Below are 278,440 nucleotides of genomic sequence, written 5' to 3'. Positions count from 1 at the left end.
CCCTGTTCCTGACTTTCTTTCATGATGAACAATGCTGTGTAAAGCCAGATAAACCCTTTTCTCCCCAATTTACTTTTGTTCACTTTTGGCACTTTGCTGAAGCAATAGGAACCCTAACTAAAAGTCTCACATACCTCAGGCTGGCCTCCACCTTCCTGTGTAGTCCAGGATGTCCTTGGACTTGTCATCCTCCTGCCTCAGCCTTCTTAGAACTGAGATTACAAGTGTGTAACATGATACCCAGTTCCTTAGCTACTTTTTTAAGCTGTGCATTCTATTCTCCACAGTTCTTTCCCTCTTTATAAAATAAACCGCATCCACCCTACCCAACTCCTCTTCTTCCTCCCCTCCAGATGCTGGCAACTACCACTCTACTGTCTATCCTTGTGCCTTTGACAGATTCTAGGGACCTCATACATATTAGATCATACGATATTTTTACCTTCATGGCTGGCTTATGCCACTTTACATAATGTCCTTGTAAGAATTCCTTCCTGAAGGGACATAAATAATGTCTGCCTTGTCCTTATAAGTCTCAATAACAAACCAAAGTGCAAGTCCACAAATGTCCATCCCGGGGAACCAAGGAGTCTACAGAGCCCTGCTCACAGCACGCGGATCAGGAGGGTGGGTATCTCAAAGCAGCCACACTGTAGCAACCTTACCCAGCATGGATGATAGCTTCCCCATAGCTGCATAGATGAACCCCTCTTCAGGTAACTGCCTCCAGCCCATATACTCTACCACTTCCCTGTATCCTTAGACTCCATGAAACTGGGGCAGAACAACATACCAATGGCTGGGAGGGGTGGCTGGAAACTCAGAAGAAGGGTCAATGACTCTGTCAACGCCTTCTTCCTGTGAGATACAGTTAGCAGTACACAAGCCCCATTGCAGTGCTCTTAGCACAGCTGAGCTGATAAAGATGGCGGCTGTTGGGCTCAGAGCTCCATGTTCTACCAACAGCCTTCAAAAACCTTTTACCTTTGAAGATACAGGGCACAACACAGAGAAATCTGAGACCTAAAGGATACCGATATATCCTTTGCTAGTCCCTCAACAAAGTCCTCTCTACCTCTGAACATTTGTTTACATGACCTGTCTATCTGTCTGTCTGTCTGTCTACCATCTTCTTTCCTTTCTTTTTTATTTATTTATTTATTTGTTTGTTTGTTTGTTTGTTTGTTTGTTTCTCAAGACAGGATTTTTCTGTGTAGCCCTGGCTGTCCTGGAACTCACTCTGTAGACCAGGCTGGCCTTGAACTCAGAGATCCACTTGCTTCTGTCCCCCCAGTGCTGGGATTAAAGGCCTGTGCCATCAGTGCCTGGCTATTTATGACTTTTAAAAAAATATTATTTATGTATTATTATTTATACAAGTACACTGTCACTGTCTTCAGACACCCCAGAAGCAGGCACTGGATCCCATCACAGATGGTTGTGAGTCACTGTGTGGGTGCTGGGAATCGAACTAGGACTTTTTAGAGGAGCAGTCAGTCAGTGCTCTTGACCGCTGAGCCATCTCTCCAGCCCTATATATGACTTTTTATTTGGCCTTTTTATATTTTATATTCTCCTACCTCCTGATATCTTCCTTTTCCTTCCACACATAGTTTTAACAATGTGACATAGTCTTATAGACATTTTAGTAGATAGAATATTTAATATATATGAGATCCTTTTTTTAATTGTATGTATATGTGTGAGTGTGTGTGCATGCTAGTGTGAATGCAGGTGCCCCCTGGGGCCCAGGAGACTGTTAGATTCTCAGATGCTTGAATTACAGGTTGTGAGCCACCTGATGTGAGCACTGGGATCCAAACTCGGGTCCTCTACAGAAGCATTGTGCTCTCTTAACTGCTAAATCCTATTTCTCCAGCCTCAATAGATGTCACATAAAAATATCTTTGGGGGACGCACAAATAAACTAAGACACACATGCTAATGTTAATAGTTATCCTAATTTTAATTAAATATTATAATATTAATTGTTACTATTAATAATAAATAATATAACCTCTATTTAATAATTTGATTTTTAAATAATTTGATATTTAACAGTTATCAGATAAATAATGGTTATATTATTATTAATTACTATTTTAAAGAGAAAAGGAGGCTGAAGAAATGGCTCCGTGGTTAAGTCATTTCTTGTTCTAGAGGACCTGAGTTTAGTTCCCAGCACCCCAACCATCTGTAACCCCAGTTCCAGGCATATAACTCCCCCTTCTGGTCTCTTTGAGCATCACGTACCCATTAAAAAAGGTATTGATTTACTGAAAGATATAGAATGAATACTCATATTAATATTATTGTTGTTCTTTTGAGACAGTCTCATGTAGCCTTAAACTTGCTATGTAACCAAAGAGAACCTTAAGCTTCTCATTCTCCCGTTTCCCAAAGACTAGGATTAGAACAGTGCTTCACCATGGCTGTGTCACACATATATCTTCTTAAATACTTGCAATCAGTCAGTTTAAGAAAAACAACACTTTATTGTGGCAAATTTTAATTAATTTAGTTGGTTGATTTTTTTTTTTTTTTTGAGACAGGGTCTCACTGTGTAGCCCTGGCTCACCAGGAACTTGCTGTGTAGACCAAGTTGGCCACGAACTCAGATCTGCCTGCCTCTGCCTGCCTCTGCCTCCATAGTGCTAGGATTATAGGTGTGCACCATCTGACCCAGCAAATTTAAATGTAGCACTGTAGTCAGGATAAAACAACGAGCCCATGTCACAGCCAGCCCTCCAAAACACAAGCATGGCCAAGCCCATGGCACCCACTCAGCTACTTGCCCTGCCCATGGCTTTTTGAAATGAATCCCAGACATAATCTCCTTCGGCCTATAAATATTTCAGTAGTAACCATTAAATTTTTCATTCATTTTTTTTTCACTTATAGTCTGAGGAAGACAAAGGCATATGTAATTCAACTCAAAATCTTAAGTACTCTGAAGTCGGAGGTGAAGTTGATGGGAGGGTAAAGGAGAAGCTGTGCTGTCTTGTATTCAATATTTAAAAATTTGTTTCGAATTTCTTTACTCTACATGGTGGAGAGTGCTGCCTATGTCTGTGTATCTACCTTACGTGCACGCCTGGTGCCCGGAGAGGTCAGGGGAGGGCATCACTGGAACTGGAGTTACAGATGGTTGTGAGCCTCCACGTGGGCACGGGGAGCCAAACTCAGGTCTCCTCCAAGACTGTCGAGTGCTCCTAATCCCCGTGCCATCTCTCGAGTGCATCCCTTAGTCATCGTAATGAATTCTCTAGTCAATTTTTTTCCTCAATAGATAATAAAATTTATCTAAATAATAATTTCTTAGAAAAGTGTCTCTCAAAAGTTACATAGCAGCCGGGCGGTGGTGGCACACGCCTGTAGTCCCAGCACTCTGGGAGGCAGAGGCAGGCGGATTTATGAGTTCGAGGCCAGCCTGGTCTACAGAGTGAGTTCCAGGACAGCCAGGACTACACAGAGAAACCCTGTCTCGAAAAAACCTAATCCAAAAAACAAAACAAAACAAAACAAAACAAAACCAAAAAAAAAAAAAGTTACATAGCTTACTTATTTGCTTTCCACTTCAGCGAGTGATCCTGTGTTGAAAAATAAGTAGAAGCCGGGCGGTGGTGGCACACGCCTGTAATCCTAGCACTTGGGAGGCAGAGGCAGGCGGATTTCTGAGTTCGACGCCAGCCTGGTCTACAGAGTTCCAGGACAGCCAGGGCTACACAGAAAAACCCTGACTCAAAAAACCAAAAAAAGAAAAGAAAAATAAAGAAAGAAAGCAATTGGTGATGACACCCAACCTCAGCCTCTGGCATCCACAGGTGCACACATGCACACACTGCACACAAACACACCCCAATAGCTTTATTGAGAGATATTTCACTTAATATAAAACTTATCCTTTTGAACTGTACAATTCTTAGTGTCTTTTCAGAATGCCGGGGTCTATCCTAAAGTCATGAACATCGAGAAGCTGTCAACAACCACATTCCCCACAGCCAAAGGGGAATATTAAAGGTCAGTTTGAGCATTACACCTAATAGTTGGCATATTTTTATTTATAGTGTAAGCTTTTATGTATATGTTATTTCACTTTCTCTTTAAACACATTATTTTTGTTTTATATACGAGAATGCCTACCTGCACCTATGTATGCCCAATGCCCATGGAAGCCAGAAGAGGACCCTGGATCATTACAGGTGATCAAAAGCTGCCACATGGGGGCTGGGCCTCTGCAAAAGCAGCAAGTGCTCTTCACTGAGCCATCATCCAGCCTCATTGTTTTTTTCATGCTTGCATTTGTGGTGACATGAAACACTACTAACATACGTATAAACTTAAATGGTAGGACTCAGTTAAGATTTCACAGCTTATCCGATACATCCCGAGCTAACATGGCTGGATTCACAGTATCTGTATAATGATGTGGTGGTTTGAGTGAGTGATGGCCCTCGGTTGTGTATTTAAATACGTGGTCCCCATTGGTGGCACTGTTTGGGAAGGTTTTGGAACTGTTAGGATGCATCACCGAAGGAGGGCGTTGAGACTTCATAACCTTGGCTCACTTCTTCATTCTCTCTGCTCCTGCCGCCACGCTCTGCCTCCCCTGCCACTGTGGATGGTCTCTCTGGGATTCTAAGCCAAAACAAACTTCTCCTTCTATACGTTGCTTTTGGTCATGGTGTTTCATCACACCATATGACAAATACTTATAAAAACCATGTCGTACTTAACAGTTATGAATCCCAAAGCAGTTTTTAGCCTTCTCTCCAATGTCCACAATGTTGGTGGGTTTCACTCTAACCCCTATACCCCTGTTTGGATGTATTTTATTTTGAAATTCACCATCTGATGACACATTTGTCTGAAGTTTCCAGGGAGACAGATTAGCCTCTCTTTTTCTCTTCCCTTCTTTTCAGTCTCCAGTCCTCGGTCCTGCCTCTTAGCCCTTTAGGGAAGCTCAGAATAGAGGAGGCAACAGTGGTGCTCAGCCCCCAGTAGAAACTTGGCAATAGGAAGACATTATTATTACCATAAGTGGATTCTGAAATTCTGTAGTGTTAGAGGTATTCTTAGGGTCAATCCTGGGGCCTGGTGGCCCAAATTATTAAGGAAAAGAGAAGACAGTGAACTGGGAATGGAGTTGGCTCAAAATTACCTGTGGGAAAATAAGCCTTATTAGGAGATAAAAGTGGGGGGTGGGCGGGGGATGCAGCTACAAACCCTGGCCATGAGGTATATCGTGAGAGGTGAGAGCGGCAGCAGGACCTAGCGATGAGGTGCAGGAGTGTGGAGACATAAAGACACCACGAAGGCTGACTTAGCGTGAGAACAAGTGGAAGAGATGGTCATCATGGAGTCTAAGTGAGTCTCTGCTCTTTTAACTTTTCTCTTAGGAAGCCATGGCACAGGTTTGCCATATACAAGGCCTACAGCACAGGGCTGTTGTCTGTAGTTCTAGATGTTTGCATTCCTCCTTGCTGGCCTCTCCCAGGAAATGTCCATTTAGACAAAACTTGCAGGCAAGGAAAGCAACACTCAGAAGATTTTCACTCAGTATAAAATACTGAGATGGAGAAGATAGAGGATCTGGGCCTTAGCACATCATCTGGGGCTACGCTGCTTTGAAATTGGCTAAGTTTGGCTTAGAAAAGGGGAGTGGAGAACTTAAAGGTTCTGAGACAATCCAAAGGATGAAGGAGAAACTGGAGGTGCCTTACTAGAGTCAGGGCTTAAGAAAGACCAGCTGATAGTCTGGAAAGAGTGGGCAGCATGCACTCTTCTGTTTGTTCAGGACAGGGTCTCACTGTGTAGCCCTGGCTAGATTTCTAGAAATTGCTGTGTAGACTAGGCTTGACTTGAGTTTATGGAGAGCCACCTGCCATTACCACTACTTCCTGGGTTCTGTTACTAGAGGCAGGCACCACCTTGCCAGGCTAGCCTATTTTTTTTTCTTTTTAAAGATGTATTTATTTATGTGTATGTATTTCCATTGCATGTGCATCACTTTGTGCCTGCCATCCTGAGACGTTCCAAGAAGGCGTCAGATCCCCCAGAGAAGGAGTCACAGACAGTGCTGAGAATGGAATTCAGGTCCTCTGGAAGAGCAGCCAAGCGAGAAGAGGGCCAGGTGTGCTGGTGCGCGTGATGCACACCTGCAATCCAGGCTTGGAAGGCGAGGGCAGAGGGTCGTGAGCATAAGGCCACACTCAGCTGCATAGTGAATGTGAAGCCTGATTGGCTGTGCCCCAAAAAACTACACACAAAAATGAAAAAGAAAGCCAGGAATGGTTGCTCACACATTTAATTCCAGGAGCAGGGGAATCTCTGAGTTCAAGGCCAGCCTGGTCTACAGAGTCAAGTTCCAGGACATCTAGGGCTACAGAGAGAAACCCTATCTGGAAAAAATTAGAAAGAGATAATAACATAATTCATCAACTCAAGCATTAATCTACACTATTATTATACTAGTTTTAGCCGAGTGGTGGTGGCACATGCCTTTAATCCCAGCACTTGAGAGGTAGAGGCAGGTAGATTTCTGAGTTGGAGGCCAGCCTAGTCTATAGAATGAGTTCCAGGGCTATACAGAGAAACCCTGTCTCAAAACAAACAAACAAGCAAACAAACAGACAATATATATATTATCATACTAACATGTAACTGACATAAGTATCATTAACATTTATTAATAGTTTCTTTAAATTTTTTTTATAAATCTGGAGAGATGTCTCAGTGGTTAAGAGCCCTGGCTGTGGGCTGGAGATATGGCTCAGTGGCTCTTCTGAAGGTCCTGAGTTCAAATCCCAGCAACTACATGGTGGCTCACAACCATCTGTAAAGAGATTTGCCTCCCTCTTCTGTAGCTGTCTGAAGACAGCTACTCACATATAATAAATAAATAAATCTTAAAAAAAAAAAAAAAAGCCTGGCTGCTCCTCCAGAGGACACAGATTGATTCCCAGCACCCCATGGCTCTCAACTGTCTAACAAAACACTCTCACGTATAAAATAAAAGTAAGTAAATATTAAAAAAATACTCTCTCTCTCTCTCTCTCTCTCTGTGTGTGTGTGTGTGTGTGTGTGTGTGTGTTGTAGCCACTGGTTAGGTGCTCATATTCTTGTAAAATAGCCTTTTACACAAAACGTAAGCAACCCTCATGAAATTCATTGGGTCATTAAAAAAAAGACATGAAGGAGGTGTAGTTGGGAAGAAGAGACTGAACATGAATAGGAGGGGATACAAGAGGATAATGAAGGAAATGTGATCAAAATACACTAGATACATGCATAAAATGTCATAATGAAGTTGGTATACATTAAAATCTTTTTTAAAAGCAGTAGTTTCCAGTTCCCCTCTGCTAGTGAATCCTGTAGTTTTGATGAGGATTCTTCGAGGCACATTCCAATAAGGTCCGTACAGCTAGACAAGAAGTCTATTCTTCAAGCCTCACTGCTCTCCGTCCCTGAGGAGGAGAAGCAACAGCTAGGCAGAGGCGTGAAAGCGAAAGCAGAGCCCGAGTGTTGTGCAGCCGATTTCATTGAGAACAACAAACTCCTTTTCACAACACAAAGGAATGGAAATTGGAGGTGAACGAACATTCACTGCTTTGAAATGAAAACGTGGGACTAAAGTGCTCAGAAACATGAGAGATTCTTAAACTCAAAACTCTGATTCACTAATCTGTCTGTATGCAGTGCCTCGTAACATGCAGGAAAAAGGAACAAGGCTGGTGGGATGGCTCAGAGGGTAGTGCTGCTTGCTGCCAACCTGCCAACCTGCCAACCTGAGTTGCATCCCCAGGACCCATGCAAAAGTAGGAGAGAATCAACTCCATAAGGCTGTTCTCTGCCCTCCACATGCACACCATGGCACGCAGGCCCACAATAAACATAAAGGGGCAATTTATTCACACATTCTTAATCAGTCATACCACATGTATGCACACACTTTTGCACTAAAATTTCAAAATAAAAGGTCGATGGATAAAAGTGTCTGCTGTCCAACAGCTTGTATTCCATCCCACAGACCCAACTGATGGATGGGAGGGACTCCTGAGAGCTGTTCCCCGACCTCCATGCATTCTTAAGGGCACATGTGTACACACACACACACACACACACACACACACACACACACACACACACTAGACCAATGTTAACTTTAACCAAAACAACCCCATACCCCCCCCCCCAAAACCTCTTCCTGTCCTGTAATGGTCACACAACGCGCATTGCCAGCATCCCGGGAGCTGTGACCAGAGGACTTTGAGTTTCAGGATAACCAGTCTTTGTCACAAAGAAACTCAAAATCTTCTTCCATAATTAGGAAAAGTTGTGATTGTACGAAGTTGGTCTCTTAAGATATAGCTTCAAAATCCACAGCTCTTTGTAGAAAACAATCCTGCCTCAGATAAGCCCAAAGTAAAGAATAGAAAGCAGGAAAAGAAGAAATAGATAAGTTAGAGGCAGAAAGCACGGCAGAAAACACTCACTCACCACACACGAGATAACAGAACAATGCAAAGAGATGTTTAAATAAGTTACTGAAGAATGTTCAAGGAATAGCCATTGTCGACTTGGGGCAACTGTGTAAAGCTCTAAGTTGGAGCTGGAGGACCAGGAAATGAGTTCAAGGTCATCCTTAGCTGCAAATCAAGTAGGAGCCAGTCTTGTTCTGAGACCCTATCTTGGCAAAGCACAACCAGATAAAGAAATGGAAAAGTTTGTTTTTTGTCCTTTCTTTCTTTCTTTCTTTCTTTCTTTCTTTCTTTCTTTCTTTCTTTCTTTCTTTCTTTCTTTCTTTCTTTCTTTCTTTCTTTCTTTCTTTCTTTCCTTCTCTCTTTCTTTACTCTTTCTTTCTTTCTTTCTTTCTTTCTTTCTTTCTTTCTTTCTTTCTTTCTTTCTTTCTTCCTTCCTTTCTTTCTTTCTTTCTTTTCTCCAAGACAGGGTTTCTGTGTAACCATGACTATTCTGAGACTTGCTCTGTAGACCAGACTAGCCTGGAACTCACAGAGATCTGCCTGCCTCTATCTCCTAAGCGCTCAGATTAAAGGTGTAAGCTACCACTGTCCAGTGTTTGTTTTATTTTTAAACAGAGTGGAAACAAACCAAACAAAGCAGAAAACCAGTTTTCAGTGTGGTTTGCACAGAGAGTCACAGATACTCGGGTGGCTGGGGAGGATAAGTTAAGCCCAGCAGGTTAAAAGCAGCCTATGCAACAGTGAGGTCAAAGCAAAGCAAAGTAAGTCAAAACAAAGTGATAAAGAAAGCTGAGAAGAGACACTATCTGGAGAAATTGAGTTTTGTTTTGTTTTTTACATTTATTTGCGGGTATGTGTATGAGTACGTGTGGGGTACATATCCCACAATGCATGTGCAGAGATCAGAGGACAACATATGCAAGAAGGCCCTCTCCTTCCACCATGTGGGCAGGCCTGGGAATCAAACTCAGATTGCCAGGATCAGTGGCAAGGCCCTCCTCCTGATGAGCCATCTGGCCACTGATGCCTCATCAAAATGCTGTAAGACCTGATTTTCTAGTTGAAAAAAAAGCCTACCCTTCCAAGCAGATAAAGTAACACACCCTCACTTAGAAACACCAAAATAAAGTTGTGGGGACATCAAAGTCAAAGAGAAAAATCTCAGAATCACTGGAAAGATGACAAAGCTTATCCCCAGAGGATGGCAGTCCTGCTCGCTGACAAGTCCCATGGGCAAGGAGGCCCACACCGACAGAGGGAGACTCTGAAGGGAGCCAGGAGCCTAACACTGGGCTCTTGGACACTCTCCTTTAGACATTTCCAGACGCACAAAGCTGGGCTTGCTCACTTTAACAGTCCTTGCCAACAGAGCTGTTAAAGGGTGCGCTCAGGAAGAAATGGAACTGTAAAGAAAAAGTGGGGTCAAAAGCAAAGAAACCAGGAAGCACTGGGGAGACACAAGGAGCTGGAGGAGGGCCAGACAGCCAAGTGGTAAGTGTTAGGAATTAAGATAAAAAGGTGGGGACATTTCAATAGGCAGCTGTAAAATAGCCCTGTGGTGCTGTTACAAGTATTTAATGAGAATTTATAATTTTTAGTAATTCTTCACTTTCACAAAATTATCTTCTACCAGTTTTTAAAAACACAATCACCCTGTTTCTACCTCCATCTCAAAGGACTGTTGACTATGAAGGAATAAAGAGAATTAGCAAGAGCTTATGATGCAGCCCAGCAGTAGGACTTATGGTGTTTGCAGTTTAACTCAAAGTACAGAGGAGAATGAGGAGGGGGAGGAGAAGGAGGAAGGAGAGGAGGAGGAAGAGAAGGAGGAGAATGGAAGAGAAGGAAAAGAAAGGAATAAAGAAGGAAGGAAAGAAGGAGGGAGGGAGGGATGGAGGGAAGGAGGGCAGGCATCAGCAGAAAATGTCTAAAAGCCCTTTATGGGGCAACAGTTTAAGGCAGAGTCTCCCTTTACAGCCCAGGCTGGCCTGCAACACCCCCATCCTACCCTATAGAGATCCTCCTGCCTCAGCTTCCTGGGTGTTGGGATTACGAGCATATGACCATACCCAAATGCTAGGGATACAGTTCGAAGCTTTAAGTATGCTAGGGAAAAACTCTACCAAATGAGCCCCAGCTCTCCTATAGGATATTACAGGTTTTGTTCTTAAATTTGAAAGCAAGAAAATTTCCTTTGGGTCTGCATTTCAACACACACACACACATACACCACCACCACCACCACCACCACTGGGTGTGGAAACACCCCAGGGCAAGCAAACTAGGAGCCTAGACTGTTTACCCTGCTCTGCCGCTGTTGCCGCTGTCAGGCGCTGGGCTCCGGGAAGCACCAATACACAGATACACAGAAACACTGTCTAGAAAACAGTCTAGAATGTGGGAGCCTGAAACTGGGGTCTCCAATCTCCTGGGCATCCAGGCACCTCTAGCAACAGCATATTGTCAGAATGAAGGGTGGGGGCCACTGGCCCTCAATGAGCTGGGGGCTCCCAAAATCCTGGACATCCAGACGTGGCTGGGTTGTGAGGAGTCAGAATGGAGTTGGAAGTCCAGGGGCCTGGGATGGGGGGTGCAGGGAGGAGAAAGTCTAGGAGTACAGGGGGGACCCCTGCAGGAGGTTTAGTAGTGTGGCTTTGCAGGCGAAGGCTTTTCTATGCTGCCCATGATAGTTCTTGATGAGAGAGACAGTCCTTGGTTCCAAACCATTTATTGATTGTTCATCATGGAAAATGGGTGCATACCACCTGCTCAGGGTGGACCAGAGATTAAATACCATTTGCAGGGAAGAATGTCCAGGGAAAGGAAGCGAATAAACTAAACCCTCAGGGCCTCTAGTTAATGATTTCTATGTAGGAATGTGGCACGAGTTCTAGGCAGGAATCTGGTAGGGAGCAGGGACCCTCCCATTGTCTCAGGTGGGTACCTGGGTGTCAGGGACTCTGAACCTGCCCAGCCTTAGCCTGGTGCTGTCCACTGTCCCACATTCCCTACAAAAATAACTCCTTTATAGTTAGCAAATCTGAATATGTTTTCTTCCACAATTAGTTGGGAGTAGGTATAGAAAACTTTGTTTGTTTGTTGTGACAGGGTTTCTCTGTGTAGCCTAGGCTCTCTGGGTTGTAGACCAGGCTGGCCTCAAACTCACGGAGATCCTCCTGCCTCTGCTTCCCAAGTGCTGGGATTAAAGGTGTGTACTACTATGGCCTGGCTGGAAAACATTGTTTTCTAAACTGAGTCCCATAGAACATCAGGATTTTATTAGTAAGTTAAACTGTTATGTATAATGTCTTGTAGCCTCATGATGTATTAGCCTACCAAAACCAACTCTTTTAGCAGTCTCTCTCTCTCTCTCCCTCCCTCTCTTTCTTTCTCTCTCTCTCTCTCTCTCTCTCTCTCTCTCTCTCTCACACACACACACACACACACACACACACACACATACACACACACACACAAACACACACACAGGCTCTCATGTATCCCACATAGAACTTGAACTCCTACACATCCTACACAACAGAGAATGATCTTAAACTGCTGATCCTCCTGCCTCACACTCGGGTGCTGGAATGATAGACATGGACTACTATCCCTGGCCTTACAAGATGCTAGGGATCGAGCTCAGGGCTTTGTGCATGCCCAGGAAGCATTTACCAAGTGAGTTATATCATAGACCCTATCCCACCTATTTCTTTTTTAATAAAAATTTTTATTGTTCTTATGTGTACATGTTATGAGGTAGGAGCACATGCGCATGTGAGTCCATATGAGGGTGAGACGGCAACCTTGTGGAGCAGGTTCACCCCTTCTTTTATGTGGTCCTGGGAAGTAAATCCAAGTTGTCAGGCTGCTGGGTAAGTACCTTTATTTCCTAGGCCACCTCCCTGGCCTCTTCCAGAAATTTCCATGAGTAACTCCGTGTTTTCCATCATTAGTTGACCACACTCATTCTGTTGGTGGTGGTGTTTTGTTTTGCTTTGCTTTATTTTTTCAAGACAGGGTTTCTTTGTGTAGCCCCAGCTGTCCTGGAACTTGCTCTATAGACCAGATTGGGTTCAAACTCACAGAGATCCACCTGCCTTTGCTTCCTGAGTGCTGGGATCAAAGGTGTGCACCACCACCACCTGGCTCACACTCATTATTATTATTATTATTATTAATTATTACTTCTATTATTAGCTCTCTTTCAGTACATCCACCTAATGCCCTTCAGAAAATGCCTTACTGAAGAGATAAACAGACCTCTATCTTCTTCATAAACATTACTACCGTTCACTGAGCAAAGGGGCTTCATTGTATGAAAAGTGTGTGTTTTGTCAGAAACTCAGTTTTCATGACACCATTCTAGACTGTTTGTTTGTTTGGTTGGTTGGTTGGCTTTTGGATTTGGTGTTTTCAAGACAGGGTTTCTCTGTATAGCCCTGGCTGTCCTGGAACTCACTCTGTAGACCAGGCTGGCCTCGAACTCAGAAATCTGCCTGCCTCTGCCTCCCAGAGTGCTGGGATTACAGGCGTGCGCCACCACCACCTGGCTCATACTAGTTTTTTGAAGTTGTTCATCAGCTAAATGACAGTGGCCAAGGAACTGGACAAAAACAAGCCATGCAAGCTTTTAAATCTCCGTTTGCGCATTTCCAGCTCTAATGTGGGGGATAAGTGGCATTTTCCAAGGCTTCCTGTGAGAACTGAAGGACAGTGCCAGTGGGAAACCCTGACTACGCTAGAGGACACTGGCCTGGTGAGCAAGCCATTCCTCTGAAATAACGGTGTCCTCCAGGAGTTAAACAGAAGTGATCACAGAGCTCAGCCCAGACGAGCAAGCAGGGCCCCCTGAGCTCAGACCCATCGAGAGCTCATGGTTATTCCCAGAATAATTTTAAGGACACAGGAAGCACTCAGATGAAATGACCCAGGATTAGAGAAAAGGGCAGGTAGGGGGATCAAAAGAAAATGCAAACTATCTCCCACCTCAGAAGATTGATGGAAAGCCAGTACTCACACAGGAAATGGAAGCCACTGTTGTCAGAGAGGCATAAGTACTGTGCTGTTAGAGGAATGCATGCGCGCACATGCGTGTGTATGCACACATGTGTGCTCATTCAGAAGGGTGCACAGGAGGAGGCCAGAGGACAACTTTTGATTGTTGATTCTCTCCTTCCATCCGATGGGTTCTAGGGACGGAACTCAGAACCTCAGATTTGGCCACAAGCACCTTTATCGTGTGAGCCATCTTCCTGGCTTGAGAGAAACAAATCTAGACATATGATAGTAAAAGGCACAAAACCTCACTCACAGAACTAAGAGCAGGTAAATCCTCTCAAAACTACCAGAACAAAAAAAAATAAATAAGTAAAGCCAAAGAAGGCACAGAAGTTTCTGGAGGACAGAAGGTTTACCAAGAGAACAGGAGACAAGCCGGATAACAGAACTAAGCTCTGCACGCAGCGAGATGATAAACCTGGGAGATCTGCCATGTCTGCTGAGAAGCACTTCAACTGCTAAGAAGCTGAATTAGACCACAGGCATGGCATCCAAACCCAGAGACTGATAAAAAGCAAAGCTCATGACTGCAGAACAGAGAGCCCCTGCTCACAGAAACACATTGGCGGAACATTCATTTCCAGGAGGCAGATAGGGAATTATAGGAAAGCAGAGAATACACACATTGCTATAGTAAACTAGTTCCCTTTGGAAAATCACTTGAGGAGAAAAATCACACAAAAGCAAAAAAGCTGAAAACAGGATATTTGTCACTGTGTACTAATGGTATTTCTGAAAAAAAAAATTCAGGGGCTGAAGAAAGGACTCAGCAGTTAAGAACACAGGATAAGTTCCCAGTGCCCACACAGCGGCTCACAGCCATCTGTAATCCAGTCCCAGGGGATCTAACACATTTTTCTGACTTTTGCAGGTACTGCATGTACACAGTGTACATGCATATATTTAGGCAAAACCCTCATAAATGGAAAATGAAAATAAACAATTTTTTTAAAAATCGTGCCCCTCAAAAGCTCAAAACTAGGGGACAGGCTCAGGCTTGCAAAATGTCTCAGTGGGTAGAGGTGCTTTCTGCTAAGGCTGATGCTATGAGGTCAGTGTCCAGGACCCACGTGGGAGAAGGAGAGAACTGACCCCTGAAAGTTGTCCTCTGCCCTCCACATGCATGTTCCCCTCCTACTCAACATAAATGAATGTAATAAAAATGTTTTTAAAAGAATAGGAGACAGAAAAAAAAAAGACCGGGCATGGTTGTGCACGCCTGAAATCCCAGCACTCTGGGAGGCAGAGGCAGGTGGATTTCTGAGTTTGAGGCCAGCCTGGTCTACAGAGTGAGTTCCAGGACAGCCAGGACTATACAGAGAAACCCTGTCTCGAAAAAACAAACAAACAAACAACAACAAAAAACAAAACAAACAAACAAACAAACAAAAAGAATAGGAGACGGGGTGAATAAATCACGGTTTATAACTTGAGCAATCATGGTGTTAGCATTCAGTGCAAGAATGCTTGCCCAGAATATGCAAGCTCTGAGTTCAAGCTCCAGTGCTACTGGATGAAGAAGAGGAGGACGAAGAAAGGGGAGGAGGAGGAGGAAGGGAGAGGAAGAGGAAAGAATCTCAGTGTTGCTCTACAGTTACTGACCCAGAAATCTATCCATCACATATTCTGAGAGAAATGTCAACTACAGGCCAAAGAGATGACTGAATAGTTAGGAGCATGTACTGTTTTTGCAGAAGATCCGAGTTCAGTTTCCAGCACACACAACAGGCAGCTCACAACTGCAGGTAACTCCAGCTCCAAGGGAACCTGACACCCTCTTCTGGCCTCTTAAGGTACCTGTACGTGTACATGTTCCATCACTCACACACACACACACACACACACACACACACACACACACACACACACACACTCACACTCACACTCTCTCACACACACAATTAAAAAGTAAAATAACTCTTGGGCAGATTCTGGTGGCACATGTGTTTAATAGCACTGGAGAGGCAGGGGCAGGACAGACTCTGAGTTCAAGGCCACAGTGAGTACTTACTTGTCTTTAAAAAAAAAAACCTCAAAATACAGCAGTTACAAAAATACTTGTAAATTGTAGCCCTAAGCATGGGAAGGAGTAGCCATACTGGGTGTACACACTGCATAGAGCTGTCTGATGAATACTCACTGGAATTACAGCTCTTGCGCTCGGTGATGGAATTTTAAGGAAATCTGTTTTTCCTTCCTATACTTTATCTTGAGTAAGAACTTTAGTCATGAGAGATCTAAAGCCCCTAAGACTTAAAACTGCTACGCCAGGCAGGCCACAAGGTCCCAGATGTCTTTCTGCCATTTCCCTAGCAATAAGCTTCAGGGAGGGAAATATCAGGAAACCAAAGCCCAGACAGGCCTCTGCCTGAGGATCCTGACAGAGACTAATTATGGAGAGCCTCCCTCATGGTATCCTGTGTGGGGCATGGCTGAAAGAAATGGAAGTGCAGAGAAGGAGCTACTTTATGTAGACAGACCTGTCTCTGTTTGTATATGAACATACGCTTTTGCTTGTTTGCTTTTGTTTTTGAGTCAGGGTTTCACTATAGCTTCAACTGTTCTGGGACTCTTCACTAAGTAGCCTGCGCTGGCTTTGAACACAACATAGTATCCCGCCTTGGCCTCCCAAGTGCTAGAATTATAACATGCCTGGTTACATGGGTTTTTTGTTGTTGTTGGTTAATCATTTTATGATTTATTTATTTTATGTATATGCATTTTGCATGCCTTTATGTTTGTGTACCATGTGCCCGCCTGGTCTCTGATTCTCTAGAACTGGAGTTACTGACAGTTATGAGCCAAGCCCCCCATGACTGCTGAGCACAGAACCTGGGTTCTCCGTAAGAGCACTCTTAACAACTAAGCCATCTACCTAGCCCCCATGGACTTTGGCTTTTGTTATTATTGTTTTTTTGAGACAGGGTTTCTCTGTATAGCCCTGGCTGTGCTTGGAACTCACTCTGTAGACCAGGCTGGCCTCAAACTCAGAAATCCGCCTGCCTCTGCCTCCCAAGCGCTGGGATTATGCTCAGCTGCTCTGTATGTTTTTATCTTTTTTATTGTTGTTGTTGTTGTTATTGCTTCCCTGATGTCTGTAATAGAATTTCTCACAACAGACTCCTGTGGCTGTTGTGCCTTGAGGCAGCCCATACAGTGAGCAGCTACACAAAGTGACTGACTGGCAGCTGAGAGTCCTTGCTATAGTGGTTCTGTCTGTGACAGTGTGACTGGTGATAGAGGAGGAGCACCCCCACCCCCACGGTTTTTAGCTATTGTTTTCACCCGTTTATGTTTATTTGTTGTTGAAGACAGGATCTCACGTTGCCTACGCTAGCCTCAAGCTCACTATGTAGCTAAGGATGATCTTAACTCCTGGTCTTTCTGCATCCACCTTCTCATGTTGGGATTATAGGTATGGGCCAATTTATGGACCCACGTTTGTAGACTTCTGAGGGTCCAACTCAGGGCTTTGTGCTGCTAGGCAAGCACCCTACATCCTTACCACCTCCCTTTTTGAAGAAGAGATTTATTTTTCTTAAAAAAAAAAAAAGAGTGTTGCTTTTTTTTAAAAAACAACAAAGCTATTGGGTTTTTGTTTTTTGTTTTTGTTTTTTTTTTTTGAGATTTTATTTATTTATATGACTACACTGTCGCTGTCTTCAGACACACCAGAAGAGGGCATTGGATCCCATTACAGGTGGTTGTGAGCCACCATATGGTTTCTGGGAATTGAATTCAGGACCTCTGGAAAAGCAGTCAGTGCTATTAACCACTGAGTCATCCCTCTAGCTCAACAGAGTTTTTTGTTGTTGTTGTTGTTGTTTTGTTTTTTTTTTCAAGACAGGGTTTCTCTGTGTAGCCTTTGCTGTCCTGGAACTTACCCTGTAGACCAGGCTGGCCTCGAACTTAGAAATCTGCCTGTTTCTGCCTCCCAAGTACTGGGATTAAAGACATGCACCACCACTACCTGGCAACAAAGCTATTTTTATTTATCTATTTAAATTTTTTTCATTTGCCTGGGACAGTGCCCTCAAACTTGCTATGTAGCCAAGGATGATGTGTCCCAGTGTGTGGCTTATAGGTGTTTGCCACCACTCCCAGTTCACGCAGTGGTAGGGATGGAACCTGGGACTTTATGTGTGGTAAACAAGCAATCTACCAACTGAACTAGTGTCAACTCATTGAAGTGTTGGCTTCTAACATGGTTTAGAACAATGCGTATTAGTTAAATCCTGAACTAGAAATGCTCTTTGTGATGGAAAGGAGCTTGGGAGATAGCTCAGTGGATAAAAGCACTTACATGCAAGCTGTAAGATCTGAGTTAAAGCCCTAGCACCCATGTCAAAAGCTCACTCCTTGTAACCTCACTCCTGGAGTGGGGCAGGAAAAGGAGGATTCAGAAGGATTCAGAGTGCTTACTGGAGCCGGGTGGTGGTGGTGCACACCTTTAATCCCAGCACTTGGGAGGCAGATGCACACAGATTTCTGAGTTGGAGGCCAGCCTGGTCTACAAAAAGAGTTCCAAGACAGCCAGGGCTACACAGAGAAACCCTGTCTTGAAAAACAAAAACAAACAAACAAACAAAAACAAAACAAAAACAAAAAAAACCCAGAGTGCTTACTGGCCACCAGCCCACCTCCAAGTTTACTGACAGAGTCTATCTGATGGGAATAAAGCAGACAGTGTTGGGCAGACAAGACCTCCTCTGGCCTCTGTGCACTCTTGAAGGCGCGCACACACACACACACACACCGTTAGTGGTGCAATTTATAATTGTCCAACAATTACACCTCAATAAACTCCTTTGAGTTTATTTGGGTTTATTTGGATCTCTTAAAACTGGAATGCCTTGGTCAACAGGGGGTGCTGTTGTGCACCACAAGCAAGCGATTTTCCTAGTTGGATTTTCATTGTCTGCCTGTGCTGTTGCTAAGCTGCTCTCAGATGACAGACTTCTTGTTTACAGGAATTAAAGAAGGCAATTAAATAATTATAGGCATGAAAATGAAGGCAAATAGGCATGCCAAGTTCTAGATTAACACTAGGGGTTGTGGAAATAATTCCAGGCAAACAAGCACCGATCAGGCCACAGATAGGAGGAGGGGGGGAGGAGGAGGAAAAGGAGGAGGAGGAGGAGGAGGAGGAGGAGGAGGAGGAGGAGGAGGAGGAGGAGGAGGAGGAGGCAGTGGCAAGACAGAGCCAGTGCTAGCTGCCAAGAGGATGAGGCTCTCTGGTAGCAAGGCAGAGTTATGTGGCTGATTTTGCGAACCGCTTGGCGTCAGTGCAGGGGCAAACACTATTCTTTAGACTGACTACAGAGCCAAAGGCAGCAGGATTGAAGTCTGAAGACACTCCTCCAGGCTGGGATAGAGTGACTCTTGGCTTTGACCCACAGAGGATGAATTGTCCCCTGGTAGCTCGTCAGGACAATTTGAGGCAATTGGGTTTTTGTTTGTTTGATTTTTTTTCTTTTTCTTTTTCTGCTTTGGATCTTACTTGCAAAATTAAATCCATAAGTCTGCCTTGCCTCCTTTTCAGAATAAAAGCAAAATATTGAAGTAAAAACTGAAAAGGTAATGGGATTCTTTCATTTGTGGTTCTTAGATTTAATATAGAAGATTATATATAGAAGATTTTATATAGCTTTAATATACCTAAAATCCTTCATGGATATTTGATATCACAGTAGAAGCCAGACTTCCTAGGGAAACAAAGGGGGTTGGCAGGGAGAAGGGGAGGGAGCAGGATATGCGGATATATTCAACATGCAACAATTACTGAATAAAGATGTCTTTGAGGCTGGAGAGATGGCACAGCAGTCAAGGCCCTTGCTACTCATGTGGAGGACCCATGGAAAAATTTAATAATAATAAATAAATAATCTAAAGTGCAGGGATTTACAAATGTCAGAATTTTAAGGCAAATTCAACCACTTAACAAAGCAGGTGGTCATCTCCAGTTCTCTGGTATTTGGAAAAGTGCCTGGCCCCAGGCCCGTGCCTCTCCCAGACCTCTGTGGTTAGTTCTGACAGTTGAGTACACTAGTAAATGACTCCCCCACCCGAGGTTCCATTCTCTTTACTCAGCACATGACTCCTGTGAGGTAGGTCTTATCAGCTCCATCTTGGAGTTGTGTACAAAAAGTTCATACATGTTAAGCATCTCCATGATGCCAGAAAATAGCACAAGAGACTTGAGATTTGAACCCAGAGTGCCAGCACCGATATCAGATAGCCTCTCTAAATAGGCTGGAGCTCACTAATTAGGCTAGGCTAGCTGGCCAATGAGCCCCAGGGACCCACCCATCTCTGCCTCCCCAGTGCTGAGATTATGTGTATGCACCTCTATGCCTAGCTTGTTTGCACATGGGTTCTGGAGACTGAATTCAGATTCTCCTGCCCTTTGAACTGCACCACCTCACCCCACAGCACACTCTGCTATTTTTTTTCTGTACATCTAACCTAATAAACACTAGTCATATATATCTATTTAAATTCAAGTTAATCTAAATTCAAGAGAATAAAAATGTCCTCACTAGCTACATTTCAAGCGCCCAGTAGCCAGGTGTGGCTGCTGTATCAGCACGATTGTTTTAAGACATTTCTGTCTTCACAGAAGGTTCTAGTAGGCAGTGCTTCTGGCACCGTACTGACTGCTGATGTCAGCAACATAGAGTCAGACTGAAGAGTCTTCTTTTCTCTTTGCTCTGCCCTTCCTTTATCTCTACTATCTCATCCTGAATATTCTCTCCAGAGCCTCCGTTTTCTCCCTAAGTGCATGCCTGGAGCTGGCCTGCTGACTCGATAAAGCACTCAGAATACTGGGCAGCCCTGGGATTTGATGACAAAGACGAAGGCTGGCTCTGTGCCCAAGCCCAGAGACAGCAGCTCTGAAGCACTGTGCAGTGACTGATGGCACCAGGGTGGGCAGCAGACACCCTGCAGAGCTGCTGCTTGTCTGCCGGATCTGTAGAGGCACAGAGGGGAGAGGAAGTCAGAAGGGAAGTAAGGGGACCAGAGTGGCAGGGCTAATGACACCCAAAACCTGCTGACTCCATTGTCTTTCTCTAGCTATTCAGGGCACAGATGTACCCTCCACAACCAGGAAGGACAGACACTTCATTTGCCGTTGAATTTAGTAATCGCTCAAAGCACTCACTGAGTATGAACTGATTCGACCCTGGACTGAATTACATGTGGAGACTGGCTTTCCCTGACAGTGACAACTGTAGTTATAGTGGAAGCTAGGTGAAGTGGAAATGTAACAATTCTTTGGAAAGTCGGTCAGATGCTGTTTTGCTGGGGCAAACACATGAAGGGATGTGTTGTTAAAGTGGACATAGGTGAAAGGCTAAGGCAGACTCATGGAGGAACGTCTTCCTGAAGCAGACACAGGAGAGAGGATGTTGTGCTAAAGCAAGCACGTGAAAGGACACAAAATGAAGGATTCTTTGCTAATGGCATGCATGTATTGGTCTGCCTTACATTGCATAGTTGAGCTGCATTTGTCTGGACTCCATAGAGAGAAATGCATCAAAAACCTTCTGGTAGTATTTTGCAGACTTGGGCTGATTGGATGCATGTGCTGAGGCAAGACACAGGAGGGCCTGTGATGTGTGGACGGTATAAATAGGACTCCAAGGAGTGACCGAGACAGAACTGGGCTTGCTGGTACAGCTAGCTGTGCAACACTCTGCTGGGTCATATCACCACTGCTGCTAACCCGACTCTACCAGACTCGACTGCGGGTGTTTGCCAGGGCACCAAGCTACCACTGCCCACTAACCTGTGAATTGAACTGTGGATTTCCAGATAACACAGACAGGGGTTGCTCCAAAGAACCTTTCTAAACAGGTCCTCTTCCCTTGTATTCTTTCTTTTCCACTACCTCTGGTGAGTGATGGGCTACAAAAGAGGTTAAAACATTTAAGAACCTTGCCTTTAATCCCAGCACTTGGGAGGTAGAGGCAGGCAGATTTCTGAGTTCCAGGCCAGCCGGGTCTACAGAGTGAGTTCCAGGATGGCCAGGGCTACACAGAAAAACCCTATCACGAAAAACCAAAACCAAAACAAAAAACATTTAAGAACCGTTATTAAAAATAGAATTTGAAAAAAATTAAAGTTATAGCTAGATGTTTCAGTACATGCCTGCAATTCTAGCAAGCAGGAGGTAGAGAGAGAGGACCTTGAGTTCAAGGCTGGTGTGGGTTATATAACAAGACCCTCTGCTTGTGTTTGTGTGTGTGTGTTCACACACATGGACTCGCTTATATGTGCATGATGGGGAGCTGTACCATGCGCTCATGTGGAGGACAGAGGACAGCTTTGTGCAGTCCATTCTTTCCTTCCACCTTTACATGGGCTCCAGGAGTTGAACTCAGGCCACCAAGCTTGAGTTGGCAAGCTCCTTTACCTGGTGGCCAATCTTGGCAGCTCAGGGAAAATGTTCTGAAGAGACACCTTGCGTGCCCCCTCCCCTTTGGTTATCAAACAGCAGATCCCAGGAATGTGGACTTTCCACAGGAGTCTCATGCTGGGAGGAGCAAAAGGCTGAAGCCTGGTGCTAGCCAGAGGCTTGGGAGTGAGGGGCGGGGTGAACACGGCTGATTCACAGAGATTTCACACCGTGCTGACAGCTTATGGAAGAGACAGGAGCTGAGACAACGGTGGGTCAATGGCGGGAGAAGCACATCCTGATCAGGATTACTTAGCTATGCACACCTCTGGTCTTGTATTTAAACTCATGTCAGGATCCCAAAGATGCACTTGGAAGTCAATAGATGTCTTTAGTAGTTCTCCCCAACACGGTTGCTTTGAATAAGTCTTTCTCCGACTTATGATTTGGACGACTGTGGGCGAGTGGCTCAGCTTAGCTTGTTAGGGCTTCTGAAAGCAGGCTCTGATTCTAACACCTCTAGTGATGAAGCTGAGGCCAAGTCACCAGCGTGACAGTGTGGACAGGCAAAGGGCCATTCAGAGGTGATGGCGGGAAGCCTCTGTCCCAGGAGTGAACTCTCATGCTGTAGGACAGCTTAGTGACAGCAAGGACAAGCTAGTGTCAGGCTGCCTCTCTCCCTGCCCTCTTTCCTAGGTGCGCACTGGAGACTCTTACACTTGCTCCCTGATGCACCGGTTCATGACACCGAAGGAAGGAGACCCTCACCAGAGGTAGCAACCCCATCTTGAACTTCCCTGTCTCCAAAACTATGAGCTAAGTCAATCCATTTGCTTTATAAAGGGCACAGTCTCTGGAATTCTGTTTCAGTGACGGAAAACAAACTAATGCAGTCATTCTTCCCCAGATGTGCTCCGTTCCCACGGGAAGTGTTACTTGGGGACCGATGGGGCTTCGGCTATTATTTCCAACTCCTAGACAGCAAACTACCTACCGCACCAACAGTTGTATGCCCGCACTACTCTTCTTTCTTTCTTTCTTTCTTTCTTTCTTTCTTTCTTTCTTTCTTTCTTTCTTTCTTTCTTTCTTTCTTTCTTTCTTTCTTGATGCTCAATTTCTTCATAAGCTTTGTTTTATTTTATTTTTTAGAGATTTATTTACTTTTTATTTATTTGAGTACACTGCAGCTGTCTTCAGACACACATAGAAGAGTGCCTCAGATCCCATTACAGATGGTTTTGAGCCACCATATGGTTGCTGGGAATTGAACTCAGGACCTCTGAAAGAGCAGCCAGTGCTCTTAACCGCTGAGCCATCTCTCCAGCCCCTGCACTACTTTTCTGACCACATTTCCCCAGCTCTGTGTATAATTTAGGTAGATCGTTTTCAGAAACTCACAAGAGACTCTGAAATAGTTTGGGGTGGCCCCCCCTTTTTTGCAATGCCCCACTTTGCTAATGTCAGTTTGATTTTAAAATATTATCTTTGGATGCCCCATCTTCGGTTTAAATCGTTTGGCATTTCTTCAACTTATCCTTCCCAGGGAGAGACTGTGGCCTTGCTCCAAACTACACTCTACCTCATCTTCTACGTTTCCCGGTTTGCTCTGGTTCCTATAGCTGGAGCCAACACTCTCCAGACTGCTGTGTGTGCAGCCTGCTGGAAAGAAGACAGAAACAGGTTCCTGCTGCTCCAGTCACGGGGCTGAGGACCCAGAAACCCCTCAGAGGAGCAGCTGGTGAAAAACGACAGGCCGCCCTGGGGCTCCCAGTTCCACTCTAGAGGGACACAAAGGGCACTGGAAAACTGTGTGTCTGGTTTCTCAGGGGCCTGACACTTTGCTCTGTTGTCCCAGTGACCATGTGATTTTCCAAGCCTTCAAACTAGGTCAACAGCTTTGTTTGTCCCTATGGCTCTGTTGGGAGGCCACTCTGGGAAAAGTGGCTGAATGGGGATGTTTGGCCAGGTGATTCTACTGGCTTTTAGCCCCAGGGACTATTATTGATATTCAGGCCAGGAGTAAAGAGAATTAAACACTGCATCTGGCTAAATCAACAAGTGTGTGTCCCTAATTAAGTGTTCACCATACTGCTACACAGTGACCCTCCACATAACTGAACAGAGGACTTGAGAAAGCCCTACGCTAAGATATCCACTCTTTGCAAATAAGAAAAATGGCAAAATGGATGGGGGTTGGGCAGTATGGGATGGCTCAGGCAAATGCTTGCTGTTCAAGCCTAGAGACTTAATTAAATTCAGACCCCCACCCAGAAGCCACAGGAAAAGCTAGGCACACTGCTGCAGGTTTGATGATCCTGGAGGTTTGACAGTCAGCTAGTTTAACTGAATCAGGTGGCTACAGGCTCAGTAAGAGACTCTATTTGAAAAATTAAGATGGAGAGAAACAGAGGAAGGGACCCACTGATGACCCCTGCCTGTCCTTGAGTGTCACCTAGCCTAGGGTGCATGGATTCTTGAATGACTCTTGGAACTGCACAAACAAAACCAGCAAGCTGTGTTCCCCATCACAGACACTCCCATCAGTCTGTGAGTGGGATCTGGCAGTTTCTTCATTGAGTAGAAGGGTGAGCCTGGGCCAGCATTCCTCAAATTTGAGAAGTCAGGAACCCAAGAACACATTTGAAGACTTGAAAAACTTGATTTTCACATGTAAGAAACACAACCTTCCTGTACCAGTGTTCTTCCTAGCAGATGGGAAGGAAAAACCAATCAGATGTGCATCAACAGATGCAGTGAGAGGCAATAGGGAAATCACCTAGCCATAAAAAAAAAAAAAAAAAAAAAAAAAAAAAAAAGAACCAACCAGGGTAGGGGAGTCAGGATGGCTCAGCAGTCAAGAGTGTTACTGGTCCTGCAGAGGACCCAAGCTGGTTCCCACCACCCACATCAGGTAGCTCACAACTGCCTCCAGCTTTGGGGGATCTGACAGCCTCTTCTGATATTCACAGGCACCTGCATACATGCAACACACACACACACACACACACACACACTTGCACATACATCAAAATAATGAAAGGAATGCTGATGTTATAATATGGATGTGTCTTGGAACTGTTTTAAATGAAGGAACCAGGCATAGCTTATCTTGAAATTCCATTTGTATGGAATGTTTAGAGCAGTTTAACCCAAAGGGATAAAAAGTAGACTAGTGATTTCCAGGGGCTGGAGAGGAAACTGGACAAAGATTGTTAATGGATATGAGGAGGTTTTAAGTGGTGGAGGTGGGGGATGGGGTGAGGTAAAAATGTTCTGTAATTATATAGTAATGAGGATTGCACAAACTCAAAATAGGATAAATATGCTGGATGGTGGTGGCACATGCCTTTAATCCCAGCACTTGGGAGTCAGAGGCAAGCAGATTTCTGAGTTTGAGGCCAGCCTGGTCTACAGAGTGAGTTCCAGGACTGAGAAACCCTGTCTCAAAAAACAAAACAAAACAACAACAACAAATAGGATACTCAGAGGATAATTTTTTATAACATGTGAGTTATATCTCAGTTAAAAAAAATCACTTATACTTTTAGTTGATCTCTGTTCTAAGAATTACTTCCCAGGGAGGGGTACACAACAGCATCTATCCCCTTCTCATAAAATGCTGATGGCAAATCAAAGTTCATTTCTACCAAAGTTCATCTTGGAGAACCAATAAGTTTTGGGAACTCATTTGCAGAGCCTGTGTGAGGGGCAGCTGACAGCAGTATGGCGACCTCTGAGCAGTTGCTTTGAGAAGTCTTTACCGAGCATGGATGGTGGCTTCCTCATAGCCGGGCAGATAGAGGCCCTTCCATTAAAATCCCCGAGCCCTCCAAGCCTCCAGCCATGTGCAATTGAGCAGAATGGCAGACAAATGGCTGGAAGGCGTGGTTGAAGTCTCAGGTGGGAATATAGCACCCTCCCCTCCTCCTCCTCATGTGAGGGTGTGAGAATAAGCCTGAAGGTGGTGGCTCCTTGCAAGCAGACATGCTGGTCTGATGAAGTTGGCAGCTGAAGTTACTCAGGGGTCTGAGCCCTACAACAATCTCTGAGCACATGGGCATATTTTCTGGTTTTGTTTTGTTTTTGTTTTGTTTTGTTTTGATAGACTCTCATGCATCCCAAGCTGGTTTCAAACTCAGTCTGTAGCTAGAGATGACCCTGAGTGATAATCCTGCTTCCCCCTACCTAGTATAGGAGTTAAAGGCCTACACGGCCATGCTCAGTACGCAGTACTGGGAATGGAAGCAGGGCTCTGTGCATGCTAGCTAGGCAAGCACTCCACAACTGAGCTCCATCTCCAGCCCCTGGGATGTCTTAGTTTGAAGTAGTGCAATCTTATTTCAAGTTCCACTTCCGAATGGGCTGGTGGTGTAGCTCAGTGGTAGCCCATGTGCTTAATATCATACACAAGGTCCAGTGCTCAAGGCCTCAGTGTTACACATACACACATGTAGGAGGTGGCTACCCAGGACACCCAGAAGATGTTTAAATTAGCTGTATACGGCCATAGAGGAAACCTGAAATCACAAGTGCCTGTAGATAACTTCTAGACCCGAGAGCCAGTCCATGGGAGGCTCAGGAGTCTGACTCCCAGTTTGAGAAACACTGGCTCAGGGTGTGTTGACTTTGCTCCACGTGAGTGATGAGGGAGGGCCTTTTCCTAAAGTGCTTTCCAAAGACAAAGCCTGGCCAAAGACAACTTGGGCTTCTAGGTCCTTTGGCAAAGCCTTGGGAATGTAAACATGATCTGTCTACGCTCTGGGTTCCAGGCTGAGCATGTGATCTGTAAGACTAGAAATATAGGCGTCCATCAAGTGATGAACATGGTGGGTGGGCCTAGTTCATGTAACATGGAAGCTCCTCTGAGGAAGGCCTCCTCCAGAGCCTCGCTTAGGGCCACTCTGACATAGACATGACCTTCTGAAGGGTTCCTGATCATGGAGTTAAAACTGTGGCTGCTAAGTTGAAACAAAGGACAAGGATCTAGACTAGTGGTTCTAAACCTGTGGCTTGAGACCCCCTGGATGGTCAGACAAGGTCTTCACAGGGGTCACCAAAGACTGTCAGAAAACACAGGTATTTACATTGTGATTCAGCAGCAAAATTATAAAGTAGTAACAGAAACAATTTTTTGATTGGGGCTTAGTATAACTTGAGGAGCTGTATTACAGGGTCACATCACTGGGAAGCTGAGAACTATTGATCTGTAGAGAAGGCTCAGAGGTTAAGAGTGCTCACTGTTCTCTTAGAGGACCCGAGCTCAGTTCCCAGTACCCACACACTCGCAGCCTCCTGTAACTCCAGCGGCAAGGGTTTGGATACTTTCCTCTGGCCCCTGAGGGTACTGCACTCACAGACAGACAGACAGACACTCTCTCCATATATATATTTCATATATGTATATATGAAATAAAACTTGAGACACAAAACAAAATAGATGAAGGCCAATGGCTTTCCTACATGGTCTGTTTGGACATGGCAAAAGGCGAGCCATGCAGGGTATGGCCCATAGTGGATTATTATTTACCTGAAAGGCAATTCTGTCTATTCTGTGGTCTTTTGCCTCCTCACATAGAAGAAAGGTGAGGAACTATGCTGCTTCTTAGGGTAGTTAGCCACTCAGTCAGTTCAACTCATCAAACTTAAAGATATATATTTGTTTTCCTTTATGTACACAGGTGTTTTACCTACATGTGTATCTGTGCACCACCCTCACTGAGCGCCCACAGAAGCCAGCAGAGGATGTCCGTTACCCTGGACTGGAGCTACAGTTGTGACCTGCCAAGTGGGTGCTGGAGATGGAACCTGGGTCCTCTGCAAGAGCAGCCAGTGCTCTTTCTACTCAGCCAATTCTCTAGCTCCCTATTTTATTCATCAAACTTTCACCAAGGGTGTAGTCTTTATGCATTGGGCACAGAGCCAGCTTTGAGGGAATGTGCTGTGACCTCTTCCCTTGGGGATCTTCAACCTATAAGAAAATGCTATTGTATTTACCTAATTTCTTTTTTTGTTTGTTTGCTTTTGGTTTTTCGAGACAGGATTTCTCTGTGTAGCCCTGGGTGTCCTGGAACTCACTCTGTAGAACAGGCTGGCCTTGAACTCAGAAATCCACCTGCCTCTGCCTCCCAAGTGCTGGAATTAAAGGCGTGCACCCCCTCCTCCCCAGAGTATTTACCTAATGTCAATGTTTTTTTTAAAATGTGCATGCATTTGTATGTATATTTCACATATGTGCGGGTGCAAGTGTGTATGTTTCTGTGTGTACATGTCACATGTGTACTTGTGCCTGTGAAGTTCAGAATGGGCCATTGGGTCTCTAGAGCTGAATACGGCAGCTGTGAGCCCCCGCCGTGGGTACGCGGAACTGAGCGCTGATGTAAGGTAAGCACTGCAGTCGCTTTCCGCTGACGGCTCTCTCCAGCTGTGTTGTATTTATTGTACAGAAAAGAGGTGCAGCGTTGAAAGGTCTTTGAAAACTATGGAGCGCTGTGAAATATAATAAACAATGTATCTCATGCTTATCTAATATGGCTTGGCGGTTGGTCTGACCCTGGCTCTGAGGAATTCTCTAGCAACAGTACATTTGGAATCTCGGGATGCATCACAGTTGGCAGAATGCTGGTCAGTGAGCAGGAAGCCCCGACCGAGTTCCATACCTAGAACCATGTAAACTGACCATGGTAGCAATCCTTGTAATCCGAGCACTCAGGGGTTAGAGGCAAGAGGATTAGAAGTTCAGAGTCACATTTAGCTAGTTTGAGGGCAACCTGGGATACAAAAGATCTTGGCATACCCAAGAAGCACGTAATTACTATTGTTAAATCAAACATTGGGGTGGTTAGTGTTTACCAGGATAGTAAACTGAATCTTTACTTTCCAGAAATGCATTTCATGTTGTGACCACTAGGTGTCTCGATATTTTACAAGAAAATGGAAAAGCGTGGCGTTTCCACCTGGGCTGCCAGCCACCTGCCTTGAACATGTTTGACTTGGGCAAAATCGTAGCCCCATTCTAGCAAACACGGATGCTAGTGGATGCTTCTCTTTTGAGACGTAGAAGATGTCCTCGTGGATTTTTTTTCTCCTGTTCACACCCCACACACCTACAAACCGTTCTTGTACAAAAGGGAAGAAAGAAGACAGTATTAGCAGTTTTCTAATATTCAAATGCTAAGACCTTGGTGGGAGCAGTGGTATATCACTCCTGGTGTCCTGAGACAGGGTTTATCTGTGGTCTGTATATGAGCTGGAGCCCCTGAGTCATGCCATGCTCTCTCTCTGCACCTAGGCACAACCAGACCTTCTGCACATAGGTGACATGCAGAGGAGTCTCTTTTACAAGTCTTTTCTTTCACCGTGAACCTCGGGTTTATAAATGATACATACACACGGACACTTTTACCAATATGACTTTTGTTTGGATGATCTGTGGAAGAACCCTCTGTCTATAAGAGACATCAGACAGGCAGATGCTAGAACAGAGAGGAAACTGGATATTTTCCAAAACAGATTACATCGTGAAGAGCCCATCTCCAGCTAGGAACGTCGCTTTGTTGGTAGAGTGATTGCTTAGCATGCTCGAAGCCCTGGGCTCCATACCCAACACTACAACATCTGTAATCCCAGTACTAGTTCAACCCATTTTGGACTACAGTCCAAGTCAAGCCATCCTGTACCACCACCACCACCACCACCAACAGCAACAAAAACAAAGTAATAAAAGGTTGCAGCGAGAGGACTCAGTGGGTAATGGTACTTGTCACCAAGTCTAATGACCTGAGTTCAATCCCCAAGACAGGAGAGAGCCAGTTACAGTAAGGTGTCCCTGACCTTGTAACATGGCATGTAGCACACACTGATGAATGCATTTTTTCAAGCCTGTTTCATGAAGTTTTCATGCTCTGTTAATAATCAGAGTGTGACTGATGAGACCTTGTCTCAAAATATGTCGTGGAAAAGAGACTCAAGAAGAAAGCAGTCATTAACCTCTGAGGTCTACATTGTGTTTGCATAGACAAGTGTACCCCACACGTGTGCACACACGCAGACAACATTTACACACATATACACACATATCACGAAAGGGTCTTTGATGATATATACATATGCTTGTAATAAAACATACATTGAGAAAAAAGGCAAGGGCATACCTGTACAGTAGTAACCCAAACTCCATGAACATCCATATGTAAAATGGTGGATTGCTGCAAATTCAAATTGACGACAAGATTGCATTACTCCGTTATGATTTGCTATGCTTTCACTTTAGACATATGGTATTTTGTAATAAGAGGATAAAAAACCATGCAGAGAAGGACAGTCCATCTCATTGAAGTGATTCTGGTCAAGGGAAAGTGTGTGTGTGTGTGTGTGTGTGAGAGAGAGAGAGAGAGAGAGAGAGAGAGAGAGAGAGAGAGAGAGTGAGTGAATGTGTGTGAGTGTGTGTGAGCGTGAGTGTGTGTGTGTATGAGAGTATGTGTGTGTGAGTGTGTGTATGAGTGTATGTGAGTGTGTGCATGAGTGTATGTGAGTGCGTGCATGTGTGTGAGAGAGTGTGTGAGTGTGTATGTGTGTGTGTGTTTGCTTGTTTGCAGGATGCTTGTGTGTGGGAATTGCACCAATGAGTTTGGAGGTCAGAGGCCAACTTTCAGGAGTCAGTTCTCCCTGTCTACCTTTTTATGTGGATTCTGGTGACTGAAGTTGGGTCTCCAAACTTGCATGACAAGCACTTTTACAATGATCAATCTTGCCTATCCCGGTCAATGTAAAATATTAATAAAGGACACATCAATTATTTACGTAATTAGAAACCAATGACATAAAAGACAGGCCTCAACCTCTGTATTTTCCTATTTACAAAAATAGGAAAATAAAAATCAGTCAATTTCTACCTAATGTCAAATATCCCTATATTTTTGGTTGACTTTGATTCTTAACTACATTTTCACAATTAAATGACAGGTTATAATCTTAATTCAGCATTAGCTAGATGCCTTTGTTTGTTTGTTTTGGCTTTTTGTTGTTGTTGCTTTTTCTTTTGACAAGGTCTTATTGCGTAACCCTGATTAGCTTGGAACTCATTATGTAGACCATTTTGTAAACTCACAAACTCTGCCTCCCCAGTGCTGGAGTCAAAGTTGTGTGCCAACAGGCGTGGCAGCTGGACTCACTCTTACTTTGTACTTTTAGAAAATACAAAGCATTTCTCTAACTTATAACTTGTTCCTTGAATAGAAATAATAACCTCTGTTTTAGATTTTTTTGTGAAAAGTTTTTAATTTTTTATGCATATAGATGCTTTGCCTGCATACTATCTGTGCAGCACATGTGTTCCCGGTGCCCACGGAGACTGGAAGAGGGCATCAGATCCTCTGGGATGGAGCTACAGGCAGTTGTGAGCTGCCAGGTGAGTGCTGGAAATCCTGCTTTACAAGAGCATCCAGAGCTCTAACCACTCGGCTCTCCAGCCCATCTGCTTTAGACTCTACAGCTTAAGGTTCCGTATCATTTGCTTGCTCGCTCCTTTTCACGACAGTTTCATTATGTAAAGCAGGCTGGTCTAGAACTTGAGACTGCCTTGCTTCAGGCTCTTGACTACGGGAATACACCGCCATGCCCCGCCACTCTCTCATTTTCTGCACTGCTATGTATCAAACCCACGAGCACACATGCTATGCAGGGCTCTGCTGTTGGTTTCCACCCTCAGTTCTTATTCATTTCTTACTACATTTTAAATTTAATAGGCCAAGTAATACACAAACACATTCTTGTTTTAAAATTTTAGACAGCGGCTGGAGAGATGGCTCAGCAGTTCAGAGCACACTCTGCTCTTCCAGAGGACCACAGTTGCTTCCCAGCAACCACATGTTGGGTAGCTCACAACCTCCGGTAACTCCAGCTGCAGAAAATCTAATGCCCTCTTCTGGCCTGCACATACACACGTGGGACACATTTACATATACACATATATGTAAATTAAAATAATGCTTAAACATTCAGACAGTATAGAAATAACAAGGCCTTCCTTCACCATGCAACAGCTGGTTTCCTTTCCCTAGTATAAGTTGTAATTGGTTTATATAACTTGCAATTAATTTATTTGCATATTACATGTATAGATATGCATGTAAAAAATGTAGTTTTACTTTTTCACTTTTACATTGTGTTATATCGTCCACATGGTTCTGTAACTCTTTTTTCTCTCTTGTTGAAACTACTACATTTTGATGCTTAAGGTTTGCCATGATTTGCATATCGCAGTTTCTCCAATCTCTCCCGTGCACAGCGGTAGCTACACTTTAGGGCTTGATTTTGCCTCTATGTACGTATATATGTGAGCATCTTTTTTGAAAGAGGTATTGGGATTTCTGCTTTTAAAAGTGTCTGTACTGTGGTTGGAGAGGTGTTGAGTGGGTAAAAGCATGTTCGTCTGTTGCAGAGAACTCAAGTTCAGTTCCCGAAAGCCCACATGGGCATCTCCCAACTGGCTGTGACTGCAGCGTTGGAGGGTCCGAGTCACTCTTCCAGCCTCAGTGGGCACTGCATGCACACGGTGCACACACACTCAAGCACACATATAAAATATATAGAGATACGTTTTTGAAAGTACCTGCCCTTAAAATTCTATTAAATAGATTTTAAGTTTGTCAAGTTTGTTGGCAGGTGTACATGGCTAGTGCTTTACCCACAGGGCCATCTTACTGGCCCTGTTTTCCTTTATATTTATTTATTTTTGTAAACGTGTGTGGATCTGTGCGTGGTGTGCATGTTTGCGTGCCAGTGGGCATGTCTGTCAGTCTTCTCGAAAGCATTGGTAATTATATTTCCATGACAGAGAGAAAAAGTGGCTAAGTTTCCCTTATAATCAGGAAAGTACAAATTGAAAACCAATAAGAAACGAACTTAACCCATTGAGTTCACATATTTTCAAAGACTGATCATTCAAGATACAGAGGGAGATCTAGAGATTTGGCTGAGAGGTTCTTTTTACAATTACTATCCACTCACTAGGGAGTTTCCTAATCATAGTAATTATGTTGGTCTGCTGGAGCGAAGGACATCGCTGCTACAGGATGGTTGGGTCATGTGACAGCACCCATGCCCAGCCGTTATCATGCACAGAGGCACAGAGTGCTTTCATTTTGTACTCACTAAGCTTATCTGCCTTTCTCCAATCTTAAAAAATGTTCTAAATTAATTTTTTTCGTGTGTGTACGTGTACATGGAGACACATGCATGTCACAGTGTGTGGAGAGGTCAGAAGACAACTTTCGGGGAGTCCTTTGTTTGTTCCCACCCTTTTGAGGCAGGGTCTCTCTTGCTTCTCCCCCGCTGTACTGCGTAGCCCAGACTAGCTCAGTGCAGACTAGCTCAGGGCAAGCTTCTGGGTGATTCTCCTACCTCTGCTTTTCTCATCATAGGAATTCTGGGTTATAGGCTCACACTGCAGCAGCCAGCTCTTACCACTAGCCATCTTGCTGACCTTCCAGTTTCTTTGACTTTATTTATTTGTGTGTGTGTGTGTGTGTGTGCAGATGCAGCTCTTTCCATTAATCCCTACTTCAGTGACAGTGAGAGGTGCTACTTCAGTCCAGGAAATTGGGATTCAGAGAAGTCAAGTGACTTCCCAAGATCACACAGCCACTCAGAGGTGTGATTCCAGTTTCTGGTAGTTTTCTTCTTCCACAAATGCTTTTAAAACCCGGGCCTTCTGCCTCTTCCAGACTTCAGGCCATTCCGTGAGGAACCACTAGGGGCAGCATGCTACAGCGGGAGTAAGCCAGGGGGAGGCTGAAGACTGGCCTTTGACTCAGTCTTCTTCAAGGCCTGTGACTTTAGTTAAAGTGGACATGATTCTCCCTGGTTGGTGCTGACAGCAGGAATGAATGGCCCTGGGCATTTGACTTTCTACATTGGTTTGAACCAAATAGGGCTTCCTCACCACTCCGTGTTGTACAAAATATTTCTTTTCTTCTTGCCGTGGACTTGCCCTCCCTAAATGTGAGCCACGAAGGAAAAGATGAAGACTGAAACTATTCCCTTATTTTTCCCTTCACTCATTTTGCTTTTTATGTTAATTAATTATGTGTATATGAATAGATGTGTGTAAATGTGTGTGTTGAGTGTATTTGTGTGTGTGTGTGTGTGTGTGCTTGCTACAGGGTACATGTAGAGACCAGAGGACATCTTCCAGGAGTCAGTTCTCTCCTTCTGCCATGGGGATCCCTGGTCTCCAGCCTTGGCAATTTGCCCCCTGAACAATCTCACCAGTCTTCTCTCAGTTTTTAAAAATGCCTATTTGTGTTATTTTAATTATGTGTACATGTGTTGGGGGGAGAATATGCTCATGTGAGTAAAGGTGGCCAAAGAGGCCAATGGTGTCGGATCCCCAGGATCTGGAGTTACAGGCAGCTGTAAGCCACCTGACATGGGTGTTAGAAATTTAATTCATGTCCTCTGGAAGAGCAGCATATACTCTGAACTGCTGAACTAACTCTTCAGCGCCTTCCTTTTCTCTACTTTTTGAGATAGGATTTCCTAGCCAGGCGGTGGTGGCGCACGCCTTTAATCCCAGCACTTGGGAGGCAGAAGCAGGCGGATTTCTGAGTTCAAGGCCAGCCTGGTCTACAAAGTGAGGTCCATGACAGTCAGGACAGCCAGAGAAACCCTGTCTCCAAAAAACCGAAAGAAAGAAAGAAAGAAAGAAAGAAAGAAAGAAAGAAAGAAAGAAAGAAAGAAAGAAAGAAAGAAAGAAAGAAAGAAAGAAAGATTTCCTATAATCCGGGCTGGCCTCAAACTCACTATGTAGCCAATGGTGATTTCAAATTCCAGATTCTCCTGACTTTACTTCCTAAGTGCTGGGATTATAGGCATTCACTAAATATGGTAGGTTTATGTGGTGCTGTGATAGAACCCAGGGCTTTCTGCATGCTCGGCAAAGCACTCTACCAACTGAACTACATCCTAACCCTCTTTACTCTTCTTTTTCTTCCTTCCTTCCTTCTTTCCTCCCTTCCCTCCTCCATCCTGTGTATAGCTAGGTAAAGTCCTTGCTGGGAGCTAGGGAAATCTCCAAGGAACAACAGCAAATGGTTTCCAGAATCTCAGAATATCTGGAAAGATGTTTTCTGCCTGAACCTTTAATATTTGGTATTCCCACCTACATGGCTTGTTGGCTTTTATTACAGCTCTCAGGAGTGCCTATTTCCCCACCCTACTCCAATAATATGAGAATCTTAACCACAATTGTTCTTCATAGTTTCAGTTCCCATAAGCCAGAACATTAAAGAGCTGGAAAGAATCTTAGATCATGTTCTATATCTTCGACCAGATAAAATATTTTTCAGTCTAACTAAGGGAGCATCGGATTTCCAGCATGGCTGAGTTATTCAAGGTTCTGTAGCCTGAGTCTCCTCGTGTGTGCTGACTCCACTCTCATTGTGTGGCCATTTCCAGGGGGTGATCTGGCCTCTTCCAAAAAATAGCAATGAAAGTCAGGAAGAGTCAACCGTGTGATCATTGGTTGTTTTCTCTTTGTCACATATCGTGAATCCTCCTAGTCCTCAAACATATTTTGATGCATTATTTATGAGAACCATCTGGTCACAGGTTCCCAGAGAGAACGCTGGGATTTTAAAACGTGTGTCTGATTTTCACAGGAAGCATGCTGCCCAGCTTCAATCTGCCAGGTACCTGCTTGTCAACCAGTGATGGCACAACAAGATTTCTTTTGGCTTGTTTATTTTATTTTTGGAGACAGGGCCTCTCTACATATTTGTGGCTGTCCTAAAACTTGCTCTGTAGACCTCAGACTCACAGAAATCCACCTGCCTCTGCCTCCTGAGCGCTGGGATTAAAGGCATGGGCCAGCCCCTCACTCTAGCCCAGGTTGACCTGAAGCTCCTGTATGGCAAAGGCAAGTCAGAAATCCACAGTTCTCTATCTCCAGCTCTCAAGTGTTAGGATTACAGGTGTGTACGATCATGCCCCACTGCTGCTCCCTCCTTCTCCTCTTCTTCCTTCCTCTTCTCCTCTTCCTCCTCCTCTATTCTTTATACTTGATCTTAGCCAAAAGGCTGAGAAAATTTTGTGTGTGTGTGGTGTGGTGTGTGTGTGTGTGTGTGTGTGTGTGTGTGCCTGGCCATAGGTGTAGTTTTTTATTTGTTTTGTTGTTGTTGTTGTTTGATTGGTTGGTTGTTATTGGTTTTATTTTTCTGTCGTTTTTAGATGAGGCTTCTCATCTGTCCTGAAACTCACCAAGTAGGCTAGGTTAGTTGGCAAGCCAGCCCTGGAAACCCAGCTGTCCCTGACTCTTCAATGCTGGGATTATAAGCACACACCACCATACCAGGCCAAGGTGCTTGAACTCAAGTCCTCTGGCTTATAGGGCAAACACTTTATCTACTGAGCAATCTTCCCACTATTTTTTTTTCTTTTTTTTTGAGACAGGGTTTCTTTGTGTATCCTTGGCTGTACTGGAACTCACTCTGTAGACCAGGCTGCCCTCAAGCTCAGAGATCTGCCTACCTCTGCCTATCAAGTGCTAGGATTAAGGGCCTGTGCCACAACTGCCTGGGCACCTTTGCTTTTTTATTTTTATTTATTTTATTTTTTATTTTTTTGTTTTTCGAGACAGGGTCTCTCTGTGTAGCCCTGGCTGACCTGGAACTCACTCTGTAGACCAGGCTGGCCTCGAACTCAGAAATCCACCTGCCTCTGCCTCCCAAGTGCTAGGATTAAAGGCATGCACCACCACTGCCTGGCTTGCTTTTTTAAGTAATTGCGATATAACTTTTTTATGGTAAAGTGCACAAATCTTCAGCCTCCGCCAGGTCTCCACCATTCAGATCTAAATATCGAATGTTACCCAAGCCTCTGAAGGTGCTCTGTTCCGCGTGTGGATCAGCGCCTGCCAAGGCTAACTCCATTTTGACTTCTAAAACCACAAATTCGTTTTGTTTGGTTTTGAACTCCATTCTAGCAGCACCAGACAGAATGTAATGTTCTGCATCTGTCTCCTTCTACTCAACGTTGTGCTTGGGGAATGGTTAACTGTATTTTAAAAAAGCCAGCTCACCTTCTGGTTCATGTCCTCAGGGAATCTCTCAAAATCAAGTTCAATATACACCAGCTGTACAGGGGGACATGTGGTCTTTTATAAAAGCAGTTAAGAAAAGAACTTTTTCCTCATCACTAGACTCGAATAACATGTGCTCCTGGCCAGCTCCTTCCGCTCTTGCAGCAACAGTTTTTCTCCTCATCTCTGCCTCTAAATGGGCTCTGATCTCTCCAGGTATTCTTTTTCCCCCCTCTCTGTTAATGGGTAAATAGCAAATAGCTTGAGTCATTTCCCCCACTTACTATATCCAGCATTCCCCACCAGTGCTCCACAATCATTCGTGTAAAAGCTGGAAATGGCCCCGAGCTATCATCTAAGAAGCCTTCTGTCATGAGCAAGAAAAGCATTCCTGTGCCCTATTTTCAGATTCAGCAGACGTTTACCGAGCACAAATAAGCTTTGACGTGTTTTGCCAGGTATTATAGAAGATGACAAAAATAAAACAGACCCTTGCGGCTTCTATGTTCCTGTACTTCCAGTCCAGCAAAGAAGCCAAGTGGCTTAGATAGCTACTCGGAAGAGCATGCTGGAGCAAACAGGGGGGCACTGAGAAGGGCAGGCTGATGAGGTGGGAGGGGCACTGAGGAGGGCAGGCTGATGAGGTGGGAGGGGCACTCACATGGAGGGTAGAGGACGAGCAGAGTCAGTATGCATTACATACGTGATGAGATTATCAAGGAATAAATTTAATTTAAAAAAAGAATTAAGGGGGCTGGAGAGATGACTCAATTAAAAAGTTTGCTGCTTTTCCAGAGGGCTTGAGTTTAGATCCCCGAATCTGTGTCGGAAAGCTTACACCTGCTTATAGCTTCAGCTACAGGGGATTCAATATCTTCTCTGGCCTCCACAGACATCCAAATAAGTATGCAAACACACCCAACCCACACAAACAAATACAGAAATAAAATAAATGTGTTAATTTTTCTTTAATGTGGCAGGAGAGACGGCTCAGTGGTTAAGAGCAATGGCTGCTCTTGCGGAGAACCTGAGTTCTGTGTTCCTAGCAACCATGTGGCTGCTCATAAATTCCTAAACCTTCAGTTCCAGGGGACCCAATGCCTTCTCCTGCCCTCTTGAAGCTGCTCCATGCACTCAGTGCACAAGAATTCACACAAGTGTATGTGTACACACACACACACACACACACACACAAGCACACACATGAAAACAAGCAAATTCTAATTGACTAACCACTGAACAGTCTTTCTAGTCCCTAGGATCTTTTTTTTCGATTTAATCTTCTTGATTGTTGCCCGTGGGAGGTACAGTGTGAATTTCCAGCCTGCCATATGCCAGGAACAGAACTCTCAAACCTCAATTTGACATACATGACAATATATAGAAATATAAGTTTATAAATAAATACATGTAAATTATAAATCTGATGTCCTATCCTGTTTGAATGATAATTACATTTTTCTTTCTGCTACCAAAGCTTTAAATAGAACAAAAGTGATTTAATTAGAGAGAGCCCATGGTACCAAAACTGAACTAGCTCTTTATGAGAGACATTAACAAGGGTAGTGCTAAAATGCTAATAGGTTCACGTGGATATACCAAAGCAACCCAAAGACCAACTAGTGACCACAGTGTTTAAAATATTTCTCAGAAGATGACTACATGGAAACAGAATAATGCACGTCAGTGGGATAGAAAGAGCTATGTTTCCATAGTTACATTAAAACATAACAAGCACGAAGGGGAAACGTCTTTTGGTGGTTGATAAGCAAAAGGGAAGTGAGTCTTGTGCTACAGTGTTAACAAGTTTTTTAAAAAGAAAATGTCATTGCATTTGTGTATTTTGTGCATTTATGATAGGTTTCACAGAGCATATGTGTGCGGGCGGGGCTGTGTGGGCTGGGCTATGCGGGTGAGGCTGTGAGGGCAGCGGTCAGAGGACAGCTTTCAGGAGTCCATTATTTCCTTCCTCTATGTGGGTCTCAGGATACAGCTCAAGTCCTCAGGCTGGGCAGCAATAGTGTGCTTACTCACTGACCTATCTCACTGGCCAAAGGAGTGTTTGTTTTTTAAAAATGTTTATTGATTATTTTGTTTATTTACATTTCAAATGTTATCCCCCTTCCCTGTTTCCCCTTCACACCCCTTTCCCCGGCCTCTACGAGGGTGCTCCCCCGCCCCACCCATTTCTACCCCGCCACCACCCTAGCATTCCCCTACGCTAGGGCATCAAGCCTTCACAGGACCAAGTGCCTCTCCTCCCACTGATGCTAGACAAGGCCAAACATCAACTCAAGAGCAAACGTTTGCGATCTCCCATCATCCTGCCATCTTTGCTCAAATCTAAGAGCGTTTGTGGACAAACTACACATAGTGACTGCTAAGACTTGATGTTTGTATCATACAGAAAAACAGTGCAGACACCCATTTTTGTGGTTTAATTCTGTTATTTGTAGCATTTAGATGGAAACAAATTCAGTGATATCCAGAGTCAGTCTTAGCCCCATATTATATTTTACCTGTTCTTAACTTAAAAAAAATTCTAATCATATAAAATTAGGCCTGCAGACCTGTCCAATCATGTCTTCAGGCATTAGGTATCCAAGAAGTGTTTGTTGAAGCAATTACTTAATGGACAATATACAGTAGATTATTTTAAAGAAAGCATAGTGGTGGTTAGAATATCGCCTTGATTGTAGTATGTGAAGAACATGAGGTAAGGAGGGTGACTGGAGCGCGGAGCCTGTTCTTGGACTCTCTCCTGCTGTGCACTTGGGCAATCTGTAACTACTCTGGAACCCAGTTTCCTCATCTCTTACTCTATTTTTGGGTCAAACTACACGGACGCTGCCTGTGCATGCTGCATGATTTCCTAATTCACCATCCTTGTCTTCATAGTAACTTATCTAATATGATCTTCTAGCCTGGGTTGTAGTTCAGCTGGTGTTTGTCTAGCTACCATAAAACCCTGGCCATGTCTCAAAAGAAAAGGACAACATTTTCAATTTTCTAATATATAGCAGCAGATAAAAAAGCCATGCATATGTCACATTTAGCTCCATGTTAATGTGCCATACTCCTGTGTGTCTCATATCTGCCAAACAGATGATGATCAACAAAGAGATACTGAACTCGCATGAGTCCCTGAATTTTTTTTCCTCTTCTCATCAAGCCATTTTGCCATCCCAGAGCTAGCTTTAGCAAGAGCTATTGTATGAAATGCGGTGTAATTAAGAGAAGCTGGCTTGGGGCTTTTTGTTGTTGCTGTCTTCTGAGACTTCTAATTTGGAATTGCATGGGATGCCCGGGGTTTTGGAGCCAAGTCAGTGCCTGGAGAATGATCTGAATTGTAAACACTAGGCTGAGCTGAGACATATTTACAAAAGCTGAGTTCTAGGTCCTCTTCTCTGATGCTCTCAACCATGAAGATAAAGTTCTAAGCAACAGTTTCCTTTTGTGTGAAACAAACCCAAGTGCTGTCTCCTGGGACTTGAAGGAGTATGTTTGCTTCAACACGGAAGAAGGAACCTCGCTTGCTTACCCTTGTGAAAACCACACTAAATAATTGTATCTTTATTTATTCCTTTTTCTTTCCTTTTTTCTTTCTTCCTCCCTCTTTCTCTCCTTCCCTCCCTTCCTCTTCTTTCCTTCTTTCCTGCCTTTCTTCCTTCCTTCCTTCCTTCCTTCCTTCCTTCCTTCCTTCCTTCCTTCCTTTCTTTCTTTCTTTCTTTCTTTCTTTCTTTCTTTCTTTCTTTCTTTCTTTCTTCCTTTCTTTCTTTGCCACATCTTCAGTCCCTTCTCACTTTTTTTCCTTGATGGAAATCTTCAGTAAGATAGAACACATTACCACATTTTTCCCCTCTGCAGTGGTATTGTAAGAATGCAGGAGACTGGATGAAAGAATGTGAGGGACGGGATCCAGAGAGCCCAAACCAAATGACTTGGACCACAAAGCCAGACTGGTTTTCCCTATTTCTCAAAATAACTGGGACAGACTGCATACTAAACCTCTACTTTTCTTTGTGCTATGAAACCATTGCCACAAATGCAGGAAATTCTTCACTTTTCAGATCAAATTCACACCATCCTTTGGTCCTTTTATGTAGGGAAACAGTTATTTGCATCACATAGCTACAGGACGATGGTGTATTGGGCTCCTCCATTACCAGTGCTACATGGGGAAGATTCAAATGTGTTCAAGGCAGTGTATTTATTGAATGTGTGTGTGTGTGTGTGTGAGTGTGTGTGTGTGTGTGTGTGTGTGTGTGTGTGTGTGTGTGTGTGATGTGTGTTTCTCTCTGCCTCCCCAACCCCCTCTCAGACACATTTTCATGTAGTCTAGTCTGGCCTTAGACTATGTAGCTGAGAACGACCTTGAACTTCTGATCCTTTGGCTTCCACCTCCTGAGTGTTGAAATTACAGATGTGCACCATCAAACTTGACGTTATGCAAGTGTTTTGCATCTACCCTAAGGCTTCTGCATGCTAGGCAAGCTCTCTGCCAACTGAGCTCCACCCTCAGACACCCCTACGCCCAATTTTAATCTTAATTTGTAGTTCAAGGAATGTCAAGTCATCCAAAGTAAGTCATTCCAGATGGCCAAGCACCCAGAACCTGCCTCCTGTGTGTAATCTCAGCTTGCAGGAGGCTAAGGCAGGAGGACTGAAAGTTCAAGGCCAGCCCGAACTACTTAGGAATATGGTATCTCCAACACAGAGATAAGCAAAAAAGAACACTAAAGATCTTGTATAGGGGGGGGGGAAGGTTTTGTTATTGTTGTTTTGTTGTTTTTTAATTTCTAGAAACTTTTTTTTCCTGGTTTTTCGAGACAGGGTTCTCTGTGTAGCCCTGACTGTCCTGAAACTCACTCTGTAGACCAGGCTGGCCTCGAACTCAGAAATCTGCCTGCCTGTGTGTCCCAAGTGCTGGGATTAAAGGCGTGCACCACCACCACCTGGCTTAAATTCTAGGATATTATGTTGCTCTAAAATTCAGGTCATTCTGAGGCCTCAGTTTTACCTAGTCATCCTAAAATAGAGTCCCCAACTCAACAATGAAACCTGCTCAATAGATTATGAGACTATGGTTGTCTGAGCTTGCTTTGGGGAGGTCAGGAAAACCATATTACTGAACTGTTAGCCACTGGCTTGTGACATTTACAAGAAACCTTACAATTTACCCACAAGTACTGCAGACAAGGTTTTCTTGAAAAAAAAAAGTCCTTCCTGAAGTTTCCACACACTGAAAAAAAATATCATATGTATGTAGGAATGGAGAAGACTTGGAACAGTTCCTCTTGTGGGCTGGCTTAAACGGATACACAGTGTTTACAAAATGTCACAGAAGGTCAGATAAGCCCTTCTAATGGCAGCACATTACAGTTATCATGACCCGAGTGTGGGGCCTTAGGGATAATTTTCAGTATATCAGTATGGCACACATGGTGCCAGTTATCATTTCAATTTCATGTCAGAATCAAAACTGTGAGAAAAAAAACACACACTTTGAAATTTCATAAGTCGTCAGTGGCCTAAGAAGTGAGGCCTCCTTAGAGAAAAAAAAAAGCCCACAGCAGTGGTTAACACATTCAGAAGACCCAAGCTTTCTGAACACTATTGCAGCTACTTAACTCACGTGCTGATGTGGTTCAAAGACAGAGATGTTTACAGTATATGTATAGACAACATTTTTGTTTGTTCTCTAGGAATTTCACATGTTACACTAAATGTTTAAAGAGTTTCTGTGTCCATGATGAGTTTATCATCAATAACGAAAGTGAAAAACACTATAGGGATTTCCAAGAGGTGGCACACACCTGTTCTGGAGGTGGCTTTTAGTGGCTGAATGGTTCAGTCTTGGTGTCAAGGGTGTGCCTGAATGTTCTGACAAGAGAGGCTCCTCTGTGGCAAAGGGGCCTGGTCATTTCTGGGGTAGAAATAATGTTTAAACTTTTAAAAGAACGTGTGTGTGTGTGTGTGTGTGTGTGTGTGTGAGAGAGAGAGAGAGAGAGAGAGAGAGAGAGAGAGAGAGAGAATAGTTTTCAGGAGTTGGGTCTCTCCTTCCATCTTTTGGGTTTATGGGGACTGAACCAAAGTCATCAGGCTTGGTAGAAGTCGCCTTTACCCACTGAATCCTCTTGTAAGCACTACAGTTGAATTCTGAGGAAGCCAAAACTTTATTTCTCTTCCCTTTTTAGTCAGCATGACAGGATCTTGCAGTGTAGCTCGGGCTGGCCTCAAACTCAACATGATCCTTCTGCTTCCACTTCTTAACTGGTGGGATTACAAACATACTACCACTTCCACCTTGCCTGCCCGCCTGACTCCCTTCCTTCCTCCTTCTTTATATCCCTTTTTAATTTTTGGACAATTTCATATGCATATACAATGATCTTGATCATATCTACCCCAAGTCTTCCTTCTCACAACCTGTGGATTAGAAGCAACACAGATTGGGTATGGCAGCCCATGTCTGTAACCCCAGCACTCAGGAGTTGGAGACCGGTAGATCAGCAATTTAAGGCCAACCTTAGCTTCAAGGTTAGCTTGGGATACATGAGACCCTGTCTCAAAAAATCAGTATGAAAGGCAGGGTGGTGGGAAGGGAGAGAAAGTTTATGGAAGAATTGTGTCACACCTACCCTAGTCCTCAAACAGAAATTTACAGCCTTTGAGCAACGGGCCCAGAAGCTGATATGAGTGAGAGAGGATGCACTGAGGACTAGGGGGGTCTGCATGTGCTATGGTTTCGGGGGAAGATGCCTTGCAGAAGGCTTGGCTTTGTGTCTGCTGCCACTTTGACTTGTGAAATAAAGTTGCCTGGCTTAAGTGAGTGTGATGTCTGGGCGTTGAGGATTTGTTCCAGATGTTACACAGCTGTAGGCTGAGATCCGTGAAAAACAAGAGAGACTGGTGAGACCTAGACCACTGTACCATCACTTTTAGCTTATAGTTTCACTCTTTGAAATGAGACGCTACAGTGTCTTTTATTCCCACTAAGAACTGTGCATTTGTGACTAACAAACTTTTCATAAGATACTTTTTTAAAAAGGCTCTACTGTGGGGGAAGGGAGGAAGAGGATGGCTCTGTTTTCTTGAAAACTTGAAGTTCACTTTTCAACACCCACTTGGTGGCTCACAACTACCATGTTACTCCAGCTCCAGGGAATCTGACACCCTCTTCCCACCCCTCAGTCCCCACACACGCACATGATGCACATAGGTAAACAAGACACTCATATACATGATGTAAATTTTTTTTAAAAAAATCTGTTACTTTAGAAGGAACATATAATGGATTTTATTTATTTATTTGTCTTGGTTAAGGACTTGAGCAGAAGCCCTGACAAGAAAGTAGCTTATGAAAATGACTATTTCTGCCTTTCAGTGTTTGTTTGTTTGTTTGTTTGTCTTAGTTGCACTGAGGTACACATTCCCGAGTCCTGCCCCAGAGCCTAGGATCCTGGATATGGTTGTAGGGGAAGAAACCCTCTCCTTTGATTTTCTGTTAATTTCCTTTCTTGTATTCCAAACACTATTCCAACTGCTCCCAACCTGTGTCTCCTCCTTTAAGACTATAATTGAAACCACAAAGGTCTGGAGGCTTTCACAGATCCTGCATTGAATTTCTTGTATTCATCTGGTGCATAGTTGTCTGAGTTCTTAAGTACATGGCTCATAACAACCTATGGATTGACACAGAGTGACTGTAACAGTGATCATCACTACCAGAGCATTCAGATGCCTAAATATAACCTCACAAATAGGCATGTGCAAAGGAAATTCCATAGATGTTCCTTTTCTTCAATTAACAAGCAACAACCTTGACAGAAGACAATTAGCTTATTGGATAGATTTCCTGCCTCCCATTCTTACTCCCCGTCCGCTCTCCAAGCCGGAAACCCCAAGAGATGGAGCAGAGCTGCACACCTTGCTAATACTGTGTATATGGTGACCAAATGCCACTTGCTTAGTCTTCACAATTCTCAGATTATAAAGATGAAAACTTTGTTACTTGCCCTTCTCCCAGTTTTATCTGAATCTGTAGAGTCTGATGGAGTTATCTTCAGTAAAAGCAAGGCTTGTTTCCCTGAAGTGAAAGCTCAGAAGCTTCAAGTTTTATTCTTCTTAAAACAAACAAACAAACAAACAAACAAACAGTTATCTGCTGAAGACCTTCACTTTCACACAGAGCTCTTTTCCAATCCTCTCTCTTCTTTTTCTTCACTGGCCTTTTTTATGTCCACAACAGAAGCAACTGTTACAAACACACAGAAAGGTTTTGCAACAAAATGGCCTTGAAACAGAATTCTGCTCAGCGGCAGAGTTGGGCAATCAAAATAGAAAAAAATGAAAACCTTGCCTCCTATACCTCAGGTGCTGCCTTTTTTTTTTTTTTTTTTTTTTTTTTTGGACAGGGTTTCATGATGAAGCTCAGTCTGGCCTGGAGCTTACTATGTAGCCAAGGCTGGCCCTGAGCTCCTGATTTTCCTGCCCCTGCAGCCCCAGTGCTGGCCTTAGAGGTGTGTGCTCCTAGCCAGCTTCATCTTTACTTCTAAGATAGTAACCCCCAAATAGTTTAAACTTCTCCAGGCTCTGGAATCCCCAGTTTATCATCAGCACATGTCTATTTTGCACTTCTGTAGTTCAATAAGAATACACTATGGTCTCTGGGATGATGTTTTCATATTATATTGTTTTCATAGGTAGGACTCCTGAACATTCTAAAATTCTTTTTCCTTGGATGTGGGCATTAATTTAAAGTATCCAAAGAGCTGGGCCAGTAAGATGGTGCCACAGGTAAAGTGCTTGCCGCTAAGCCTGACGGCTCCCACGTGTTGTCCCCTAACATGTTTCACATGTGTATCTGGGCTTTTGTGAGCACTTAACTCCCACACTTGAATAACACTTTTAAATGGAATAAAAAGGCCGTGTGTGGTGCTGTTCACGTTCAATCCCAGCACACAAGCGGCAGAAGCAGGCAGAGCTCTGTGAGTTTTAAGCTACCCTGGTCAACATACTGAGGTCTAGACTTCCCAGGGCTCGCTATATAGTAAGACCCTGTCTCCAACAAAACAAAACAAAAAACAAATGGGGTGTGGGGGGCATGGGCTGGAGAGATGACTCATCCCTAGTGAAGATGCTCACAAGCCTGACAACCTGACTTGATCCTCACAAGGTGTTCTCTGCCCTCCACACGTGTTTCAGCACACGCACGCCCACAGACAAACATCCACACACCCACGATTAATGTAATAAAACAATTTATTTTTAAGGACAAAAGTAGAAAGACCAAGAGTTGGAAGTCAGTCTGGGTGACACAATGAAACCTGTCACAACAAAAAAAGTGGCATGAAATGACACGAGAGCATTCTAGCCAGGAGCTTCCAACAGCTGCACTGCCTAGCCCCAATCTGTATGTAGTTTCAATATTGGTCATGCATCTCTCTCTCTCTCTCTCTCTCTCTCTCTCAAAGTCAAGCAAAGTCAAATGATATATTTGTTACATATGTCTTTGGATAAGAACACTAACATTGATTCTGTCCTTCTATACTAGTTTGCTGTCTATTATTATAATAAATACCATGATCAAAGGAAACTGAGGAAAAGTTTTTATGGATTATGATCACTAATCACTAATAAAGAGAAGTCAGGGCAGGGGCTGTGGATGGGAGCTGTAGCAGAGCCCTGAAGATGGCTGCTACTTGTTTGCTCCCGTGGCTTATTTAACTTCCTTTCTTTTTTCCTTTTTTCTGTTTTGTTTTGTTTTGCTTTGCTTTTTGAGACAGATTTTCTCTCCTGGCCATCCTGAAACTTACTCTGTAGACCAGACTGGCCTGGAACTCAGAGATCTGCCTGCCTCTGTTTCCCAAGTGCTGGGATTAAAGGCGTGCCCCATCACCACATACATCAGCTTCCTTTCTTTTTTAAAATTTGCTTTATTTCCCTCAGTTTCTCCTTGCTGTTTTGTTTGTTTGTTTGTTTGTTTGTTTATGTATATATGTGAGTACACTGTAGGTATCTTCAGACACACCAGAAGAAGGCATCTGATCCCATTACAGATGGTCGCGAGCCACCATGTGGTTGCTGGGAATTGAACTCAGGACCTCTGGAAGAGCAGTCAGTGCTCTTAACCACTGAGTCATCTCTCCAGTCCCTCAGTTTCCTTTCTTATACAGCTCAGGACCACCTGCCATGGACCAGGGCCTCCCATCTCAATCATCAATTGGGAAAATGCTGCACAGACTTGCTAGGCCAACGTGGAAGTGTTTTCTTAATTGAGGCCCCCTCTTCTCAGACGACCTGAGCTTGAATTAAGTTGATAAAAACTAACAGCAAACTTTCTAATGCAAGTTGGCAACTCATTTGAACTTTGAGCTTCCCTTGTCTTATAAAAGGCCTTGGGGATTCTGCGTGGAAAGGTAAAAATCTTTAGGTGCTTTTTCTCATCTCCTGGATTTTTAATCTATTATCATAAATCTAAAGCAGCTATTAAACCTCAATGATCAGATCTACAGAGTCAATTAAGGATCTACAGTAGGTGAATATTTTCAAAACACCCCCCCCCACTTGACCTTCAATAGTTCTGCTGCTGGGAAGTGAAAGAGTCCATTGGTTTTTCAGCATGCATTCGTGTATGTGTGCAAGCGTGTAGTCTAAGGACAGACTTGGGTACTGTTCCCTAGGCAGTGTTGATATTTTGCTTGAGTCATAATCTTCATTGTCCTGGAGCTTCACTAACTATTGAGACTAACTAGCTGGCCAGTGAGCTCCAGGGATCTACCTGTTTCTGCATCCCCAGCAATGGAATTACAAGGCAAAGCCATTGCTTTTTATGTGGGTTCTGGGGATCAAACTCAGGTCCTCGAGCTTTTGAGGAACATGCTTTACCATCTGAGTCAGTTCCCCTGTACGGGTGCTGGGTACCAGAGTCTGAGAAGTTTCTGGAAGAGCAAGAAGTGTTCTGAACCAATGAGTCAACTCTCTAGCCCCCTAGCTAAAACCTATTAAACACACACACACACACACACACACACACACACACACACACACACAGAGAGAGAGAGAGAGAGAGAGAGAGAGATTCAAACAACAAATAAACTCAAGTCTGATGATACCAAGTGAAGTAGTCAGGCCCATTCTATTTCATACTGTGGGTTTCTGATGTGGGATGGAGAACAATTTGGCTATTTATTTGATGTGTGTGTAGTGTATATGTATTCAGATGCACATGCATGTGTGTGCCTACAAATGGAGGTTGGAGGTTAACCTTGGAGTCTTCTATATTGCTCTCCATCCTATCTCTTCAAGACAAGACCTGTCACTGGGCCTAGAAATGGCTATAGCAGCTGGCCAGAGCGTTCCAGAGATCTGGTCATCACTCCCCCAATGATAATATTACAGACATGTGATCATGTCCCACTTGTATATGGGAGCCAAAGACCTGAACCCAGGTCCTCAAGCTCACAGAAGGCATGTTCCCCATCAAGCCATCTACACAGCCTTGACGATTTCTTATTAACTAAATGAAGTCTTTTTTTGGGGGGGGGTTGGGGTTTTTGTTTGTTTGTTTTCGAGAGGGTTTCTCTGTGTAGCCCTGGTTGTCCTGGAACTCACTCCATAGACCAGGCTGGCCTGGAACTCAGAAATCCACCTGTCTCTGCCTCCCTAGTGCTGGGATTACAGGTGTGCGCCACCGCAGCCCAGCTTAAATGAAGTCTTATAGGATCCAGTAAGCTTCTTTGCTAGGTACTCCCCAAGGAAAGTGAAGGTGCATTTTTATGCAAATGCCTGTACGCAGGTGTTCATAGAGGACTATTTACAATCAACCTGAACTGGAAAACAAATTTTCATTCATTACATTCATGCAATGGAATAATGCTTGGCAGTAAAAAGAAGTGTATATTGGAATACCAGTTATTGGAATAGTCAGTCAGAACTATATAGTAAGACATCATCTCAAAAGAAAGAGAGAAGCCAGGTGATGGTGGTGCATGCCTTTAATCAGAACACTCAGGAAGCAGAGGCAGATGGATCTCTGAAATGGAGGCCAGCCTGGTCTACAAAGTGAGTTCATGGCTATACAGAGAAAGTCAGTGTCAATCCTAGTGTTTCCTAAGGCAAGATGGGGAATTGTGTGACAATGTTCTGGGTTGGGAAGATGTGACTAAACGCCGACTCACCTGAGATAAGGATTCCTGCAAAGTCCGACTTGGCGAACTAATGAGTTTTACTGGGCAGTTACAAGAATATGGGTGAGGGTGGCACAGAATCTTTCATGGACATACAAGATAAACAAACCAAATGTAATTAAAATGAAAATTGTGAGGACGGTCTTCATTCCTCACACACAGGGATCTGGACTCTCTTCATTACTGTGGACAGCTTCAAAAGGAAGTTCAGGAGCTTTGTGAGGTCTGAGATTCCAATACTGCTCTCACTGCGAGGAACTTGGTAGTGATGAAAACAGAGGATGAAGATGTGGTGTGCAAAAAATCAGCTGAATGTTGTATTTGGATTGTCTACATTCTACAAACGATTACATTCTCACCAAGGCTTTGGTATCAGAGGAGATGGTTCTGGCAATTGTCATCTTACTGCTTCCTGATAAAAAGATAAAGTTAAAAATGCTTTGCTCTTTATCCCCCCACCCCCACCCCTGCCCCAACACACACTTTGGTTTTTGAGACTAAGTCTTACTCTGTAGCTCTATCTGGCCCGGAACTCAATATCCAGCCCAGGCTATCCTTGAACCGCTGGCAATCTGCCTACTTCAGTCTCCCATTGCTGGGATTATAGGCACAAAACACCACACCTAGCAAATGTGTTTCACTTTTTTTTTTAATGTAGACAATCAGCCGTCAAATTCATCAATAAAACATAACCGTGGGTATGGCATGCACGCAGCCCAGTTGGTAGAATGTTTGTGTGGCATGTACAGAGCCTTTGGTCTGCGGTGCAGCACCACGCGAACTGAGTGTAATGTCACATGCCTATCATCCACGCAGGAGACAGACATGGAAGGAGCAAAAAGGCAAGGCTCTATGCAGCTACATAGCAACTTTGAGGCACAGTCTGGCATACATAAAACCCTGTCTCGAAAAAGGAAGGAAAGAAGAAGGGAGGGAGGGAGGCAGGAAGTGTTTTAAATACACAGAAAAGTTAAAAATAAAAAAATAAACTCATGTATTCACATACATTTGATGCTGGTGGTGTTTGTTTATTTGTTTTTTGTTTAGACAGGTCCCACTGTGTAGCTCTGGCTGTCCTGGAACTCACTCTGTAGACCAGGTTGACTTCAAACTCACAGAGACCTACCTGCCTCTGCCTCCCAGGTGTTGGGATTAAAAACATGTAGCACTATGCCTAGCTTATTTGATGAATTTTGCTTATACTGTTAAGTTCGTTTAGATTCTTTTCAGAAAGGCAACACATTGCTATAGTCGGAGGCCCCATTTGCTCCCAGTTTCCAGTGCCTTCTTAGAGGTACCACTCTCCTGAAGCTGGTGTGCAGCCTGTCATTTTAGAGATGTGTCCATGTTGGTAAATGTCAGCACTTTTCACTAAATTTAGTACGTGTGCAGTTTTGCCTTTGCCCAGCCAGCCATGTTCTCCCAACTGTGTTTTGCCGACACTGGTATTTGAGTTTTGTGCAGTCATCACTACTGAACACACACAGTGAACATTCTATGCTGTCTCTGCTGCACAGATGCAAGAGATTCTCCGAGGAGAGGGGCTTTCGAGCTCTCCCCTCCCTCTTCTCTCCCCCTTCCTTCCCCTCTCTCTCATTCCCTCCCCCTCTTCCTTCCCTTTCTCCCTGTCCTTCTCTCCCATCCTCCCCCTTCTTCCCTTCCCTCTCCCCCCTCTCTCCTTTCTCCCTCTCCCTCCCTCTCTCTCTCCTCTCCCCCCCCTTGTATACTCACACTGCATGCACATGTGGAGGCAAGAGGCTGACAGCAGAAGTCTTCCTCAATTGCTTTCCTCCTTGTACTTTTTGAGGCCCAATCTCTCACTAAACCATTTTGGTGAGGTTGACTGGCCAGAAAGCCCTCCAAGATTTGTCCACTGTCCTTTGCTTCAGTGCTAGGCTTACCGGAACGTGGCATCACACCTGACGTTTACATGGGCGCTGGGATCCAAACTGATCCTCATATAGCAGACACGTTACTCACTGAGCCACCTCCCCAGCCTCTGGTCTTCAAACTTTCCATACCCAAGAGTGAGAAATGATTTTACATTTAGATCCCACACATGAAGATCACACTGCCTGGCATGTGTGCCATCTGTGCTATGGCGGAGGTTTCTGTACATTATTTTTTTGATATGTTAGATTTAATCTCAGTGTCATACTAAGGACCACGTATAAACAAAGTGCATGTCAATTCGTTTTGAAAGAATGGGTGTGCTGGAACATAAATCAGGCTAGCAACACCTCAGGGCCGCATGGCTTCTGCCTTTTATCTCTGGTGTCTGTCACTTCATTGGTGGGAGCTTGACTTCACAGTCTGATGTTAACAGGTTAAGTAATACACAGGTTAAAGCAAAAAAAAAAAAAAAAAAAAAAGTAAGTCCTTGTGGGGCTAACTACCTTTGATGAAACGAAAGAAAGCAAAATAAAATCTGTTTATCACAAGGACAAGGTTTCACTACGTCGTCTCGGCTCTTCTTGAACTTGCTATGTAGACCAAACTGGGCGTCAACTCACAGAGATCCATCTGCCTCTGCCACTCAAATGCTAAGGTTAAAGATGTGTGCCACCGTGACCACCCGTGGATGTTTTTGTTTGGGAACAGGGTTTTTACTATATAGCTAGTAAAACGGGGTAGCTTGGATCTTACCTTATAACCCAACATTGTGTAGCAATTTCCTGGAACATCCACCTTAGAAGGAAGTTTAAGACACAGGGTGTTCTATGGAGAGGTAAATATTCCATCCTGAAGGGAAGTTAGTTAAGTTCAGGAAATAAACAACTCGAAGGCTTCAGAAAGTTCTTGAAACTTCCTCCCCAAGCATATCTAGGTAGTAAGGACTGCTGAGGGGCCCTCTAAAGCAGCAGTTCTCAACCTGTAAGTCACAACCCCCTTCGAGATCCAATGACCCTTTCACAGAGGCGGTCTAAGACTATGGGAAAACAGGGAAATTTAATTATGATTCATAACAGTAGCAAAATTACGGTTATGAAGTAGCAATGAAAATAATTTTATGGTTGGGGGTCACCACAACATGAGGAACTGTGTTAAAGGGTCACAGCATTAGGAAGGTTGAGAATCACTGCCCTAAAACTAAGCTGCCTAGAAGAGTCTCAGATAAGCCAAGCTACCTGGGAGCAGCAGAGACTAGCCTAGCTATCCAGAAGAGACTCAGACCAACTGAGCTACCTAGAAAGAACATTTCCCAACCTGTTGAACTGCCAGTAGGCTGTACAGTGTGCTCCAGGTTTTCAGTAGCTGCGCCCATGCTGGGGTGGATTTTGGTAATACAGCTTGTCTTTGAGTCATTTCTGCTCTTCTAAATAACTCTTTACCTATATTCTTGTATGTAATCCCAATAAACGATATTGGTTCTTCAAGTTGGACATTAGCGGTATCTGCACTATGGTTGGCTGTTGGTTCTGTCTAGGGTTAGTAGATGTTTGCTGGCAACTCCCCAAGAATCGTGTAATATAAAACCCAGACTGGCCTCAAACTTGCAGTCCTCTGCCTCAGCTTCCCAAGTCTTGGGATTATAGGTATATACTACTTTGTATGTAGAATGTTTATGGAGAAGTGCCTCGGGATAGACACACATGGAGGTGGAGTGGCAGGAATAGGAAGGGGGACGAGTCAAGCTATTGAACTGAAAATAGTTGATGAAAATCTACTGATGGTGTCAACTAATCCTGCACAGGCTGGAGTGATCTTTCAGATTACTGAGACCTGGAGAAGGGGATCAGCCTTGGTATACATACCTACCAGTTACTGGATACAGCTGCATCCAGGAAGAGGACATGGCCTAGGGCAGTCAATCAGCTTTCTTCCTGGAGAGCCCTTAGAAGGACCTAGATAAAATCTGGTGGCTGCCAGCATTCTTGGCAGCTGAAAGAATGAGTGCTTGCTCCAGTTCTGGAGAGGGAGAATTTAGATGGTACATCATGATTGTGTGTGTGTGTGTGTGTGTGTTTACATATACACAGAAACAGAACAATTACTTGATCTGTTATGTTTTGTTCTGTTTCATTAAAAAAATCAGGCGCTACATTCTTGTAATCATATTGGTTGGAAGGTAGAGGCAGGAATGTCAGAAATTCAAGACTATACTCAGCTACATAGTGAGTTTGAGGCCTGTCTATAAGTAAGTAAAAGAAAAAGAAGCATAAATTCCAATACTGTAGTACCCCAGGACTTAAACTTCTTGCTAGCTTCTCAATCAATTAAAAGGTGTCATTCAATTTCCTGTCTTTAAACATAGGAATCAAGTATCAGTAGAAGATAGAGGTGCCAGTGAGACGGCTCCTCATGCAGGAGTACTTGCTGTACAAGCCTGGTGATGGTTGCTTGAGCCCCGGAGCCCTAGAAAAGGACATACTGCACAGAGTTGTGCACTGATGTCCACGTGTGCACCACCTTAGCACCTGTGCACCTCTCTACAGATACCACACACAAACAACATGTTTTAGATTATGAGTATTTTGCCTGCATATTCGTATATATGTATGTATATGTACCATACAGATTCCTGGTACCCATGGAGGTCTGGGGGTCAGAAGAGGGTGTTAGATCCCCTGGAACTGGAGTCAAGGATGGTTGTGTTCCACTATGTGGATGCTGGGAACTGAACCAAGATTCTCTGCAAGAACAACATGTACTCTTAAGTGCTGAGCTATATGTCTCCAGCCCATAATAATCTCTTTTTCTGAGACAGAGTCACTCTCTATCCCTGGTCATCTCAGATTTCACTATATAGACCATGTTGACCTCGAACTCACAAAAAAATCTTCCTGGCCCAGCCTCTCTAGTGCTGGGTGGTATTAAATGTGTGTGCCACTATGCCTGGCCAATAATTATAGGATATAGGACAGACAGGGTTGGAACAATGATAATGCGTTCCTTTGAAAATGTTGACTTTCTGTGAGTTTGAGGCCAGCCTGAAGTTCCAGGACAGTCAGGGCTGCATCGAAAAGCCCTGCCTGAGAGAAAGAACATGTTGACTTTCAGGAGCACTTTTGACTGGTCTGGCAAGAGACAGTGTGTCTCCCAGTCTAAGAAACTATATAGAAAACAAGGCTGCCCCCTTTCCCAGGCTCACTTCTTCACCCACAGGTGTTTTCCTTTTCTGGCAGTTTTCCTTAAGCCTCGACAATAAAGGGGCATCCCTCCTGTCCTCTTTGCAGGATGTGTGTCTGGGTCAGTCACTAAAAAGAAAGCATGCTGGTGTCTGATCTGTCCAACCTGGTGCTTTCCAAATCTCCAGGCTGTACCTCCATGCTGAGCACACGAGACGTTGACTCATATTTCCTGCAAGTCAGCACAGATATGCATCCTTCAAATGAGTTAAACCTCTGGCCACTCCCAAAGACAGCCCAAGTGCTGGAGTCATTTATGAGCATCTCTTTCAAGTCTCATGTTTGTTATAAAAATTCAAAGAAAAAAAATACCATTTCTACTTTGGCCCACCCTCAGCTCTAGGCTCCGGGATGTCCTCAGCTTTATAGAAGGTGTAAGTAAGATGTGTCAGGATTGGTCCAAATGCCATCTTTCCCTCTACCTTTAGATTTCACAATGGGTATTCAATCCCCTGAGCTTCCAAGGCAGTGAGACTCCCCACTGTGAATCTTGTTCTAGTCTGACTTTTATTAACGTTCCTTGTCTGGGAGCATGCCTTTTGCCTCTTGGGTGTTCCTGTTTATAGACCACGATGTTCCTTCTGTGTTTTGCATGATGCTTGGAACATAATTGCTGGTTGAGGTAAAGATGTTAAGAATTAGAAAGAATCTGTCTCACAATCAGAGTCAGGAGGCACAGATAAGCTGTTAAACAGACACAGTACTTAAAGATAACTTTATTTGGAAGATAACTCCAGAAGTAGAATGCTGCATTTATGAAGCATTGTTGAAAGAGGTGAATTACTCATTTGAGGAGAATGTTGAGAAGTGATCATTTTCAAATCTATGAGAAAATGCTGAGTCAAAGATGGTGCCTCAGACGGCCACCCAAGAGCAGGGACACCAGTGACCCAGACTGCTACAGGATCCTCCTTTTCCTGGCTATCTCTCTCAATCTTCGGGTTTAGAATTGATTATTTCTTTTCAATTTGTATTACATTTTAGTGTGTATGTATATACTTTGGAAGGGGGGCTGGTTCTTTCCTTCTACCATAGGAGTCCTGGGTATCTAACTCAGATCCCTAGGCTCATTGGCAAATGCTCTTATTTGGCTGGGCCCTCTCACCAGTCCTAAAATTGGTCATTGCTATTATAACATTTTTTACTGTCTTGCTTTTAAATTGTAAGATACACTTATATTTCAAAAACAATTACACTGGATTGGTCTATTTAAAGAAATAAATTGCTGATGGAATCACGTGACTAATACATTTAGGCTTGTAGGTTAAGTACATGACAATGTCACTCTAACACTCTTTCACAATGAATATAATTTGGCAAACGTGGGCTCTTCTTTGGAAATCATCCAAAGCATTTGGGAAAGCTCCTAAGTGGCTGCTGGAAGGTTTTCACACCCATGAGGAAGCCCTGTGGCACAAATATCAAGGACTACTTTAAGGCTACAGGTTTTCATTTAAAAAGCCATCGAAATGTCTGGTCGTGTAATTAAAGTACCAACTTTAACAGGTGGACATGTCTGGGCTGTAAAAGAGCGTGTGCTCCCAGCGCTATCCACAGTCTCTGCGTTCATCGTTTTCTTTCATGCATCATTTGAACTACAGTGCTTTTAAAATAGCTTCTTAGAAACAGCCAGATAGAGTTCCAGGTGTAAAGGGGTGACGTCATTTCAGAAATGGCACAGGAGTGAAATTTCTAAGCCATGTTCGTCTATCTAGTTCATGTTCTGATACTCTACTGATACAACCCCGTGTCTAAGACACATCTGGGCCTTAGGATTTTTTAGCTATGAGTGTAATTACATATGCCTGGGATGTTGCCAGGACTCGAGACATGACTGCTAAGGGCTCGCAGTACTTTCTAATCGCACAGCCAAGTGTTTCTTATAGGGTTTCTGCCACTTATGTTTGCCTACAGCAGCAGAAAAAAAATTATCTGTAATATCAAAGTACTTGAGAGGAGTGCTCAGTGGTTAAGAGCACTTGTTCTTCCAGAGGACTTGTGTTCGATTCCTAGCACCCACAGAGTGACTCACAACCATCTGTAAGTTCAAGTCCAGGGGATCGAACACTCTGTTCTGGGCTCTGTGGGCACCAGATGTGCATGTGGTACACAGACACACAAGCAGGCAAGGCACCTATACATATAAAGTATAATAAAAATATAATTTTAAAAAGCATTTGAGCCTGCGGTGGTGGCGCACTCCTGTAATCCCAGCACTCTGGGAGGCAGAGGCAGGCGGATTTCTGAGTTCAAGGCCAGCCTGGTCTACAAAGTGAGTTCCAGGACAGCCAGGGCTATACAGAGAAACCCTGTCTCAGAAAAAAACAAATCCAAAAAAAAAAACCAAAAACAAACAAACAAACAAACAAAAAAGCATTTGAGATCAAGCACAGGCAAACACTCTTCAGTTACACCTGAGCCTCTGCTACCTTTTGATATTATCTCATTTCAAGAGACAGAAGTTACGGGGCTAGGGATATTGCTTACTTGGTAAAGTATTTACTACTCAAGCATTAGAACCTGAGTTTGATCTGTAGTTACCCCCATAAGAAAATCTAGCTGTGTTGGCTAGATTCATGTCAACTTGAGACAAACTCTAGCTATCTCAAAGGAGGGAACCTCAATTGAGAAAATGCCTCTACAAGATTGGGCTGTGGGCCAGCCTATAAAATATTTTCTTAATTAGTGATTGATGGGGGTGGATCCCCAGGACAGGAACTCAAGAAGGAACCTGGAAGCAGGGTCTGAAGCAGAAGCACAGAGGAGTGCCCCTTACTAGCTTCCTCCCCACCCATCTCATTCACTCAGCTTGTTTTCTTATTAGACCTAGAATCTCCTGCTTAGGAGTGGAGACAGAGAAAGTGGGTTGGGTCCTCAGGTATCATCACTGATCAAGAATATGCCCTATAGTTTTGTCTACAAGCCAATCTGATGTAGGTATTTTCCCAATGGAGATCCCCTCTTCTCAGATGACTCTAGCTGTGTCAAGTCGGCTAAAACTATCTAGCATTGCCACCATGCCCAGATTTTTTGACATGAGTTCTGAGGGATGATTACCTTTGTGGTAAGCACTTTAACAACTGAACTCTCTCTCACGCTAAAAAGCAATTCCTGAAACTACATTTTCATATTTTAACTACAACCCTATAATATGGACGAATATATCTATGTCTCAACTCAGAGTGCTTTATACTGTTAATAATATAATATGCTAAGATAACCTTAAAGGGGGGATTGACTAGGTATGCTTCACAACAATCAAACCAATTAGTGGCTAAGTCTATGGCCAGTGGAAAAAGAACAGGAGTTCCCAATTGAACCTTTAAAACATTTGTTTGTACGTTTGTTTAAAGCAGAGAATTGCTCAAGCGCTTCCATAGCATGCACCGATTCCTGGTTCCATTGCTGTATGAAGTGGGTGTGGTGGCACAAGCCTGTAATCAAAGCTCTCGGAGGGGGAAGGCATGAGAACTGTAATGGGTCTCACACCAGCCTTACCTTAGAGGGGGAAAAAAGAAGAAGCGTTTAAGTAGTGTTATCGAGGTCTAAAGTAGACATGTATTTAGAGCCCTCAACTTAATAACTTTGACATATGTATATACTTGTAACCATTGTATAATCAAAATAGTGAACACACCCATCGCCCCCAAAAGCTTATTTGTACCCTTCGTGATATAGGCGCTCTCTAGCCACCACTGATTGGCAGATAGCTCTGCCCTCACACTGGGGATGAAAACATCATGGGTGACACTGACAGCAGAGAGGAAGGATCTATCCAGGTTAAAAGACTTCAGTCTTTGTTTGATGTCCTCAGGTATTGCGTGCACGTGATGGACATAAAATAATAATAAAGAGAAATACTTATTAAAATACATTTAATATTGATTTGTATAGGTAACTATGTATTATAACAAAATGCTACATAAAATGCTTAAAAACAAACGGTATCAAGTCAAGCATGATAGTGCATGACTGTAATCCCCTCAGAACTAGGGAGGCAGAGGAAAGTGGACCTCTGAGTTTGAGACCAGCCTGTTCTATGGAGCAAGTTCCAGGGCAGTCAGGGCTAAACAAAGAAACCCTGTGTGTGTGTGGGGGGGGGGCGCAGAATTGAAAATAGTATTATTTAATAATTTTCAGTGAAATTAGTATATTTTTATCTACACAATATCATGTGATGCCCACACACTTTTAAACAATCTGAACTATATTTGGTGAACTCAGTGTTGAAGGGGCACAAACTTAGATTTAAAGAAAAACTTCTCAATCAGGTTCTCTGGTCCCTGGTCCATATGTTGTCTAGAATATAAATATAGATGTTATCCTTCAAGCACCATTCACGGTTCCCAACTCCTTTGTTCCCTACTTACCATTCAGTGGCTTCAGCCTGCAGTTAGCATAAAGCCCAGTCTTGTTTCTACGTATTCCTAGGCCCTGTACAACTGAGCTCTCAACTCCCTCTCCAACCTAATGTAAGGCTTCTCCAGGCAAAATACATTTCTCGTCAACACACATTCCTCTCAGTTCTAAACGCCAAGCTCCTCCCTATTGCAGGTTCTCTGCATGATCTTTTTGCTTTACTCAATTCTCCGGGGACCTTTCTCCCCATTACTGGCTTCTTCCTGCGCTTCAGAGAGGCACAGCCTTGACCACTCTGGTTTCAAAAATCATCCTGTTCTCTGCTACCTAGAATTCTTCCTGTAACCTTTATGTTTCTTCTTCAAGTATGAAGTATATTTGTTTTTTGTTTGTTTGTTTGTTGAGCTTCTCCCACTAGACCTCAACTCCCTAAAAGCATACCTTTTCTGGTTCCCTGACTATTATGTCCCCTCTGCCGGGTTTTCCAACAATGTTGTCTGGATGAATGAGTCCAAGAGAAGGAGTGGAGGTATAAAAAAGATGAAGCCTGTTTTGCATGAAGCCTGTTTTGTATGGATTAACTTGAACCTAGAGGGTTTTTTTTTTTTAGGTCCTATTTCTTCCTTCATTTGTCTGTAGAATTCCAGCTAACATTATTCACTACTTTTTAGGCATGCCCTTTACATTTCTGAGTAACCCTGCAGAGGTAATCAACCTTTATTATCCGCATTTTTCAAAGGCATCTTGCCAATGGCCATTAACGGTGGAGCTGTAGTCTCGTTTAAGTAGGACATATCCAATTAATCAATGTAATGGACACCCCTTCAGTCAACAATAGCTGTTTTATCAACGCGCTTTTCAGAGAACCCCTCTGAATTCCCCCTTTTCCCTGACCTTCTGTCTCGGGACTGAAAGCTACTGGTGGTTGCTAACCGCTCAGGGGGTTTCCTGCAGAATCCCAGTGACTTTGGTGGGCGGATCTCAGCTCAGACCACTGCACCAAGCTCTGGCAAGGATAGGACTGCAGGCAGTGCCGGGAAGGAAGGAAGAAACAGGCCTGTTGGCCATAGCTGGAGCTTTGTGAAAGAGGAAGGTTCAGTACGCCTTATTCATACTCGCCAGGGGCTCGGAATCTCCCAACCTGATGGGGAACCACTGTGCGTTTCCCCAACTACACCCGGCGTCACGAGCCAGCCCGGCCCCGCCCCGCCCCCGACCCCGCCCACTTGCGGGGCCCTTGTTAGTCCCCTCCCCCCCATAGCCCACCCCCTAGTTCGGCCCTCTCCTGCCCCTCGGGTCAGACTCGGCCTGTGATTGGTTTTTGTGGCCATAGTGCCCGCCCCCATGTCTTGACCGTCACTCCCAAGATGGCGCCGGCCGCGGCGGGTTTGGCGGCTGGTGCTGAAGAAGGAGGCGGAGGCTGTGGCGACCGCGCGGGGAGGGGGAGTCCCGTCTGACTGAGACGGCAGGGCGGAGCGCCGGGCCGGGAGATGAGCTAAGCTGGCTGCAAGCGCCGCGACATTCAGCCCCCTCGTGTCCCGCCCGCCGCGCGTGAGGGGATCAGACCCCGCATCTCGGGCTCTTCCCGGTGCTCGCGCGGGGGCCGGCGGGGAGGTGAGTGGCGGAGCGGCGGCGTGGGCATCGGTGGCATAGGGAGCTGTCACGGCCCTGAGGAGGTGACTGGCAGGGGGACGCCGAGCCGGGCGATAGGACTTGGAGGGCGGCGAAGCGCCGGCAGCTGCTAGGGGGGGCGCCGTCCGGGAGGATGGCGAGATGCTGCCGATGGCGTTCGCGCGCCTCCGTGTGGGAATGCGCGCGGGGCTCCGGGAGGGTCCCTCCAGATTGGCCATTGGGGCTGGCCTGGGGCTGTTGTTGTTGGGGTGATGGGGCGGGGGCGGACGGTGGGGAGGTTCTGAGGCTGGGATTTTGACAAGCCCGTTACGTAAGGTTGCTTCCCGGAATCCCACCTGCTTTGGGTTTCAAACCCGCAGGGGGGCTGCTTTCCCGCGGCTGCTCAGTCCAGATGCCGGGCCCGGCTGGGGCTCAGGTTCCACGTGAGCCCGGCCAGCGTCCAAGTTGACCAGTTTCTCTCTCTCTCTCTCTCTCTCTCTCTCTCTCTCTCTCTCTCTCTCTCTCTCTCTCTCTGTGTGTGTGTGTGTGTGTGTGCGCGCGCGCGCGCGCGCGCGTGTACACGCTCAATTATTGGTCATCACCACTCCTTTTGAAGTTTATCTAGAGGGGAAAGGCGATGGGAGGGGGTGAGGGGAAGAAGGGGCAAAAAAGCTTGTGACCTAGAATTGGGTCGCAGCGATCTCTTCATTATGGTGCTTTTAAATGACAGGACATAAAGGGAAACTTGGATGTTGCTGCTCCAGTGTGCTTTTCCTTCAGACGAATGGTTGGCCTCAGAGCTATAGAGAAGGTTTTTATTTGTCTTATAGGACAGTTATTTCTTGTTTCCAAGCAGGACAGGCATCGATCAACAGGCTTGTATTTATTTGAGAGGAAAGCGGGTGTGAGCCAGCCAGAGACAGGGGAGGGCAGGAATTGTGTCACTCTGAATATATTATTCTTTTAAGCGTATTAGACATGAATGGAAAGGGTAGCCCAAACGTAAAATAAACAATATTACATGATTACAAGCTCTTCTTTAGGGTATATACAGCCTTAATCTGTTTTCTGTCTACCTCATATACAGCCTTAATCTGTTTTCTGCCTACCCATTCTACCTCCTCTTTCCTTGGGGGAAGGGGGTGGAGACACCTGTAAACATCGTAGCCCAGGTTACACTAAGCTATTGTGGTGCATTTGAGATTACTATAAAGAGGAGTCTCAGGGGGAAACCCAAGATTAGTTTATAAGTAAGGATTCTTGGACAAGTTGATCAATTTATGTTTACAGTAGTTCTGAGATACAGCTTCTGATAAAGGTGAATAGAATTTGTGATCTGAGCCCTAATTGAACTTAAAATAAAATTGTATTTGGTTTCTTTTCTGGGACTTTGTTTTGTTTGGGTGAGACCTTAATGATCCTTTGAGGCAGCTTTTTCTTTTTGCAAACTCCCTTTGAACCACAGCTCCCAGCACGAGTCTAGAATAACATATAGTTCCCCCCATCATTCTACATGTGTTACATAGTTCTCTCTCCCACCCCCATGATTAAACACAGACCTGCTTTGCTGTGGAATTTTGAAAGAATGTGCTTGTGAGGGAAGTTAATTGATCTTGACACCAGCTTAATATTAGGAATAAAAATGAGCAAATTTTGGCTTGCATTTCAAGCTTAAGTGCACAAGTTTACATTTTGAAGTTTGGTGAAGGAGTACAACTTTTCTTCTATCCACTCAAGAGAGCCAGGAAGCTGGTGCTGATTTGAGCTCTTCCACTGGAATTACCAGCAGTTTAAGTAGTTATTGATTCTAATGTTTCTGGAACTTTTGTCCCATTTTGGCAATTTGAATAATATTTAGTGTAATTGGGAGATTATATGAGGGAAGGGACAGAGCATATCATATTAATTTACTCAGAAAACAGTAAACATTGTAACAAAGAAGAAAACAAGATTTTCTTCCTGCATGATGCAAACTTCGTTGCCTTTAGTTGTTTGTTCTGCTCATGGGAAGCCTAGTTTTTCATACCCATCACTAAACATAGAGCTGATTGTTACGGGACAGATCTTTCCTTCTGGGTTTACACTGGTGCCTCATGTAACTATATGTGACTCCAGAAGGAAAATGGGCTTGATATTTCTGCTTTCTCTCTCGTCAGGGACTTATCTTTTCAGGATTTCACCCTTTCCTGCCAGAGGTAGAAGAAGGAGATACTAAGGAGAAGTGAATCAAGTTTTCTTTCTTTCTTATCTGCTCCCCTCATCCCCAGTTGGGTTTTATTCAGTAGAATTACTGGGGTGGGGTGAAGAGAGTACAGCTATACCTAATTACCGTATAGCATCGATATACATCACTTTGGATTCTGAAAGAGCAGGGTAAAGCCTCATATTTGAGTCACTATTCATTTACATGTAGGCTTACTGTAATAGTAAAAAGGCTTTTTTTTTTTTTTTTTTTGAGTCAGGACTATGATATGTAGCTCATGATGGCCTAGAACTCAAGAGCTTCCTGCCCAAACCACCTAAGTGCTGGGGTTATAGTTATATGTGACCACATTCAGTTAAATTACTATTCTTATAATCACAAAGTGACCTTAAAGGGTTAAGAGAAAATATTGAAAATCTAAAGCACTATTGATCAACTGGGAAACTGCCTTTGTTAGCAGGATCTGGTGTGGAGATGCACTCACAGTAACAGAACGAGTAGCTCTTTGGATGGGCTGTCAGTGCTAAGCTTGAGTTCGTTTTTTGTGTCTGTGGACATTTTGCATCTGGGCACCTTAACTTCTGGGTTCTTTTTGCTTCCAGCACTAAACTGTTCCATGTTGACAGTGCCACCTACTGATAATGAGCTCAGTCGTTTCCTCATTACCTCATGAGTCGTTAGGCAACCGCATTGGGATGTTTCAAAGATACCAATATTTTGCTAGTTACTGAGGATACAAAGGTGAATAAAACATGACTTCTGCCCTCCAACCCTGCCTGAGAAGTGTTGTTTGCTTTTGGGGCCAACAGTACATGTGTCCCCTGCTTTTCCTGTCTACTGCTAATGCTTGGTAGGATTCCCACCTCCACTCCCCGTCCCTCCTATAGTCATATCCTTTTGTATCTTTCCTAGTGGGAAACTGTGTTTTGGGTTCTAGACACCCATTTTTAAAATACATTTTTGGAACATTAGATTTCATATTGGAGTGTGTTTATAAGTAAAACTTGTAATATAGAGATCAGAAATTTATTTTCATTTCTGTGGTAACTTCCATTTGATTAATTTGTATTGCATGTGCTTATGTGGGCTAGAAGTCAGCATCAGATTTCTTCCTTAGTCACTAGTTTTTGGGACAAGGTCTTTCAGTGAACCCAGAGCCTACCAGTTGGCTAGACTGTTCCCGAAACAGCTTTTCTCTGCCGCCCACCTAATGCTGGGGAAACGTCCAATCTTTTATGTGGCTGCTGGGGATTCAAACTCTGGCCCTCAGGCCTGGGTACCAGGCCTGACATTTAACCCAGTGAGCTGCTGCTCCAGCTCTCTTACTGGTTTTAGAAACAGTTTGTCCCTTGAGCTTTCCAGATCCTCAGCTCCTCTTCAGGATAGCTGCGATTATAGATGTGACTGCTATGCCCAACCAACTGTAACTGTTGTTTTGTAGATGAGACATTTTTCTTCTTGGAAAGTTTTAAATATAAACCCAATTACCAAAATATGTAGTACACACCCACATGCCTACATAAAATGTTGACATTTTTTTCATTTTTGCCTCAGATATATATTTAATATAAAAGAACTATATATATCACAGTTGCCACATGGAATTCTAAGAACAGTATAGAACTTTATACTTCATATAAAGTTAACATCTTTCGTTCCATCCAGTTTCATGCCTCTTTATGTCCTATCTCAGTTTATCACCCACACTGTGTGCGTAGCAGGGCTCTGGTGCTTGGTGTCTTGTTTTCAGACTGGGTGAGAGTATGTCAGACTGGACTTCAACTCGGCAGGAAGCCTGTGTTGGTCTTGAACTTACTGTCCCTACCTCCCAAAGCTGGATTGTAGGATTGGACCAAACTCAGATTCTCTACAAAGGCAAAGGCACTCTTAATTGCTGAGCCATCTTTCCAGCCTCCTTAGGCTGAATCTTTACTATTTAGTGGTTTTATAGTTCTTTAAACTATAGCCTTAGTTCCCCTATCCTATAAAATTGGAACAATAGAAATGTCCATTTTTTACGATTTTGTAAAAATTTAATGAGTTTATTTACATAACTGTGAAAAAAATTGTGGTGGTTTGAGTGAGAGTAGCTTCCATAGATTCTTATATTTGAAGACTTGATCCATAGTTGATAGATATGTTTGGGAAGGATTAGGAGGTGTGGCCTTGTTGGAGGAGATGGGTCTCAAAAGTCCCTGTTAGTGTTTTCTTTTTCTGTCTCATATGTGTAGATCAGATGTGAGCTCTCAGATTCTAGCACCACACCTGCCTGCAGCCATGCTCCCTGCCGTGATGATCATGGTCTTAAATATGCTGAAACTGTGAGGTCCCACTTAAATGCTTTCTTTTATAATTTGTCTTTGTCATGGCAAGAGAACAGTAATTAAGACAAACCCTGTCAGCCAGACAGGTTGGCTTCTCAGCACTCAGAAAGAAGAGGCAAGCCTGGGCTAAACAGTGAGTTCCAGGACAGCCAGAGCTACATTAAAAAAAAGGACATACCATGTCTACATGTCTGTTACTCTTTCTTTTAATACTGGTAAGTTTAAGTAGGTATTGATACTGCTGTGTCCTAGTATACAATCACTGAATTTTCTTTATTTTATCCCATCTTTATTGATTTATTGCAGTGTGGGCTCTGCACACATTTGTTGAACATGCTGTATTGTCAGTTATCATTTCTCCTAGTAATGCTCATCTACATGGTCTTTTTCTGTCTTGCATAAACAGTGCCTCATTAATATTCCTCTATCTCTTAAAGCAGTGGCTTTCAACATGTGGCTTGTGACCTCTTTGAGGGTCAAACAACCCTTTCACAGGGGTTGCATATCAGATTTTCACATAACAGTTCATAACAGTAGCAAAAAATTACAGTTATGAAATAGCAAAGAAAATAACTTTATGGTTGGGGATCTCCACAACTTGAAGAACTGTATTAAAGGGTGACAGCATTAGGAAGGTTGAGAACCACTGTCTTGGAACATGCCAGAGTTTTTCCAGGTCATGGACCTGGTTGTGAAATTGTTGAGTCCTGGGATAGAAGTATTTTTCCCTTTATAAGTTATTTATAGGATTTTGACAACCAATGTGTATTTCTGTTTCTTTATATCCTTTCCAGGTGTTAGATTTTTGGATTTTGCTAGTCTACCTGATGTAAAATAAAATAGCATTTCATCTTTGTCTTATGTTTATTTCCCTTCATATTTTAAAAGTATTTTTAAATTTGGTCATCTCTTCAGTAAGTTTGTATGTATCTGTTCTTTATATATTTTCCTTTCTTAAAAAAAAAACATTTGTTTGTGTGTGTTTAGCTGTCTGTGTGAGTATATGTGCAGATGTGTGAGGGTGTGCAACTGTTTGCAAACTCAGGTCAGAAGGTATCCTTCTGACACTCTTTGCCTAGTTCTTTGAGCCTCTCTTTTGCTAGTCAAGCTCTACCGATTCTCCTGTTTCATCCCCTTTGGATCTGAGGTGGCAGGCATGCATGGGGTGCCTGGCTTGTTATGTGGTTCTAGAATCTGACCTCTGGCCTTCCTGGTTACTCAGCCGACCTCTTACTGCTGAGCGATCTCCCCAGCCCTTCTTTACATAGTTTCTACTTGGCCTTTTTCTTACTTATTTGAAAAGCATCATTTTTCTTATTTTAAAATATTTTCAGGATATTTACAAATATTAGAAAGGCCCATTTTCTTTTTCCTGTTCTTTCTTTCCTTCCTTCCTTTTTTCTTTCTTTTTTCTTTTTTTCTTTGTGATATTTCTAACTTCTTGGAACAGTTATCGTGGATTAAAATCACAATACCTTATCTGATTTATCACTTTCTCCTCAAACTCTTACCCAAACTAAACTTATTTACGTACATATAGTTTTGCACTTATTTATTTTTGTTAAATTTCAGAGATAACATGGACTACTATTGACTTCATGATTCAAGGAAGAGGCTTTTAGTGATCGTGTATCGTGTACAAGTTCTTCCTAGCTTTCCCTCTCCTTCTGTATTGTCTGCTCATTCCCTGAGATCTCTTTATCTGTGTACATGTCCCCAGTCTGGCCTCCAGCTCACGTTATAGCTTCGTTAACTCTTGGTCCTCTTGCCACTACATTCAGCTTATTTGGTAAATCTTTTAAAAACCAGTTTTATTATATTTATTTACTGACCTGTGTGTGTATGTGTGTGCGTGTGTGTGTATGTGTGTGTGTACACTTGTGGGCGCATGCATATGCCTGAATATAAAAGTCAGTAGACAATTTGCTAGAGTTAATTCTGACATTCTATCTATGGTTCCTTGGGGTCAAACTCTGGTCCTCAGACTTGGTGGCAAGGGCCTTTGTCCACAGAACCATCTCTTTGTCCGTTAACTTATTTTGAATTAGAAACTTCCATAGCATGCTTATTCCAGTACTTTCCTTTTTAGGAGCTGTTTCCACTGGTTTCCTTATTTTCACTTTTGTTCCTGAAATTCACTTTTTGAGAATTGCCAAAATGGTATGTCTAAAACACCAATTGAAAATTCCTCGATGACTCCATTGTTAACTAGATGAAGCTAACACTCCTTACCATGTCATTAAAATTCTCTACAACTTGGCCTTTGTCTGGCTCTCTAATCTTAACTTTTATAATTTCTACTTTCCATTTTCCACTCTAGCCTCATAGCATTCTTTTTGAAGTTTCCTTGAATATATCTGTTATTTCTGGAGTGTTGCGTTGCTGCTATGGTCCTGGGATAGAACTATCTTACTGGAATGCTGTCATTCCTCCCTTCTTATTTTGTCTAGCTAAGTCCTTTATATTCTTTAAGAATCAGAGACAGGTGGTGGTGATTCTGGCCTTAATACCAGCCCTTGGGAAACAGAGTCAGAGGCAGAGACAAAGACAGGCAAATCTGAGTTCAAGGCCAGCCTGGTCCAGAAGTGTTACATAGAGAAATGCTGTCTCAATAAATAAATAAGTAAGTAAGTAAATAAGGCAGTTACATAGAGAAATTCTGTTTCAATAAATAAATAAATAATTTTAAAAATTAAAAAATTAAGAGCACAAGCAACTCTTACAGAAGCCCCAGGTTCAACTCCCAGCATCCACATAGCAGTTTACAACCATCTGTAACTCCAGTTTCAGTAGAAACAACACTTTCTTCTGCACATATATGTATGCATGCAAAACACAATACACATAAAATAATTAAAACAAAAACAATCAGGGCATTATTACTTTTTCCAGAAAGCCCTGTCAGGTCTGGATTATTGGGTTTTTCCTGGAGTAATCTATAAGGATGTTGTCATGTCTCAGGTTCTACTGAGAATTTGTAGAGGGAGCAGGAAGAGGCTCAGTGGGTAAAAGATGCTTGCTGCAAAGCCCTGGTGACTCCACTTTGATTCCTCAGGACCTGCATTATGGAGAGAACTGATTCCAGAAGGTTGTCTCTTAGCCGGGTGGTGGTGGCACACGCCTGTAATCCCAGCACTCTGGGAGGCAGAGGCAGGTGGATTTCTGAGTTGGAGAACAGCCTGGTCTACAGAATGAGTTCTAGGACAGCCAGGGCTATACAGAGAAACCCTGTCTCAGAAAAAAATCAAATCCAAAAAAAAAAAAAAAACCCTCAAAAAAAGACGGTTGTCTCTTGACACACAGAAGATAAATAAATGTAATTTAACAAAAGAATTTGGGTCAGTTATTGTAGTATGAGAGGAAGAACCAGGTAATAGTTAAAGATCAGTGGGTCTGGGTCTGAAACCTGGTCTTGTTCCTGTTTCTTTATATCTGTTTTTCCCATGTAGAATTGAGAAAAGTGTGCGTTTATTGAGTTGGGACACTTGAATTTGATAATACAAATGAAGTGTTTGAAACAATGTCTTGCATCTAGTGAACAATCTATTCAAATTATTGCTGACTTTAGAGTATTTTCATTTATGTGTCCCGTTCCCTCATTGGGCTTTGAAGCAATGAGTGAAGGAACACACCAAGAAATCTGGATCTTAAAATGAAAGATAACATTTTTCAGAGTGTCCTGAAAACTTGAATCTAAGTCTGTTTTTTTTTTTTCCTAGCAACTGCATTTGGCATCCTGCCACACATGTGAAATTGACATTGATGGTAATTAGCATTCCTTAATTATACTTCATAATTGGTTGCTTATTTAAGACTCTGCATGTTTTACTTAGTAGTTCTCCTGGAACTCTAGGAATACCATTTACTTTCAAGCCTCCCTTAGTCTGCTTGGCGTTTACCCAACTTTTCCAAATATGGATTAAGGTGTGAGGGCCTGAACAAAGGGGGTAGAATTAAGGGTAAAACATTATCCCTCTGTGCCAGACATGTTTAGTATACCTTCACTATTTGCTTTAAGATAGGTTATCAGATGTAATTTCAGTAAACACTTTCCAGAGGTAATATAAGACATTAAAAATATCAATAACCTATCTTCTTCCATTACTGCAAATGATTAAGACATTTTACCTACAATCATTCTTTTTATTATTTCAGAATCTGTTTCTTTTACCTTAGATTTAGCAGGCTGCATTTTGTTCTAAATACCAAAACCATCTGTATAATCTTGGCAAATTGATAGAAGTCCTGTTTGTTTTATTTTTATCTCTGAGCTTGCTGTTAAATTTGTAGGGTTTTCTGTCTCATTGTTTCTGATTATATGAAAGTAAGTTTGTCTTCTTTTGAATATAGGAACAGTACAAAATTACTCTTCAGTATCCACTTAAAAATTGTTGCTAGAGAAACTAGATTTCCCCTCTAAAAGGTCTTAAACTGCTAAAGAAAAATTCTAACAAACTATTATTAAATTAATGTGAAAGTCCTAATGTATCAGTTTTATGTTAGAGTCTAATACCATATAATGGCTGTATTGTTGGGAACTGCTTTTTTTTTTTTTTTTTTTTTTGGTGTTTTGGATTTGGTTTTTTCGAGACAGGGTCTCTCTGTGTAGCCCTGGCTGTCCTGGAACTCACTCTGTAGACCAGCCTGGCCTCGAACTCAGAAATACGCCTGCCTCTGCCTCTGCCTCCCAGAGTGCTGGGATTATAGGCCAGCACCGCCCGGCTGAGAACTACTTTTTTAAAGTGCCATTGTCTTAGCATTGGATGTTTTAGTTGAGGACTCTGAAGTAGAGTGTTTTTAAGGGAATGGGTGTAGATGAATGGGGAAAACCGAGACTATATTTTGGTCTGGGAGATAGAGCTGACTCTTATTAACAGAAAAGCTGAGTTAACCCTTAGTCCAATTTTAGTCAAAATTATAGCTAAATGATACTATTTCCCTTTAAAAAATAATTTAAGTTGGTATGGTGGCACACACCAGCACAGTGAAGGCCGAGGCTTGAGGGTGAGGAGGTCTGGACCAGCCTGGAGGACACAGTGAGACACTGGCCAAACAATTCAAATGCTCTTGTTTGTTGTTCTAGCAAATGCTAAGATATTCTTACCCTTCATCTTTCAATTTTGTTTTCTGGATGTCAGAACTTTGTAATAGTATTTTACTTCATCTTTTAAAATGTAGTTCTTGGAATTGAAGCTAGGCCCCTGACTTGCTAGGCAAGTGTGTTGTTATTGAGCTACACCCCAGCTTTGTATAGTACTACGTTGCTTTGTTGGTGATAATTATACTGAAGTTGGATCCATGGGCTGTTGTTTGAACCTGCTCTCATTGGTCAATAGTTTTCATTTTTTTAGCCTAAGGAGTGATTGAAGTTTCTAATTTTGTAGATTTTTTAAAAAAAGATTTATTATTATATGTATGTACACTGTAGCTGTCTGTAAACACACCAGCAGAGGGCATCAGATCCCATTACAGATGGTTGTGAACCACCATGTGGTTGCTGGGAACTCAGGACCTTCGGGAGAGCAGTCAGTGTTCTTAACCACTGAGCCATCTCAACAGCCCTCATAGATATTTTTATCCTTTTTTGATTAACTGCTATTTTAATATTTCTTGACCACCTCTCATTTTTTTAAGAGTCAGGATCTTGCTAGGTAACTGAACTGAAGACTCCCTGTATAGACCAAGCTAACTACTCCTGCCTCACCCTATTCATGATTGCTGGAATTACAGCAGTAAGATACCACTCCCTGACTTCTGTTTTGTTTTGAGGGTTGTTGTTCATCAACATTCTTTTGTTTGTAGGCAGTAGAAGCCAAATTTAGCCTAACTCACTAAAAATGGGAATTAATTGCAAGGATACTGGGGACTTCATGGCATCTCATGATTAGAAGAGCAGCCACACCTCCTGAAAGGGCTTGAGCTCAGGAGCCGGACTCCCTCACAGTCAGGTGGCGCTTGTCTCCGCGCCCTGGACCAGCACAGTTCCCTCTCTCCCTACTTGTTCATTTCAGTTTTGTCTCTCTGCATGTTGTCTTTTACCGTTGTGGGGCTAAACATGATTTCTGACTGTTGTTTTGAGGCAAAGTCTCCCTTCGTAACTTGGCTGCTTGGGATGAGATTGGCCTTGAGATCACAGAGATCCACCTGCCTCTGACTCCCAGTGCTGGGATTAAAGGCCTGTACCTCTTTGTCAGGCTGTCTTCTGACTCCTAAATTTATATATTGTCTCATGATTCAGTGCTGTCATTCTAAAACCTGATAGAGGAGATGTACTACAAAGCAAGTGTTCTCTGTCTCAGCTAGTCAGCTATGGCAAATGAAACCACAGTTTCCCTGAATGTGATTCTCAACACTAGCTTTGTGGAAAAGGATAGGATAGCCAGCTTCCCAAAGACAGGTGTATACAATGAATAGACATTCTAAAAGCTGCTGAATACAAAAGGATACTAGATGATGAAAAAATGAATTTTTAAATGAAATTAAAAGAAAACCTCTCAGTGTTGTTGCATAATACCAAAGAACTTGAATTAATTCACTCCCAATTCATAGGTGATTATTATGAAAGCTGTGAACATCTTTCCTCTTTTCAGGTGAAAACCAGTGGAGGTAAAGGCACACTTTTACCCTCCTGTGTATAGATAGAGTTTGTAGTCCAATCATCCTATGAATATTAATATATACTGGCCTTAGACTTAAATGTTACCCAGGCTAGCCTCCAGATTAGATTCTTCCTTATTGATGAGTCACTGTGTCTAACCTTGATAACATTACAGTATTCTTTATTTTGCAAGATTTACTTATTGCTGTGTAATGCCAAGGATTGTGCTATAAAACAAGTTGTGCTTTTTGTTTACTCTCAGAGAATTTATATTCTGGTGAAAAGAGTAGATGTTCAGAGAGGTCCTTAGAGTACTAGTGTGGTAATCATATGTAGTGTGTGCTAGTCTTGAAGCCCGAGACTGGAAAGTGGCAGTCTTGCATAGGGAAAGAACAGAGCAGGACTCATCTCACTGGAGCTGACCATTTGACTGAGTGTGCTGGGGGGCGGGGGGATGAATTTGAATTTGCAAAGGTACCTGGAGTTATGTAAGTGGGAACTCTGTACAGTGAAACTCAAGTGAATTTTTACACTGTTTAATGATACTGGAATTAAACCCTGCTCTTAAGCCTGCCCTTCACATGTAAGAAATTATGGCCCTTTTGAAAAGATAGCTATAGATTGTAGAATACTCCAACCATTTGTTCTTTAGCTTTATGTTCCACCCCCTTTTTCTTTTCTTATCTTTTCTTCTTTCCTTCCTTCCTTTTTTCTTTTTTTTTTTACCTCTTCTCTTCTCTTCTCTTCTCTTCTCTTCTCTTCTCTTCTCTTCTCTTCTCTTCTCTTCTCTTCTCTTCTCTCTTCTTTTTTTGAGACAGAGTTTCTCTGGTGTAGCCCTGGCTGTCCTGGAACTCACTCTATACACTAGGCTGGCCTCAAATTCACAAAGATCCACCTGCCTCTGCCTCTCAAGTCCTAGGACTAAAGGCATGCGCCACTACTGCCTGACTTGCTTTAGGCCTCTTTCTAGAATATAAATGTCATCAATAACTTCCTTTTAGATTCTTCTTTTAACGCTTGTTATTGGTTCTTTGTGAATTTCATCATGCACCCCAATTACACTTTTCACCCCTCCTCTTGTACCCACCTTCTACCCTTGCAACGTCTCCTGCAACAAAGAAAAAAAAATCTCATGTGGAAGCTGCAGTGTGTCAGTATGTCCCACAGTACACCCTTTTGTTCACACGTCTTTGCTTGCAAATAAATGTTCATTGAAGTGCCTCATTGGTCTGGTTTGAGGCCTCAGCTTCTTATACTTTATCAATACTGGAACCTCACTGGGATGGCTCTCAGATATCCTGTTGTTGCCCTGTGTCATGGAGATCCTGTAGTTTGCGATCTGTAGGACTGGCCTCCCCATGCACTCCAGCAGTTTATCATTGAGATAGATGTTGGGGTGGGCCAGCTCAAAGCCCTGGGTTTGGGCTTGAGAGGTATCTGAGCTGATCAGCCCCCCAGCTCTCCCTCATGCCCTTGGGGTCAGCTCACCAGTAACCCCAGCTATCAAGGCCAGCTCCACCTTGCTGCCCAGGAAAGGTGCAGAGCCCGCTCCCTGAGTGTTGCAGACAGTGAAGGACATGGGCAGTTCTCCCTCTCTCATGACCCCAGGGTCAGCTCTCCTGCCTGCTATAAATGGTGAAGGACAAGGGAGGAAAGGAGGGCATCTTTCCCTAGTCTGTGTCACCACCCAGCAGACAAGAGGAAGGGCCTGCTCTCCACACTCACACCTCTGGGGTCATTCCCCTGCAACCCCCACCCACATCCAGGGCCAGAAGTCCCAATGAGGTTCCAGTACCAATAGAGTGGTCCACTACCAGGACCAACTTTACGGCCTGCTGCCCATGGAAAGGGCAAAATGGTGGGGAGGGATCTCCCTCACTGTCACCTCACCATCCTCATCCTCACTATCCTCATCCTCATCATCTAGCAAACAAGAGGCAAGGCTGGCTCTCCCACACTCTTGTCTTCACTCTTGTGTTTACCCACAACCCCTATATCCAGTATCATCTCTGCTGTGCTGCCCAAGGCTTGCTCTCCCAAGTGCTGCAGCAGGTGAGGAATAGGGCCAGCTCTATCACTCTGGTGACCTCGGGGTCAGCTCTCCTGCCTGCCATGGGTAGCAAGGGGCAAGGTGTGTGTGGGAGGTCATCTCTCCCTTGCCCATGTCACCACACAGACAAGTGGTGGGGCCAGCTCTCCCACACTCACACCCTCAGGGCCAGCAAACCTGCTACCAGGGTCATCTCTACTGTGCACCCAGGTGAGGGCTGCAGCTGGTGAGGCACAGAGCCAGCTCCTCTGCTGTACAACTCCAGGGACAGGTCTCCCACCTGCCACAGGTGGTGAGGGGCAAGAGGGGAGGAGGGTATTTCTTCCTTGTCCATGCTACCACACAGGAGACCAGTAGTAGGGCCAGGGCTCCCACACCTGTATCCTTGGCACCTGCAACTCTGGAAATATGCAGGGGCTGCTCTCCAGAGTGCAGCTGGCTATGAGGAGCGGGGGTGGGGAGGGTCACTTTCCTGTTCTCATGCCCCTAGGGCCAGCTCTCCCACATGCCCAGGTTGCGGGGGGGGGGGGGGGGGGGGGGGCAGTTCTGCACATCCCTCAGACATCAATGTCCCCGGGCAGTATCCCAGACCAGGGATGTCTGCATGTCCTTTGGTGGTAACAGACCCCTGCTGCTTCAGGGCCACGAATCCAGCCATGGTCCCTAGGGGCGGCACAGGCCAGGGCCCCACCATGGTCCCAGGTGGCATCACCGGCTACTCACATCAGGCTGGTCCCTGCTACCCTTGTGTTTCCCGTTGTTCTGCCTCTTCACTGTGCTCACATCCTGTTTCTTTTGCTCCTCTGTTTCTCCACTATTTACTTGCTCCTCTTAGTGGCACCCGGAGTCTCTGAATGTCTGGGGTCATCTTAGGAGTGCTATGCCCAGCTCCTGTGTTATGGTGCCTGACAGGGGTCATCTTGGGCATGGCCTGCCCCCACCCACCAGGCACCCTTCTGGTGATCATCTCAGGCTAGATCCTGATCTGGGCCCCTTGGCAGCGAACTGGTAGTCCTCTCAGGCTTGCTGTTTTTCAGAGTGTTAGGCTACTAATCCTTCAGCTGTTCATAGATCAGAAGACTAAGTGTAGACATAGCCTCTCTCCTCTCAGCCACCTACTGATGTACATGTGACGCAGCAGCCACACCTGCAAAGCCTCTAGGGGCAGGTCTTTTAGATTCTTTTATCAGAATTCTCTAGAAATAGTTTGATTGGGGTCTTAGTTGGCTTTTATGTTTCCTGTTCACACATAAACCTTTGTAGAATGGAAAATACTGAAAATGAGAGAATTTATAAAATGTATAGAGAGCATAATCCAAAGTAAATGTTGAGGAAGGTGGAAAAATAATGCTGAAAATGATATATACCTAATGTATGCATCTATTGAAAATGATATGTACCTAGAAGTAACTCTAAAATGACTTCAATGCTAAAAATTTATAACTTTAGAGAAAAGATCATACAGAGGGCTTTCTTGGTTTCTTAGTGTTTTGTTTGTTTTTGTTTTGTTTAAAATCTTCCTACCTTAACCTCTTGAATGCTGGCTTTACTTGTGTGTACTGTCACACTGGTCCCATATGATAGTCCTTTATCATTTCCCCTGTGGAGTTGCACCTACCATTATGCAAAAATACGTGCAGAAGAATGCTTTGTGCCTCACTACTCTGGTCACTTGACAAACACCTTTACTTTATGCATTCATCCATGATTCCTACTCCACCCTATCAAATAACCAAACAAAGCAGACAGACAGACAGACAGATACACACACACACACACACACACACACACACACACACACACACACGCGCGCGCGCGCGCGCGCGCACAAAAGCCCAGATTTATTATCTGAGATGTGACTGAGGAGAGAATGGAAGAAGCCAGCTTTGTGGTTGTAATGATCAGGTGTGTGTGTGTGTGTGTGTGTGTGTGTGTGTGTGTGTTTCAGCATGAAGAGCAGACTCAAAAAATACCATCATTGCCATTCGAGTCAGAAATTGTGGCTTTTTCTTCCTCAACACAAAATTAGAAACTATTTGACTTTTCTCACTTTAATCCGTAAGATGTGCTTCACCACCTTGTCCACATTATTTGAATTATATGTAAAAGTGCCTTTTGTGTTTGGCTAGTTGGATTTTGAGATGGGGTCACTTTTTGAAGTGACAGCTGGCCTCTTGCCTCTGCCTCCTAAGGGCTGAAATCACAGGCGTGTGCTGCCCTGCTTGTCTTCAGATGCCCTTCTGGCAGTGTGTAGTTCAGAGGTGATGCACAGAGAAAGGGAAGAATGGGGCTGTGGTCTGTTTTCTCCTGTGTGTACACTGCACCGCCTTGCCATCTCTTACCGCATGATGCCTCTCTCTTCTCAGACCTCCAGCCCGACCTGCATTCCTTCTCATTTCTCTGTCTTCTTGGTTAGACTCCTCACTTCCTATGTTGCTCACTTACTTTTCTGACTTGTCTGCTAAGCTCCCGTAAGGCGGCCACACCATTTTGTCTTTGTACTGTCATTTCCTGCCAGTTTGGCACATAGTAGGAGTCTTCATTGTAAACAGGAGTCAGCTTTGTTCAGCTGAAGCAAGAGATACTGGATTTGTTAGAAAGATATTACTTATTTTGCAGAAGTGACTACAAGAGTGGAGAGCTACATGTTGAGGAAGAAACAGGAAACAAACCTCAGGGCCAGACCATAGCCGTACTGAAAAGCCATAGTATCCTTCCCCCAAGACATCACTCACTGATGCCCCTCTTGTCACTGAGTGCACTCTGCCACTGATTTAAGAAGTGGGTGTGTATTTGGCTTATAAACAATAGAAATTGTTTTCGTACTTTTGACTATTGAGTGTCCAGAATCATGATCAAGTTATAGTGGGAGAGTCTTCTTATGGGTGACAGACTGCCAAGTCATATGCGCACTTGGCCCAGAGAACCCTAAGAATGGATGCTAACCTATCCTTGCAGTGCTGACTCTCAGTTTAAATTCTGCAAGAGTGCATTGAATTGACTGGCCAGAGTGCCAGAGCATGGCAAACAAGTATCTGGCCTTGACTGATTAAGTTTCTGTGATTGGTTCTAGATTCTGCTTTCTTTCCATACACACATGGCAGATTCTGTAAGCAAAGGGAGTGGCTGGCTCAGGTCTGGGCATTTGTCCATTTTCAGTAGCCATCTGATTAGTGAGTGAGAGCCAGAGCCTTGCTCCCTCATCCCTAAGCCTTTTCCTCATCCAGCATTCAAGTATGGCCATCAGCGTTGCTCAAACCCAGATCAGTGCAGAGCCGTAAGATAAACAAAGGATTAGCAAAATCATTCCTTGGCATCTAATGATTTAAGGTACATTACTTGCTTCTGTGTGTGGTGTCTGAACAGAAGCTTTGGTTTTCCTGGCAGTTGGACACCAGATGAACTGTGATTTGAACTCTGCTCACATGATTCTAGAGTACACAACTGCTATGTTAGAAAAATAAGCCAGTTTATCCATTCCTAAGCTGCTATATAAGGTTTTACAATATATAAGGTTTCACAATAATCAGTTTTAGAAAACTGAACATGCATACACCTGTGTGCTGGTGATCTCATTCTTGTTTTTTAAAGTATATATTTATATGTCAAAGGATATATGCAGTTACTTCTGTCCATCACAGTAGCCTAACACTGGAAACAAGCCAGATGTCTACTAACAAAAGAAGATAAGTAAAGTTACTCAGACTTGTTTAAAAATTGTCATTAAGATGAAAATTTATTCAGAAATGGAAATGAACAACCTACTGCTACATAGAACAAGTGTGACTGATTCTCCAAAACAATGTAAGGTGAAAAAGCAGGCCCTCCCCTTTCCCACCTCCCAGCATAGCTACAGAAGCCATTCCATATCTCACTTATATAATGTTTACAGAGAGAGAAATCTAGCATTAGATTTCAAAATGGTGATTCTCCTGAAAAATGGAGGGGCTTTCTGTTCCTGGCCGTCCTCTGTTCTTGACCCCGGAGGTTTTTACAATGGATAGTGAGGATTCTTGCAGTTGTACTTTCTTTATGTGTGTTACTCTCTAATTAAAAGGAATCAAAATGGGCCTGGAGAGATGGTTCAGGGGTTGAGAGCACTTGTTGCTCTTGCAGAGAACTGTTGTTTGTCCCCAGCCCCCACAGGGTGGCTTACAAACCCCTGTTTGAGGAAATCTAACGCCCTCTGCTGACCTCAGCGCCTGGCATGCATGTGGTACATACATCAAGACATTCATCTACATAAAAAAATTAAAAATACAAACAATAAAAACAGGTCTATGTGTCGACTGAATTGGGGAGCAAATCTAAGTGGGCCCCCTAGGTTGTGAATTTGTTTTTATCTGCATATCTTTGTGTATTTTAGGAGAGATTGTTAGCATCAACTAGTTCTTCTAGGGCAGTGCGTGACACCTGAAGGTTTGAGAGCCCACATCATGTATCTATATAAGAATAGGCACAGGCATAAAAGTTGTTATTTATACATTTCACAGAGGATAGCACATTTTAACTCCCAGACAGAACCTGGCCTCTAAGATCAGGCTCTCTACTTTGGATCATTTCACACTTTTTCAGGCTTAATTTAAAAATTTCTTTTAGATTAACTCTATTAAATAATGAACAGAGTTAAGGTAGGTTTGCCTATAGCAGTCACTCATGAGAGGGTGAAAATGGGGATGAGGCCAGAGAGATGCAGGCTGTAAAAGCAAGCCCGAGGGGCTGGGAAGATGGCGCCATGCATGTACCAGTTTCCACTCCATTTCCTGCCTCTTCCCATGAGAGCTCCTGCAAGGATGACTGCGCTTCCTCACTTCCCATGGTCTTCTTCGCCTCACCACAGTTAGACTTGCTTCACACCAACGCTTCATACTGAAATGACCCTGCTCAGGTCATTGATTGGATCTCTGATAAATCCAGTGGGTAATACCTCGTAGGGTGGGAGTGGGCTGAGTGCTCATGAGCAGAGCACTGGCTTCATCTGGGTCTCTTCATGGTCTCCTGTCACCCGCCTGCTGGGGGCTCGGCATCTCCATTATCTTCTCTTTGTAGGCGTTCATTCTTAATCATTCATGAAACCATCCTACCGTAGTGTGGTTTGGATGTGTATGTGCTTTTAATCACATCACTGTTATTTTGCTTTGGATTCCCTTCTGGTTTCTTACTGTTCTTACTCAACTCTAAATTTCCATGTTTCTACAGTTCTATTTCATAGTTTTTTCTTGCTGAATGGCATTCAGTATCTGCCACATTTAAACATTATCCCTTTAATTATGGCTATCATGGTTTGTTTATCTATTCAACGATGTTGAGTGCTGTTCATCAGTTACTACTGTCATTATGTACAGCAGAAAACTCCTAAACCTCAAAAAACTTTTACAGTATTGTGCAAAGAAAGAGAATTTAAAACCCCAGTAAATAAAATATATAGTATGTTGGATAATAGCTGAGCATAGTGATGCATGACTTTACTCCCAGCACTAGGAGATAGAGGCAGGCAGATCTCTGTGAGTTCAAGTCCAGCTTGGTATACATAGCAAGTTTCAGGCTATGTAATAAGAGTATGCTACAATAATATATAAATGTGTGTATGTATATATGTGTATATATATTATATGTATATGAAATGCTAGAACATGGAAATGATAAAACAAGAAATTTAAGGAAGGAGAGACTGCATCTTAAATAACTATTCCAAATTCAATCTTTGTATTTTTAGTGACTCTATGTAGAGGACAAGCTACATGGCTTTCGGTTTAAGGTGGAGGACTGCAAAACATAGATATGTAGATAGAGTCATGAAGTGGACATTTTGGATCTCAGTACTGAGTCATACCCAGTAATATAAATTTGAGATTAAACACTTCATTGGACTGTATTGTTTAATAGACAGGAGATTTACTTTGTCTAGGGCTGAGATGTCCATCAGGATGTTTAGAAGAATCATCTGTGGGTCGACAAGGTGGCAGGGAAGGGTGCCTTCTTACCAAGTCTGGTGGCCTGGGTTCAGTCCCCAGGGCCCACATGCTGGAGGAGAGAACTGGCTTCTATTAGTTGCTGTCAAACCTCCAGATGGGCGAGGGACACTGGTGTGCTCCCGCACTAAAGAGAGAAATAAATGTTGGGTTTGTTTGTTTGTGTTTTGAAAGGAAGCTGCCCAGAGTAGGCTGAAGTGGCCAGAGATCTGGGGAGGGATGTCAGGCCTGCTCTGCTGCTCATAGCTGTGCTGCTGTGCACAAGTCAGGTCAGCCCTCCTGGAAACTACCTTCCTCACTGACCAAATGGTGAGACCAAACCAAAGGATTTTAAAGGTCCTTCCCTTTAAAATCTGAATGTAAAGGAATTTCTTCCTTTTAAAGGAAATAGGACATAAAATATCTTTAGATCAATAATGTGATATAAACTTCTTTTAAAAATTAAATGTTTTCTGTCATTTTTTTATAAATTAGAAAAAATGCTCTATGACTACTTTTTAAAAAATCTTTTCTTTGTCTGTCTGTCTGCCTCTCTGCCTCCTTCCTCTCCCTTCCTCCTTTCTTTCTTTTCTTGAGACAGAGTCTCACTATATAGCCCAGGCTGTTCTGAGGCCAGTTTAGGCTACAGAGTAAGAGACTCTGCCTCAGACAAAACAAAATACAACGACCACAAAACCATCCAGCAAATCAGTTTTAAATAATTTCAGAATATAAGAGAAGGAATTCTAATTCACAGTGCTATTACCACTTGTCAAGGGTGCTCATTTTCCTACAACATCACCTGCATTGGGCTTAAAGTTTTTATTCATATTTGCTCAATTTAATTTATCCCAAAGTTTATTATTTCCAAGATTCATGATTCTTCCAAGAATCCTAGTATTTGTATGTTTTCTGGTTTATTTTTTTTTTAACTTTTTACTTTGTGTTTTTTTTTTTTTTTAATGTGTATGTGTGTGTGGGTTTTTCCTGTTTGTGTGTCTGAACTCTGTGCTCAGTGCCCACATTGCATCCCTGGAACTGAAGTTGCAGACTTTTTAAATGGATGGTAACAGAACTGGAATTGAATCCGGGTCCTCAGGAAGAATATCCAGTGCTCTTAACCATGCAGTCATCTCTTGTTATTTCCCTGTGCATGTGTCCCTGTGCTCTGTGCATATGCCACAGTGCACCTGAAGAGGTCAGAGAAAGCTTGTAGGAGTTTTCTCCTTAACCATGCAGGTCCTAGGATTGAACTAAGGATTTTATTTTTGCTTTTGTATGTGTGAGGCAAGGACTCTTGTAGGCCAGCCTGGTCTCAGACTCCCTATTTAGCCAAAGATGGCCTTTACTTTTCTCCGCTCCCCAATACACTGGGATCACATACATGTATAAGATGCCTGCTCTTAATGTTTAGGTTTCTGTTTGACGTGTTTGTTTTTAGTTTTTGATCATGTAATATGTCATATGAATTTAAAAAATACATCAATCATTATTAACTAGAAGGTAAGGGAGTTCTCAAAGTTGTTTTCATGGATTGATTCTCAAAGTCCGTTTCATATATTATGTTTGTGGAGTTTTAAGGTCAGGAACCCTTTTGGGGTTAAAGGATCTTTTCACAGGGATCATCTAAGGACATTGGAAAACACAGATATTTATGTTATGACTCATAACAGTAGCAACAAAAATAATGTTTTGGTTGGGGGTGGTCACTACAACATGAGGAACTGCATTAAAAGGTCACAGCATTAGGAAGGTTGAGATTCGCTGTCTCAAAGCCTTTTTAATGATGGTGGCAGAATTGGTAAGAAATTGGAATGTTCAACACTGGTCGAATGACAGAATTCTAGGTCTTTAAGGTGGAATCACAATTCTGATTAGTTTACTTCAGTTGAAAGGAGAGGAATAACTCAACACTGTATTATCTGAGGGAAACAATTCATCCCCCTGCTGATGGCAGTTCACTTTAGGTCCTGGTTAACAAATGCAGATGCCAATTCAAAGAGGAAGTAAAAAGTTGGAGATGTAGGGATCATGTGCAAGGGGGAAATTAAGTAAAAGAAGACTGCAAGAGAGGAAACTTAAAACCAGGCTTCCTTCTCCCTCTGGTGAGCCAGGACACTTGGCTTTCACAGACCATGGTGGGTACAAATGGCTATCAGAGTAAGATTGGTAGCTCATTTTTTTATTTGCAGGTAATCTAGCTTCTACTGTAGCAATAGTAGATTTCAGTTATTGTAAGAGAATATGTCTAGCGTTAAAACTTCTCTAGCTACCTTCACCTCATCCCACTGTACTCAGTTTTTTACCGCTCCATTTCCTCTTTTGTTGTTATTATTTAATTAATTTATTTATTTGAGATTGTGCTGGGCTTCAAAAACAGGGCTCTGCACATGCTTTGCTCCAGCCTTTTATTTTACCCTTTTATGCCACCCACCTCTTCTTGAATTATTTTTTAAAACTTTATTGCATTTTAATTTATTTGTGTATGTGTGTATGCACACGCACGCACGCACGCACGCACGCACGCACGCGCACACATGCCATGGCACTAGAGTAGAGGTCAGCGGACAACTTGTGGAAGTCAGTTCTCTCCTTCCACCTTCTTTCTTTTTCCTTTTATTTTCTAGTCTTATTTTCTTCCTTCCTTCTTTCCTCCCTCCTCCTCTCTCCTTCTCTCTCTCTCTCTCTCTCTCTCTCTCTCTCTCTCTCTCTCTCTCTCTCTCTCTCTCTCTCTCTCCCCCCCCTCTCTCTCTCTTGGATTTTTGGATTTGGTTTTTTCGAGACAGGGTTTCTCTGTATAGCCCTGGCTGTCCTGGAACTCACTCTGTAGACAGGCTGGCCTCGAAATCAGAAATCTGCCTGCCTCTGCCTCCCAGAGTGCTGGGATTACAGGCCTGCGCCACCACCACTCGGCCTTATTTTCTTTATTAGTCCCTTTCTTTCCTTTTGTCAAGTTTAACTTGAGCTTTTGTATACTAACTTTCTGACTACCGAAGGCTAGGTTCACTAACAAGCACTAATTTCTTCAAGGACTCTTCTTTGCTTCCATCCTTGAATGTGTGTAGTAGAACTCCAAAGTAAAAGTCATAATTTGATTTATGGTTTTTGCCAAGCTATTATACTGTAATTATAAAATTTTTTTCGATTATAAAAACAGTAATTGAAACAAATTCTCCATGGTCTTGCTTGTAGCTCCAAACTGTCATGATTCTGTGATGGCTCCACATTCCTACGCTTCCTACTGTTTTGACCTCACTTGTTACTAAATATTTACAGACCTGCCATGTGTTTCTAACTGCTGTGCATGTACTGTAATAGAAGACACAGAAATCATAGCAGCCTTTGAATTGTCTGCAGTCTATCTGGACTGTAGTAAAAGTTCTTTCTAGTCTGATCCTGTTCTGTTGAGAACAGATGCATATTCCCTCGACAACTCTAGCTACTTCTCTACTTCTGCTCTAGCCTAATTAACAGCTTAGGGGCAAAATTGCCCTTGAACAAAAGATGACTTCTCTAGTTCTTACACACCTGGGTTCCTATTGTACCTGTTCTGTAGCATCTTTTGTGTCCCTTTTGTTTCCAGTCGGTAGTTTCTGTGTAATGAATATTGATCTTAAACTTTAAACTGAGGAGATTGGTCTTTGTTTTGAGTTGCAAGATGATCACTGCCAGTGATCTTTTGTGAGCATGTGTGTACATGCCTTTGCTTATGTTTGTAGAACCACGATCAAAAGGAATGGGCTAGATGACCGAGCCAGTGTGCGCCACAGAGCTTCCTGGGCCATGTTTATTCCTTGTGCTTTGGCTTGTTTCTGCACACTTTTTGTAAGATGTTACTTTAGAAAACATCTTTTCCTTTCATGGGCTGTATATAGTTTTTTTTAAATGTATAAATATATAAAAGCATGCCACAAAAAATAAGAACAGGAGATAGTATCTGAAGGAAAGTATGTGTGGTTAAGTGAGGATGCCACAATGTATGTGTTCCACAGTCAGTGATGGATGTGCTAGTAAATAAAGCTAACTAGTTGCCTCTGTTTTTATTTCCTTGTGCATGTATAGAAAGTAAAGGAGTAACTGTAGTGTGTTGCCTCCATTAGCAGAAGCAGACTTTGCAAATACTAATGTAGTAAATAGAAAATCAGTTAATTCTAAAATTTCTCTATTTTTTACATGATTCATGGAACCAAAATAAAGTTTTGAGAAATTTATTCTGTCAATAGAAATATGTGATACTGGGAATGTGACAATAAATTAATCTAAAAATTTAACATGGAAGGAAATGATATCTGGTTTTTGAATAATAATAAAAATATTGTTTAAAGTCACAGTCAAACCAATGTTCTTACTGTATTAAAGAATTCATAATGATGGGCTGGAGAGAAATGGGATCTGATGCCCTTTTCTGGTGTGCTTGATGACAGCTATAGTGTGCTTACATACATAAAAATAAATAAACAGACTTAAAAAAAAGAATTCATAATGACAGAAAATAAATTTGGGGGCTGGTAAGATAGCTCCAGAGGGTAACAGCACTTGGTGGCAAGATTGAAACTTGGGTGTGATTCTTGGAACCCATATAATGGAGAGGACCAACTCTCATGAGTCTCTCTTTGTTCTCCTCTTGTACACAGTGGCATGTACACACCCATGCACGCGCACATGTGCACACACACACACACACACACACACACACTGGGATAAATGTCAAAACACATGTAAAGAAAATATATTTGGAATTGGTTTTAGCATACCCATCATTCATATTGAAATCCAAACAAGCTGATACCCAGGTATTTGAAAATTTTCACAAATATAGTATTTTATATGATAATGTTGGTTTTTTTTTTTTTTTTTTTAATGTTTCACCAGGTCAGCAGTTGTATTAACTCCTTGGTATCAGTGAGCAATAAGATTTAGAAATATTTGAATATATATTTGCTGCTTGAAGCTGTTCAGTGAGCCTGAAGTGGAGCACTATGCTACTTTGTAAAAGCACATACATTTGTCTTGATCACATTTAACAGTCCAAACAGTAACAATGACAACAATGACAAACATGGTGGTACAGACATGTAATTCCATTACCAGGAAGCTAAAGAAGAAGGATTACAAATTTAAGGCTATCTTGGGCTATATTGTAGAAACCTGTCTTTAAAAAACAAAAAGAACCAAAAACAAAACAAAACAAACCAACAAACAAACAAAACAAAAGGTAACAAGATTGTACTTACATTGTTTCTCACAATTCTCTTTACTTTCCCAGCTAAGACACTGTATCAAAACCTTTTTTTTTTTTTCTTTTGGTGGATATTTTGTGTTTTTCCAAGACAGGGTTTCTCTGCATAGCCCTGGCTGTCCTGGAACTCACTCTGTAGACCAGGCTAGGCTCAAACTCAGAAATCCGCCTGTCTCTGCCTCCCAGAGTACTGGGATTACAGGTGTCCACCACCACCACCCGCCTCAAAATCTTGACTGAAACATTCTATGTCTCTTATCTCCCATTTACCAGACTCTCTTCCCTCCCTCCCTCCCTCCCTCCCTCCCTCCCTCCCTCCCTCCCTCCCTCCCTCCCTCTCTTCTTCTTTCTTTCTTTCTTTCTTTCTTTCTTTCTTTCTTTCTTTCTTTCTTTCTTTCTTTCTTTCTTTCGCTCTTTCTTTCGCTCTTTCTTTCGCTCTTTCTTTCGCTCTTTCGTCCTTTCTTTTTAAGAAAAGAGCTAGTTGGCTAGCCTTGGTTGGCTTTGAATTCACTCTGTAGACCAGGCTGGTCTTGAACTCTTAGAAGAACACATGCACTGCCTGCCACCAGTCATTGAAATCTTTTTTGTTTTGTTTTGTTTTGTTTTTTGTTTTTTGAATTTGATTTTTTTGAGACAGGGTTTCTCTGTATGTCCCTGGCTGTCCTGGAACTCACTCTGTAGACCAGGCTGGCCTCGAACTCAGAAATCTGCTTGCCTCTGCCTCCCAGAGTGCTGGGATTACAGGTGTGCGCCACCACCACCCGGCCAGTCATCGAAATCTTATCCTCAACTGTTTCTGCTACTATTTCTGTCATTCGACAATGGTCCACATTGGTTAAAGATATAGCAATTCCCCTTCCTGATGGACAGATATTTTGTTTTTTAACTTTAACTCACACCTTGAAAAAGGAACATTGTAGAGTCTCTGAGAAATCACACTGTGTCAACCCCACTGGCCTAGTACAAGGAAAGAGGAAAGTCATTTCTTCTGAAAGGGTTGTTGGTCTTCAGTCTTTCTTAACTCAAGAAGGAGTGAGAGGATGGGTATGGGAACCATCACATGACACTGGGGTCAAGGAGGATATGCTTGAATCCCTGCTGACTCAAAACCCTGTCATGTGTGTTTCCAGCATTATGAATCTACCCTCCCAAACTTTAAGAGCGAGGCCACCATTTATAACTACAGCCCACAAACCCACTCAGTCTAAAGAAAATATGACTGTGGCATGCTAAGCCTCACAACACAGCAGGGACTGTTGTTTTCTACCTAAGGTTTAGGTTTTTGTTTGTTTTTCTGTAGGGCTAAAAATTGAACATTTTGTAGACTGGATCACTGCTATACCACTGAACAACATTGCTAGCCCAACTTTGGTTTCCTTATCCTATCCCTATTGTATCTGTTGTTAAGGATTGATATGCCAATTATATTAAGATAGTTTTAAGCAATTATAATAAAGGAAAACTTTTGAACACTGGATTTATTTGGAACATGTATATGGAACTTCTCCAAGTCTGCTTTTAAGTTGTCTTAAATAGGTATTTTTGTCTTGTGGATGACGCACGTAGATGCAGAGCCCCAGGAGCAGCCATTCAAGGTGCTCTCCTTCCTTGCTCTCCACATGCGTTCTCCTGGGCTGTTTGTTATTCTGCTTTTTCTCCTCCTCTCCAGTGTCTATTTCTTTTCAAGTCTGTATCTATTATTGGCCAAAATGTGTTTTTTAAAGAAGCAATATTTATCTTAAAATAATTACTAGTAGATCTTTATCCACAGATACACTGGGGGATATTTTATCATAATTAATTTAACTTCATATTCTATTCTTTTCGATATAGAATTCCTCAGCCCCTGAGGCCTGAAGAACCACACACTAGGAGCTCTTTCTTCCAACCAAACTTCAGTGATGGGTGAGTGGCTTTTGTTTTTCTTTGTGATTTGTTTCAGTTGGCTTTCTTCTGTGTTAAACACTGGAAATTTAATTTGCCAGAACTTTAAGGATTTGGGATATAGTCCATTATATGATAACTGTAAGTAACAGGTGTTAAAAAATAATTTATTAAAAAGTATTTTAAGCTGTCCCTTGGAGGGGAGCATAATGACAGTCTGAAATCCTAGCTGTTTAATCAACTGGTCCATTGTAGTACTGGCCATTTTCATATATAAGTCTAAGTGTGTGATTATCATACATATCATATTGGGAAATTTAGGTAGTATTTGATACTTTTAAGAGCCTAGACTTCAAACTCTCAGTCCTTGGACCGTTATAAGCTGGGGTCACAAGTGTGGCACTGTTAGTTACCATTTTACAAAACTTTCAAGTGTTCAGAATTTTAATATAAACAATGTTATAGGTATAAAGTTGTGTGTGTGTGTGTGTGTGTGTGTACGCGAGCATGTGTATATGTATGTATATTCCCTCAGATTTTCTCTCTCGCCTCTTGTCTTTAGAGTCAGTCTGGGTCACACATGCTTACCTACTTTGACCTAATGGAATGGAATAAGAAATCAAAAGCATCTGAATTGGCCAGAGATTGAAAGGGAGAGAGACAAACCAACTTCCATTAGTTGCTGAATGGGTGAGAACCTTTCTTGTAATGGCTTGCAGTTTCATCATCTTATATTTCATATAAACAAAGCACACATCTTGTTTTCTATTTTTAAGGAAAATAGGCTCCACTTAAAGTGAAATACTAGGGCTGGAGAATGGATCTGACTTCGTGGGAGAGTACTTGCCTTGTTATGTGCAAGGTGCTGGCTTCCATCTTCAGCATGTCATGATGTTAGATTACCTAGCCTTGTCTTGGATTTTACCAAGGTATATATCGTCTATGAAAAACTAGTGTTTGTTTTTCATAGAGGCACATGGCTTTAATCCCAGCACTTGGGAGGCAGAGGCAGGTGGATCTCCGTGAGTTCGAGGCCAGTCTGGTCTACATGGTAAGTTCTAGGACAGCCAGAGCTACATAGTGAAACCCTGTCACGGTGAGGAGTGTCAGGGGGTTAGAAAGAAAAAATGCTGAATGTGCTATCATATATCTTAAATCATTTTTAGAATAAATGAGCTACTAGCTAAGCAGACATATATTTGATACTATATTTTTATTAATACATTTGGATCACCTTCACCTCATATTCTTCTCCAAGTTTTAAAAGTTTTAAAGTTTTAAGAGGCCTGTAAACATCTCATCTTCTTTATATTTTATTTATTTGTATGTATCTGTACAGAGGTGAGTACATATATACTGTGACATGAATATGGAAATCAGAGGACAGTTTGTGGGAATCCATGCTCTCCTTCCACCTGGGGATCGAACTGAAGTTATCAGGCTTGGCACCAAGTGCCTTTACCCTCTGAGTCATTTTCCCAGCTCCCAAACATTCTATCTTATGAGTACATTCATGAAGTTATTTATAATATTTTGAAAAAAGACAGCTTATTAAATAAGCATTGGCTTATGACACAGTGTTGTTAATTTAAATTTCAGTGCTTTGTATTAAAATTATTATCTAGAGATACTTTGGATTAAGTGCATGGTTTTATGGTCACCAGTTTCCAAAAATTGATGTAAAGTTTACTTTCTGATGCTAAAGGCACATGGTAGACCACTTCCCTGTCGTCCATCCCCATCAATCATAAAAAACAAACAAGAAGTGTGTGTGTGTGTATAGCTTATATGTGTCTTCCTCTGTTAATCTCCACTGTATGCTTTGACACTGGGGTTCTCACTGACCCTGGCACTCACTCGGGTGCAACAGGGATCTACTGTCTGTATCCCCCCACCCAGGCACTCCCAGATTTTACATGGGTGCTAGGATCTGAACTCAAGTTGTCAAGCTTACACAGCAGGTATTTTACCCACTGAGCCAGCTCCTCAGCCCAGTGCAGGAGGCTTTACTCTGCCATGCAACAGCAAACCCTCAGGGAAGGTTATTTGGTTTGCACTAGCATTTTCTAGAACATGTGGAGTGTTCTAGTTGTTAGGTGGCAAAATAGGGTTTATTGCTACAGTTTTGGAAATCCTGGGGTTAAGCAAATGACTACTAACTTTAATATTTCCTCTTCTCTTTATGTTCTCCATATGTCATATATATGGTAACTGTGAGAAAGAGGCTTATGGTGTGTGTGCATGTACATGCCTAATCTGTTTGTCCTTGGAATCCTTTTTCTTGTTTGCCTTTATTATAACTAAGACCAGTATGAGGTACATTCTAGATTGTTGTTTTAAATACTACTCCCCACCCCCCGTAACAGTGGTTTACAAAGCCGGAAACATATCACCTTAAAGGAGAAAATAAAGCTTAACTGATTCTAGACAACTGAAGGTTTTACTCTTAAATGCTTATAGATGTATGTATACATTTGTCTTTTTAATTTTTTATAAAAGTGTTGTGCTCTCTTTTTATTACAGTTCTTGCTTGTTGTATCTTGCTGAGATAGATTTTTCCTTGTATGTTTATAAGGTTTAGAATTGGAGCTCATCTCCTGCTGAGTCTTGTCTGTGGAAACCTAGGTTTAGGGCGTTGCTCCACCAGGGAAGTCACTAGTCTCAGAATACTTTCATTATGTTTCTCAGTTGGAGCTTCCTAGAACCTTAAAAATGGCTTAAAGTCATGCTCCAGCGTCTTACCTGGCACAAGCCAGGGCTGCATTGAAGCAGACCTCATTATCTCCCTGTGTAAATGGATAGAAAGTGTTTAGTTTGAGTGCTTGGGGTTGAATTAGGGCCTCACACATGCTCTGCCACTGAACTACTCTCAAGTCCAGTGGACAGGCTTTAAACTCCACTCTGTAAGCAGTACTCTAGTCTTTGGAGCTTTTGGATTTCTGTGAGTGTCTGCATTCTAGTTTCCTGTCTGAGTTGATTCATAAGCTTTGTTCCTGTCCTTGTAATGCCTTTTAGAACACAACTCCTTCATTATTGAGGAGATAGCAGATTTTCTGATTCAACATTAGCAGCTTATAGATTATATTCTGGGATTTGGTTTCCTCAGTATTTTGAGGCTATGGGAATTTCCACTATATTTTAAGGCCCATCTATATATTTAAATGGCTGGGTTTTGGTTTTGTTGTTAGCTACTTCAATGATCTAGGTTTCTATGATACCAAAATTAGAATTCTTGCATTAGTTTTATAATAAAGTGGCATGTTTTCCACTTCATGAGTAAATATCTCATACTGTATGAGCATTCTTTCTCCAATTGTACTGTTGACTTGGCAGATTATAGAATTAAGATATTTTTGTTTGTATAGATATAAACTCTGTGATGGAAGATGATTGAAGACAAGGGGCCTCGTGTTGCTGACTACTTTGTTGTAGCAGGCTTAACTGACATTTCAAAGCCTCTTGAAGAGGAAATTCACTTCAATGATGCCTGTCACAAAGTGGCGAAACCAAAAGAACCCATCACAGATGTTTCTGTTATCATCAAATCCCTTGGGGAGGAGGTGCCACGGGATTACGTGTGTATTGACGTCACCCCAACTGGACTGTCGGCAGACCTTAATAATGGAAGTCTTGTGGGGCCCCAGATTTACCTTTGCTATAGAAGAGGGAGAGATAAACCTCCACTTACAGATCTGGGGTAAGTTTATTATTATTATTAATTAAAATTATGTGCCCTGTAGACTTTGAAGTTAACTTTGTGTAGTCATTAATAGCAGTATGTTAGCTTTCAAAACAGATACACTTGCCTGGGTGTAGTCTATATGCACTTGGCAGGCTAGGGAAGGAGATTGTTATGTTTGACACCAGCCTGAGCTACATAGTAAGAACCTGTTCTGCACCTACCACCCATAAAATAACGGGGGGTGGTGGTGGTGGTTGAGGATGGGAGGAGAATTAAAAATAAAGCAACACATACTCAGAATCTTATATTCACTCTGTCTCCATCTCTCTGTCCTGCGGGTCCTAGTGCTCGCCTTCTTGTTAGATACAAGGGGGAGAATAAATATGTTAAATGCAGAGGGTACAAGAAAACTAATGGATCATCCTCATCACAAATTTTAAATTGAAAAAAAATTTCAGTTAAGATTCTGTGTTGTCCCAGCTTTCTCAGACTCTTACCTTAACCTCTGAAATGGATGAAACCACAGCCAGACATACATAAGAATATGGAGCTAGAGAATATCATACTAAGTAAGGTAACCCAGACTCAAAAGGTGAATCATGGTATGCACTCACTAATAAGTGGATATTAACCTAGAAAACTGGATTACCCAAAACATAATCCACACATCAAATGAGGTACAAGAAGAACGGAGGAGTGGCCCCTGGTTCTGGAAAGACTCAGTGAAACAGTATTCAGCAAAACCAGAACGGGGAAGTGGGAAGGGGTGGGTGGGAGGACAGGGGAAGAGAAGGGGGCTTGCGGGACTTTCGGGGAGTGGGGGGGCTAGAAAAGGGGAAATCATTTGAAATGTAAATAAATTATATCGAATAAAAAAAAGAAACATAAAAAAAAAGAATACGTTTCTTTAGCTATGTATGAAATAAGGATCTTGGGGTAAATTAGAGTCCTACTATATTGGATTTGGGGGCTCTTTTCTATTTAAGATAACCTTATTGAGACATAATTATTTACCATGCAATCTTAGCCATTAGAAGCATATAATTAAGTATAGTCAGAGGTGTGCAACTGTTACCACAACATATTTTAGAATACTTTTATCATGTCAGAAATGCCTCATTAGTGTGTGCTGTCCAGTTTCCCAACCTTCTCAGCCCTAGGCAAACCATTTCCCTCCTTGCTCTATAGATTTTCCCATTTGGGATATTTCATGCAAATGTAATTGTAACACTAAAAGAGGCCTCATGTGATTAGTCTCTTTCACAAAATATGTTTTTAAGGTTTATCCATGTAATAGTATGTACTGGTACTGTCTTCCTTTATATGACCAAATAGTATTCCAACATATTGCTGCACTATAATTTATTGTGCCACTAGTTGATGGATATTTAGGCTGTTTATACTCTGAGGTTATAATTAATAATGTTTTTATGATTATTCTTATCAAGTTTTTATGTGGACATGTTTTGTTTGTGTGTATATAGTTGGGAGTAGAATTGCTGGATCATATGATAATTCTATGTTTAATCTTTTAAAGAACATCTGGAATATTTTACAAAGCAGCTTCATAAGCATTGTACAACCCACCAACAGGGTATGGGAGGGGTTCTGCTTTCTTCACAAGCCTGCATAATATTTCATATTGCTATTTGATTATTTGTCCTAGTGATTATGAAATGGAATCTCATTATAATTTTAATTTGCATTCTTGTGTTTGCTGATGATTCTAAACATCTTTTTTTCTTTTTTTTATTTGATATATTCTTTATTTACATTTCAAATGATTTCCCCTTTCCTGGATCTCCCCCTTCCCAAAAGTCCCATAAGCCCTCTTCTCTCCCCCTGTTCCCCAATCCACCCCTTCCCGCTTCCCTGTCTTGGTATTCACCTACACTGCTACACTGAGCCTTTCCAGGACCAGGGGTCTCTCCATCCTTCTTAGGCATCATTTGATATGTGAATTGTGTCTTGGGTATTCCAAGCTTCTAGGCTAATATTCACTTATCAGTGAGTGCATACCATGAATGTTCTTTTGTGATTGGGTTACCTCACTTAGGATGATATTCTCCAGTTCCACCCACTTGTCTAAGAATTTCATGAATTCATTGTTTTTAATGGCTGAATAGTACTCCGTTGTGTATATATACCACATTTCTGTATCCATTCCTCCATTGAGGAACATCTGGGTTCTTTCCAGCTTCTGGCTATTATAAATAGGGCTGTGATGAACATAGTGGAACATGTGTCCTTATTACATGCTGGGGAATCCTCTGGGTATATGCCTAGGAGTGGTAATAGCGGGGTCCTCCGGTAGTATCATGCCCAGTTTTCTGAGGAACTGCCAGACTGATTTCCAGAGTGGTTGACTAGCTTGCAACCCCACTAGCAGTGGAGGAGCATTCCTCCTTCTCCACATCCTCACCAGCACTTTTCTCCTGAGTTTTTAATCTTAGCCATTCTGACTAGTGTGAGGTGAAACACACAACACCAGGGTTGTTTTGATTTGCATTTCCCTGATGACTAAGGATGTTGAACGTTTCTTTAGGTGCTTCTCCACCGTTCGATATTACTCAAGTGAAAATTCTTTGTTTAGCTCTGTACCCCATTTTTTAATGGGGCTATTTGGCTCTCTGGAGTCTACCTTCTTAAGTTCTTTGTATATGTTGGATATTAGCCCTCTGTCGGATGTAGGGTTGGTGAAGATCTTTCCCCAATTTGTTGGTTGCCATTTTGTTGTTTTGACAATGTTCTATGCTTTACAGAAACTCAGTAGTTTTATGAGGTCCCATTTGTCAATTCTTGATCTTAGAGCATAAGCAATTGGTGTTCTGTTCAAGAAATTTTCCCCTGTGTCCATGTCCTCAAGGGCTTTCACCAGTTTCTTTTCTATTAGTTTCAGTGTGTCTGGTTTTATGTGGAGGTCCTTGATCCATTTGGAGTTGAGTTTAGTACAAGTTGATAAGAATGGATCAATTTGCATTCTTCTGCATGCTGACCTCCAGTTGAACCAGCACCATTTGTTGAAAAGGCTAACTTTTTTCCACTGGATGGTTGTAGCTCCTTTGTCAAAGATCAAGTGACCATAGGTGTGTGGATTCATTTCTGGGTCTTCAATTCTATTCCATTGGTCTACCTGCCTGTCACTGTCCCAATACCATGCAGTTTTTTTTTTGTTTTTTTTTTTTAACACAATTACACTGTAGTACTGCTTGAGATCGGGGATACTGATTCCCCCAGAAGTTCTTTTACTGTTGAGAATAGTTTTAGCTATCCTGGGTTTTTTTGTTATTCCAGATGAATTTGAGAATTGCTCTTTCTAACTATGAAGGATTGAGTTGGGATTTTGATGGGGATTGCATTGAATCTGCATATTGCTTTTGCCAGGATGACCATTTTTACTATATTAATCCTGCCAATCCAAGAGCATGGAAGATTTCTCAGCCTGCTTATCCTTTGAGTAGAGGAAGGCTGCTGATTTGTTTGAGTTGATTTTATATCCAGCCACTTTGCTGAAGTTGTTCATCAGCTGTAGGAGTTATCTGGTGGAGTTTTTGGGTTGCTTAAGTATACTATAATATCATCTGAAAATAGTGATAATTTGACTTCTTCCTTTCCAATTTGTATCCCTTTGACCACCTTTTGTTGTCTAATTTCTCTACCTAGAACTTCAAGTACTATATTGAATAAATATGGAGAGAGAGGGCAGCCTTGTCTAGTCCCTGATTTTAGTGGGATTGCTTCAATTTCTCTCCATTTAGTTTGATGTTGGCTACTGATTTGCTGTATATTGCTTTTATTATGGTTAGGTATGGGCCTTGAATTCCTGTTCTTTCCAAGACTTTTAACATGAAAGGATGTTGAATTTTGTCAAATGCTTTTTCAGCATCAAATGAAATGACCATGTATTTTTTTTTCTTTGAGTTTGTTTATGTAGTGGATTACATTGACAGATTTCCATATATTGAACCATCCCTGCATCCCTGGGATGAAATCTGCTTGATTATGCTGAATGATCATTTTGATGTGTTCTTGGATTCGGTTGGCAAGAATTTTATTGAGTATTTTTGCATTGCTTTTCATAAGGGAAATTGGTCTAAGGTTCTCTTTTTTGTTGGATCTTTGTGTGGTTTTTGTATCAGCGAAATTGTGGCTTCATAGAACGAGTTGGGTAGTGTTCCTTCTGTTTTTATTTTTATTTTAGTTTGAAGAGTATTGATATTAGGTCTCCTTTAAAGGTCTGATAGAATTCTGCACTAAAACCATCTGGTCCTGTGCTTTTTTTGGTTGGGAGACTGTCAATGAACACTTTTATTTCTTTAGGGATTATGGGACTGTTTAGATGGTGTATCTGATCCTGATTAAATTTTGGTAGTTGGTATCTGTCTAGGAAATTGTCCATTTCCTCCAGATTTTCCAGTTGAGTATAGGTTTTTAGTTTCTGTTGTTATTTCTCCCTTTTCATTTCTGATTTTGTTAATTTGGATACTTTCTCTGTGCCTTCTGGTCAGTCTGGCTAAGGGTTTATCTATCTTGTTGATTCTCTCAAAGAACCAGCTCCTGTTTTTGTTGATTCTTTGTATAGTTCTTTTTGTTTCAACTTGGTTGATTTCAGCCCTGAGTTTGATGATTTCCTGCCTTCTACTCCTCTTGGGTGTATTAGCTTCTTTCTGTTCTAAAGCTTTCAGATGTGCTGTTAATCTGCTAGTATATGCCCTCTCCAGCTTCTTTTTGTAGGCACTCAGAGCTGAGTTTTCCTCTTAGCACTGCTTTCATTGTGTCCCATAAATTTGAGTATGTTGTGCCTTCATTTTCATTAAATTCTAAAAAGGTTTTGAATTCTTTCCTTATTTCTTCCTTGACCAAGGTGTCATTATAAACATCTTTATATGTGCTTATTGTTAGCAAGTATCATTTGAGAAATGTGTGTTTAGCTCTTTTATTCAGAGTTGTTTACAAATTCTTAATGCAGTCCTTCATTAGGTATATGACTTACAAATATTTTCTTCATTTAAAAAATTCACTGGCCCAAGTTTTGATTTTATGACTAAGTGGTATAAGGCTCTGGGGGGTTAAATGCTGCCTAAGGCAATACAATTATCTATAGTGTTTTGAATAATTTATGTTTTTTAACTCCTTTGTGTTTAGAAATCTTTATTGGAAGTATTAGAGTGAAAGTATACTAAGTGTGTAACCCTCTATAGAGTTTAACTGTGACTAAAATACAGGTTATGTTTCCTATAGAATGTACTTGATTTTTATAGAACATAAGTAAGTAACGATATTAATAGATGACTTAATTAAGTGGAATGCTGAATATTAAGTGTCCTTGTATTAATAAACACAAAGCTTTATATGATTTTTTTTATATAATTTAAAGTTTTAGTAGGGAAACAGTAATCCTTCAGTATAGGACAGTATAGTTTTGTCTTAAAATAAATGGTAGGATTTATTAAAAATTTAACTGGAAAGAGTCAAAGTGAAGAGTGGGGCAGAATACACCCAACCCTTTTGCATAAGATGGAGATGTGACAGGATCTTGGATAGCCATGGCTTTGAACTTGTTATGTAGTCAAGGATTCTCTTGCATTTCTGACCCTCCTGCTTCCTCTTCCTGAGTACTGGAATCATTGGAGTACACAACACACACACAGTGTTGGATTTATAAAATGAGTTGTGATGCTTGAGAATGTTACCTTCCAGGTCTGAGGGAACTTTGTGTATTTACTTTTAAAAAACTATGTTTTAGGGTATTATATGACTGGAAAGAGAGACTAAAGCAGGGTTGTGAGATCATTCAGAACACTCCCTATGGACGACCTGCCAACATTAGTGGCAGTACTTCATCACAGAGGATCTACATCACTTACCGACGAGCCTCTGAAAACACGACTCAGAATACGCTGGCTGTCACAGACATATGCATTATTGTACCCAGCAAAGGAGAGAGTCCGCCACACACATTCTGCAAGGTGGACAAGAACCTCAACAACAGTATGGTAAGTTAATTCTGTAGCACTAATGCACTTAGTACTTGCTAGGGAAGAAATGCATAACTGTAAGACTTTTCTTGAAAACAAAATAGTGTAACAGATCTGAAAAATATGTTTTTAAGGATGTTGGGTATTTCATTGTTTTTTATTTTATTCGATATATTTTTTATTTATATTTCAAATGATTTCCTCTTTTCTGGTCCCCCACTCCCCGAAAGTCATATAAGCCCCCTTCCCTCCCCCTGTTCTCCCACCCACCCCTTCCTACTTCCCTGTTCTGGTTTTGCCTTATACTGCTACACTGAGTCTTTCCAGAACCAGGGGCCACTCCTCCATTCTTCTTGTACCTCATTTGATGTGTGGATTATATTTTGGTTATTCCAGTTTTCCAGGCTAATATCCACTTATCAGTGAGTGCATACCATGACTGATCTTTTGAGACTGGGTTGCCTCACTTAGTATGATGTTCTCCAGCTCCATCCATTTGCCTAAGAATTTCATGAATTCATTGTTTCTAATTGCTGAATAGTGTATTTTATTGTTTTTGGGAGTACTTTAGTTGTACTTTCACAAAAACTGCATAAAGCTTTCTCTTTTCTTTCCCCTTCCCTTCTTCCTTCCAACTTAACTAACTTTTCTTTATTACTACAAAGTCAGTAAGTTAACACCATGGCTGCCTCTGGTCCCCATACTCTCATGCTGGATCCCATCCATACATAGCTCTGCGGACGTGGCGTTGGTGGCCTTCCCCGCCATTTCTTTCACCATCAGTTTTCTTCTGTCAGACATGTGCAGAACATGTTGCAAGATCACCATTTTTTATAAAAAAAAAAAAAAAAAAAAGCTTTTGGTTCCATATTCCTGTCTCTTCCATTGTCCTGTTTCACTGTTCTCTATTGTAAGATTTTCTGAGAGCGCAGTGTGTGGTGGAGCTGAAGGTGGCATGCTGAGTTGGAAGAGGGCTTGCCTAGCTCTCATAAGGCCCTGTTTCCACACCCTGTGCTGCATCACTGGGTGTGGTGGAGCATACCTACAATTTCAGCAGTTAGGAACTGAGATAGAAGAATAAAAAATTCAAGATCATCGTTGGCTACATAGTAAGTTCAGAGCTACTCTGAGCTACTCAAGACCTTGTCACAACCCCATTCCCTGCAAGAAAGAGTTGAATAAGCCTGGTGGTGGCACACACCTTTAATCCCAGCACTTGGGAGGCAAAGGGAGTCAGATTTCTGAGTTCGAGGCCAGCCTGGTCTACAGAGTGAGTTCCAGGACAGCTAGGGGTACACAGAGAAACCCTGTCTCGAAAAAACAACAACAACAAAAAACCCAAACAAACAAACAAACAAAAAGAGTTGAATATATTTTACTCCGTCTTTCACCTTGGCTCTTTCCAGTTAAGGTTCTGGTTTGGTTTTTGGCTTTCATTTGCTTTGGGGATTTTTGTTTGTTTTGTGTTTCTAGACAAGGTTTCTCCATTTAGTCCTGTCTGTCCTAGAGTTCACTCTGTAGACCAGGTTAACCTTGAACTTGCAGAGATCTGCCTGCCTTTGCCTCCTGAGCACTGGGATCAAAGGTTTGCATTGTCACCACCTTGCTCCAGTTAAGTTTTTGATGGTATTCATCCCTAGGTTTTGTGTTTGAGTTCCATGGTCAGTTCTTTATCTTAGCCTTTTAGGTTTTGTTGCAGATGGTGATTGTTTTTTTTATCCCTCAAGAAGAGCTGATGCACTGGCCTGCAGCCTTGAGTCTTTCCTCTCTTAGGTCACCAGCCATTCCCTTCTGTCTCCCAGCAGTGGAGTGCCCAGGGTTCAGTCCTTAGTACTTTCATCTTTACAAAAAAGCTTACTGCTTTTTAATCTAATTATTCTAATACAGTGTGTTGGTGACTTCTAAATTTCTGTGTCTGACTAGACCTCTCTAATTTATTGTTTGTTAGTTATCTTACTTAATAGAGCACCTCAAATTTAACATGACTTGCAGTGAAATCTTGATATACCTTTTCAGATCTTATTTCCAGTAACTTGTTTGTCTAATAAATGAAAATGTTAAATTACTCAATGAATAAACCTTACAGAAATATGAACTTTTCTTTTCTACTTACTATGTCCTCCTATGAACTCTGCTGACTCTAATTTCAAATATCCCTTGACCTTTATCACTTCTTTTTTTTTAAAGTAAAAAGTCATGACTGTATTCATATACATGGAATAAGTGAAAATATACATTGAACAAGCATACAAATGAATTGGTATATTGGCACTTAAAGAAACACCCCAAAGTTATAGAAATCTTTAAATGTCCTCACTTTCATTGTGTCCGGTTATAAACTCTGAAATTAAACTTTCCTGTTAAACTCCCCTGTCTTTTTTTTTATTTTTTATTTTATTTTCTACATTCTCTGTTTACATTCCAAATGATTTCCCCTTTCCCAGTTTCCCCCTCCCCATAATTCCCATAAGCCCTCTTCCCTCCGCCCATTCCCCAATTGACCCCCTCCTTCTCTGTCCTGGTAATCCCCTACATTGCTGGATCAAGCCTTTCCAGGACCAGGATCCTTTCCTTCTTCTTGGGAATCATTTGATATGTTAATTGTATCTTGGGTATTCAGAGCTTCTGGGCTAATATCCAGTTATCAGTGACTGCATTCCATGTGTGTGTTCTTTTGTGATTGGGTTACCTCACTTAGGATGATATTTTCCAGTTTCAACCATTTGCCTAAGAATTTCATGAATTTATCATTTTTAATTGCTAAGGAGTATTCCATTGTGTAAATGTACCACATTTTCTGTATCCATTCCTCCACTGAGGGACATCTGGGTTCTTTCCAGCTTCTGGCTATTATAAATAAGGCTGCTATGAACATAGTGGAGCATGTGTCCTTATTGCATGCTGAGGAATCCTCTGGGCATATGCCCAGGAGTGGTATAACAGGGTCTTCCAGAAGTGTCATGCCCAGTTTTCTAAGGACCTGCCAGACTGATTTCCAGAGTGGTTGTACCAGCTTGCAATCCCACCAGCAGTGAACGAGTGTTCCACTTTCTCCATATCCTCACCAACACTTGCTGTCTCCTGAGTTTTTAATCTTAGCCATTCTGACTGGTGTGAGGTGTAGTCTCAGGGTTGTTTTGATTTGCTTTTCCCTATATGACTAATGATGTTGAACATTTCTTAAGGTGCTTCTCAGCCATTCAAAATTCTTCAGGTGAAAATTCTTTGTTTAGCTCTGTACCCCATTTTTAATAGGGTTATTTGGATCTCTGGAGTCTAACTTCTTGAGTTCTTTGTATATATTGGATATTAGCCCTCTGTCGGATATAGGGTTGGTGAAGATCTTTTCCCAATTTGTTGGTTGCTGTTTTGTCCGATTGACAATGTCCTTTGCCTTACAGAAACTTTGTAATTTTATGAGGTCCCATTTGTCAGTACTTGATCTTAGAGCATAAGCTATTGGGACTTGCGAGATGGCCTAGGGTAAGCATACTGGATGCTCTTACAGAGGACCCAGGGTTGGTTCCCAGCACCCTCATAGTATCTCACAACAATCTGTAACCCTAGTTCCAAGGAGATCTGACCTTCAAGGGTGCCAGGCATGCATGTGGTCTACATATGTACATGCAGGCAAACACATAAATAAATAAATAACTCTTAAGGAAAAAGGACGTAGAATTGATGTGTCATCGGCGTACCATGTAGTTTGAAAGACATTGACTGATTGCTTTGAAAACACGGTGGTGATTTATATTTCCTCTAGCCTTAGTCTATAAGAATGCACCTATTCTAGTCCTGTACCTTGCCAACCTTGACTATTGTCGGTTAAGGTCAACAAATTAACAAATATAAATCACTATGATTTTAACATATTCTTTTGACTATTGTGGCATTTGAACATCTTTTAACATATATAACCTCCCCCTGCACCTGTTGAAAACACATTCCAAGACTCCTAGTGATATTCCTAGATTTTAAAAAAGATTTTACTTGTAATTATGTGTCTGTGCATCTGTATTTGGGTATGTGCACATGAGTTCAGGTGCTCACAAAGGTCAGAAGCTTTGGATTCCTTGGAGCTGGAGTTGCAGTCTCGTGAGCTACCTGGTGTAATTACTAGGAGTAAAACTTAGGTCTCTGCGAGATAAGTTCATGCTCTTTCCTGCTGAGTCATCTCTCTGACCCTTCCCTTGGATTTTTGAGTAAGACTTGACTCTGTAGATACTGTGCTTTCCTCTATATGTATTTATAATAAAATGTAACTTATGCATAAGGCATGGTAAGAGGTTAACACCAGTAACTTCTAATGAAGTGTAACAAGGCAGTAGAGCACTAGGCATCACTGCTCTGACATGTTAGATCCATTGTTAAGTATGGTGAGGGTTTCCCAAACACAGGCACCACTGTTGCTGTTGCTGTTGGGTGAGTAATGGACAGATAGCAAACACTGCAAGTATATTCTGGACAAAGGGATGATTCATGTCCTAGGCAGGATGGAGCAGGATAGTGCAAGTCCCCATCACAAATATCACACAGGTTACAACTTCTAAATTGATGGAGGAGGTGCTAATAAGGCCCCCATCTCGACTGGAAAATCTTTTGGCAGTTGGTGGCTACTGGAGGAATAAGAGTAACTTTTTTTGCTTTTGTTTACTATTTATGGGTATTTAAACTGTGTGTGTGTGTGTCTGTGTACGGAGTGTATGTGCCTGGTACCCATGGAGGACAGAGGAAGGTATTGAATCCCCTGGGACTGGAATTACAGATACTTGTGAGCTGTCATGTGGGTACTGGGAGTTAAATTTGAGTCCTTTACAAGAGCAACCAGTGCTCTTAATTGCTGAACCATCTCTCCAGCCCTGGGAGTAAGTGTTCTTTGAAGGTGTGGCCAGTGGTAGGCTGCCCATGGTCCAGTCGATGCCCCCACACCCATGCACATATAGAGAGCACTAATTGGAGTTATTTTAAACAGACAAAAAGAGGACATGAATTTGGGAATTAAGGGAGATTCCCCGGGAGCTGAGAGATAGAGAAGGGGGAGTCAATGACCACAGGCAAATGAACTGTGAAAACTGAATGTGTAGATAAGGGAGGTCTAGTGACTATAATGGATTTTTTTTTTTTTTTTTTTTTGGTTTTTTGGATTTGTTTTTTTTTTGAGACAGGGTTTCTCTGTATAGACATAGCTGTCCTGGACCTCACTCTGTAGACCAGACTGGTCTCGAACTCAGAAATCTGCCTGCCTCTGCCTCCCAGAGTGCTGGGATTACAGGCATGCACCACCACTACCGCCCAGTGACTATAATGAGTTTTAATGAAGATTGCTGCAGTGGATGAGTTTTCTATAATTTGTTTATTCTGTCTTCTACTATAAGATATTGAAATTCTAATTTTTAATATTAAAAGCATGTTGTTAATATCACTAAATTTTACATGAAATAAACTGCATTTATCAAATGCCTATGTGCTGTGTGGTATTCTAAGTATTTCTTCACTCCTGCCTGTGGCCTTAGGAGGTATTTTACCCCCATTTTACAGAGAAGCAAATTTGAGAATTAAAAAGTGGTTCTTTCCTCATAACAACACTTTCAATAAACTGGTGAAGCAAGACCCGGACCCAGGCTATAGAATTGTAGAACCAATAGCTATGCATTGCTCCACACTGCTCATGTCCTGTTGTGTGGTCTATAATTCCTGTATCAAAGCCTATGTTCATTTCCAAGATTCGTATCAAGAAAACTTTAACTAATTTATGCTCCTATCAATTTATAACTTTGTTAAGAGTTGAACTTTTAATTACCAATTTTCAAATTTAACCTCTCAGTCAGCATGTACAAGCAAGCACGTTACAGATATTAGGTTAGTTAATGCCAATCATCAATGGATCCCTTTGATGGCTAATACAAAGTCATACCGAGCCATTTCAGTAAGAAACATTTTGGAAAGTGATTACTGACAATATCTCACTTTATCCTAAAAGAATTTTCCTGTAGTTATGTCACCCCTAATTAGATGAACATTTGTTGTTGTTGTTGTTGTTGTTGTTTTGTTTTTTTGAGATCTGGTTTCTCTGTGTAGCCCTGACTGTCCTGGAACTCACTCTGTAGACTAGGCTGGCCTCAAACTCTGAAATCTGCCTGCCTCTGCCTCCCAAGTGCTGGGATTAAAGGCGTGTACCACCCCTGCCCGGCTAACATTTTCTACTGTAACTAATAATATGGAGAAAATGTCTGTAGATTATTATGATTTAGCAATATTATGTGGCTGTTGTGATTATAGTAGAAGAAAATCATGGTAGCAAATAGAATTTTAGAGGTTGAGGCTGGTCCAGGGTGAGAAAAGGTATTCTATAGCTCAGCCTGGTTGTAGCCAAATTAGCCTCCAGCTTCTGGCGATCCTCACTCTCTCTCTCCCAAGTGGTGAGATTACAAGCATAAGCCACACTTTCAGTTCACAAATAGTCTTAAAAGGCTATATATGGTAATAGTTAGAGCAGAGAATGTTTTTGAACTCTTTCATGGATATGGGGCCTAGCATACAAACATTTCAGATTTGATTCGGTATTTTAGCAACACTATACAAGCCTCCAGATGTATTTATGTATTTGTTTCTGACTGAAAGTAATTGACATTGTCATTAGAACTGTTTCTAAGTCTTATTAACTAATCAAGGTGTTCTAGCTAAACCTTTGCCATTGAAATTAAAACCAGAATGTGTTTCTTTTTTCTTACTGAGACAGTAGTCTCTCTATTGCCACAGAGCATGTATTCTCCTCTGCAGAGAATAAAGAGGCATTGTTAACAGCTTGGTCAGCATAGACTCTGGCCAACCTGCTTGGCTTTGAATCTCACATGTCTATAGTGGACAAATTCCTTCACAGTTTGTGCGTTGGTTTCCTCATTCATAGACTAGAGATATAGTGAGGGGAGGTTTTTTGTACTTAGGTGTTTTTGAAGAATAAATGAATTAGTATTAGAACTTGGCATAGTGCCTACAATAATAGGAAATGATATGTAAATGTCATTACTACTAATTCCTTTTAAGTGTTTAATGTTTACAGAACTTTTTAAAATTTATTTTTTTTTATTTATTTACATTCTGGTCACTGCCCTCCCCCGCAGTCCCAACTCTGAGAGTTCCTTATCCCATTCTTCTCTCCCTTGCCTCAGAGAGGGTGCTCCCCTACCCCACCAGGCCTCCTCCTTCTCTGGGGCCTCAAATCTTCTCCTACTGAGGCTAGACCAGGTAGACCTGTTACATATGTGCCAGGGACCTCGGACCAGCCTGTGTATGCTCCTGGTTGGTGGTTCAGCCTCTGGAGCTCCCTGGGCTCTGGTTAGTTGAGACTTTTGGTCTTCCTATGGGATTGCCCTCCCTTTCAGCTTCTTCAATCCTTCTCCTAATTCAACCACAGGAATCCCCAACTTCAGTCCAGTGGTTGGGTGTGAGGATCTGCTTCTGTCTCAGCTGCTGATAGAGCCTCTCTGCAGACAGCCATGCCAGGCTCCTGTCTTTAAGTACATCATAGCATCAGTAATAGTGTCAGGCCTTGGTGCCCCCCAATGAGATGGAGCTCAGGGTGGTATGGTCATTGGGCCTCCTTTCCTTCAGTCTCTTAGAGAAGAGCTTTTTAAAAATTGTGTCTGGTTGTTAAATTTGTCCTAAGTTTTCTTAATGAAAAAAGGTTATAGAAGGAAATGTTAAGTGGTTATTTTCTTACTTTTCAACCAAGAATGGTCATTGATACTTCTGCCCAAGCTTGGAACTTAGAATAAAGTCTGCATTTTTGTGGTGTAGTTTTATTTTAAAGCATCAAATCTTCCTGCTATTGTGAAGAGGGGGATTGTCATTTTCTGAAGAAAAGTAAGCAGTGATTCTAACAAAATGCTGACAAAATCGTCGATTGGCAGGCAGTAGTTAGTAGGTGAACTCTGTTACTACATGGTAGTGAATTCATATTGGAGAGTTCAAACATATTCCATCTCATCAAGTTTCTGCCTTTTAAAAACTAAATGCTATTTTTCTTCTCTCTTCAGTGGGGATCTGCAGTGTACTTATGCTATAAAAAATCAGTGGCAAAGACTAACACTATATCTTACAAAGCAGGTAAGTATCATTTTAGAGAGAAATATTTTATGAAGAAATATGTTGTGGGGTCCATAAGGTTAACGACTAAACCTGCCTGTAACCAGGCTGTGTGCTGTGTTAGGATGTGTTAGCATCAGGACCTGAACTCCACCCCGTCTCTTGCATCTCAGGTTGTCTTAAAGTGTTTCAGATGTTGTGTGAAAGGTCAGTTTGAGAAGAATGTGGAATTTTTTTAAACCTTAGGTTTAAATAACAACTTGACTTCATGCCAATTCTCTTTAATTTTTAAACCAGTGCAAAGTATGGAAAAGATGGTTTGTTGATATTTATATTAATTTAGTCAAATTTAATAGTTATATTTTATGATAATAAATAGTATTAAAACTAATTTGCAATTTTATGATGCATAGTTGAAGTTTTCAATTTTTTGTTGTTGTTTGTTTTTTCGAGACAGGGTTTCTCTGTATAGCCCTGGCTGTCCTGGAACTCACTCTGTAGAACAGGCTGGCTTCAAACTCAGAAGTCCACCTGCCTCTGCCTCCAAAGTGCTGGGATTAAAGGCATGTGCCACCACTGCCCAGCTAAACATAATGATCTTATTTATAAGAAAGCAGATTCTTTTTTTTAAATTAGAGTCCTGGACTCTTCTCCTTTTGATTCTCCAGGGGCCACAGATCACCAGTATTTCTAATCTTACTTTACACCTGCACTGTTGCGTCAGGACCTGAGAGACTAGAAGTTAACTGTGAATCCTCAGGGGACCTCAATGGCTAGCTGGCGTGCGATTAGAGAGAGAACCTTAGTCTATCGAGTTCATTTTGTCTTATAGATGACGAGAACCTGAGTTCTATTTGGAGATAGTAGTAGAGTGTAGAGCCCATAGTTCAGATTCCCACTTTATCATGGCTCAACCAGTGATTTTAAGGACTTCTCAGTCATGGAACCTCTCTTTTCTTCTCTTCTCTTCTCCTCTCCTCTCCTCTCCTCTCCTCTCCTCTCCTCTCCTCTCCTCTCCTCTCCTCTCCTCTCCTCTCCTCTCCTCTCCTCTCTTCTCTTCTCTTCTCTTCTCCCTTCCCCTCCCCTATTCTTTCTTTCTTTCTTTCTTTCTTTCTTTCTTTCTTTCTTTCTTTCTTTCTTTCTTTCTTTCTTTCTTTCTTTCTCTCTCTCTCTCTCTCTCTCTCTCTCTCTTTCCTTCCTTCCTTCCTTCCTTCCTTCCTTCTTTCCTTCCTTCCTTCTTTTTTCAAGGTAGGGATTTTTTTTTTTTTTTGCATTCCCCTGCCTGTACTGGAACTCAGTCTGTAGATCAGGCAGACCTTAAACTCAGAGATCCACCTGCCTCTGGCGTGCTAGGATTAAAGGCATGTTTTCAATTTCTAACCCCACAGTATTCAGTATAAAGCTCTGTTTCTAGGATATGCTCAGTGGAAGATACCTATTCCATGAGTAGATTAACATGAAACACTGGGTTGCTTGAAATTATCTACATATTAATTGGGATAATTTAGAATTATTTAGAAGTCGAGTTTGAGGTGACACCATTGTAATATTCTAAATATCTACTCTTTTATGTGTTGTCTTTCATTTGTGTAAGAATTTCCACTTAGACTCATAGGAGAATGTGTGTGTGTGTGTGTGTGTGTGTGTGTGTAACCATATTGAAAAAGTTAAATATATGCGTTAAGGTGTATGGCATAAAGTGAATGTTTAGGTGTGTATGTTTTTAGAGGGTTCTCTTCTCCATGTTACTTCTAATCTAGTTTTTGTAGATGAAGTTTGATAAATGTTAAATAATTTAATAGTTACAATCTTTGAAGGTTAACATGTATATAAATCCTACTACACTTTCAGAATTATCTAATGGATGTATATGCAAGTTTTTTACTTTCTACATGTGTGAAATAAGAAAGCATTTAATTGTCATTTAGCTTAAAATTACTTCCATTCTAGACACAGTGACCCATTGTTTCCCACTCTGCCACAGGTCTCATTTGCAGGTATCCCCAAGAAGACTATGAGTCGTTTTCACTGCCAGAATCTGTTCCCCTCTTTTGTTTACCAATGGGGGCAACTATTGAATGCTGGCCACCAGATAGCAAATACCCTCTTCCTGTGTTCTCTACATTTGTGTTAACGGGAGCCTCGGCTGAAAAGGTACGGTGCATTTAACTAGTTTGCTGATTTCTTGTACACTTTTAAGTTATAAGCATCACATCTTCAAGAAGCAATGTAAAAACTAACTAAACTGAACCAGTAATATAAATTTCTTCCATTTGGCTGAATTTACTATATCCAGAAACAGAAAGAGAGTTTTCCTATCCTCTCAAATGTTTGTTTTATTTTTAAATATTAGTAAAGACTTTCCTCATCTTCAAATGTTGATTCTCTCATTGGTTCATTTTCTGTGATAGAAAAGCTCCTAAATCATGTCAAAGACATTATAAAATGTAAAATGATTAGGAAAATAGACTTTTCTTGTTATTCTGGGACTAAAACTTGCGCTTGCAGGTGAGAGTTCTGCTCAGCTGCACCCCAGCCCTGCAGCAGCAGAGTGGCAGAGCGGCAGAGGAGGAGCTGCGAGTCACCTAGGCTAGCCTAGGCTAGCATTCTCATTTTGTGGGTGGGGAAATCATGTCACTGAAAAATGTAGTGAATTCTTTACACTTCTCATTTATCTCACTTTCTTACTAAATAATTTTCAAACATTCATATAAAAATATTGGCCAGGCAGTGGTAGCGTACGCCTTTAGTCCCAGCACTTGGGAGGCAGAGGCAGGCGGATTTCTGAGTTCAAGGCCAGCCTGGTCTACAGAGTGAGTTCTAGGACAACCAAGGCTACACAGAAAAACCTTGTCTCGAAACCCCCCCCCAAAAAAAAAGAAAGAAAGAAAAAATGTGTCCAATATTACTTTTTTGGTTTTGTTGTTGTTTTGAGACAGCATCTTTTTGTGTAGACCAAGCTGCTCCTGAGCTTGCGTAGACCCTCTACTTCCTGAGTTCTGGGATAATAGGATTGAATCTCCATGCTGAGGCTCAGGTTCTTTCACTTTTTATTTGAAAAATATAGTTTAATCAAAATAACTATTTTGAATAATAAGGATACCTGAATATATTACTGTACAGCTAGCAGATCTATCAAGAAGCAGTCAGCAGGGGTGGTGACTCATGCCTGTAAATCCAGCACTCAGGAGTGGAAGCAGAAGATGACAAGTGTGAGGCCAGCCTTGGGAGACCCTGTAATTTTGTTTTGTTTTTGTTTTTGGAAGCAAGATTGATTATACCACTGTGTTCCTAGTCCCTGGCACCTTGCCTGCACATAACAGGCATCCACTAAATATTCAGCTGATCACCTGTTTTGAATAAATAATATAAAGTATATTTATTAAGTGCTTTCTTGTTTTACAGGTCTATGGTGCTGCTATTCAGTTTTATGAACCATACCCTGAGGAGAACCTTACAGAAAAACAGAGACTTCTTTTGGGCCTAACGTCTCTGGTGGATGGAAAGTCTGATAGTTCTAGAACAATTCACACTAACAAATGCATCTGTCTTCTTTCTCACTGGCCCTTTTTTGATGCATTCAGAAAATTTCTGACTTTTCTGTATCGTTATTCCATCTCTGGACCTCATGCCCTTCCAATTGAGAAGTAAGTTTTAAGTTCTATGGTTTAAAATTTGATAGTCTAAGATGGGCATGGTGGTACATTTCTGTGAACTGGAGGCAGGCCTGGTCAACATAGTGAGTTCCAGGATGGCCAGGGCCATAAAGAGAGCCCATGTTTCAAAAAAAATTGTCAGCCCTCTCCTACTAGTAAGACACCATGCAAAATGAGGACATTGTTGGAGTTTGATTTCTGCCTTTCCAGGCTTAGACTTTGATCTTTTCCAGTTCAAGCTGTCAAGTCAGTTTCTGACTCTGATGAGAGATGGGAAGAAGTAGAATTTTCATAAGAGCGTTCAGATACAGCATTGCTTTAGTTGTCCCCTGCTCCTGTCTGCTCTCATGGTTAGTGGTCAAAACCTAGCACTTCCGAAATTCTCCAGTGTTGGAACCCCTTTAAAATCATACGAGGACTCAGTGAGTTTTTCTTTATGTGTTATGTTTTTCAATGCAGACATCTTATTGCAACAGAAGTTAAAACTGAATGATAATTTATTTGTTCATTTATAATCTACTTAACAAACTAGTTACATGTTTAAACATTTCTTTGTAAAGTAACTTAAAACAGTGGTTAGTGAGAAGAGTGAATTTTTACATTTTTATTAATTAATCAAATTATTTTATTAATCATTTTTCATTTACATTTCAAATGATATCCCCCTTCCTGACTTCCCCTCTACAAACTCCCCATTCCATCCCCCCTCCCTTTGCCTCTATGAGGGTGCTCCTCCACCCACTCACCCACTCCCGCCTCACTGCTTTAGCATCCTCCTATCCTGGGGCATCAAGCCTTGATAGGACCAAGGACCTCCCCTCCCATTGATGCTAGATTAGCCAATCCTCTGATATACATGTAGAGGGAGCCATGGATTCCTCCATGCATACTCTTTGGCTAGTGGTTTAGTCCCTGGGAGCTCTGAGTGGTCAGTCATGTTGGTTGATATTGCTGTTCTTCCCATGGGGTTGCAATCCCTTTCAGCTCCTTCAGTCTTTCTTCTAGCTCTTCCATTGGGGTTCCAGGCTCAGTCCAGTGGTTGGCTGTGAGTATCTGCATCTGTGTTAGTTAGGTGCTGGCAGAACCTCTCAGGGGATAGCTATAGCAGGCTTCTGTCAGCAAGTACTAATTGGCATTAACAATAGTGTCTGGGTTTAGTGTCTGCAGATGGGACAAATCCCTAGGTGGTGTGGTCTCTGGATGGCCTTTCCTTCAGTCTCTGCTCCATTTTATGTCCCATTTTTAGACAGGAATAATTTGGGGTTAAAAATTTTGAGATGGGTGGGTGGCCGCATCCCTCAACTGTGGGCCATGCCTATCTACTGGAGGTGGTCTCTACAGGTTGTATCTCCTCTCTGTTGGGAAGCCTCTAATGCTTTGACTGATTGAGCCCAGCTGAGTTCTCATTCTCAATTCTGAATTCAGTCAGTTGAGGTTATTGTCTTGGTCGAGGTATGTGAAGAGAATCTGACCTCACACAGATAATGTAAATAGAAAAGGGAGGGGCACAAAAGAAGTCATTTAGGACTGTGGATATTATTTTTTGGCATTATCCCAAAGCTTGGCAAGTGATAGTTTCTTCTAACGTATTAGTAATGCAAAATGTGAAACCTAAGCAGTAAAGTTTTCTTCTGTGTTCTATTAAAATCTGAAGGTCTCTCTCAGTCTTGACTGAACATTAACTCATGCATGCATGCATGATCTTATAGCCTTGTGTATTGGTCATTTGCACAGCAATGGTTCATTGAAGTTATCACGTCATCCGAAAGTAGTCAAATGTCTTCTTCCATATTACTATCTATAGCATCAGAAGAGTTTTAACATTTTGTGTGTGTGTGTGTGAGTGAGTGTGTGTGTATGTGCGTGCATGTGCATGCATGTTGGCATGTCTTTGCCATGGTGCACAGGTAGAGGTCAGAGGACAACCTGCAGAAACCAGTCCTCTTCTTCCAGTGTGTGAGTCCTGGGGATTGAACCAGCTTATTAGACTTGACATCAACCTTTACTTGCTTGTGCAAAACAAAACAAACAGAAAAGGCATTTTTTTTGTTTAGTTGTTTTATAAAGTTCATTGTGATGCTAGAGATCCAACCAGTTTTCAGAAAAGTTTTTGAATGTTGGAAAGCTTTTAGGTTCATTTGAAATTTTGAATTGAATTATTAACAAGTATTTCCAGTTGTTTTCCTTGAAGTAATAGCACTTTGTTTATTCTGTGTGGAAAATATCTGTTAAATAACTAACACTGGATAAGCTTAATTCCCCCATCATCTTCCAAACAAAAATGGCATTCTTTGTGGGGAAAAACAAAACAACAGTTCATTCATAACTCCATCCTGTAAGCGCTTTTGCAAAATCAAGATGGCAGCCATGCTTTTGTCTGCAATAGCAATGCTTTATGGGTACTTATCCTTTATCACAGAATAATCTAAATGTATACTCCAGAAGTAAGATGCAGGACAGATATTTACTACCTCAAATAACATTAATTCACACATTGTTTTTCAAGATTTATTTATTATTTTTATTTTATATGTGTGATTGTCTTGCCTGTAAATATGTCTGTGTACCACATGTATGTCTGGTGCCCTTGGAGGTCAAAACAGGGTAGCAGATCTCCTAGAACTAAAGTTGTAGGTGGTTATAAATCACCATTTGGGTATTGGGAACTGAACTGAGTTTTCTACAAGAATAGCACATGCTTTTAACTGCTGAACCATCTCTCCAGCCCCGGTTGAAACATTCTTAAATGAACTGGCATTTCTTTTCATCCGTAGCAGCTAAGCAGTGAAATGCAGCTTCTCCACCTGTTCACGCCCGCCTTGATTCCCATCGGTGTTAGCAGTTTCACTTACCGTGCCTTGGCACTATCATTGCCAACTGTGGGAGAAAGGCAAATGGAGTCTCTCAGTTGCCATGGAAAGAGTTTTGACCTTGCTCATCCTTCCTGAATGGGTCTTGGGCACCTTTAGAATTTCATGTATCATACAAAAGTCCTGATTTCCTGACTATCTGCTTCAGATAATCAAGTAGATGTGTCTTGTGCTCATTCCTCTAGTCCTTACTTCCCCTCCAGATTTTAAGTAAGAGTAGGGATTAGTAGCTTTTCACAGCGTCTGCACAGCACATAGTTAAAAACACAGAATAAATGACTTGTCCAGTTCGCCAATCATTTGTAATGATCTCACTTCTAAATATAAGATAATCTTTAAATAATATTTAAAGGAAAAACAATACAGGAAAAACAATACAAGAAAAACAGCTTATTCCTAAAGAGAATAAAATATTTTTATACTTTCTTTCCTTCTATAATATTCAAAACAAAATTTATTGATTGGCGGGGAAGTGGTGGCACACGCCTGTAATCCCAGCACTTGGGAGGCAGAGGCAGGCAGATTTCTGAGTTTGAGGCCAGCCTGGTCTACAGAGTGAGTTCCAGGACAGTTGGGCTGCACAAAGAAACCCTGTCTCAAAAAAAAAACCAAACTAAAACAAAACAAAGCAAAACAAAACAAAAAATCTTATTGATTGGTGAATGACTGTAATCTTGGTGCTCAGGAGGCAGAGGCAGGAGGATTACAAGTTCAAGGCTATATACCGAGATAATATCCCTAAGACCCAAAGGATGTACTTCAGTGAAAGAACTTGCTGGTGTGTGCAAGGTTTTGGATTTGATCCTTTTCACCACAAAAAACAAAAACAAAAACAGAAATCAAACCAAGAAGAAGCCATCTCATCGCTGTGGATTTTTTTTTCCATTGTTTAATGGAAGGCTTACTGAGGATGGGGAGTCTTCCTTGGTTGGCCAGGCTGCCTTGGACTCCTGAACTCAAGTGATCCGCAGCCTCCCACGGAGGTGGGCTACAGGTACAGCACCACACTCAGATTACTCATCCCTTACAGACATTTAATTTTTAGCACCTCAAATGGTTATGTCACAAAATATGAGGGATTAGTTAAAAATATATTACAAATATAAGAATTAATTGTAGTAATGTTGATTATTACCTTCTTAGGAAGAAGAAAACATGGTTTTAAGACACTAAAAGTAATATATTGTTGCACATAATCAGCTATTAACATAAAGTTTTACTCAGTTTAATCAGAGGCAACTTCAATGATTCAAACAACTTTTTGTGTTACTTTGTTTCCACAGTGCTTGGGGCTTTGGAGTTTAAATGCACAGGGCCTTAAAGAGCTTGAATTTGGAATAGCATGTTAACCATGTAGCAAATGGTGTTAATGTTGGAATCAACTGAGTTTCTGTTTCTGTTTTTAAGGCATATTTCTCATTTTATGCATAAAGTTCCCTTTCCATCTCCTCAGAGGCCACGGATTTTAGTTCAGGTAAGGCTCTTTTAATATGAAGGCATATGAATTATTAATAGCTCTGTCAGCATGTAACATAAGAATAACAACTTTATTGTGGGGAAAAGTAGAATAAGCTCTGGAGAAACCCATATTTTTGTTCCTGTTGGATCTAGGCTCTAATATTTTGCTAACTCCATCTAGAGAAGAGGCCTTTTTGGGCACACATGTAATCCCAACACTTGGGAGGTAGAAGCAGGGAGGTTGAAAGTTTGATTTCAGCCTGGACTACATAGTTAACTTCTAGGCCAGCCTTGTTTGCATAGTGGGTCTGTCTCAAGAAAAAAAAGAAAAGTATGCAGGCAGGTTATGACCCACCCACACACACATTGTTTTCTAAATATTTGAAAGTCTATGCCTTTGATGATCATGTAGCTGGTTAAATGTATTAGAATAATTATCAGAAATAGTTGTATGCTAACATATTGTAGGAGGGAAGAAGTGCCTGTGCCTTGGCTGCAACAGGGAAGTTTAAGTATAAATGTTTTCACGTTGAATACATGTCTACTCTTTTGCTTATATCTTGTTTGAGGTCTTGATAATTTAAATTGCCTATTTATTTAATCTATGAAATTATTCATACAGAGGAAATATTTTCACGTGTTGACACCATATGTATTGCTGGTTACCACAGCCCTGAAGGTAGAATTATTAGTATTAGAAGTCATTTAGCAGATATTTATTGGTTTGTAGAAATGTACGTAAATTTGAAAATGCAGATGTAATTATATGATATGGATATAATTTCTAGAGCATACTTTTTGATAGCATTGACAGCTGGTCTGCACAGCTGTTTATTACCTCATGACACCGAGTGCTGTCTAGCACACTCCATGTGGGACTGAGCTCCAGAGTGCTGTATAGAGCACGCAACAGAGTGCTGTATAGTGCACACTTGTGGGTCTGAGCGCCAGGCCAGAGTGCTGTAGATCACACACATGTGGGACTGAGTACCAGAGTGCTGTATAGCGCACACTTGTGGGTCTGAGCGCCAGGCCAGAGTGCTGTAGATCACACGCATGTGGGACTGAGTGCCAGAGTGCTGCATAGCGCACACATGTGGGACTGAGCGCCAGAGTGCTGTATAGTGCACACATGTGGGACTGTTTTATAGTAGACGCTGGCACATTTCCTGCATAGATCTTATCTAAATATTAATCTTTGCAGGTTACCCAGTCTCTGTTGCATGGCTCCACTCTGCTGTTACAGCACAAAATCAGCTGGAGAGTATGGGGGATGTTATGGCTATATTCCATTAAGACTGCTTACAAAGCAGAGAGCCCATGGATTTGTTACAGGCCATAACTTTACTGACACTAAATGTATTGTATTGAGTAAATTTAACCTGTTAACATATTTATTAAAATATTAAATTTAACTGGTTAGATTTATTAGAATAGATTTGGGGAAAAGTTGAAGACATAAGAGATAGGACTCAGAGTGAGAAGTTGGAAGGAGCCAGAAGCCAGGACATGCTTTAGAGAGTCCAGATAGTATTAACCTCTTGTACGCTGGTGATCTGGGAACTTTATGGGCAGCCTCATTAGTCCGTGTCTGTTATGTGTGTGGTGTATCAGAGTTCATCTTTATATTTGCTTTGTTTTAAATCTTCCAGTTATCCCCACATGATAATTTGATTCTCAGTCAGCCTGTTTCTTCACCACTTCCATTAAGGTAAGTAATGTTTCTTTACATGTGTGCATACACACTCCTGCATCCATACATCTGCCAACAGAGTCTAGAGGAGGGTGTTGGGTTTCTTGGAAGTGAGTTACAGGTTGTGAGCTTCCCAACATGGGTTTTGGAACTGAACTCTGATTCTCTGGAAGAGCAATGGGCATTCTTAGCCACTCAGCCATCTCTCCAGCCCTAATTGTTACTCAAGTCTAGTGTGAACTAAAGTAATGTATATGTGTATTGTCTTTCCTAGCTAAAATTTCAAATGTTAATAGAAGCACCTTTCATTTAACTGTTTCTTAGCAGGTTCTTTTTACTTAATATTAGGGTTAGTTTTTTTTTTAAAAAGAAAGCAAGCTTTTCAACAGTTTTTGGTATTTCTGTATATCCTTGTTATCACATACTTACTATGTGATAATAGATTATGAAGGCAGTTTTTTTGGCTCTAATTGTCCTCTAAAATATATCTGAATATATTTTCTTTGTCAAGTTAGGATTTCTCTGTGTAGTCCTGGTTATACTGGAACTTGCTCTGTAGATCATGATGGCCTTGAACTCAGAGATCTGTCTGTGTCTGCTTCCGAAGTGCTAGGGTTAAAGTTATGTGTCACCACTGCCTGGCTCAAAATACACTTTAGCCAGGTGGTGGTGGCGCATGCCTGTAATCCCAGCACTCCGGGAGGCAGAGGCAGGCGGATTTCTGAGTTCGAGGCCAGCCTGGTCTACACAGAGAAACCCTGTCTCAAAAAAACAAAACAAACAAACAAACAAAAAACAACTAAAAACAAAATACACTTTAAATTTAATCCAAAAACATACTTATTAAACAGTACATAGTTCATCATTCTAAAAGTTCAGAGAAGTTACAAAGTATGCTTTTCCCTATAGTATCATTTCTTGAAATTTAATTAGCTATGTAATTTTTCTGTCAGAAATAGTTATGGTATAATTAAACTATTATCTTGCACGTGCCTTAGGGAGACCAGCTGCCATCTTTGACATTCTGTAAGAATTACAGATGGTTTCATCATTAGCCCTTAGCCCAGAGCGATGAGTGTTTCCAAGGAAGCCGGGCACACTGATTACAAATGATGTCAGTGGCCAAAAGGACTTTATGTAGGTAACAGCATTGTTGACATATAATTTACACATCACAGAAGTCATCCAAGTAAACTGTGCAAATCAGAGATTTTATTCACAGAATTGTGCAGCTACTATTGTAATAAAGTTTAGGAAACATTACTTATTCTATAAAACCAGCCCTGTGTTCTTGGCTGCTAACCTTGATTCTGTCTGTTCCCACATTATATGCTCAAATACATACGCACAGGAGTGCACACATGTACACACACACACATATCTGTTGATCTTCTTTACCATTCTACAGATGTTTCTTGTACATTTTATGTAAATGAAGTGATACCGTTTTTAGTCTATTTGTTTCTCACTTCCTTCACTGAACATGTTTATAGGTTCATTCATGTGCGGCATACACCACTGCTTTAGTCCTTTTCCTCCAGATAGTATTTCATTGTAGGAATTCAGTGCATCCTGTTTATCTGTTCATTTCTTAGGAAGCCTCTATATTTTGGCTATTACAAATCACTTTGTTTTGAACAGATGCAAGTTTTTTGTGAGCATGTTTTCATCTTTTCCAAAAATCTTATTATTAGTTTTTGCTTCATCATAAAAAAAATTAAGCCAGTAAAACCAGTTCTTTACCATTATACAGGCAAAATGTTCATTGGTTACTAGATTACTTGATTAGTCCATATTTTTCCTATCTAGAACATCTAAGTTTATTGTTTTATTAATTTGCTTTGTAGATGTTTCTCACCAAATTGTAGCTCTTGATTTCCTAATGCTATTATTATTATAATAGTGAGTTTATATTTATAAATCCAAAGTTAAATATTTGTATTTCCTTAAAAGGAGACAGACCCTAAAAAGGCATGGTTTTGTGATAAAGAGTACTATATATAATTAAAAACCTTTAATTAAAGTCAGGCATGGTAGTGCATGCCTTTAAAAATCCTGAGACCTGTGAGGATGGAGTAGACAGGTCTCTATAAGTTCAAGGCCAGCCTGGTCTAGATAGTGAGCTCCAGGATAGTCAGGACTATATAGTGACACCCTTACTCAAAAAGACAAACCAAAGACCCTTCTGTTAAAGGATTAGCTTCTGAGAAAACATTCTTTTAAGTAACTGAATTTGTTTGAGAGGACATTATGTATACGACAGATCTTTTTACATAAAATGAAGCAGATATGCAGGTGTGTTAATGAATACCAGTAATCCCAGCACTTAGCAAGCCAATACAAGAAGATTGACAATTGGAGACCAACCTGGGCTACATAGCAAGACCCTGTCCCAATAACAATGACAACGAAACATAGTAAAAGCAATATACAGCAAACTGGTAGCCAGCATCAAACTAAATGGAGAGAAACTTGAAGCAATCCCACTAAAATCAGGGACTAGACAAGGCCGCCCCCTTTCTCCTTATCTTTTCAATATTGTACTTGAGGTACTAGCTCGGGCAATTCAACAACATAAGGAGGTCAAAGGGATAAAAATTGGAAAGAAAAATGAAACCGAACAGGTCAGGCAGAAGACTTGTCATTTTCCATCCTGAGTGCACTGCGTAAAGTGTATGACCTTAAAAGCTCTCGCACACACACTTTTTCACACGGCTTGTGATAGGCACAGTGTCTTCCCTGCCCAAGAGCAGCAATTACATTTAAAGCTAAATATGCACAGCCCTGCTCTCCTAGATAATTAGGATTTTAAATTGTTGTTTTGTTTTTACTGTGTATTTTTGTTTGGACTGACAGTGGTGGAAAGTTTTCAACACTACTCCAGAATCTCGGCCCTGAGAACGCTGTGACACTGCTGGTGTTTGCCGTAACAGAACATAAAATCCTCATCCATTCCCTACGGCCCTCCGTGCTCACTAGTGTGACAGAAGCATTAGTGTCTGTGAGTACCATTTCTTACAAGCAGTCAGTTCAGCTTAAACTTAATTTATTCATGTGATTGAAAATCATTTTAATGCTTAACTGCATTTCAGAAAGAATTAGATTTATACATTATTGAAGCAGTTTTAATTTCCTGACTCTTAATTTTAGTTACAATTATTTAACTCATTATCAAACATTGAACTACAGGTAATAATCTAAAATATAATTTTGTGTATGTGCTGATAACTTATGCTTTGATATCAAAATCCTAACATTCTTGCATCTTCTGTTTCTCCAAGATGATCTTCCCTTTCCACTGGCCCTGCCCATATGTCCCTCTCTGCCCACTGGCTCTCGCAGATGTCCTCAGTGCACCGTGCCCATTCATAGTAGGCATTGACTCAAGATACTTTGATCTTTATGACCCTCCACCCGATGTCAGTTGTGTCGACTTGGATACCAACACCATTTCTCAGTAAGTACACTTGAGACTTTACAGCATAGACTTAGTAACTTCATTGTCTCTGTATGTGAATTTGCAGTCTATAATTGCTGACTAGTGTTCTTATGAGATATATTAATTTTTTTTGTATTTGGAGTTTACCCATCTCCTTGTCAGCTCTTGCTGTGCTCCAGTAGAGTATTAGGATGTTAGAGGTTGTCATATTGGAAAAAAAATACACTTTTAGTTCTCAGGCTTTAACTATTTAAGAAATATAATCTTATGCTTATTTAAAAAAATATCACAAGGGAAATCAAGGCAGATAGAAGTTGGGGTCGGAGAGACGGCTCAGTGGATCAAGTGCTCCTGCAGAGGACATGGATTCAGTCCTCAGCACTCACATAGATCTAACAACTGTCCTTAACTCCATTTCCAAGGGATCTGATGCCCTCTTCTGGCCACTGTGAAGACTGCACATAAAATTGCACACTTACATATAAAATATCTTTCCAAGATGATGATTGAGAAGCTAATAAAAATAGTGCCAAGTATCTGCATGGCATGGTATCCTATATCCTGACCTGCTTGAGTTCCAGTCTGAACAACAATTCAGAAGTATAAGCTGAATAAACCGTTTCCTCCCCAACTTGCTTCTTGGTCATGGTGTTTGTGCAGGAATAGAAACCCTGACTAAGTTAAGAGGCGCAGTCCGCCATGGTGGGGAAAGGAAAGTGTTACAGCAGTGAGACAGCTGGCTGTATTGGGTCCACCATCATGAAGCAGAGAGAAACAGACGTTGGTTCTTACCCCCTTTTCCTGTTTATCTGTATCCTAGCCTCTGGAATCGTGCTGCCCATGTTTGGGGTGGGTCTTCCTGTCTCAGTTAACCTAGTCTAGACAATCTCTTACAGACATGTTCAAAGACCTGTGCCCATAGTGGTTCTAAAGCTCATCAAGTTGAGTCAAGACCCACCACCTGTGGTGGCTGTCCTTGGTTGTCAACTTGACTATATCTGGAATGAACTGCAATCCAGAAGTGGAGGGCACACCCGTGAGAGTTTTGCTTGGGTTAAAATGTGTGACTTGGCTTCCTACCTTTGAGGTAGGAAGAAGGCACACACCTTCGATGTAGATCTTGAGGTGGGAAGACACATGCCTTCAATCCATATCTTGAGGCAGGAAGATGAACACACAAAAATAAAAAAATAAAATAAAATAGTGCCAAGTATCACAATAATTTTTATAAACCTTTTTTTTTTTTTTTTTTTTTTTTTACTTTTTTTGCCAGATGAGTATGGGAGAATCACAACTGAATTAAAAATCTTTTCCTGTACCAATACTTTAATCTTATTTCCCTGTCAGTATACTAGTATACTGTTATCAGAATACTGGTGCATCATAGAAAATTAACATGTTTCAATTTTAAAATAACCTATAATTTATACATAATTTCCACTTTTCACATTCTGGGAATGTAGCTTTTAAAAAGTGTTTCCTTATTTGAATCCACATTTTCAGATTAGTTTCCATCAGCCAGTAAAGAAGGAAGGAACAGCTGCAGCAGCGTAGCACCCACAGGACCAGGTTAAAACATCCGGGTTAGTCCCTCTGAAAATCCCCAAAGCTACTTTAGTTTTGCACTTAATAAGGAGATATGAATAGGGTTTCCTGTTTATATACTGGTCTTAAGGACTGAACCCAGAGCTCACGCAGGCTGAGCATGCCGTCGCTGTGGTGCCCTCCTAGTCCCTCTCTGTTTTAATAAGAGCAGTACCAGAAAGTCTATCAAGTTAATTCCAGAATTGCAGATCGGCTCTCCACCTTTGCCATGTATCCAACCTCAGTTGGGTGAACCATTAGAAAAATTGGGGGATAAAAGATAATTTGTTTGGAAGCATATACACAGTCAAAAAGCTTTTATTCCTTAAAAAAAGATTAACCAATAAAATATGGGAAATATTTTTATGTGAAGATCATATTAACATGGAATTACTCAAAGCAAAGATTTTTTACAGTAATTTATTTTCTTTTATTCACTTCACATCCCAATCACAGCCCCCCTTCCCTCCTCTCTTCCCAGTCCTGTCTTTATGAATTCCTCCCCTATGCAAATTAATTTTATATTGTCACTATCCCAATCTGCCTCTGTCAGATTTTCTTCATTTCTGTCAGAATGTGTTCCATTTTTTGTTTGATGGCTGTTTCCCCTTTATGTATAAATGTGACAGAAATATACCCCCTCCAAAGGTCCATGTAACAAATGTATTATTGTCTTTTAATCTCAGAACTGGTGACAAAAAGAATGTAGCCTGGAAGATTCTTCCGAAGAAGCCATGTAAAAATCTGATGAATACACTGAATAATTTGCACCAGCAGTTGGCAAAATGTAAGTGGATAACTTAATTAAGGTGTATAATGTATCCTGAGAAAATGACTGACTTTGTTTGAATTATTTTTCTTTTTTAGCTAAGGATATATAAGTAATAAGGAAAATAGAGAATGTTTACATGTCATCCTTGCACAGGGCCCATCTGTTCTGAATAAATGCTAGTTTGTGTAACTATGTTGCTAAAGGGAGTTTTTGTTTGTTTGTGTTTGTTTTTGTTTGGATTTGGTTTTTCGAGACAGGGTTTCTCTGTGTAGCCCTGGCTGTTCTGGAACTCACTCTGCAGACCAGGCTGGCCTCGAACTCAGAAATCCACCTGCCTCTACCTCCCAAGTGCTGGGATTACAGGCGTGCGCCACCACTGCCCAGCTAAAGGTTTTAAAGAAAGTTATAACTGGACATTTTAACTCACACATGTAATCACAGCACTTGGGAAACTGAGGCAGGATAATCACCAAAATTTCAAGTTAGCCTTGAAACTACATAAGTTCCAGGCCAGCTAAGCTACTGGTAAGACCGGGCATATACCCAGAGGATTCCCCAGCATGCAATAAGGACACATGCTCCACTATGTTCATAGCATCCTTATTTATAATAGCCAGAAGCTGGAAAGAACCCAGATGTCCCTCAATGGAGGAATGGATACAGAAAATGTGGTATATTTACACAATGGAATACTACTTAGCAGTTAAAAACAATGCAGAGTCCAGCAGCTACTGTAGCCATATAAATAACTCAGTTGAGTAGTCTGTCCAACTCTAGTGAAGGACAGATTGCAGAAGATTCAGCCATGGATACCAAGGACAGGATTTCTGCTTTTTAAAGAATGTGTGTGTGTTTGTGTGTCTGTCCATTTGTGTCCATATGCACATGGAGACCAAAGTCATGTGACTCCCTTGATTACTCTCCAACTTACCTTTGAAGTCTTGTGTATATGTATGTGTATGTATGGTGTGTGTGGATGACGTGTCTGTGTGCTCTGGCCCTGAGTGTGGAGGTTAAAGACAACTCTCAGTAATTAGCCCTTACTTTTCAACCTGTTGGTCTCTTCTTGCCTGCTGCTGCCCTTGCATACTCCAGGCTGACTGGGCCTTCAGCTTCTGGTGATTCTCCTTTTCTGCCTCCCATTGTAGGAGCACTGGGATTACTGATGCAGGCTACTACATCTGGCTTTCTGTGTGTGTTATCAGGTTTGCATCCCAAGGCCTTTTACCCACGGAGCCTCCTCCCTAGTGTTATGAATTACTCTTAAGCTTAACTAAACTAAAAAAAATTATTTTCATAATACTGTTCTTTCAGAGGATCCAGATTTGACTCCCAGCATCCATATGGTGGCTCACCATCATCTGTAATCCCAGATCCAACAGACCTGGTACACATACAGGCATGCAGGCAAAATATACACATAGTAAAATAATAAAATCTTTGTAAAAATTATATTTAGACCATCAAATGGTCCGCCGTGTGATCTTTTCTGTCTAGGAGTCCTCTTGTAAACTCGGACTGTGTGTCGTTGGCAGGAGTGCTTCAGTGGCCCTGACCCTCCTCCGCCTCTCATCAGTGCGCTCAGTTGCTCCTGCTGTGGAAGGTAGCTCCCACGGATGGCTCCCGGGCTTCTCAGTCCACCTTACCAGAAGGGACTCAGCCAGGGGAGCCCGGTAAACTGGTGGTAAACTACTCTTTACCACCTATTGGCTCTATCATTGAGTTATCCAGGAAGAGGCTTTTAGCCTGCCTGCACTCGGATTTCATGAAGAAAGGAGTCAAAATGATTGTCTATTCTATGTTTCCAGTGCTATGGTTATTAGGAACTTTCCTTACTAGTGTGTGTATACACATACATACTCACATGTACATATGCAGTTACAGCATGAACTTACTCTGATGATAGATTTACAGGAATCATTCTAGGTATAAGTTAGATAAAATATGCTCAACAGAACCTAAAAGTGATAGACAAGGTTTTTGTTGTTGTTGTTGTTGTTGTTGTTGTTTTTGAGGTTTGCATACTGTGGAGTGATGTAAATGGAAATGGTTGTGTGGAGATGTTGTGGTTATGTGAGCAATTTTGAAACAAGATACATTTGCATTAAAACTAGCCATGAGCCTTATTTTTCATAGACAGAATTTCAAACCCTGTATTTCTTCACAGTGCAGCAGAGACCAAGAGATGATGGACTTATGGACTTAGCAATGAATGATTATGATTTCAATTCCGGGAAGAGGTTGCACATGATAGATCTGGAAATCCAGGAAGCATTCTTGTTTTTCATGGCCTCTATTTTAAAAGGCTATAGATCATACTTACGGCCAATAACACAAGCCCCGTCTGAGACAGCGACAGATGCAACCTCTCTTTTTGCCCTTCAAGGTGAGTGATCATATAATGTTATAGTTTCATGTTGTTAAACTTAAACTTGTAACAAATCATTTGTTCTCTGAATTAATAGTTCCTATTTAGCAAAGCACGTACCTCCTCTGAGGCCGTGTGAGCGCCAGCTCTGTAAGGCAAGTTCTTCATTAACTGAGAACTAACTAAGAACTGAGAACTTCAGAACCTCTGGAGCACTTTTAATTTCACTCTGTTGGGTCACATTTGTGCTGAGGTACCGACGGTCTCTGATTTCAGGGTTGCCAGGAACCTCTGGGACGGTCACCTCCGGGCTTGAACATCCTTGTTTGTTTTATTTCAGTCTGCTTTACAAATACTGTTTTTTCTCTATACTACAAGGGAAAAGGGGAAGTTGGGAAGCCTACAGAACAATTAATTGGTCTCATGCTATGTATTTACTTTCTCTTGTATTTAGTATTTGAAAAAGAAATTAATCTAGTAAGTATGTGCTTGGTGCCATGTAATGTTGAACATTTGGTGTATCTCAGTAAGAAACAGCTGTGCTTCTTTTGTGGAGTGTGTAATCAAGAAGTGAGCAATGAGAAGGTAGTAGAGTGAGCAGACTCAGTTACAACCTTAAATAGGGTAGTGCAGAGCGCCAGGGAACCAGGGGCAGAGAAAGCATGCACACAACATGAAACATGCTTGCGCACGAGCAGCAGTTGCAGAGACTGAGACGTCTCTTTTCTATTGCTTTTCCTGTCGTCCCCATTTATCAAAGAACTTAAGTTTTGTTTTGTTTTGTTTTTAGGTAAAATAGTGTACAAACTGAGAATATAGATGATACTGTTGATCAAGTTCCTTTTGGCCAAAAATTTTCTGAATCTATTTTCATATTATCTATTATCTTGAATAGCTTTCTTAAGAAGCCGGGACCGATCACATCAAAAATTCTATAACATGATGACCAAAACACAAATGTTTATTCGCTTCATTGAGGAATGTTCTTTTGTCAGTGATAAAGATGCAAGCCTGGCCTTTTTTGATGACTGTGTGGATAAAGTAAGTAGTCTGCAGTAATCTGCAGTGCCCTGGCTTATTTTATGTGACTGTTATAAATGTTATTGTTTCTATTTATAGCTTGTAACAAAAATCTAAAATAATTTTATTTTCATACTTGAACACTTACAATGAGAATTTGGGCATCCTCCTAGAAATTGCAGCACATAGTTTTATAAAACTTTACTTTATTTATTGTTAATAGTAGTGTAAGTGTGTGTGCATCTGAGCACATGTGGGCAGGACAGAGAACAGTCTTGAGCAGTTTGAGAGTCCGTCCTCTTCTACCATGGGTTCCAGAGATGGAGTAAGGTGTTAAGCAAGGTTGCCTGTTTGGCAAGCACTTGTATCTGCTAAGCCATCTTGCATACTTCTTTTTTTCAAAGATGTTTTTTAAGATCACTGTTTAATTATATACATATGTATATGAGAATGTGGGAGGCCAGAAAAGGGCATTGGATGCCCTGGAACTGGAATTATAGACAGTTGTTTGCTACCTGCTGTAGATGCTAGGAACCAAACTCAGGTCCTCTGCAAAAGTAGTAAGTGCTTTTAACCATTGAGCTGTCTCTGCATCCCCAAAAGCATATTTCTAACAGGTGTTTTGTAAGAATTTTATCTTAACAAGGCTAAGGTTAGGTTCCTAACCCTATCTTTGCACTTACAGAGTGGGACATTTTCCCAAGCACGTGAACCTCTGACATTCTCAGATATCACACACTTAGAGTAGAGAGAATACATAGCATAATAGATGTCAGATAGCTATTTTTACAATTGAGAGTGAATTTATACCTTTATTAACTCTATCTTAAATTTATACATGAAACTATTCATTTTCTGCTCAGTCTTTTCATTATTAGGCGAGATGGAGCTGGGTTCATGCTGGAAACAAAAGAAGCAGGAGAACAGTGGCCCCGGACACACTGTCTAATCCTGAGTGTGGTTAAGAAAGTTGAGTTGCCTAGAGGAGACACTGAGCCTCAGCCATGAGCAAAGAGCTTCCAGTCAGAGATCTAGCTTGACATGGGACTCAGAACAAGAAGGAAAGAACATCCTTCCTGGGGCAGACAGGTATCCTCAGGATATCAGAACTTAACCAGCATGAGAAGATGAGAGGAGTAGATGGTGAAGTGTAGAGCTCAGGGGCCTTCCCAGGGTCAGCAGAGTGGGGATTGGGCTTAGCAAATGGGAGGTTAGACGTTGACTTGCATGAAGGAGATGCCAACATGGTAGACATGAAATTCAGTGTGTACAGGCTTGTCAGATTAGAGTGAAGACGTCATCTGCATGGGAGCAGAGCACCAGAGGGGGGAGAAGGTTACATAAAGGTAGGAAAGATGTTCAAATAAGTAAATGTATTCAAAGTGATAAGGATGACTGTGGTCAGGAAAGGGATCTACACATACAAACTTAGGGAGAAGTAGAACAAGCCAAGAGACAGAGGGAGGAGGGCTTTGGAAACACGCTATTGGTTTTCCATGATAAATAAAGAGAAACAGCTATAGGAATAAGCACATGTATCTGTGTACATATACATATATTCTGTAACTTTGTATATTGAGAGAACCTGGGAGCAGCCACACCTTAAAACCAAAGAGGCATAGACTCTGACTTCTAAAAAGGAAAAGGGATCAGGAGTCTTTGGAGAAATGATTGGTTACAGATTTAGGACAAAAAAAATCATAGATAAACTTTTTTATTAGATATTTGCTTTATTTACATTTCAATGGTATCCCCTTTCCTTGTTATCCCTCTGAAAACCCCCTGTCCCATCCCCCTCCCTCTGCTTACCAACACCCCACCACCACACTTTCCTGACCTGGCATTCCCCTTCACTGGGGCATCAAGCCTTCATAGGACCAATGGCCACTCCTCTGATGTCTGAAATGGCCATCCTCTGCTACATATGTAGCTGGAGCCATGGGTCCCTCCATGTGTACTCTTTGGTTGGTGGCTTAGTCCCTGGGAGCTCTGGGGGTACTAGTTGGTATTTATTATTGTTCCTCCTTTGGGGCTGCAAACCTCTGCAGCTCCTTGGGTTCTTTCTCTAGCTGCTTCATTGGGGACCCTATGCTCAGTCCATTGGTTGGCTGTGGGCCATGCATATTTTGATCCATCTTCCAATAAGGATCAAAGTATCCACGTTTTGGTCTTTCTTCTTCTTGAGCTTCATGTCTGTGAGTTGTATCTTGGGTATTCCAAGCTTTTGGGCTAATATCTACTTATCAGCGAGTGCATACTGTGTGTGTTCTTTTGTGATTGGGTTACCTCACTCAGGATGATATTTTCTAGCTCTATCCATTTGCCTAAGAATTTCATGAATTCATTGTTTTTAATAGCCAAGTAGTGCTCTATTGTGTAAATGAGTAGTACTTCATCGTGTAACTATACCACATTTTCTGTATCCATTCCTCTGTTGAGGGACATCTAGGTTCTTTCCAGCTTCTGACTATTAGAAATAAGGCTGCTATGAACATAGTGGAGCATGTGTCCTTATTACATGTTGGAGCATCTTTTGGGTTGCCCAGGAGTGATATAGCTGGGTCCTCGGGTCTATGTCCAAATTTCTGAGGAACCTCCAAACTGAGTTCCAGAGTGGTTTCACCAGCTTGCAATCCCACTAGCAATGGAGGAGTGTTCCTCTTTCTCCACATCCTCTCCAGCATCTGCTGTCCCCTAAGTAGAGAAGTAGAGAAGAAGGAGGGCAGAGTGTAAAGTAACAGCAAGGATACCTGAACGACCATACGAGGCTGGGTTTGTAACTTAGGGGAAGGTGGCATGCCTACTCAGTGTAGGGCTCTGCCTGAGTCCTCAGCACCACACACTCTCTCTCTTTCTCTCTCTCTCTCTCTCTCTCTCTCTCTCTCTCTCTCTCTCTCTCTCTCTCTCCCCCCCTCCCCTCTCTCTCATACACATACACGCACCAGTGTTGAGTGCTGGTAGGGCTATGCTCCTGGCTTACTGTACTCATTGTATCTTTGTTGGGGACATTGTAGACATCTCCTCCCGAGAAAGGAGCTCAAAGACAAGTTTATTAGAGTTTGGGAGAAAAAAATAATAGCAAGCAGTCTGTAAACGTTGGCAGCAGTGGGCGGGCAGGGCAGAGAAGAAACAAAGCCGTGCCTTGTGAGTGGGATCTGGGAAAGGTGGTCTGTGCAACAGTGAAGTCGGCAAGAAGCCACGGGTCAGAGCAGGGAGAAGACTTCAGAGGAGGGTGAGAAGCCCGGAGGCTCAGAAAAAGCATGCCAAAAGAAAACAGTAAAAAGAAAAGTTAAAGTTATATTTTCCTGAGTTAGAACTCAGAAACAGGCAGGCTCAGCAAGGCTTCAACACAGGAAGCTCCACATACAGCAGCTGAAAGGCTTTCTGACAAGCTGAAAATAGAAAGTCAGCTTCTTCTATACAAACAGGTTTTTAAATATCCTCTGACAGAATGGAAATAAGTGGTATTCTAACAATAATTACTTTGAGTTTTTCAAAAATGAAGTAACACTAATATTCATTCTTTAATTGGAAAATAAACAATATAGAGATAGTATCTCACTATCACTCACATTTAACATTTTGATAATCTTGGTGTGCCTGTTTGGAAAGAAGATATACAAAAAAGTCTATATGACAAACATAATCACCCTCCATTTAAAAAAAATTAGGAATAGAGAACTGGGCATGGTGACACAGACCTTTAATCCCAGTTCTTGGGAGGCAGAGGCAGGCAAATCTTGTGAGTTCCAGCCTGGGCTACATAGTGAGACGCTGTCTCAAAATAAATTAATAAGTACAATTAAAACAAAGACATAGATACAGATAAAATTAGAAATAGGGCCACCAAGATGGCTCAGCAGGTTAGAGTACTTTTAAAAGATAGTTCTGTAGCAGATCTTGATGGAAAGGTGTATTTAACTACCCATTCCCCTGTGAATAAATCCTTGCCTAACCAATGTGGCTTTTAAATGCATTTTAAAACTCCAGGTGGATACGGACAAGAGTGGTGAAGTTCGACTTATAGAACTGGATGCATCTTTCAAAAGTGAACATACTGTTTTTGTGACACCACCCGAGATCCCCCATCTACCCAATGGTGAAGAGCCGCCATTACAGTACAGGTATTCAAGAAACAGCATATGCAGTTGACAGGAAGGAATCCCTTACCAGTGGCATAGCTTTCTAAGAATTGTGGTATTTTCAAGTACAAATTTTACAGACCTCTAATTTTTAGGTGGTAAGCAAGCCTATCCCACATCCATTAAATTTTGAGGCATAGACAGAAAAAAAAAAACAAAAACATTTTTTAGATTTTTTGAGATAGGGTTTCTCTATAAAATAAATTTTTCATTAGCTTGGGTAGATCTCTAATTGTATTTAAGTATGCCTGTCAATACTTGTTAAATTAGAGCAGACAACACTCACTTGTAGCACTTTATTATAGAATTTTGATTTTGACTTTTCACTAAAAGCATTTTCCTCCCTCCTACTCCCTCTTTATGGCCACACACACATTGATTAATAAATGTAATTTAGATTCATTATTGCTGCCTTAATTTGTATGACACACAATTTTAAACTTATGTTTTATAATTTTTTTAAGACATGAAATTTTAGACTTGTTGACATCGACTACGTTAATTTAGGAATTTTGTAAGAGACTGCTGAGAGATTGCTGACTAGACTTAAATGTGTGTCGCCCCTGCAGTAAGGGGGAAGGCAGAAGAGTCCTGTGTTCCCTAAGATGGGACCTTGGGGAGGGGGGGGCTCTTACTTGCTTTCAGTGCTATCTACATGTACTTTTATCTAAGGCTGTATTTCCTCTTTTATTTACATTGCTCTTATTTTTCAATAATACTTTATTTAAATATTCTAGAACTATTTCATATCTGTAATTCATTGAATCTCAGTTTGTTTTCTTTCTTCCAAAAGTGAGGTCCTAAGCCCACTAGCTAACCTGATAAGCCAACCAAGACAATGAGAGTCTAGCCCAGAGTGCTGAGAGGTCACACCTGTGCTGCTGTTTCCTTCCTTTTAGGAGACAGGATAAATTATATATATGAAAAATGTTATGTTACATATATATATATGGTTTTTTGAGACAGGGTTTCTCTATGTATCTCTGACTTTTCTGGAACTCACTCTGTAGACCAGACTGGACTTGAATTGAGAAATCTACTTGTCTCTGCCTCCCAAATGCTGGGATTAAAGGCATACGCCACAACCCCAGCCAAATATCTTAATCTAAAGCAACATCATTACTGGCTACTTTGTGTAAAAGAATATTATTTTATGATCCCTTTATCACCAGTAACATATGCAAAATTACTAGCTAAGTATTTATATGAACACTAATTTTAAAAAGTTTGCAGAAATTGCTTTGGAATTTGATATCAAGGTCATTAAAATGTGTTTCCTCTTGTTTCCAGATATATTGAGTCTGTATCTATAAAAATAACAGTATTTATTTGTCGAGTACATTTTATAATCTGATAGAGAATTATAGTTAAATTCTAAGTTAACATGTTATTTTGTCATAATTCTTCTAGCTAGTAGCAATCTATTTGTGGTTGAAAGGCAATTTCTTCTTCTCTGAAACAGCTATAATGGATTTCCAGTTCTCAGGAACAATTTATTTGAGAGGCCTGAAGGATTTCTACAAGCACGAAAGAACAAACTACCTTCAAAACCAAGCAGTCCTGGTAGCCCTTCTCCCATGTTCAGAAGAACAAAACAGGTGCTTTGAAACTCTGTATTCTTCATGTAATCAGATATCAGACCAGAAGTACATCTGATGTTCATCTTCCCTTGATAACCTTTACTACACAGATATAACCTTTAACAGATGACAAGGTGCTTGATACCCTGACTATAGTGTGTAGTAATCAGACCTAAAACTTTATATTTCATATGATACAAACTCAAGAGGAGATTTTAGAATGGATTAATTGTGAACAAGCTTTACAAAACATGTACTTTCTATGTTCACCATTCAGCTTAATAAGGACACTGCCTTGGGTTTCTTTCTAGGAAATCAAATCAGCCCATAAGATTGCAAAGAGGTATTCCTCTATCCCTCAGATGTGGTCTCGGTGTCTGCTGCGTCACTGCTATGGATTGTGGTTTATTTGTCTCCCAGCTTATGTGAAGGTTTGCCATTCCAAAGTCAGGGCTCTGAAAACCGCATACGATGTGCTTAAAAAAATGCAGCTGAAGAAGATGGATCCACCCGACGAGGTAATCGTGTGTTCCCAAGTGTGCCGTTTATTGCAGACACCCGTGCAGAAGAGCGTTTGTGTCTTCTCACCTCTCACCTTGTGTTGCAGGTGTGCTACCGCATTCTCATGCAGCTCTGTGGACAGTACGACCAGCCTGTACTTGCAGTTCGAGTGCTTTTTGAAATGCAAAAAGCTGGTATTGACCCCAATGCAATCACTTATGGGTATTACAATAAGGTAATTGTTTGGATTTAATGAGAAAAAATATGCTTTTGTCATTGTACAACATTAAATTAGTAGCAAAAATAATCAGGGGACATTGGTATTTATTTTAGAATGTTCAGAATATAGTTCATAAAGTAAAACTTTTTTATTTTCTTCTTTTTTTAAAAGATTTATTTATTTATTATATGTAAGTACACTGTAGCTGTCTTTAGACACACCAGAAGAGGGAGTCACATCTCGTTATAGATGGTTGTGAGCCATCATGTGGTTGCTGGGATTTGAACTCAGGACCTTAGGCAGAGCAGTCATTGCTCTTAACCACTGAGCTATCTCTCCAGCCCACTTTTTTTATTTTCTAATGTGTTAGTAATCTACTTTTATCTTCTTTAGCTTGATTCAGATCCAGTGTATGTTTATTTATGAAAATTGCTTTATTAATTCTGTATTTTTAAATGAATAGGCTGTTCTGGAAAGTACATGGCCTTCAAGAAGTCGTAGTGGCTATTTCCTGTGGACAAAAGTAAGAAATGTTGTTTTAGGAGTTGCACAGTTCAAAAGAGCTTTAAAGAAACATCCACATGTTCCACAGACAGCGCTCTCAGGTAATTAAAGAGTTATAAGGTATGCGCATGGCTTGCTTTTTTCAAAAATAATTGGTTAAAGTTTATATTTTTAGAAAATTTTAAGTACCATAAAATACTGAATATTTGGGCTGGTGAGATGGCCGAGTGGTTAAGAACACTGGCTGATCTTCCAAAGGGCCTGAGTTCAATTCCCAGCCTCCCATGGTGGGTCATGATACCCTTTTCTGGATGGAGGTGTACATGTAGACAGAATGCTCAAACACTTAAAAACAAATAAACAAAGCATAAAAAATACTGAATATTTTCTGGGTTTTATGACAGCCAGCAACTTTTTAATAAAAATTAAATAAAAATTAACTATTATGCACAATTCTGGAAGCCTTCTGGATTCAGAATGTTTTAGAGGTTCCGTGTTTGTTTATGTGTAATAAACTACATGGGAGGCAGGAACTAAACCACTCCTGTTCCTGTAGAACGTACACACACAACCTTATGTTCATTTTATGTTGTGTCTGATGTACCTGAGACTTGGTATATGAGGTCATCTGTGGAATCTTCCACTTGTGGTGTCCTGTTGGTACATAAGTTTTAGGTTTCATCTTTTCAGATTAAGGAAATCTTGCCTGTATTAAACAATTCTTTCCATTTTAGAAAATACTAGATTCCACTTTCTCCAGTTGTTAAAGTATCAACATTTAGCGATCTTGTTTTAGTAGTCATAAATAATTCACAGTAGATTCTGTATTGTATCTGTATTTTGCTGAGTTGTGTAGCACTTTTCCCATTGGCTCCATAGTGGGTTATTAGCTTTAACAACAAACCCTGCTGTGTCACATTGGTCCTTCTAAACGCTGTCAAATTGGATTTTTTTATTTGAAAAGCATATTCTTTTATTGAAAAAGGAAGTAAAAACATTTTATGATAAAATTGAAGATTTATGTGGAAAATATTCCTGATAAGATAGAAAAGATATATAGAAAAACACGTTAAAATTGACAATTTTCATGGAAAATTAAAGAGTAAAGTGGCAGACATAAAAAACATTGCTAAATTAATTGAAAAATGAATAGAAACATTTTATGATAGAATTGATTTACATGAAAAATATTTCTGATAAAATTGTAGAAATGTAGAAAAACATGTTAAAATTGAAGATTATCACGGAAAATTTTATGTAGATATAATATTGGTAGGCATAAAAGTATTCCTAAATTGATTGAAAGTGGAATTATAAACATTTTCTGACCAAGTTGAAGATTTACATGGAAAATATTTCTGATAAAATTCAAGAAATATATAGAAAAACATATTAAAATTGAAGATTATCATGGAAAAGTATACAGATAAAATGGTAGACATAAAAATAATTCTATGTTGATTGAAAAGTGGAATTATAAAATTTTCAGGTAAAATTGAAGATTTACATGGAAAATATTTCTGATAAAATTCAAGAAATATATAAACACATTAAAATTGACTATTTCATGGAAAATTATACAGATATAATGGTAGATCTAAAAAACCTTTCTAAATTAATTGAAGGTGGAATTAAAAACATTTTGTGATAAAATCAGAGATTTACATGGAAAACATTTCTGATAAAATAGAAGAAATATATAGAAAAACATGTTAAAATTGAAGATTATCATGAAAAATAATGCAGATAAAATAGTAGACATAAAAAATTACTAAATTAATTGAAAGAGGAATTACAAACATTTTCTGATAAAATTCAAGTTTTACATGAAAAATATTTCTGTTAATATATATCTTTTTATTGGGAATTGAGTCCATTGATGTTAAGAGATATTAAGGAATAGTGATTGTTGCTTCCTGTTATTTTTGATGTTGTTTTTATGTTTATGTGGGTATCTTCTTTTGGGTTTGTTGGAAGAAGATTACTTTCTTGCTTTTTCTAGGGTGTAGTTTCCCTCCTTGTGTTGGTGATTTTCATCTATTATCCTTTGTAGGACTGGATTTGTGGATAGATATTGTGTAAATTTGGTTTTGTCATGGAATATCTTGGTTTCTCCATCTATGGTGATTGAGAGTTTTGCTGGGTATAGTAGTCTTGGCTGGGATTTGTGTTCTCTTAGGGTCTGTATGAGATCTGCCCAGGATCTTCTAGCTTTCATTGACTCTGGTGAGAAGTCTGGTGTGATTCTGATAGGTCTGCCTTTATAAGTTACTTCTTTATAAGTTACTTGCCCTTTTTCCCTTACTGCTTTTAATATTCTCTTTGTTTAGTGTATTTGGTGTTTTGATTATTATGTGCTGGGAGGACTTTCTGGTCTGGTCCAGTCTGTTTGGAGTTCTGAAGGCTTCTTATATATTCATGGGCATCTCTTTCTTTAAGTTAGAGAAGTTTTCTTATTTAATTTTGTTGAAGATATTTACTGGCCCTTTAAGTTGTAAATCTTCACTCTCTTCTATACCTATAACTTTTAGGTTTGGCCTTCTCATTGTGTCCTGGATTTCCTAGGTGTTTTGGGTTATAAGCTTTATGCATTTTGCATTTTCTATGACTATTGAGTCAATGTTTTCTATGGTATCTTCAGCACCTGAGAGTCTTTCTTCTATCGCTTGTATTCTGTTGTTGATGCTTGCATCTATGAGTCCTGAATTTTTTCCAAGGTTTTCTATCTCCAGAGATGTCTCACTTTGTGATTTCTTTAGTTTCTACTTCCACGTTTAGATCCTGGATGATTTTGTTCAGTTCCTTCACTTGATTGTTTGTGTTTTCCTGTAATTCTTTAAGGGATTTTTGTGTTTCCTCTTTAAGGGCTTTTTCCTGTTGACTCATGTTCTCATGTATTTATTTAAGGGAGTTAATTAGGTCCATCTTGAAACCCTCTATCGGTATCATGAGATAAGATTTTAAATCCAACTCTTGCTTTTCCGGTGTTGTGGTATCTGGGACTTGCTGTAGTGGGAGAACTGGGTTCTAATGTTGCCAAGTAGCCTTGGTTTCTGTTGGTAGGGTTCTTGCCTTTCACCATCTGGTTATCTCTGGTTCTAGTTGGTCTTGCTGTCTCTGTGTTGTTTGTTTGTTTGTTTTTCGAGACAGGCCTTGCTGTCTCTGGCTGGAGCTTGTCCCTCCTGTGGGCCTGTAAGCCTGTGTCCCTACTCCTGGGAGACCAACTCTCTTCTGGCAGGGTCTGTGCACAGAGGCTGTGAAGCCCGCTGACTCCCTGGCGCAAATGGCAGCCTGAAGACCTCTGTCCCAGCTGCTCCACTGATCATGTGCCCTGTGTGCTCCTAGCTGTTCCCCTCCAGAGAGAAGGTGGAGGAGATCTTACCTCTGTGCTCAGAAGTGAAAGCACTGCTGGGAGATCACTCTGTCCTGGCGGGCTGTGCACAGAAGGCTGTGGAGCCGCCTAGCTCCCTGGTGCAGATGCATCACAGAGCTAGCTCTTGAGTGCTGGGAGTTTGCTGGCTTGATTTTTAAACCCAGAGGCTTTGAGACTTAAAGATTTTCAGAATAACACAGGCAAACATTCATACCTATAAAATAAACTAAACAAAATCACAAGGGACTTTCAGGGCTAGTGACCTAGAGCCTAAATTAGTTGAGTCAGACCCCCTGAACTACTCAGGTAGCCTCCCTGTCTAAACTTCTTGTACCTGTCTGAACTGGATTCTTAAGCAGATGACAGTGACGGATGCTGTCATTTATGGGAGCATGGGAGCTCATGCACACACATTGCAGACAGGCACCTTTTGTGTACTTTTGTATATATTTATTATAGTACATTTTAAAACTATATTTGCTAGTCTGTGTTTTACATTGTTTTCAATGACATGTTTAACTGTCACTTTTTTATTTTCTTTTTCTTTCTTTTTTCTTTTTCTTTCTTTTTTTTGTTTTTTGTTTGTTTTGTTTGTTTGTTTGTTTTTTGAGACAGGGTTTCTCTGTATAGCCCTGGCTGTCCTGGAACTCACTCTGTAAACCAGGTGGCCTGGAACTCAGAAATCTGCCTGCCTCTGCCTCCCAAGTGCTGGGATTAAAGGCATGTGCCACCACTGCCCGGCTACTTTTTGATTTTCTGTTAGGCACTTGACCTTAAATTTAATTGCAAAATGTAGCTTTCTTCATTATTTATTGTAGAATGTATAGAGCACTTAATTCAAGTATTTAGTTCATAATAACACAGTTAACTCTAGGTAGCTACAGATCTCTTCACCATTTTAGGGGTGCCTTTTTTTAGGGCAGGGGATCAAATTTGTACACGCTGGGCAAGGACTCTGCCAATGAGCTGTACTTCCAGCCCCTTGACATGTTATTTTCTTGGACAGACTTTCTTCTTAAGAAATCTTATCTAGGGCTAGAGAGATGGCTCAGTGGTTAAGAGCACTGACTGCTCTTCCAAAGGTCCTGAGTTCAAATCCCAGCAACCACATGGTGGCTCACAACCCTCTGTAATGAGCTCTGACGTCCTCTTCTGGTGTGTCTGAAGACAGCTACAGTGTACTCATACGCCAAAAAAAAAAAAAAAGAAAAGAAAAGAAATCCTATCTGTGTCCGAGTTAAGAGTTACACCAGTGTCAATTTCCTGATTTTACCCTTATGCTGTGGTCATGTAGGGTATGGTTAGGAGGAAACAGGGAAAGAGCACCACCAAGAACTTTCTCTAAAATGTTAATTTTTGCAACTTTTAAATTAAACCCTTTTAAAAGAAAAAGTTTCAATTTAAATGCAGAAGTCCTAGCTATGACTATGACGTTACTTTCATTCATATACAGGACTTGTACATAAGGGCAGGCAGGCACTATGGTTCTGTGAGTAAAGGTACTTCTTGCCACACCCAATGACCTGACTTCCATCCCCTGCCCCCACATGGAAAGAGAGGACCCACTCTTACAAGTTGTCCTCTGAACCCCATTTGTCTGGAGGTCCACAACATGTCCATACATACACATACAATACAAATAAGTGATTTTACACAAGCATTAAAGCATTAGTATTGTTTTTGGATTGGGGGGGTGTTTTTTTTTTCAAGACAGGGTTTCTCTGTGTAGCCCTGGCTATCCTGGAACTCAATCTGTAGACCAGGCTGGCCTTGAACTCAGAAATCTGCCTGCCTCTGCCTCCCAAGTGCTGGGATTAAAGGTGAAAGCATTAGTATTAAAACCCACTAATTTTAACTTTTTTTTTTTTTTGGTTTTTTTGGTTTTTTGGATTTGGTTTTTTTGAGACAGGGTTTCTCTGTATAGCCCTGGCTGTCCTGGAATTCACTCTGTAGACTAGGATTTCGAACTCAGAAATCCGCCTGCCTCTGCCTCCCAGAGTGCTGGGATTACAGGCATGCGCCACCGCCGCCCGACTTTAAGTCTACTCTTAAGCCTAATAAATGTAAGCTGGTTGTGCTAAAATGCAGCATATTGATTCTTCCTTAGCTGACTTCATTCTTGATCCTACAGTGTGAATTTGATTGGTTATGGACGACAGTCTTGGGTTTAGTTCCTTAAAATGAAGAGATCTACTAAGTTTGCCTTTTTAAAAAAGCCTGGCTCAGAATACTGTGAAATCTAACAAAAATATCTTTAAAATTTCCTGTTTGTGATTTCTTTGGAAATAAGACCCAAAAGGTCCTTTAAGCGAAACAACTTAAATTAATATCAAAGACATAATAGTAAGTTCCTAAGTGATATAACCTCTTTAGAATTCTTTTATAAGTTTACAAAACTTTTATTTTTTATTCTTATAAACACAGCTTTGTGTTTTATAAATCTGGGAACTGGAAGTTCATACAAAAATAGTAAGTTACTTAAAAATCACGCATTCCCACACATCACCTGCCACTCAGAACCTTAGCTTTTTGGGGGGTGCTGCGAGGAGGGTTATCCTGAGACAGAGTTTCTCTGCCTTAACTGTTCTGGAATGCACAGAACCTGCCTCTGCCTCACGAGTACTGGGATTAGATGTGCACCACCAGGCCCAGCATTTTAAGAGTAATTTTAACACACTATATTTTCTCATTCCTATATATTTGTACTAAGGTACGGTTCTATAACTTCGGTTCAGTTTTGTCAATGAAGTTCACACCTTAATCCTAATTGAACCTGACTTTGTGGCAGAAACATTAGACATTGAATTTTATTGACCTATGTGTGCAAGTTATGAATTCCCTGTAAATTTCTCTTCTCCATTGCTTAGTTAGAACTCAGGCCAGACATGGTAGTCCACACCTTTAATCCCAGCACTCGGGAGACAGAGGCAGGTGAATCTCTTCAAGACCAGCCTGGTCTACAGAGAGAGTTCCAGGCCACTCAGGGCTATGGGAGATCCTAGCTTTAAAAAAACAACTCAGACTTTGACCTAGAAAGATGATAGACTTGAGTGACGAATGTCTGGCTTGTCTGCGTTTGGTGCCCACAGAGTAATGTGAATGTATATATTTACTTAACTGCAAAGTGGAACCTAAAGGAAATTACCTAGAAATTTTTCCTTTCATGTTAGTGGAGGTGAGTGCTGGGCAACCAACAAAATAATGCTTTTGACTTGAGATTATCTTAAGTCCATAGAAAATCTAAACACTGGTGCGTGCCCCCTCATTCTAGCTGGTTCCACTAAAGAAGTTTGTGACAGGTGCTGTGGGGATTGGCAAGCAGGCCCAAGATGTTAATCCACGCTCCATCCCTGGATTGTCACCACTCACCTGCATGGTGTCCTGTCACAGTTAGCACCTTAATCCTTAAGCAGGGTGTCCTGTTGGCCTAGGGATGTTTGCAGTTGACCAGTCTTCTGTCTGCTTGTTAAATTTGTATAAGAAATAATCTCAGTAAAAGTTTACGGTAAGCAGCATAGTATTTGTTTCTGTTTTTTGCTCAGGTGGCCAGTCTGATCTTGGATATAATTCATTATCTAAGGACGATGTAAGAAGAGAGAGTACATCTACTGAAGACATTCAAAGGGAAAAGGATAAAAAAGGGAGTGATTCTAGTTCCTGTAGGTATTGACTGTTAAATTGATTTTATGTAAGCTTGTGAACTTCCATGCATGGAAAATAAAAATAACTTTAAGTATAAAAGTACTAGTTTAGCCTTCTACTTCCTGTTATAATTACCTTCCTTCTCATTGATCCTCTTTACTACCTAGTACTCTCCCCCAAAAGCATCGTGTAGCAAGTGTTGACTTTCCAGTGTGAAACACTTTACAAGCAAATCCTGTTAAAGTGAACGCTGTGTGACTCATGTGAAAATACAGTAGAAATCTCTCTCTCTCTCTCTCTCTCTCTCTCTCTCTCTCTCTCTCTCTCTCTCTCTCTCTCTCCTTGTTAGAACAGAGCTCTTTTTCTGAGGTTTAATGCTACCTGTCTTAGGTCTATTGTTGCTGTGATAAAACACCATGAACAAAAGCAACTTAGGGAAGAGAGGGTTTATTTGGCTTCCATACCTCAAGTCACAGTCCACTGAAGGAGACCAAGGAGGGAACAAACAGGGCAGGGCTCTGGAGACAGACTGATGCTGCCAGAGACCGTGGAAGGGACCAAGCCTGGCCTCTCCTGACCCACAGTGGGTTGGGCCCTCTCCCGTCAATCACTAATTAAGAAATGCCCATAGGCTTGCCTGCACCTAGATCTTCTAGAGGCATTTTCACAATTGAGGCTCCCTCCTCACAGCTTGTATCAAGTTAACAAAAAACTAGCCAGCACTATACCTTTATTTAAAGCTTGTTGGTGAATTATGATTTTTGTTTTCCCTTTCTTTCCACTCCAAAATGTGTCTTTTACAACCAAAGAGAAAATATAAAATTCTGTATGAGCCTTATATATGACCAGCTCTTAGTAATTTGATCCACACTTGATGGCCTTGTGTGCAGTGAATTATTTGACAAGTGTGTGGAGAAGCAAATTAGTATATTCTTATCACCAGTTTTCATTTTGAAATATGTAAGACTAAAAGCCTCTCTTTACACATCCTGCAACATACATAAGTTTAATTTTGTTAACATTTTTATTTTCGCCTTTATAGTGTCAGAGAATGAGAGTACAAAAGGAAGTGCTGATTGCCTTCCTACTCTCAGTTACCAGAGTTCTTCCACTATAGTTCGCCTCAGTGGTGCAAATAATGACAGTGCTGATAAAGTACCTGGAGAGTGTGAGGGTAAGTCCAATAGTATACATTTGCATATACAGAATGAATTATATCTGTGTCTTCTAAGTATGTATTTTTAAATGTTTTAAAATTAGATTTTATTTTTGGTGGCAGATATCCTTACCCACCTAGCCCTCCTACTGATCCCAGTGATTATTTATTTTGTAATTGTCTTAATGCACTAGAATTATCTATTAAAATATATTTGTGTATCCTCTTCTAGTAAAACTAAGGAGCTTGGGTTTTGTGTTTTATAACATATTTGCTCAAGCTTTTATAACATGGCACACCTTGTTTTATTATGAGGGCATACTGCAGCCTAGCCTAATGCTGCCATTTGAGTTTGGACTGTTGAGACTTTCAGAAGGGACAGTGCAAAATAGGGGAGGAAAGGAGTGACTCTGAGAGGACCATATATACCTAGCCAACTTCTAAATGAACCATATGCTCTTGTAATCTAGTGTAGTTCCTGTTTATTCAGAGACAAATTAGAAAGGCCTTCAGATAGTTTAAGAAACTAATACCCATAGCCATGGTGATACATGCCTTTGATCTCAGCACTTGGGAAGCAAAGGCAAGCAAATCTCTGCGAGTTCCTACTCCTCTTGGTCTGCTTAGCATGCTTCAGGCAGCCCAGGCTGCTTAGTGAGATAGTGACTCCAAATTTTAAAAAAAAGCCAACAATCAATGTTTTTCTTTTTAAAAAATATTTTCATATTGCAATACAGAAATCTCTATATTAAAACAAAGGTAAATTTACTTAATCTACATATATAGTCAAAAAAGATTTAAAGATTTAAAAATAATTTTTACATGTGGATAGAATTGATATAGTTACCACTGGTTTGATTTGTATTGGAGCTTGTTTTCCATTGTAATAAGGAGATAGCTTAGACTCTCAAATTCATCTAGCATAGTTACAGTTCTACAGCTATTACTTAATTTAGTATAAATTTATTAGTGTTAAAATGTAAATCATAGTTGGTAAGTTTCTTTTATAAACAATATATTCTACGTAAATCATAATTGGTAAGTTTTTCTTTTATAAACAATATATTCTAATGGCTAGAAGCATAGACTTTCTCATTAGACAATTTTGAATTTGAATCTGAGTCCTGTTACTTAAAAACTGTATAACTTTAGCTAAGTAGCTTCTCTCTATACATGTCTGTTTTATCTGCTCTGAATGTTAGGATGTGTATAGCAGCAAAAGCAGTAAACTGCCCAAAACAGTCCTGTCAGTGAGCACCTGCTGTCTTCATTCCTGTTACTAGTATTTTAAATATTTAGGATGACATATTCGCAGAGTACATTTCCATAACTGAAAGCACATTTCTTGTTTTCCAGAAAGCACACCTGAGCTGCTCCTAGTGCCATCTCTTGAGGACACAAATGAAGCACCAAACACTCCAGGCAGGTGCTTCAGGAAGAGACATAAAAGCGGTGAGGAGTCTCATTCGCAGCAGCAGATGCCTTGGGGAAGCAGGAGCCGTAATCTTAGTGGTGGGGTACTGATGGGACTTATGCTGAACAGAATCAACCAGGAAACAAACCCTGGAGATATGGTTGAAAAATTAGGAGCTGATGCAAAAATTCTTTCAAATGTTATCTCAAAAAGCACAAGACCAAATAGTCTTGATATTGGAAAACCACCAGTAAGATCAAAGAGAGACAGCCTGGAAAAGGAGTCTAGTGATGATGACACACCTTTCGACGGCTCCAACTGCTTGGATAAAGTGGAGTCTCCTGTTATCTTTGATTTAGAAGATTTAGACACTGAAACAGATGGATCAAAAGTGGGATGTGTCGTTGCACAAAATCCCAAGAGGCTTCAGCGTATGAACAGCAGCTTTTCAGTAAAACCTTCTGAAAAAACAGATGTTGTAACAGGATTTGACCCTCTCTCACTTTTGGTTGCTGAGACGGAGCATCAGCAGAGAGTGGAAGAGGAAGAGGACGAAGATGATAGCAAGAGCATCTCAACACCATCTGCCAGGCGCGATCTGGCTGAAGAAATTGAGATGTACATGAATAACATGAGCAGTCCTTTGACAAGCCGTACGCCAAGCATTGACTTACAACGCGCATGCGATGATAAGCCAACCAGTAAGAAAAGTCCAACACTGGTCAAGGCCTGCAGAAGATCAAGCCTGCCTCCTAATTCTCCTAGGCCAGCGAGACTCATGAAATCCAAAAGTTACACCAAGAGTGAGGAAAGACCCCGGGATAGACTGTGGTCCTCACCAGCCTTCTCGCCCACTTGTCCGTTTAGGGAAGGATCTCAAGAGACAGTAGCCCATTCATCACCGTCATTTAACTTAGATGCACTGCTGGTACCAAAACTTGACGTTCTAAGGCACAGTGTGTTTACTGCCGGGAAAGGCGTTGCGGAGAAAGCAAGCAAATGGTACTCAAGGTTCACCATGTACACCACATCATCTAAGGTAGGTTTGTTGGCATTTGCTACTTTTCTTTTCTAAGCTGCCTCTACCACAACTACTTACAGCTTACATATGAGCATATCTGTCTTAACCACTCTCTTCACACACCGCTTATAAAAGACAATGAGGGTTTTTAAAGATTTTTTTTTAAGATTTATTTATTTTATACATGTGCCATAAGAAGGCATCAGATCCCATTATAGATGGTTGTGAGCCACAGTGTGGTAGCTGGGAATTGAACTTAAGACCTCTGGAAGAGCAGTCAGTGCTCTTAACAGCTGAGCCATCTCTCCAACCCTTAAAGAATTTTTTTTTAATTGACATTCATGTATGTGTGTGCCTATGTGAACTCATGTGAACCAACTGTGTGCAAGTGTCTCCAGAGGCCAGAAGAGGGTGTGGGATTCCTAGAAACTATAGTTACAGACAGTTGTGAGTGCCATATGAATGCTGGGAACCACACGCAGGTCCTCTGCAAGATCAGCAAATGTTCTTAATTTCAGTATATCCTTCAGAATTTTCATTTTTTTCAGTATCCAATATGTCTCCAAGCATTACAAACCAGGAATATGCTGTTTCCTCCTGAAGTATCTTGTAGAAAATTTATATTTCTCCCAAGAACAAAACTGTAAAGGAAGTGTAGAAAGTATGTATTTAAATCATAGGAGAACTGTCACAGTTAGGGAACAGAAAAGCAAGAAATTACACGAAAGAACTCATTCGATAGTATTTTTCCTCAGAAGGCATTTCCGCTAATTGTGAACATAGAACATTAAGTTTACCATTTTTGAAAGGGAGAGGGAATGAAAGTGGGGAGGGGAAACAAAATGTAAATCTTAAGAGTTTCAGGTACAGAAGGTTTTGTCACCTGGCCTTTGGAAAGCCAGTGCTGTCACTTGCCATGCTCTTCAGGATCCGTTTAAACCTGTCATGTTTCATTCATCCAGCGGAGTGGCCACATCCCTCACCATAACGTCTGACAAAGTTCTTCACATGTTCCCCTCTCTGTGTTTTGTATCTCACAGTATTAGAATAAGACAAGTCTTCTGGGCCTCTCTATCATGATGTTTTAAGTTTTAAAAACAGCAAATCCATTCCAACATTGCAGTTTTACTCAAATTCATAATCCCTTCATCAATACTAAACTAAGGGATATCAAGCATCTCCAGTTCCTTCTAAGCAGGCCATCTTTTGACAAGTACTTTAGCCAAGCAGTCAGACTCTCAGCACCTGTTTTAACTGTTCAAACTTACATATGAATTCTAGAGTCTCTGTTCAATGGCTCCATACTGATAAACCCAACCTAATCCTGTTTTTAGAATTCCTTCCATTATTTAAAATACATTCCCACACATTCCCTAGACTTCTACTTGAAAGAATGATTTCGTTAGTAATATATATAGCTTACCTCCTTATGGACCACACTTTATATCTCACTTCTAGGAACCTGCTTAGACTTATATCTAGTTACATCTAGAGATAACAGTTGGTGGGCATTGGAGAAATATCAGCATTGTCTTGCCTGGCATCTCCTTCAGGGAAAGTGATTGCTGGTTCTAAAGACAGTGTAGGATTGACTCCCTTAGGCAGGTTGGAGAGGGCAATACTGCAAGGGGTGGGGAAGCACGTTTTCCACACACTGATGCTCATGAGACAGGTAAGCAGAAAGCCTCTGAAAAATAATGCTTAGGAGTAATATGGTGAGAAGAGCTAGCTTGCAACTCTGAGCTGTCAGAAGGGAGGAGCTCTGTCCAACAGGTCCCTGGACCCTGAGAGGCATCTGCCCAGGGCTAAGAAGTAAAGTAAGTTCAGTGGCTGAGCTTACCACTAGCATGCATGAGGCCTAAATTCAATCCCCAGTTCTCTTCCCCTCCCAGAAAATCTGTATCTTAGGGGAATTGGCAATCCCTGGGTAGACTGTAAAGCCTAGAATGGATTTGGCTCAATCTGTGATTAAATTACAATAATCAGTTTTTATTTAGCACAAGAAAGACTATATTCTTCTTGAAGGAATAAAATCCCTGGAGTCCTTATCAGAAGTAAGTAATAGAAATAGAACCCCCAAATGATCCATATATTTGTATTAGCAAGGGACCTTTAGGTAATTTTCAAATATTCAAGAAAATAAAGGAAAAGAAACAGAAATTATACAAATGGAGAATTTCACAAGGTAATAAGGATCTTTTGGAGAAAAAAAAAAGGAAAAAGTGTAAACCATAAAACTGAAAAATATATTGAGAACATAATAGATAAATTTGATAGCAAATAAAACAAATTGAAAGATTAGAGATGCCACTTTAAAATATCTATACTGAATCGGAGATAGAAAAAAATTTAAAATACAGAAAGGGGGCTGAGAAGATATGTCGGTATCTAAACTGGTAAAGTACTTGCCTTGCAATCACAAGGGCTCGTGTGACCCCTAAACTCACAGTGGAAACAACTAGCTGTAGCAGCACACTTGTAATCCCAGGGCTGGGAGTGGGGGAGGGGAGACAGGCAGATTCCTGGGACCTGACCAGCTAGCGAAGCCTACGAAGCCTACGTACTGACTTCCAAGCAAGGAAGACTTTCAGTTTGCTTTCTGTTGCCGTTATAAAGACCATGACCAAAAGCAATTTTAGAGACGAAAAGGTTTATTTGACTTACATAATCCAATTACAGTCCATCTTTGAGGGAAGTCAGGGCAAGAACTCAAAGGCAAAAGGAGAGGCAGAAATGTGGAGGAACACTACTTACTGACTTGCTCCCCATGAGTTGCCCTTCAAGCTTTCTCTCACCACTCAGGACTGCCTGCCCCGGGCTGGCTCCACCCACAGCACACCAACGTCATTGCCCATAGATTTGCCTACAGGCTAATCTGATTGAGGCATTTTTAAATTGAGGTCCTTCTTCCCAGATAACTCTAGTTTGTGTCATGTTTCAGGTGAGGTAGGGAGACAAAACAACAGCAACAACAACAAAGACCAAACAGCTTAAAGACCCAATCTTAAAACAAATACAACAACAAAACCAGGCAGCTTCCAACATCAGGAGGCCCACAGCTTCAGCAGATCTGACGCTTCTGGCCTCTTCCGGCATGGCACTCGCATGTGCATATCATACAGTAATTTAAATGTGTTCGGTTCTTGGCACCTGGAGCAGCATTTGAGGCTGTCCTCCCTCTCTGTGTACATTCATCCTCCTGTGCAACAAAGAGAAATGTTTACAACTTCAGGTGATAGTTTGGATCCACTGTGACAGCATAAGACCATTTCAGCCCACCCTACATCTATTTACTATAAACAATAGAAAATAAATAAAAACAACTAAAAATTCTGCAAAGAGAGAACTGATGGAGTTCAAGGAAGGACCCCTCACACACACACACACACACACACACACACACACACACACACAGATGAGTTTCCTGTTCTCTCTTCCAATACCTCCTTGCCCTAAGGGCAGTCACAGTGGGGCCATCGTAGCTCTGAAAACTATAGTCACAGGAGAACCCATAGTTTATGTATAAAAGAATCAGGAAAGAGACCTCTGTAGGCTAAAGAATTTGAAGGGAATCCTATTTAAGTCACAGCATAAGCCAGGCAGTGGTGGCTCATGCCTTTAATCTCAGCACTCTGGGAGGCAGAGGCAGGCAGATTTCTGAGTTCGAGGCCAGCCTGGTCTACAGAGTGAGTTCTAGAACAGCCAGGGCTACACAGAGAAACCCTGTCAAAACAAACAAAAAAAAAAGTCTCAGCATAATTCTTGATTTGCATACATAAGAGATAGCTGCAGGTTGCCTACAAAGAACAAACACAAAAACACAACCCAAATACAATTGAATATTAGGATAAAAAGCAACCATAATTCAAAATATTATTACAGTACTCATGCTACACAAAACTAACATTCACAATAGCCAAGGTGAAATGGTAGTGGTGGTGGTGATGGTGCTATAGATGGGCATGGTGACATGTGCCTGTAATCCCATGGGATACAAAGTCAGAGGAATATGGAGGCTGAGGTCATCCTCAGCTACAGTATATAGTGATTTCAATGCTAGCCTGGGCTACATGAAACCGTGTCTCAAAAAGGATGTTGTAAAGAAGCAGAAAGGCTGGGCATAGTGGCGCACACCTTTTTTGCCCCAGTGATCAGGAGTCTGAGGAAAACTTATCCGTAGGCAGTAAGGGAGCTGTCCTCTGACTTCTACTTCTGTACATGTCTTAAGCAAATGGCTAACAACCAAAGCCAGCATGTGAAAACAAATGAAGTTATACAGGTAAACCTTGTCAGCAAAAAGGAAAGAAAAACAAAGAAAGAAACAGAAGCAGGAGCTATAACTCCGTGGTAAAGTGCCTGCATAACATAAAATAAACTCTGCATATAGATTTAAGAACGGAATACAGATAACAGGAAAAAAGGGTGAAGATGTTCGGCTCTGGGCTGGAGAGCCGCCTTGGCAGATAAGCATTCACTGATGGTACAGGAGACTTGGGCTCCGTTCCCAGGATCCATGTGGTGGCTCACAGATGTCTATAACTCTGGTTCCAAGGGACCCAGTGGTTCCAAGGGACCTGGTGCCCTTTTTGGCATCTGTAAGTGCTGTGCACACATGGTACACATACATACATGTAAGCAGAGCACACACATAAACTAAAAAATAACTCAGTCTTTTAAAAAGTACATGGAGCCTTAGAGAATTGTTGGACAATATGAAAGGAGTAAATAGGATATATGATAGTTGTTATTTTCAAAGAATTGAAGAAAATGAATGTTACAGAAAAGATACTTGAAGTAGAATTATCTTACCAAATTTTAAAAAACATTTAAATTTACAGATAGACATGACACAGAAAGCTACCAAAGGATGGACTTGAATCACATTTGGGGCCATTGAGATGCCTAATGCCACGGAAGGCCCTTGCACAAGCCTGGTAACTGAGTTCAGTTCCCAGATCCCATGCAAAGGCAGAGGAGAGTTATTCTCTGTCCACACACACACACACACACACACACACACACACGCACGCACACACACACACACACACACACACACGAGCTGGGCTACAGATCTTCAAAATACTAGTAGATATTAAAAAAAACACATCTGTACACATCATAAGCAAAGTGCTAACAACCAAAGGCACCTATAGGAAAACAATTCAAATTTTTAATTCTTTTTTTGTTTTTGTTTTTTGAAACGGTTTCTCTGTGTAGCCCTGGCTGTCCTGGAACTTACTCTATAGACCAGGTTGCCCCCAAACTCAGAGATCTGCCTCTCTCTGCCTCCCTAGCACTGGGACTAAAAGCCTGTGCCACCACCGCCTGGCTTAATTCTTTAAAAGTATTTTAAACATTACTAAAAGAATAAAGATCTGAACGGCCATGTATCTTTGTCTTAAAACCATGAAGGGAAGAGTTCAGCAAGGAAGCATCTTTAGCCTGTTGAAGGAAAAGACACAGCAGTGCAGAGTCTGTTCCAGGGAGATACTCTCCATGGCTGATGGTAAGAAGGACACTCAGACAAGGGACGGACAAATAGAGACAAATAGAAAACACTCTCTGTAAGCTGCGCTCGTGGTGGTTCAGCCTGAGGAATTGTTACTGAAAAGAAAACTTGGATCTTCAGGAAAGAAGCTTTATGGTAGCTGCCAGCACAAAGGCTGCCTTCTGCCTCGCTGCGTCTCTCAAAGCACTTAGAAGGCTCAACAGAAAAGTTGTGACAGTGTAGGGTCACTTAATTCAGTCGGGGCTGGGCGTAAAGTGGCTCGGACATCCTTGCTGCCGAGCCTGAGGGCCTGAGTTTAATCCCCAGGACCTTTGTGGTAGAGGGGAACTGACTCCCCCAGGTTATCCTCTGACCTCTACACGTTTGCTATGGTGTGCAAATACTCCCTCCCTCACAAAAGTCAATAAATGTAAAATTTTTAATTCAATTTAAACATTTAATTCAACTGAGTTCTAAAACCTAATAAGAAATTTTCTGGAATTTTTGAAGTCAGTTTTGGTGAAATTTATTTTCTGAATGTTATAGCATGTAAATTATGTCTCAATAAGATTTTTTTAATGAAAGTATATTTTCTGACCACAACAGAATTAAACTAAAAATATTAATAAGTATGGTATCAAAAAATCCAAAGTTCTAATTCATGAATCAAAGATAAAGATCACTAGACTGGAGAGTTGTCTCAGTGGTTAGGAATATCAGCTGCTCTTAGAGCCTTAGAGACTAGCACATGCAGGGTGGTATGTCTTACTTAGGTTCACAACACCCACAAAGGTGCTCATGCCCTCTTGTGGCCTCCATGGGTACTGAATGCATAGACATACATGCAAGCAAAACATCCATATACATAAGTATAAATGAAGTCTTTTTTAAATAAATGAATATTTTTTAAAAGGCCAGCTGCAGTGGCTTTTGCTTGTCATTTACAGCAATCACAGGGAACCAGAGAGCCCTGAGGTGTGTTGGCCATCTAATCTAGCCTACTTAGCAAGCTCTGGGCCAATGAGAGACCCTGTCTCAAAACAGTGGACAACTGCTGAGATAAAGCACTTAAGGTTTTCCTCTGGGCTGTACACATGTACACACATGTATACACACACACACAATGCACACATACACACACACACACACCCCTAGATATGCACACCTAAACATAGTACAAAAACACACACTGGCAGAGTTGATCTCCAACATACTTATCCAGAATGCTATGCCTTTGTAAAACTGATTGTTTTCCTTGCAGAAGTTGTAATGTTGCTCATTTGGGTAGAAGGTGGCAGGTGGTTGTTTCTATCTGAGAAGTGACTTTAAATAATAATTTTAAATGTGAAGGAAATTAAGCTTATAATTATGTTCTTAGGATCAAAGTTCTGATCGTACCAGTCTTTCTTCAGTGGGAGCCCAGGATTCTGAATCTACCTCTTTAACAGATGAAGATGTCGTCTGCCACGAGTTGGAAGGAGCCACGTCCTCCCAAGAAAGCAGTGCTGCTTCAGGGACCAAGGGGATTGATGCCAGCCGGCCCAGCCTGGGGAGCTCTGCCTCCTTGGAAGGTTAGCCCGGTTTCTGTCATGCTGCTGATTCACAGGAGCTTTCTTTCTTTCTGATTTGATTTTTTTTCAATCTTGAAAGATTGCATGGCAAACTAATGAACAAAAATTGTGGGGAGGGGGCAAAATCAGGGCTCTTGGAGGGAAGTGTGGCTCCTGTCACCATCCCTCATACTGTTTGCTTCAGTTTTAGAGGTAACTGCTTTTCTCACTTTTTGTTTAGCTTTTCACTTGAGAATGCAAACACGGGTTCTTTTATATATCTTTACTGTTTGGAAACTCAGAGGCAATAGGCACTAAACCTTTCTCTCCCATTGTTCCGTTCACTTTCCAGACTGTGACGGGTCTCCCAGACCTGTGGTGAGAGGAAGGCACTCACTGCACAAGGTCACCGCTGACCTCACATGTATATCACTGTGAGCACTCACATGCTACACATCAGTATACACACCGCAGACACGTGTGCACACATACATGCATTGACTAAGCATGCTGACTGACTTCTGTGTTTTGCTGTGTGGAGCATGCCTGAGCTTCATTCTTACGTGTATTCTGTTGTAGAAATGAGGTTGATAATCTTAACTAATCCCCTGTAGCTGGGTGAGCTGTAGTCTGCACCATTTTTTTTTTAATTGTAAAAGATATTCTCAGATGGGTGGTAGGTGGTAGACACCTTTAATCCCAGCACTTGGGAGGCAGTGGTAGGCAGATCTTTGTGAGTTCAATGCCAGCCTAGTCAACATAGTGAGTTCTAGAACAAGTAGGCCTGCTACACTGAGAAGCCCTTCCTCAAAACAAACAAACAAAGGACGAGAAGGAAGGAAAATGATGACGATGATTTAGTTTCTCAGTTGCTCTTGGCGTGCTTAGTAGAACACGTTGGCGTTCTATCAGAATGTATGACAGAAACTATCCCAGATTGCTCCTCTTAAGTTGTCATGGCTTTGCTCTTTATTTTTTCAATCAGGATCCCTGTCAAAGTTTGCCTTGCCTGGAAAATCAGAGACTGCATCTTCCCTCAACACCAGTAATACCAATATCTTCCAGAACTATGCAATGGAGGTACTGTCTTCCTCATAAGAGCACCTGTGTACACCGCTTTATAAAATTTGCATTTCCTTAGTATTGATGGTTGTTGGTTGACTGTATCCTCAGATGGTTCAGGGAGTGTACTATCACATCCAAGGTCACTGGTACCTGTCATTTTAAGTCATTGCTGCCATGCTGCTTTATTAGGACAGTTTCATGCTTGGTGGCGATTTGTCAACATACAAAAGCATTTTTATTTTCAACATTTGTGTTTATAACTGGTTATACACATGTTTTATTTTAAACAAATTTGAAAATGGTGAAGACAGGCCTTATCGCTGATTTTTCTCACTCCATCACTGAAGATCTCTCCTTTCCTCACAATGAGAAAGTTACACTTTGTACTTTAAAACTTTCCCTAGTTTTTCTGAAAAATGTTGCTTCTAAATATTTTGTTAAGCTGGGCAGTGGTGGCGCATGCCTTTAATCCCAGCACTTGGGAGGCAGAGGCAGGCGGATTTCTGAATTCGAGGCCAACCTGGTCTACAGAGCGAGTTCCAGGATAGCCAAGGCTATACAGAGAAACCCTGTCTCAAAAAATAAATAAATAAATAAATAAAAAATAAATAAAATTAAATAAATAAATAAATATTCTGTTAAATGTGGTTGCTATTTTGCACTAATTTACATGAAGGGATTTGGGTTCTGCTGGGGGAAAAAGTGAGCGTTGATGCGGAGTTTGTATCTGTGTGGTCAGGGACTTCTGTCTTGTGAACTGCAGCAGCAGCAGCGTGTGCAGGCACACACAGGCTTTGTTATTATGCACAGTATGTGGCTGTACTTGCTCAGATCTTTTGATTATTGCCAGGGAGTCTTAATTCTCCAGTGGGCTTTGTGACTACAGTGTGTTTTCATCTGTAATCTGTGGATCAGCTTGCTCATGGAGTGGTCTCTTCCCTAGGTTCTCATCTCAAGTTGTTCTCGGTGTAGAACTTGCGACTGTCTTGTCCACGATGAGGAAATCATGGCTGGCTGGACAGCAGATGATTCAAATCTCAATACTACATGTCCATTTTGTGGCAATCTCTTCTTACCCTTTCTGAATGTTGAAATCAGAGATTTAAGACGACCTGGGAGGTAACAACAGCATGCCCCATTTTCCTTTCCACTTAAGGGTATTGTTTCCTAAAATACCTCTTTTCTCAAAATGTCTTTGATTCACATTCTAGGTATTTCTTGAAGTCCAGCTCGTCAACAGAAACTGTGCACTTTGCATCTTCCTTCTCACGTCGGACAAGGCAGTCTTGCATTTCAGCCTCGACCTCTGGTCTTGACACATCCTCTCTCTCTGTTCAAGGGAATTTTGATCTAAATAAGTAAGTATGGCTGTGGAGAACTGTAACTACATATATGATATATGTACATATGTGGAAGAAGAAAAGTTGACCATTTTAAGGTATAAGTTTCTGTAAAAGTGTACATTCCTGTAATTAATCACTGAATGGTAGAGAAAGGGTGATGTTTAAGGATAGGTTGCATGCATGCATGCATCCATGCATGCATGCATGAATGCATGGATGCAAGGAGAGACAGAGCCCTATGGGGAAAAATATCTTATTTTTTTAAGATTTTATTTATTTGTATTTTATATACATGGATGCTTTGTCTTGCATGCATGTTTGGAGACCAGAAGAGGGATTTAAGTCCTCTGAATCTAGAAATAAATATGGTTATGAACCACCATGTGGGTGCTACAAACTGAACCCAAGCCTTCTGCAAGAGCAGCAAATGCTCTTCACTCTGTCTCTAGCCCCTCGTTATCTTAAATCCTTATTCCTGGTTAAAGTGCTCTAGTGGCTAACTAAGTCTAAATGTCTCTATGTTAAACTTCATGAATCTCAAAGGTAATAATATTGTTTACATGTATTTTGCTTTTGTTTTTATTTGGTAATAATATTGTTTACATGTATTTTGCTTTTGTTTTTATTTGTATATTTGTTTGTTTTGAGACAAGATCTTGTATAACCCCGATTGGCCTTTAACTTGCTATGTCAGGGTATGCCAGGTTGGCACTGAGGGATGCTAGGAGAACCTGGAGGCCAGGTCCAGTTTGGTATGTTAAATATGCGCCAGCTGTTTGTCCTGGGTCTGACTCCCAACATATATTTAAATACAGAAACTTGACTCTTTTTTGCAAAAGTGTCAGATTCACCATATGTAGCCACATAGGTGAAGCCATGTTTCAGCTATATGTGCAGAAAAAGAAAATGCCTATGTAGTACTGGCATGGCGAACACAACCCACTTGGTCATAAATACTTTGACTATAAAACCCAAAACCTCTGTGTGCACCTGCTCTCATATGTCCCTGGTGGTTCTCTGTCTCTGTCTGTCTCTGTTTCTGTCTTTCTCTCCCTCTCTGTCTGTCTCTGTCTCTCTTTCTGTTTCTCTCTGTTTCTCTCTGTTTCTTTCTCTCTCTCTCTCTCTCTCTCTCTCTCTCTCTCTCTCTCTCTCTCTCTCTCTCTCTCTCTCTCTCTCTCTCTCCAACTCCTGAAAGAATACATATTCATTTTCTCTACTGTGTATATCAAGGGTTAGTCATGATGCTCCATAAAATCTACTCATTATACATTTTGAATAAATGAAATGAATCTTCAAAATTTAAAGTTTGTTTTCAATTATCACACTGCTTAAAATATATCTTATTTCTTAGTTAATGACTGAGTAGCCCATTTCCTTTGATTCATTTTGCTATGTCCAGCTCTGGTTCCAAAAAGAACCAACATGGTTCTTCTACATGAGATGAGATGAGATAAGATAAGATAGGAAAGTCTAGGTACTGATGGGATTTCTTTTTCTATTTTTTCTTCTTTCTTTTTAATGTGCAAGCAAATCTAAACTGCAAGAAAATCCATGTGCCCAAAGTATTCAGATCCCTGCTCACAGATCAAAAACTGTTGTGTCAAAATGCCCGCTCTTCCCAATGGCCAGAAGCGTCAGCACATGTGGCCCCTTGGATAAGGATGACCCTGGAGGACAGAAGCTCATTCCTACAGGCAGCCTGCCAGCGACTTTACAAGGACCTACGGTATGTATTTCAGTGTTTTTCTTGTTTGTAAAGTGATTGTTCACACAATTCTGTTCCCTTGGTTCTGAAGAACATTATTAGCTTTATAGAACATTATTAGCTTTATAGAACAATCATATTATTTTTCTGTATAATATAGAGCAATTATTCATTGTCACAGAGTCCTGTTCCATGATACAGTACTATTAGCTTTCCACTCACAGAAATCACAGACATTTTCACATTCTCATTCTTACATTTGTCATCTATGTTTTCTTCAACAGGATTCTTTAGGGTTAGAATGGCACCTGCAGAGTCCAGACCCTGTCACTGTCCCATACCTTAGTCCCTTAGTGGTGTGGAAGGAACTTGAGAGCTTATTGGAAAATGAAGGTGACCATGCAATAACAGTGGCAGACTTTGTGGACCATCATCCGATTGTCTTTTGGAACCTGGTGTGGTATTTTAGACGCCTCGACTTGCCCAGTAACCTGCCTGGATTGATTCTTTCTTCTGAGCACTGTAACAAGTATTCAAAGGTAGGAGAGTAAAGTCAGAAGTCGAGCTAATGCGGCTGTCATTGTCGTATTCTTTGCCTATGCCTCATGACACAAAGTAAGGTTTGTTTTTATGTTTGACTTTTTCACTACCATCGGAATCAGCACAGAAACAAACTGCCCCCACTTGAATTTGCAGACTAGCAGTAATACAGTCATGGTTTCAGCCTTCTCAAAATAACACAAAAATGTGATTTTGTTATCACTTGAGGAATAATGTGGAATTACTCTTATGTAAAGGTTTGTGAGTTAGTCCCCCCCCAGACTTCTTTCAGAAATAAGAAAGATCAGTACGTTTTAGGGGCATTTAATTCATATTATAAGTGTGTACTCCCTTCTTTCTTCCCTTACTGAGTTTGTTATGTTCATTTATTTATTTAATTCGTTCAGTTTTTAAACTAGTGCTGAGGATCAAACCCAGAACTTCATATATGCTAGGCAAGGACTGTACCACTGAGATTCAGCCTCAGCCGTTTTATATTCCATTTCTATATGTCCATGTGTGTGAGCACAGATGTACACTGTGGTCCCGGGCCAGCCTCAGGAGTCAGTACTCCCTCCCACCTTGTGTGGAAGCAGGGCCTTTTGTTGCTTCTCTGCTGTGTACTCCAGGCTTGCCAGTCCACAAGATCCTAGGACTCTCCTTTTCCAGCCCCCATCTCGGGGCCTCTGGGGTCACAGACATTTGCAATGCTGTGTCCAGCTTTTACAGAGGTTCTGGTGATTTGAAGTCAGGTCCTCCTCATGAATGTGCATCAGGCACTTACCCACAGAGTCAGCTACCCAGCCCTGGTGTTTTAAGGGTGTTCTTACCTAAACTTATGCTGGACCACTGAAGTGCAGTCTCTAAGCTAGGGAACTTTTTCATTTCCCTTGTACGTGCATGTCTGTGACCATGCATGTACTTTTGATTTTTTTTTTTAGTACATTGTAGATGAATGATAGAGATATTAATTTAGCCATAATTGCCTTGTCTAGGCAAGGGTCTTGGACTGAGAAATAGTGAGTGGAGGGAACGGGCCTGCTGGATTTATTTCTCTGTGAAGCTGTAAGGAGAGACAAGATTAGCCCTGTGTGATGTCCTTTGTCATTAGCCTCAAGTGCCTCGTTAAATCTGCTGCTTTAAGATCATTAGCCTCTCACCTCAGTGGGTATCAGATGTGTAAAATATGTATTTTCTGTTCTTTTTTTCTCCCCTATATGTGTGTCTTTAAATTTTTTATGAGGCTTTGTACTTTCTGGTTTTATGTCAACTTGGCACAAGGTACAATCTTCTGAGAAGAGAGAATCTCCATTGACAAATGCCTCCATCAGATTGGCTTTTGGGCAAGCCTGTGGTGCATTTTCTTAATTAGTGGTGGATCTGGGAGAGCCCAGCCCACTGTGGGTGTGGCCACTCCTGGGCAGGTAGTCCTGGGTGCTAGAAGAAAGCAGGCTGAGCAAGCCATGGGGAGCAAGCAGGAAACACTGTTCCTCCATGGCTTCTGCATTACTTCCTGCCTTGAGTTCCTGCCTTGAGTTCCTGCCGGACTTCCTCACTGATGGAGAGTGACCTGAGAGTTAAGTGAAATTTAACCCTTTCCTCCCCAGGTTACTTTAGTCGTGTTTTTTATCACAGCAATGTAAAACCCTAAAATAGACTTTATAAAATATTTACAAAATTATGTAAGGATCAATAATAAATTTTTATTTTACAACCCAGATTCCCCGCCACTGTATGTCAGAAGATAGCAAGTATGTTTTAATACAGATGTTATGGGACAACATGAAATTACATCAGGATCCAGGGCAGCCCTTGTACATCCTCTGGAATGCCCACAGTAAGTGCTGTATAGAATGCTGACTTCAGGAGAGTCATCCGTGTGCTTTTAACAGCCTCTGCTGTGAACTGACATGTGTCTCTATGCTTTTTGTCTTACAGGTCAGAACCGCACCCTTCTGTTTGAGAGTGAGTGTTAACTGGTTGCTAGTGGTGCCTTCTGTGGAGCTGAGCTCTTGGTTTCGTTTGGGAGGGTTGCTCTGTATGTGGTGAAAAGCTTGCTTGTGTTATATACAGTTTGGCTTGAAAACATTGCTTGTCCCAATCTCTTCTTTTCCTTATTTTTTGTTTCCATTCCTGGTTGCTGATGGAGACTTTCCTTTCAGGCTGTGTTAAGGAAAACTATTTCAAGTTTTATGTTTGAGGCCACAAAACTTTGCAGGCCTTTTTTTTTTTTTAATCATTAATTGTCTTATTTTCCTGTTTCACTTCTTTCATTTTCAAACTTCTATTTCTTTATCTATTGCTCTTGATTTATTTTTAATGCTTTGTAACTTCTTTAACAGTTGATGATTAATGTATTCTCCCTTCTACAGCGAACATGTCTGTCATCCCCTCCTCTGTTTCTTTTACAGCTCAAAAGTATCCAATGGTCCATTTGTTACAAAAAAGTGATAACTCCTTTAACCAGGAACTGTTGAAAAGCATGGTGAAAAGCATCAAAATGAATGATGTCTACGGGCCTATGAGTCAGATTTTAGAGACCCTGAATAAGTGTCCACATTTTAAAAGACAGCGGTGAGTCTCTCCCTCAAATGAGCAGGATATTTCTCACATGAGAAGCATCCTGCTTGCTTTATTGATTTATACTGCTTTATGCTTATGTAGCATAAAAGACTTTGCAGAGAACATAAAGGCTCAAGGATTTTAATTTTTTCTCTCTGTCTTTTTGCCCGCAGGAGTTTATATAGAGAAATATTGTTTCTCTCACTTGTGGCACTGGGAAGAGAAAACATTGATATAGGTAACTCAATGTCATAAATAACATAGTTTATTATACAAACTGGACAAAACCTGTACAAAACACAATATACAGCATATTGTAGATTTTAAAGGGTTTTTTATTGGTGGTTTTAATTATTTTATCTTTGCATTAACTTGTTAGAAAAATGAATCTTTTAGCAACTCTTTAAGATGTATTATTTTTAAATGATGTGTATGTGTTTATCTCTATGTAGATTTGTGCATGTGAGCACAAGTGTGTGGCAGCAGAGTCATGCTAGTATACAATGGGCATGTGTGCATGCTAGTGTTAGTAGGCATGTGTGCCATAACTGGTTACTCAATCAGGCCATATAGAGCATGCCTTGAGATTGTTGAATTTAAAAAAAATAAATAAATAAAAATTAAAAAATAAAAAATTAGTTTCTCTGCAGCCTTGACTGTCTTAGAACTCTGTAGACTAGTCTGACCTTGAACTCAGAGATCTGCCTGCCTCAGCCTCCTGGTTCTGTGATTAAAGGCTTATACCACCACTGCCTGACAGTTGTGTAATATTTTAAATTAACACTTTAAGAACAGACTAATTTGGGTGGTGGTGGCACATGCCTTTAATCCCACCACTTGGGAGGCAGAGGTAGGCGGATTTCTGAGTTCAAGGCCAACCTAGTCTACAGAGTGAGTTCCAGGACAGCCAGGGCTAAAAAGAGAAACCCTGTCAAAAAAACAAAACAAAACAAAAAAGAACATACTAATTTAGTTAGAAGAAAATAAATCTCATAAAGAAGATAGCAATGGACAAGTTGTTTTAAGGCCTCAGCCTTAAAAGCTTCAGCTACTAGGGCTGGTTAGAGGTCTCAGTGATTAAAGGCATATGGATCATGTCTGATGACCTAAGTTTGAGCTCTAGAAATCACATGGTTGAAGAGGAGAACCAAGGCCTGCAAGTTGTTCTTTAACCTAAGTGTAAGAGCTGGCATGGTACTCAGGAGGTAAAAGCACTCACCATGCCAAGCATGATGACCTGAGTTCAATCCCTGGGGCCCGCTGTGAAAAGAGAGAACTAACTCCCAACAGATACCTTCTGCCTCTCTACATGTGCACATCATAACACACACTCACACACAAACACACACAGTTGTGCATATGCATACACACAACAACAACAACAATAAGCGAATTGTAAAAGTCTGTTCTAACTAAACCCAGCTGGGGCTGGTGAGATGGCTTAGCAGTGAAGAGCATTGCTGTCCTCCGGGAGGACTGGGGTTCACTTCCCAGCACCCATGCCAGCAACACACAACCACATGTAACTCTAGCTCCAGGGGGTCAGTGCCTTCTTCTGGTCCCCATGCTTACCCACATACATGCACACAAACACAATCATACCATACAGTCACACAACACATACTCAAAAATAAAAACAAACTAAATCTTTATGTGAGCCATCTCACATGGGTTCTGTAATCAGAACTCCAGTCCTCCAGATGATTGGCAGGCGCATCTTTCCAGCCTCATAGCCCTTCAAAAGAAAATAAATATTTTCAAAAGACGAAACTACAATCAGGAAACACTGGACTTTGGACCTTGCTAGTCACCGAGTTGAAATAAAGTTGGGAAACTTTGAATGAGTTCCAATAGAAATATAAACATTGAAAATCAAGAGGCAGTCTATGGAGAGAGCTGGAGGAGACACCTGGGAGGAGTCCATAGTTCTGTTTGTAAACAAATAGTTTATGTCCTGACCTACCCGTACCATTAAAATAAAGGCTTCATATTACAAGCAGAAAACTTTGAGCAGAATGCTGTGAATATTTGCTTTTTATTTTAATAATTCAAAATACTAGAAACTTAAAACTAAGAAATTTGAGCCAGGCGGTGGTGGCGCACACCTGTAATCTCAGCACTCTGGGAGGCAGAGGCAGGCGGATTTCTGAGTTAGAGGCCAGCCTGAGTTCTACAGAGTGAGTTCCAGGACAGCCAGGCCTACACAGAGAAACCCGGACCCCCCAAAAAAACAAAACAAAATAATAATAATAACAATAATAAAAATAATAATAAATAAAATTTTAAAAAGAAAGTGAAAGCTAAAGGGTTGGAAAGATAGTCCATACAAGTAGTCCTGCCTTAGTTAGCTGTGATAAAATCATGACTGAAAGCAATGTGGATAGGAAAGGGTTTATTTCCTCTTGTAACTCCGAAGTCATAATTCACTTCTGAGGGAAATCAAGTCAGGAACCTGGAGGCAGGAACAGAAGTAGAGGACTTTGAGGGGGCAGTCTCCTGGCTCACTCCCTGACTTGTTCAGCTTGTTTTCTTATACAGCCCAGAACCACCTGCCAGGGAGGGCACCACCCACAGTGGGCTGGGCTCTCCCACCTTTCTTACTAACCAAGCAAACCCTTCAGACTTGCCTACAGGCAATCTAATGGAGACATTTTCTCAACTGAGGTTCCTTTTCCCCATAACTCTAGCTTGTCAAGTCAACAGAAAAGAAACAAAACAAACAAACAGGAAATCTAACCTGGACAAATCCTCAAAAGAGAACTACAATACTGTACAAAAGTCAAATAAAACAATTAGAGACCAAAATATTTTATAACAAGAGTCAATCTACCAAGATGATACAGTGATAAAAATATATTCACCTTAGAGAAAAACATAGGCATAAATCCTCATGACCTTGAAACAGATGGCAGTTTCTTAAACCTACCATCAAAAACACAAGGAAGGGGCCGATGAGCTGGTTCAACAGGTAAAGATGCCTTGTGCACAAACCTGGCTACCTAAGTTCAGTCTCTAAAACCCAGATAAAGGTGGACAGTGAGAACAATTCTACTCGGTGTCCTCTGACCTCTCCAAGTGCACCATGGCACAGACACACACACACACATACACACACACACACACTCACCCCATCCTCTCTCTAGACATCAACAAAATTAAAACCCTGTGTTCATGAGTGGACACCATCAAAAAATAAAAAGATAATACCAAAACTCATATATCTGATATATATGTCATATATCATATATAGCAAAATCATATACTAATAATAGCAGAGTATTCAGTGCAAAGAACTTTTATTTAAAATTTCAAAATTTTATACATACATGCAATGTATCTTTGTGATATATATATATCCCACTCCTTCTCTCCAGTCCTTTCTATGTCCCCCAATTTTATGTCTTTTTTTATAACACACCACGTCCAGTTAATGCACTTATATATTCAGGGGGCTTATGGTCATCCACTATGGCATAGGCAGAAAAAAACAATTATAACTTAATAAAAAACAATCCCAATTTAAAACTTGGCAACGGATTTTGACCATATATTTCTCCAACAAGAGATATACAAATTGACTAAAAAGCACAGGAGAAGATGTTCAGTATCTTTATTCATGCATGAAATACAAGTCAAAAAAAAAACAAACAAACAAAAGTAGGGGCTAGAGAGATGGCTCAGTGGTTAAGAGCACTGACTGCTTTTCTGAAGGTCCTGAGTTCAAATCCCAGAACCCACATGGTGACTCACAACCATCCGTAATGAGATCTGATGCCCTCTGCTGGTGTGTCTGAAGAGAGCAACAGTATACTTAGATATAATAATAAATAAATCTTTTTTTAAAAAAAAAAAAGTAGTTACTACTTTCCTAACTTGAAGAATACCTATCAATAGAAAACCAGAAAAGAACAAGTGTAGGAAAGGATGTTGTGGAGAGATTGGGCCATGTATGCTACTGCAGGAAATGTAAACTGATGTGGCTGTCAGAAGCAGTTCTGTGTGGTGTCAAAGGTTAACACGAGTGCTTACATCTACACAGAAGCCCAGGCTTACTGCATGCACTCGGGCTTCTGCACGAAACATTTGTGACAGTCCCAGGAACCAAACCAAAATGGGGAAAGTCCAACAGAGGTGGAGAAATAAAATGTGGCATATTTGTCTGAACGAATATTATCCACAGGTAAAAGTTGACGAGCCAAACACAGCAGTTGTGTTAACACTTGGGGGGCTGAGGCTAGAGGGTCACACATTGAATCAAGGCTAGCCTAGACTGGATCTGAATCTGAAAGTGAAAACTGCCAAAAGAAAAGCAATCAAAAGACAGTGAGTGCTCCAAACAGGCAGCACGTTCTGTCTTGAATATACTTAGCAAAAGAAACCACACAGGAAGTCACATGCTTTATGCCTGAAAGTGTGTGAAGTGTTTAGATAGAAAATAGATTTGCAATTTCTAGTGCGAGTTCTAGGATAAGGGAAAGAATGGGAAATTGCTGCTGACTGCTTTTGAGGGTTTTTGGCATGATGACATATTCTGGAATTAGAGAGAGGTGATACTCATACTATCTTGTGAATATACAAAAAGCAAAACAGTGAAAAACAACCTCGTTCACTTTGAGTTAAAAATTGCTGAATTGTATATATATAGAAAGTATATCTCAAATTTACATAGTTTATCTGACCAAAAAAGAATAGTCATGAAATATTTAAGGAAGTATTCATTAGCTGGCTTTCCCCTGTAGAAGCCCATATCACTATAGAATGGCCAGTGCAGACAAGAGCTAGGAAAGTTGAAGGACCAGATAGTCTAGAAAGAGGATATCTGTGGGGAAAATATTCTATAAAACTGGCTGGGGAAAGCAGAATATTGCGTGAGTTTCAATCTCTGAAGCCACTGAGGAGGACACTAGAACCTGAGCGAGGCTCTTTACTGAGACAGGAAGGGTACCACCGAGAAACAGCTTTCATTTACCATCTCTTTATTTTCTACCCAGCAGAACCCCAATAGAACATATGCAGACTTTACTCTTGCCCTCTACCCAGGGGCATTTCATTAAATGTCCAAAGAAGACTGTACTTGGCTGTGTTGTTGGCTGTCATTCTACAGGAGTCACCACTGGGCACCACTGTGACACATTTCATAAGGCAATGTGGTTGTCTTCGTCTCCCCACCACAGAATTATGAGACCTGAGTAAAATGCAGGCATAACTCAGCTCCAGGGTTTATATCGCCAGGGTTTGTTTAATGTGAACTGGACCTGTGATGTAATCCCAGCTACCCAAGAGGCTCAGGCAGGAAGATTGCAAGTTCAAGACCTGCCTTGTCTTCAAAGTCATTTCAAGCTAGTCTAGGAAATGTAGAATAAAATTGTCTCAGAATAAAAAGTTTAAGAAGGGCTAGGGGCGTGGCTAAGTGTCACAGAATCTGCTTATCATGTACAAGGCCCTAGGTTCAAACTCCAGAGCTGCCAAAATAACAGAATAACAGCAATGATTATAAAGCCAGTCATTCAATAGGAGCGCGACTGTTCCCTGTGAGAAAAAAGGAAGAGTCATTTCAGGATGATACCAGAAGATACTTGCCTGTGCATGATGGCACATGCCCACAATCCGAGTTCTCAGAAGGCTGAGGTAGGTAGATTGCTATGAGTTACAAGCCAGCTTGGGCTGCAGAGTAACTTTAAGGCCAGCCCATGCTACATTGAAAGACAATATCTGAAAAAAGTTAAAATACTAAAATCTACACTTTCCCACCAAGTTTTCACAATAGGAAACTTAGATAAAAACACAGAGTAAATTTCAGGTAGGGCTAAAATTTTAACTGTAAAAAAAAATAATTAAATCTATAAAGAAATGGCTGTGGGTCCATTTGTTTTTCTTAAGCTTGTTTTGTTGGGGAAAATAGCCATGGTTTTTTCTCTTTCTTGGTGTTAGGAATTAAACCTAGGGCTTCACCAGGGATAGCGCAAGGGCAAGCGCTCCCCACCAGCTGTTTTCCGAGCAGTCATTCCTTGTTTTGAGACAGGTTCTCCTTGAAGGTGTGCCGAAGCCCAGGCAGGCCTCACGCATCTTCATGCCTTAGCTTCTTCCCCATCCCAGCCTGCTGGACCGACAGCCATTGCTCCACTGCCTGCTGCAAACTGTGTTGCTGACCATGAAGAGCAAATTACAAAATATGTGTGTGGTATTCAGTGGCTTTTGCACTGATGTTTGATGAGATTGCTCTGTGCTACCTAGCCCATGCTTAGTACTCTGAGGCTCTCCTCCTTCAGGTTCTGAAGTCATGCAGCCGTGGATCCCAGAAGCACCCTGGAGATGCATCCTTTGCTCCTAACCTTGTGGTTTTGTTATTTTGTAGCGACTTGACTATGGTCAATATCAGACATGAATTTCTTGTTTATGGTCAATATCAGACATGAATTTCTTGTTTTATGTCTCAATGCAATTTTGCAGATGCATTTGACAAAGAATACAAGATGGCTTATGATCGTCTCACACCGAGTCAAGTTAAGAGCACACATAACTGTGACAGGCCACCAAGTACTGGAGTGATGGAATGCCGAAGAACATTTGGAGAGCCTTATCTTTAGGACATGTGTGTATATGTATACATTCACTATATATTGTATAGTCAGTGTACAGAGTAACACTTTTAGACTCTATAAACTCCACTTTTTGAAAATGCATTTGTAAATGGATTGGAAAGTTCAGTGGCTTTGTACAGAATGTTTTTGTGGGACAACAGTGACAGACAGGGAGAGAACCACTTACTTCCCGTTTATTTCTTCTTTATCACCCCTGTAAAGAAATTAAGTACTCTATGATGAGGAAGTCTCTTTTAAAAATTGGTTGCCACAAAATTAGACTGTCTTAATGTTTCTCTTGGGAAAAGACAGGTGGGAAAATCCCGTGTGGAGCATAAGCAGAGATGTCAGATCCGAGCGTGTCCTGCTTCCAGGGCTGTTCGTGACAGCCCGTGCTTTCACCATGAAGTTCTATTATACATATTTTAAATTGTTTATAGTGAGTTGATATTTTTTTAATTTTTAAATTTAATATAGCAACTTAAAATGAATTTAAACTTATGAAACAAGTGTTTATTTTCTTTGTGTCTGCTCTTTGAAGTAATTAGCACAGCTGCAGATATCTCTATGTATATCTACCTATATTTTTTTTATTACTTGAGAGGAAGAACTCTAACTCATCAGTGCTAGTGTCCGTGCCCTTAGATTGCACACTAGCTCCCCTGAATCTGACTGGTGAGAGGGACTGAGGGAGGCAGGTGTGAGCCCTGTGCAGGGAGTGCCGGAGTGCCAGACAGGTCATCTGCGCCGTGCCTGCCAGTCTCCTCTACCACAAAGATGCGAAAGTACCCAGGGAAACTAGCTCACAACCCAAATATCAATGTAAATCTCAGTATGCTATATGAAAACTTACGGAGGGGAATATGATTGACAACTGACTCTTCCAAATTTTACCCAAAATATTGGGTGTGAAACAAATTGCACTATAAAATATATATCTGAAATATGGTTTAATGGAGTATTCTGTTAATAATATATATAGAGAGAATCAAAGTATTTTTGAAAGCAGAAAAAATAGTAACCGTCTAAAAGTGTGTCCAGAGAGAATTTCCCATATTGAGGAACTTAGTTTTTTCAATAAACTTCAGGATCTGAAGTTCATGGAATCTAAAATGTAAACTATACATAATCAGACAATAAACTCAATGTTTAAACACCAGGAGTATTAAATTGACTTAAAAATCCATTTTTAGTTATATTATTTCTGAAATCACTTTCTTTGAATAATTTCTCATAAGGAAAAAGCATCCTTTGGCCTCGAGAATTAATTATTCATGTATTTTCAGTGTATGTATATACATTTGCAAAGGTTGTCATTCGTAAAGGAAGGCTAGCCATTTTAACAAGAAGAGGAAAGGGGGGCGGTCCCAAATTTGATGTTTAAAGCAAGTGGAGTCCATGATGCTTGACCTGGGAGTATCTTAAGAGCCCGGAGACTCACCAGTTCAACCACAGGAAAGCTGCCTTCAGTCCCTGCCACCACTGAGTAGCCAGGCTGAAGCAGTTCACAGCTTTGCCCTCTGGCAAGTTGTGGAGAGCATAAAATGTGAATCTTGAGTTCAGCTGGTTAGAGGCTGAACATACTTACTTGAAAACACTGGTGCTATGCGCGCATTCCTACCGCTCCTGTTGATCCACGTGGCTTCACTGGCCTCACTGCTTCACATTCTTCAAGTCACTGAGACGTGTGTTCAGCTCTGCAGAGACGGAGAATGTTCAAGAGGAGATTCTGGGCACTGGTAGTAAACATGCCCTCTGACAGGATGTGGGGCCTCGTCTGTGCTTTCTTCTTCCTTCCCTTAGGAGAGCAGTTTGCACTGCTGCCTCCAGTTTCTGTGATGCAAACTGTGTGGTTTGTTGGTTTCAAATGTCTGACAAGCGCAGAGAGGCAAAGCTGGTTCTTCATCCTCACTTGGAAACTGAGCATGAGTTCTGTCTCCTACCCTGCCCTGGGTTTTGTTCTCTGTCTCTGAATAAAGTTATATTTTTCCTGCTTTTAATCCCCAGGAAATATAATTGTATGAAGATCATTTTTGAAAATAATACCTAAATATGGACTAGAATTCAGTCAGTCCTACTCCAAAGAAAACTAAAATAAGGATCATCTTTTGAAACAATTTAATACAAGCTGGTTTTCAGTTTTTTTATTTACCATACATTTTGGAAAATTTTGGCCAATAGTATTGGATGTCTTTGCCCACCACTCTTAGCTATTTTCCATTCTTAGTTTTGCTTATGTCTAAATTGTTGGAAATAAATCATGCTCTTGCTAATATAGTTTAAGACTCTTATTAGGTTTGACTGTTATGCTGTGTATGTACATACTACTTTAAATATTCAACGTTTCCCTCCTGTTACCAGATGTCACAGTATGTAGCTATTCATCTTCTGATTTGGTTTTCCTTTCTATTTTTTCTAACCTTTAACCCCCGAAACTACCAGTGATCTTACTATAAGATTGTCTAGTATGTCTTCCCATTTTTTGTACATAGAGAAATGACCCTGAAAATGTTGGTTCAGCATTTTAGGCAATAAATACTTATTTTTACTTCATGCTGATAATTATTATTTATTGGTGCAACTAACAAGCATTATCTATTCCTATATGTAACTTGCATTGTGTTTTAAAGAACTTAAGACGGAAAATGTTTCTTTTAAAATGGACAACAGTTCAGCCTTATTTTTCTCTTCCACTGTGGTTTAAAAACTGCCTTTAGGCACTTTGTGTCAGAGTGGGAAGGGAAGAGTGAGCAGCCTCAGAGGCCGTGGCTCGCTTGAGTGTATTTAGTGTGCTCGTCCTGTTTAGACGCAGCACCAAGCTCTGTGTGAGCCCCAGCAGCTGCCTGCCTTCATGGACGCCGACATCCTCGGGACTTGCAGTCTTATCACCCCTCACACTACCTTCCTTTGCTAGCCCCAAAGAAAGCATGTTTGGTGGTGACACAGTTTGCTGAGAAGCAGGGCACTCATCTGTGTAGGGACGCCTGTGTATATGCTCACACTGAGAATGCTGGGGAAACTCCTACTGTACACTCCTACTGCTCCTCTACACGGTTTCCTCTTGTATGAGTTTCTTTACTGTAGAAACTGGTGGACTAGTCTGTAAAGGGAAAATGACAGGTTCTACTCACTAGTCACAGTAATAGCCCTGAAGACCAGAAACACACCTTTGGTTGGGCAGGCTAACTCAGGCATGGGTATCCTCCCAGTACCCCCCTAAGGATGGGCATGCTTCATAAAGACCAGCCCCAGAACAAGTATAGATAGGCTGTGCCTACAGATAAGGGCAACCAGTTGTTTCAATTTATCTACCAACCTGTACTTTCAATATAAATTCTGTTTCCTGCTCCCTCAGAACTCATTTGTTAAATAAATGAAAATTCTGCTGTAGACAGTGTTGTTTTAAAAAAAAAAAAACTTTTCGGATCTGTTGGTGACAGTACAATATAATGTTCAAAATACATACAGTAGCTCTTTTAAAAATACCAATTTTTAAATAAGTTTAAATAAGTCGATTTTCATTTATTATATAAAGTTTTAACCCATTTAACCAGGAAGTCTTTCATAGTGTTAGAAATATCTGTTGCTAAGACATCAACGAACTGTAACTGCAGGGGGAGGGAGAGGACATTCTGCAGACACCAGTTTATGTTCCTACCTGTAACAGCTCAGACTTCCAGGCTCTGTGTAATTCCACATCATCTGCTACCAAATGAAGGGCCATCTCAGCATTATCTTGACATATTAGCACACTAGTTTATCTATTTTTAAAGGGCATGCTTTTATAAATAGGTTTATAAATATGTATCACAAATTTAATTGGTACTTTTAGAAGTTATACAAATTAAGGCTTGAGAGGCTTGAAAAGAGCACGTAATACCTTTCTGGAAGACCTGAGTTCAGATCCCATGTCCACATCAGGTGGCACCCTCTCCAGCTCCAGGAGATCCAATATCATCTTCTGACTTTTACAGGTGCATGCACATGTGTGAGCGCACACACACGCACACACACACACACACACAATGTTGTAAGAGGTAAAACCCAGTGGTCCTGCCTTTGCCTAGTATAGTGGTTCTCAACCTGTGGGTCATGACCTTTTTTTGGGGTCAAACAAACTTCACAGGGGTCACCTAAGACCATTGTAAAACACAGATATTTACATTACAATTCCTAACAGTAGCAAAATTACAGTTAGAACTAGCAATGAAAATAATTTTATGCCTGGAGGTCACCACAATGTATTAAAGGGTCACAGCATTAAGGAGGTTGAGAACCGCTGCTCTAGCATGACAGGGGTCCTAAGTTTAATCTCCAGTATTTAAAAAGTATGTATGTGTGTGTATGTATGTATGTATGTATGTATGTATGTATATGTTATGTGTGTGTATATATATACGCACACATTTCAATGTTTAGAGGCTGGAAAGCTGGCTCGGTGGCTAGAGCACTTGCTGCTCTCTAAGATGACTCAAATTCAGTCCCAGCACTCACATCAGGAGGCTCACAGTTTCCTGTAACTCCAGCTGCAAAGAACCTGCAAAGAACTCTTGTGACCTTTGCAGGCACCTACATACATGTAGCATACACCCAGACAGATGCACACACATATACATAAGAAAAAAATTAAAGTTACATACATTTTCTGTGCCCCTGAAGTACCTTCTTGCCCCAGTGAATTCCCATCATCTGTCAAAACCCTGCTTTTCTTTTCTTCTTTATAATTTATTTATTTACTTATTTTAAATGTAAGAGTGCTCTATCTGCATGGACACCTGTATGACAGGAGAGGGCATCAGATCCCTTTATAGTTGGTTGTGAGCCACCATGTGGGTGCTGGGAATTGAACTCGGGACCTCTGGAAGAGCAGCCAGTGTTCTTAACTGCTGAGCCACCTCACCAAGCCCAGCTTTTTTTACTTATCTTTTCCTGTCACAGCATGAAGTGATTGGAACTATTTTATAGGCAAAGGAAAATGCAGAAGCCGGGCGGTGGTGGCGCACGCCTGGAATCCCAGCACTCTGGGAGGCAGAGGCAGGCGGATTTCTGAGTTCGAGGCCAGCCTGGTCTACAGAGTGAGTTCCAGGACATCCAGGCTATACAGAGAAACCCTGTCTGGGGGGGGGGGGGCGCAGGGAGGGGGGAAATCCAACACACACACAAAAAAAAAAAAAAAGAAAAGAAAAAAAGAAAAAAAAGAAAAAAAGAAAATGCAGAAATTCTGCTGCTTGGGTAAAGGATGTAAGATAAGTTAGTTTTAATCTTTAAATGGTTTTGGAATGTCTCACCACCCAGTCTCATTAGACCTTTGGCTGTTGGCAAGGGACATCCTGAGGCAAGCTGGAGCTGGCTGCTGACAACAGGTTTGTGTGCAGCATTTTGGTGTTAGCCTCTCCGTCCCACAGGCTCGTTCTTTCCTGTTCGGCTATGGCCTGTGGAGGCCCCACAGAAATGTAGCACCAGGAAGAAGAATTAAGAATATGAACTCTTGAGCCGGGCATGGTGGTGCACGCCTGTGATTCCAGCACTTTGGAGGCAGAGGCAGATGGATTTCTGAGTTCGAGGCCAGCCTGGTCTACAGAGTGAGTTCCAGGACAGCCAGGGCTACACAGAGAAACCCTGTCTCCGGAAAAAAAAAAAAAGAATATGAACTCTTTGTACAGCAAGCATGAGGACTGAGTTTGATCCCCACCATCCACATGAAACCTAGATAAAAGGCAGGTGCCTGTAATCCCAATGCAGGGGAGGAGGAGAAGTGAGGAAGGAGCTCTGGGCGTGGCTGAGTGCGCCTGTTGAGCCTAATCGTGGAGTTTCAGGCTCATGCACACACACACACACACACACACAGCACCACACGCAGTATGGGATTTGGACATGATATATTCTTTATCAGTCTTCTCTTGAGCTTTCTGACCAGATGCCCTAATGATGGGGTGACTGCATCCATGTTTGTAAAATAAAATACCAGCGAATCCAGTTTTCATTGAAATTTAATAAAAGTTACTTCCAAAAAATGGGAATTCCGAAGTACAGCCCATCTTGAAAGAAGAATACTTGAAGACCTCCACCCTCCAATCCTAGAATGACCCACTGCTTTTCTTTCCCACCTGTCCTGCTGTTTTCTCACAGGCTACCACATCACTCCTAGTGTCTAGAACATCATTTGGAGCATAATCTGCAGACACTCATGTTCCTTGTGCTCTGAAACCAAAGACATGAAAATTGTATTTCTAACATTCTCCTCAGCTTGATTCTAGTAAAAGCAGTGGCCAAAGGTATTTAACATGCAAGCATATGGAACCTCATAGAAAGTATTTAACCATGACTTTTTAAGGTGTCCTTTATGACATTAAAAATAAGATACTCAGCCACGCTTAGTGGCCGTCTTTTAATCCCAGCACTCAGGAGCTCTGCGAGTCTGAGGCCAGCCTGGTCTGCATAACAAGCAGTACTCTTTCCTTTCTTGCTGTGTCATCACTGTGCTGAGCATTTTTGAAATTTCTCCTTTGTAAACTGCCTTGAGACCCACTGATAAACTATCCAAAGGACTGGCCTTCTTTCTTTACAGTCTTACCTAGGTTGGCATACAAACATAGCACTGAGCCCTAGATCTCTTCATACATGAGCCAGATCCGGCCTCTGCAAACACATCCCTTTGGCTCTTTATTAGTGAAGTTGTCACTCCTGGGCAAGAAAATGCCCAAGAGCAGCAGGGCAGCTGTGTCAGAATAATCCTTTGAAGTGACCACCGATGGAGACAAAGGAATGTGGATTTTCAGTAAGTGCTTATGTTTAAATAGCCCTAAGAGTAGTTTCCTTTCTCAAATCTCAGCCTCCGATTCAAACCAAATCACAGACTTTCATTCCCTAGGCTGCTTTCTGTTTTAATTTCATTTTCCAGAAATGCAACAATAAAAGCTGTTATCTTCTTTTTAACACAGAAAACATTGGCATGCATTTTTTACAGGACTGTGGGGTAAGATAACATGTATTCCTGCCCCTGCCCCTGCCCCTGCCCCCTGCCCCAAAGCCTTCACTTCTTAGACTCATTAACTGAACTCACAAAGACAGCAAACCTGATGTGGCTTCACAATTGCACCAGGAAGAATAGCACTTGGCGGTGCATATTTAGGGCAGTGTTTGGGAGAACGAGCCTTCGACCCTGCATGTTGCGCCATGGCTCTTCAGGAGTGACCAAGGAACTGTGAGCAAGGGTACTTGTCTTCTTTCTGCCATCCCAACAGTAACCCCAGGTCTCGTATAGGAAGCCCTCTGGCTGCATGACAGCTGCTTGCCTGAGTGGTAGGAACTCTCCCTTCCAAGGTAACACTCTTGATCCACCAGAAGCTGCAGATGTTTGCAAAGAGAAGCCTCAGCTATGATGACCGTCACTTCTGAGGGTCTGCACTGCCCAGTTCACATTCCTGATCATGTTTATTATTGGATTGGTATGGTAAGAGGGACAGTAACTTCCAGCGTGGTCTTCTGCTCTATGTCCATCTTGAGCATCAGTGGCAGAATCAGACAGACACAGGGCAGGATATGATTCGATCTTCTAACATCACACTGATGACCAGGAACACAAAGTAAAGAAGGAACATGGTGAAGCCCAGGACTTTGTTCATTCTCCATTTACACGATGCAATTGAGAAGATTACAAACAGGAGCATGAGAAAGAGCAAGACAATTGCGCAGAACAGGCCATTGCTGCTGACGGGGACAGGCTGCAGGGCATTGATGAGAGAGAAGAGGAGCCAAGGGACAGGCAGGCTGCAAAAGAAAACTAGTGTGAGCAGTGGCCACGTTCGTAGTGCCCCTGGGGGCTTGATTAGGGTGATTAGTTAGTGTCCCGGGGGCTTGATTAGGGTGATTAATGTCTTAAGGTTTTCAGAGCTCTTGCTTTCACAGTCACAGGATGAAGCAGAAATCATTAACCTCAAATCACTGATGAGGAAATGCAGGTTAGAGAAACATAAGTTCTTGGCAGAGGGCTCAAAGCTTGTCACTGAGAGCCTAGGTTAAGACAAGTGCTGTGAGCTGGGCTTATTAGGATAGCACTAGGCACAGAGGCAGAGGATCCTCAGTTTGAGACTAGCCTAGGCCAGTAAGACTGAGTCCCAAAAACACAATGAAAAAAGTAATGAGTCTGATACCCCCACCCTCATCTCCACCCCCAATTCCCCACCCCCACCCTCCCCCCAGTCCCACCCCTGAATGTTTATCAATGTATAATAGGACTAACCCTAGTCAATGTGGAACTAGTTTAGCAGTTTTTATGATTAAGGCCTACCTCAGGATAAATTTTCTTCAGTGATCAGATCTGATACCTATACCACCCACTGCCCCTCCCTAATACACACACACACACACACACACACACACATTCCAAGCAAAATAACCAAATATAAGACATGAGCAGGTAAATGAAACTGACCCACATGCTCTGACAGCCCTGGGAGACTAGGGTGAGGGAGGGAGTGGTTAAACAGGAGGGTGGGGTAGTACTTGTTTCTATAAAAGTTCTTGCTCCTCTGAGCTAGCAGGAGCCCACATAGGAAGGAAAAGGAGTGGCATGGCCCCTTCAGCCCCTGCTCTGCCTCCTTGAAGGGCAGTATTCTCTCATACGGGGAAATAGAATAAATGAATGGACCTCACATCCCAGTCAGCTAATTTAGGGCTGTGGTGAATGGAGGGTGGATCCTTCATTGCCTCTTAAGGACTAACCGTACAAATGCTCTTTTGTTGCGTCTATAATGAATGAAGAAGAAAGTCAGCCAACTGAGCCAGTGCAGCTCTAGTTATTCTGAATATGCCTTAGAAAGTAACATTACCACTCACCCCACTGTGATATCAAATATGTTACTGCCCACTGAGCTTGACACGGCCATGTCTCCCAGGCCTTTCCGGGCGACGATCACACTGGTAATGAGGTCAGGAATTGAAGTACCTGCTGCTAGGATTGTCAAACCCATAATCTCTTCAGAAATCCCAATGGTTTCACCAACCTGGTAAAACAGCAACAGTGATGAGAAACCATGGCAACCCCAGGTGGAAAAGCAGAATTCCCAGCACCAGTGACTCACTATATAATCAAAGCACCAAGGCTCTGAACATGCCCTTTGCAGGAGAGGAATAGGTATGGGGTGGGTGATAAAGAGCCAGGCCCCTATCCCAGGCTGCAGGGAACCACACAGCTCTTCACTGAGTCACTGTAAGTCTGACGATACCAGATGTGTCCCTCACTGTCATCCCAACTGTAACAACTCTACACGCCCAAAGAACTGCCCCTTCAATAGTCTGCTCTGTCAACATCTCTTTCCTGGACATGTGAGCTCTGCTGTGCACTGGGAGCTAAGCCAGGCTGCAGATAGAAGTTCGGACAGTACTGCCCATATGCTTAGCCTAGAGAAGAGCCAGAAGTTATGGCTGTGTGCTGAATTGTTCTGGGCAGAACACAAAATCTCGTGGTCCTCGGGCAGAGGAAGACTGACATGGTGCCAGGGAGCTGACTCAGTGAGGGACAGGATTTCACCACTCTGGGAGTCAGGCCAGCCTGTCCACTGGAATCCGGATGTGAAGGCTCTCCTGTGCCATGAAATAGTTGAATACCAGTTAGGATGGGAAAACCATGCTTGGAGAGCATCTGAAGGGATGAAAGTCTACTTTTAAAAAGCCTTTACAAATAGCATAGCAACCACAGGTGCCCTCTTAACAGTCCTGGATCCTGGAGACACAGCTTAGAGGGCAAGCACTAGGACCTGCTGGTGGAAGACTGAGCCACTGTCCACTCACCTGGTGAGCCCACCATACCATGAGGTATGAGAACATGGCTATCCAGATGATGGATCCCAGGAAGGTAATGACAAAGAACTTTCTGGACTCCTGTGGGGGTTGCAAAGGGAAGAGAAATAAGTTGCAGAGGCTACCGGCCTTTGGCCCCTCTCTGAGGGAAGTCCAATATGTGATGAGGTCTGATGGATGGGATGTCTAATCATGAGGAAGATCAGGAGCATGAAGCTGTGTCCCTGTCCCCAGGGAGCCCCCTGGAGTCAGTCGGTAAGAAGAGCCTGGGTGTCAGACAGGCATTCTGCAGGACCTGCCTGGAGAGAGCTATGGACACTCTAGAATCACACCCAGCTAAGTACTCGAATTTGGCTTTTGAACCTCCCCCTGCCCCGTTCCTCTCCAGACTTTATGTGGATTGTATTATTTCCCTACAGAGAGAATGATTATGGAGAAATAGCAATTATCAACCCCGGTTTTCAGACTTCATCTGTGAACTCTGGATGGCACACAAGGCCATCATCATTCTCAAACTAAGATCAGAATACTGAGATTGGAATCCAAGAGGGACTGGTCCACACTGCTTAAGGTGGCAGGCATAGGGCACAGCTGAGGTCTCCAGCTCCTGACTTAGGTGTGGTACATCATCCCCTGCAGAGGCTATAGTTCCACTCCACATCCTCATGATGACGTTCATCCAGCTAATGTTCCCCAGCCTAAATCATAAAGGCCTCATAGCTCCTCAGGATGGGCAGCCTGTGACCCAGCCAGGCACTCTCACCTGCCTCCGCACATCAGGTATTGTCAGCCACAGTGGGAACACGATGGGCAGGAGAAAGAGGTAGATGGCCTGCTTCTGCCTGCTCTCAGGCCACTCCAAGGACAGAGGCTCCTCATTTTCCTCTTCCTCCTCCTCTTCCTCTTCTTCCTCCTCTTCTTCCTCCTCTTCCTCCTCCTCTTCCTCACTGTCCCCTCCGTCACTTCCCCCTCCACCGTCTGTACCTTTCTCACCTTGGGTGGCCTCACCTTGGTCTTCAGCATTGGCTTCTGTTTCACCCTCACCATCTTTCACCTCAGTGTCTGCTTTGGTTTCATCTTGCCCTTCATGGTCAACATCATTTCCTTCTGCCTCAGTTTCCCCTTCATGGTCAACTTCATTTCCTTCTGCCTCAGTTTCCCCTTCATGGTCAACTTCTTCTCCTGCCTCAGTTTCCCCTTCTTGTTCCTCTTTTCCTTCTGCCTCAGTTTCTTCTTCTTGCTCATCTTCTTTCCTTTCTGCCTCAGTTTCCCCTTCTTCATCTTTTTTTCCTTCCGCCTCAGTTTCCCTTTCACCCTCTTCACCTGTCACTTCTCCTCTGGGTTCAGCCTCTTCCACATCTTCCTACAATCCAAAGACAGCAGATTAATGGCCGGCAGCAGCTCCACCTGATTTTCACCCCACTTGCTCCCTGTTTTTATTTCGTTGCTATCAGACAGCATCTGGACAGTTACATATCCAGAGGAGAAAGCTGGCCCAGCAAACTTCCCATCATGCCATGCCTGCCCAGTAGTCATCCAGCCTTTATTTGGTTACTTCCAGGGCTGGAAAACTCACCATCTACAGCAACATCTTCAGCTCTAACAGCATTTTCGGGTTTGAAATCAATATCTACATCAAAGCACCGCCACCCCACCGCATAGTTTACTCTTTGGAGTCATATGCCTAAGTACTCTTGCACAGGACAGCACCTCCGTGAGTTGAAGTTGTGTGGGTCCTCCAGCTTCCTGCATGCTATGGTACAGAGGCTGGCACCACTAGATGAACTTCTTCTAATTAGCCATACCGTGAATGGAACATCCAAAACTGAACACAGAACCTACACACACTGGAACAAGACTGTCTCCTCCCTTGTCCTAGGTTCCAGGCTTCCATGGCCTGATGCTTTGTCAGACGCACCACCTTGCTAAGTCTACTGAGCTCCCAGACTCTTATAGTGTGTGTATAAGATGATGTATAAGATGATGGTGATACATATTCCTTTTTGTCGCACATTCTTAGGTGTCAGACACAATAGGAAATGACTTCATAATAATAACAATAGCATTTGCTGTATTTCATGGACCCATCAATACATAGAATTATACCCATCCTACTAGTGGAGAAACTAGGGTAGAGGAAATTGCCCATGGTCCACAGTTTGTATGTGATGGCATTGGGATTTGAACATCTGTAGTTCAATTTTCTACCTCTTGACCACCAAACTAATATCCTGACCCAGTCTCTGGCTTTCAAACTTGTTATCTTGGGATCTTATTAGAACTGCAGATTTCTGGCTTTACCTGTAGCAGCTGACTTAGCACCTCTGAGATAGAAGCAATCATCTGTAGCTCACATGTTCCTTGTCCTACACACTAAAAGCCACCAACTCTGACCGTCCCAGGTATGAAATGACCTGTAATATGCTAGTCTATTCCCTTAAGCAAGTTTTTCTTTAGTTTTTTTGAGATAGGGTCTCTCTGTGCAGCCCTGACAAACATGAAACTTGATATGAAGACCAGGGTGGCCTTGAACTTACAGAGATATGCCTGTGTTTGCCTCCTGGGTGCTGGGATTAAATGCACGCTCCATCATGCCCAGCCTACTTGGAAATTTCTTAAGCCAGGATGCTGGAGGACCTGCCCTGGGGATGCTGACTCAGTGGGTAGGCAGGGAACTACTTTTTAAAGTTTTCCCATATTCTCCTAATATGCAACCAGAGTTGAGGATCGGCTAAAGAAGCAAAGTGTTACTCTCTCAAGATGCCTGGGCTTTGAATCAGCAGCGAATCGGGTTTGTCTGCAGTCACTCCTGCCTCCCTCCTCTGGCCCCACTGCAAGAGCAGATTTCCTGAGAGGGCAGTTCATTTAAGTCATTAGGTGTGAGACCACCCAGCTGTAACACCTTCCCTGGCTCCCAAAAGAGTTATCTTGTGATCTCATTGGAAATGCATGCCTAATAGCTCTGGTGAACCACAGCTCCCTTCTGTGTTGCAGTGAAGGTTTCTTATCTTTCCCAGGACCACAGCTCCCTGGTTATGCATTAGACCCCTGACATGTGAACAGGTTGAACAGATTCTAAGACAGGGAACTGGTCACTGCTTGATCCCTATAGACCAGAGGGTAGGGTTGAAGCCATAGCATCTGCACACAGGGAAAGCAGGGGGGAGGCAGCAAACGGAGTCAGGGGCACCTTCTTGGGCCTCTACCCAGCTCCCTCTGAGGCTCAGCTTTATTTCCTGGACTGAGGCTCCAGACGCTTCTGCATCCTCTCAGTTCTCTTCCCATGAGTTGGCCATAATGGGCCTGCTTGGTGCTCACATACCAGAAGACATCTGAGAGACAGAGCCCCAAAGTTGCCTAGACTGTGGGTGAGAGAAAAGTGTGCCTCTGGTGCTGAATAGGAAAAGCAAAGCTAGAACTAACGCCTGTGTATTGCCAGTCCCTCAACCTGTATTGAATGCATCGTGAGCCAGGCAGGATGTTTCCCTCTAAGGCAGAGGTTGACATGGCTCAGACTTGGATGCTGCCTTCAGGAGCCTCACGATCTGGTAGAGGAGCCAGGGGAGGCTCAGAACAGGAAGCAGCTGTGGGAGCCCCGTGTCAGGTGCAAAGTCCTATGAGCACTGGGATTCTGGCTCATTGGGGAAGCCCCATAGACAAGGGAGCTTTCCACCCATACCAGGCCACGTAAGGCTTTGTAGGGACGGAGAGGGAGGGACTCTAGGGAGGGGGAGCCATGCGAGCAGGACCCATAGTAGGAAAACACGGATATAAAATAAGCTTGACCAGAGAGTACTGAAGAAGATGCTCTCAAGGCAAAGTGGTGCCTTAGGATCCACGGATGAGGAGAGCGCCTGCAGTGAAGCCTCCCACCCAGCACTCTCCCTGCACTCAAGCCACTGGTGGTCTGGACTGTCACACTAGCAATTCCTTATGTTCTCATAGCACGTGGCTGTGCATACACACTCTGAGATGTGTATTATCTTATAGCACGTGGCTGTGCATACACACTCTGAATACGTATTATCTTATAGCACGTGGCTGTGCATACACACTCTGAGATACGTATTATCTTATAGCACGTGGCTGTGCATACACACTCTGAGATACGTATTATCTTATAGCACGTGGCTGTGCATACACACTCTGAGATATGTATTATCTCACGCTCGGGAGTTGCCATGAGCTTTCTGGGTCTGGAAAGTGTGTGCTTTTTTTTTTTTCCAAAGGGCTTCGGAGAAGGGGCATGGTTCACCCCACAGGGATAAACAGGATTTCAGGCCTTTGAGTAGGAATTATTTGGCCAGAAAGCCCTTCCTTGGCGTCTGAAATTCCTCCAGCTGTGCAGAGGCTGAGGGCCTACCTGGCAGCCTGGATCCTCCTCCTGATCTCCCTTGGCGTCTGAAGCAGGGGCTGGAGTGACCGTGACCGCAGGGAGCTCGGCTGGCTCCTCCTCTTAAAGGACAAACACGGGTTAGGTGAGAGCTGAGCGGGGCTCTGGGAACAGAGCAGAGACAGGCAGGAAAGGGGCTAGGGACTGGGAACTGTGCCTGCCCTGTCCCCTGATTACGTTAGGGATGAGAGGACATCTGGGAAGCATTGCCCTGTATTCACAGGCATTTCCTGGAATTGTGGCCAGGGATGCTGGAACTACTTGGGTTAATGGATCAGGGCTGGTCCTTTGAAAAGGATTCCGCTGAGTTCAAAGGCAAACTGCTCTGAGGCCAGGGATCAGAACTGTGGAGAACAGGGCCTCTGAACACTATGAAATGCTCATGTTAGCTCCAGGTTAACAACCTCTGGACTGTGTGGCTTTGGGCAGTTCTCTCTGAACCTTGGCTTCCTGGGCTATGCAAGAGAAAGAATGTCTCTGTGGGTTGCTGAGTGAGCTGGGTAAACCTGGTCAATGCTGTCCTGCCTGCTAGGCTTCTGTCACTGGGCTCCAGGTCACCTTCCCCCAGTAAGCCTGCTCACGTCAAACCAGTCATAGCAATGTTGTCCTTGTGTAGAAGAAATAAAGTCTCACTTGGAATGAGATTTAGGAAATAGGATATGGGAGTTGGGTGCCCCCCTGGCCTTCCCGTGTCTGCCTCATCTGAACAGAAGAAGGAGGAAGCTACTGGGAGTCTGTCACAGAAAAAAATCACTGAAGGAAAAGCCTCAGGGACACTGACTGACATGTGCCTTGGCGGCTGCTCTGCACTGGCTGTGGCAGGAGTGGGGTCAGAGGCAGGATAAACCTGGCCAGTGGCCAGCCTCTCTCTCACCGTCTGGGCTGCTTTCTGCTTTGCTCTGGGGAAGGACGCTGGTTTCCTGATTCAAACTCTCCTGCTTGTCCTTGGAGGGGTGGGCTGCAAAGGAGAAAGGAAGACATCTTATCTGGGGCCGCAGGGGCCGCTCAGCACAGCTTTCAGTCAGGACCCAATGCTGATAGGACTTAGAAGGCTAGCTTAGGCCTGGGGTGTCTGGATCTCTTCTCACAAGGCCTATTCCTGGTGCTTCGGCTGTAAACTTGGCTGAGTCCCCCTGCCATCACTAACTAACTATGACCTTGGGCAAGTCACTCCCCCTATTTCCTCTCTGATAAACATATGGCTGGTTTGGGACCTGCCTGCAGGATGCATTTCCTTTATGACTTCAAGCAATGCTCATTTGAGACCTCTGATCCAAATTCCGTAGGATAGTCCCTGCCAGGATCAGTCAGTGATATCCATGATGGGCAGGAAGAGTAGATCTGACCGGAGAGGACCGTGTTTGCCATCTTGGACTAGATAAGCTGTAAGGTCCCTTTTAGCTTATTCTTTACAAACTACTAGAAGTCAGGACAGCAATCCTGTGCAGGCTGCTCCAGGGGTCTGCCGCCCCTGAGCTTTGGCCATACCCCGTGGATCCAGGCACACAGATTCCGAGTGGGGGGGTCACATTTTCTTGGGGTAGATTTTGCTTGAGACCTCTAGAGTAGCCAACACGGAACAGCTGCCCTGATTTCCAAGAAATAATGGAGAGGGCGCCTCTCTCCCTCCATAACTATGCGCCAGGCAATGTGCAAAAGATTTCCCATGAGTAACACTGAGGGAGAGAAGGAAGAGAGATGGACCGAGAAGCAGGAATTTAGGCAGTCCTGTCAGCTATATGGCCCGGGGGTGGGGAAGAGCTGCCAGGGCAACTGTAAAATGGTCACACGGAGTAATGGCCGCGTGGTTCCTCTTCTAAATGAGGCTAGCTCTGTCCCTGGGTTACTGAGGAAGCTTGTGTGTGTCCTGCAAATGGCAACATCATGATGCACCCAGAGCCCTAACTTACAAATGCAGTAGACAGGGATGCCTGACCCCGGCAGTGCTTCAGCCTCACCATCGGGCACACATGCTGGAGCCTGAGGGCCCGGGTGTGAATCTTAGCCTGACCAGGTGTGCTGTAGTGATGGCACTTCACCCGTAAAAGCCTTCCAGGGTCGTAGTTGAAGATGGTTGGTGGATTTATGCAGGACTGTATTTAAAACAGCTCCTAGATGTCACGATGTTACTTTTTGGCTGTAACAATGATGGTGGTGGGCTGACAGCAGTAGCGGCCAGCAGCTATCCACTGAGGGAGCAGTTCTATGGAGAAAATGCCCATCAGCAAAGAGATCCTGAAGATCCTCTAATGGGCGAGGGAGTCAGGCAGACTGTAAGGATGCTGAGAAGATACAGCCTGGGAAGCTGGGTGGAATGAAGCCTCTGCGTGGCTGCAGGATGGGCAGGAAACAGAAAAACAACCCTGGCATTTCCTCCTTGCTACCTGTGCCCTAAGCCCTCTGCGGTGTTCAGCTGCTGCTGCTGCCGTGGCAGTAAGTTCATTTGCAGAGTCTCCACTGTGGCCCCTCTGGTCCCTCAAGGTGTCCTGGCACCCAGCTGGTCTTCCTGGAATGTTCAGGACTTCAGAACAACTCTGCCACCTAGATTCAATCAATAGCTATAGGATCCTGCTTAACAGAGGATTGCCATAATCAAAGAAAGGCGAACTGGGCTCCCCACCCTGGCCCTGGCACATCTGTTGACTGCTGGCTGGAGGGAGTCACATCTCTTGCCCTGGCCTCTCATTTCCCAGGACTGCCGGATGTCTCCTTCACTGCTGCTCTCTCCCACACCTCTGACTGAGAACACAAGAGAAACGTGGGACCTGAGGGAGGAAATCACCACCCTGGCCAGGAGGTAAGAGTTCAGAGGACAGGGATCATCTTTGTGGACAGAGCTGGATCTGGGAAGGTCCACCGGGGAAGGGTGGAAACACCTGGATAGTCATCTGGAATCTGCCCAGGAAACAGACATCTGGGGTGGCTTGGGAACAAAGGCCTGGCGGGGTGGGGGCACCTAGCCCTCCTGGGCAGAGGCACTGGCCAACGATCAGACTCCAGCTGCATCCCAGGACACACCTGCAGTTATTCAATGACCTATGGCGTACCACAGCCACAGTCCATATAACAGGTCTTGGCTGGGACAAAGGTCACCAGCTTCCCTGGCACTGTTCCCTCAAGTGCCCTGTCCCCACCCAGCATGGCTGGATCATCTCCTTAGTGCCAATCTCCTCTGACCTCGGCCTGGCCCCGAGCATCACATAATCCTGTTAGGACAAGCAGACCAGCTGGCAGCCGCTGCTCACGGAGGTGGCTGGGTCTGGGAGTCCCGCAGTCCATGCAGGAGAAGTTCTTCGTTTTCAGGAACTGGCTAGAGACAGTGATTCTGCTGGGAATGGTTAGCCATGACCTAGAGAGCCAGGCCAGGTCCACCCCAGCCTTCAGCACCCAAGGCCGTCCCATCTGCTTATTCTGTTCATCTGGGGCTTGTTGCCGTGTTGCCCAGGCTCACCTTGAAGCATTTCTAAGAGAGGTCTCACTGCCTTACCTTCAGCCCTGCTTTTTCTAGTACAATATACTTTTAAACACATAACGCCCCGTGATGTGTCTGAAGGGGTAGGTCAGGGCATTATGAAATTCTGAGATCCCGAATGTGCCTCTTAACCGGAGAGGCTGGCCAGGGGTCTCCCTGGGCTCATTCTTTTTGTGCCATGTGGAGGATCTCCTGCCTGACTGCATGCCCCGGAACTGACCAACGGGAGCAGGAGAGTTCCCGAGAGGTGGACAGTAGGGTGGTTAGAGACAGGTGGGGTAGCACTCTGGGGAAGTGACTGGGAAGACTTGTGAGGTATGGGACTCTCCACCGCTGCTATTACGTCAAGTTCAACTTCAGCACCTTAGACACTGCATTTACCCTGTGCACTGCCCCGCCCCAGAAGTGGCTGTGACATATCCTAAAGTGCCCTTTAGGACTCCTAGCTAAAGCGGAGCTGGGAGAGTCAGCTTCCTCGGACTCCAGAACTGAATACAGAGCAAAGAGAGATGCCAGAGGGCTATTGAGGTGTCCCCTGGAGCATCCCGTGGGACAATAAATCTGTCCCAGCAAGATCCAAATAGGCCATGGCATTTGTGTCCCGGCTGTAGATAAAGCCCTTCATTTTACAGACAGGGACATGAGACAGAGAGACAGGAGAGTATTACGTAAGGACCCCAGCCACCATGTTCCACAGAGCTCTGCCTTGGGGAGCCCAGGCCTTCCATCTTCCCTGCCTTCCAGGCTGTCTAGCTTTCACTACCCACTCTCTTCTCTGATAACTGTCCTCTCATCCCAGCGTTTGCAAGTCCCAAATTCTCTCCGGTAGCAGGAGGGGAGGCATGGCACGGGTGCGAAGAGGCCTTGCTTACCTTCCCCCAGGGGGTCCAGGCTGTGGAGCATGAGGTGATAGATGGTGCTGCGGATGATGCTGTTGTGCAGAGAGGCCGAGCTGCTCCCTCGGGTCAGCACGGACGGGAGCTGAGCAAGGGGAGAGCCGGACAGGCCTCAGTGGGTCCCTGCCCGTCAGGGGAGGGCTGCAGGAGAGCCTCCCCTGCAGCCTGCCTCCTTCCCACAGAGACCAGACAGAGGGCTTCCTTCGCCTCCAGCTCTCTCTCTCCCTCCCTCTGATTCCTCGGGGACAAGCTCCTTCTGCGCCCTACATGAGTCCCACGACCTCCACAGGGAGCAGGCCTCGTGGATCAGTGGTACCATGTGATGGAAAGGTGTGCACCTCCCAGCAAGCAACCTTTCTAAAACCACACCCTCATCCATATCCATACAGGCAGGCTGCTGTGCAGATGGGCCACACAGAGAGCCTGACTGTGTTTGCTTGTTCCACGCCCAGAGATAAGCTAGTGTTCTAGGATCCCCATCTACAGAAAAGAAGGACAGGCAAAGGGAGGTGATATAGCCAAGATCACGCAGGGAGAGAATCAAACTAGCAGCCCAGGTCTACTGATTGTGAGCCCACTGTGATTTACACCCTCAGAAACCTTCCACGGCACCAACAGGTCTTGGCTTGGACAACGGTCGCCAGCTGTAAGCACACCTGTACTGCACACCGATGGGGCACACACCTATTCATAGGGACACACTGAAATACCCTAAGATTACCCTTTTTGCCTTCCCTGCCTCGCTCCAGTTGAACTCTTCTGCCACCTAGTGGCTGTGACTATTACAATGGATATAGGAGGTTTCTGCGCCACCGCCCCCCACGCCCACCCCTGCCTCTTGTCAACGTTCCCATAACTCCTTCTACACGGGGCCTTAAGCTAGTCTTTCAGAAACCTTAGGCCCTTCCCCCAAGTTTCTTAGCTCTGGATGTGCTGAAGTCATCAGTAGTAAAACTTCTATCAATCAACATTGGGATTGGAAAACAGGCCTTGAGTTTCTCTAGTCCAAATTGCATCTTAGAGATATATGTTAAGAATTTAGTTCCCAAACTAGCACCATGGAGCCTAGAGGCCCTCACTACACAGCCTACTCCTTCCTGGCTCACCCTGCTAGCTCCCAGGAGCCTTCCAGGCCTCCCTGAGTTGAGCAGGTTACACAGCATCAGGGCCACAGCAACCTGGTGTTTAGACATATCCTGAGACCCTGCACTATCCCTGCTCCAACCGGGCTGCTGCATTCCCCCCCTCCCCCCGCTGGGTCAGCTTCACGCATCACCCACCTTCAACTTCCTGTCGTCCTGTTGCTCACTTTCCTCAATGGCACCATCACTGGGCTGCAGAGGGGAACAGAGGTCAAGAGATGAGTCACAAGATGTCACGGCTCTTCCTGTCCATTCCGTACTTCTCTGTAGGGAAGCTGCTACTGCAAAACACCCCAGGAGCTAATCTGTCCTCAGAAACTGTCTCACCGTGCCCACCATCTTTTGTCTTAAATGTGCCACCTGCCTGGAAAGCACATCCAGGCTTCTTGTCCTCCTCCTCCTCCTCCTCCTCCTCCTCCTCCTCCTCCTCCTCCTCCTCCTCCTGTTTGTCCAGCTTTGGTTCCTCCCTCCTCATGCCTCAGGTCTCAAATGTAAATGTCACCATCCTCCATCTCTCTATCTTTTTAAAAGAAGATTTATTTATTATTATATGTAAGTATACTGTAGCTGTCTTCAGACACACCAGAAGAAAGTGTCAGATCTCATTACAAATGGTTGAACCACCATGTGGATGCTGGGACTTGAACTCAGGACCTTCGGAAGAGCAGCCAGTACTCTTAACTGTTGAGCCATCTCTCCAGCCCTCTATCTTTTTAAATTCATTTATTATTATTATATATATATATATACAATGTTATATCTGCATATATAACTGCACACCAGAAGAGGGTGCTAGATCTCATTATAGATGGTTGTGAGCCACCATGTGGTTCCTGGGAATTGAACTCAGGACCTCTGGAAGATCATCCTGTGCTCTTATCCTCTGAGCCATCTCTCTAGCCCCCTCTGTACATCTCTTATAGATATCTACTCTTTTCTGTCTTAGCATTTCCCCCAACCTCTTTGCATGTGAAAAGACATAAAGATGCAGTGTATTTTTAAAGCGGATGATAGATTTACTTCATCAATTTCTACCCTTTTCCCTGTTCGTGTCCTTTCCCTCTGCCAAAGATGCCTTCTCTGTCCCTCTCTGCTAACCTGGATCGTACCATTTGTTCCTGCTCAGAAAAATCAGGGTAGATTCTTGTATAAAGCTTTCTCCACGACCCTTTAATCTGCACCCCACCCTCAATCCCGCTCTCCCCTTGAAAGTTGAACAGCATTAGCACATCTTGTGATTCTAAAATCTTGCCTTGGGATCAGATAAGTGCCTGCTGAGGAGTGAGACCAAGTTTGAAAGAACTTGAAGCCCACCAGGCCCACTGTCTTTGCATCTGAAGCCTTGAAATGCCATCTGAGGGATATGTGAATTGTCTACTCAGCTAGAGTCCAGTCTTTTATTTATTTTTATAGATGAGTGTACTATGTGCCCAGGCTAACCTAGAATTCACTATACAGCTCAGGCTGGCCTTTGTGGTGATCCTCCTACCTCAGCCCCCTCTGTGGAATGCTTTGCAGAAGTAAATCACCATCCCCTAGATCCTACATCTGTCTGTCTGTGTGTCTGTCTGTCTGTCTGTTTTTACCATGCAGTGATCTTTTGATGTAGTCATCTCTGTTCCCCTGACATGTGGCTCTCCACAAAGGAAAGGAGAGTGTACAGACAATCCCAGGTGGCCTGTGGCGCTATCTCTAGGCACCAAGGTCTCTCAAAGTTGCCTTGGTGGCTATCGTTACATTCCCCCCCCCCTGCTTCCGTTATTGGCCACCAAGGCCACCCTGCAGCAGAACAGCTTCATTCTCTGTTCAGCTCTGAAAATACCACCTGACCATGGGCTTCCCTCCCGTCCAGTCCAGCCACTCTGCTTGTATACTGAGCACGTGCCATTGAGGGTGTGCACTGTGCTACGGAAGGGACTATGTTGGTGGTTATGCGGAGAAAAGATATTGAGGGCACAAAGTTTGCATTCAGAAAGGAATTGAGACATATCCCACAGACGCAAGGCAAAGCAGAACATGGGTCACAATAAAAGAGGCATACGCGGTGCTGCTGTGTGAGGTGCGCCAGGAAGGCTTCCTGCAGTGGACAGAGTGACGGCCTTTGAAGGGTAGGGAAGGCTTGAGCGGCTGCCACTCACTGTTAAAGAATGGCCTTCTAAGTGAATGCCACAGAGCTGAAATGACCCAGCTGAGTGTGAGGGAGAGCTGCGCGCTTCAGTGAGCTCCTCTAAAGCCTTCGCAACACCCCCGGGGCTTTATCGAGAAGGCAGGCGGGCTGCCACTGTCCACCCACCTCCATGTTCCTCAAGCCCAGCGTTCTCCCATCGAGGCCGCTGGATACAAAGAACGGTTTGCTCTGTCCACAGAGAGCCAAGAGACTGATCTTCGCTCCCCAGCGCACATCCCTAATGGTTTTCTGCTTCTCAGATTTATTCCAGCTAAAAAAAAAAAAACTGTGTGCTCATGGGCAGTCTGGTATGCACTTCTAGCTTTGATGCCTTTTGTAGGGGTGGGGTGGGGTGCAAGATCTTGCTGTTTAGCCCCTCCTTGCCTTGAATGCTGAGTTACAAGCTCATGCAAGACTTTTTTTTAATTACTATATTTTGTTTATCATTGTTACTGTGTGTGTGTGTGTGTGTGTGTGTGTGTGTGTGTGTGTGTAAGTCTGAAAACAACTTTGCAGAGTTGATTCTCTTTCTACTTTTTGTGAGTTCCAGGAATCAAATGCAGATCAACAGAAAAAAAAAAGGTTGGTTTAGTATGAATGAGTGTGAATCTCTACCATGTGGGTACTTTGTTCTCAAGAAAGTCAGGAAGGGGTGTCGGACCCCTGGAACTGGAGTTAGCCGTGGCTGTGAGTATGATCTTCTGCCTGCCTCACAGCCCATACCCGTGAGCCAGCAGGCCTGGGCTCAGGCTGCTCAGCTGGGCCTCCACACTTCTGCCTCTAGAGTTTGTCTCTTCAGGTTGAATCTCCACCCCTCAGCCACAGTGAGCTCCAATGGCCTCAGTCACACTGTGCCCCCTCTATGTTCTAGAAGCCCACTGTCCCCTAGAGAGAGAACCTCCTGTTCATCCACAGCGCTGCACTGCAAACAGCTCTTTCATTCAGCTGAGTTTTGTCTTGCATTTTGAGAGGGTTTCACTACGCAGCACTGACTGGCCTGGAGCACAGAGATCTGCCTGCCTCTGCCTCCCAAATGCTGGGATAAAGCATGTGTGCCACTATGGCCAGCCTGTGACTCTTTTTAATAATCTACTTTTTATTTTTGAGACAGCCCTGGTTATCCTGAAACTGTAGACCAGGCTGGCCTTGAATTCATGGAGATCCCTCTGCCTGTCTCCTGAGTGCTGGGATTAACGGTGTGTGCTGAGGCCACCACCCAGTTAAATAACGTACACAAACCCAGTGCTTCCCCACATCCAAACTTTGTTGTTAAACTCATAGATCAAACGCATCAGACAAGTGATCTCCCACTGAGCTATCTCCACACTCCTCCAGGTGTGCCCCTCCAATGCGATGGACATAAAGAAGTTGAACTGTTTTGCACTTTTTCTTTGTGAATACCTAGTGCTCGGTGGGCATCTCACACTTGCTTGTCTGCACTCATTTCAAGTGCTCAGCTGCCGGAGCCAGGGACCACGGCACGGCACAGCCGCAGTCTCATTTCTCACAGACAGCTCCCGCTCCTCTGGTCCAACCACAGCACAGGATGGCAAGACCAGACTCCTTCAGGGCAGCCTCCTGTATCCCGCTCTACCAGGCTTCCCTGGCCCTCTGCAGTATGAAGTCCCTCAACACTTGCCTAAACATTTCCACACAATGCTGTAACTCTTGGCTTTGACTCCTCCATCTTCCCCACCAAGGAGAACCTTTGTGTAGCTGATGAGGCTTAGGTTACAGGGCCTCTCTCCCTTTACATGCCTAATTTTGTAGAAGTGGTTTTATATTCTCCTTCTTAATAAGTATCAGGTACCACAAAGGCTGGACAAACTCCAGTTCCTCCATTAAGCTGAGCTCCAGGAGAGCCGGGAGTGTGTTTGATTTGTCACCGTATCACAGACCTAACAGGCCGAGAGTATCAGACAGGGTCTCTGTGGCCTTGCTCTGTCTCTCTCACCTCAGAGATTTGGCCCTCCCTTGATTATGGTATCTGTTATCAACCCACAAATTCACACTTCCCACCCAGACCTGTGCCTCGTCTTCAGGCTCCTGTGTGTAACCACCTCCTGGACAAGCATCGAAGAGCCCAGACTCACCACTCCCGAGCAGGGTTCCTGAGTTTCCTGAACCGATTTTCATTTTCCCTCCGGGATTCTCTTTCTTTGTGACTGGATCACTCTCTGCTCCTTTCAAAAAGCTCAGCACCATCCTCGACTTCTCCTGCCCTACTCATTGCCAAGTTCAGACGGTAACTTCCTCAGAACATCTCCATGGACAGACAGCTGTATGCATGCGTGCATGTGCACACACACAGCTGGACAGCTGGGTGCTCCAAACAGCTCCTAGTCAGACTGGCTGCTCCTCCTCCTTCCATCACTGTGCACCTAAAATTCATTCTCTACATGGCAGTTTGGGGATGGCCTCTGACACAGGACTCTGATCATCTCTTCCTGTGCCTCAAATGAAACCCAGTCAGTATCTAATTCCCATGTGCCCTATCCTTCTGAGTACCTGTACCAGTCTCCCCACCTTGATCACTAATGGCACTGATGTGCCCAGTCCTTCCAGCCCTGGGCTTTTGAGAGTACTCTTCCTTCCTGCGGGAATGCTTGCTGAGTTCTATCCTGAAGCCCTCACAGTAACTCCTCACACTCTGAAATTCCCTTATTAACTACCACTCTCATCTCTGTGCCCCTCACTAAGCAGCTGTTTGTTGGGTTTATTCTCTAATTAGTTCAGGCGGCAGAGCATCCGGCCTGCACACGGTCCTTCGTAGAGCGCCATGAAGATTACTTGGGAGTAATCCCATCATGTTCCATGGGAGAAAATATCACTGTGTTGTACGAATGCCTGGAACACCTCTACAGGCACACACGTATCCGTGGAGACTACAAGCAGCTGGAGTCTGCCTGTGTGGATGTTTGTGCTATGCTATTAATAAGTGTCTCTGGTGTCATCTGCTGGCACTGCCCACTTGGGGGACTCTAAAAACACCCCATTATCCAAGGAAAGGCATGCCCTAGGCAAGCACTCGACCATTGAGCTGCAGCCCCGGGCCTGGGGAAAAATGATTCAAAGATTGAGATGAGCTCTCTTACAGCACAGTAGCTTCCCTGGAACCTAACACACATGGGACCCTCAGAGGTAGGAAGGGCCAAGATGGCTGCTTTCTATCCATAGGCTCCCCATTCTACAGCAAGAAGCTGGCTATATAGGCCACTGATATGACCCTTCATGACAAATGCCAACCCTGACAAGAGATAGGAAGACCATCCTCTGCAGATACCCCTGCTTTGCCTGGGTGTGTCTTGCTGGTTAAAGAAGAAGATTCCTACTGGGGAGAAAACAAGCCACAGCATGTTCAGGACCAAGTGCCAGGCTTTTCCTCAGAGCCTCACATCCTGAGGGATTCTTTGGTGCAGAGTGTAGAATGGTTTCAGCCTTACGCCCCTTTTGCTATTGGCACTCCATAGGGCCGCTCTTCTGCCCGTGGCTGGCCCTTTCCGGCTAAGCTCCTCACTCCACGTGCAATGAAGGACCCGTCACTCCTGGATGCCAGTGTAGGATACTGTAGGATACTGGCTCTCCGTGAGCACACGTGGCTAAAGACGTTCAGAGATTTGTAATCTGGGGCCAGAAACAACACATAAAGTGCCTCAGCACCCAATATAAAGTTCCCAAGAGAGCTAAATGCAGACATTTTACCATCGCCATACTGGGATCCTAAAAGGAAGCTTACACCAGTCGATGTGAATCTGACAGTGCTGCCTTAAATGTCAAAAGAGACGCTCTAAAATGCTCTCCACAGGCTGCTAAGGTGGCTCAGAGGGTAAGGTCTCATGACCTGAGAGTTATCCCCTCAGACCCACGTGATATAGAACCAACTCCTCGGATTGCCACACATGTACTGTGGCATATGAAAGCATGTAACACATACACTAAATAGATGTAAAGATGTAAAATCTAAAGATACATATATATGTATATATATGTATATATATATATATATATGGAGAGAGAGAGAGAGAGAGAGAGAGAGAGAGAGAGAGATGATCAATACTAAATAATTTCTTTCTGGAAATAGTATAATAGTCTTAAATATATTTTATTAGAATGACAGCTCCCAAGAAACTTCTTCACTCTGGTTCTATGTGCTTGGAACAGAATGCAACATAAACTGATCACCCAGCTAAGAAACCTGGCCACACCTGTTGGGTGAAAGTTCAAGGCCCTCCCATGGGAGAACCCCTGCACACGACCATGCAGCGCCCCTGCTCACTCACTGTGGAGCTATTTACTTCCTAGCTACAGGAGTGCCATCGAGCTGTGAAAGAGAGGGTTGGTATAGCTTGCAGAGCAGAAGGCTTTTATTGCCTGGCTTTAGCAGAGTCTGCTGATGCCTGGGCTGTCTCACCCCATTCACGGCGACTGAAGGCCTGGGAGAACAGCAATGTGATATCCCACACAGGATTCTCTTCCTCGATGGTAGCTGTATCCTTCACACAGCCTTTCATCCAGGTACTTAACTAATAAACAGTGTGCAGAGTTCCTTGCCTTGTCCATGGATCAGGGGATAGTTAACAGGGCACCTGAGTTAAAACCCAAATATACTGATTCACCATCATCACTATCACTGACTAACTGTGTGTCTTTGGCCAGGTTAAGTGCCCACTCTGAGCTCCTGTCTCTTCATATGTAAGATAAGGATAACAGTCTAGTTTTGTAGAATTTAATAAGAAATTGTTGCAGGGCAGTGGCATACAACTTTAATCCCAGCACTCAGGGAAACAGAGGCAGGTGGATCTATGAATTCAAGGCCAGCAGCCTGGTCTACAGAGTGAGTTCCAGGACAGTCAGGGTTACACAGAGAAACTCTGCCTCAAAAAAGAAAGAGAGAGGAGAGGGGGAAGGGGAGGGGAGGGGAGGGAAAGAAGGGAAAGGGAGAGGGGGGAAGGGATAAAGAGGGACTGTAAAGGCACAGGTCCATTGAATGACCCCTCATAAGCATGGATTCCCCTCCTGACTCCTCTCTTCACTGAACAGGAATCCAGTCCCGGAACTGGTCTTGAAGAGACTGAACCAAATACGTACAGAATAAGACTCTGGGACACACTTAGCTTTCCCACCCAGTGGCAGAGCTGAAGCAGATGGTGCAGAGGAAGGGGAGGAGCTGCTGTCTTTTTCTCTCCTGTGTTTCTCTCCTTGCCTGGTCAGAGGTCAGAGCTGCACTAGCCCTGCTCCGTGGATCCCAGCATGCCTTGCCCTGTTTTTCTCCAGACTTGTCAATTTCAGAGCCATGGCTGATGGGGAAGGCTCAGTTTCTCTGAGCCCTGCCTTCTCCATCAATGTTTAGCTAAAGGGATCCATTGATCCAGGAGAGCCACTATCCAGTGAGAGGGAGGAGGGGAGAGGAGGGAGGAGAGGAGGTTACTTTCATGGTCTCATCAGTAAGGAGAAACACTTTGCAGGGCAGGCACAGGCTTACATTACGCCACAAAGATTGAAAACCAGAATGGTTCTCTACACCAAAGATTGAGTTTGCACAGAACTGCTTTATAGATCAATGCATTGGCTTGTCCTCTCATTGACGGTGAGATACAGTATCACTTAGTCCCTGTGGTCAGATCACAGCTGTGTGATCGGATCATAACCAGTTAAATTCAGACACCAAAGAGGGTGGTTTGCTCTCTCTGTAGCTAAAAGTCACCCAGAACGGAACTCTAAATCATTTTTAAACAACTACAGTTTTTGAGTTATTTATACTTATTCATACATGGACATTATTCGTGGCAAGTCCAGTGCATTCATATGTTAAATACTTCTGGATTTACCTTCAAGTATAGTTAGTAATTCAACATTTCATTAATAACACTGTCAATTAAAAATCCTGCTGAATCAGTGTCAACATAGAGTAAGAACACAGTTGCGGATCAGCCCCTGCTTACCGCTTGGCAAAGAGCTGCTACTATTGGCCCTGGACAATTAAGTTGGACAAATTCTCCATTAAAATTATGGGCTTTGCAGGCCTTGCTCAGGCGCGGCAGAAATCTCAGAGTGTGTTTCAAGGAAAGCAGAATCATTACAAAGAACCAGGGGGCACGTCAGAGGGGGCGTGAACAAGACTGCCCTGACACACACTAGGGATTTTCTCAGAGAAGCCAGGACTCCGTCGAGGCTCCTGCTTCCTCAGCTTGAATTATGCAGCAAGGAAACACCCTCTCTCTAAGCCTGCGGCTTCCTGGAGGAGCAGCCTGAGTGGAAACAGCAGTGATTAGGGAGTCAGACAGTAGTTCTGACCCAGCCAGCACTGTGACCCCGGGCAGGACTCTCCTGCCGCCCTCCACCCGACTGTGCCCTGTATAAATGATACATGGAGGAATGACCACTGTGGTGGGGCTTGTCAGAATTGGACTCATTTGGACTGAGACACTACCAGAAGTCAGCATTAGACAGAACCTTTCGGTAATTAAGTGGACTCTAGCGTTTACCCTAGAGACTGGGAAAGGATGGAGAGGAGACCTGTCCAGGTCATACCGTTAATTGAAAAGCAGTATCAGGTGAGAACTCAGGGGATCTGGCTTTTGGTTCCATGCTCTGACCAAAACAGTGTGTTAGTTCAAAAATTCTAAAGGAAGTAGTGTAATCCCTTGCCTCCTGTTGCAGAGGTTGGTAGACATCCTGTCCACTCATCAAAACTGCTAGGGATTAAGTAGTTAAATCCTACGCTCTTTGCACGAAAGATCCTGCTCCCACTAAAAGCTATGAGCCAACCTTTACCCAGACTCACCCTCCAGGAACAGGAAGGACAGGGGTCCCTATTTGGGATTTGCTTTCAGAGGTCACCTCCCCAATATGATGCCATCTTTCAAGTCACTGAACCATCCAATGAATTTAAACAGGAAAGCTGCCCCACCCCCACCCCGGGGAAAGTGAGAAGCAGCCTCAGCACATGCATGTCTGGTATCAGGTCTCCAGTACGTACAAACTGAAGGCTGTGCCTGGGTGCTGGCCTGTCAGTGAGTGAGCGGGGCTCCCCTCATCTCCGATATTAAATAAGGGAAAAAAACCTCCCTCCCCAGACTCCACCTAAGCCACACTCTTTTCCAAGTCCAGCCTGTGAACAACCATACTTGAAAATAATGGGGCCACCTAAACTCTGAACTCCCTGTACTCGGGAGAGATTAGCATTTTTCCCTGTCCGCCCCTTCCATCTCTTTTCTTCCTCCAAAATCAACTCAAATGGCATTTCCTGACACCCATCAGAACAAGCTGGATTCAAATCCTGACTCTACTGCCTGCTTGCCCTGTGACCCTGGATGAATTTTTTAACTTCTCTTCCAGGATCATAACCACGACCGGTATTTAAGATGGGTGGGGTAGAGCCACGGCCACACGTGCAGGCGGCAGAGCTCAGGCAAGCTGGAAATAAACCGCGGGGGGTGGGGGGGGGTAGGAGGGTGGGGGGTGGGGGTGAAAGGTGGGGGCTGGGGGTGGGAGGGAGGAGCAGCTGCCTCTGGCAGCCTTGTCTCTGCCCTTTCTCTAGTCCTTAGCCTCCTCCTCCCGTCTCACACCCAAGAGGCCTGGGAAGGCTGGAAGCAGACTGCCTTACCTGACTGAGGTCTCCCAGGGCCATGATTTTGGCTACTGGCCCCCTGCTTAGCTGTTCTTTCACCCAGAGCTCAATCTGCTTGTTCCACTTCATAGTGAACACGTAGAGCGCGTAGGCCAGCAGCAGCAGCAGGCTCTCCCACCAGGCAATGAGACTGTCCAGGAAGAAGACGATGAGCATGGACAAGTCGAGGATGTAAAAGGAGACATCGCGGAACAGGGGCCACCAGGTGAGGTGGAGGATCTCCCGGGAGAAGAGGGCGCAGGTGCCGATGACAAAAAGGATGTTGAACACGGCCGAGCCTACGATGGTACCAATACCCACATTGCTGTGGGAGATAAAGACACCAATGAGAGAGGTGAAGAGCTCAGGGGCAGAGCCTCCGGCAGCCATGAACGTGGCCCCTGCCACGTCCTCGGAGATCTGCAGTTTGTCTGTGATGACGCCCAAGGCAGGGACGAAGTACTCATCGCACACGATGGCCAAGGCCACAAACACGTACATCATGCCGAAGATGTGTAGGACCACCCAGCCCTGTCGTCGATCCTCCACACTGAACAGGTCTGGGGGATACTCCGCCTTGGGGTGGAGGTTTGGCCAGCCAGGCGGCAAGGCTGAGGGACTGGAACCAGGTGCCTCTGGGAACAGGATGCTTGTCGTGCTTGGAGATGGGGCCATGGGTACAGTTGCGGCTGGCTCCACAACCACACAGCGGTGGACCTGTGTGGTCACGGTTGCCTTGCCTTTGGGAGTTACTAGGGTGCTGTGTGCTGCGGAAGGTCTATTTTCCCTGTTGGTGGCTGAGGCGATTCTAATGGCTGGTGCACTGGTTCCGGACAAGGGGTTGCTAATTCTCCGGGCAGCAGTAGCACCTTCGATGGTTACTGGGATGCTAGCCATCATTTGCTCCTCAGAGGTGGCAGGTGTGTGCTGCAGGACCGCTCCCTGGGGAGTGGTAGAACTATTTCTTTCCCCTCTTCTAAAACTTCCCAGGGAGTTCTTTTCCACCAGACTTGGAGAAGTCACCAGATTTGTTTCTACTCCACTTGTTAAGAAAGTCGGGGTGTTGAGAACCTTTCTCTTGAGAGGAGCTGCCCTGGTTTCTCCTGCTGTTCTCTCAGATCTGGGCTCTGACAGCCTATAGGTTGCCATGGTTTCACTGTCTCTCTCTGCTGATGTGAGGCTGACTGTGCGAGGTGCACCTGCTGGGGATGGGGTATGCGTCCTTCCTTTTTCTCTGTGGTGAGCTGGGCTGGGGCTCTTCCTTTCGCCTCTGGGTTTTGGGGTGTAACTTTTGACCCTCTGTCTGCCTGAAGTTAAGATGAAGTGACTTGGCGCTCTGCCAGGTGTGGGTGGGATGTTTTCTTTTTGTCTTCTTGTGCCAGCTGCTGCAGGGCTATAACTGGACTTCAGTGATGTTGGGGGGATCTTGGTTGTTCTGGGTGGATTGGGGGTATCCTCCATTGGTGATGCGTCATCCATGATCACTGTGTCTTGGGGTACTAGCATCTCACCCTCCCCTTCAGAGCTGGCCTCTGGAGGGTCACCGCCCGTCACTGTCATCTCATCATTGGGGAGGTCCCTGATGGCCAGTTTAATAGGCTGCTGGGGGGAAAATTTTGTCCACATTGAGGGGGGATTCTGGGGTCTCCTCAGGTGCTGATAAGTGGAACCAATGATCAACATTCCCAGGAGGAAAAGGAGGCGACTCCAGTGAAGCTTCTTTGGTCGGAGTAACCGCCTCTCCTGTGTCCCCATCTTGATCAGTTTCCCCATGATGGTCAGTTATGTATGATTACAGTTGGCCCCTCATCCTGTCCAGGGAGAGGTGGAGGCTGCTCTGGGATTCATATTAGTAATCAGGAAAGATGTCTCCATGAACCCAGCCTGGGGGTATCCACAAACCTAAAGAGGAAGAGGAGTTATTTGCCTTCTTCTGAGATCTAGAACTCTCTTAGAATAGAGTGGTAGAGTGATGGAGCTCCCAGGGACACAAAGCATCAGTCAGGTCTGAAACCATATTCTGAAGAAGCTAAGCATTCCTCCCCTTCACTCTAGGGTGCAATGCCTGCTCTCAGGAGACAGTTTCTGAGTGAGCCCTGGGGGCTTTGTGGATGCCCCATGTCTTTCCTGCCTCTCCCTGCACCCTCAGACCCAAGCTCAGGTCGCTGAGAGCCCAGTAATCCATAACTTGGGCCCAGGCCACAAACCTCAGCTTCTCAAAGGAGCTAGAGCAGCATGATTTATAGATAGCGAGGGAAGGCAGTGGGTGGTGTCTGAGTCCGTTAGCCAAGTAAGGCTCTGCCTGCTTGTGTGGGTTAGCTTTTCCTGCTGGGAGTCAGGGTTTGTTTTAGACTCTTTTAAAATTCTTGTATTGTCTCATCCAGAGAGGACCTGGGGCTTCTTATTGTGTGGGTAGGTAGAAGGAAAACGAGAAATGGAGCCAAAGGCCAGGCCTCTCAGCTCTCCTGCCTACCAGCTGTACCGTCTGAGCAGGCTAACCTCACACTCTCCACCACAGCATGGACGTTGTTTATGCAAAACCAAACTCTGGAAGTATATCTGGGGAAGGGAAACTGAGGACCACTGGTCAGCAAGACTTCGTTTTCACTGTACATTTGACTAGATTGTTTTATCATGCATATGTCATAATAATCTAAATGTAAATTTTGAGACAGGGTGCCATGTAGCCCAGCCTGGCTTTGGACACAATATGCAGGCAAGGATGATCTTAAACTTTTCATCCTCCTGCCTTCATCTCCCAAGTGCTGGGATAAGCACATGCCGACTTTGTGCAATGTCTGGGAATTGAACCCAGAACTTTGTGTATGCTGGGCGAGCTCTACCACTTGAACTATATCTCAGCACATTTAAGTTTGATTTATTTGTAGGAATATTACCCATATAAATAGTAATGACATTGGGTTGCAAGTATTCTGCGAGACCAAACACAGATAAAGTCTATGAAAAGCATTAGACAGACTCGAGAGCCACTGGGGTTTAGTTTTATAGATGCAGGAGGAAAGACCCTCAAAGAAACCTTGTTTTATAAAGAGCCTTGAGGCCCAGACCTGGCAAATATCTATTAAATCTCCATGTCCAAAGATATTACACAACAATTATTTTAAAATGCCTGGTAGTGTGTAGGATAGCAGTATCTCGGAAGTGGACTGAGTAACGCATAGATCTCTCCAGTACAACTCCCCCGTTAGGCACAGAGACCCTGAGAGGAGAAGAGGTGTGCTCCGGTTAACTTCACACGGCTCCAAGGGACCCAGACGCTAGCTGGCAGCGAGTCTCCCAGGCTTTTTGTAAACCACACTAACTGGAAGTGTCAGTGTGCCAGCCTAGAATATCAGAGCAGAACCGTCACAGGAGTAGGATAAGGGAGCTTCCTTCTTTGCCCTTGGTTACCCTGGCCTTCCCTCTCTTCCCCAGCACCCTGCACCTTGCCATGAAGACAGCCCATGTGCACCTCCTACAGGAATTGTAGAGGGTCTCTCTCCTTCGCCTGTGCGTGTGAAGGAGAACTGAGCTAGCGCCTGCCTAAGCCCTCCTACCGAAGCACATCATTTACCTTCAGACCTCGGCATTTGTGTCTTCCAAGTTCGGTAAACTTGTCAGAATCCGGGGTCTCGAAGAGTAGGTCTGAAGTGGGACCACATGGGACACCCCATTCTCCTCCTGCCAGCTCCCTTAGGAATCCTAATTCAAGGGTCGAGTATGAAGGACATGTCAGGGGACGCACAATCCTGCCTAATACCGGCCTCCTCTAAGAAGCTTATGGGGCATTGTACAAGTTCTGGGCCCCAGAGTCTCGGAACAAACCCGAGGGGGCAGACCTTTCACCAGGGACACAGAATACACTCTCCATGGGACCACCCCCAGAGTCAGTGCGGGAACTTCTCAAATTTATTACTAAGCCATAGGAATTCAAGGCCATTTAGAGCTTCCTTGCTTAGATGGGAGGAAAGATGTGAACCGAAGCAGAAAGCTCTGAGAAACCAAGAGAAAGTACGTGGGGCTTAAGCGATCAAAAGACATTAGCACCAGGCTCCACTGGCTACCGTGGGAGTCTAGCCGTAAGTGTAAATGTGGAGACAATAACACCGGTCCTACCTAGATGTAGGGTGAGTATGAAAATCTAGTTGAAACTGAGGAACCGGGAGGAAAATACTCAGCAAACTTGAAAGCATTTTGGAATGTATTTTATTAAGCCAAAAGAAAAATCCTTAGGGAATCATGCTGGGACATCACAAGGTACTGAAGATGTTGGCTCCTAAGCCTCTTGAACCTCTAGCCTTGGAGCTGATTGTTAGTATTTTGTCTAAGCTCCGCCCCACAGTTGCCTGGCAACAGCCAGATATGCCTGACTCACCATTAAAGGAGCTGCTTGCCCCATCGCTCTCTCTTGCTCTTGCCTTCCTGCTCTTGCTCTGTCCTCTCATCCCGCACCTACCCCCCACATCCCCACATGCACATGACTGGCCTCTACTTCTCTACTCTCTCCCTCTCTCTCCCTTTCTCCGCTTCTACTACCCTCTTAACTCCCCTCCCCATGCCCTGAATAAACTCTGTTCTATACTATACCAGCCGCGTGGCTGGTCCCTCGGGGGAAGGGATGCCTCAGCATGGGCCTGCCAAGGCACCCCTTCCCCCACACCTGACTATAATTCCAGAACTAGGGCAGTGAAGGCAGGAAGATCAGGAGTTTGAGGTCAGCCTTGGTTACACAGTGAGTTAAAGGCCAACCTGGGTCAAAGAGTGATAACCTATCTCAAAAAACAAAAAGTTATCATAGGATGTGTAAGGCTGAGGTGGGGCTCAGAGGCTTGACCTACACACAGAGAGGAAAGATACTCAAAGACTTTATGGACTTTCAGAAAACTGGTGGGCAGAGAAAGACAGCACCTCTGAGAGAGGGAAGTTCACCCACTTTCTCTACAGATATGTCATTTGATCCTCTCCTCTGGAACAGGCCAGCAGGACAGACAAGGGCTCTGATCCCCTCAATAAACTCAGGGTAACCTCACTGGCTAGAAAAGCCAGGGTTTTGAGGCTTGGCAGGGTGTGCCCTTTCTGACAGCCTTGAGCAGGCTAAATAGACCCTAAGAGTTTGCCCCAGTTGGACCTTAACAGCCCAGGTGGAGTCAATTTCCAACAGGAGCAGACTGCCCGCTGAGCTTGCTTTGCAACTCAATCCAGCTGAAACACAGGATGGGTCTGTGGGCTCTTCCTATAGAAACGCGGGGCCAACTACTAAACTTGGAGCCTTGATCAGAAACTTTTGTCCTAGCCAGACAGTGGTGGCGCACGCCTGTAACCCCAGCTCTTGGGAGGCAGAGGCAGGCGGATTTCTGAGTTCGAGGCCAGCCTGGTCTACAGAGTGAGTTCCAGGACAGCCAGGGCTATATAGAGAAACTTTTGTCTTGGCTTCATCCTTCTCTCAAACCACGTTCTTTTTCATTTCCAGCCCCCTTTCAGGTAACCCTGTTCATCCATGGCTGCTGGACAGCTACGACTGGGTAATGGGACAGGCTTGGCAGGGGAGGATTTCTCCTTGTCCTTTCCTACCCTCTGGTAGAACAAAGGAGGGATCTGAGGTGGAAGATTTGTGGACAGGGTTATTTACCTATATCTGAGCCTACCTGAGGAATTGCTACTGTGATTTTAATGAGAATGGTCCCCAGTGGGTAGAACTGTTTAGGAATTAAGAGGTGTGGCCTTGTTGGAGGAGTTGTGTCACCGAGGCAGGGGGTGGAGATTTGAGGTTTAAAAAGCCAATGCCATTTCCAGTTCTCCACTTCCCCTCCCCTCCCTTCCCCCTCCCCCTCTTGCTTATGGATCTATAGTCTCAGCTACTACCCCAGCATACGCCTGCCTGCTGCTACAGTCCCTGCCATGACTGTCATGGATGCTAACAAAACCTCTGGAACTATAAGCCCCAATAAACTCTTTTATAAGTCATGGTGTCTTCACAGCAATAGAAAGTAAGACAAATTCCAACTGCATAATCAATTGCCCCGTGGAGAGTGGACACAATTCATCAAGGGCTACAATTCAGATGCCTTCAGACCTGGGCAAGAAGAATTCTTTCTACCAGCTCTAGCAAGTACTAGTGGAGATTTCCATGAATGAGGCTGCCCAGAGAATGAAGGGCACACTGAGTGCCCCAGTGTCAAACCACTCAAAAGTATTAAGAGACTTTTACACAGGACACTGTGTAACCGCTAATAAAGTAATGAGTGTGACCAAGAACAAGTCTTCTAGAGCCTTGTATCCTCGGGTTCCTCGTTCATGTGACCAGGAAGACAAGCGTCCTCACGGGATCACTCCACACTATAGGGAGAGGAGCCACATCAGTCAGGCACTGCAACGGCACAGCCTCCGGACTTTGGTTTTTTTTTTTTTTTTAATGTTATAGTGTGTAGGGATTTTAAATGGAGATGGAGAAATGGCCCACCAGTTTAGAGTGAGAACTACTTTCATAGATATCTGAGTTTGTTTCCAAGCAACTACGCTATAGCTGGTTATCAACTACCTGTAACCCTAGCTCCAGGGGCATCTCATCTGACCTTCATAGTACATGCATGTACCCACACCCAGAGACATACACACAAAATTACACGTGTGAATTTCAAATTTTTCTCAAATTTCAAATGTGAATGTGTACACATTTAAATAAGTAAATAAAATGTAAAATATTTCATGTTGCATGTATTCATTTGTCTATGTGGACACAAGAGTGTCACAGTATCTGTAAAGGTCAGAGTACAACTTGTGGAAGTCTGTTCTCTCCTTTCACCATGGGGTTCCTAGGAACTGGACTCAGGTTTCTGGCCTTAATGGCAAGAGCTATTAACCTATCATCTCACTGGTCCACAGAAACTAAAATGTAAAAAACATGGTATGCTGGCTACTTTTATGTCAACTTGACACAAACTAGAGTCATGAGAGAGCCCCAACTGAGAAAATGCCTCCATAAGATCTAGCTGTAGAGCTGGGCGGTGGTGACACACGCCTGTAATCCTAGCACTTGGGAGGCAGAGGCAGGCGGATTTCTGAGTTCAAGGCCAGCCTGGTCTACAGAGTGAGTTCCAGGACAGCCAGGGCTACACAGAGAAACCCTGTCTCAAAAAAACAAAAAACAAAATCTAGCTGTAGGCAGGCCTGTGGGGCGTTTTCTTAGTGACTGACAGGGTGGGGTGCTGCGCTGCACCTACAGGAGGCTGTGAGTGCTGGGAACTGAACCTTAGTCCTCCGGAAGAGCAGCCTCTCCTTTGAGCCATCTACCTGCTCCTTATTTTGCCTTTTGTACTTTTTCTTTTAAACTTGCTACTAGGGTTTCACAAGACTGAGTAGCCAGGCTGACTAGGTGAGCAGGAGCCAAGGTCATAAGGACCTTTATAAAAATGAAGACTTCAAGACACTTTTCAAAAAACAGTGTCCTGAGGAAAGAGACACTTTTTTTTTTCTTTTTCTTTTGGTTTTTTGGATTTGGTTTTTTCAAGACGGGGTTCCTCTGTGTAGCCCTGTCTGTCCTGGAACTCACTCTGTAGACCAGGCTGTGCTCGAACTCAGAAATCTGCCTGCCTCTGCCTCCCGAGTGCTGGGATTACAGGTGTGCGCCACCACCGCCCACCTTCAGTTCTTTTTCTTACAGAAATGTGGCAATCACCAATTTCTCTGCTCTCCCCCCTAAAGACCCCTTTACTTTCTGCCTGTCTTCTGTACATATCTAGCAGCATCCCATGAGACTGGTGGGGGCTGGGGTTGTCCAGCGATGGATAAGACAAGGTCCTGTTTGCAAAGTAAAGAAGTTCACTGCAATTGGAAACGCATAAAAGCTTTTCTTTGTTCAGTAAGTCTGTCTGTGACTTTAGAATAGAGAGAAGCTTTGTCACTTTCTCACACGCTCTGAGAAAGACTGAAAGAGGATTGAGAGCAATTAAAGAAAGAGGCCACAGTCTCTTCATGGAGCACACTGCGAGGGGAAAGAGACACAGGAAGGAGGCGCCTGGCGTTAGAAGCTTCAGAGGCATAGCAATAATTTCCAGGTTTGGGGGCTGGGTGGATGGCTGTGACGTGCTTGTGCACCAACACGAGGACCCAGAATTGGATCCCCCGCACCAATATAAAAATACAATGTGATAACACAAGTCTGTGACTCCAGAACCGGAGAGACAGACGGGGAGAGGCTCCTGGGAGCTCATTAGTTAGCTGGTCCTGCCAAGCAGTGAGCTCCAGGCTCTGTGAGCCTTGCCGTCTCAAGAACATTACACGGAGAGAAACCGAGGAAGACATTCCATGCTGACCTCTGGCCCTCCAGACATGTACAGTCCACATGTGTATATACATCCTGCACACCAAGACTTCCATGTTAGATTTCAATGATCCAAAGAAACAAAGCATTTAAAAAGTGGAGTGCATGAGATTATTTGAGAGCTAACTGGAGGATAGTAAAGGTTTATTGTTAATTATTTTAAATTTGATAGCAGCAGTATACTTATGATTTTTTTTTTTAAGAAAATAGTTCTTATTCAGGGGGACTTGCAGGGTGGCTCAGCAGTTCAAAGCACCAGCTATTCCTGCAGAGGATGGGTTCTCAGTACCCGTGTGGCAGGTCATCGCCATCTGTAACTCCAGTCGCCGCGGATCGGACACACTCTGCTAGGCTCTGCAGCCTCGTCTCTCCCCTGTAAGATGGAGATGGGATTCCTTAAGCAAACCGCCTAGCTGGCTAGCTGAGGTGCGAGCTCTGGGCTTGACCGAGAGACTATGCCTCAGAAAGGACAAGGTGGAGAGTGACCGAGAAAGATTGCTGACATCACCTGCCCTTGGGCTTCAATTCTGCACACACTCATAAGAACATGTGTTCATGTATACACAGCACACACACGTGTACACACGAAAAGCATAAAACAGACGAATGTTCTTATCGCTAGAGCTATGTACCAAAATGTTTCTGGACAAAATGTCAGCTGTCTGGGATCTCTGCCAAAGTAATATGCTAGGAAGAAGTGGGATGTAAATGAAATAAAACTGAAGACTTGAGTTAACAGTTGACTGGTGAAGGGGGATTTGCTATGCTATTCCTCCATCTTTGTGTGTGTTTCTCTGTGGTCTTTTTCTTTGGGGGGATCTGGGGGAGGGGTCTCACTATATATCCCTGTATCCCTGGATGGCCTGAACTCAACGTGTAAATTAGGCCATGCTGGAAACCAGAGATCTGTGTGTTCTGCCTCCCAAGTGCTGGGATTAAAGGTATATATATGTAGCACCAAGCTGGCTTTTTTCTTTTAAAGATGGAGTTTCATGTAGGCTATACTCTGAAGTTAAGGAAGTCCATCGGTAGTTGAATTTCTGATCTTTTCAGCTCCACTTCCTGAGTGCCGGGATTGCAGGAGAGTACCACCAAGCCTTGTTTATGCAGGGCACGGGACCCAGGGCTCTGTGTGCACTAAGCAAGCACTCTACCGTTGAGCTCCATCTCCACCTCCAGAAAATTTCTTGATATTTTTATTTTGTTGGTGTTGCTGTTTTTTTTTTTTTAAAGAGGGGGTCATATCTGAGATTTCACTAGACTTCTACTACAGTGGAAACAGTGCAATGAAGAACTAACTGGTAGGGCAGAAGGGGAGAGGGTGCAGCTAAGACAAGAAGTAGGATTTGGTCAGGGCCAGGCGAGATGGGGCAGGAAGGATGATAAAGGCTAAGGGCAGCACCAGTGTGTACGAGGGGAGGGAAGAATGGAAAAAGGAAATGCGCCCGTGACTCCCCCTCTCTCCCTCTCCACTTAAAAAAAAAAATTATTTACAGCTGGGCGGTGATGGCACACGCCTGTAATTCCAGCACTCTGGGAGGCAGAGGCAGGCAGATTTCTGAGTTCGAGGCCAGCCTGGTCTACAGAGTGAGTTCCAGGACAGCCAGGGCTATACAGAGAATCCCTGTCTTAATAATAATAATAATAATAATAATAATAATAATAATAATAATCTTAAGTTTAGTCTTTAAGGTCATAAACCAGTCCATGTATATAAGCTGGCCTAGAGTAGCAAGCCAGGGCTGAATCATTGCCACAGTAGGGGCAACTAGACAGATAACTCCTCTGCCTGCATAGTCTTGGCCAGATCTCTCCCAACAAAAGGGGGCAGGGTGTGTTAGAAATTATGGCTAAGCAATCAGGCTATAGTCTTACTTACCTAGAGCCCCATGCCTGTTTAAACATAGCAAGGTCTTTGAGAAATTGAAACCAGCCTGGTTGGGGGAAAGACGTTCTGAAGCAAACAGGAGCTAAGTCTACATACAGACTGTGGGGCCTTGATATTGGTTCCCCAGAGCCTCGCCTTGCTTTCTCTCCTACTGTTGTGATCATAAAAAGAGAAAGAAGTTAGAGAATATGGTATACGGTGGTGTGGGGGAAGGGGGGCCCAGGAGGCCCATGCCCAGGCATCCCTTCCCCCGAGGGACCAGACACACAGTGGTATTGTATAGAATAGAGTCTATTTAGGGTTGAGGATGGAAGTTAAAGGAGTGGTGGAGGCAGAGAAAGGCAGAGAGAGAGAGAGAGAGAGAGAGAGAGAGAGAGAGAGAGAGAGAGAGAGAGAGAGAATAGGGAAGCAGAGGCCGGCCATGACCATGTGGAGAGATGGGGGAAGGGGGGAGAGCCCCAAGAAGGGGCAAGAGAGAAGCTAAAAGTGAGAGAGGTAAGAGGTAAGAAAAGTAAGTGAGAAAGGAGGGGCTGAGCAGGCAGCCCTTTTTATAGTAGGCCAGGCCTACCTGGCTGTTGCCAGGTAATTGTGGGGTGGAGCTTAGACAGAATCCTAACAGCCACCACTAATAAAAAGAGGAAACAGAAAAAAACAACACTCTTTCCCACAGAATAAGTTGTGATAAGTATTTTAAGAGTTTCCCTTCCTTACCCCACTTGCAACCCATAAGCTAAAAGAAAGTTCTATGCCTAAGGTTTTCTAGGGAGCTGTGAGTTCTCACTTGTAATTGCTGTTGTGAAGTATTGCTCTTTAAACCATAAGTACCCAGTGACCTGTTGGCATCCATTGAGGCCTACCACTAACTGACATTCTTGGGGCCCCTACAGCCCACAGGGATATTAGCAAGTCACCTTTTGCCCACCTCACCTGGGGCATATACTATGCTAGGGTCACCTGGTGGAGAGGCAGGCAGGGACCCTGAAGTCTTACAAGGAATCCCAAAAGCAAAACCCTCCGCACACCTCAGGCACAGAAGCAATAACTGAATCACGATACTGCTGGTCTCAAAGACAGGGTAGGGAAATAACATGGTACGAAGATTGCAATGCAAATTAAGCTCAGAGTAGCTGGGTGCCTACAGTCTGAGCAATCAGCCGAGGATTACAGTTTTTAAGAGAAGGAAGATCATTCTTCTGTTCAGTGGATTTGACTGAGAATTCTGAAGAAGAAAAGCAATGGTAGAAACGTGAGTTAGACACTGGTCAGGGGGTACAGGTTAGTAAGAGGGCAAGGCAGAGATATATGGAGGGAAGCACACAGAGAATGGGTTAAGACAAAGGGGTAAGGGCCAGAAACACCCCCCCACCCCCCACCCCCGCCAGGTTCAGCCCGGCGGAAACTGAGGGTCCGTCGGCAAGAGACAGAGAAGAAGCTCCCCCTAGCGTCCTGGCCGAGCCCAGCTCCCGTGGGCTGGAAGCCCCGCCCAGCCCGCGATGTTCGCTGCCTCCGGGTTCCCTTATGTCGCGCGGCCCTTAAGTTCCGGCTATGGCGCGCGGACGGAAGGTTTAGGCGGACGGACAGAGGCTGGAGATGGGCTCCAGGTAAGTCAGGAAACCTGCCTGTGGAGGGCTGTGTTTCGATGTCGGTTGGGGTTACAGGCGAAGGAGTGGAAGGAACATCCCAGGGCGGCCTGCGTAGGGTGGCCGTCTCTCGCGCTGGCTCCCGGGCCTGCGACCGGCCTCCCCCTGTGCGGCCCGGGTCCTCAGCGCGGGTCTTGTAAGCCGGGAGGGTTCGCGCTTGGGGCCGCGTTCCTTCTTCCTCAGAGAGACTTCCGTCCCCTCTTTTCCTTACACCAAAAGTTTTGGGCTCGTTTTAAAGGTAAAAGTCTATTCTTCAGTTGCAATCCACATGGACCATGCAGCATTTCAGGCTATCCATTCAGATATTAATCATCTGAGAATTTAGAGGGACTCGTAGGGCAAGTCAGGATGACATAAACGCCGAAGTGTATGCACTTAGAAACTGAAGTGGAGCTTCGAGAGATTCCTGAGAGTAAAATTGCTATGAATAGGCTAATTATCCCCTTCAGGGTAGAACTATAAATGTAATTGATGGCTTTTAGAGCAGTCAGGTGGCAAGGATGTCTCATCAGGAGTAGGCTGTCCAGGAGAAAGAAAACCCTAAGTTATCCGAAACATTGTAAAATAGTACCTGTTGGAAAGGCTGAGGGCACTGTGGGAAAACTTCTCAATCCGAGTAAGAAATATATCGTGTTTTCTACTAGTAATTACTAGCTAGTAATGACAGATTTTATTTTATTTTTTTAATTTTGTGACTAGGCCCAGACTGCTTGAGTGAAACAACCTTCAGGGACATTCCATTCTTTCGTTTATCCCAGTGCTTACAACCTGAAATCAAAATTGGCTTACCACAAGTCGGCCACGGTTGAGGAAGTGCACTTGGGGCCTGACACAAATGCCTCAGTCAGGAGAAAGAGCCAGCTTCCCAGGTGTCTTCAGAGAAGGCCAGGCTGACAGCTGCGGTCATCCAGTGCAGTGCTAGCAGCAATTTCATGGACTGGGAGTGCTTGTTGATACTTGATCCAGAAAATTGTTTCCCAATCTCTTAAGAGGTGAGGACATGATCTTCAACTTTGAAAAACCATAAAGTCTTCCATGCATAAATGTGAGCCACAGGAGCTGGATAAGCTCACTGTACCTGAGCAGAGGTGCAGGAATCCCGCGTGTCCGTGCTTCAGTAAGGAAGAAAGCCTATTCCTGTGTACAGAGTTAATATTTATAACGCATTTTGCTAAAGAATCAATGTATGTTGTGATTAGGGGTAGTTCATTGGCTATATTGAGAGTGTTGAACACCTACTGTGTACCAGATGTAAATCTGAGTAGACATTAGGAAGCAAACGCTTACTGCGATCCTTGCCCTCAGTGACTTCATTTAATACGGTTCTAAACTCATTTTTCTTGAGGACTTAGGAAAACTCTAGTATGTAGCAAAACAGGGCAGTGATGCTGGGACGTGAGGCCATGTCATTTCCAAAAGAGTGAGTATGTTTAACACATTATTTGATGAGGCAAAGAGAGGAATACATATGTAATTTTTCTTGCAGAGGCTGGAGTGGTTCAGTAGTTAGGAGCACTTGCTCCTGGAGACCCTAGGTTAAGTTCTCAGCACCCACACTAGGCAGCTCACAGCCACCTGCACCCCAGCTCTACGGATCTAACACCCTCTTCTGACTTCTGAGGGCACCTGCTCGGATGTGGCAGGCACTCGCACAGACACTGGATGAAAAATAAATGAAAATTTCTTTTAACTTTCTTTCCTACTGTCTAACATCTTGGACTACTAAGAGAGTCTGAAAAGTAAAACTTTTCTCTCTGGATTAACTTTATTGGTATTAGATACATGCAGTGTTACAATATGTGATATATATCATGGCCAATATGTGGTAAAAAGACTTTTCCTGTTTGATCTGAGTTCCTAGCTCTTACATATAACATTATGAGCTAGTATGTGCTGAGTTTCCATCAATTTACTTACAAAAGGAATTGTAGAATGTCACACATTTATAGTTGGGCATGTACTAACGGGCAGTCTGCCTGCTGTTAAATTAGAGAACACTAAATTTTGAACCTGTTGAGTCTGCCCTAAGTCTATATAATGTGGGCAATGTGATTTTTTTCCTATTTTGGTCCTTTGAGACAGGCTTTCATATAACTCAGACTGGCCTCAAACACCTTACATCGCTAAAAATGTCCTCGGGATGACCTGTCTCCACCTCTATAGAGCTGAGATTACAGGCATGTACCTCTGTGGTTTTTGAGACAGCATCTTACTATATATATAGCCTTGGCTATCTTAGCACTCACTGTGAAGTCCAAACTGGCCTTGAATTCACAAATCTGTGTCTTGGATTAAGGGCATATGCTATTCCACATGGCCTATAATATGATTTTTATGAATTTTCATGCAGTCTATACACACACACACACACATACACACACACACACACACACACACGTGCGCGCGCGCGCGCGCGCGCGCGCATATTATGAAGTGATTTTTTTAAATTTATTCTTTATACATAATCTGTGTCCCTTATTTATAGCTCTATAAAATTTTTATTGAATCTGCAGATTAATAGAGGACCAATAGTCTCAATCCACATGAGCAGATCTGAGTATCTGGGAATTTTATTCCTGAGAAAAGAAGATATGTTTTCTCTATACTGAATCTTATTTTATTTCAAATATGAAACAATATTCATCAAGACACTGGCAAAAAAAGTTATCAATTGTCGGGTAGTGCATATCATATACTGGCTAGATTGTTCTTCAGTAAATTATTAAGGAGTTAAAATAGTTTTTATTGAACTAAGTTGTATAAAGTGGAAAGTATGGAGTCAAGGACTAACCGAGTTTAATGAATTGAATTTAATGTCCTTGAGTTATGCTGGTTAGTAGGTGTACCTAGGAGAGGCCCTCATGGTGAACTAGGCTTTGAGCTCTCCTTCCCCTTTGATTCTGTGGTGCTAACCATCACATAGTTCTGGGAAAGTGGTATAAATAGTGGTTAAGAAAAAAAAAAAAAACTTCCTTTCCAGGATATGTAAGACCTTATTTCTTTTCCACAGCATTTGTCTGGTTGTAGCTGGCTGTCTGTGCTGAGAGGGAGTGCTAGAATTGTTCCATCATGCCCACTGTGGTGGTAATGGATGTATCCCTGTCCATGACCCGACCTGTGTCAGTTGAGGGGTCTGAGGAATACCAGCGGAAGCACCTGGCTGCCCATGGCCTGACAATGCTATTTGAACACATGGCCACAAACTACAAGCTTGAATTTACAGCGCTGGTGGTGTTTTCATCACTGTGGGAGCTCATGGTCCCCTTTACGAGAGATTACAACACCCTGCAGGTAGGCATGGGAATCAGCTGTTGTAGATATATTTTGATGGAGCTTAAATTGACTGGGAGAAAAACAGTATTTGATTGTGTACTGGTTTTAGAACTTGGAATTGTTTCATAAGTGTGTAGGTATTCAATCTATAACAAAACAAGATTCATATGGTCTTAACTTTGCTGTGGCAGGGCCATGAGATAAGGATGTTGCTTTATTTTCCTCCCTTGGTCATCTGGAATCTGAAGATAGTGCTCTGTGTGATAAAATCCGGCATCTTTATGTTCACGCCTTTCTGCTTTCCCACACAACTTAAGAAACTGGAAAATGAACCATTCTTATTAAAAAAAAAAAAAAAAAAAAACATTATTATAAAAAATTTAAGTTATGTTTATTCTGACAAATAACTGATTTACAAATACCAAGATACACTTTTAAAACTTTGACCAGTAGGTATTGTCTTCCAGGCTTTCCCTGGTATGCTAAACAATTTACTTTCTGATGGCTTTAAATTATCAATATTTCTAGGAGTGCTTAGCATGATACTTTGCCCCCAGTGATTAGTCAGTATTTGTGGAATTAAACCGAACAATTTAAATGAAGGTTAGGCAAGTTAGGAAATAAGGATCCAATTTAGTTTAAAATTAAAAACTATATATGGGAAAGGCCCTGGGGAAATGACTGAGCAGCTAAGAGTACTTAAGAGCACTTAAGTACTTCTTGCAGAGGAACATGGTTCAGTTCCCAGCACCCAACAGTAACTTACTAATGTTTGTAACCCAATCCAGGAAATCCAAACCTCTTCTGATCTCTGAGGGCTCCTGCATGTACATGGTGAGCGCGTGCGCGCGCGTGCACGCGCACACACACACACACAGGTACACTAGGTACTTTAGAAATATATGGAAGCTGGGCAGTGGTAGTACATACTTGGGAGGCAGAGGCAAGTGGTTCTGAGTTCGAAACCAGCCTGGTCTACAGAGTGAGTTCCAGGACAGCCAGAGCTACACAGAGAAACCCCGTCTCAAAGAAAAAAAAAAAAAAGAAAGAAAGAAAGAAAGAAAGAAAAGAAAAGAAAAGAAAAGAAAAGAAAAGAAAAAAGAAAACATTTATGTTAAGGTGTTCCTTATTTTAGCCCCCACCCCTTTTTTTCTAAATGCACTGGATCACTTTAGGGGGATTTGGGACGGGATCTCACTGTGGAGCCCAGGCAAACCTCCGCTCCTTAACCTTCCTCAGCCTCTTGAGTACTGGCATTACAGGCGCATACCTACCAGCATGCTTGCCTTTGACGAACTTTCTTATAAGTGATTAAGCTTAAGGATTCTGAGATTCCGAAGTTCTGAAATCTGGAGCCTTGCTGTATGGAACTGGGAAATCACAGTTAAGATCTGGAGCCTCGACATCAGGCTGTCTGGCTTCTGACAGCAGGCCTCTACCACCTCTCTCATCAGAAAGTTATTCAGTTGTTCTGCACCTTGGTTTCCTTGTTTAAAAGAGGGAGTGAAATGATGGTCAGGCGCATCAAATGCTGGGAATGGCATGTAAGATGTGGTTAATGTTTGATACAGTTGTCACTTTTGTGATGTGTTTTTTTTTTTGAATTTAGTATTTTCCTTCAAGCCCACTTAGACACAGGCTTGGAACTGCATACTCTCACTTAACAAGAAGGTATAAAGAAAGCTAATTTAGGGGGCTGGAGAGATGGTTCTGTTAAGAGCACTGACTGCTCTTCCAAAGGTCCAATTCCCAGCAACTACAAGGTGGTTCACAACCATCTGTAACACAATCTGATGCCCTCTTCTGGTGTGTCTAAAGATAGTGATAGTGTACTCACATACATAAAAAGTAAATAAATCTTTAAAAAAAAAAGAAAGAAAGCTAATTGTTCCTTATAGTTGAGAAAAATCTCTTACTGTTTTTCTTTAAAGAATCTACTTTGGGGCTAGAGGCTCAGTATCCCCTTTGTAGCAAACATACTTTGAAAATTTTGGTTTTTTTAATAACAGAACAAACAGTAAACACTTGTATTTTTTACTCAACAGGAAGCACTGAGTAACATGGATGATTATGATAAAACTTGCTTGGAGTCTGCATTAGTTGGTGTTTGCAATATTGTCCAGCAAGAATGGGGCGGAGCAATTCCTTGCCAGGTAATGATAGATTATTTGTCATCACCCTAAGTTACAATGCAACTGCTGAGGCCTCAGCATTCCACAAACCGTATTTTATACTGTTCATGTCTTGAAAATGTCACCAAATGCTGGGGCTGTAACACAGTGGCAGAGCATCTGCCTAGCAGGCACAAGGCCCCAGGTTCAGTCCCCAGTATTGGAAAAAAGAAAAGAGAGAGAAAGAAAATAGTATATGAAAAAGGCACCAAGTCACTCCAGTTTGTCATACTAGTTTAATCTGCCTTATGCTAATATGAACATGAACTGGCAAAATTATGCTTCAAGGGAAACATCTTCCTAGTAAATTGACCACTACAACATAGTACTATTGTAGAAGAGACAAAGGGCTCACAGTGGAGTTTAAGAACTGCACTCCCTGGAAAGGTTGTAATTTTGAGTGACAGAATTGTAAACCTCAGAACGGTCTGGTCTTTCTTCATTACTTCAGTGTAGAATTTATTCAGCAAACTTCTGTCTTGGCTCTGAATTGTGTGGAACTGGAGAAGTATCATCACAAACTTACTTGCTCCTTTTGTGGAGTCTATACTGGCTCCATATTAGCATCAAGTCAAAGCTGAGTAGCAACAGAAAAGGGATTTAGATGTGTGTAGACAAATGCTCTGAGAAGTGGTGGAATAATTAGAGGAAGAGGTAAACACTACCAGCAGGAAAATTCTAGCAGTCTGCAGTTTCCCTGTGTGGAGGCTTCGCGGGGTTCTGTGCCACTCCTCAACTGCAGTTACAGTATGGTAGTGCCACTGCATAGTTGCTTTATTTACAAAACTAGGAATGGTTAGGCCTTTGTATCAGATTGCCCCAGTATGTGATATATGACTTTCTGTTAGAAGGCCAAGTCAGAATTTAATATCAATAGTCTCATTGGTATTTTATTTTTTAATTCACAGTAAAATTGTGAGGCCTATACATGCCTGTAACTCCAATGTTCAGGAAACTAAGGCCAATTTGAGACTAGCCTGTGCTACCAAGTGAGACCCTGTCTTACAAAAACAAAACAAGGGCAATAGAAGAGATGGCTTAGTGGTTAAGAGCACTGGCTGTTCTTCCAGTGGACCTGGGTTCAATTCCCAGTACCCACATGGCTGTTCACAACTGTCTGTAACCCCAGACCCAGAGCATCTAAAGGCATGAGGTATCCACATGATACACAGACATATAAAACATTTTCTACACATAAAATGAACAAATAAAATTTAAGCAAGGGAGGCAGTGTATGTGACTCAGTTATTAAAGAGCACTGGCTGCTCTAACAGAGAACCCAGATTTGATTTTCAGGACCAAGATGGTAACATCTAACCTCTGTAACTCCTGTTTCAGGATCTGATGCCTCTTCTGGCTTCCTTGGGAACCAGGTATACACACGATGCACACAACTGTGTATATGTGTGTGTGTGTGTGTGTGTGTATATATACACACACACATACACACACACACACACACACATACATAAACATACATGTATGCATACATACAGGCAAAACATGAATTTTTTTTATTTTTTTTATTTATTTATTTTTTTTTTTTTGGTGTTTTGGAGACTGGGTTTCTCTGTGTAGCCCTGGATGTCCTAGAACTCACTCTGTAGACCAGGCTGGCCTCGAACTCAGAAATCCACCTGCCTCTGCCTCCCATAGTGCTAGGATTACAGGCGTGCGCCACCACCACCCGGCTGAAAAAATATTTTTTAAAAACAGCGACAATAGTTATAAGACTGAAGTTGCCAGGCATGAGGGAAGGCTAGAGTTGGTTGAAAGACATGAAAGGATGTAGGAAGTAGTAGACTGCCTACTTTCTAGAAGGCAAGGATGCTTATATAGTCAAGTATGATGTCAGAACTGCATACTAAAAAGGCTCAGTTTTGCTGCATGAAAATTATATCTCAAGTCAAACTTTGGGGAGAAAAGAAAACATTTTATTACTTTGAAAACCATATTTAGTAAACACGTGTTAAAAGAAGACAACAAATGGGGCTGGAGAGATGGCAAAGTTAAGAACACTTGCTGTTTGTGCAGAGGCCTGGGTTTGGCACCTACAGTGCGACTCACCTGTCTCTAACTCCAGCTCCAGGAGATCCAGGAGAAGGCTCCAAAAGATGCCTTCTTTTGTCTTCTCGAGTCTTAGGGTTTTAATGCTGTGAAGAGACACCATGACCAAGGCAACTCTTACCTTACAAGGACAACATTTAGTTGAGGGCTGGCTTACAGGGTCAGTCCATTATCATCATGGTGGGAAGCATGGCAGTATCCAGGAAGGCACGGTACTGGAGGAGCTAAAAGTTCTCCATCTTGTTCTGAAGGTAAACAGAAGACTGGCAAAGCCCACCCCCATAGTGACACACTTCCTCCAACAAGGCCACACCTCCAAATAGTGCCACTCCCTGAGCTTAGCATATACAAACCATCACACCATGCCATGTGACATGCCTGTGTACACACATGTACACATACATGTACACGCATGCAGGCACTCAGATACATAGAAAATAAAAATAAGTCTTTAAGAAGACATAAAATTCCTTTTGGTTCATTCTTTTCTGGAAAACAGTATGTATGTCTGTGCATTACGTGCATACCTGGAATGTTCAAATAAATATTGGATTTTCTAATAGTTAACTGAATAAAAAGTTTTGTCAGCATCTGAAGTGGTAGTCAGCAGGTAGCAGGCTCATTGATTCTTCCATAGTCATGGGTAAGAACTGGTTTTAAGAGCTAGCAACTTTGTCCTGTGCAGACTTCACTTTCTAGATGTTTAGTTTATTATTTTTTTTAAAGGAAAAGAAGAACCTGAATTGGAGATGGATTGTGTCAAAGGGCCTAAGTCCACTTAGAGTTGCTAAGTGAATCAGCTCCAAAGCACTGTCTGAGAAATGCTGGTCACTGGTGACTTTACAGCCAGTTAACATCACAGTTTGTGAAATGTGGATTTTTTATCGACATTTGAAAACAGCAGGATTATGTCTTCATTATCTGCACTTGATCTCAGCCAAAAGGCCGAGAAGCGATGTCTTCATTATCTGAATAGAGTCTTTTATTTTGGCATTACATACAATTTACCATAAAGACAGCATCTGCTGCTTGTGGGGTATCTCAGTGGTTAAGGTGCTTATGCTTTGAAAGCCTGGCAGCCTGGTTCAATCCACAGAGCCCATGTAAAAATGAAAGAAGAGAACTGACTCTATAAAGGTGTCCTCTGGCTGCCACATACACACATCATGCATGTGCACATATAAACACACATACAACAGCTTCCATAAAAACTAGTATAAGAAGTAAACCACTATTTGGAAATTGTTGATTCCTAGGAGAAGAAATTCCCTGTAGTCAGTTGAAAGTCTTCCCAAAAGACAAGTCTTCCAGGGGACCTCCATTCAGCATTTTAGACTGCAGAAGTCAGTGCTGGTGTTGGTGCCCACATGCTGCTTCCTTTGGGATGCTTAGGAAGTCCACCCAGGGCTTCACTATCACCCTAAAGCAGTGGGGAAAGAGAAAATGGCTTTTCAGATACCATTATTTTACTGGCCTTTTCTTTTTTTTTTTTTTAAAGTTTATTTATTATTATAAATAAGTACTGTAGCTGTCTTAATATACACCAGAAGAGGGCATCAGATCTTATTACAGATGGTTATGAACCACCATGTGGTTGCTGGGATTTGAACTCAAGACCTTTAGAAGAGCAGTCAGTACTCCTAACCACTTAGCCATCTCTCCAGCCCTTTACTGGCCTTTTCAAATTGCAAGTTAAACATGCATTTTTTTTAAAGGTCTTGTTCACAGGTACCAAAATGGCCTTACAGATGTTTTTACACTTTAAAAGTCAGAAGAACAAGTAACAGTACCAGATGCACTTTTAAAGCAGTATCTTTCGAAGAATAGGATTTGTCATCTTTAAAAATAAAGTAGCAAAATTCAGATGTTTGAGCTGGGTCTTCTAGGGACTCATACAAATGAATCTTACCATTTCTTATGCCAGTGCCTTAATTAAGTATTAAACTTATCTAAGAGTTGGGGTTCTGGTTTTAATGCAGTTAAGTGAAAATTGTCCATGACTGCTTTTTTCCCTTTAAATGTTTGAAGGTAGACTTCTAAAACACAATTAGAGCTGAGTGTGGTGGTGCATACCTCTATTCCCAGCATACAGGAGATAGAGGCAGGCAGATCTTTTTAAGTTAGAGACCAGTCTGGTCTACAAAGTGAGTTCTAGGCCACCCAGAGTTTAAAAGTGAGACCCTGTCTTTAAAAAACAAAACTAATAATAATTATAATAACAATAATAATAAAATAAATGAAAATGTGTACATTTTAGATACATAGTTCATTGACTTCACAGTGCATATATGTCTATAAACACCAGTTCAATTAAGCTATATTTCCAACATACCTCCCATCCCAGGTTCAGGAAACCTTGAGGGAGAAGCTAAAGAAAGAATGTAAGAACTGGAGGATGTGGAAGGAGTTCTGTGAAATGCTGGTTCTGGACATGGCACACCATCCCACTCATGAAGTCACAGTACTTGTAGTCCCTGTATAATATCAAGCCATAGATTTCCAGTGGATCAAGGAGGGGCTTGAGGCCCCATGCCTAGCTGAGGAGATACTGGCAATTGATGACTTCTGAAGGAAGGAAAGTAGTTTTTCATTGGAAGTGCAGCCCTTTGGAGGTTGCTAGGCTCCACGGGGTTACCCCACACTCCTATGAATAAGGGCACCATTAATTGTACTCCATAGATAATTTTAAAGTACAGAGAGGAAGAGGAGGAAGAGGATGAGGAAATAAAGCGGGTAGCCTGGGGAGGAGGAGATAGGGAGAGTGGATATGATCAAAAACATTTATATAGCTGAACTTCTCAAAGAATAAAAGATGCTCTATATGTGTACAAAACATCAAATGTGTCCATCACTCCACAGAACTTCCCCATGCTTCTTTCTGACAAGACTAGAGGTCCTTTAAGTGTATACTTTAATCAGAAATAATAATAAATAGAGCATTTAATATACAGTCCTCCTGTCTTTCATCCAGGTCGTTCTGGTGACTGATGGCTGTCTTGGCATTGGCAGGGGGTCACTGCGACACTCTCTAGCTACTCAGAATCAAAGAAGCGAGAGCAACAGGTTTCCACTCCCCTTTCCTTTCCCATCTAAGTTATATGTCATGTGCATGGCGAACTTGGAGGAGGTAATGTTTTTACTCAGCTCTTTTTAGTTTAACCAAATTTTAGGGTTTGGTCTTTTTGTTGATACATTTGTTAATGCTTTTTATGTATGCTGTAACATTGTCTCCACTGATCGCAACTGAGGCTAGTTACAATTAAAAAAACTCTGCATCTCAAATGCTCTTGACATTCAGACATCCTAACCCCAGCTTAGGAGCACAGCTGGGGTTAGGAGCACAGGAGAACACCTGGGGTCCAGGTGTTCTTTTGGGTGTTATCTCCCTTATTTGGGAATTCTTATATCCATTGCAGCATAAATGTTGAAGAGTATGTGTACTTTAATTTTTTTGTAAAATAATGTTACGGTTAGCATGTTTTATTAAATGCTAGACTGCCTAGTTTTTGGTTTTTGTTTTTCGAGACAGGGCTTCTCTGTGTAGCCCTGGCTGTCCTGGAACTCACTCTGGAGACCTGCCTGGCCTCGAACTCAGAAAGCCGCCTGCCTCTGCTTCCCAAGTGCTGGGATTAAAGGCGTGTACCACCACTGCCCAGCGACTGCCTAGTGTTTCAATTTGAGAAAGTTATTTGACTTTTCTCTAATTCAATTTTCTTTTCGCTGTAAAATGTAGTTGAGAGGCAAATAGATCTCTGAGTGTGAAGCCAGCGCAGTCTTCATAGCAAGCTGCAGGCCAGCCAGAGCTATACAGTGAAGCCCTGTTTCAGAAGAATATAGATGGTAGTTTTCCCATGCAGCATTAGAAACTCCATGCCGGGAAGCGGCTGGCCAAGCTTCCGTCTGTTCCGGGACCAACACCTTCCGTTCTTTACTACTTCACTCTTTAGCCTTGAATCAAATTGTAATTAGTTCTCTGTCGTTTTCTGTTAAGAAAACCATCTCAGTCATTTTCTGCTGTTGTTAAGATGATGCTAGTCTTGGTGTACTGAGAATGATGGGTGATTTGTGCCACTTTAAAGGGTCCCCTCCTCCCCCTCTCTCTGCAGCTTCAGAGCACCGATTCCTTGGAATGTCTTGAACGACTCATAGACTTAAATAACGGTGAAGGGCAAATTTTTACTATTGATGGTCCCTTGTGTTTGAAAAATGTGCAGTCTATGTTTGGGTGAGTATATGTGTAAAGCCTTCCACCTTGATATTCAGAGTACAGTTTACAGCTAGGAAGAATATCTTTTATTATTGCCAACTGTATGATCCAGTTTTCCCCCAGGAGCCCATCTCTTAGATAAAATGATTGGAAGCAGTAGGTTTAGAAGTTCACTCACGGGAGGGAGGGGATGGGATGGTGGTTTCCGCAGGGGTAACGAGGAAAGGGAATACCATTTGAAACGTAAAGAAAGCAAATATATAAAAAAAATTCAGTCATTTTCTAATTAAGTATTACTGAGTCTATATATTAGCCTGCAAAACTGACTTCCTTATAATGCTCAGCGGTTTCTAAGGTTAAATTGTTTGGGCCTTCTCTGAATTGAAATCTTATCGCAAATGTCAGCTTGTATTCTGTGTCCCAAATGCTCAGGTTTAGTCTTAGAATCAATGGGAAACAATAACAAAATTCGCATCTTTAACAGTTTCTTGTATATGTGTCATATCACTGCTCTGTAACATCTTTTAGAAAGCTGATAGATCTGGCATACACACCTTTCCATGCTGTTCTCAAGTGTGGCCACCTAACAGCTGATGTCCAAGTCTTCCCCAGGCCAGAACCTTTTGTTATAGATGAAGAAATTGATCCTATCCCTAAAGTCATTAACACAGGTAACTTCTTTGAAACTTCCTTCTTAATTTTTCTGTTATCTTTAGTTTACCTAAGAAGTGACAGGTTATTGTTTTTTGGTGGTATCTTGAGTTAATCTCCAATCCTTGGTCACTATAACTACATGTTACTTGAGTTTAAAAAAAAAAAAGGCCAGATTGACAAACAATAAGGTCTTCGGTTTAGTGTTCTTCTCCCTGAGCTATTTGAGCCACCTGAGATGATTGTTGGTAAAGCTTCTGAGATTAATTAGCATCATACCTAGGGTATATGAAGAGCTATCTTCTAGACCTGGCGCTCTGACTTTTGCACCGTGACCCTAGAAGTTGGTTGCTTCTTTCGATCCTAATGAGTAGGTGTGGGGAATGAACCAGTCAGTTGCAAAGCTCATAGTTCTGGTGGACGGAACCATTCTAGCCCTGCTTCTTACATTAAGCCTAAAACAAAATACTTTCTGCATCCTACTGCTTTGATCTAGTGCATGTTTGTTGATACCATGCTTAGCAAAATTTGAAAACTTTGAATTGTGGAGAATTGTGGGAGAGAATTGTCTTCCATTGTCTGGAGGACTCCTGAGTGGTGAGTACACGTCAGAGCTCTTAGAGACAGACATCATCTACAAGTTGCTGACACCTGGCCTAATATAGTCTGACACTTACTAGATGCTCAACAGGTAATTGCCCACTCAGTAAATGATTAGAAATAAGTGTGCAGTAAATAAATGTTCATTGTTTGGGGTGTAGAAATTTCAGAATGAAAGCCTGTGAGCTGGCTTTTTGCTTTTGTGCCTTTAGCTTTTGGCTGTCTGGAAGTAGGATACCCAGGTTCATTATCACAGAATATAGTAAACTGTACCTAGGGTTTAGTTGCCTTCAAACCAAATTCTACTCCCCTTCTGCCCTTTATTTAAATATTTCTTTTCTTTTCAATATAAATTTTAGTCTTAAGATACTTTGTAACTTGTACCTAAGTCACTCAAGTGTTTGTCCTAAGCCCTTCTCTATTCAGCTCAGAGCCATTAGATGCCCAGCTAGGGAGGTGCTGACCGCAGGCCTCCAGGGAGGGACACACCCTGCTGTATCACAAGAATTATCACCTGGGATACACAGCATGATTCTGGGATTTTGAAATTGTTTTGCTAATATGGATGTGTTTCTGGATATACTTAGAAGAAAATTTGAAAAACAACTCTTAATAAATACCGCTAGAGGTTTCCTTCTATGAAGAATAGTATATGAGTCTGTTTTCTTTATAATTTTTATGTTTTCAAAGTTTTGTTTAAACTATTTACATAATTTAACATTTTATTAAAAATTCAGTTTAACTTTAGTGTTTTTTTTTTCTTTTTTTTTTGAGACAGGGTCTCATTTGAAGGCTCTGGCTGGCCTGGAACACTGCCAGGTTTGCCTCCTGGGTTCTGGGATTAAAAACATGTGTACCACACCCACCCAGGAATTTTTATTTTAGGATTTTAGGAAATACTTTTGGGCTACAGTATAGCTGCTGTAAAGGAAAGAAATCATTATTGCGTTACCTTGTATAGAATATTTTGTTTTCTCAAGTAAACTTCTTTTTGAGTATGAATACGGTGTATGCACAAGCGTGTGCAGGCGTGTGCAAAGGCCAGAGGAAGACATCATGGCTCTTTATCATTTATGCCTCAATGCCTTAAGACAGGTTCTCACTAAAATAGGAGTTCCCATTCCATTGGCTTTGAGGGCTAATCTACAGTCTCCCAGGACCTGTGTCAATATCCCCTAAGCCTGGAGTTATAATTCATGTGGAGGCACAGGGGTTGGGTGTGACATGCTGGGGATTCTAACTGCAGTCCTCGTGTTCAAGCATTCTTAACCACTATGCCATCTTCACCCCCAAAAGAATGTTCTTAAAATGGTGGCTCTACCTTCCAAAGGCTGAATGAGGTCGTTGTAGATACTTATTTTAACACTCCCCATGCTGCCCTTGATTATACAGAAGAATTTGACCTTTAAGCTTTTGCCTTGACTAAGGCCCTAGCTTCATAAAAATAAATTTTACCTTGTTTTGTTCTAAAACTGGAATTAAATAAAAGTCATTATAATAAGAGGTACTTAAAATGAAAATGATCTATGATCCTTAAAAAAGTTTAACAATTATCATATTTGAAATTTTTGCCTTGAAACAGTTTTTAGAATCTAACACATGGACAATAATGCATTTTCCCTCTTGTGAGTCCTTGTGTGTTGATTCCTCTCTTACAGATTTGGAAATAGTGGGCTTCATTGACATAGCTGACATTTCCAGTCCCCCGGTTTTGTCCAGGCATTTGGTCTTGCCCATAGCACTTAACAAAGGTGAGTTCTCTGCTTGCGCTTTGGTTTACATGGAGCCTTATGTTCCCTAAAGTCCCTCTTCAGTGTCAGGCGGTAAGCTGGCCCACTGCACAGAATGTAAAGGAAAGGAACTGTTACTCGATTGGATTTCAGAAATCAAATGTTGCTTCAGATCCCAGAATGAATAACGTGCTGCCTTACACTTCGGAAACTTTTGACACATTACATTACATTGTGCCCTGACTGGTCTGTGGACTCGTGGTGGGAGACCTCTTCAGAGGCGATAGTTCTAGGATCCTTCCCTACCCAGGGCTTTTCTAGGAGGAACACAGTGGGAGAAAGGGGGAAGAACACAGCTTTCTGTTGGTTCCAGCCATGCCGTGCATACACAACATGATTACATACATCATGACTCCACTTGGGAGGCTTCACTGCAGACTGTGCATTGCCTCATTAGGAACTGGGAAGTCATATCCCTCAGTCCAGCATCTCTCTGAAGTACACCAGCCTCTAGCTGTTTCAAATGTTCATTTTTGTGTTCTCAGCTGACCTTATATTTTTTACCAGTTCTCTTCAGGAAATATGTGTAGCAGGTCAAACTTTCCCTCCTGTGTTGTCTGTGCTCTGTGAATACTTCATTGTGAGAGCTGGAGACCCTAGAGTTGGGAACTTGAGCCAAGAAGCTCATAGAGGAACCGCTGTATACTTTGAACTCGTTTCCAGTGTGAGCGCTGTCAGCTTAGACCACACCTGACACTTCTGTGGCTGATTTTGTTCAGATTGGTGCCTTAAGCCTCCAATGGCATCTCACTGAATTTTCTACAGGAATGCTCCCAAGTTGTTTTTATATACAACTCCCCTGGGATAAGTCAGAGTTTTCTATTTAAAGAGAATAATTAGAGTTAAGAAATGTGCTCAGTAGTAAGGTATAATATATCTATCAAGTCTAAAGACGTAAGTTTGCTACCCAGTACCCACCCCCCAAAAGTTTCTCTGTTTTTTAAACAGGCTGGAAATTGATGTAGTTAGTAAAGTAATAAAGTCCTTGCCTTGAAGACCTGAGACCTTGAGACCAACACTTATGTAAAAAAAGGGGGGGGGGGCGGGTACCCTGGGGTAGACAGGTCTCATGAATGAATGAGCGAATGTTTTAAAAAGACAATCGAGGTGGGGTAATAAAAGCTTCTAACTCAAGGCTAAGGAGGCAGAGACAGGAGGAGCTCCCAGTGGCTCCCTGGACAGCCTCTCTAGCCTGGTTGGTTGGTAGAAGCCTACTCAAAGTGGGTACATTTCTAAAACTAACGTACATTTCTAAAACTAACACTTGAGATGGTCTTCTGGCCTCCACATGTGCACATGCATCTGTTGTACACATGATTTTTTTTTAAAAAGAGAAAAATGATAATTTCTCTCATGGTAAATAAATAGTATCTTTTTTTTTTTTTTTTTGAGTTGGGGTTTCTTTTCTCTGTGAATCAACCCTGAATATTCTGGGACTCACTTTGTAGACCAAGCCAGCTTTGGAATTTCAGAGAACGGCCTGCCTCTGCCTCCCGAGTGCTAGGATTAAAGGCACGTGCCACCACACCAGGCCCAAGTGGTGTCTTTCTAAAGTATATTTCCAGAGTCTGTACTACCACCATCACCATCCACCTCAGACCTCATCATCCACGACAGGAACCTATAGCCATGGGTGCCAAGACCCCTTTCTCTCTGTCAGCTGCCTCTGCTGCTTCATATACATGGATTCATGTATTCGAATAGTTTTTGTATGGACATTTAGTGGAAAATTGTGTTTTTGTAACTTGTTATAATGTTCCTTTACAGCTCCATGTATTTCCCTTCAAAGCATGAGATAGTCAAAAGTTGAGAATTCTGTAGCTAATATGCTAACCTGTTTTACAGAAGGTGACGAGGTGGGTGCTGGCATCACTGATGACAATGAAGATGAGAATTCAGCCAATCAGATTGCTGGCAAAATACCCAACTTCTGTGTCCTGCTCCATGGCAGCCTGAAGGTGGAAGGAATGGTGGCACTTGTCCAACTAGGGTAGGAAGGGTTCGTTTGTACTTCTGACCCAGAGAAAGCTACGTGGTGAAGCGTTTCAAACCTAAGGAGAGACATGGAAAGATCCTGGTCACCTTTTCCTTTCCTGCCATAACCTTCCCACCTCTTACCTCTAGTCCTTAATTATCCCACAAAGTAAGTGGGAAACGACCTTTTAAACTGCATTGACTTAATGGTATATATCTTCTAAGTTGTTAGTCACATATTTAGAGAGATTTTGCTGTGTGACCCAAACTACTCTCACACACATGACCCACCTGCCTCAGGTGCTAATGTGCTGGAATTACAACTGTACCGAAAGGTTTTCCTCTTTTTAAATCTTGCATGGGTTCTGAGAGGCAAGCCCTGGTCCTCTGCAAGATACGTAAGTACCTTCTATAGTGACGTGCTCTGTTTCTGGGCACCCCTGCTACCTACCGCTGCTTGTTACCTCATGCCACCCCAACACTGCACAGATGAGGAGACTGAAGCTTCGAGAGACGGGAAATGGCCCAAAATAGCAAACCAAAGAGCCAGAGTTCTTAACCTGCATGTTTAATCCAGAACTCATGTGGCCACTCTGTTGAATTTCTTCCCTGTGTGGAAAGAACTAGCTTTCATATTTCTGTAGTTGTGAAACCTACAAAGCAGTCTGCCTCTCTTCCTGTAACACCTATTGTTGGAAAAGAGGAGGGGGCCTTCTGGCCATGACCTGGCTTTGTCAGATAAAAGATCAAGGAGTTAAGATTAATCACAAGAAGCATATCCATTTCTGCTTGAATGAAAATTCCAAAAAGAATAGTTTTTTCTTTCTTTTTTTGATTTATTTTATTTTTAATTGTGTGAATGCACATATGTGTGTGTGTTCAGGTGAGAGCAAGGTGTCCATGGAGACCAAGGACTAGAACTAGGATTACAGGTGATGTGACCTTCTGGTCCTCTGCAAGATGGACAGGTGCCTTTCAGAGTGGCCTGCTCTGTTTCCTGGCACCCACACTCCTGCTGCCTCTGACTCTGGGGACCTCCCAGGGCCTCTCAGAAGCTTGGGCAGTGTTTCCTCACTGGTGCAGACTTTGCCTCTGGTGTTGCTGCTGTCACTCCAGGAGGCAACTGAAGGGAGCTGAGAGCTGCAGCTTACATTGCTCTGCGCCCAGGCTCCTACCTACTGTGCTTTCACGGCTCTTTTCTCTTTTAACCACTTTCAGTATACACACATTCTCTCTCTCTCTCTCTCTCTCTCTCTCTCTCTCTCTCTCACACACACACACACACACACACACACACACACACATACATACTCACTCGCACTCACACAAATGCTCATGTATATATGCAGTCTTACACTCTTAAACGCAGTTTTGTGACTAATATGTATCTCAGAGAGTTGGAAATAATTATGTTCATTTTCAGTTTTAAGATTTGGCTTTGGTGAAGTACTATGCCTGACCTAAAAACTTAAGTCTGTACCTCCAGAAAAGCAGAACCTAGACTTCTTTCTGTAACTTGACGGTCCTGGGCTTGACTTTCTGACCCTCCATCTTCTCTCCACCTAGTCCTGAATGGCATGGAATGCTCTACTCCCAAGCTGACAGCAAGAAGAAATCAAACCTCATGATGTCGCTCTTCGAGCCTGGCCCAGAACCTCTCCCTTGGCTTGGGAAAATGGCACAGTTGGGGCCCATTTCAGGTATAATGCAGACATCTTACTTACTTGACATTGTGTCTCTGCTGCTGTGAATGTCTTTGAGTGTTGTTGGAGCCCTCCTGAGCTCTCTGATGTGGGTGCATACACAGAGGACGACCTCCGAGTGTTTAAGGACTGAACTCAGCTGTCTCAGCCCAGAGGGAACACAGCATTTATATCGAGTGAAGTGAGTGTCCTCGGTGCTCTGAATGGAAAATGTGTTCCCGCTGTGGGGTCAGTTCTCAGGCCACGCAGCCATCTTCCTTTTGGAAACACTTTCCCCTCACTTCACTAGCTTTGCTGCTGTTTCTAGTCTGACTTTTCTATCTCTTGTCACCATTGTGATCAGTGGGGCAGCTGGAGTTCATCCACCTTTGGCATTGGGAACTTAAGGCAAAGCTTGTCCCATCTCCACGGATCAGGAAGTAGAGTTGAGCTGTTGGAATTGGTTTGTAACCATCAGCTCCCACGCCCGCAGAGCCCATTCTGGGTATTCACCCTATCCAAAAGGTTCTCCAGGGGACATTTCCCAGTCACATCTCAACAGGAAGTGTATGTAAAGTGCGTGATACAGTGTAGCTATATAACTGAAGATGTTGTCTTTTTCTCCTCTTGCCTCAGTTTCCAGAATGTCCTTTGGTTTCTCCTGTTGTTTGTGCTCTGTCTTTTTGTTTCTTTAGCTATAGTGAGTTCAGACTCCCAGATCTGGACCTTGAGTCTCACCTGGTGTCCCTCCACATTTGCATGTTGCATTTCCAGGTCTCAGCTGGACTGTCTTGTCCCCCACTCTCACTGAATAAACTGCTTCTGTTCACTCCACCGTTCCTTTTGTTTGGAAACACTGTCCTGAGCCTCCAACTCTACTCACCATCACCCTCGACCCAGTTGACTCCATTTCCATTTTAGAGCTGTCTGCTATCTAGCCTGTGCCCTGTGAATAAAAGCTCAAGTTTTCAAAGTCTGATGGGGAGTGGACTCAACAGAGTGCGTGAGGTCAGTTCACAGCCAGCACAGGTGATCAGACTCAGTCTGTGACTCGGGAAGCTCTTCCCAGGCAGGAGCACACCAGCTGAGTGTGCTGAGTGATGAAGGAAGAAAGGCTGGGGAAGCAAACAGACGCCTGTTGGACGGAAGAAGCTGGATCACTGGAGGGGCAGATAGAAAGTTAGAGACTGTGAGTAAGAGCAGAAAATAACTGTTCTGCAGATATTGGGAAGCCACAGCTGAATAAAGGTAGCTCCTTCTGCTATTAGGACAGCACTCAAGACAGCTGGGAGGAGATTGTGTGCCAGTGTCCCTAATCCAGGTAGGAGATAAAAGTAAAATTTGCATTCCAGGGCTAGTGATATAGTTCAGCTCTGGGTTCAGGCCTCAGCACCTCATATGTCTGGGTGTGGTGGTGTGCACCTATAATTCCAGGGATCTCCATAGTACAAAACTCCAGTGGCTTTAATTAAAGAGTTTGGCTATATAAAATAATTGTGTGTCTGTATGTGTGTGTGTCTGTGTGCACATGTGTATGTTTGTCTGCATGTGTGTGTGTTAAAACAAGGTCTTGCACTGTAACTCAGGTTTTTTTCCTACCTTGTGTGACTCCATAGTTAACTAGACACATGAGATTATTTAAATTTATTTAAAATTAAAGAACAAAGCCAGGCGGTGGTGGCGCCTGTAATCCCTGCACTCTGGGAGGCAGAGGCAGGCGGATTTCTGAGTTCGAGGCCAGCCTGGTCTACAGAGTGAGTTCCAGAACAGCCAGGGCTACACAGAGAAACCCTGTCTTGAAAAAACCAAATCCAAAAAAAAACAAAAACAAAAAAAATTTAAAGAACATAAAATTGAGTTCAGGTGTAGATGTTTCTTGCATCCTAGAAAGTTTAGGTGAAGCGTTCTGGGATAAAATATAGAACTGTGTGTATGATGTAGCTTTAAAGTGAGTTGTGTGTATGATGTAGCTTTAAAGTGAGTTTCCCCAGTACATGTGTTTTGTTTGCCTTCTTTGGACTTTATGTGTAAAGCTAATGTGAAGCTGGTTCCTTTTAGGACATTATGCTGGTTTTCACTTTGCTAGGTCCATGCAGATTGTTTAATCTCCTACTTCTGTGACATCTATTGAGAACAGGTTCTCCAGTATGACTGAAGTTAATGTGATTCTCTGTTAATGATGGAGTGATTCAAAAGCTAATCACTTACTTCAGAATGTAATTGTGTTTGCTAGGTGTCATTTTCAAAACTGTCTTTTTCTTTAAGATGCTAAAGAAAACCCCTATGGAGAGGATGACAACAAGAGCCCCTTCCCCCTGCAGCCCAAAAACAAACGAAGTTATGCCCAGAATGTGACAGTCTGGATCAAGCCCAGCGGCCTGCAGGTAAGCAGAGGCAGTGCTTCCAGCGGCGGCAGGGGGTTTGATTTGATTGTTCTCCCCTTCACTACTGGGTTATTCAGTTACTTCTGGGGTCTGCCCTGATTTTCCAAAAGGACTTGAATGGCCCACGGTGAGACATTTCTTACAAAATTAGAGCAATAACAAAACCAGAGGGAAAATGGAAACAATGGTGCCTGGAAACAGGCAAATGGTAATTGTGTTTGAGGACTTTGGTTCTGGGCTTCCTGCTACCAAGGTCACAAAAGATAAAGTTTTTCTGGCCTAATAACAATAATAAGCTTGGCAATACTTCTAGACAGGTGGATTTGCTTAGCATTGGATCTTATTTTTTATTTATTCTGTATTTTTTTAAACAGGCTCATGAAGTCCAGGCTAGACCCAAATTCACTGTATAGGTTAAGTTGGTTTTGAACCTCTTGTATCTACCTGCCAAGTGCTGGGACTGCAGACATGAACCATCACACCTAGTTTACCAGCACTGGATCCTCATCCCCCCCAAAACACACACACACACACACACACACACACACACACACACACACACACACACACACACGGTTTCACTGTGTAGCCCTGGTTGTCCTGGAACTCTATAGACCAGGGTAGCCTCAAACTCAGAGAGATCCATCTGCCTCTGCCTCCCAAGTGCTGGGATTAAAGGTGTACATCACCACCACTCAGCCAGCACTGAATTTGTAATGAATTTGTAGAAGTATTTTTTGAGAATATTATATATCAACATAATGTATTAGATCACATCCATATCTCCCCCTTCCAAGTACTCCCAGACCCTCCCCAACACCATAACCTACCAGGCACCAGAGCATGGATAATCTACCAGGGGCATGTCCCTTAAGAGAACGTACTCTCCTTCACCAAAGATCAACTGCTAATAGACCTTGAATGAGGGGTGGGCCTTAGGAGCCAGCACTGCATTTTAGTTTAAGTCTTTGCATGCTCTGGGCAAGTGGGGCACATCTGTAATCCCGCACTCAGTAGGCAGAGGTAGGCAGCTCTCTTGAGTTTGAGGCCAGCCTGGTCTACAGAGTGAGTTCCAGGACAGCCAAAGCTACACAGAGAAACCCTGTCTCAAAAAGAAGTCTTTATGTGCTAAGGTTGTGGGGTTTTTTTGGTGGGGCTGCAGGGTAAGAGAGGGTCTCACTCTATTACAGTCTTAGCTAAACCAGACTGGGGTTAAAGTCATAAACATCCCTCAGCCTCTGCCTCCTGAGTGCTGAGATTAAAGGCTTCACTACTGAACCTGGCTGTTATTGTTAAATTGTTTTGGAGTTTTTTGAGGGGGATAGAAAGATAACTATTAAATTTATCGTTGCAGCCATGTAATGTACAGGTTGAACGTGGTGTTATTGGGTGATCATTGGCATTACCTAGTACCAGACAAGGAACCCATGTATGCTTACCCACTGAACCATCTCTTCTGCTCTAGTTTAAGTGGAATTTTTTTTAAATGTCCTGTGAGCTAAGGGTCCAGCTTCATTCTTCTGTATTCACTCAATCACTCTTTCCCCATTGATGGTCTAGCCATAGATATGTGGGTATCCTGTCTATTCCTATGAGACAGTTATTAGTTTGATACTATGAAGCTTTTTAAGAGGCCAGTGCCTTTAGCCATTGTTGAAACACTGATAGCATCTCAGAAGGAGTCTTCATGTTGACACTAAGTCTGTCTTTAGTTCCATGTCTTTAAATGCTTAAAGCTACTCATTTTTTTCTTCAAAGCCACAGAATTCTAATGTTGAACTGTTTTTGTGTTTCATAGACAGATGTACAGAAGATCTTAAGAAATGCAAGGAAGCTTCCTGAAAAAACACAGACATTCTATAAGGTGAGACATAGGAAAAGGTGGACCCTAGGGGGTGTGCCCTCCATAGTGGGTAGAAGTGTGAATGTGTACAGATGAGGTACATGTGCATGTCTTCCTACCAGTCCAATCAGGAGTGGCTGGCTAGGCCGTTCTTCCCTCACAATCCAGTTGAAACTTTTTTTTTTTTCCTCGAGACAGGGTTTCTCTGTGTAGCCCTGGCAGTCCTAAAACTCACTCTGTAGACTAGGCTGGCTTCGAACTCAGAAATCCGCCTGCCTCTGCCTCCCAGAGTGCTGGGATTACAGGCGTGTGCCACCACCGCCCGGCCCCAATTGAAATTCTTTGTTTTTTCGAGATAGGGTTTCTCTGTGTAGCCCTGGCTGTCCTGGAACTCACTCTGTAGACCAGGCTCTACGTCAGTAATCTGCCTGCCTCTTCCTCCCAAGTGCTGGGACTACAGGCATGTGCCACCACGCCCGGCCCCAGTTGAAATTCTTAAATGACCCAGCCCTGTGCAAAAGGTTGCTGTGAGGGGCTCAGGCAAGCTGGAAGCACAACCTTTCCACTCCTGTGTGCGTGTCAGGGCTAACCCAGAGTAGCCCACAGTCAGTGTAAGGGAATGAATGATGTGCTTGTAATCATGCCTAGAACCACACTGGTGAGGGACCAGTGATGAGGGATGAAGTGGAGTGGGAACATTTAGGCTCACTTTAAAAAAAAAAAAAGACAGGCTCTTACAAGCTTAGCTTGTAGCTTGCTATGTAGATCAGGCTGGCCTGGAACTCAAGAGATCTGGCTAGACTCACTGTTTTACCCACTTGTCCTTTTGGAGTTTGCTGAATTAGATTAAGTGCAGTGTGAGGTGGGCCTTAGCCTGTTAATTTAAAGTACAATATATAGGGGCTAGAGAGATGGCTCAGAAGTTAAAGAGCACTTTCTACTCTAGAGGACCTGGGTTCAACTCCCAGTGGCTTACCACCATCTGTAACTGGTTCCAGAGGATCTGACTGTCTGAGGGCACCAAGTATGCACATGGTGCACAAGTTTTGTGTGTGTGTGTGTGTGCGCGCGCGCGCGCGTATTCAAAACACATAAAAATGTAAATAAAAATAAAATTCACCCTCAGGTGAGCATCTCTTCTGGAGAGCACACCTACTACCTTGTCTGAGTATCATCTTACTACCTTTATGACTGTTGTCTTTAAATCTAGTTACTAGCAATCTGGGAAAATTGGACAAAATACAGTCTTAATCAGAGTTCCACCAGAAAGCTTCTCAGCCAGCCAGATCCCTGAACTCTGTAATGCATATAAGCCCTTGACCTGGGCTCAGCTGCAGCCCATCTCTGCAGTTTGTACACATGCTTGCTCAGTAGTGAGGTGGTCATTTATCTTTCCTGATACATTATAACCAGCTTCATGTCTGAGAATTAGAGTGGGCCTGACAATTGGCTGCTTCAACTCCTCAAGTGGATGAAGAAGGGGTCTCCCTCCCTGTGTAAACAAGGCCTCTGAGAGCACAGCAGCCACCCAGCTTGGCCACAACACACCCAAGTGGTTGATGGGGTGCTTTCTCTGCTGTCCCCTAATCAGAGAGACACCAGGCTGAGGCTGACATTTGGAGCTAGCCTTTTCCATGCCTGATTAAGAGGGAACCTAGTTCCCAGAGTCAGCACAAATCCTGTATGCAAGGCACTTGCTGTGCTTGGCCTAACTGCAAACTGTGATTAGCTTGCTGACTAGTCTAGCTGGTGAGCATGCTGCAGATCACTCACTCACCAGTTACACATCACACTGTTGTCCTGGTTCTGGAGTAAAAAATTCTTCCTAAGTGAGGGTCACAGAGAACTGACTCTAAGCAGAGTACTTGGAAATTGTGATAAGAGAACTGTCCCTGTGTTTCAGGAGCTGAACAGGCTACGAAAAGCTGCCCTAGCCTTTGGTTTCCTGGACCTGCTTAAAGGGGTGGCGGACATGCTGGAGCGGGAGTGCACCCTGCTGCCTGACACAGCCCACCCAGACGCCGCCTTCCAGCTCACCCACGCTGCTCAGCAGCTCAAGCTGGCCAGCACTGGCACCTCTGAGTATGCCGCATATGACCACAACATCACACCCCTGCACACAGACTTCTCGGGGAGTAGCACTGAAAGGATGTGATACTGCTTTGGAGCGCTCCTTCACGTGCATAGCCTGAAGGCAATTTAAAATCTCCAGTTTCTTCAGCTTTGAACAGCCACCCAAAGGCGGCCAGCTCGCCCAGAAACACCATCTACCTGTTTGAATATTTCTGCAGTCTGAGAAAGATCTGAAGGGTGGTTGTCTGGGGCTCAGTCTTTAGGTCCAGAAACAGCCTGTTCCATGAGAACAGCTCCTGAGAAGCCTGAACAGATGAGAGCTCAGGAAGAAGCTTGGCCAGCAGGGGCCTTCCAGCATCCAGAAAGCGACTTCTCTGTCTCAGTTATAAGGACATTCTTAAAGTGCTGTTTAGAAGAAGCAATCCCAATGTCTAGAATTTGCCTAGGTACAAACCTGATGCCATTGAGTTTCAATTTTTTCTCAGAACTTGTTAAAAATGTAAGTGGCGATGCTCAGGTGTTTCTGATGTATCTCAAGGTACAAATTTTTAGACTGTCACCACAATATATGTAAAATCATTCCTGTTCATGTTTTTAAATGAAAATTAAATATTTGATTTTCTATAAAATGATTACACTTAAAAACAAATGGTATTTTGATCTATCTTATCCCTTGAATATAATGCAGCTTCCAAAATGTCAGACTCCTAGGAAGCAATGTTTCTGGGGTCCCATATAACCTCCTAGTTTCTGACAGTAATCAAACTTTGTACCTCAACCAGGTTCTGGCCAGTGGTTCTGAGAGCACTGATGGGAGAGCCAGACCTCCTCGGCTGGCCGTGTCAGCATGGTGCTCACCCGGCTCTTCCCGCTGCCTTCAGCACTCCTCCCTCAGGCTCCTGCCAGTCACTGAGCCCTGAGCAAAGCACTTTATCCATTTGAAAATCATGAGATTAAATGATGTTTAAGTACAAGTTATTAGGATTTTGACTGTAAATGTTTTAATAGAAATACACAATCTTTCACTTTCTCAGACATCAACAAAGGGAATGCTAACAGCAACTAGAACATGGGATTTGCACAGGGATACGGCATAGTTGACTGCAAAGCTGAACTGCCAGGTTTGTCCCACAGTCAGTGGAAGGAACGCACAATCGTTGACAGAGGCTGCAGACCTGGAAAATACTCTTGGGTGAGATGAGGTGTGTCAAATCAGCCAGTTTAATGCTAATCCACTCTGGGCTCATCGCAACAGCAGAAGTCTCCTCCCCCCACCCCCGCCCCCAACAGGGGGAGTGGAAGTGACCACTTTCATGTTCTTTTTCTGGTGTTACTTCACCACTTGGTTTACATGAAATGTGGTAGAGAGACTGAAGATGTCTTATACAGTGGTCAAACCCAAGGTGTGTATTCTGAATCAGATCCCCTTTTAGGGGACTTTCCTACAGGAATCCTGGTGATTTCCCAGCTCAGGTTCCTACTGCACACAGTTTTTTTTTTACCCAAAACAAACCAAAACAGGCTGTAGTGGCTCTCGCCTTTAATCCCAGCACTTGGGAAGCAGAGGCAGGCAAATCTCTGTGTTCAAGGCCAGCCTGGTCTACAGAGCAGAGTTCTAGGAGAGCCAAAGCTACACAGAGAAACCCTGTCTTGAAAAACAAAAACAAAAGAAATCTAACAAGGAAAAAAACAGTTCAAAAATCAATCAGAAATACACAAGTAAATGGACTGAGCTAGCCCCAAGAATTATAAATTGACTGTCTGTGTGCAGCCCAAGACAGCTTGTAGGTCTATCTGGCCTACTTCAGTGTTCGTGTGTGCCACAGGCATCATTACCACAGTGGAGTCCTGCCTGGCTCCTGATCTCTGTTCCCTTCTGAGCCCTGCAGCCATTCACATTTGGAATTTATAATCTCTGTTCTGCAAGTAATGCTCCCTTTCTCCAGTGTGGCAGGCAGTTCTGATTTAGCTAGGAATGAAGTAGTCATGGTGTTCCCAGGTTCTGATTGCATTCTCTAAATCACTCTGCCTCTTCGGTGCCTGGTAAGTGCTATAGTAATAAATGCCTTTAGCTAAAAGACATCAAATACGATGTGTTCTCTAGCCCTACTCTGACTCAAAAAGTGTCAGTGACCATATTTCCCTGATTTTTCAAAACGTCAGTGCTGTCCCACTGCACAAGTATTGGCTTGGTTATAAAATATTTTGGGTCATTTTTGACAATCTACAATGGGAAAATGTAGTCTTGGGCTTTTTTTTCGTTTTTCACAAGCAGTAGCAGAACGACCAAGCTCTAACTGTGAGGGCACAGTGCCTGTTGGGAGGAGCAGACATGAGGAAGCCACCTTTGTCATTAAATACACAAGAATGAACTTGTCAGATACCAGATATCCGCGTCATGCAAGTACAACACTAAGATAAAGACAGATTCAGGAATGTTACTGGGAAAGAGAGACAGCCTTACTTTAAAAAACAAAACAAAACAAATCCTTACATCAGTACAAGAAGTAAAACAGTAAGAATCATAGATTCTGCTCAAATGAAGCTACCAAATTTATCTTCAGTGGAGCTTTTTCTTCTTTTGTCCATACCGCCGCCTTCGTTGTTTATAAAGGTGACGAAAATTAATATATAACCCTGGGGGGGGGAAACAACTGATTAGAAGCACCCAGTGACAGGGAAGTGAGGAATCTGCTGGCTGCGTCCAGGCTCACAGCACTAAGTCTACTGCTCAGATACAGCTTAACCCACAGCAGTGCTACGCTAGAGGTGCCCAGCCCCTCCTCAGGACCTCTTATTGCAAGGTTAGACAAAAGTGACCCTTGTCTAGTGAACAGATTCTCAATCTAGCTTTCTATCATACTGTATTTCATGCCATAATCTGTTCATCTGACTGTCTCATTCATGTTTTGACACATTTTAATATTGATACGGTCATCGATATAGCCACCCTACATAGAAGATTAAATTAAAAACATTTTTTTTTTGCCTGTTTCCCCCCCACCGTATACATGTAATGAATGTCCAGATCAGAGCTGGAAGGCTATTCCAGAACTTACTCTTTTAAGTAAGCCTCAGTCTAGAGGTACAGTGCAGTGCGAGAGGAAACAGGATTTCAGATGCAAGTTTCAAGTCTACTTAACCAGTAAGTTCTGTAGCTTAGCCTCACTCCAGTTCCTTCAGATGTACAACAGGGATAAAAACACTTCACAGACTTACTATGGAAGAATATGCATAAAAAATTCCTTGATCACTGGGTGGTGGTGGTGCACACCTTTAATCCCAGCACTTGGGAGGCAGAGGCAGGCGGCTTTCTGAGTTTGAAGCCAGCCTGGTCTACAAAATGAGTTCCAGAACAGCCAGGGCTATACGGAGAAATCCTGTCTCGGAAAAACAAAACAAACAAACAAAAAAATTCCTTGACCTATGAACTACCTGGTTAAGACCCAAAATTATGAATTTTGGATTGACTTAATTTTGAATAATAACATGCACATATCTTTCTATTAAGCAACACTAACAAAAAAGCCAAGTAATAGGGTCAGTGCATATTAAAATATTTCCACTCTTTCCTGGGGATAGGACCTTACTCTTTATCTAGCCTTGAACTTCAGGCATCCTCCAGCCTCAGTCTCCTGGCTGCTGTGATTACAAACGTGAGCCAGCACACAGGATTTTGACTGTTGTTGTAATCTGGGGACTCCCACACTGAGTGACAGCGGTCACTGGCTTCTTACCTTCTCAGGACATTTGTACTGCTCAGCCTGCTGTTCAGGGCAGTGACTCTAAGGTGGTCATGACTGACCCCTTCCCTCCCTTCTCTCACCAAGCCTTGGCAGTCTGAACACAACTCTTGTCATCAGGGGCTAAGTCTTGATACATTATTCACCGAGAGAACTAACATACTGGCAGTGGCTGAACCCGCTGTTGCCAGCAGCACAGCTGTGTTGATTTAAATCTACCAAGTCAAAGACATAACCTAAACACTAACACTTAAGGAAATCCTGAGAGTTACGAGAGTAATTTAAAGTTTACCTCTTGTTCCTGTTGGTTCTGAGCTTCTATGAATCAATACAGAACTTGTGTTTGATTGAAACCTAAGTTACTGAGGTGGTCATGATCAGCAGGGTGCTTCCCTACAACCCCTCGCTGCTCAGACGCCATCATCCCCCCCTCCCTGCCACAGCTCTACTTCCTCCTCAGCCCCAAGCCGGTCAGAATGGGTCAGAGTGCAGCGGCAGCGGCAGCGTTCTCATCCCCTGCTGTTGCCAGGAAGCTGGTTCATCAGGAGGGTGTATGTGGTATTCCTCAATATCCACAAATATGGCAGAGTCCCACTGACAGAGCAGTCACAATTCAGCTACTGTAGACCTGAGAAAGAGTTCCATATGCAGCACGCTCTCCTACTAGGTCTGTCTGCACAAGTAAAGCCTTTCCCTGGCCACTCTTTCAGAAGAATTATAATAAGGATGCTAAAACTGAACCACTTAGCTATCCTGTCTAAAACATGACAAGAGACATACACATAGCTAGTACTCACCTAAAAATAACATTACAAGATAAACTTGAAGGAAGAAGGAAAATCTGACTTTCATCTTCACTGGGTAGGGCAAAGTAAAACTGAACCTTCCCGACTCATTGAAGACTGGGATGGACTGGATCACTGCCACAGCTGAAAACAAACAGCAAATGGAACACATCAGCGCCCAGCACCTCAGGCCTCACAGCTCCAGGCTGCAGATGTTTCCTCCCCCCTTGTACAGAAAGCTCCCGGCCTTCTCACATTGCCTCTAAGATGTCAGTAGACTGATGAGAGCAGCCCAGCACTGGGTTTCTGTTTCCTCGCCTATAAAATTGGTGTCAGGGGGCTCCTGCCTGATCTACTCATTAGGGGGTTGTCATAAAAGAATGAAGTTACTAATAATAGCTCTCTTTGGAATATTAAGGATGGCCTATAAATAAAAAGCATGCAGCACAGGAGCATCCAGCTTCCAGACCGTATGCAATGAGAACACAGAGTATGGAAAGAGGCCACGAGAGGGGCCTGAGATCTTAGGACCACATTGATTAGACTAAGGCTGGCGGAGAGGAAAACAGCCTCTAAGCCCCTCAGAGCTATACTATGAACCTAAAGTTTCTAAAAATACCTTCTGACAAACATCCCAGGGGGTATAAGGGAATCCACATAGTGTAGCGAAGCCACGTGAGCACCTTCCAGTCCATGTCAATGCAGGAAAGCATGTAGAAGGGGTACCTATGGGGGACAGAGGTCAAAGGTTCGGAGTCCCATCCGAGATGGCATTCCCAGATACCAAGGAGTTAGTCCTCCACCTGTAGCATGTGGCTTTACAACAGAATTACAGTCCTGGGCTAGCTATTCACAAACTCCCAGCAGACTCCATTCCAACTCACAGAGGCTGTGGATTCTACTGGCAGGCTCAGTGTATTCTTCACAGAACCCTTTATTCAGCTACATGCTGGATTCTTAGAAGCTAATTAGCTTCATTCCTTGTTCTCATCTATGTTTCTGGTAGGTAGAGATGCCAAACTGCCTCTGGGTAAATGAATAATTCTATAAAATTATACAAAAAGCCTTTAATCTAGAATCAGAAATGCTCAGTCTTAAAGAGATATCACATGGGGCATGGTAGATGAGCCTTTAAGTCTCACCGCAGAGGAGGCAGAAGCAGCCAGAGCTCTGAGTTCAAGGGCAGCCAAGGCTACCCAGTGAGACCCTGTCTCAAAAATGAAAAATTAAAAAAAAAATCACAAGAAATTAATTTCTTCCCAAAATGTTATCGTCTTTGTAACCATCATGCTGGAGGGTACAGACCCAGGCACAATAAGACATGGTCTAGTCACCACTGCCTCTTCCCACTGTACCATGAACCCTGCCAAATTGTCACTCTACACCCTGAGATCTGGGGAAGCAATCTGCAGAAGCCCCACAGCGTATGACACAATGGGAAAAAGCAGACAGTATGGGTGAGGGGTTAAAAAAGGAACACTGCTTAACTGGATAGATTTTTGTTTTGTTTTTGAGAGTCTCAATGTATAGGTCAGACTGACCCAAATTCATGGCAATCCTCCTGCCTCAGCCCCTTAGAGTGAAAAATATAGTTAAGATTAGAAAACTTTAGTAAGAGCCCTCAGGAAAGTTCTCTTAACTAACCCATCCAGCCTGGATTGCTGCTTCAACCTTGCCTTCCTTCAGACTTTTCAAGTCCTTCCTTCTCTCCTGGATGGGCCTTGGGTCTTCACAACACAGCAGTGAGAGCTTGAATTTATAGTGAGATGGGTCTTTCATTCTCTGGCTCTCTTTGGTCCCTACAGTCTAGGCTATCAGCAGAGCTTTAAAACGGTCTGTCTTAGCACTGCCAAGCACCCTGATAGAATCCTCACATGTGTAATCCTAATGAAACGTCCAGTCAAAGCAGTAACATACACTCCAGAGATGGGAAAGCATTTGTACCCACCTGAAAATTTCAATTGCGCTCCATGAATAAAACACAAAGAAAACCACAGCTTTGTTTTGCATTTCTTCCATGGTGCCGAAAACGAGAAACAGAATAAAATTTCTTCCAAGAAACTATTAAAAAGATCAAAAAGAGAGAGGAAATTTAAATATTGTATGTGTCTGTGTGTGCACATACCTATATATCAGTCTGCACTCCCACAGCACATGCATGCACTTACAAATGCTCCCTGTTTTAAACTCTTTTTTAAAATGTTTTGTGCGTGTATGTGGGTGGAAGCGAACTTGCAGAGTCAGTTCTCTCCTACCTCTTTTTACAGGAATCGGACTACGGTTGTCAGGCTTAGAGCTTTTACCCACTGAGCCATTTCATGGTCCCTTGTTACAAACCAGTCTTTCTAGATAAATGGAAAAACCTTTTAATACGAGCATAAAACTGGTTCTGGCTCCACAAAAGGGAACCAGCCTGAATAGAAACTCCATCAACTTACATAGTTTTAGGAACCCAATTACATTTCGAACATAAAACATGTTTCAGAGATAGAAATCCCAAGGATTGGTTGTTTGAACAAATGGAGAGATTTCTGTTGTAAAAATATTATCATAGTTGTCTCCAAACAGACAAGGGCTGCTTTAGCAGGCAGCTGTTACCCAGGGTCCAGGAATCACGCTCTTCCTGGTAAAACAGGAGCATTCCTCTAGTGAAATTCTGAGTAACTTAGTATATCCTAAGCAAGCTTAGTAGATCTTTTACAACACAGTTATCTTGTCTCTCCAGTATCAACAGCACACACACACACACACAAACACAGTATAAAGGACACTGCCAATAGGCATGGCACCTCCATAGCCCACAGTAAGGACAGAGCATGACAGCCGCAGTGATCGACGTACTGACTGTATGTAACACCATCCTGTGTTTAGCATTCAAGTGTACCTACACAACCTAGACTGTGCATGGGGCCTACAGAACACGCTATTTCGTGGAATTTTAAGATTTTTTTTATGTATATTATCTATGTGCTACTTGCATGTGGGTGGTTGTGGCGACCAGAAGGCAGCATTCAGTTCTCTAGAGCTGGAGTTACAGGTGGTTTAGAGCCACCCAACATGGGTAGTAGAAACCAAACTCAGGAGACAGGAATTCTATTACAGATCCTTCTGGAGGTCTCGGAGTCTACTGTTTTGTTTTGTTGAGACAGATCTTACCAGCTACTTTATGCTGGCTTTACACTTAAGACCTTTCCATCTTAACCTCCCAAGTGCTGGGAGCTTATGCCAGCTCACAAACGTATATATCTCCTTCCTCTAGAAAAACTGACACTTAAGACAGGTTTTTACTGACAAGACTTGGGGTGGAGGCACAAGTGTAATTATGTCACTGTCACGGCAGCTCTCTGGAGTCCCTGCTCCATGAGGGAAGGCTCCCACTTCTCTGCATCACATCTCCCATATCTTGTGACAGTTTACAAGGAGCTTGTAGTTCTGTAGTTTTGCAGATGGGTGTTTGGCTAAGCTCTGCATGCCCAGTCACCTCCTTTCTTGACCCGATCATCACTGACCTGGTGTTTCCTTCCTGAATCTACATTAGGATATTCATGCATATTCACCCAGCCACCTACTCTGCCATGTGTCTTCAAAGAGAATTCTCTACAGTGTTTCTGCAAAGCCAAGTAAACACATTTCAGTCTACTGATCCACAGTTATTTTATACGGAAGCTATTCTCCACCAGACCACTGAGTTATCAGGTCCCAGGCCGGACTCTAAGCTTTCCCCACAGAGCCTTGAGGCAGCTCCTCCCCTGCTTCCTAGGCTTTGTCTCCTTGCCTTCTTACTGCCTCTGCTCAGAAGCCAGGAACATCACTGGAGTTGCCCCTGTGAACCTCAATACATAAGTACTTCAGTTAACCTGAGGCAACCTTAGCCCCCACTTCTCAGTCCAAATAAGCCCCATCCAGGCGCATAACCTGGCCAGGCCCAGAAGCCTCATACCCACCATGTCCTACATGGAAGACACTCCTTAGATAGGTAGTGATTCTGAGCCTATCCCTCACACTTGGAAAAAAAAAAGACCAAAACCAAAAATATCCCCTGAATTCTTACTTATCATGGTTCTTCACATACAGGATATATAATATTACTGTATCACACACTACCACTGTTTCTTTTGAAACTAAATGGACAGCCTCTTCCTAAGGGAAGAAAAACCCATTAAGTAATGAAGTCTGTTGCATTAACTACCTCTTACCATGCAGCTGACACCGTGAATGCACGCTGAGAGCGGACAAGCACAGTGCACACACAATCAGCACTTAGCTGAGACCAGTGACGATGCCTGACTGCTTGCCTATACGGTTGGGCAGGGTGCTCGTCAGAGTATATGACCTGCTAAGAAACAGGCCAAGGACAATAACTAACTAAGGTAGCACAGGGGTACTGGAGGGAACAAAAACCATTTCCAGTTGCTAAGCTTTAGTAGCTAAAGCCACCTAATCAAACCAAGAGACCAGCTTCACTGATTTGCCTGAAAATCAAAATTCCCTAGAAACTTTTTATAATTTTATCATTTCACAAAAGTGTGATAAACAACAAAACAGGCCAGCAATGTGAAAATATGCCTTGGGAAATACCAGTGCTTTAAAATTTTTCCTTCAAGGCCAGGCATGGTGGTGCACGGCTTTAGTCCCAGCACTTGTGAAGAAGGAGGATCTCGGAGTTTGAGGACAGACTGGTCTAGAGAGACCCTAACTCACTAAAATGAAAAAAATAAAACCTCCCTACATGCTGAAATGAAATACTGTTAGCCTATGCAAGAAATTATGTTTAATAATTGGAGCATGGCACATTCTGACCTATCCACCGGATACATACTACAATCTTCCCATTCCTCGTTCTCAACTCTTCCATACCTGGATGAGAGCAGGCAGCACTGGGGAACTTGTGACCCCAATTGCAGCATTGAGGGTTTCCACGAGGGCCAGCATCTGGCAGAAATACATCATGTCAGCCACAGTGTGGAACGTGTCATAGAAGGACTCTAGGGTACAAGCACACAAGATAGTCAGTCCACGTGATCTAGCAGAGGCAGCTTCCACCTAGACCACGCTTTAAAGGAAGAGAACTCGGGAAAGGAACAGACAGGGTTCACTTGTTTCTTTCTATCCTAAGCCAGGACAGGCTTCAGGACTCCCAGAAGGAACTCTTTTATGTCCAGAAAGTGAACACAAACACCCTGTGTCCCCTTCTCCTGGTTAAAAAAACAAAGTCAAAGGCACACCTAGCTCTCATTCTGTTACTGTCTGTTGAAAAGAACAATCTGTGTACAAGACAAAATGGTAATTCTTTCCAGATCAATTACCTCTTCTAATGTAACGCTAAATCTCTATCATCTATAGCATATGAGCAATCAAAAATTCAATTACATGGAGATAAAAGTATTCAATAAAATTAGACTGCACGAAGGCTGTAGAAATGGCTCAGCAGTGAGATGCACGCTTCTCTGAAAGAGGACCCGAGAGTGGCACCCAGCACCGTGTCAGGCAGTCCACAAACACTTGTAACTCCAACCCCCACAGATCCAACGCCCTCTTCTGGTCTGCAAGGGCACCTGACATTCATTTGCACATACACATACTTGCACACACACTTTAAGAATTAAATCTTTTTAGAAGTTCATTATTACTGCTGCTGCCATTGGAGACCAGAGGATGCATCTGGTCACCTGAAACTGGACTTGTAGATATTTGTTCCATGTGGCTGCTGGGAATCAAATCCAAGTCCTCTGAAGAGCAGCCAGTGTTCTTACCACTGAGACATTTCTCCAACCCCTAATAATAAAATCCTTAAAATTAGATTTCAAAATCATTAACAGTGTTTACACCTTTAGGACTATTAATTCTTAGAATTTTGAGAATCTATCCTACCTAAAAAGAGATAATAATTTTTAAAGTCCCTATTAATACAAGGTTGTCCTCTGAAACATCTCTAAGAACATTACTGTACAAATGGTCTAAATTTCTAAGAGTACAAATTATTTGATAAAAATTCAAAATGGCCACATGAGGCTCACACATGGGCAGCACTGTGAGGCTCACACATGACAGGACTATGAAACTCATACATGGCAGGACTGTGAGACTCACACAGGCAGGACTGTGAGGCTCACATATGACAGGACTATGAAACTCATACATGGCAGGACTGTGAGACTCACACAGGGCAGGACTGTGAGGCTCACATAGGCAGGACTGTGAGGCTCACATAGGGCAGGACCGTGAGACTCACGCAAGCAGGACTGTGAGGCTCACACAGGCAGGACTGTGAGACTCACACAGGTCAGGACTGTGAGGTTCACCCAGGGCAGGACCGTGAGACTCACAGAGGCAGGACTGTGAGGCTCACACAGGGCAGGACTGTGAGGTTCACACAGGCAGGACTGTGAGGTTCACACAGGGCACGACTGTGAGGCTCACACAGGGCAGGACTGTGAGGCTCACACAGGGCAGGACTGTGAGGCTCACACAGGGCAGGACTGTGAGGCTCACACAGGGCAGGACTGTGAGGCTCACACAGGCAGCACTGTGAGGCTCACACGGGGCAGGACTGTGAGGCTCACACGGGGCAGGACTGTGAGGCTCACACAGGGCAAGATTGTGAGACTCACACAGGCAGGACCGTGAGACTCACACAGGCAGGACTATGAGGCTCACACAGGGCAGGACTGTGAGACTCACACAGGGCAGGACTGTGAGACTCACACAGGGCAGGACTGTGAGGTTCACACAGGGCAGAACTGTGAGGCTCACACAGGCAGGACTGTGAGGCTCACACGGGGCAGGACTGTGAGACTCACACAGGCAGGACTGTGAGACTCACACAGGGCAGGACTGTGAGGCTCACACAGGCAGGACTGTGAGGCTCACACAGGGCAAGATTGTGAGACTCACACAGGCAGGACCGTGAGACTCACACAGGCAGGACTATGAGGCTCACACAGGGCAGGACTGTGAGACTCACACAGGGCAGGACTGTGAGACTCACACAGGGCAGGACTGTGAGGTTCACACAGGGCAGAACTGTGAGGCTCACACGGGGCAGGACCGTGAGGCTCACACAGGCAGGACTGTGAGGTTCACACAGGGCAGGACTGTGAGACTCACACAGGGCAGGACTGTGAGGTTCACACAGGCAGGACCGTGAGGCTCACACAGGCAGGACCGTGAGACTCACACAGGCAGGACTGTGAGACTCACACAGGCAGGACTATGAGGCTCACACAGGCAGGACTGTGAGGCTCACACAGGCAGGACTGTGAGGCTCACACAGGGCAAGATTGTGAGACTCACACAGGCAGGACCGTGAGACTCACACAGGCAGGACTATGAGGCTCACACAGGGCAGGACTGTGAGACTCACACAGGGCAGGACTGTGAGACTCACACAGGGCAGGACTGTGAGGTTCACACAGGGCAGAACTGTGAGGCTCACACAGGCAGGACTGTGAGGCTCACACGGGGCAGGACCGTGAGGCTCACACAGGCAGGACTGTGAGGTTCACACAGGGCAGGACTGTGAGACTCACACAGGGCAGGACCGTGAGGCTCACACAGGCAGGACCGTGAGACTCACACAGGCAGGACTGTGAGACTCACACAGGCAGGACTGTGAGGCTCACACAGGCAGGACTGTGAGGCTCACACAGGCAGGACTGTGAGGCTCACACAGGCAGGACTGTGAGGCTCACACAGGCAGGACTGTGAGGTTCACACAGGCAGGACTGTGAGGCTCACACAGGCAGGACTGTGAGGCTCACACAGGCAGGACTGTGAGGCTCACACGGGGCAGGACTGTGAGGCTCACACAGGCAGGACTGTGAGGCTCACACAGGCAGGACTGTGAGGCTCACACAGGGCAGGACCCTGAGACTCACACAGGCAGGACCGTGAGGCTCACACAGGGCAGGACCGTGAGACTCACACAGGGCAGGACTGTGAGACTCACACAGGGCAGGACTGTGAGGCTCACACGGGGCAGGACCGTGAGGCTCACACAGGCAGGACTGTGAGGTTCACACAGGGCAGGACTGTGAGACTCACACAGGGCAGGACTGTGAGGTTCACACAGGCAGGACCGTGAGGCTCACACAGGCAGGACCGTGAGACTCACACAGGCAGGACTGTGAGACTCACACAGGCAGGACTATGAGGCTCACACAGGCAGGACTGTGAGGCTCACACAGGCAGGACTGTGAGGCTCACACAGGGCAAGATTGTGAGACTCACACAGGCAGGACCGTGAGACTCACACAGGCAGGACTATGAGGCTCACACAGGGCAGGACTGTGAGACTCACACAGGGCAGGACTGTGAGGTTCACACAGGGCAGAACTGTGAGGCTCACATAGGCAGGACTGTGAGGCTCACACGGGGCAGGACCGTGAGGCTCACACAGGCAGGACTGTGAGGTTCACACAGGGCAGGACTGTGAGACTCACACAGGGCAGGACTGTGAGGTTCACACAGGCAGGACCGTGAGGCTCACACAGGCAGGACCGTGAGACTCACACAGGCAGGACTGTGAGACTCACACAGGCAGGACTGTGAGGCTCACACAGGCAGGACTGTGAGGCTCACACAGGGCAGGACTGTGAGGCTCACACAGGCAGGACCGTGAGGCTCACACAGGGCAGGACCGTGAGACTCACACAGGGCAGGACTGTGAGACTCACACAGGGCAGGACTGTGAGACTCACACAGGGCAGGACTGTGAGACTCACACAGGGCAGGACTGTGAGGTTCACACAGGGCAGAACTGTGAGGCTCACACGGGGCAGGACTGTGAGGCTCACACAGGCAGGACTGTGAGGCTCACACAGGCAGGACCGTGAGGCTCACACAGGCAGGACTGTGAGGTTCACACAGGGCAGGACTGTGAGACTCACACAGGGCAGGACTGTGAGGTTCACACAGGCAGGACCGTGAGACTCACACAGGCAGGACTGTGAGACTCACACAGGCAGGACTATGAGGCTCACACAGGCAGGACTGTGAGGCTCACACAGGCAGGACTGTGAGGCTCACACAGGCAGGACTGTGAGGCTCACACAGGCAGGACTGTGAGGCTCACACGGGGCAGGACTGTGAGGCTCACACAGGCAGGACTGTGAGGCTCACACAGGGCAGGACCGTGAGACTCACACAGGCAGGACCGTGAGGCTCACACAGGGCAGGACTGTGAGACTCACACAGGGCAGGACTGTGAGACTCACACAGGGCAGGACTGTGAGACTCACACAGGGCAGGACTGTGAGGTTCACACAGGGCAGAACTGTGAGGCTCACACGGGGCAGGACTGTGAGGCTCACACAGGCAGGACCGTGAGGCTCACACAGGCAGGACCGTGAGACTCACACAGGCAGGACTGTGAGACTCACACAGGCAGGACTGTGAGACTCACACAGGCAGGACTGTGAGGCTCACACAGGGCAGGACTGTGAGGCTCACACATGACAGGGCTATGAGACTCACACAGGCAGAACTGTGAGGCTCACACGGGGCATGACTGTGAGACTCACACAGGCAGGACTGTGAGGCTCACATGGGGCAGGACTGTGAGGCTCACATGGGGCAGGACTGTGAGGCTCGCTTACACATGGGCAGCACATTCTGAGAGGCCTGGGTCATTCCCTCAGTCACTCCCCATGTCCTCACCAGCCCTGCCTGCACATGCTGTTTCTGCTCTCTTCCTTGCAATACTTCCCAAGCAAGCGCCACTGGCATTCTAGGCTGGATCATCCTCTGTCCTGCAACTTGGAGAAAGTGGGGGATTCCTAGCCCCTGCCTACTGAATACAAACCCTACCTCAGAATCACTGAGACAGCCAAGCACATCTCCAAATGTTCCCAATGAAACCAAAACCGAACCCCAACAACAAAAAAGAAAACAAAGAAAAAAGAAAGGCACTGGCAGATACAATCATTATTGACGTATTTGTAATCTAAATTCTCAGTTAAGAGGGTCTGTAGAAAAAATAAATTACAGTTGAAAATTGATCACCAATTAGCCAACAGGCCTGTTTCACTTGACAGCTTTGGACTAGATCACTTTATAGTCTTAATGTCTTATGCATTTAGCATGCATGTGTGCATGTGTGGCTACACATATGCCTTGGTATACACGTGGTTGTCAGAGGACAACTTGGGGCACTGGTTCTTTCCTCCCACCATGTGGTGGAGCTAGATTTGGGGGCTTGGCAGCAAGCACCCTTACCTTCTGAGCCATCTTGCCAGGCCTACAGCCAGCAGTCTTATGAAAAAACACTCAGCATCCACCACCATCTTAGGCTGAACAAAACGAGGAGCATTCATCTATCTGAAGGTCCCTGTTTTCCTTCCAGGATGATAAAGCTATACTAATCACAGAGAGTAACTGCACCTGAGATGGCTCCACTCCCTCTTGTGATCAACAAGGAGACTGCTGGCACAGGCTGACTGTAAGCCCTCAGGCATGTGGCTTCCCTAGCCTGCCATTGTGCTACCCCAAGTCCATTGTCAGGGGTGTAAAATAAGTCATGGGACCTCCCTTTCGACAGACTCCCCAGCTGAACAGCCCCGGAGTAGAGAGTGCAGGGTCAGGAAGTATGATACTCCACAAGAGTTCATTTCTCTTCTCAAACAGTTTACGTTTTCTATTATCATTTTATTTTTCCCATACATATTTTGCAAAAGAAACTGTCAATTGACCTACATTCAGACCACTGGAAGACTGTATTCTTTCTAATCTTTTTGAGAGTGCTCATTTGCAAGCTGCTATGATCAAACAGGGAAAAACAAGTCAGACATTGATTTTAGCCTCATAAGCGTTGTTTATGCTACTGTTAACTCTTCCTCTATGCCCCACAACACCACATGAGCAAATATTCCACAGAAATTTCTCACTGATGAAGACACATGAAAAGTCTGTAACTTAATGCCACATGTCACATCTGCAGAAACTGTCTGTAGTTCTTGTTTCCTTAAAACACATCCGCAGAAGTGAAACCTCTAGGCTGCTCCAGTCAGCCTGTTCCTTCAGAACTGGGAAAGGAGTGTCATGGTAGCATAGGGAAGGGCGGGAAGCACAGGTGCCTGTTCACATCCAAGGCAGAGAGAGCCACCTCAGCTGAGGTAGATGAAATTTCATACTTACCTTTTCCCAAAAGAAAGAAGCGCACTGTGAGGTTGACAAAGATCCAGGAGAATCCCAGGAGCTGCACGAGGTTATACATGAACAGGTACCCTTTCTTCAGGTTTGTAAGAGCTGCAAAGCAAAGTAAAGCAGGGCGGTGAGCTCCCGAGCACAGCCCCGGGGGCAGCCCTGGGTCCAGACAGCTCCATCCTCTCTTTACCTGGTGGCCTGTGTTTGTTCACCAGCTTCCTTTCACAGCCTTGACTAGCTCAGGAGAAAAATTCCACCCCTGTTAATGGATATAGGGAGATATATTTCCCCTCAGCTTTTGTTCTAGTTAACATAATACCTCTTCTCTGGGATTTTGGGGCTTGGGGATTTTTTTGGTTTTGATTTTTTGGTTTCATTTTGTTTGATTTTTGCTTTTTTAAGACCATGCAGGTCAAACTAGCTCATTTAATAGGAAGAATAAATGAAAACAAAAACAAAAAACAATTCTAAGATTTGGTCATATATTCATGTAGGCAGTCCTGTCTGAACACAGTGTGCTAGACACTGTGAAGGGCATAATGAGGACACAAAGATAATAAACACACTGCCTCCTAAGAGCTCACAATGGGTTGGGAAGCCACAGCATAAGCCAGAGGAAGACAGACAATGTCTTCTGAAAAGACAGTAGCCTGGAGAAACAGGCAGTCCTCAGGTCTGTGTGGCTAAGCCAGGATCTGCACTGTGCCTAGACGTGAGCAAGATGACACAGCCAGAGGCAGGAAGAGGTGGACACACGTTCTGGTGACAGAAAGAGGGGGAAAGAAAGGACAGAAAGGACAGTCTTGGGCAGAGACTACAGGCCAGCTGGGTCACCAATACTCTCATCAATACTTAGCTGATGCTCAGACCACAATAGTATGATCAAACAAAAACCAGCCCATCTCACAGGGCCAAAAGACACCACATGTAACACACTTAATCAAACTTCTTCATAATGCAAAAATGTACACTTCCTTCCCCAGCATGAAGAACCCTATCATCAGGAAACCATAAATTTTAAAAACAGTTTGAAGCCTTGTCTTGCATGTCTAGCATGCTAAAATCCATGTTTTAAGATTACTGTTTTTATACATGGATTACTGTTTTTATTCATGCAGTCACTGGTAAGTGGATACTAGCCCAGAGCTCTGAATACCCAAGACACAATTCACATATCAAATCATTCGCAAGAAGGAAGGAAGGAGAGGGCCCTGGTCCTGGAAAGGCTTGATGCAGCATTGTAGGGAATAACCAAGACAGAGAAGTAGGAGGGGGTTGATTGGAGAACAGGCAGAGAGAAGAGGGCTTATGGGACTTATGGGGAGGGGGAAACTGGAAAAGGGAAAATCATTTGGAATGTAAACAAAGAATATAGAAAATAAAAAATAAAAAAAAATAAAAGCAAAAAAAAAAACCTGTAAAAAAGATGACTGTTTTTACTATATCAAGTTTAAAACACTCAAAAAAGTTTATGTAAATATCAAAGGTAGCTTTTAAAAACACAACTTTATTATTGGGCCAGTTACATTGGTGCCCAGAACTATGGAGGCAAAGGCAGGAGGATATCTGTGAGTTTGAGGCCAGCCTGGTCTATGTAGTAAGTTTCAGGCCAGCTAGACCTTGTCATAAAAGTTAAAAACAAAGCAAACTATAATCATCACCATACCCATCATTAGTATTGTAGTTGTGAGGGGGCAGGCTCATGTGCTGTGGCTCAGTGTGGAGGTCACATGTCTGTGACATCAGTCTTCTGTGACGTCAGTGTCCTTTCACTTTTGTTTGGGTTCTACAGACTCACTCCAAGTTTGCACAGGCAATTGTCTTGTTGAGGGGCTCTCTGCGTTGTTGCCTCCACTAATCCTCTTTAGAGACTATGTTTTTATCTTTTAAGATGATTTTTCTAAATCCTTGGTCACTCAAACTTTTTTTAAACTCACTTAAAATACAACACACACACACACACACACTCACACACTCAGAATCTTGAATGTGTAACACATAAGATCTATGTCAATTAAAGTGGCGCTTCTTGCAAGAACTACCCTTCCAAAGCATTTCTGGGAACCCCTGAGGTACCAGAGAACGCAATTTGGAAACCACTTCTCTAAAGCCATCTCCATCCTTACTTAGGGCACGTCAAATGCTGGCCCTGCATGCACCTCACCTTGTTCTGTAGTTCACATGTGTATTTCCCAAGACCTGCATGAGCCTGCCACAGGAACATCAGTTTCTGAGGTGCCCATACTGAACCCATCTCCACACCTAGAGTCACTCTAGTGCTTCCCAAGCTGTGTGTATAATAGTTAGCTGCTGGACTTAAGCACCATCACCACGAATGTTATATAGTCACTTACAGACCTTATTTCTAATAAACATTTGGTTAGATAAAATGAATTTTTTCTAAAATTCTGAAGAGCTGGGTGAGGTGGCACACACCTTTAATCCCAGCACTCAGGAGACAGAGGCAGGCCAATCTCTCATGTTCTAAGCGAGCCTGGTAGACATATTAAATTCCAGGCCAGCCAAGAGACCTAGTCTCAAAATAAAATAATCAAAACTCTGTCTAGGGGTTGCAGAGCCACTCAGTGGTAAAGATCACTCTTGGTGAGGTCCCTGGTTTGGTTCCCAGCACCTGCATGGTAGCTAGCAACTGGTAGTAACTCATTTCAGGAGCTACAACACTCTCTTCTGGTCTGGAGCACCCCAGACACACATGCAGAACACTTTCCACCTTAAGAACTGATAACCAGAGGCATCCTTGTCACACCCTTAAGAAATCCAGTGAGAGAAGATGCCAGGCTGAAGGGGTGTGGCCTTAGTCCAAGCGCATTTCCATTGCCTACACAAGGTGAGTGCCGTGTGCCCTTAGTCTGTTTCTGAGACCAAGATTCTTGTCTGCTGCACTAGCCCTGATTTACTCAGACAAGGCTAGTCCCAAGCAGAAAGAAAAGGTAAGTGTGGTGTTCATAGCTTAAAACTAAACATAAACTCGCCCAAGCTTGCATCAGGGTGGAATTCCCGTCTCCCGCCATGCCGCTCCTACCCAGCCCATCACCTGTGAGCTGGTGGCCACCATAGCCACTTACTTTCAGGGGAGCCTTCCCTCTCTAGTCTGAGTTTATTTAGGCGTTCTTCCTCCTAGAATTTAGACAGAAAATTTCAAGAATACAAGTTAGAATTCCCACGTGCCGGCATGACCTGACCCCCTCGGGCTGCTTCTTCCCATCATGTTCAGCGCTCTCAGGAGAGACTGCAGCAGATCACCGCCTGAGCAGTGAGTGTAGTACCCCATGCAATGGATAACCAGCTAGGTGGGGCAGTCTTGTATTCTTACAGCTTGTTAAAACACCAAGCCCAGTATAGCTTAGGGTAAGAAGCGCCATTTCAAACAACACATTCCAGACACTACATTTCTAGTATGAGTTGTGGGGTTTTGTTTTTGTTTTGTTCAGAAGCTAAAATCATAGCCAGTGTCACTGTAAACCTACAGTTAGCTGAATCCACAAACACATAAAGGTGTGTCTCTCAGTATCTGAGTATGCACTCAGTATCTGAGTATGCACTCAGTATCTGAGTATGCACACCTGTATCTCCTCACTGTCAGCTGATGTGGGTGCTAATATCACTCTCCAAAAATAAGACTGCTTAGGCTGGAGAGATAGATGGCTCGGTGGTTAAGAGCAATGGCTGCTCTTCCAGAGGACCCAGGCTTGATTCTTAGCACCCACATCTGATGCCCCCTCTTCTGGCTTCTGTGGGCACAGACCTACATGTAGACAAAAACCAATACACATGAGATTTAAAAGAAAAAAAGATAGCTCCTTAAAGAAATGGTTCTAGAACTGAAGCGAAGGGTATGCAAGCCACACTGGTTATAGAGTGCCAGAAAGTGAGGGAGGTGAAGAGACAGGGAAAAATATCCTACAATGGTGACATTTTTGGGAGGATGCACTAGGCCAAGTCAAAGAGCCTCCAATGGGATGGTGTGAGCCACAGAAACGGTGCTAGATTCTAGTCCTAGCATAAATAACGGAAAGACTGAATAAGGAAAGGGGAGAGGACAGGGGAATTTCTCATGCAGAATATTTCCAAACAAATGATATGGAAACAAAACTCCCAGCTCTCAAAGTGTGACCTGTGCAGACTTCCTTCCAGAGAGCACAGGGATGGGGAGAGGGCCCCACAAACACTGTCCTGGCCAATAGGCCAAGCTTTGTGTCAAAAGCTAGCTTTTGACTCTATCTTTGGCATGTGATAAGAATGGTACTTTACCTCCCCGAGACCCCATCACCTTAGCCTGGCATGTGCCAAGTGTCCGAGTCGGCATGTAATGGGTCCCCACTCTATCAGTCCCTCCCAAGTTCCCCTCCAGTAGAGGGCCTAGTCTGCTCGCTCACCTTGGCTCTCAGCTCCATTTCCGCATCAGATTCATCCAGCCAGCGATCAAAGTCAGGGGCCAAAAACAGTGGGCGCTTCTCCTGCTTGGTGAGCCTCTCCCACCAATGACTCCCCTTCTTCTGGACTGTGATGTTCACCTGCCTCTGGGTCAGCCTGTACGCCGGCTGGGAGAGAGCAACAGCGTTAGAACTCCTTCCCTGCACTGACTGCACTGTGCTGGCGTGGCTTCCCAGAGCAACTGCAGGGGTATTTCCTCCTCTTCCATGCCTGCTTTTATAAGCCATGATACATGAGGAACATTGCTGACCAAGGGCTACTGGAAAGAGCAGCAGTGTCTTTTTCTGGCTTCCCACTCTGCCTCCATGGGCATGCCATGTTCTTAGCACCCATGCCAGGGCTATTGGAGCCACCACAAAACGAGTTCCTGCACAAGAAGATTCACAGACTCAAGACACCAGGCCAGGATGGACCAAATCATCAGCTTCCTGAGGCTAAAAGAAGGAAAACGCTTCTAGGCTCCAAACATTTTTTTTTTGAACCCTTCATCCATTCTGCTTCTGTGATTCTTACTGGCACAGTGACCGAGTCTCATGAAAAACTGCAAGATCTATCGCCTGACTCTCCAGAGGATACCAGAACTGGAAGAGAACTAGAAGTTTCATCTGAGCCCGTATCTAACACATGAGGGAAAAAATGGAAGTTCATATCACAAATAATGATGCTCTGGCTCTCCAGCATTCCCACTCCTTGGCAGCTACAAGCAACAGCCTCTGTACCACACATGACAGCCTCTGTACCACACATGACAGCCTCTGTACCACACATGACAGCCTCTGTACCACACATGACAGCCTCTGTACCACACATGACAGCCTCTGTACCACACAACAGCCTCTGTACCACACATGGCAGCCTCTGTACCACACATGACAGCCTCTGTACCACACATGGCAGCCTCTGTACCACACATGACAGCCTCTGTACCACACATGGCAGCCTCTGTACCACACAACAGCCTCTGTACCACACATGACAGCCTCTGTATCACACACTACAGCCTCTGTACCACACTCACAGCCTCTATACCACACAACAGCCTCTGTGCCACACACAACAGCCTCTGTACCACACACGACAGCCTCTGTACCACACTCACAGCCTCTGTACCACACTCACAGCCTCTGTATCACACACTACAGCCTCTGTACCACACACAGACAGCCTCTGTTCCACACTCACAGCCTCTGTACCACACTCACAGCCTCTGTATCACACACTACAGCCTCTGTACCACACACAGACAGCCTCTGTTCCACACTCACAGCCTCTGTACCATACACACAGCCTCTGTACCATACTCACGGCCTCTGTACCACACTCACAGCCTCTGTACCACACTCACAGCCTCTGTATCACACACTACAGCCTCTGTACCACACACAGACAGCCTCTGTACCACACTCACAGCCTCTGTATCACACTCACAGCCTCTGTACCACACTCACAGCCTCTGTACCACACTTACAGCCTCTGTACCACACTCACAGCCTCTGTATCACACACTACAGCCTCTGTACCACACACAGACAGCCTCTGTTCCACACACACAGCCTCTGTACCACACTCACAGCCTCTGTACCACACTCACAGCCTCTGTATCACACACTACAGCCTCTGTACCACACACAGACAGCCTCTGTTCCACACTCACAGCCTCTGTACCACACACACAGCCTCTGTACCATACTCACGGCCTCTGTACCACACTCACAGCCTCTGTACCACACTCACAGCCTCTGTATCACACACTACAGCCTCTGTACCACACACAGACAGCCTCTGTACCACACTCACAGCCTCTGTATCACACTCACAGCCTCTGTACCACACTCACAGCCTCTGTACCACACTCACAGCCTCTGTACCACACTCATAGCCTCTGTACCACACTCACAGCCTCTGTACCACACACTACAGTCTCTGTACCACACAGCAGCATCACTCCCCTTTGCTCATCTTTAGATTTTGTCCTTAGGTTGCCTAACTACTAGTACACACTTCTTAGAGTGGAAAGGCTCTAAGAAAGCAGAGAACATACCTCCGGCTTCACAAGGTCTAAGAACTCCAGGTGAAATTCATAGACATTGTCTCCTTTGGCACCATGTCCCTGAGCTGCAAACAAAAGAATGGATTTTGTGAATCTGAGCACAGCAAGGCCACCACAAACCCAGCCTGCTACAGTGCTTTGGAAAAGAAGGCAAAAGTTAGCATTCCCATCAAAAGGGTGGGAGCATGGGAACCTGAAGGCAGAGGTACTCAACAGCTGGATGAGCCAAACTATGGGCAAACCTGAACTCCATATGATTACTGATGGACTACATTTTGGACTATTTACAATAACTTAATACAGCTTGCATAATACTCAATACAATAACAGTAAAAGGAAGGTGAAGGAAGAAGAGGAGGAAGAAGGGGAGAAGAAGGAAGGGGAGAAGAAGGAAGAGAAGAGGAAGAGGAGAAAGACACAAAAGGGAGCACATGTGTAAAATTTAACTTTCTCATTTACTTTGATTCTAAATCCTAAGTAGAAAAAAAATCAGATGTCTATGCCATCCTGACTGGGTTAAGACAGGCTGCAGGACTGGGATATGACTCAGCAGTCATTCTCTGTCAGCATGCACCAGGCCCTGGGTTCAAGAAAGACAAAGCAAGGGGAAGGGAGGAGGAGGCAGAGAGAGAAGTAGGGGAAGAAAAAGATTAGGGAAGGGGGGGGAGTGCACAAACTCTACAGGCTGGTTTTGTGTGTCAACTTGACACTGGCTGGAGTTATCACAGAGAAAGGATCCTCCCTTGAGGAAATGCCTCCATGAGATCCAGCTGTAAGGCAGTTTCTCAATTAGTGATCAAGGGGGGAGGACCCATTGTGGCGGTGCCATCCCTGGGCTGGTCATCCTGGGTTCTATAAGCAAACAGGCTGAGCAAGTCAGGGGAAGCAAGCCAGTAAGAAACATCCCCCCATGGCTTCTGCATCAGCTCCTGCTTCCTGAGCTGCCTGAGTTTCAGTCCTGACTTCCTTCAGTCATGAACAGCATCGTGGAAGTGTAAGGTAAATAAACCCTTTCTTCCCCAACTTGCTTCTTGGTCTTGATGTTTTGAGCAGGGTCAGAAACCCTGACTTAGATACTAACTAACTCAAAGACGGCTCTAACCTAAACCTAACCTTCCAGCCAGGGACAGAGTGAAGGCAGAAGCCAACCTGTCCTTCAGCAGTCCCAAATGCCACAGGGCAGAGGATGGGCTGAGCTAAGGGGAAATCCCTGAGGTAGCCACTCCATCCCTGAGCCATGACAATGCTCTTTCCCCAAATCAAGCAGTCCCTTGGTCCAAACGCCAATGACCAGAGACTCCCATAGGGCACACCTCCCCTCTACTCTGCTGTCTTTCTCTTGGTTCCTTCTGGGTTTCCCTTCCCTCCTCTGGCCATTTTAGTACAACCTGCCAAGTATTTGCTATGAATGGCTACTATATTCTAAGACCATATATTCCTTAAAGTAGAACAGCTCATAGGCTAAATCCTTAAGCCTCTATCTTGAAAAACAGATCAAAACCAGCTGTTAAGAGCACTGACTGCTCCTCCAGAGGCCCTGAGTTCAAATCCCAGCAACCACATGGTGGCTCACAACCATCTGTAATGAGATCTGATGCCCTCTTCTGGTGTGTCTAAAGACAGCTACAGTGTACTTATATATAATAAATAAATCTTTAAAAAGAAAAAAAGTAAAGGCAGTAGGGTCAGATGTTGAGGGTCATCCTCAGCTACATGGCAAGTTTGAAACCAGCCTGGACTACGTGAGGTGCTATTTAAAAAATATATATATAAGAAAGTAAGGAGACCCATCCACTGGCTACCTGTGAACACAAGCCCAGTGCCTTGAGCACAACAGGAAGCCAATGAGGAGCTACAGAGAAAACACGGGCCAGATTCTTGGAGTCAGAGACCATCAGAACAGTAAAGTCTCAAAAAATTTTATCTGGGCATGGTGGATACTGGCCTATAATCCAGCCCTTACAAGCCGGGCGGTGATGGCGCACGCCTGTAATCCCAGCACTCTGGGAGGCAGAGGCAGCCGGATTTCTGAGTTCGAGGCCAGCCTGGTCTACAGAGTGAATTCCAGGACAGCCAGGGCTATACAGAGAAACCCTCTCTCGAAAAAACCAAATCCAACCCTCCCCCCAAAAATTCCAGCCCTTACAAGGCTAGGACAGGAGGTGGAGCTCAAGGCTAGCCTGGACTACATAGCAAGACATGTCTCAAAAATTCTTTTAAAAAAGGAAGGACATGTTCCCCTGGATTGAGGATACAGCTCAGCGGTGGGGTGTGTATTCAGCATCTGGGAGGCCCCGGGGTGGGCCCCCATCCATCCCCACTGCCTTCCTCAGCACAAATGCAATAAGTGTCCATCTTTGTCTTTATTAGAGTTGCTGATTTGCTTTTTAAGAAATTGAAGGTTTAAATACTTACTTTATGTGTGTGTATGTGTGTGTGTGTGTGTGTTTGTCTGTATGTCTGTGTACTGTGCCAGTTGTCTATTTCAGCTTGGATCACAGATGCAAACAGCCACTGATATGTGGAAATATTTGATTATAAGAGAGCAATCTACATGCTCCAAATACTCTGATATAAAATAAAAAAAAAAAAACCCTATTGAGGATGGAGAAACAGCCCAGCAGTTATAAATAGCTCTTGTTTCTTTTGCATAGGATCAGAGTTCAGTTCCTAGCATCCACATGTCTGTTCGCAACCGTATGTAACTCCAGTTCCAGAAAATCTGACACACTTGTCTGACTTTTGTGGTCATACATACACATACATACCATATATACCCCCCCACACACACACAGAGTTTTAAATATATATGTTTGCAAAGTGTGGTGGCACATGCCTTTAATCTCAGCACTCAGGAGACAGAGGCAGGTAGGTCTCTGTGAGTGTGAAGCCATCCGGGCCTACACAGGGAGTTCCAGGCCTCCCAAGGTATATACTAAGACAAACTAAATAGATATGATAGGTAAGTAGGTAGATAGACTGATAGACAGACAGACAGACAAATTATTTTCAATTTTTTTTAAGGCAAACTGCCATAATGCCTTCTGATCTATGCAGAGGTCTTCGAGCATCTGCCCAGATACTAACCTTTGAAGTGCAGCACATTTTCTGTGATGCTGATAGCAGGGTTCTGTGAAGAGAGACCAGGGACACAAAAGACATTTTAATATGGAGAAATTACAGTAAAGCAGAAACTTCCCCTCCTCCTCCTGGAGACTGACCTACCCTGTGCCCCGCTAAGAGACTGTTCACAGCCCTGCAGGTTTCTGGGTCTAAGGGTTCCTCACTGACTGATGCCTTCTCCAGAGACTCTAAAGTGCTCTAACTCTGTAGAACGATGAGGCTATGAATCAGTCCATTACTGATGAAGGCCAGGCAGGCAGACAAGGAGCTATATGAGGTGACTGAGAGAACAGACAGATCTTGCAGGCTGCATCCCTGCACCCCCAGTGGAACAGATGACTCACTTCCTGTGAGAAGGTAGCAAGGAAGCAGACGGAGAGCATGGACCGGCAGTCTCGGGTTATTCAAGTTGAGGACAGAACAAGCACCGTGGGAATGGATGGCTGAGAGCACCAGGGTGACAGCCTCGCACCAAAACGAAGCATTACAACAGAGCTGAGAGAGTCACTCTGTGGTCTGGCAGCCTCCAGCGCCAGATTCCCTCAGCTTCTGACTGAAAAGGAAGATTTCTCATTTTCCAAATTTCTCATTTATTCCCAGAAAGGGCTTTAATGCACACTTCAGCAGCATAAAGTAAAACTAAACATTTTTTCACTGGATTAAAAAAAGCCCCCCTCCTATGGACAATTCAAGGTGGCTCTACAAGAGGTGGTGTGGTCCCAGTGTCATCCGTTTTCCTGCTTGACTCTCAGCTCTCTGTGCCAAGAGCGGGTGCACAGACCATAAGTCATATATTCATAAAACAATTAAATAGCCAGGCAGGATGGCTCATGTCTTTAATCCCAGCACTCGGGAGGCAGAGGCAGGAGGCACCACATGCATGTCTGGCTCCTGAGGAGGCCAGAAAAGGGCATCATATTCCTTGGAACCGGAGTTATAGTACGTTACCATATGGGTGCTGGGAACTGAACCAGGGTCCTTTGGAAGAGCAGTAGCACTTATAACCAATGGGCCATTTTTTCAGGCCTGCATAAGTCTACTTTAAAACTGAGAGATATCCTTCCATGACCACCATCTTTGGACAGGCTAGACCTAACAAGCAGTGTTCAGCTGGGCAGGACCTGCCCTATTATGGCTGAATTGGGACTCGAAATCTCTGTGAGTTTGAGGTTAGCCTGATCTATAGAGCTAGTTCCAAGACAGCCAAGGCTATTAAACAGAGAAATCTTGTCTCAAACAACAACAACAACAACAACAACAACACACACACACACACACACAAAACAGAATCAAGAACAATAATAAAAGCCAGGTGGTGGTGGTGGTGGTGGTGGTGGTGGTGGTGGTGGTGGTGGTGGTGGCGGCGGCGCACGCCTGTAATCCCAGCACTTGGGAGGCAGAGGCAGGTAGATTTCTGAGTTTGAGGCCAGCCTGGTCTACAGAGTGAGTTCCAGCACAGCCAGGGCTATACAGAGAAACCCTGTCTCAAAAAAATCAAATCCAAAACAACAACAACAACAACAAAAAGAACAATAATAAAGCCTTATACCAAACAAATTCAAAATTAAAAGGAAAAGAAACTGGAGACCCTGTGGTGGAAATAACTTTAGAGCATGTAGAACATGTAACTTACATATAAGACAGACAGGCTTTGTGACTAGATGCATGTAACTTACATATAAGACAGGCTTTGTGACTAGATGCATGTGACTTTAATACTGTTCCTAGTGCCCTGACACCTGTATTAAAATGAGCTGGTACATTTGCCTAAAGGTTTTTAAACGGTACCAACATAGCTACACTATGGAGCTACGTTAAGAGCTGCAGCAGCTTTTATTTGTTTGTCTGTTTATTGAAACTGGGTTTTTCTGTGTAGCCCTGACTGACTAGGAAGGCCAGGCTAGACGCAGACTCACAGAGGTCTACCTGAGACTCCCGAGTGCTGGGGTTAGACATGCGCCACTGTGCTTAATCCCACCAAGGACTGAAGGGTCTCGCCAGCTGTGGCTACTCAAACACAAAGTCCTGGCTTAAGGCTTGCCTGATGCCTCACCTTAAGCAACGATTAGGGAGGGAGAAGGATGAGTTTGCACCTTGACCTAAGTGCAGGGAAAAATTCCCAGTGACATGTCACACCTTTGACAGATCTTGAGTTTTGATCTAAAGGACAGATTAAAAGGAAGAAATTGCATGCCATGCCTCTGGGAGATTTTGAACTCTGATCTTAATTTCTAATACCCTACACCCTGTTGGGCTACCAGCACCGGAAGTCCACAATCACTTAGCTGAACAAACATTCTGGGGCAAAAGCCTTTTACGACTTGTCAACCTCCCTCTCCCTCCCTCCCTGTCTCCCATGTATGCATTTCTCTGTGTGTGTGAGAACAGGGTCTCGCACAAAGCCTTGGGTGTCCTAGAACTAACTCACTGTGTAGACCAGGCTAGCCCTGAAGAGTTTCTGGTATTTTCTTTATTTGATGTTTTTGTTTTTAACAGAAAGGCTGATTAGCACAAGCCAGGCTTTTTACTAAAAAAGGAATAAACTTTGTTTGTGAAAAATACATGGCTAGAGTAAGGCGCAAAGGACAGCCGTGAAGTCAGCTAGGCCTGGGCTCACATCCAGATCATCTGTATCTGCCTCTCATTCACCTTCAAATCCACAACCCTTCGATCACTCTAACTTTTAAATTAGTAAGACTACCCATGGGCCAGTGAGATGGCTCTGGGTAGCACTTACAAAACCTGAGTTTCATCCTCAGGACCCACATGGTAGAAGGAGAGAACCAACTCCTTGGGTTCTCTCCTCTAAACATGTGCCCTGGACATACACATACACAATATACACATGCACAAGCACACACACTAAGTAACGTGGGAGGAAAAGTTCAACAACAAAATACATTTCAGAACTATTCTGAGCATTAAGTCGGAAGAGCATATGAAAGGCTAACATTAGTCAACACTCACAACCACACTGCTCTCTTCCTCCTCTTAAAACATCTAAGTGTCAAGCCTGGCGATGGTGGCGCATGCCTATAATCCCAGCGCTCTGGGAGACAGAGGCAGGTGGATTTCTGAGTTCAAGGCCAGCCTGGTCTACAGAGTAAGTTCCAGGACAGCCAGGGCTATACAGAGAAACCCTATCTCCAAAAAACCAAATCCAAAAAATAAAAAAAAATCTAAGGGTCTATGCCTGCAGGTCATAAGCTTTTACTTCATATTCAAAATTGGATCCAACATGAAGGTTCTTCCTCTCCCTTTCCTCCAATAGCTTGATCGACAGCTTCTCCCTGCACCTCTTGGTACAGTGCTCTCAACAGTGTGCTGTAATTATTGTTTGTTAGCTTCTCGGATGCTCTGGACTTACATTGCTTGATAGAAGCTCTATGTTCCCGATGCCTCAGTAATTGTTCAAGGAAGTGAAATTAAAGCCACTCACCAGGTGGTGGCGCACGCCTGTAATCACAGCACTTGGGAAGCAGAGGCAGGCGGATTTCTGAGTTGGAGGCAAGCCTGGTCTACAGAGTGAGTCCAGGACAGCCAGGGCTACACAGAGAAACCCTATCTAAAAAAAAAAAAAAAAAAAAAAAAACAAAGCCACTCACCCTGTTTAATCTTCAGAGCCTCTGATGTAAGTGCAGAGTTTGTGAACTTTCTACCAAGCCAGCCTTTACACAGAGGGTTTCCTTCTCATCCATGTTCTGCCTGTGTGTGATGAGAACCTGTGTCCAGGTGCTAATGTAGCAGGGCTGAAGCTTCCAAGATGAACCTCAGGCTGATATCAGGAAACCTACCTGGCTTCCCCAACCTGTGCCTGCCATATGGTTTATAATGGGAATCTAGTGTTCCTTCAGGGAGTATGGAATTTCAGTGTCTCCTAGGCAGAGTTTAGCTGAAAAAACCTGGGCTTCCCTGGGCAGAAGCATTACACATAAGTTACTATAGTTTTCATTGCTACAGAAAAGGGAATGAGTTTTCTCTTTTACTTTAAGTTTGTTTCTTTATTTAGTGTTAATGAGAATGGAACCCAGGGTCTTCCACATGCTAGTCAAGCTCTCTCACACAGAGCTACATTCCTAGCTCAGACTTTCTTTTTTTAATCCATTCTGCCAAATCCATTACCTTATTCAATATTCAAACTGCCAACAACTTGCTGAGTGAAAATCCCTTCAGCCCAGCCCTGGTATCATTCACACATGATTTTACACTCTGGTGACTGGTCTTTCACTGGCACAGACAGACTTGAGGTAATGAGCCTGTCTTCCCTTAGTAGGAAGAGTCACTTAGAAGACATCGTCTGCACATACCATTGTAGCCAGTCTTTGCCACTTCTTGTGGGTCCTCCTTTCTCCCACCCTTTTAGCTCCCTAGCATTAGATAAGACAGAAAAATGGACAGAAGAAAGGAAAGAGATCCCTGAATAGAGTCAGGGGTCAGAAACGTTAGTCTAACATTATTGTTAGACTAATTCCTGCTGATTGAGGGTTTCAGGTTGCTTGGGGCAAATTTGATCTTCATCCTCAGGGTATCTAATTTCTTCTTGTTATTTCTTCTTTGCTTATGACTACTTAATAATTTTGGGGGGGTTACATTTCAAGACAGGGTTTCTCTGGCTGTCCTGGAACTCACTCTGTAGACCAAGCTGGCCTCGAACTCAGAAATCCACCTGCCTCTGCCTCCCAGGTGCTGAGATTAAAGGCATGTGCCACAACTGCCCGGCATGAGTACTTAATAAACTGTAATCAACAACAACCAACAACCCACCCTGCATGTTGGGGGCCCTACATTTATATATCCTCTGGAAAGTTCCCAGAATTCCAAACATCACACAGTTGCAGAAACTATCTGCAGCTGGCAAAATCATAACCCTGCTAGAGCATGAGGCAAATTCATAGTCAGCTGTTATGGTCAGTGTGAAGCAGTCCCACATTCCACACCTGGGATTAAAACAAAAACATACTCTATTATATTTCTATGTTTTTTAAAGAAATCAAAATTCACCCAGTGGTGGTGATGCATGCCTTTAACACTTGGGAGGCAGAGAAGGCAGATCTCTGTGATTTTGAGGCCAGGTCTACAAAGTGAGTTCCAGGACAGCCAGGGCTGTCACATAGAGAAATCCTGTCTTGAAAAACCTGAGAGAGTGACAGAGACAGAGACAGAGAGAGACAGAGACAGACAGACAGAGACACAGAGAGAGACAGAGACAGACAAAATTCCAAAATTGTCACTACAGTTACCTATAATCATTTCTTCTTCCTTGCTATAAATTTATCTTATTTTATTTTGCCACCCTGGTGACTGAACCCAAGGTCTTGGCCATGCTAGGCAAGCACTCTGCCACAGCACTCCATACGCAGTCTCCTTAAGTTACTCCGATTATTCAACCTGTCTAGGCACTGGCCACAGCTGACCACATCCCACTGAGATGCTCTCTCCCAGCTTCTAGGACAGTCTGGGACCCGTGCCTCGGGCTACTCTTCTTATCTCCTCTTTTTTTTTTTTTCACCTGCTTGCTTTCCAAGCAGACAGTGCCTGGGCTCTCCAAACCTGCCACTGCTGCTGGTCTCTTTTGGTTTTCGCTCAGTTTTCTATCATAAACTGGCATCCTGAGAGCCAAATCACGCCCATAGTACAGTATGCAGCCAGAGGAGGTGTGCTTTTGTTTCTTCTTTGTTTTCTTTCCTCCCTACCAAAAAAAACCTGTATTTTCATTTGATTTGGAGCTTGGTAAAGGGTTCAGGGTGGTTAAAGAGCTGCCTGGCATGAAGCCTGATGCCAGGCATTGCAGAGGAGCTCTCAAGGGCTGCCAGGCTCTGGAGCCTCCTCCAAAGGTCTGACAATGAGCCTTTCAGTGAGCCACTCCATGCCTGTGGAATTATCCTCATCTAGGAAGCAGTTCTGCAGGAAGTCCCAGAGATGAGGACTTGGGTAGGCAGAGTCCAGAACACAAAGTCCCAAATGACTCAGCCCAAACTCTTCTCCAGCTTTACTCTTCATGTCTTGAGAGAGGGTCTTGAATTTATCAGCTGCTGCTTTCCTTGGAAGGATTTCCCAGTAGCTCTTCCCTCCCTGTAATAGTCCCACAATTTCACAAGGCTTTTTTTTTTTTTCATTGCCATGTGGAAGAATTTTAATCCAGCAACATGGCTGCTCTGGCAAGGACAAGGGAAACACATCCAAAGACCTTCTAGGTCTGTGTGATCTGTATGACTCACCTTTAATCTTTCTGGCTGGAATAAAACATACCCTTAGTACACACCTTTAATCCCAAACAACAGTAAAATTAGTTTGTAGAAGGAAGCACCCATGTTTGAAAGTTGACATCTAATTGAGGAGCAGACAAAGTGATGAATTAGAGGAAGATTTGACAGAATGAGTCAGAGATAGGATATGCCCAACTCTCACAAGAAGAGCAGAGAGAGGCAACTTAAGAGAGCAGTGGGAGGCTGGAGAGATGGCTCAGAGGCTAAGAGCACTGACTGCTCTTCCAGAGGTCCTAAGTTCAATTCTCAGCAACCACCTGGTGGCTCACAACCATCTGTAATGGGATCCGAGGCCCTCTTCTGGTGTGTGTCTGAAGGCAGCTACAGTATGCTTATATGCATAAAATAAGTAAATAATCTTTAAAGAGAGAGAGAGCGACTGAGCCGTGGGAGTGGGGAGGGAAAAGAGTGCAGTCTTTTACCAGGACAGTTTCACAAGACGTGTTGCAGGTGAAGACAGAATGAGCCTGAGAATAAGAAGGAGCCAGAAGATTAAAACAGATTGCCAGCGTCAGTTTAAGGCCAAGCAGAACAAGTCAGTCAGAAGCTGAGCGAAGCCAGTTTGAATCAATAGGCTTGGAGAAGAGTTTGAGCCAGAACAGCTGAGTTGAACCAGCCAGTCAAGAGTTCAGAAAGAGCTAGAAACAGTGAGTTTATTCAACAGTACACCTCTGAGACAACAATACATCTAATGAATAAAAGTTTCTTTTGCAGCGCCAGAAATGGAACCCAGGGGCCTTGCACATGTTGGGCAGGCACTCTACCACTGTGCAACATCCCCAATCCTTGCATGGCTTCTTTTAAAAAAAAATTTATGTGTGTATTTTGCCTGCATTTGTGTGTGTATATGATGTGCATGTTGAGCGACTGCAAAGGTCAGAAGAGGACACTGCATCCCTTGGAATTGAAGTTACAGACAGTTGTAAGCCACGGTGCTGGTTAATTTTATGTCAACCTGACACAAGCTAGAGTTATATGAGAGAAGAAAACCTCAGTGAAACAATACTTCCGTGAGATATGATTGGAGGATATTTTCTTAGTGATCGATGGTAGAGTGGGTGGTGCTATCCCTGGGCTGGTGGTCCTGGGTTCTATAATAAAGCAGGCTGAGCAAGCCATGAGGAACAATCCAGTAGGCAGCACCCCTCCGTCACCTTTGCATCAGCTCCTGCCTCCAGGTTCCTGTCATGTTTGAGTTTCTGTCCTGACTTCCTTCAATGATGGACTACAATGTGGAAGTGTAACCAAATAAACCTTTCCTCCCCAACTTGCTTTTGGTCATGGTGTTTCACCACAGCAATAGTAACCCTGACTGAGACAGCTGCCATGTCACTGCTGGGAATATAACATGGGTCCTCTGCAGAAGCAGCCAGTGCTCTTACCACTGGGCCTCCAGCCTCCTTATATGGCTTATTAATCAGGGCTCTGCTCAGATGTTATCTCCTTGAAGGTGTTCCCAGAATACTGAAGCTGCAGATGTCCTTGTGAATTACAAACTTCAGACTCTTCCCACCAAACACTCAATGGAAGCTCACATCCCACCACCAGTTAGTTCTAAGACCCTCTTACTGAGCTGAGTGTGATGGCCTTTAATTACCGGCACAAAATGAGGCAGTCGGATCTCAACCAGCCTGCTCTATAGACAAGAATTCTAGGACTTCCAGAGCTACACAGAGAAACCCTGTCTCAACAAAACAAAACAAAACAAAACAAAACAAAACAAAACAAAGGGTTTGGGTCCAGTCCTTGAGAGGCTGATGCCCTTGCTGCTTGAGAAGCTTAAAATCATCCTGCTTTGTCCCTCATCGATCAATAGTCCTGCATAACCCAGAGCACCAACAGGGCACACCTTTAATCCCAGCACTCAGAGGCAGAGGCAGGCAGAGGTCTGAGTTCAAGACCAGCCTGGTCTCTAAATCGAGTTCAGGACAGCCAAGGCTCTGTTATACAGAGAAACTCTGTCTCAGGGTGTGGGATGTGGGGCGTGTGCGTGCGTGCGTGTGTGCAAGGACTGAGGTGCATCTCTAAAGCAAGTTCAGGACAGCAAAGGCTCTGTTATACAGAGAAACTCTGTCTCAGTGGTGTGTGTGTGTGTGTGTGTGTGTGTGTGTGTGTGTAAGGACTGAGGTGCATATTTTACATATCAAAGAAGATGTGGTCCCCAGGTTCTCCCAGATATTGTGTGTGTGTGTGTGTGTGTGTGTGTGTGTGTGTGTACTCTCAGCAAGCCCCTGAGTAATTTTTAAAATACAGATTCTAAGGACTCATCCTTCTGCTCAAAACTCTTCAACAGTTCCATTGCTCTACAGTGACATCCAAGCACCTTGCCATGGCAACAAGGCTCTACATGACCCACATCTTCAAACCCTCCACCTCCTCTCCTTCTTCTCCTTACAACACCACACACATACTAATGTCCTTTCTGCTCCCCAGGAACCCTCCAAGGCCCAGGCCTGTCTTTGAGTCTGTGCACTTGCCAGAATGTTGTGTGTGTCTCTCTTTCTCTGGGTTCCTTTTTCCCTCCCAGGTTTGGCTGCTTTGTCTCTGTGTGTGTAATGAAGGGGGTCTATCCCACAGCCTGTCAAGCATTCAAAGAACATTCTTCCACTGACTGCAAGCCCAGCGCTATTCCCTGCCTCCTGCATAACTCATTCTATCCTTCCACTTTCCCTTGGCTCAGATCTCATCATTCCCTCCTCACATCATTTCCTGACCACTCAGTTAAGTCTGCCTCTGCCATCTCAGGTCTTTATTTTCACCACAGCGCTCATCTAGAGACCTGTTTTATTCAGTAAGTATCTTCTGTCCACCCCAATACGAAGACACTACCTTTATATTACATACCATGACCAATACCTAGCCCATGGGCTTGGATATAAATCAATTCAAATGACCAAGTTAGTTTACTACTTTGTGAGTAGTTTTGTTTTGTGGTTATAGACAGTTTAGAGTTTCTGAGTTATATTGTGAAATGTTTCAAGCAATTGGCCAAACACTGAAAACTGTAACAAACACTGCCATCCATAACTAATATGCATTGACATTATGCTCTATTTGTCTTTGCCTTAAAAGGAAATAAAACAGACAGTGGTACGATTGCAATTACTTAAAGCACATCTTCAATTCAACCAGACATTGTCAAACTGTTCTGCAAAAAAAACTGCCAATTAATACTCACACTAACTGTATTAAAGATGTCTCACTGAGGGCCAGAGAAACAACAACAAAAACAAAAATACCTCATGTTGGGCCAGAATGCTAGCTTGGTAAGCAAAGAAGCTTCTAGCCAAGCCTGACCATGGTCTATTCTTCAGATTCAAATGATAGAAGGAGAGAGCTGACTCTGAAAGCTGTCCTGACCTCCACAAATGCACTGCGTCTCAATCTTGAACATGCACATACGGGTCACACACACACACACACAGAATGTAATTTTTCACTTAATTTGTGACAGGGACTCACAAAATAGCCCTGGCTAACCTGGAATTTGCCATGTAGACCAGGCTGACCTCAAACTCACAAGGAGATCTGTGTGAAGTTTGCTGGGCACTGAACTCAGGACCTCTGGAAGAGCAGTCAGTGCTCTTAAGTGCTGAGTGGTCTCTCCAACCCAGCAAATATATTCTTAAAACTTGCCTTCCTCACCAAGCTTCTCCTTTAGGGTTTAATTTTGTTTCTTAAGATACTCTTCTGTGTTTCTAATACCAGTCTCCTCCATTTTCCTTAGCAGCTTCGTTTTATACAGTCAGTTTTCATTAACCCATTTAAAAGTGATTTTTGTGACTGACACAGGCAGAAATCTTATCTTTTCACCACTTTGGATTGATAGTTCTCCTAATCCAATTTCCTGAATGGTTCATCCTTTCTCTCTCTCTTTTTTTTTTTTTTTTTTTGGATTTGGTTTTTTCAAGACAGGATTTCTCTGTATAGCCCTGGCTGTCCTGGAACTCACTCTGTAGACCAGGCTGGCCTCGAACTCAGAAATCCGCCTGCCTCTGAGTCCCAGAGTGCTGGGATTACAGGCATGCGCCACCACTGCCCGGCTGGTTCATCCTTTCTCAATTACTGTGTAAAGCCATCTTGGTCATGTGACAAGGTTCCTGTGTGGACGGGACTGCTAACAGATGGTGCTCAGCTTCCGTGTATCTGTCTCTCATCTAGGATTTAACATCACAACCATATAAACCCCACAAATTGGATGGCACACTAGAATTTACAAACCACCTCTAAACCCAGTTCAAACATCAAAATGACCCTTTCTATAAATCAGATATTATTACTCATGTTTATGAAAATTAAGAGGTGAGGCTCAGAGTATTATCTGTGGTCGACAGCTAATAAATGGAAGGAAAAAGGCCCAATTGCACACCTTGGATGTCTTCTTCCTACCAGACACTGACAAAAACAGGATCTTTCAAACTAGCTGTGTACTCTGTCTGAATACAACAGAAACCTTGCTAAACAAACACTTGCTTTAACAACCACGGCCACTAAGCCTGACCTGTGTACTGATACTGCCCTTCAACAGAAGTGCCACTCTGAAATCGCCAATCCCCACTGCCTCTTTGCTACCACTCATCTCAAGCATAATGCCACTAGTGAAGTTGTTACTGTTTACAACCCTGTACACAACGGTGGTAGTTTGCCATCAGTGCTAACTCTGCCACTCCAAAGACTGATGTGACAACTGGACTGTGCATCCTGTCCTGGGAGGAGGCAGAATTGATCACCCCCCCCCCACACACACACACACACACACACACACACTGCTATGGAGTTTTCAACCCTTTGAAATTCACTCAGCAGCAGCAGCAGGATACACTGTAAGAGGCAAGGGTGTTGGAAAGCTGCCCAAGGGCCCAGCACCTACCTTAGGGACCAACCAATGAGAGGGAGTACTCCTTAAATGCTTTGCACGAAGCAAATGGATTGCTTCATCTTGAGCTGACCTTGAGCTAGAAGTTGTTTCAACAGAAGCCAAGTAGATTAATCAAGAAAGCAAACAGAGAGCCAGGCAGTGGTAGTGCATGTCTGTAATCCCAGCACTCTGGGAGGCAGAGGCAGGCGGATTTCTGAGTTCGAGGCCAGCCTGGTCTACAGAGTGAGATCCAGGACAGCCAGGGCTATACAGAGAAACCCTGTCTTGGAAAGAAAGGGGAAGGAAGGAAGGAAGGAAGGAAGGAAGGAAGGAAGGAAGGAAAGAAGGAAGGCAGGCAAGCAAACAGAGGCAGCTCACGACATTCACTAAATGCACAACTAGAACAGACCATTCTCTTATTAGCCATTACTAGCTCATAGAACAATAACTTCAGAAAAAGATTGTTCTGAAAACAAAATGAGGCAAAGCCTAATGCACAAGTGTATATAAAAACAAACACCTGGTCACACTGCCGCCAAAGATATACCAGACACCCTCCTCTCTTGGCCAAAGTGAACACTTTCTCCAAAGAGTTTAATCCTGTGTCTCTCCTCCTTTCTGTATTTCAGAACAGTTGTATCCACAGCATCTAAGCTACAGAGTCCCCTCCTCCATTTCGTCTCTCACAAACACTAATGCTCAAATCCTATAATCAATTTTAATAGACTCTTCACACACACACACACACACACACACACACACACACACACACACACTTGGTTTTAGCTACAGGTGGGCTCTCTGGAAAGTTCTCCCAGTAACAGGTAGACAAGAAGTCTTGTCATCTCTGGAATTCATTTCCAACTCAATGAAAGAGAGGCAGTGAATCACTTTAACACCAGGGACCTGTTTCAACACCAAACCCGATATACTGATATACCAATAGACATATTCATGAGCAACCTTTTTCGTTTTTATGTAATTTGCTTCCTTATAGACAGAATGCACTGGAAAAGTTGCCTGTGCCCTGGGAAAGTGGAGCTTGTGTGACTCATCTCTGTAAATCTGTAGTATGTTTTACACAGTATTGACATGCTCTTTTAAAACTAATGCCTCAGGCTGCAGAGATGGCTCAGAGGATAAGAGCACTGACTGCTTTTCCAGAGGTCCTGAGTTCAATTCCCAGCAACCACATGGTGGCTCACAACCATTCTGTAAAAAGGACTTTTCTCTGGAAAAGAAATTTTCTCCTTTCTTCTCCACCTTTACAGTGTTCACTGTTAACATGTATCAAACATGAATCTCTGGGCATTGTGGTGCACACTTTTAATCCCAGAACTCAGGAGGCGGAGGCTGGCAGATCTCTTTGAGTTCCAGACCAACCTGGTCTTCTACATAGTGAGTTCCAGGCCAGCTTGGTCTACAAAATGAGTTCCATGCCAGCAATAACTATGTAGTACGAATGTTTTCAAAATACAAAAATAAAAATAACCTTTATTTTTCTATTTTAGCAAAGAATTTTGTAGCAGAGTAGAGAACGACAGCACAGAAAACTATTCATCCTACTATAGAGAAGAATTTATTCTGGTTTGCTTATACCTTAAATGAAATTTGCTGCTTACTCAAAGACATTCTGCCCAGTATTAGCTTCATCGTTCACAAGGGGAAACGATTTACATTCCAGAAGCAAAGATTAGACTCAAGTGGACATGGGTACCTAGACCCTGCAAGAAAATATGCCAGATGAAATATTAATCCAGACAGGTATCTAATTGCGAGCAAGAAACAGTTCAGAGGAATAAAGGAGGTTAGAATACCATGGATGTCAAGGAGACTAAGGAGTAAGGATGTCTGTTGAAAGAACATTCCAGACCAAAACCACTTGCTTCACAAAGAATACTGAATAGTCTGGTTAGAGACATGGGAAGTTCCCAATAGGCAAATGAGATGGAATTAATGCTTAATATAACAAGATAATTTCTTTACACAACTTGGTAAGGCTGAGCTCGCAGCCTTATAGAAAGGATGGAAACCATTTCCTTGGTGAGCGGGGGTGTAGATTTCCATCACTGAACGGTTGGAGGGTTGCCCCCCGCCCAGCCCAGCGACTGGCCTTGAGAACGTCAATGGGCCGCCCCGGCTGGAGCTCAGAGGCCAGCGCTGACGTCCAGCCACGGCCCAACAGGCCACTGTCACACCGCACTTTAGACCCACAGAGTTCATCCCACAACTCAGAGGGCCTCAGGCAACCCGAAGGCCAGCGGCCGGCTTCCCGGACTCCGCTGCGGCTCCCCAGGGCGCCTGCCAGGAACAAAGGGGATACCGGGAGCCACGCGCAGAGCGCCCGACGGCACCTGCAGCCCTAGGGGAGATCGGGCACCCAACTCGCGGTTCCCGCTGGCGCACTGCAGGAGCGCAAACGCGCAGGGCGGCCGACGGGTACCTGGGGGCTCCACTGCCGCGCGCAGCCCGCAGCCCGGCCTTTACCTGCACGTCACTCAGCTCCACGCGCAGATACAGCTCGCGGTGTCGCTGAGCCCAGTAGACGTGCGGCGTCAGCACTTGAGTCTCCATGGCCCACGCTGTCCGGGAATCGGGGAGGCTCGGCTTGCTGCGCCTCGTTACCTCGGCCTCTGAGCCGCTGGAGCTAGCCGAACGCAGGCCGCAAACCCGCACGCTCCGCAGCCCGCAGCCCGGCTGTCTCGAGACACCCCACGCTCGCGGCCCGCGCTTGCGCAGTGAGGACCGGGTCGGGAGGGCGGTGCGAACCCAGCGAGGGAGAGGGCGGGGCGGGACGTGGGGAGACTAGCGGCCGCGCCACGTGATCAGCGGCGGGCGCTGTGGCCTTGGCTTCAGAGGCTTTCCAGCTTGGTGCTTATCGCGCTTCAGAGAGGTCCTTGCACAAGAGCGTGAAATTGAGATCTCTCATCTACAAAGAAAGGGCGGATCGGCGGCGTAGGAAGAGGCTTGTGTTCAAGTATTACCTTCCAAGTTTTTATGTATGAACGCAGCGTTTAGTGAGAGCCCACTTCATCCCTGGCCTTCAAAGCCACATACAGATGAGACATACAAGACATACATTGGTGTTGCTTATTTCTTCCTTCCTTCCTTCCTTCCTTCCTTCCTTCCTTCCTTCCTTTCTTTTCTTCCTTCCTTCCTTTCACCTTTTCTTTTTCTTTCTCTCTTTCTTTCTGTCTTACTATGTAGCTCTAGGTGACCTGGAACTCACTGGGTAGACCAGATCCAGGGACCCACTTCTGCCTCCCAGAGTATTGTGATTTAAAGGTATGCAACACCACACACCTGGCCTCAGTCTTCCTGTTTTAAGAGAAATAGCTTCCTTTCACTGCCCAACAAACAGAACTGCCCATTCGTTATAGCTGTTTACACTAATAAAGAAAAAAAATCAGTTCCTTGGCATCGATAGCTCCGTTCTGAACATTTGAGGACCCGTGTGCTCAAGGCAAGCACTCTACTATAACCCCAAGTCCTTGCAGTGTTAACTGTTTCTAAGTTTTTCTGTAAAGAAGCACAGCTTTATTATGGACTCATCTCCAGAGAATTCAATAAGGAGAGACAGAGAGACAGAGACAAACAGAGAGAGAGACAGAGAGAGATTAGTAAGAGGACGACTACCCTAGTTGGTAGAGTACCTGTCTAGTACACATGGAACCCTGGGTTTGATCCCCAGCAGCACATAAATCAGGAATAGTGGTGAACACTTGTAATCTCACCACTAGAAATGTTCAGAAGTGCAGTGTAATCCTTAGTTACATACTGAGTTCAAGGCCAACCTGAACAAACAAACAAAGGAAAAGGAAATAAAAGAGTGTGTGTCATCCAGGCTTGCTATAAAGTGCAAGATAGCGGGGCAGGGTGAGAGAGATTAGAAGGCAAGGCCAGGGGGAAGGGGTGGGAATAAGGATTTTATGATGATATCAGTCAAATGAAAAAGAAACAAGACTGTCCTCTCTAGAGACAGCCCTCCTAGCCCTGTTTGGCCCAGGGCCATGTCTCCCTTCTCAGAGATCAGTCATTACCGCTGCAGAAAGCTTTCATTTGGTCCTTGACACCGATAAAGGCTATTGCCAGGACTTAAACTGAGTTTCTGCTGTTGGCAAGAGATCCTGCTTGGCTTTGATGGCCACCTTTTTACAGACTCCTCTGATGCTTGAAGGACCTTTAGAAGACAAGCTAGAGTAGATGGGGATATAGATTATTTGATAGAGCACTTGCCCAGCATATACAGAGCCTTAGGTTGGATCCCCAGAACCACCAGGCTGCATATACCAATGGTCCACATATACCAATGGTCCACATATACCAATGGTCCACATATACCAATGGTCCACATATACCAATGGTCCACATGTACCAATGGTCCACATGTACCAATGGTCCACATATACCAATGGTCCACATATACCAATGGTCCACATATACCAATGGTCCACATATGCCAATGGTCCACATATGCCAATGGTCCACATGTACCAATGGTCCACATGTACCAATGGTCCACATGTACCAATGGTCCACATATACCAATGGTCCACATGTACCAATGGTCCACATATACCAATGGTCCACATATACCAATGGTCCACATATACCAATGGTCCACATATACCAATGGTCCACATATACCAATGGTCCACATATGCCAATGGTCCACATATGTAATCCTAGCACTTGGAAGATGGAGGCAAGAGGATCAATAGCTCAAGGTCATCTTTGGAATTAAAGTCTGGCCTGGAATGCATGAGACCATGTATGAAGCAAAAAAGAGGGGGTGAAGGGAGTTGCTGGAGTCAGCTATTTGGCACCTCACCTATGTACAAACCACCTAACCAGTTATCTATAACCAAAACCAAGTTTGTCTAAGCCACAAAGAGAGAAAAAAGTGACTGGATAAACCCAGGCATCTAGTGGGGAACAATCAGATCATATACCCATAACCTCCTAACTACGCCAAAAGGTTGAATACTGCACCCAACCTTTACCAGAAAGATCAGCTCATCAGTTACAGTTTAAAGGAAATCATGCAGTTGTTCCCACCTGAGTTGACAACTCAGGTATGGAACCCCATCCTTCCATACCAGCCTTACATGTGGGCTGTGGCCTTTTCCCCATATTCCCTCCTTCCCATCTGATAATTCTAGTTCTCTTAGCTGCTTATCTGATTGCCAAACACAGACACTTGGCAAATATTTTTGTGTAAATAGTGCATCAATAGTGTGTGTCAAACACAGAGTAAAATTCATGCATTCGTTTGCAAGTCCTAAGACATTACTATAAATATATACATGAAAACAATCAGTGTGGGGAGAGAAGGAAACTCAGTGCCTGGTGGAGCAGGATGAGAGAAAACATTTCACCATACATCTTTTTATCCTTAAAGCTGATCTTAAAGCTGATGTGTGTGTGTGTGTGTGTGTGTGTGTGTGTGTGTGTGTGTGTGGTCATATAGCTGTGTGCACGGGGTGGGGAGCTATGTGGAAGGTATATATGGATGTGTTTATGCGTGTGTGTTTGAAGGCTAGAGGTTAATGTAGGTGTCTTCCTTCCTTAGCCCCTTTTAGAGACAGGATCTCTCACTGAGTCTGGAGCTCCTTGACTTGACTGCGCTGACTGGTGAGTAAGCCCCAGTGAGCTGCCTAGATCCACTGTCTCAGAACCAGTGTCTTCTGCAGGCACCGGAACTCAGGTGTCCACACTTGCCCAGCTCACTTTAAAACTGAGCCATCTCTCAGGCCTCCTCGGTTTTTTTAAAGCATATGACAGACTTGCCTATTCAAAACGTAACTGTGAGAAGAAAATCAGGAGCAACCCCATATTTTGTTGTTGTAGCTTGGTGCATGGCATGCCCCTAAGCTAGCACGCTGTTTCCTGCGATCACCAGCCCTCAGGATGTGTGCTGTCTGCTCATGATCACTGCACCACTGGAGTAAAGGCCTGGATGGCCTGATCTGCCATCTTAAAAAAATATCTAATGTGATGTCTTTCAGAAAGGAAATACTTAAAACATACTCATTAAAGATTACTGGCAGAGAAAAAGAAAAAAATGTCGATGATAAGTGAAATTGGTATACCGGTGCTTAATGTAACTATGGGCAATCTAAGTTTGCAGAGTCATTTACAAAGCAACATTACAATATATAAAACAACATTTTTTTAATTTTTTCAAACGCCTATTTTTTATGGTTGCTCTTATGTGCTTTAACCACCTTTGTAGCCCATCTCCCACTGGAGATAGTGGAAAACAAAGGATATGAGGGAAGTGGACCTATTTAGAAAGGTTCTTTGAAGCAACTCCCCTCTCTGTTGTCTGGAAATCAGCAGTTCAGTTCACAGGTTAGCAGCGGCAGCTCAATCCACTCGCAAACACTTCACAGATACACAGCAGTCCACTTCAGTAGAGTCAGGAGAGCGAACAGGAATCAGCAGCAGTGGCACGACCTCGCAGAGACAGCCAGGCCTCAGCCTGGGCATGAGTCAACAGGAGGGATCAGGAGGGACACCAGGAGGAGTTCTCAACTGTGCCTCTCTCAGAGAAGTGAAGATCAGCGAAGATGTGAGACCCACAAGCACTGCACAGCAAGCTCTATAAGCAAGCCTCGCTCAGCCTCCGTCACTGTCAAGTCCTATTTATACGCCTTCCAAACATCACATGTCCTCTCTGGGTCTTGCCTCAGCAAGTGCATCTGTCTCTACAGATGTCACTCTGCCAATCAGCCAAAATCCATGGAAGCGGCAAGAAACTGCAGCACACCACCAGATTTTTTTTTGGACACATTTCTCTATATGGAGCCCCGACAAATTCAGCTCAACTACAAAATGTAAGGCAGACCAATACATGCACGTTCTTAGCAAAGAATCCTTCACCATGTGTTCTTTCACGTGCTCCTGTCTCTGATTCAGGGAAATATTCCTTCACAGAAATATTCCTTAGCCTCTCGCCTGTGTCCACTTCAGCTAAACGTTCCTTCACATGTTTGCCCCAGCAAAACACCATCCAACTGACTTTCCAAAGAACCCTGAAGTTTCCACTTCACCTAGTGATTTACCTCTTGTGAATTTTAGTCTAATAGTTCCAAGGAAAAAAAATGTACTAAATGTCTATAAATACCATACAAGGTTTAAAAAAAAAATATGTCCAATCCAGTTGTATTACAACCTATAGTTGGGGAAAGTAGAAAAATCAAAACTAGGACTTGTTAAAAAAATGTTAGTGCTATTAACATTGTACAGAGGCAAGATACTAAGAAGTAACTTGGGTTTTTGTTTTTCTTGCTGTATAACTGTGGTCATCAGTTTTACTCTCAACTTGACACAATCTTGAATCACTTAGAAAGGGAGTCTCAATGAGGAATCCTCTGGCTTGTGTTAGATTGTGGGATATAACTATGAGGGATTTTCCTAATTGGATTAACCTGGGTTGGGAAAGTTACCCTGAATGTGGGCAGCACCATTTCATAGGCTGGCTCCTGGTCGGTGTGAAAAGGAGAGACTCTGCTGAGCAGTGCCAGGCATGCGTCTGTCCCCCCTGCTCTTGACTCGGGGTGACAAGACAGGCTGCCTCAAGTTCTTGCTTTTCCCTCTACAATGCTCTACAACCTGAACTGGGAGCGAAATCAACCCTTTCTCTCCTAAGAAGCTCTTGTCAGAATGTCTTATCCCAGCGATGGGCAAGGAAACACTGGTGCTTGCTCCTTCCCGATGCGGGGTGCTAGGAGGAGGCAGCTATTGCTCTCTTGGAGTTGTAAGGGTAGGATTCAAGAGCAGAGATGCCAAATTCTCCTTTCAGCAATTCAACTTCATGTGTGAGACAAAGATCTGGAAGGGCAAAACAGCCCAAGAATAAACACGTTGTTCCACTGAGGACAGAGAAACCGACCCATCCCAGATGAGGAACTCTGGAGGAGGCTCTGAGAGAAACATGCTTGGGTCTGAAATGGGGTGGGGGCAACTGTGCTTCTAGAGGCAGCTTCTTGGGGGGCTTAAAGCAGCAGGTGACAATTTACCAATATAATGTACAGGACATTGGATTTACCTGTGACTGAGCAAAACTATGCTTTTTGTTCCCACATGGAGTCACGTAAGTCCAGGTTGAGTTGAACTACATAAAAACTAAGAAAACTACATATATGTAGCTTGAAAATTTTTCTCTGCTCACATGTAAAATGCACATACAAAACAAAAGGCCTATGGCTGATTAGCAAGATTATTGATATGTCTTTTAGTTATGTCTGGAAGTTCTGTTTAGACTATAGTCAAATTTTGGAGACTGATATTTGTTGGCGAGATTGCACACAGGCTTTTGTATGCCTCTTGGGTTCCCCAGGTGTTATCTTCCTTTGGTTTTAGTCAAACCAAACTAGGAGCTCAGTATAGTGTATGTGTGCTCTTGGCTTACTGTTGGTGAAGGGATTTTAAGACTCAAGGAAACTGCAATGGATACATTGTGTAAAACCTAATCCTCCACAATGGGAAGGTCCAGAAGATATGCCCTTCACCAATCCTATGAGACACAAACTGGTGAGGGGACACCAGCACATTTGAAGAGTTTTGTTCTTGCCCTTTTCCTTGTGCCAGACAAGGGTTGGAGATGCTGCTGCTCAATTAGATGAATTAAATTCAATGGGTTTAATTGGGCCCTGAGGTAACAGGGGCCAGGTGGCAGCATTGAATCAACAGAGACAAGATGATCCTAGTTATTATAATGGACAGCATAGACAAAACAATGTCTATAATGACATACCCCACAATGGTCAGCACAGGAGAGGTGAAATTTATAATGGCATGACTCATTTGGATCTTTGGTACTGGCTAATCAATTATGGTGTTTCCAGGCATGAAATAGATAGGAAGCCTACTGCATATCTGTTTGATCTGTATAAGCAGAAAAATTCTCAAATAAATGAAAGAAAGGCTGCACTGGATCATGGCAAAAGGCAATCTCGGCCAGTGAATCACGTTCCAGACTTGAGCCAGTTTGCAGACCCAGAACCCCTTGAATGAAGGTTCCTCTGAGGAAGGATCTTGATAAGACACCTAAAAGTTTTGCTGTTAGCCTTTCTCCAATTCTTCTCCAGAGGGACCTATGCCTTTTTCAAGGGTAACTGTACACTGGGGGAAGGAAAATAATCAGACTTTCCAGGGTCTATTGGATACTGATTCTGAATTGACACTTGTCCAGGAGACCCCAAGAAACATTGTGGCCCTCCAGTTAGAGTAGGGGCTTATGGAGGACAGGTGATTAATGGAGTTTTGACTGATGTCAGATTCACAGTAGGTCCAGTAGGTCCCTGAACATATCCTGTGGTCATTTCTCCAGTTCCAGAATGTATAATTGAGATAGATACACTCAGAAATTGACAGAATTCTCACATTGGTTCCCTGACCTGTGGAGTGAAGGCTATTATGTTTAGAAAGGCTAAATGGAAGCTTTTAGAGTTGCCTCTGCCAAAGAAAATAGTGAATCAAAAACAATATCATATTCCTGGAGGAACTGCAGAAATTACTGCCATAATCAAGGACTTGAAAGATTCAGGGGTGGTGGTTCCCACCACATCTCCCTTTAACTCTCCTATCTGGCCAATGCAGAAGACAGATGGATCATGGAGGATGACAGTTGACTGTCGGAAACTAAATCAGGTAGTAACTCCAATTGAAGCTGCTGTACCAAATGTAGGTTCCTTACTTGAACAAATTGCCACATCTCCTGGCACCTAGTATGCAACTGTTGATCTAGCAAGTGCCTTCTCAGTACCTGTCCATAAGGACCACCAGAGGCAATTTGCTTTCAGTTGGCAAGGCCAGCAGTATACCTTTACAGTTTTGCCTCAAGGATATATTAACTCTCCTGCCCTATGTCATAACTTAGAAGGGACCTTGATCGTTTGTATCTTCCACAAAATATCACATTGGTGCACTATATCGATGATATTATGCTGATTGGACCAAGTGAGCAGGCAGTAGCAACCACTTTGAACTCATTGGTAACACATATGTGTATCAGAGGATAGAAAATAAATCCAACCAAAATTCAAAGACTATCTACCTCAGTGAAAATGTTAAGAGTCCAGTGGTGTGGGACATGCAGAGATATTCCTTCTAAGGTGAAAGATAAGATTTTGCACCTGGCCCCTCCCACCACCAAGAAAAAAGCACAACGTTTAGTGGGTCTATTTGGATTCTGGAGACAGCACATTCCTTACCTGGGTATGTTACTCATTTACCATTTACCAAGAGGCAATTGCTTTCAGGTGGCAAGGCCAGCAGTATACCTTTACAGTTTTGCCTCAAGGATATATTAACTCTCCTGCCCTAGGCCTATTTACCAAGTGACTCAAAAAGCTGCTAACTTTGTGTGGGGCCTGGAACAGGAGAAGGCTCTTCAACAGGTCCAGGCTGCTGTGCAGGCTTCCCTACCATTTGGACCATGTGACCCAGCAGACCCGATGGTACTTGAGGTGTTGGTGGCAGATAGAGATGCTGTTTGGAGCTTCTGGCAGGCCTCTGTAGGTGAATCACAGAAGAGACCTTTGGGATTTTGGAGCAAAGCTCTACCATCATCTGCAGATAACTACTCTCCCTTTCAAAAACAGCTCTTGGCCTGCTATTGAGCCTTAGTTGAAACTGAACATTTGACAATAGGACACCAAGTTACTATGCGTCCTGAATTACCCATCATGAGCTGGGTGCTATCAGACCCTCCAAGTCATAAAGTAGGGTGTGCACAGCAGCAGTCTATTATTAAATGGAAGTGGTATATACATAATTGGGTCCTAGCAGGCCCTGAAGGCACAAGCAAGTTATGTGAAGAAGTTGCTCAAATGCCAATGGTTTCCTCTTCTGTTACAATGTCATTTGCTGCCAAGCATGCATGGGGTGTTCCCTGTGATCAGCTGATTGGAGAAGAAAAGACTAGGTTTACTGATGGCTCTGCACGTTATGCAGGCACCACCCAGAAGTGGACAGCTGCAGCATTACATCCCCTTTCTAAGACAACCCTGAAAGATACAGGTGAAGGAAAATCTTCACAGTGGGCAGAACTTTGGGCAGTACACATAGTATTACAGATTGTTTGGATGAAGAAATGAGCCGGGAAGTGGTGGTGCACACCTTTAATCTCAGCACTCGGGAGGCAGAGGCAGGTGGATTTCTGAGTTTGAGGCCAGCCAAGAGTGAGTTCCAGGACAGCCAAGGCCACACAGAAAAACCCTGTCTCAAAAAACAGGAGGAGGAGGAGGAAGAAGAGAAGAAGAAGGAGAAGGAGGAGAAGAAGAAGAAGAAGAAGAAGAAGAAGAAGAAGAAGAAGAAGAAGAAGAAGAAGAAGAAGAAGAAGAAAATGGCCAGATATATGATTGTATACAATTGTTCACTGACTCATTGGAAAATTGGTGAGAAAAACATCTGAGGAAGAAGTATGTGGATAGATCTCTCCAAATGGGCAAAGGGTGTGAAGATATTTGTGTCCCATGTAAATGCTCATCAAAGGTGACTTCAGCTGAGGAGGGGTTCAGTAATCAAGTCAATAAGATGAGCTGTTCTGTGGACAGTTGGCTTCATTCCCCAGCCATCCCTGCCACTACTCAATGGGCACATGAACAAAGATGGCCATGGTGGCCCAGATGGAGGTTATGCATGGGCTCAGCAACACAGACTTCCACTCACCAAGGCTGACCTGGCTACAGCTGCTGCTGAATGCCAGATCTGCCAACAGCAGAGACCAACACTGAGCCCCAGATATGGCACCATTCCTCGAGGTGACCAGTCAGCAACCTGGTGGCAAGTTGACTACATTAGACCACTTCCACCATGGAAAGGACATTTTGTGCTTACTGGAGTTGATACTTATTCTGGTTATGGATTTGCATTTCCTGCATGTAATGCTTCTGCCAAAACCACCATCCATGGACTCACAGACTGCCTTATCTATGGTCATAGTATTCCACACAGTATTGTTTCTGATCAAGGAAACTCATTTCACAGCCAGAGAAGTGTGACAGTGGGCCCACGATCATGGAATTCACTGGTCTTACCATGTTCATCATCCTGAAGCAGCTGGTCTGATAAAAAGATGGAAGGGCCTTTTGAAGACACAGTTACAACACCAATTAGGTGGCAACAGAATGGAGAGCTGGGGCAGAGTTCTTCAGAAGGCAGTATATGCTTTGAATCAGCATCTGATATATGGTACAGTTTCTCCCATGGCCAGGGTCCATGGGTCCAGGAATCAAGGGGTGGAAAAGGGAATAGTTCCCCTCACCATCACTCCTAGTGACTCTCTAGGAAATTTTTTGCTTCCTTTCCTCACAACTCTAGGTTCTGCTGGCCTAGAAGTTTTGGTTCCAGAGGGGGGAGTGCTCCTACCAGGAGCCACAACAAACATTCCATTGAACTGGAAGCTCAGACTTTCCCCCCTGGTCATTTTGGGCTTCTAATGCCCTTAAACCAACAGGTTAAGAAAGGAATAACAGAGTCGGGTGGTGGTGGCATACACCTGTAATCCCAGCACTTGGGAGACAGAGACAGGCAGATTTCTGAGTTTGAGACCAGCCTGGTCTACAGAGTGAGTTCCAGGACAGCCAGGGCTACACAGAGAAACCCTGTTTTGAAAAAACCAGAAAGAAAGAAAGAAAGAAAGAAAGAAAGAAAGAAAGAAAGAAAGAAAGAAAGAAAGAAAGAAAGAAAGAAAGAGAAAAAGGAATAAAGTGTTAGGAGGGGTGATAGATCCAGATTACCATGGGGAAATTGTGCCTCTCCATAATGGAGGTAAGCAGGATTATATCTGGAGTGCAGGAGATCCCTTAGGGTGTCTTTTAGTACTACCATGTCCTGTGTTTAAAGTCAATGGGAAACTACAACAGCTTAATCCAAGCAAGATGACAAAAGGTACAGACTCATCAGGAATGAAGGTATGAGTCAATCTTCCAGGAAAAGAGCCAAGACTTGCTGAGGTGCTTGCCGAGGGTGGAGGAAATACAGGATGGGTGGTAGAGGAAGGTGATTATAAATACCAGCTAAGGCCATGTAATCATGTGCTGAAATTAGGATTATAAAGTAATATGAATGCTTCTGTTTTATTTTATTTTGTTAAGAATACATTTGTTGTTCTTCCAGTTTCTTTAACATCAATTGGTAAGTTGAGACACTAAAAGAATGTTCCCAAGTGACATTGCCCATTGTAAATTTATAAATGCATTTGCAATTGTACAAGGAATAGTTTTATCATGTTAGGTATATACATGACCTTGTTATTGTTTCATGTGGACATGAGATATTATTTGTGTCAAATTGACAAGGGGTGGATTGTAGTGGCAATTCCTTTGTTTTGTTTTTTTTTGTTTGTTTGGTTTTTGATTTGGTTTTTTTCGAGACAGGGTTTCTTTGTATAGCCCTGGCTGTCCTGGAGCTCACTCTGTAGACCAGGCTGGCCTCACACTCAGAAATCTGCCTGCCTCTGCCTCCCAGAGTGCTGGGATTACAGGCATGCACCACCACCGCCTGGCTGTAATGGCTATTCATTGCTGTCAACTTGACTATATCTGGATTGAACTACAATCCAGAATTGGAATGCTCACCTGTGATCCTAATCTGGAGACTGGGAGATACAAGTTTCTGACCTGGATCTTGGGATGAAGATCTTGAGGCATAGTGGCTATGAACCCCAGAAGATTAAGACAGAGATCTCTGAGTTCAAGGTCATCTGGTGGCACACACCTTTTATCTGGGCCACACCTTCTGCTGGAGACCTACATAAAGACATTATAAGAAGTAAGATTCGCTTTGTCTTCACCTGCTTGCATTGTGGGACTGAGCATCTGCTAGATCCTTGGACTTCCATTCACAGCTGCTGCTGACCATTCTTGAGTTAGACTGTAATTCGCCAACAAATTCCCTTACTATATAGAGACTACCTATACGTTCTGTGACTCTAGAGAACCCTGACTAATACAGAGAGATTACGCACAGGCTTTTCTATGTCTCTTGGGTTCCCCAGGTGTTATCTTCCTTTGGATTTAGTCAAGTTCTGCACCTAGGACAAGATCAGTAAAGTTTATGTGTGTTCATGTGACTGCAAATGCAACATGTGCTTAGTGTGCATGTACATGTATACGTGTGCATATGGAAGTAACAGGTAGACATTGAGTGTCTTCCTCAATTGCTGTCCACCTAATTGATTATTTAATTACTTTTTGAGACAGGGCTCACAGTGGACCTAAAGATTGCTCACCTCAGCTAACCTGTCAGGAGAGGACCCGAGGAATCATCATATTTCTTCCTCCCGAGTGCTGGAACTACAAAGTGTGTGCTGCCACAGCCTGGCTTTTTTGTTTTGTTTTGTTTTGGTTTGGTTTTGGTTTTTTTTCGAGACAAGGTTTCTCTGTGTAGCCCTGGCTGTCCTGGAACTCACTCTG

General features: G+C 43.3%; 4 protein-coding genes, 1 long non-coding RNA gene and 1 other non-coding gene across 19 annotated transcripts; 3 read left to right on the top strand and 3 right to left on the bottom strand.

Annotated features, from left to right (window-relative positions):
* The first annotated feature begins 60,212 nt into the window (after positions 1-60,212).
* Positions 60,213-164,102, top strand: Dennd4a (DENN domain containing 4A). Of its 10 annotated transcripts, XM_052188039.1 has the most exons (36): positions 60,225-60,311; positions 66,925-66,995; positions 68,555-68,600; positions 86,507-86,578; positions 87,120-87,247; positions 89,923-90,254; positions 95,986-96,235; positions 104,254-104,323; positions 106,287-106,456; positions 107,708-107,949; positions 112,236-112,302; positions 113,939-113,997; positions 116,836-116,980; positions 117,261-117,436; positions 119,689-119,789; positions 121,942-122,160; positions 123,038-123,183; positions 127,153-127,286; positions 128,767-128,902; positions 129,196-129,402; positions 129,492-129,620; positions 130,069-130,210; positions 137,025-137,141; positions 138,167-138,298; positions 139,637-140,733; positions 147,582-147,774; positions 148,739-148,833; positions 149,762-149,937; positions 150,030-150,176; positions 151,689-151,887; positions 152,151-152,405; positions 154,126-154,243; positions 154,345-154,371; positions 154,818-154,980; positions 155,142-155,206; positions 161,419-164,102. In XM_052188039.1, the coding sequence occupies exons 6-36, from the start codon at positions 89,944-89,946 to the stop codon at positions 161,553-161,555; spliced, it is 5,625 nt and encodes a 1,874-aa protein (XP_052043999.1). In that variant the 5' UTR covers positions 60,225-60,311; positions 66,925-66,995; positions 68,555-68,600; positions 86,507-86,578; positions 87,120-87,247; positions 89,923-89,943; the 3' UTR covers positions 161,556-164,102. The 10 variants fall into 10 exon arrangements, with proteins under 10 accessions (XP_052044002.1, XP_052044000.1, XP_052043996.1 ...); XM_052188042.1 differs by lacking the exons at positions 66,925-66,995; positions 68,555-68,600 and adding an exon at positions 87,528-87,608 and having other exon boundaries at positions 60,213-60,311; XM_052188040.1 differs by lacking the exons at positions 66,925-66,995; positions 68,555-68,600 and adding an exon at positions 87,342-87,486 and having other exon boundaries at positions 60,213-60,311.
* On the bottom strand, positions 74,521-74,652 carry LOC127690365 (small nucleolar RNA SNORA17). Its single transcript, XR_007979084.1, has one exon. It is a non-coding gene; the product is annotated as a small nucleolar RNA SNORA17 (small nucleolar RNA).
* Positions 164,103-168,535: 4,433 nt separating the features above from the next.
* Slc24a1 (solute carrier family 24 member 1) lies at positions 168,536-192,802 on the bottom strand. Of its 2 annotated transcripts, XM_052188033.1 has the most exons (9): positions 191,027-192,802; positions 181,392-181,445; positions 180,088-180,196; positions 176,618-176,701; positions 175,714-175,805; positions 172,114-172,713; positions 171,342-171,431; positions 170,388-170,554; positions 168,536-169,319 (listed from the first exon to the last, which is right to left on the bottom strand). In XM_052188033.1, the coding sequence occupies exons 1-9, from the start codon at positions 192,800-192,802 to the stop codon at positions 169,070-169,072; spliced, it is 3,222 nt and encodes a 1,073-aa protein (XP_052043993.1). In that variant the 3' UTR covers positions 168,536-169,069. The 2 variants fall into 2 exon arrangements, with proteins under 2 accessions (XP_052043993.1, XP_052043994.1); XM_052188034.1 differs by lacking the exons at positions 175,714-175,805; positions 176,618-176,701; positions 180,088-180,196.
* Positions 192,803-202,728: 9,926 nt separating this feature from the next.
* Ints14 (integrator complex subunit 14) lies at positions 202,729-228,246 on the top strand. Of its 3 annotated transcripts, none has more exons than XM_052188028.1 (13): positions 202,729-202,838; positions 203,636-203,869; positions 205,888-206,168; positions 208,196-208,303; positions 213,360-213,515; positions 214,495-214,613; positions 215,124-215,266; positions 217,505-217,597; positions 219,482-219,626; positions 221,177-221,310; positions 223,558-223,676; positions 225,475-225,540; positions 227,423-228,246. In XM_052188028.1, the coding sequence occupies exons 3-13, from the start codon at positions 205,947-205,949 to the stop codon at positions 227,672-227,674; spliced, it is 1,557 nt and encodes a 518-aa protein (XP_052043988.1). In that variant the 5' UTR covers positions 202,729-202,838; positions 203,636-203,869; positions 205,888-205,946; the 3' UTR covers positions 227,675-228,246. The 3 variants fall into 3 exon arrangements, with proteins under 3 accessions (XP_052043988.1, XP_052043987.1, XP_052043989.1); XM_052188027.1 differs by having other exon boundaries at positions 203,577-203,869; XM_052188029.1 differs by lacking the exon at positions 203,636-203,869.
* A 549-nt stretch (positions 228,247-228,795) lies between these two features.
* On the bottom strand, positions 228,796-266,774 carry Hacd3 (3-hydroxyacyl-CoA dehydratase 3). Of its 2 annotated transcripts, none has more exons than XM_052188030.1 (11): positions 266,502-266,774; positions 252,855-252,897; positions 249,759-249,832; positions 247,660-247,824; positions 246,349-246,400; positions 243,254-243,364; positions 236,978-237,105; positions 234,069-234,181; positions 232,740-232,846; positions 232,133-232,264; positions 228,796-230,229 (listed from the first exon to the last, which is right to left on the bottom strand). In XM_052188030.1, the coding sequence occupies exons 1-11, from the start codon at positions 266,586-266,588 to the stop codon at positions 230,153-230,155; spliced, it is 1,089 nt and encodes a 362-aa protein (XP_052043990.1). In that variant the 5' UTR covers positions 266,589-266,774; the 3' UTR covers positions 228,796-230,152. The 2 variants fall into 2 exon arrangements, with proteins under 2 accessions (XP_052043990.1, XP_052043991.1); XM_052188031.1 differs by lacking the exon at positions 266,502-266,774 and adding an exon at positions 252,993-253,044.
* Positions 240,346-241,449, top strand: LOC127688913 (uncharacterized). The gene is made up of 2 exons (XR_007978788.1): positions 240,346-240,437; positions 241,354-241,449. It is a non-coding gene; the product is annotated as an uncharacterized LOC127688913 (long non-coding RNA).
* Positions 266,775-278,440: the final 11,666 nt, after the last annotated feature.

This window comes from Apodemus sylvaticus, chromosome 7 (assembly GCF_947179515.1).
Source record: "Apodemus sylvaticus chromosome 7, mApoSyl1.1, whole genome shotgun sequence".
Taxonomy (NCBI): Eukaryota; Metazoa; Chordata; class Mammalia; order Rodentia; family Muridae; genus Apodemus; species Apodemus sylvaticus.
The sequence above is the reverse complement of the archived record's forward strand: the minus strand, read 5'-3'. Positions and strand labels throughout refer to the sequence as shown.

What these genes read in the sequence shown, in the direction of transcription:
- Hacd3 (XM_052188030.1), bottom strand. Translation starts at nt 266,588, where the DNA reads ATGGAGACTCAAGTGCTGACGCCGCACGTCTACTGGGCTCAGCGACAC. An exon ending in TAGACCTTGTGAAGCCGGAG is followed by an intron (nt 247,825 to 249,758) that starts GTATGTTCTCTG and finishes GCTCTCTCCCAG; the next exon opens with CCGGCGTACAGGCTGACCCA. An exon ending in CTTCTTTCTTTTGGGAAAAG is followed by an intron (nt 237,106 to 243,253) that starts GTAAGTATGAAA and finishes CTTGTACCCTAG; the next exon opens with AGTCCTTCTATGACACGTTC.
- Slc24a1 (XM_052188033.1), bottom strand. Translation starts at nt 192,802, where the DNA reads ATGGGGAAACTGATCAAGATGGGGACACAGGAGAGGCGGTTACTCCGA. An exon ending in CCTGGACCCCCTGGGGGAAG is followed by an intron (nt 176,702 to 180,087) that starts GTAAGCAAGGCC and finishes TCTCCTTTGCAG; the next exon opens with CCCACCCCTCCAAGGACAAG. An exon ending in TACCTGATGTGCGGAGGCAG is followed by an intron (nt 171,432 to 172,113) that starts GTGAGAGTGCCT and finishes CAACCCCCACAG; the next exon opens with GAGTCCAGAAAGTTCTTTGT.
- Ints14 (XM_052188029.1), top strand. Translation starts at nt 205,947, where the DNA reads ATGCCCACTGTGGTGGTAATGGATGTATCCCTGTCCATGACCCGACCT. An exon ending in GCCCATAGCACTTAACAAAG is followed by an intron (nt 217,598 to 219,481) that starts GTGAGTTCTCTG and finishes CCTGTTTTACAG; the next exon opens with AAGGTGACGAGGTGGGTGCT. An exon ending in AAACACAGACATTCTATAAG is followed by an intron (nt 225,541 to 227,422) that starts GTGAGACATAGG and finishes CCTGTGTTTCAG; the next exon opens with GAGCTGAACAGGCTACGAAA.
- Dennd4a (XM_052188043.1), top strand. Translation starts at nt 89,944, where the DNA reads ATGATTGAAGACAAGGGGCCTCGTGTTGCTGACTACTTTGTTGTAGCA. An exon ending in TCTTCACCACTTCCATTAAG is followed by an intron (nt 113,998 to 116,835) that starts GTAAGTAATGTT and finishes TTGGACTGACAG; the next exon opens with TGGTGGAAAGTTTTCAACAC. An exon ending in CGACTTTACAAGGACCTACG is followed by an intron (nt 151,888 to 152,150) that starts GTATGTATTTCA and finishes TTTCTTCAACAG; the next exon opens with GATTCTTTAGGGTTAGAATG.